The sequence below is a fragment of the Podarcis erhardii genome (assembly GCF_964252035.2).
Source record: "Podarcis erhardii genome assembly, chromosome: 8".
Taxonomy (NCBI): domain Eukaryota; kingdom Metazoa; phylum Chordata; class Lepidosauria; order Squamata; family Lacertidae; genus Podarcis; species Podarcis erhardii.
The window spans coordinates 89671373-89917179 of record NC_138499.1 but is presented as its reverse complement, the minus strand read 5'-3'; the positions used below and the strand labels follow the sequence as shown (position 1 = coordinate 89917179).

Genomic DNA, 245807 nt, shown 5'->3' with positions numbered 1-245807 from the left:
CTCTGGTACTCCTTAGTCTATCTGTTGCCTCAGTCCAGAGTTTTGTGTGATCTTAGGAAAGCACACAGCAGCTGCTGTGTGTATGGGCTGCTCCAACGTCTTTCCCTCTTCAGGCATATTGTGTGAGGCAGCTGGCAGGCAGCATCCACTGGCAGGTGCTTCTGGCTCCTTCTGTTTCTTTCCTGAGAACAGACGGAAGAGACCACAATAGGGAGGTTTATGGTGTGATCCTAACCATGTCAACTCAGAAGTAAGCCCTATTGAATTCAGTAGGCTTACTCCCAAGTAAGTGGGGTTAGGGTTGAGTGCTGTGTTACAGATAAATGTAACAGAACATTTTTATGTTTGGTTTTATGCTGTTTTATTTCCTGTGCTTTACAAATCCAATGAAGGCACTCCATGGGCCATAGGATGCCCGAGATCCTCCTGGTTGGTGGAAAGAGAGAGCTTTGATCCTAAGGGGGATCTGATGTTGGAGTTCTCCTCTGTGCTGTCACGACAACTTCAGTAGCCAAAGGATCCACAGCCTCCCGGCTCCCCTGATGTCCCCAAACCAGGGAGAAAATTATGTCAGCCCATCAGTTCACTCCATTTAATTTCCAATGGGAGGGAAATTGTGTTTAAAAATCAAGGCCAGAGGTGGGGGACGGGACACCCTTACTTTCACCCTCCCTGTTGGCAGGATCCCTCCAGAACATGGAAGAAGGTGGATAAACTGACTTTGTTTTCCCCACCCAAGCCTTGAGATGTGGTATATATTGCATAGTAGAAGCAGGAATTAAAGCAAACTCATACAATCCAGCAGAATGTGTAAAATTGTAATCAAGACCAGCTCACATTATATGCTGAAATGCTCAGATCTTCCTCTGGTGCTAAAATGACATCATAGTTGGAGACGACAATCCACAAATGGGGTGCTATGAATTAAAGTGTCATCCCCCCCCCCCCCGCTGGCCAGCACCTACCTAACTTTAATTGGCCGGGGCTTATGGAGGAGGGCCTCAAGTTGGACAGGCTGGTGTGATGAAAGGCGGCTCTTTTACACAGTTCTGCCCTCCATCTGCATGATTTCCACCAGAGGAAGGTTTAAAATTCCCATGAAAACTCCCAACATGTTCCTCGTGCTCCTGTGTTCCTAATCTAATCATTCACACTGACCACACTGTGAAGCTTTGAGGCACTGTCTTTGTTCAAAATAATTAGAGCCAGATTTGAGTACAGGACCATTTGTTTTGCTACATATATATTGAATCTGCTGCTGGTGTCAATGGGCACCACTGTGCATACAAAGAATTAGAGGGCTTTGTTTCCTGCATATGGGACTGGAAAGGCAATCTACTGTCATAGTCCATTGGTGGCCTACTGACCAGCTGGCTTGGATTGTCTGCCTGTGGAGGGGAAGCAAACAAAATATCCCCAGAAAGCCCATGCTTTGCTTTCATATTGAGGAAGTGATGAGGGCAGCTCTGCCCATGCAAAGGAATTTGTATAAGATCAGCCTCCACTAGTGTCCTGAATGGGGCAGCCCATGGACGGAGTTGAGTAAACCCTGTAGATGCATCACTTGTTTCAAATTGGTCACATAATAAGCTTTTTGTTAATTTCTGAAGCGTGTAGGGAGGATAAAATGCTCCCTGAAGGGGTTAATTGTGGCAAGCACTGCCCAGCTCTCTCATTCCATGTTCTTTTTTCCTTTAGTTCTCTGGCCTGTATGGCGGTTCGGCAGGGCTTTACAGACTGTGGTGTGCAGAAAGGTCATCTATATCCCACAAAATGTCCCGTGCAAGGAAGTGTATACAAAAGTTATTTTATTTAGGCAAATTATTTTAAACTAATTTATTTGTATATTTCATTAAATGTTTAATTTATAGATGTACATATTTATGATATATCCTAGACCTTAGATCAGCACGTTTAATAAGGAAGCAGCTTCTGTTGCTGTCCCTTTTAAACAGATCACAGAGCACAATAACTAGAATAAATTACCAGATATGTGCAATTTTATTTTTCCCTTGTGAAACTTACTTTGAGCAGAGTGTGTATTCTAAATTTCAGTTGCTGCATCTTCGTATCCGCCCCCCTGGTTGGTAAATTTCACTAAACTCAGGCCCAAGACAGATGTGCATAGCTTGAGGAGGGAGCCTGCTCTGCCTCTGCAGCCTTTTAAGGACAGGTACATAAGTGAATGAATGAAATGAAGGAACATCAGGTATACCTCCTGTTCCCAGTGAAAGTAGGCTCAATGGAGTTCTGATTGGCTAACCCTTTTGACAAGCACAAAGTTACCTCCTCATCTGAATTAGCAGAATACTAATTGACTCGTTAGTGTGGCCATCAAAAAGCAGGTATCCCTTTTTTTTTGGTTAAAATAATAATATATATGTATTGGTGCATTTTTAAGAAGGCATAAAAATGCATATCTAAAAATTCTTAAGACGTGCAGAGGACTTTTTAAGAAAACACAAAAGCCTTCCCAAATAGCAGGGTGTGAATGGGAGGACAGGAAGAGATGCATCAAGGAGGAGGCGTCCCTGTCTTGGGCCTGAGAGGGAAATGAGTCCCTGAGGAAAACCTTTCAGCAGAGTGAGGGTTTGTGTGTATTGCCCTTAATGCAGAAGGTGGGGGTTTGTTTGGTATGCTGACTTTGCAAGGAACCATTTTTGTAACTGTATTATTGAACTTCTTCTCCACAAGAGTTAGTACTTTTCAAAAACAAGGCATTGTAAAAGGATTGGGATGCCTCCCCACAGCCCAGTGGGAGTCCTTCTGATGTCCCTGCTGTTATTTGGTTTTTGTCTTGGAAGTGCCAGGTATATACAAATAATGTACAGTATGGATTTATACAGATAAAAAAGCAGAAACAAACCAAAACAGAAAGAACCTCTAAATAGACCATATTAAATGCTGTGAAATATACTCCACCCCTTTCTCAGTGTGTATGTTTGTGTGTGCGCATGCGCAGTATAGTGCTGTGGCAGAGCTCCGAATGGCCAGGAAGGCCTCTGGATGTGCTTCCAGGGGAGCAGTTTCATTGATTTTAGCTTGGGTAGAAGGGTTCCTGGGCAACCTTCTAGATAAACCAGCCACAAGCATTCTGCCATGCTCTGCTGCGACTTAGAAAAACAGAATCCAGGATAAGTCTGCAGAATGGAGAGAGAGATCTGCTCCTCACCTGCTCCCCCCCCCCGTTCCCATCATGCATTTCACACAGGCCTTTAGCAAGGGTTTTACTAATGATCAAGAATTGCTTTAAGAAAGTGGTTTTGTACACTGCATTTCTGTTTGTGAGGACATTTTACTGATCTAGTATTCCAAAATAAAGTATGAATCAGGAACTGTTTTTTTTATTTTTGTTATGGAAGTTGTAATTTATGTCATTGGGTGGGGATGTGGGTCTACTTTTTAAATATCAGGTTATGATTTGGGGAGCAAGACTTTGCAAAAAATAATTTTTTAATGTATTAATAATTCTGTATCAGTCTTCCATTATTACCAAACCTACCAATGGATCTGAGTTGTTTGACTTAAAAGAATACTCTTGTATTAAGAATGTAATTATTTTTATGATTGTATTTTCAAAGACAAAATCGTATTTAAAGTTTTCCATGAAGAAGGAACACTAAAGCAAGGGGATTTTTTGTGAGCTGTTATTATGTTTTCATATCTCCTATGTTTTATTTCATTGTATTTTACATTTCATTTCTCAGTGTTGGTGTGGCTGCTGTTAGTTATCAAATGCTGGGTCGAGAGCAATCACTATCTTCTGAGAAAGACAATAGAAGTTTGTAGAAGCCCAAATTGGAAGGAGAAAAGGGCCACACGAAATGCAGGCCTTACTTGTTTTAGTTTTTTACCTTTCTTTCCCAGAAAATAATATGACAGGCACCTAATTGGTGTAACACATTAATTGACATTATTAATAAAAATACCCTGTGAAAACTCAGCCTTTGTATCTTAACTGTTTGCTTTTCTGATCTGTTGCATGACAGCTTTTGGGTGATGTCTTGAAGGTGCTGGGAAGTTATTTCTGTCTCTGGGTTACACTGCCAACTTTAGATTGGTTTAGAATAGTGGGGGAAACACAATAGCACATTCCTGTGCCTTCCTCTACTACCGGAACATACCTCTAGCATGCAGCTGCCATCCAGATCACACTTTGGTTTGATCTGGGCCACCTCCAAGGCAGGTGCCACTTGGGGAAATGAAAGCAGAAGCAGAAATATGTTTGGAAGCTCACATTTCCCCTACAAGGTTAAGTTGGGTTCCGGTGATAAGAGTGGAAAACCTTCAGTGTCAAGAGTGTGTTTTGCTTTCACCATCTTTGGCATAGAAGTAATTACTTCTGGACACCCCCCCACTCCAGTTTCCATGCCCCACCCTGCTCTATGTTCCTTGTGGCCGCAGAGGGTGAGGAGGCGCAGGATGTGATGGCAGTGCTCCAATGGCAATTCTGCACAGCCTTTTTTCTTGGGATGTTCAGGGGTGTGCAGGACCGGCAGCTGGTGGGATGCTGGAGCCAGTGGGATGGCTGTGTCCTCGTCACGGGACACTAGGCAGGAGCAAAGAATTGTGTGAAATGGGCTAGGCTTCCACAGTGTTTTCCTCCTGCCTGGCGCAGAGGTTCATTACTCCTGGCTCTCCTTTTTCACCAGATAAGTCTATTTCGTTTCTTCTCATTTTCAGTTTAATTTCCTTCCTTGTCATTTTCTCTAGATTCCTGTCTTTAGAAAACAAAACCAAAAAAACCCAACTCTCCCTAAACCCTATTCCTACTTTCTTCCATTTGCTGCATTACTATATTTTACCCTGTTTTTAGGTAATCGTTGCCATTCTGAAAATCCAGAGTACCTGTGAACGTCTTTTTCTTTCTTTTTCTAGCCTCTCTCACCAGCACCTCAGGTGCTACAGCTTTACTGATTGGAAAGATAAGGAACACTCTTTACTGCTGCAGCGCTTTGGTGGCTTTTGCCACCAAACTGTTTTCTTCTCCTTGGTTTCTTCTTGTCCTTTTTTCCTATTTAGTGCTTGGATTTAAGGGGTTTGTTTTCACTTCTGGCAGTTTGTTTCTTTTTGCTTTCTGTGTTGCTTTGGTGCACAATGGCCCTGAAAGCCTGTGCGCCTTTTTTCCTCAGATCACAAAAGCGATAAGGGAGGAGCCCTTTCCCCATGGTTTCCTCCTTCCTTCTGCCATCACAGCCACTAGCCAGCCCTTTCTACATTGATTGGCAACTCTGCCCTCCTGGTCCATGGTATGGCAGATGGAGTGGGGCCTCTACATTTCTAATTTTATCCCCCAGATGGCTGCTTGCGTGTAACTGAGGCAGTTGGTGGACTTTGCCTATTCCTCCTCCTGGTCCACAGTGTAGCAAATGGAGTTGAGAGCTTATAATTTGCAATCAAGGGCTGTGGCTCTCTAGTCTTTCTGTCTGTGTTGTGCTTCTCTGACTATTATGGAGCCCCTAACCCATTCACCTCCATAATTGATGATAAGAATGAGGATTTCCCCTTGCCTTCCTTCCCAACCGTTTTTCAGGAATAGGAGGTGGATGATGATAGGAGGGAAGAATTTATGCAGGATGAACCTTTTTCCATGAGGCTGTTTCAGGAGGCTAGTGCCCTCACCCTGAAACATAAGATAATTAACTGCTCAACCTGACAAATCAGTCACTGAACCAGAGAGTGATGTGTATTTGTTAACTAATAGCCATATCCCATCCAGCTTCATGTTGGTTCCCTCAGTGCTTAAGGCAGTAGTTAAATCTGAGCTTGATGCACTCTAAAAAAAATTCTGCCTTAGCTAGCAAACTGTATGACTTGAATCCTGAATTCATGGCATATAGTCTTCTCCTTCTATAGACAGACCAAAAGATGGACTTCATGCAGTTTGCAGCTAGAGCAATGACATCCAGGTAGCTGTAGATGCACTCTGTGGCTGAAGTCCTGGAATGCTGGTGCTGCCGCTAAACCTTTCCACTGAACCTTTTTCAGGAGGTCAGCTTTTTGGAGAAGCGGCGTTGAAAGATGTCTTTATAGAATCAAAAGATAAGAGAAAAATCTTGCTGACCCAAAGATATGACAAGCACCCAACCAGGCGTTTCTTCCAACTCTTCTTGCTTTCATAGAATCATAGAATCATAGAGTTGGAAGAGACCACAAGGGCCATCGAGTCCAACCCCCTGCCAAGCAGGAAACACCATCAGAGCACTCCTGACATATGGTTGTCAAGAACTTCCTGACAGTAAGAGCTGTTTGACAGTGGAATTTGCTGCCAAGGAGTGTGGTGGAGTCTCCTTCTTTGGAGGTCTTTAAGCAGAGGCTTGACAACCATATGTCAGGAGTGCTCTGATGGTGTTTCCTGCTTGGCAGGGGGTTGGACTCGATGGCCCTTGTGGTCTCTTCCAACTCTAGGATTCTATGATTCTAATAATTTATAATAATTATATAATAATTTATTTAATAATTTATAAATAAATAATAATTTAATAATTTATAAATTTATAATAATTTAATAATTTATAAATAATAAAATATAAATAATAAATTTATAATAATTTATAAATTTATAATAATTTATAATAAATTTATAATAATAATAATAATAATAATAATAATTTATTATTTATACCCTGCCCATCTGGCCTCTGCATGTACTCTGACTCAGAGCCTTAACTTTACCCCCTCAAAAATAAAGACAAAATCAAGGGTGTCAAACAACTTTTAATAAAGGAAATTTTGGGGTACAGTTTCTCTTTTTTTTTTTTTTATTTTTTTTTTATAATAATTTTTATTGATTTTACAGCATAAACAAAAAACAAACAAACATAATGCGACTTCCCCAAACCTCCCCTTCACTGCATCCAAATTTCAAAATTTTTAGCAATTCTTCATCCCATTTTTATATTTAATTCTCTTTAAAAAGAGTTTCTGCTTTATAAATTTCGATTTATAGCTGTAATTCTTTGTGTCCAATCCCCTGACATCTTAACATTCCGAAATTTTACAACAATTTTTAAGATAGATTTTAAATTTTTTCCAGTCCTCCTCCACTGTCTCTTTCCTCTGGTCACGGATTCTGCCGGTCATCTCTGCCAGTCCCATAAATTCAGTCACCTTGGTCTGCCATTCTTCCAAAGTAGGTAATTCTTTAGTCTTCCAATACTTCGCCAAAAGGATTCTTGCTGCTGTTGTTGCGTACATAAAAAAGGTCCTATCTTTCTTTGGTACCAATTGGCCGACCATGCCCAGGAGAAAAGCCTCCGGTTTCTTTACAAATGTCCACTTAAGGATTTTCTTAATTTCATTATAGATCATTTCCCAGTAGGCCTTAATCTTTGGGCAGGTCCACCAAAGGTGATAAAAGGTTCCTTCACATTCATTACACTTCCAGCAATTGTTATTGGGCAAATGATATATCTTTGCAAGCTTGACTGGGGTCATGTACCACCTATAGATCATTTTCATTAAGTTCTCTTTCAGGGCACTACATGCCGTAAATTTAATACCTGTGGTCCATAACTGCTCCCAGTCAGCAAACATAATATCATGGCCGATATCTTGTGCCCACTTAATCATGGCTGATTTAACCGTTTCATCTTGTGTGTTCCATTTTAGCAGCAGATTATACATTCTAGACAAATTCTTAGTATTGGGTTCTAGCAATTCTGTTTCTAACTTTGACCTCTCCTTCTGAAATCCTAGTTTTCTGTCCTGCTTAAAAGTTTCATTAATCTGGTAGTAATGTAACCAATCTCGGACTTTAGGTTTCAATTTCTCAAAACTCTGTAGTTTCAACTTTTCACCATCATATTCTATAATTTCACAATATTTTGGCCACTCTGTATCCATGTTCAGTCTTTTTACCGCCTTGGCTTCCATTGGTGACAACCACCTGGGGGTTTTACTTTCAAGCAAATCTTTATATCGATTCCATACATTATACAATGCTTTCCTAACAATATGGTTTTTAAAATTTCTATGTACCTTTACCTTGTCATACCATAAATATGCATGCCAACCAAAACTATTATCATAACCTTCCAGGTCCAGAATGTCTGTATTCTCAAGAAGTAGCCATGGTTTCAGCCAGCAAAAAGCCGCTGCTTCATAATAAAGTTTTAAGTCCGGCAGGGCAAAGCCCCCTCTATCCTTTGCGTCAGTCAAAATCTTAAATTTAATTCTGGGTTTTTTGCCCTGCCAGACAAATTTAGATATATCTTTCTGCCACTTCTTGAAACAGTCCATCTTATCTAAAATTTGCAATGTCTGGAACAAAAACAACAATCTCGGCAATACATTCATCTTAATTACAGCAATTCGGCCTAACAAGGAAAGTCTCAATCTTGACCATATATCGAAATCTTTCTTCACTTCAGCCCAGCATTTCTCATAGTTATCTTTAAATAGGTTCACATTCTTAGATGTTAAATTCACCCCCAGATATTTTACCTTTTTAGTAATTTCCAAACCAGTTTCTCTTTGAAAACTATCTTTTTCCCCCACCGTAAGATTTTTTTCCAACACCTTTGTCTTGTGTTTATTCAATTTAAAACCTGCTACCTGACCAAATATTTCAATAAGTTCCAGAACTCTTTTTGTGCTAGTTTCTGGCTGTTGTAATGTCAAAACTAAGTCATCTGCAAATGCTCTTAGCTTGTAATGTTTAGTTCCGACCTGTATACCTTTAACCAGCTGGTCTCTTCTAATCATATTAAGGAAAACCTCCAGTACCGATATAAACAATAGAGGGGAAATTGGGCATTGGGGTACAGTTTCTCAGAACAAATGCAAATTTGCTGTGGGATACAGCAATGACCTGCTTACATATTTTGATGTAGATGTGCATAAAGCTGCATTGTGCACCTTATATACTTATTTATCAAATCAGTGGCTGCTCCTCATTCAGAGTCTTCAGCTACTTAGATTGAACTATTGATTGTGCAATTGAACCATAGTTAAGTGTTAACATAAAGTCTCTTCAAATGTTTTAGTTGCTGCTGCTCAAAACCAGAACACATCACTACAAAATTGCCACTACAAATATACAAAAATATACTGGCTCCTCCATCCTACCCACCCTCTAGCCAGTCTGGCAATCAAGACTCCTCTTTCTTCCCACCCCTTATGTCCCAAGAGACCTCGCTAATGTTATCTAAAATAGTAATAGGAAAGTGTGTCTGGTATTATCACATCAAAATTAGGTGAGGCAGAAGTAAAAGTTCGGAAAACTTGTGATGCTTAATAAAAGCATATAAACATATTGAATATATTTCTGAAATCTGAGTACAAATCACTATTTATACATTATTCCTCATGCTCCTGGACGTTTGGAAGGTAACTTACACCTTCATGGCCTGTATAAATAAGCATCACAGTTGACTCAAATCTACATGCAGGAGCTGAAAGCCTTTAGTGTTACTGTATTTCCATATAAAGAGCCACAAGCATTTCTCATGAGCCTAAAGTCTAGTTCACATTAATAAACAAATGTCATGGTTACTATAAGCATAGCGGCTTGCTGTGAGGGTGCTGTGATAAGAGGGCGACTGAAAACTGAATTTGACCAGACTGATGAAATGGTCATGCATGAGCTCTCAACAAATATTTGAGGGGCAGGATGTCATATTCTCATCACTCAGGACTGTAGTCTTAGAAGTGCCCAGACGGTAACAGTGGCCAAGGCCACCTCCCTCCAATGCTATCCAATAAGAGCGGCACTTCTGTTTATCAGGAACCTAGCAAGCGTACATCAATGGACTAAAAGAGACTTACCGGTTTGCCTTCAGGGAAGATTCAGGCATGTCAGCTAGTGCAGAATGCATTGCATCAGTCACCAGAACATTTAGAGTCTTCCACATTGTGTACTCATTACCTTCTGGATCCAAATTCAAGGCTTGTGATCTTTGAGAGAAACACCAGGGTCAAACTGTCTAGAAAAGCATTCTCACTTCTTTTTCTTAGTAGCTGACCCTTCTCCCAGATCCGCAGCTCCTACCTGAAGACTCCCAGAAGTCCAAGCCTGAGCACTTTTTGGATGCATTGCAAGATTGTCTTAATGGAATTGTTCTGCATTCAGAATGAGCTGGGCAATAATTCTAACAGGGCATAAATGCTAAAGCCTAATAATAGATGCAATACTATACGGAAAGTTGCAGCACTTAGATTGAAGATTCCCTTATCTGAGGCATTGTTCATACTGGTGTGAAGAGCAAGTCATGGAAGAAGCTTGTTCCATGGAGTTTTGAAGTTAGATGCTCATACGAAAAACTATTTAGAATATCAGCCAGGGCAGGCAAATTGGCTGGTGCCAAGCCATTCTGACTGCTCATCGTTTTATACATATAATTTTGGAGAAATCAAATTAATTCCTCACTTGTAGTTATAACTAAGACAGTGGGCAGCAAGAATTAACGAAATAAAGCCAACTGCAATGCACACATCTCTCTTGCCAAAGCCCAAAGTGTACACACACAGTGGATGAAATCCAGAGTACACTAGGTGTGCCTCAGTCCCATTGGAACCATCAGAATGAAAACACAAGACAGTTAAATCTCCACTTTAGCCACACCTTACTTTGGCAGGATTGCTTCACGGTTCCAAAAATGTTCTCAGGGCAGATTTCTGACAAGCCTTCAGGGGTTGGGGTAGGAAATTCCATAAACATGAAGCAGCTATTGCCTCTCTTTCTTTCCTTGATGTTTGTAGGTAGTGCACAGATGGAATCTCTTACAGAAATGCCTCTTGAGGAAAGACAATTGCACAGCAAGAAAGAAGAGTGTGATCATTAAAGAGGCCTGTGTAGGCTTTTGGCCAGCGTTAGTATGTGAGGGGAAAGACAAATCTCTCTCCCTCCCTCCCCCGTCTTATCTTGGGTTATTGCAGACTAAAATGGGGAGGCAGGAGTCCTAGGGGAGAAACCCACCCTTTGCTTCCCTGCCAATAATGAACCACAACTGTTTATAGCAGTTCTGGGACCCAGGTTCCACACGCACATCACCAGGACCTCACAAACTACTGAAAATATACACACTAGATTGTTGTAACGCAGGGCTGAAAGAAAACTCACAGGGTGCTAACAGGAGTGACCCCCTTAATCCAGGTTCCTGGTGCCTACAAGCTCAAAAGATTGGAGGTTACTAACTGACAATGATTGAATGAGCCACTTGACACAGCATGTTAAACCATAATGGTTTACAATGAATGGAGAGATCTCTGCTCTTTCACTCACCACCTAGTTTGAGTGGGAGCAATCAAGCACACCTCTCCCTAGTTCAGTGTTAGGTCTGAAATGCAGACTGAGCAAAACGACAATTCGCAAGCCAAGAATGAACCACAACCTATGGTTTGGATGTGATGCTAATCACCTTGTGTTGCAATCATAGGCCGAGAGGGGAGGAGGGATGTCTGAGCCTTCTGCGAGTTAACAGTAAGCCATCAACTACGAGTGAATGTGGAGCCATAACATGCACTGTTGGCCTTCATCCCTCAAAGTACATGCTGCACCTTGCATGTGAACGATGATTGAACGGCTAGATTCAGGTAGGTAGCCGTGTTGTTCTGATGCAGCCAAAATATATAAAAAAATAAAAAAATTGTCCAGTAGCACCTTAGAGACCAACTAAGTTTGTTCTTGGTATAAGCTTTCGTGTGCCTGCACACTTCTTCAGATACACTGAAACAGAAGTCACCAGACCCTTATATATAGTGGGAGGGTGGGGTGGGGTTTTTCTCAGGAGGGTCGTAGGAGATGGGTGATTGACTCAATGGTAAACCTGTTGACAACTGTTAACAACTGCAATTAGTCCTAAAGGAAAAAGCAAGGGATAGTATGCAGATGATTAGCATATATAATGAGACAGGAATCCAATCTCTCTATCAAGACCAGGTCTTGCCATAGTTTTCAGTTTAGTGATAAGTTGTAATTCAGCAACTTCTCTTTCAAGTCTGTTTCTGAAATTCTTTTGTAATAAGAATTGAAACTGGGCTAGAAAAGTAGCAGGAGGCAAATCCTAAGCAGTCTTACTTGCACCTCAGTTCACAAATTAATGGGTTTGGTCATTTAATTTTGATAATTTAATAGCCCCGCTCTTCGGGCCAGGGGCTTCCTGGGTGTCTTCTGTATTTCACAGAATCATAGAGCTGTAGAGTTGAAAGGGACCACGAGAATCATCCAAGGCAGGAATCTTTTGTAAAACATGGAGCTTGAATCCACAACCCTTAGATTAAAAGAGTCTTATGCTCTCCCGACTGAGCTATCCCAGAAGACTTAAAAAATAAATAAATGCATATATCACATATCAAATAGGAGTAGATCATACCCTCCAAGTGTCCCAATTTTCCAGGGACAGTCCTGGCATTCCGAAAGCCATCCCAGGTTCTGATTTGATCCTGGAATGCCCTATCCCCCCCCCCCCCAGCACTGCTGCCACTAAGCTGACGGAGAGGAGGAGCCGGCACTTGTCCTGAGTAGCAGCTGTGGCGGCTGCTGCAAGGGAGCATCCCGCTGCCTCTCCAGGGCCGCTGTTGCCAGTCTCCTCCCTGGGCAGCTTGTAGAGGATGCAGGAAAGTGGGAGAGGAGAGGCGGCTGCCCCTGAGGCCCAGCCTGCCTGGCACATCTGAGGGCAGGGTCGCCCAGGACAGCAGGAAAGGGAGAGGAGCAAAGTGCATGGAGTCTTGATTTATTTTTTATTTTTTAATGCTTTGTGCATCCACATCTAATCTTTCTCAAATGTATTTATTGATGTGCGTTTTTCTTTTTGTAAGCATACCAAAGAATAAAATAAAATAGGGATTAAGAGGGTTTCTCAGAATGGTGGAGGGCTTGTGTGCTGTGTCCCCTTCTGATAGGAAATGCTCTGTGGGTGGGAGCACAAAATGGGGGTCAAGGAGGGTCAGTTGGTTGGGGGGGTGGAGTGAGAAATGTCGCTATCTGGAGCTGAAGAATGTTGGAAGGTACGGTAGATACATCAGTGAAATAGGCAGTGAACACCACACAGGTGATGTTTTGCAGATTTTAGAGATGTTTTGAAGCAGCAACGGCTGTCTTGTTTGTTGGTGCATAGCTTTTTTCAAAAGGATGTTGATGGATAAATACTTAGCTTGGTTCTTGCTCTGAAGTATTTAGAAAGGGCTACGAAACTTGATAGAAACACAGACATCCAAGTCCACCTGTCCATAAAAATCAAAACTATCAGGAAATATATATGTTTTCTAGTGGGGGTGATCTGAAAGCCTGTCTTCTTGTGTATTTTAATGTACAAAATACATGGCACATGGCAACACACATGCCCCCTTTCTCCCTTTCAATAATGTTTTCTCTGTATTGGTAGTGTTCTGGAAAGAATCTCCAGGTGTAGTTCATTCTTGCTGCAATAACCACCCATTTTCTCTTAGTCATCAGAGAAGGTACATTCCAGTCAAAGCATCTCTAACTCCCATTGCTTTCCATAAAGAAGACTGAACTAATATGCTAATATCTCCCACTGAAATCAGTGGAACTTTAAAATAATTAATTTCGACTGAATTTGCACCAATTAGTAATTTGATCAATTATATTAATTTGATTGTACTTAATTGCCTTCCCACAAGCTTTTCAGTCAGTTAATTTAAGATGGATTCATTTCCCCTTTCAAAATGTCAATTTTCATCATAATTATGAACAGAAAGATTATGAACTCTCCCAAGATGTCTGAGTCATCTCTTTAAATCAGAAGAAATTCTTGGAGATATATATATATATATATATATATGCTTTCGTAGATTTTCACGGGTACAGGAATGCAGGTTTTGGTGTCCTCGGGTGTCTTCCCGTGTAAAAGTTGGGGTGTCTAGGCGACGTTTCGACGAAACGTCGAAGATGAAGATGACGAGTGAGACCTCGTCGAAACGTCGCCTAGACACCCCAACTTTTACACGGGAAGACACCCGAGGACACCAAAACCTGCATATATATATATATATATATATATATATATATATATATATATAGGATATATTGTCAAACTCTAAAATGTGTCAGCTCTCCTGAAATTTTTCTTCCACCACAGCATCACCCAGAGATAAAGTGAATGGCTATAGGGATGGCAGTGTTTTTAGATTATTCTGGCAGTGAAGAGAGATGTGGGTGGTGGCAGCCACTTCCTTTGTCTCAATTTAATCCATGGAGCAAATACCATGAGCTGTCACCTACTACCTACAAACAAGATGACAAAAGTTGTAGCAGACGTTGAGGTTGCTGAGTTTTGCATTTGCTGTCACTGGTCTACTGGTGTCTACTGGTCACCTGTCTCTGCTTTATACTGCTCCCATTTTAAGTGGTTCATGAATTCAAATCGGGCATCTCAGAGCTTAACAAGCCTTTTGGCAGCTGCAGACAGTGGGGTGTGTGCATGCACATGCTATGAGAAACAGGATGCAAAATGAAAGACATGAAACTGAAGTACATACCTTAGGAGAGGTGAAAGTTGCAGGTCACCACAAAACCAATGAGACAGTGCTTCTTCTGTTTATTTTTTTTTAAGCCTCCACCTTGCTTTATGAAAAGAGGTGCTCCCTGCTAGGCAGCTTCAAAATTTCCTTATGCCTTCTCTTAAAAGTCTGGACAGTGAGTCCCGATTATCAACTGATGAGTGGAATCATCAACCCTTTCGAAAGGGCTGGGACCTGAGCTGCCCCCTTCTCGTCAGGCCTCCGTGAGTCTTATGCCCAGCTGGCCCAGGACAGGTCAGCACTGCTCAAAGCATCTATGCCTGAGCCATGCTTTCACATTGCTAGTATCCCTACCCTTGCTTCTTCCGGCCACCCTCACTGTGGGGCTTTGCACCAGGCAACAGATCATGTAGCATCTTCTTAGGATTTATATTATGTCATCAGTGTGCATTATGCTTTTGCAGAGTAAAAAACAAACAAACTGCTGCACCAATGAGTTTACAATCTAATATTAGACACGTGTGGGAGACTAGCTGCCAAATCTAACAAATGCCTACTCTTGCCAGTTTGAAGGGGCTAATACCACAGAACTGTATTGTTGAGAGGCAGAAAGTCAGACCTTTGAAAAACATTTCCCTTCTTTTCTTTCTTGCTTTTTTTGACCAGTCTTGCATGCAGACATGTCTCTGTTTGCTCCAGCCTGAAGCTGGCTATACTGTAAATATAAATATTTTGCCTGCAAAGGTTTGACTGTTGAACCAATGCAAGATTATAAGGAAGTAAATTATATATTTAAACTTACTTCCCAAGTTGTTGCCTGATTGTTTGTTAAGGAAGAAAGGGGAAAGCCAGCCTACTTAGTTAGCTATACAGCCTAATTCCTGTGCTTCAATTTTGCTGCTAAGGATGGGACTTTAAAAATCTATTCAACCCATCCCACAACATGGAGGAAGGGGGCAAGGGTAACAGGCATCCTCTTTTTGCAAACACACTCATCTTACACAGAAGTAAATGTGACTTACTTTGGAGGCAGTGGCGTTAGGATTGCAGCCTTACCTGTCAATAAAAGAACTGCTAAAAGATTCCAAACTTTTTATTACACAGGGGAAAAAACCTTGCAATCAGTACTGCTCCACTCCACTCTCATATAGGGAGAAGATACAAAACTTGTTCACATTTTACACTGTACATAGGTACAAGCTGTCTTTACATATGTACAAGCGTTTCTGTGAAAGAGTGTACACATATTGATTGGTACACCTCAGCTATTGTGCCGCAGATTACACACTCCTAGGACGCTACATGTGAGTAGCTGTACAAGTGTACAGCTCAACTATTTGTGTACACAGGTACACAGATTGTACACTCTTTGAATGCAATGTGAAAACCCCTATTGTGTCAAGATTTCCCTGCTGGCATTCAAGCAGAAACTCACCCACAGTTCCCAGCAGTTTATCTGGCAATGGAGAAAACATCTCGCTGTGACTGCTATGCAAATATATATATTAAAAAGCACAGCAAAAGCTATATCAATATTATGTGACTTCAAATTGTCAGAATCTGAACTTTCTTGCAATAAGAGTCCAACCCTTTTAATTTGTCCTCCCGCCTCCCAAAAAATCTCCCTCCATGTTTGGAAGGAGGAGCACTTACAGCAAAGTTAGAAAAATGTTAACTCTGCGTTGCACTTTATCAGCCAAATTCAAGGTTTTTTCACACATGCAAGAAAAGATAGAAGGTGATGGAAATGAAAGCTCAACCACTTCAGTAAAGGGGATTGCATATTTGCACATGTTCTTTCGTATGTGCAAGGCTTCTCTCTTCACTAAAGAATATAAGAAGCAGGAGTTCCTTGTCCGTGCAACAATGCCCATGGAACTATAGGTTGGAATAATGGACTGTAACTCATACCCAGCATGAACAGTACACCTTATAAAAACATTAAGGCAGGCAGAGAAAACAAGTGTGCGTTTACAGTAAATGCATGCTAATGTTAAATAGTGCTCAAGTAACAAATCAAAAGCACAACAACCAAAACATCTCAAAACAAACACACCATTTAGCTTCTTTCTATTCCCTGTTTAGGAAAGTTTTTATTATTTAATGCTGTATTGTTTTTAACACTTGATTGGAAGCCGCCCAGAGTGGCTGGGGAAACTCAGCCAGATGGGCGGGGTATAAATAATAAATTATTATTATTATTATTATTATTATTATTATTATTATTATTATTATTATTGGGGGAGGAGCAGAACTGGAATTTCCTGTGTGGGGATTCAAGGTGGGGATTTTCCATTCCAAGGACAAGAAGCAATATTTTTCATGAGACAATACTAAAAATCTAGAATTAAGAGTTAGCACTGGACATCAACTGACTTATTAGCACTTTAAATACAGTTGTTCTAATAATCCACTTCTCCAGAAAGTGTTCCAAAAAACTATTGAATGCCATAAGATTTAATTTTGCTGGAGTCATAACACAGACCAGTTTCCCCCCATTTTTAGTAATCCGTTATTGATCTGTGGGTATGGGACCTTGTGTTCTTCTAAACAGGGGCTTAATATTGTAAACAGGTTTTTTAAATATATAATTTATTGGATTTTTCCAGAAAGGGTAAATCCTGATTATCCTTGAAATTAAGAGTTGGCATTTGATACCAATCGTCATGGAAATGCTGTGAAAAATTTGCACACATGTGAAGCATAAACACCCATCTGGGTGTACCCCATAGACCTGTGGTGATTTGCCTTCCTCATAGGGTTTCTATGATTTCTGAAAAGTGTTGTCCAGCCTGGTGGACAGGAATTCTATCCTATATCCTACCTGGAGAGGTTTTGCTGTTCACAGTGCCAGCAGTACTATGAACAGTGCAATAAAGTCCTTGGGACTCCTCATGCCCATGTTAAGCACTGTGCAGGCAAAGCGGCAGTCTGCATGGCTCCTTCAGAAGCAAATGTCCGGGGCATTAGTAGGTCTTGCGGCATCAACAAAGACAGACTGAGATCCTGAGCAAGTGGCAAAAAGACACAATTCATTCACAGCAATGTTATCATCCATTTGGATAGTCAGTTCCTGAATGCATTGTGCTTAACAGTTCTGCAGGATTTAGTGGTCACAAGAGGACAAAATAGAACATGACAAAATGGAATGTGCTTTCAGCAAAAATAAACATTGGCACCTTGGAGACATAATAATCTAATACATACAATACTAGTAAGTGTGACATAACTCATTCTTATTTATGCTTGGTTATCCACTGCTATTCAGCAAACCCAAGGTAACTCTGCTAGTTCTTTGTAAAAAGTGAGACAATTAGAAAGATGCTCAGTGCCTAGTTCCAAGCAGTGTTGTGGTTCATTTCCTACACAAGACTCTCAGAGCAAATACAATTAGATGCAGGTTTGGCTGCAGCCTTGCAGTTCCTGCTCCATGAAGCTACTTGGGGTAGAATAAGCAAGCACAGCATTTAACTTGCACACCTTCAAAACAAGAGTAACCATCACAGGAGACCATTGTCCTGCACACAGAAATAAGGTCTAGCTCAACACAGGTCTCAGGAATGAAGCATGACACCTAGGGGTAAGATTGAGAAAGTGCAATCATTTCAATGGAATTAATTCTCAAATTTAATTCACCAGATTGTCAGACACATCCAAGGCAGTGTGTTTTTTTCCAGTTTGTTCCGCCCCACAGTAGAAAAAGGAAAATGACTAAAATAGCAAGTTCCAAGTATGCTGCTTTGACAGTACTATCCTGAGACAGGAATGCTTGTATAGCTATAAAAATAGAAAGTTTAAAAAGATACAAAAAAGGGTTACAGAAATAAAAAAAGTAATTACACTTGCTGTTATGGGGACCAAAAGACAGTAAGGCAGCCCAAGCTGTATACTATATAATTATGTAGGTTGCAAACTACCAGTCAGTCTAGTGGTACCCACTTACGGAAGGGTGGGTGGTGTCTGAAAAGGAGGAAACCTGGTCTGGGAACAAAACAAAGCAGAGAGTTTCTTAGTGGTGATGTACAAGAAGCTGTGAGACTTTCCACTTCAGCATCACCCTATACGATGTTTTCACACAGCTGCTGTAGCCTGAAGGACTTGCACGGGGCCTGAAGAGGGATGCTAGTGAGTCATCAACTTGTCTCTTGACAGTATCTCTCTGAATTCTTCGGTTGTGCCACATCAGACCCAGGAGTCACTTCCTTGTAAAAGGAAACTATTCCCAACATTCCACCAGATTTCTGCTTCAACTAGCCAACAGCTTTTAAAACCAGTCTTCATGGCTCAAGAACTGCAGCCTCCTACTTGATACTGCCACAGTGAGCTAAGTGCTGTATGCATTCAATTAAATGAACATTGAGAACTAGAGACACGGGAGACAGAAAAGGTGGTTGCAAGTGTGCCTAGGGCTACAGATCTGCTATCTTAGTTTGAGGTGTAAAAAAAGTCCACAGCCATGGAAACAAATTATATTATCTTTCTCTCCAAGTATTACACATCTGTGCCTATCTTCAAGACAACTTCTCCATCCCACCAGTAGTTATATCTTCAGAGGGAGAAGGAGGGACCCAACAGAAGAGTCTATGTGTTCATTTGTGAGTATCAGCTAATCAGGTAACTGTGCTTCTCCCTGGAATTAGTGCTCAGAACCATGCCTGAGAGATTGCCTATGGAACAGAAAAACAAAGCACATTGATTAGCAAATTACAGGATTTTGACAGGAACCCCACCCCCATCTATTCCAGGAACAATTCCACCAAATGGGATGGTGGGTTTTATCAAAATCACATCAGGTGAGAGTGGTGCAGCAGTTTTGTGTTGCTAAAAATGTTGGCTTTCGATGAACTATTGGGAATCCCTATAGTGTTGAGCCAAGTGACATCATAAAGTGGTTTTGGGGGAGGAGGCAAGGGAGAAGAATGGAACCATAGGCTTCCTTTTAAGATGACACTGACCTGGGACTGGACACTGACTGCCATCAGCAGTAAGGGAACTCTGTAGCTGTTCAAGTTTCCACCTCTCCCAGAAGGAGTCACTGCAAGGTAATGGTGTGGAGAAGTCCCAAGGTGGGGGTGGCGATAAAGTAGGCAACATAAAATATATAAAAACAAAAGAAGTGGATGGGTGAGTCTAGAAATATGCCACTGTAAAAATTCCAAAATTATGAGAAGAGAGAACAGAAAGCTAGGATTTGTTTAGTCACACTACACTGTAAAACAGAGAAGGGTCTGTTCAAACTGTCTCAAAGATGAGAAGGGAATCCCCATGGCAAATTTAACATTTGTCACATGTATTTCAAATCCTAATTGGAGGAAGCATCCCCTGCAGTTAAGCTAAGAAAATTCTACAACAAAAAGAATGAATGGAATAATTGAGGTTTCCTTACACCATGGCCCTGACCTGACGATTCATTTGCACTAAACCGGGGGGGGGGGGGCATGCAGGCAGCCCCAGTCAATCAACAACAAGAGTACCAATCACCTGGCTGGGAGTGGGAGGTGGGGCAGGGAAGGCTTAATCCAAATCCTGCTTCCCCCTTCAGAATAGTAGTTCTAGTCTATCATCTAAGCAGGGCTGGCCTAAGGCACTTCGGCACCTGAGTCGAACCACAGAATGTCCCTGTACCCAGTCAGGGAAGAAGGGATGAATGAAGATCTACATCAGGAACAAGGGTGGGAGGAGACCAGCAATGCCTCCTATTCGCCAAGATGCTGCGGTAGAGGGAGCATGTAGGGTGGGGGGACGACTGCTGAGAGGCCTCCAAGGCGTGTGCCACAGCTCTTGCTGCTACCATGGCAGCAGGAGGAGGCCAAATCTGCGCCCCCTGTGGATCCTGCCGTTTGAGGCAGCCACCTCCCCTTGCCTCGTGGGAGGGTCGGCCCTGCATCTCAAGATGCCACGAGGGTGCTGGGAACCAAGCCTGGCAGCTGTTCCTCATCCACCTAGGGATGCTGCACTCATGTTTATAGGTCCTTGTGCTGAATCAGAGTACAGTGGTGCCCCGCAAGACGAACGCCTCGCGAGACGGAAAACCCGCTAGACGAAAGGGTTTTCCGTTTTGGAGGCGCTTCGCTAAACGAATTTCTCTTTGGGGTTGCTTCGCAAGACGAAAAAATCTTGCGAGTTCCCGTGGGTTTTTTTCGCTCCCCCCCCCTTTCCTAAGCTGCTAAGCCGCTTATCAGCTGTTCCCCTGATAAGCCGCTTAACAGCTGATCGCTAAAAGCCGCTAGACCGCTAATAGCGCTAATCCGCTAAGCTGTCAATGGGCTTGCTTCGCAAGACGAAAAAACCGCTAGACGAAGAGAATCGCGGAACGGATTCTTTTCGTCTTGCGAGGCACCACTGTATATCACAGGAATCTCTCTCAAAAGAACAGCATGTCACTAGATCTCGAAAAAGGGAATGTGCATCAAACCACTATTGCGGCTAATTAGCAAAATGGAGGCTATAGAAACAAAAATAAAAATTCTGGAATGGACCATTCACCAGAAAAATGCAGTTTCAGATAGGGTAGGGATGATATTACTATGAGGCTAAATGTCCCTGGAGTGGGACAGAAGGAAACAACATTGTTTGTGCTAGGGTTGCCATACATCTGGGGAGAATTTCTGGGATTTCAATGGTGGAAGTGACGTCGGGGGGGAATTTCCAAAAAGCGGCTGTTCGTTCTGGATTATTTACAACATAACCAAAAAATAGTTTTTCTAAAAAGGGGGGGGGGCACAATTTGTGTGTTTTTGGATTTTCACTTCTTGAAATATGGCAGCTCTTGTTTCTGCTGACTTTCCATGGATTTTCCATGGGGGTTGGGTGGAAGGCTGCCCTATGTTTGTTTATAAGTTTTTTTACCTGCACTTCACCATAAGGGCACAGGGCAGGTTACAACAAATCATGAAAGCAGTGATAAAACATGTAAAACTATTCCAGCCTGGCAGAAAGTGATGTGAATGCATCTGAACGTGAGAATTCATTGGGTTCATTTCAGTCTCAGACCAAACTGCAGTAGGTATTGTCAACGCCATCTCATCTGCCTGTTCTGATTTTGGATTCAATCTCAATAAATTAGTTGTACAAGTATACAAGGGTTGCTCAACTATAGGGTTCAAGCACAAATCAGGGCAATATATTAGACCACCATTGTCTACTGCTAATCCCACAGTTGGCACAATTAAAGACATCATAAAAAATTTCCCTAAGAGCATCCAAAGACTAATTCCCAACATACCAACGCTATGTGAAAGCTGGGGGATTCAACAATGAAAGAGTATCTGTGTGTTTGTAGAAAATTACCCCTTATTATCATGCAACTCAAGCAATTAGCAGGACCAGGCAAAACCAAGAGAAGACATATTTTGTTCCAGTTGTGTGCATCATAGACAACAACTTGCATTGTTTGTCTTTGGATTCGCTAATTATCTCACTGATATCCTCTTTCATTGATGAAACTTTCATCCCATTCAAGAACTTTACAAATTTGAAAACTTTGGGGATGAGTCTGTTACTTGGTATGAATTGTTGGCAAAAAGACTCACAACTTGCTCACATTTAACTTGTGTGATCACAGTTTTACCTGCTTTGCAGCTGGCCAGCTGACATTGCACAAATTAAACACAACTTGTTGGTGCCAAGGGTTTTCTGACTAAATGTGATTTCAGTTTTATGCGTACCCCTCCCCCCCCCACACCCTGGGAACATTGCCCTCACACAAGCTGTAAGTCTACCAAAGAAATATAACCATCACTGGGTGATGTTTGTAACATGAGCCTTACTGAACTACTGGACCACAACAAAATGTGCTCTGCTATTAAAATGGTCATTCTCATAGCACTTTCCCTCCTAGTTACAAAATGCACAACTAAACAATCCTTTGGCACATTGTGGAGGGTGAAGGCAGGGCTAAAATCGACAATGAGTCAGGCTTGTGTTTGTTGAGTGTCCATAGAGAAAAATGGAAGAGCTATCCCAAGGATAAATTCATAAAAGAAAAGACCGTTGACGAGACTTCCGGGTTAGCGCGAACGGCTAATGGCGGATTCCCTCCGAGCTCCGGAGGGAATCGGCTCCGCTGAAGACGGGTCTTGCCGTGCCGGCGACACGGGGACCCTCAGAAACCGCAGGCGCGGAAGCCTGCGGACTTGGTGACTCGGTGGGCACCTTAAGCGCCCTCCCCGACCCACGAAGAGCCTTTTTAAAGGCTACGGAGAGGGTACGGAGAGTGGCGTGGTGCTGAGAGTAGACCGCTACTTCAGTGGAGCGAAGCCGCGAGCCATGGCCGGAGAGCGCTAACTTTCTTCCCAAAATTCGGATTGGATAACAAAGGACCCGTGAGTAGTGGAATTTGGACTTTAAAAAATTTTTACCTTTTGAATTCGGCACGATCGGGGGATGTGTTAAAGGGAAGTCCGCACCCCCTCTACTTATAGACGATTTAAAGCAAGGAACGGAGAATTAAGGCGGAATGAATACTGTTTTGATGATTTAAAAGTTTTTCACAAATTTGATAGAAGAAGTTTTCGTGCTGGAGAGAAAGGGAGGAACTTTGGAACTTTGTGTGTAATCCCCCCCAAAACCCGGGAGTGTCCTGTTTGTGTGCCGGAGGAAAAAGTGAAAGGAGTTTGACAGCTGTCAAAGGAGCTGTCAAACGGGCGGACAAAGTAAAGAATTTTGTTATTTAACAACTCTCTGAATTAAAGGTGATACATTTGAGCTGAGGTGATTGGAAACAAAGTAGTGATAATAACAAAGTAACAGATTATTGGAAAAGGACTACTAAATAACTGAAAGCCCCCTAGGGGGAATTAGTGACATTACAATGGCTGCAGAGGGAAAATTACTGGCGGAGATAGAAAAAATGTTCTTTCTCGTGGGAATCCTGCAAGAGCAGAGTATGGCTTTGAGCAAAGTATTTATGACCTTGAATTCTGAAACAAACAACTCTGCTGAATGCACAAAGGAGACGTATGACAAAAACTCTGCAGCTGAGCAGGAAGAGATGTTCTTGGAATTGACAGAGAGGAAAGAAGGAGTGCAGACACTACAAGTGGAAAATATCAATCAGGAATCTACACTGTTAGAGTACGAGCAAGAAGACCTTTGGATTACAAACCTGCGAAAGATGAGAAAGAAGAAGAGGGAAGTCCCTGGAGTACTTGGAATATTAAAACTAAAAAGAATAAAGCAACATGATTGGGACTTTCCTCTTGAGTATGGAAAAGTAGATGATCCTTCGCAGCAACCACTTTTAAACATTCTGGATGAAAGAAAATATGATGTGACTCTGACTGAACTCCTTCGGGGTCTTAGGACCAACAAAGAGGACTACCAATATAGTTGGCAGAGAGGGACTGACAGAGAATCAGACGCCTCGGACGTGAGGAATCCGGGCTAAGAACTATTTTTTGTTTGTTTTTGGGACATTTGTTTGGGAAGGGACAGAAACCGGGGCGGGGGGGGAGAGAGAATAGAACTATAAAATGTTATGATTTGTTTATTTGGTCAATGTGACCTATAATTAATATAATAAAGGGAAAAATTTGTGGAAGGGAAGTTAGATCGACCTTAAAAAAAAAAGAAATTAATGATTATAAGAGAATTGGATAAGTTGAATATAGATAAACAAAAAGAATTAAATTTTTAAAAGCAATATGAATATGTTTAAGAGGTTAGGTAAGAACTTGCTGAATTAATTATTGGAACTGGGATGTAAGAGGAGGGGGTGGGGGGAAGTCAATGAAAGTGGGTAAAGAAAATCAGGGTATGAAATTGTATCTGTGTGTTTTTGTCTTTGTGTGTGTGTCTGTTGTTATAAAATGTAAAAACCCAATAAAAATTATTAAAAAAAAAAAGAAAAGACCGTTGACGACTTCCCTTTTTGTTTACAGAATGATCCACCTAGTACTGTATTTTCTTTAGTGTCAAGGACAGACAACCCTCTTCCCATATCAGCGAACCCTGACCCGGCAACCCTCATCTGAGGCTCACAAGATATCTTGAAGGTAGCAAAACAAGAATGGGCCTTTTCTGTGGTGGCTCCCCATTTGTGCAATGCTCTCCCCAAGGAGGGTCACCTGGCACCATCATTATATATCTTTAGATACCAGGCAAAACCATTCCTTTTATCCCAGGCCACCAGGTAATTAAACAATCTATGGCTTTTTAAACTGGGGGGTGGGACGGTTATTTGTTTGTTTGTTACTATGTTATGTATTTTTGTGTTTTTATATTATAAACTGCCCTGTGATCCTCAGATGAAGGGTGGTAGAGAAATTTAAAGGTAAAGGGACCCCTGACCATAAGGTCCAGTCATGACTGACTCTGGGGTTGCGGCGCTCATCTCGCTTTACTGGCCGAGGGAGCCGGTGTACAGCTTCCAGGTCATGTGGCCAATATGACTAAGCCGCTTCTGGCGAACAAGAGCAGCGCTCGGAAACGACGTTTACCTTCCTGCCGGAGCAGTACCTACCGTATTTTTCGCTCCATAACACGCACCCGACCATAACACGCACATAGTTTTTAGAGGAGGAAAACAAGAAAAAAAATATTCTAAACGAAACAGTGGATGTATGATTTTTGTGGTTCATGCTGTGGCCACAGACATGTGATCTGACGGTGAGTTTGGGGTAGCCCAATGCAAAAATCCCGAGGATCCATGTGGATCCATGCTTTGTAAGACACGTTTTTGCACCACTGCGGCCCCAGGCAACAGTGGGTGCGTGATTTTTTTGGTGCAAGCTGTAGCCATGGACATGCTATGTGATCTGATGGTGAATTTGGGGTGACCCAGTGCAAAAATCCTGAGGATCCATGTGGATCCGTGCTTTGTAACCAGGCTCTCTGTCCCTCTCTTCTCCCCACTCAGTGGCTCTTCTCCCGCTTTGCTGTTTCAAAGCGAGCCACGGAGGAGGGAAGGAAGGGGAACCATGGATCCTCTGCTCACGACTGCAGCAGATCCCCCGGCCATCCATAGGCATTCGCTCCATAACATGCACAGACATTTCTCCTTACTTTCTAGGAGGAAAAAAGTGAGTGTTATGGAGCAAAAAATACGGTATTTATCTACTTGCACTCTGACATGCTTTCGAACTGCTAGGTTGGCAGGAGCTGGGACTGAACGACGGGAGCTCACCCCGTCATGGGGATTCGAACCACCAACCTTCTGATCAGCAAGCCCTAGGCTCTGTGGTTTAGACCACAGCGCCACCTGCGTCCCTTGGTATAGAAATTTAATAATAATTTTAAAAGCATTAACAAAAAAATCTGACTGGTTTCAGACCTTGGGTTTGGCATTCACCACAATGAATAAAACATATGTGTAAAAGTAGGGGAAATTCAGCCTTAGGGGTTTTAATTTGGTTTAGAATTCCAAGTATTGATGTTCAATGGACAAACTCAAGCTGTATGTTTTTCTCTGTTATTGGTAAATGGACAAATAAAGGAATTTGTAAGAAGTTAGTTCTGATATGTATAATCCCATAAAATGCAGTAAATTTCCAACAGGCACAATCCACTATGATTTCTTGTTGCTTCTCTTTAGCACAATGCAATGGTTTGTGGAATTATGTTCTATGAAGACTGCAAATCATCAACAACAACCTATAATTAAAAATCTTTTTACAAATCTACTTTGCCCCTGCCCCTGAAATTATTTCTGCAGACACCCATGTGCTATATCAGCTAAAATATATAACACAGATCAAGAAATGTACCACCACAGCCTCTGTGGTTAAAGCAGAAGGTTTCCTTTTGAAAATGGAAGTTTGGTCCAAATGAAGAGAACAAAAGAGAAAAGAAATGCAAGCAGACAATAGAAGGTGCTTAAAATGAATTTGAGGAGCAAATTGCTAAAAACATAAACAATAACAATGAATTATTTAAATACATCAGAGGCAGGAGGCTAACTAGAGAAGAGGTGGGACCCTAGAATGACAAGGTCAAAAGTGGGCTAAAAGAAGAAAAGGAGACTGTAGAAAAGTTGAATGAATTCTTTGTGTTCGTCTTCACAGTGGAAGAGACAGTGGAGGCAGAACAAAGCCCTTGTGACTAGTAGCCATTGCTAGTCTTTCCTTCCATGAATCTGTATACAGTGGTACCTCTTAAGTACTTAAGTACTTAATTCGTTCCGGAGGTCTGTTCTTAACCTGAAACTGTTCTTAACCTGAAGACCACTTTAGCTCATGGGGCCTCCTGCTGCTGCCGCACGACTTCTGTTCTCATCCTGAAGCAAAATTTTTAATCTGAGGTAATATTTCTGGGTTAGCGGAGTCTGTAACCTGAAGCGTATGAAACCTGAAGCGTCTGTAACCCGAGGTACAACTATACAGTCATTCTCTTTTAAGCCATCCAAGTTGCTGGCAATCCCTGCCTCGTGTAGGAGTGAGTTTTAACTATGCACTGCATGAGGAAGAACTTTCATCTATCTGTCCTGAATTTGTGGAATTCATTGAGTCTCATTGGATGTCGTTGAGTTCTAGTGTTATGAGCAAGGGGGGAAATACCTCTCTGTCCACTTTCTCAATGGCAGGCATCATTTCATCCACTTCTATTATGTTGCCTCTTACTTGCCTACTCTCTGAACTCGAACACCCCAAATGCTGCTACCTTTCCTCATAAGGAGTTCCTCAATCATTCTGGTTGCTCTTTTCCTTTTTCAACTCTGTAATATTCCTTTTGAGACGAGGCAACTAGAACTGTACACAGTATTACAAATGCAGTTGAACCATTGATTTGTGTAATGGCATTATATCAGAAGTTTTATTTTCCTTTCCTAATTATCCCTAGCAGGAAATTTGCCTTTTTCACAGCTCAACATCTTTGTTGACCTATCCACTATGACCCCAAGGTATCATTCCTGGTCAGTCAGAGATGGTTCAGACCTCATTAGGGTATATGTGAAATTGGGTTTTTTTTCTCTTCACATGCACCACTTTACACTTGTTTACATTGAATTCTATTCGCCATTTCACCACTCATCTTTTTTGGAGCTCTTCACTACCTCTTTTTGTTTTAACCACTTTGCATCATTAGCAGTCATGGCCACCCCACTGCTCACCCCTAGCTCCAAATCATTTCAGAATAAGTTAAAAAGTATAGGTCCTAATACTGATCTTTGGGGGACTCCACTTTCTACATCCTTCTGTTGATAGATCTGTCCATCTATTCTTACTTAAACAATACCTGATACAAAAGAGGAGCCTGTCTCTTATTCCATGACTGCTAAGCTTACTCAGGAGTCTTTGGTGAAGTAGTTTCTCAACTGGATCACCACTATCTATATGGTATTGACACTCTAAAAAGGAGTGAGATAGGATGTATCCTTGCAGAAGCCATGCTGATTTTGCTTCAGCGGGGCTTGTTCTATATGCTTGCTTGTTTTATCTTCAACTAGTATTTCTACCAGGACAAACATTAAGCTAATTGGCTCAGAATTTGCAGGCTCTCTTGCCACTCCCTGTAGCCCCAATCCCCTTTTTAAAATTGGTGCCACGGTGCTCACTTTCTAGTCCTTAGGCCTTCAGATTCACCTCTCCCTCAGCAGTGAGTAACTAGAATAGGAAGTAACCCCAGTCAAGCTAACAGATTTAGCTGTAGTCACTTTTTACAAGAACTAATAAATGTCAACATAACTGACATATTTTATAAAGTATTAAATGTTAGATTACTTCAGCATATACTTTTTAAAAGCAATGTTTCCATTAATTAATAAAATATATAGATTGAAGAATCCAGAATGTATGTTTAATGCCACATCCACACCTTGCCTTTAAAGCACATTTACAGTCATACATCATGTTATGGACGCTTCAGGTTACGTGTTTTTGGGTTACGGACTGCAGGAAACCCGGAAGTACTGGAACGGGTTATTTCCAGGTTTCGCCACTCGCACATGCGCATAAGTGCCGAATCGTGCTGGCGCAGATGCGGCACTTCAGGATGCGAACACTGCAGGTTGCGGATGTGCCTCCATCACAGATTACATCCGCAACCTGAGGTTCCACTGTATAGCACTTTAACAGTCATGGCTTTCCCCAAAGAATCCTGGAACTGCAATTTATCCCTCACACAGTTACAATTCCCAGCACCTTTAACAAACTGCAGTCCAGAGGATTCTCTGAAGGAAGTATGGTGTGGATGTGACCTTTGGAAAATCAGAATTCAGATATGAAAAATACAGCTGCTGTGGTCCACAATGACCACAATATAATGAAGAACGCCACTCAGGCTGCTGGTACATTGGAAATGCATTTCCAAACGGTTATGGAACTGACTCAAACAAATGCTTCCATAATCAATGTAATTAAAAAAGAAAAAGTGAGTCGCTGCCATATAGTGCTTGTCAAGCATACAGTTAGTAGTGATTTACCCCCACCACCACTGCCATTATAATTTTCCTTATTTTATTCATTCAGCACTTGGGTCCTAAATAAATATTTGTTCCCATGGACTGACATGTGTACAACATATTTTTTTGGATGCTGCAATAATATAGCAGTTGATATTATCGATTATGAGAACCCTTTTGAGAGCCGAACAGAAATTTGCCAGTAAAGAAAGAGAAGTTGTACTTACCTCTTGCATTTCCTAGTGTTTGACAATCGAGATCATCATCAATAAACTCCTCTCCCTGGATGATATTTTGGGTGTCCTCTCTACGGTTTACAGGGTTGGTCATCTCTTGTTCTTTTTCATTTTGCATCTGTGCATAGACATTTCTGCCTGGTAATTTCCTTAAGAGTACAAGACAGGTTTGTAATGCAATGTGGCTAGAAGCACCTTTTCATGCTGATGGGAATGTACTTGCCAACCTAGAACCACCTATTTTTTGCATGCTACTATAGCCAGACTAGGACTTAAATCAGATGTTGGCAACCTAAGGCCCATGGACTGGTTCTGGCCCATGAGCTTCTTGGAACCAGCCCACGCCCATTCCATGGATCGGCATGCAGATTCCGTGCTTTTGGGGCACCATTTTTTTTCTCGCCACGGGAACTGACTTCCGGGTCAGAAGAGCGCCGGAAATAGCGTGTGTGCATGCGCACAGGAGCTCCTCCATCTCAGAAGAGTGCCGGAAATAGCTTGAGCACACGCATGGGCGCACACACTCCGGCCCATCGAGAGGTCTGCCGGGGAGTGGACCGCCCCAGCTTCAAAAAAGGTTCCCGACCCCTGGCCTAAATCTTTACCTCCAAAAGGAATGTTTAAAAGGTGCATTGAGGCAAATCCCTGGTTACGAACATAAAAAGAGGCCTGCTGGATCAGGGCCACGGTTCAGCATCTTGTTCTCACAGTGGCCAACAAGATGCCTGTGGGAAGTCTGCACATGGGACACACCACTGGCATTCTGTGTCACCTGACACAGTTCTATATGACTTGGTTGTGCACAATCAACATGCAGGTACGACTTGATGTTCTGCTTCTTCCCTGATGCAAGCAGAGATACAAACCAGGAATTGTCAATTAAGCTTGGCTTCCTGTTACATCTGAACCCAGAGTCATGTTTCGTTTTTCCCAGGTTTGTTTCTCTAGTTGCATCAGGGGAGAAGCAAAGCATCAGGCTGCACCTGCCTGTTGACTGTGCACAACCAGAAACAATGGTTGATTGTTATGTGTCAGTATAGCCAAAGAATAGGAAGAGTTCAGCGTCCCAACCCTCAGTTCCACGGAACTCTTGTATCCAACTAGGGCTGGATAGATCAGTCTATTTCCATTCTGTGTCAATTTTTCAGGTCTTCATTGATAGGTCCATTCCATTTCTGCATTTATTTGTGATTGTTCATTATTATCTCAATGTGCACATTTATAAATATATGTTATTTTTAAAAGTTTAACACATTTTTGTGTATTTTACTTGAGTTGAGAACTACTTTTGAAGGATAGTTATGTTCCTCCTTCCATTTGGCAAGTGTAGATCAGGTTGTTTTGCATCAGAAATTGAATTCTTCAAGCATCCCCAGATCTAACCTAGTGTTTGTGACATAAGCTGACTATTAAAATGATTTGTTTAGCCCCGAAGTACTCTTCTCATTTGTATTTCCAGTGTTATGATTGCTCATTGCTCACTTAAAGGAATTGAATTTTGACCTTGGAACAACAGATTGCTCGTTTCTTGCTTACTCATTATTATGAACAACAGATCTTTAGTAACTCAGATTGGTACAGCTTGTGACTATAATTAAAGTGAAATGAATGCTACTGTCCTAACTCTACAATGCTGATCTTAGGAAGCTGAGCACCAGGCAACCCCTGAAAGATGCCTGGAAGCACCAGGTTCTGCTCTGCTGAGTTTTGGCAGAGAGGAATGACACCAACTCACCAGACACTGTTACTTTTCTCATGTTGCAGCAGAGTGAATAACAGTCACATCAACCACTGCAAACCATTTTGAAGTCTAGTCATACAGTGTCATTCAGGACTCGCCCCCCAAATACTTGATTAGGCAAGGGGGTATTTTTTACTTTTTAATTTCTGGACCGAAAGGCTTCCACCTGGGACGTGGGGCAGGAGCCTAGCACAGCCTGGGTGGGTGGGGGCAGGGAACAGAACGCAAAGCCACTGGCACTTTTCCGCCCTGCTGGCACAGGGGTTCTGAAGCTGCTACACATCCTGGAAAAATCATTTTCCCACAGCCTTTACTCACAACGTTTTGTACAGGCAAAGTTACTTTCAGTTTAATTTTTTTAAAAATCTGTCCCTACTGTGAATAATATTTTGTTTCCTAAAAAGGGGAATTATTATTATTATATCTGTTTTATATCTGTTTTGGAAGCTATTAACATACCATGAGAAGTTTATAATAATAGGGTTAGGGAAAAGATGTTGAAAAAAAGGTGAAGATTTTTTTAAAAAAGAAAAGAAAAGCTTTTCCTATGATTTCCAGACAACTTCTGCTTTATAAACCTATTCTGCATATGATGCCAGATATAAAATCACTTGCCTTTTAAACTTGTAGAGGACGATAGCACCTACAGCCACCAGAGAGATGACAAAAAGGGCCATTATCGCCCAGTACCCTCCTCCTCCAATACTCTGAGAATCTGAAACCAAAGGCACACACTGTTAAATTCAGTCCTGAGAACAATCAACCATCCTCTGTATTTAGCATTAGTGCAGATACTTTTTTAAAAAAGTGACCCTAAACTGTATCCACTCATCTTGTCCACAATGCAGTAAAGTCAATGGGACTAAGGTCCTGGGAACGGTATAGCCCTTGACTTAACTGCAATTCCCAGCACCCTTCACAAAGTCCCAGGATTCTTTGGGGAGGCCATATGCTTTATGTATGGTGTGGAAAAGATCTAACTCCCAGGGCCTAACCTCATTTCTGGACGCAGGGAATCTTCACTTCAATAGGATTTTCTTCCATATAACATTTAAGAGCAAGATTTAAATTTTATTCAGAGTGATTGTTTTAATTGTAATGATAGGCTGACTGGTGTGTGTGTGTGTGTGTGTGTGTGTGTGTATGAATTCCAAACCAACATGGAGCTTCAATATTATTTTAACTTAAACATGAGAGGAACATCAACTAACTGTCAAAAAAGGATACAAATTTTACCTGAATCAGAGCTAACTAAGGTCACAAAGACCCAGTGTCCTCCTCTCATGAAGAAACTGATGTTATGGGCATTCAAAGATTGCTTAATAGCAGCTATTCTCTGGAAACATAAGAAAAACTGTATTAGGCAGGTCCTACCTTCCACAACCGCCAAAAGGAAGTCATTGCTTGTGTGGAGTTATTCACTGTTATAGAATCATAGAATCATAGAATCATAGAGTTGGAAGAGACCACAAGGGCCATCGAGTCCAACCCCCTGCCAAGCAGGAAACACCATCAGAGCATTCCTGACAAGTTGTCAAGCCTCTGCTTAAAGACCTCCAAAGAAGGAGACTCCACCACACTCCTTGGCAGCAAATTCCACTGTCAAACAGCTCTTACTGTCAGGAAGTTCTTCCTAATGTTTAGGTGGAATCTTCTTTCTTGTAGTTTGGATCCATTGCTCCGTGTCCGCTTCTCTGGAGCAGCAGAAAACAACCTTTCTCCCTCCTCTATGTGACATCCTTTTATATATTTGAACATGGCTATCATATCACCCCTTAACCTCCTCTTCTCCAGGCTAAACATGCCCAGCTCCCTTAGCCATTCCTCATAAGGCATCGTTTCCAGCCTTTGACCATTTTGGTTGCCCTCCTCTGGACACGTTCCAGTTTGTCAGTGTCCTTCTTGAACTGTGGTGCCCAGAACTGGACACAGTACTCCAGGTGAGGTCTGACCAGAGCAGAATACAGTGGCACTATTACTTCCCTTGATCTAGATGCTATACTCCTATTGATGCAGCCCAGAATTGCATTGGCTTTTTTAGCTGCCGCGTCACACTGTTGGCTCATGTCAAGTTTGTGGTCAACCAAGACTCCTAGATCCTTTTCACATGTACTGCTCTCAAGCCAGGTGTCCCCCATCTTGTATTTGTGCCTCTCATTTTTTTTTGCCCAAGTGCAATACTTTACATTTCTCCCTGTTAAAATTCATCGTTTGTTTTGGCCCAGTTCTCTAATCTGTCAAGGTCATTTTGAAGTGTGATCCTGTCCTCTGGGGTGTTAGCCACCCCTCCCAGTTTGGTGTCATCTGCAAATTTGATCAGGATGCCCTTGAGTCCATCATCCAAGTCGTTGATAAAGATGTTGAATAAGACGGGGCCCAAGACAGAACCCTGTGGCACCCCACTAGTCACTCTTCTCCAGGATGAAGAGGAACCATTGATGAGCACCCAAGAAAACCACTGATGAGCACCCAAGAGAAATAAGAAAATTGGAATGTGAATCTAGGGCCAATTCATACCTTACTATTGCAGCCTAAGTGGATGGTTGCTTCCTATACCAGTGCTGCACATCCCCAGATATTAGGAGTGTGCATACATGACCTGTGTCCTGGGGGCTCCAGTCACATAGAAGAGATGTAGTCATATGGACACATCAGCTGTTAGAGGAAACATGTGACAGTTCCCTCCTAAAATACTTTTAGGCCCTTCAAAGAGTGATTCTCTGCTTTGCTAGACATGTTGCAAAATTACACAGTGCTCTTAGTTTAATAAGGAGTGAGACAGTCAGTCTGTATTGTGCTCTAAATTAATATTCATCTGTCTTCTTACCTTATTGCTAGACATACTTATTTTGCTTTTGCTGTGGTTCATGGATAGAAGCACATGCAAATCTGCAGTTGTGGGCAGTCCAGGTTTTACTACTGTAACAAGACCTTCTTCAGGCACACCTGTTTCCTGAGGGGAGAGAAACCATTCAGAAATGGACTTGGACTGCATGGCTACCTTTGTAATAAACTGCTCTACTATAGCTCCTTTAAAGTGATTTGATTTGATTTGTTTCTTGCCTCACATGAATTAGTCAAGGTTTGGAATAACTACTGGAGAAGAACAAACAAACAAACAAATGGATGTAATAAAGAATAAATAATAATAGGAAGATTTAGGCAATTTGTTTTAAAAAGTGGAAAATACTTATTAAGTTCAAGTGCCTTGTAGTTTCACCAGTGCCTTATTGCTTGCACTAATGACAGATTTAGTGCTGCGTTCTGTATCATCATCATCATCTAATTATTTATACCCCACCTTTCCCCCTGATGGGACTCAAGTTGGCAAAGATTCCCTTTTTTCCTCCCCAATTTTAACAGATGGTTATGCAGTCTGATCCATAGCTGTCAATTTCCCCCTTTTTTAAAGGGAAATTCCCTTATTCTGAATAGGATTCCTCGCAAGAAAAGGGAAAAGTTGACAGCTATGGTCTGATCTTATGCATTTACACTATGTTAAGTCCCATCATATTCAGTGAGTCTCTTTCCTAGCTAAGTATGCAAAAGATTGCAGTTCCATCTTCTAACATGGTAAGCAATATGTGTGTCTGTGTGCACCTTGCAGGGCAAGGTGGGAGATCTATTTATTTAGTTAGTTAGTTAGTCATTTTATCTTGCTCAAGGCAACTTCCAACTGAACAACCAACAAAACCCCATTGCATAGTTACATCAAAACTGGAGGCGGTGGAATATGTATATATTCTTTTTTAAAAAAACATTAAAACATTTATTCAAAAGTTGCAATACAGCTTTGTCCATTGCCATAGTATCATAGAATGATCATTCTAATCCTCAGTCCCACATCACTGTCATGTTGGCTTGAACCCAACCAACAATCTGGCTAGACATTTTTAATCGATATATCCCCTCTATGATGATGATGACATTAAAATATCCTGTTCTTCTTCAATAAAAGAGAAAAAGGGAGACCAGATCGTGTCAAATGTATCACATACCAATCGCTGATGGTATGTGAGGCGTTTTGATAGAGCAATGCTCCAGATGTTATTAACCCAAACCTCTATTGGTTTATTAGAGGTTCCTTCCATCGTTGAACAATAAATAAATAAAAATCTGAATGTGAAACGTTTTCTTGTGAGGTGGTGATATTGAAAATTATAGTGATGTAGGTAATGTGTCTGAAATTGAGCAAAACAATTTAGTGAAATACTGATAGGAGGTGAAACATAACAGATCAAAATCATTTTTGTATCATAAGTATTCCACTATTCTTTTTACGATAGGCAATCCTCTCAAGCCAGTGACAAGTATTTTAAGAAAATTACTCCCGAATAATGAGTTAATCATATTCCTCTCAAGAGAAGTCAATTTGTGCTTGTTATGGATCCTCGCTGATGTACAGTATATCAAAGCGTTGTTTTCACTTCCTTTCTTTGTTGCCTGAGCCCTAAATTATGTGCCATAATTTCAAATCTAATGCGCACCTCAAATTTCAGAACCTTGAAACCAAAAAAAGTATTTGCTGGTGATTGTAAATGTGCCATTGAATCAAATTTTTGTACCGCAATTTGGCCAAAAATGGTGAGCATTAGATTTGAGTAAATACGGTATCTACAAAAGCAATTCAAGAGCATTTATTTACAATCACTCTTAAAACCTTGATAACTTGATAAATAAATAACGTAAAACCACATTCTCCCTGAAAAATGTTTCTACTTCATTTAAAGACAAAAAGGGAACAAGAAGTAAAACCGAAACCCAGTTATGTCATCCTGCTGCACTAACTCTATATACAAGCTTATCCAAAGGCTCCACATTCCCTCTGTTCCATCTCCACTAAACAAATTTGCAAACCATCACAGCACCTTTGCAATCTGTTGTGTTACAACACGGCCAACATCTTCCCGCCAGGCAGGTATGTTTGGGTTGTATAAGTCCAGGTGTTCAGAAAACCTTAGAGGAAGTACTTGAAAATTATCTGGAAACAGGAAGAGAGAACTTAAAAACAAATTTTGTATACATAAAAAAGCAATTCTGGATTTGCACAAAAGTTTCTCTGCACAAAGCTATTATGCAAAAGAAATATTCTATAACCACAGTCTTTATCTGAAAATTTCCACAACAGAAAACAAGCAACTAAGGGCAGAACTACATAGTACATGAACACACATGAGTAACAAAACCATGACAATCACTGGAAGAGTAAAATTAATTCCCCAAAGCTGATTGCGTGCCAGGATTTGTCATGTTCACAGCTGAAGCACCCACAGACTTGTAAATATTCAGAAAAGCCCAAACTTTAACCCAAGCTGTCTCAGCTACAATAGGATGGAGGTGAAAGAATTTGCATAGTTTAAAATATATATTTGAAAGTTAAGCGTCTCACCCAAAACCCGGACAATCTTGGAATCCTGAAGCATGGAGTTCCCACAGGAAGCCTGAACTGTAACTCTGACTTCCCCCACCTCTGCAAAACTGGTTACCAAAAAATTCTCCAGTGACAGAAGTGGCTAAAAAGAAAGAAAGAAAGAGGGAAAGAAAGAGGGAAAAATAAGCAAAGCCCAAATGTTCAACTAAGAGCTTTCATCTTCAAATTGAAGGGGGGAACAAACCTGGGGACAATTTTCAGGGGAAGCAAAATTATTTGAAACATCTGAGGGAACTTCCCATTGGCGGCAGCGATGGTGCTAATCTTTCTCCCCACTTTTAACCCTTTTATAAAAAAGTGTGTCCACGCCACATTTGTCAGCAGAGGAGCTTCCCTTGATCACTACCAGCTGGCAGATGCCATTTTTGTTCCCTGCAATGTCTCGGACGCAGCGTCATTCCAGGACATTATGAAACAAAAACAGAAGCCAACAGGTGGCAGCCGCCAAGAGCAGCTCCAATGCCTATGAGCAAGGGCACCAAAAAAGGTCTTAAAAAACCAAAAAGAAGGCTGCCATTGCTAGCACCAATTCACAAAAACCTGCAAACGGCAGGTGGAATAGGGGCCATTTTCTTTCAGTCCTAGAGCAGAGGGTGAGGAATAAATGAAGGGTGAAGAAAAATGCTGAGAACATTGCAACTGTGGAAGCATAAATATTTCATATGGTAACAAACTGTTTGATTTGGTCTAAGCAGGGCTTTGTTTGTGTGAGGATTCACCAGGGCATTACCCTGGAACTTGTATTTGCTGCCAAGGCTCAACCCTGGAAAGCGCTCCTGGGTATTCTCTGGGTAGCAGCAGGCTGCTCCAAGGCATCAGGGATTAGCAGCAGAAGATCCAAGGTCAGGCAACAATTATTTTCAGAGGCGCATGCATTACATATCCTTGTTTCTTCTTTTTTAGAAATTCATATGGGAAGCTAGATGATGCATGCAAATGTGCATAACAAAACCCCATCAGTTTTTGAAAAAAAGAAGAGCTTCAGGAACTTGCAATTTTGAGTGGAAGGACAGCAGAGGAGGAAAGGCGCTTAATCCTTTCTCAACTGGCTCCATATCCTCCTATGGTGACTTTTCCAGTTCTGAACATGTTTATTCTGCAGACATGCATCTAGAGCACATGGCAGGGGGAAGCAGTTTGGGAGGGGCCGTTCTGAGCAGAAAAAAGTAAATAAAGCAGCTTACCCTCGTCCCCTGCTGCTACTTTCCTCAAAATTGCAGCCTCCGGGTGCTGCTTTTATTTTATTTTATTTTATTTTATTTTATTTTATTTTTACATACATACATACACATCAAAATTATCTATGTATCATCGGGTGCATGTTATCCAGAACAAGCATGAGTAGAAGTATGAAAGATGTGAGACACTAAATTTTAAGGAAAATGCAAAAATATTAACTATATTATGAAGGAAATCAGAATGTATATTTGAACGGAATAAAGAAGGAAGACGAACACTTTAGAGCTGGCAAAAAAAGCATAAAAACTAACAAAATACCAGTTTCCTTAGACAAAAAAGCCTTTCCTCACTGTCTGGCATGATGTTGTATCTGGGCAGGACCCCAAACTCCACTTGGCTTCATGAGTCGTTTTGATTTCAGCCGTTTCCAGTGGGTTTTTTGGGGGGGTGGGGATGACAGTGCACAAAGGGCTGGTTTCCAGAGCTCCCAAGCAAATGTAACACCAGTACAAAGATGCAAGCAAAAGCAGACAGCTGACATCATGGCCAAAACCAATTCCAGTTTTGGATCTGCCAAGAGATTGCTGTTTGAATTACCATATTTACTCAAATCTAATGTGCTCCTTTTTTGGCCAAATCACGTTGCGAAAATTAAGGTGTGCATTAGATTCAATGGCACATTTACATTTACCAGCAAACAATTTTTTTGGTTTCAACGTTCTGAAAATTGAGATGTGCATTAAATTTGGTGGTGCATTAGACTTGAGTAAATACGGTACCTAAATTCTTTCAGTTGTTTCAAAATCTTGCCCAGTTGAATAGAGGGAAAGGACTAAAAAACTAGCCAACTTAAGAAAAGTAGGCAAATAAGCTTTTGAAACCTAGGTCGCATCAACATCATACATTTAAAACATATTTAAAGCACACAGCTTTCTCCAATGAATCCTGATAACCGTGGTTTACCCTCCACAGAGCTACATTTTCCAGCAACCTAAAAAAACTACAGTTCCCAGGATTCTTTGGACAAAGCCAAGAAGATGGTGTGGATGTCACCAGAGCGGGTGCAGCCATGAGGCAGGTGAGGCTGCTGCCCCAAGGTGCTTCAGGGCTGATTTGGGACAATATCACAGTGATTTTGGGTGAGATTTCACCCAAAATTGACGTGCCCAAAATTGGCATTGATGGTGTCAGCCCTTCAAGAGTGGTAGATGGGGCAGGTTGCGTGGCAGCTGCAGGTCAGTGATGGCAGGAGCCATGAAAGCAGAGCAAAGCAGCACTTGCTGTTCATCTTCAGTGGAGAAACGGGACACGCCACTCCTGGAGGTGACCTTAATGTAAATGAAGTCTGTCTGTATGTGCGTAAGTGACAACGATTCTCCCTTCTGTGATTTGTACACGGGAAACTGAACACCCACATCAAACAGGTTGCTTGAGAATGGGCATAGTTTTAAGAAGCTGGACAGGTTAAGTTGGCCAAAGTAAGAAAGGAAGCCAATTTCTATCAGAGCATCTAAGATGACCTCTTACCCTCTCATACACTGAATTCCTAATAAAAATATTATTTACTCTTTATAAAAGGATTATCACTCTTCCGTACTGCTATACTTTGTTTGTTCCTAAATTTATTGTTCTAGCCAAAGGCCATGACAAACTTGTAGCAATAGTATTACTAAAATAATATAGGTCATACATCCATAATATAAGCCAACATCCATGATGTTAAGAGAGAGAAGTTACCAGACACAACAAACTCAAATCCAATTTGATTTGAGATCAAACCTCTGAATTTCCACAACATTTTATAGCAATTTTATCTAACTCCCTTTCCCTGATTTTTTCAGCCCGTGTATAGAGGGCCACTGTCTGTGTTACAAAACTATTATTGTCACTCCAAAGAAACATCACATTTTCTGCTGGGGTGTGCTAGCTTGCTTGTGTGAACAAAGGCTTCAGAAAATGATCTCTTGGGTCTCTACATAAGGGGCAGGCTGGCAGATCACGAGTGATGTCTGTCTGCATATGGGACCTTATTGTAGTGACCATCCAAGACTGCAGGGGATCACTTGGAAATGCAGCTCAATAGAGGCATTTCTTAAGGAAACTGGTGAGAATTTGTTCAGGTAACTAGTTCTAAAATGCTCTGTTCTCAGGAATGGATATCAAGGGGGAAATTGGTGTTTCTAATTAGTTGCAGGTCCCTTCTAGATTCTATCCAGAAGAGCCAATTCCTTAGTTGACACTTATCCAAGGTTAATGCTAACCTTAGTTCTGGAAAATGATAATAGTTTAAAATCCTAAAGACCCAAAAGTTCTTTATAATTGTGATTACTCTTGAAAAAAAAGGAGTTGCAGTGCTCAGGTACTGGAGGTACAAAGGATACTGGAGACAAACTTTTGTGTAACAGAATGGTATCGCATAAGATTGTGATGTTTCTCATATGTGCTACAAGAATAAGAAGCAAAGTTTTAAAACAGGGTGGTAAACCTCTAAAAGTTGCTGGATTACAAGTCCCATTATATCTGCCTATTAGCAGTGATGGCTGGGGCTAATGAGAGTTGGGGTCCAGCAACATCTTGAGAGCCACAGGTTAGGAACTCCTGTTTTAAATATTGGAGAAGTCAGAATTAATTACTAGTCGATACCTGAAGGTTGTTTCCAATCCACCAATAAAACAGTGTAAAGTTAGCGTTTCTGGGAAAGATGATGGCTGTCAGGTTCACCTTCTGATTTTTGCCAGTAACAGGAACTACTTCTAGCTGTAATGCCTGCAGTGGAGCTAAAAAAAGTCCCTATCATTAATTAAGAAACTATTAATTTATCAAGCACTTCAGGTTCTGAAATCTTTAAACAATTCATCAGCAATATCATACTGAAGCGCTGAGAGACATAAGCAATGCATTTCAAGCAAATCCCACATTGCCAACAGGTTGAGGTAAATGGCCAAAGCCAAGTGGTTAATCACTTTCCGGCAGCACTTTCTCTTGCATGCTAGAATATATAAGAAAATGGTCACTGAATTAACTCTCATACAGAATTAAATTTGAGGTGCTCTTGCTTGAAAGTTCAGCATGTCCACTCATAGCGTTAAGGGACCCAAGAAATATTTGTGACACATTGAAATTTTCATCAAGCAAAAGAGAAGTGGATTTTATTATGCTTACAAGCAGGAAGTAGATTTCCAAAGCCCCTCATATCCATGTTTAAGCAGCACTGAACACACCAACTTTGAAAGGCCTTTAAGGCTTCAGAGAATGGAGACTCTATGAAGTAGCTTAGCCTTCTGCTTCGAGAAAAGGAGCTGTGCAACCCCCAAAATTGACAGACCAAGCTATAGTGCAACTCCCTAACCAGACTGAGCCAAAATATTGGCAGAGTCACTTTCAACACCCTGTGGGACCAGAGAGTATACAATGAAATTTTGCTTCAGCTTCAGATTAGTGGGATGGGGAAAGTTTCTCCATCTTTGCCAGACAACCTCAGGAATTGCACATCTGAATTTCTGCCAAGTCTAGGAAGCGTCACAGTTCCCTGGCTGAAAAATCAGCTTTCAGGAGGTTTTTGCAAAGATCCTTCTGTGTCCAAGACTTGGATGAAAAATAGACCAACTTTCAGGGGTGCTTTTATGGTTAATAAAGAGAGCAAAGGGGGGGAAAGTATAAGAATACTGCTTTGGTGCAGCTCTGCTAAGTGGGTGAGGGTGTGATATCTCTCCATCATCTGCCTACCACCAGCTTCCTTATCCACCTCCTCTTTTAAAAGCTTAAGTCATGGTGACTGACCAGACAATCTCTGTTCCCACACTAGTTTGATGCTAGGGCAACAAAACAGAGACTGGTTCGAAGATTCAATAGCAAGAGCATCTGATGGACTTGTGTTACTGAAAGACTTTCCACACTATCTGTTTTGCATATCACCACAAAACAGACTGCACAAGAGGTACTACATTGACAAATAGTAATGTTGTAGCACCTAATGGTATGACCTAATGGTCAGGGGTCCCTTTCCCCTTTACCTAATGTTGTAGCACAGGGATTTGTGCAAAGCAGAGCTCATGCGCCACCTGTGTATGCTTCCATTGATTTCTAGCAGGTGGGCTTGGGTGCTGAACAGCTTTCAGGGATCCAGCGTACTGAATAAATGTGTCAGAGATCGCATACGATGGACTTCTGGCAGTCCCTGACACACCAACACACCTTGGGTTCATAAACAAAAAGAGCACTTAGCTGGTCAAATTTAGCTGAGTCCCTGCTTCTTTCTGAAGTGACAAAAGAATTCATTTCACAGGTTGCCAAGACTGAACTATGGCAATAGTAGTATGGCTATGACTACTTCTACTGCTACTAAGGATGTTGATGACAAAAGACTAGAGAAGAATTAAGAAAAAGAGGTCAAGACTTACACTGAACCTGAATAAACACAACTGCTTCGTCTCGGCCTGCAGCATTCTCAGCTATCACTGAGACTCGGTAAATCCCAGGGTTTGCATAGCGGTGTTGTATGGGTTCACCTGTCAATGTGAGATTCACATAGATGGCCTTAACGCCATCGCCAAGGTTCAGCTGATACTTGGTGTTTAAAATATCTCCCTATGAAAAGCCAAGAACAGCAAAAATAAGAGACAGGTAAAACCAAAACATAGCCACACACACATTTGCATTCAGCTCCATCATAAAAACTGACACTGGGAAACAAACAGAATTAGTCATCAGGAGGATTAATACTGCCAATTCTTTCATAGGGCAAAAGAGGATTGCTTTCATCTCTTTTAATACATAGACATTTGGAAGATTCTTAAATAAATCAGATGAAATGTGTGAGAATATTTCCTGGAATAATGCCTGTTCAGCATTCAGAATGTGGGAGTTCCTATGAATTTATCCATGCTTGGCTTGGATTCAAATGTCAATGAGGACACTCCTCAAAATGGGAATCAAGTCTTCCAACCCTCAAACTTCCTCTCCATGCTCAGATCAAAATGCAAGTGTTTGGGACAGTGTCATGCAGAACAACAGAAGTAAATTAATCATCCAAGGCTCTCCCTCAGATTCAGATTTTTCTGATTGTTGTCCCCAGCTCAGGACACTTTGGAATGTTCCCAAACCAACCTGAGGGTCTAAAAAACTGGACAGTGAAAAGTTTATTCCGAGTTACATGAATTTCAATGGTGAGAATGAATATCTGGCAATATATCCTAGTCTTATTCCAAACTCTACCAACCTGTCATATTTTGAAACACCTACATCTAAGCCAATAAAGCCTCCAAACTACAAAGCCCCCATGGGGGGTGGGGGTGGCTCAGCTGCTCCTGATCTCTCAAAATATTATGCAGCAGCCCAGATAAGGTCTCTGATAAGCTGGGCACAACACTAGAAAGAGATTATCTCAGAAGCAAGAAGGCCCTCTCTCCCATTACACCAGGGGAAACAAGCCCAGTCACTCTCTCAAAACATTGATTTAACCCCTTTTTGATGTACACCATCAATCAATAAATACATAATCCTCCTCTTCCTCTGGAAATTCACCATTCCCACTGTGTGTTGATTCCACTAAAATACTGGATCTTGATGAGGAATGATCCATCAAAGAATACTGCCTGAGGAGGGAATATTTCTTTTCTTTTTGTTCCTTGGAAGAAGCCCCTTCTGTTTCTTTTCAGAGGGTGATTCAGCATTGCTCTAGATCAGGGATGGGAAACCCTGTGGAACTCCAGATGTTGTTGGATCCCACCTCCCATTGGCCCCAACCAACATGGCAATGGGCAGGCATCATGAGGAAGCACAACTGCAGTCCCGCACCCTACACTTGGAACTGGAGTGGTTTTAGCAGCTCTTCCCCTGCATGGGGAACCGGATCAGAACTGGTGAATATGTGGGTTCCCTTTCCCAAGTTTACGCACTCTGTAAAGCTTTGTTACAAGCTCCACAACAAGCTATAGGGGGCTGCTGCTACTCCTCCCTGCCCCCTCACCAACATTCCCCAACCTGAGGCAGCTGCATCATTTTAATTAATGCTAGGGTTGTCTTGCAACCCTTGTCCAGCCTTGATATCAGGAGAGGACAGAGAGTAGGGCTGCCTGTAGCTTGCCACTACTGCTTCATCTCAAGAGAAGTGACTCTGCAGTGTTCATAACAGCATGGCCTTGAGGGGGAAAACATCGTGGGGGAAGAAAAATAAACCGGGAGTACTTTCTGGAAGAAGTGATATTTGGATAATCCAAACAACCTAACAAAGAGCCATTTTCTTCCTAAAACATGTTAAGAAGAAGTTATGTGAAGACAGCAGAGGGGATTAATAGCAAGGAAAAGCTCTGCAGCAAACTTCCTTCCACATTAACTGGCAGGGCTGGATCTGGGAGGACAAGGAGTTTGAAAGGAATCTTTCCCCAGAAAGAATTGGCCAAGGTTCCCACCCCCCACCCAAGTGGAAACTCTATCCTGAAAGACTAAAACACATGTCCTGCTTCCAAATGAAAGTTGATCCCAGCTGCAAGGATCATGGGCAAGTCCGCTTACCCCCTTTTAGGTAGGGGTGCGGTGGCTTTGCAGGACGGCCAGCACCTCCACCACACTGACAATGAAGGGTCTGGTCCCTGCTGAAGCGTGAGCTTCGGTTCGTGCTCCTAGCTTGAAATCCTGCTCTGCGTCAGCCTGCCAAATTGGCCAATGGCAGACTGGCACACAGAGCTGGGCTCTCCAGGAGCGGGCTAGAGAGAACAATCAGGCTTCCCTCAGGTCGGCTCCCAGGGGATTTAAAGCAGCCCACGCCTGCCCCCGACACCCAGCTCTTCTTCGTTGGATCAGCCCACCACCCACTCTAGTAATTTTGCATTTACTCATTGAATTGACCTTCCTATGGCTGCGGTAGCTGTTGTATTTTCATGGCTGGGTAGGAGAACTGGCTATGACTTGGAGGTTTTGCCTACCTCGTAGCAATCATCACAACTTCAGCAGTTTAGGCATTGAGTAACCTTAGTCTTGGTTGGAGGGGGGTTGTACCCCCGCTTTCCCCTTCAGAAACAGGGTATCCCATTAAAGGAATCTGTGATGGAGTTGCTTTTGTTCATTTGCCCAGACAGTGGGCTTGGGTCTCAGTGCTCCTAGAGGCAGGGATCCCTGCAGGGATCCCCCCATTTGATGTAAGTCATAGGAATCCCTGCTGCCGGATTGACCCTGATATCATTTCCCATAGGCAGCTCAGAAATTAAAATGCTTACTCAATGTCTATGCCAAACCACTTCATCTGTAGTCAATAAAGTTGTGGCCTGATTTGATCCCATTCAACTGTGTGGTCTCTTTGATTGGTAGCTCAGTTGAGTGGAGGAGTGGGGAGTGTGTGGCCTGGGGCTGCAATGGGTGCCAGTGAACTGCCCCAGTTAGCAAGTACTACTATGGGGAATGTTTTAGAATGTGTTAAGTGTCCTGGTATTGGAACCGTCAGCACCTGAATAAATATGCCTTTTCTTCTGTGGTTAACAAATATGAGGGCCTCACACCATTTCCCAGCTTCTATCCATTCACTAAGCAGATGGGAGACAAATATCTACAGAGGCAGGAAATTACAGTTACCTGTTCTTGTTTGACAATGAAGGTGACATCTTCTCCGGGCTTAACTGCAAGGCTTTCCCCTTTGATGCTTATCTGCAGTCCTCTGGGAGCAGTCAGAGGGCACAGATGCTGAGATACGTTTTGCTGCAAATCCACACCACCCTCACATATATTAGATATAACTTTGCGATACCTGTAGAAAAAATGGAAATAGAGAGCATATCTAAGTGCACAATGGGACTGTACATCAAACACAGCATGCATCATAACTTGGAGGGATCTGATCTCTCCCCATGGATGAGGCAGGAGGAAAACAGAAAAAGAACCAGACCAAGGTAACCAACAGCACAATTCAGAAACACAGGAAGCTCTGTTATACTGAGCCGGACTGTTGGTCCATCTAGCTCAGTTTTGTTCAGACTAACCAGAAGTGGCTCTCCAGGGTTTCAGACAGGGGGCATTTTGACCCCTCCCTGGAGATTCCAGGGATTGAACCTGGGACGTTTTGCAGGCAAAGCACTGGGCTATAGCTCTATTTGGATGTTAGTCCCACCAAGGTCAATGGGACTGGCTTCCACATAAAGCCACATCCACAACATGCATTCAAAGCAATAAGATACCCCTTCAAACTGTCATGGCTTCACCCAAAGAATCCTGGGAACTGTAGTTTGTTAAGGGTGCTGAGAGTCTTAGGAGACCCCTATTCTCTTTTTTTAAAAAAATAAATTTTTATTAAGATTTTAAAGGTTACAGAAAAAGAAGAATAAAAAGAGAACAATTGAGGGGGGGAAAACGAAAAAACAGTACATATCATCAAAAAACCGAAAAAAAGAGAAATAAAGGAAATAAAGAAATAAAAAACAAGTCAAACCTTTAACTCAGTTACTTACATTCACTTATTTCCTTGACTTCCTCACGCCTCCCATTTTTGTATTCTAATTCAATTATATATTCCAGCAAATCCTTCCAACTTTGTTTTAATCCCAATAATTTATCTTAGCATACTATAATTCCCCTCTTTATATTCTAATTCATATAAATATTTCAGCAAATCCTTCATCTTATTTTTATCCTTATATCTTATCTTATTATACTATAATTTTCCATTCTTTCTTTCACCAAATAACCATCCACTTTTACTTTATCCAATCTTAACTCTCATCAAAACTTATATATCTGCACTTATTCTTAAGACGCTTCCCCTAGGGTCAAATAAGATTCCATTCCACGATTTTCCCATCTCTCATTAAAAAAAACAAGAAACAAATTATATTATATACACTTTAAATTCCCAATTTTCTTCCACCAGATCCCCTCCCCGGTTTCGGCCCTTAGCAAAAGTCCATCAATCTCGGAAAACCATCAACCCGGAGATCTTAAATCTGAGGCTCTTAAGTCTATTTCATGTCCCCTCTGCTGGTCTTTTTGATAGTCTTTGGTGTTGAAAACCAGATCTCGGGGAAGCTCCAACCCAACGGTAATCATATTCCTTCCTACCAAACTTCCATAGTTAAAAATAGGGCCTATAGGATATTCCAAATCTTGTTTCACACTCCTTTCAAATCCAAAGGCCCCCGAAACTCCAGCCTTCACCTGGCTCAGATTTGTAATCCAAAGGTCATTTGATCTCCACACAGGGTGATCTCTCCATCTTTCATTTTCCAGACCAAGCCAGGCTTCCATCTCCAAAAAGTTACTTCTCCTTGTTGCCATCATGTAAGGCCTCAAATTGTAGTCCACCATTTGCCTCTGTAGGGTTGCGGCTCCCCCTTTCATCACTTTAATCACCACATGATTCTCCTTCTCAAATCTTCCCTATTCTCTTCCCAAAGCCACAACTCTCAGAGTTCCCTGAGAAAAAGGTTTGTCTGTTAAACCAAACTGGGAATGGCTAACAGCAACCTTTCAATATCCATTTAGAAAGGCAATGGATTAACTGAAGAAAGGAAGGAAGCTATGGGGCTGCTTTCCACAGCAGAACACACCCCAAGTACTTACCCTGTGCTGCTTCTGTAGGCTTGCCCTAAGACACAGTCTTCAGGAGGAGTTTCAGGGTTGAACCAAAAGTCAGCAAAGCACGTGTTTGGCTCAGATTTTTGCAGTGCTGAACGCTCAAACCCATAATCACTATAGAACAACAAACAAGCATTAATCATGAAGTTGACTTGTCTTTACTATTAATTTGTGAAGTGTTATTTGTAGTGTACATGGCCTGGGGGAGTACAAGTACACAACTGGCATCTTTTGTAGCCATTGGGAGGGCATCTCATGCCAAGAGAAGCGGACACGGAGCAATGGTTCCAAACTACAAGAAAGAAGATTCCACCTGAACATTAGGAAGAACTTCCTGACAGTAAGAGCTGTTTGACAGTGGAATTTGCTGCCAAGGAGTGTGGTGGAGTCTCCTTCTTTGGAGGTCTTTAAGCAGAGGCTTGACAACCATATGTCAGGAGTGCTCTGATGGTGTTTCCTGCTTGGCAGGGGGTTGGACTCGATGGCCCTTGTGGTCTTTTCCAACTCTATGATTCTATGATTCTACCACCACCACATCCTCAAAGGAAAGCTAGAAATAATTTTCTCTTTCTACCCAGTGCATAACTACCACTTCTGTTTAATATTAGGGTTTTCAGTAAGATTAATACAGAATATGTAGTTAAGCCATCACAAAGCCCTATAGAAAAGCTCACCATGAGAAATCAGAAGGGCTGCACTCACAAGCTGTGGAAGTGAGTGCTGATGTGAAGCTTCTTCCTTTAATGCACCACGAGGAACTCTTCCTCTTCCGAAAACTTCTCCGCTGACCCATGATGCAGGGGTCGCCCTGAACATTAGAATGTGAACTCTCATAACTACCAGATAGGATTAAACGTACAAAGGTTGTTTGTTTGTTTGTTATTTACCTACCGCCCTTCATCCAAGGATCACAGAAAGGTTTACAGTATAAAAAACTAAAATACATAGCAGAATAACAAAGAAAACAATGAAAACACCCACACACATTCAGTTTAAAAGGACATAGATTGTTTACTTAACCGAAGGCCTGGTGCCTAAAGAAGGTTCCCTGAGGAGAGCATTCCACAAGCGGGGAGCCACCACCGAAAAGGCCCGCTCTCACGTTACCACCCTCTGGATTTCAGGCTTTATAGGTCAAAACCAGCAATCTGAATTGGCTGGCTACATGGCTTTTAATACTGCAGACTATCTCACCTTTGCTAACAGCTAGCCAATTCTCTTTAGCACTTAAAAAAATAGATTTTTAAATGGTTGACATTAGTAGAGGTAATATTTGATTTATATTAATCAATGTTGGTGACTCCTTAATGGCCAGCTACTAACCTGAATTTCTGTCAGCCTGCTGCCAGTGACCCCTGGCTGGTTGCCCAGGAATGTACAAAGACACGGAAATGTTTCTTACAGTTTGCTTTCAGTATTTACAGAGAGGGGTTATAGAAGCCAGCCTCTTGGATAATAATAATAATAATAATAATAATAATAATAATAATAATAATAATTTATTTATACCCCGCCCTCCTCAGCCAAGGCCGGGCTCAGAGCGGCTTACAAACAATAATAAAAACAAGATGAATGATTACAACTTAAAAACAAAAATAAAATACAACATTAAAATAATGGAACATTAAAATATTAAAATGTAGCCTCATCGCAGGAGGAGAAGGAAAAGAAAAAAAGAGAGAGGGAGGGAATCAAATTGGCTCCAAGCCAAAGGCCAGGTGGAACAACTCCGTCTTACAGGCCCTGCGGAAAGAAATCAGATCCTGCAGGGCCCTGGTCTCATGAGGCAGAGTGTTCCACCAGGCCGGAGCCAGAGTTGAAAAGGCCCTGGCTCTGGTTGAAGCCAATCTAACTTCCTTAGGGCCCGGGACCACTAGGGTGTTGCTATTTATGGACCTTGAGGCTCTTCGTGGGGCATACCAGGAGAGGTGGTCCCATAGGTACGAGGGTCCTAGGCCGTAAAGGGCTTTAAAGGTCAAAAGCAGCACTTTAAATCTGACCCTGTACTCTACCGGGAGCCAGTGCAGTTTGAAAAGCACTGGGTGAATATGCTCCCATGGCAGAGACGCCGTGAGGAGCCTCGCTGCAGCATTCTGCACCCGCTGGAGTTTCTGGGACAGCTTCAAGGGCAGCCCCGCGTAGAGCGAATTACAGTAGTCAAGCCTGGAGATGACCGTCGCATGGATCACTGTGGCCAAGTCAGGGCGGGAAAGGTAAGGGACCAACTGCTTGATGCGGCGAAGGTGGAAAAATGTTGTCTTAGCTGTTGCTGTAACCTGCGCCTCCATGGAAAGAGAGGCATCAAGGATTGCACCCAAACTCTTAACGGAAGGCAATGGCACTAATTGGGCCCCCGCAAGGGAAGGCAGTTGGTCCCTCATCCCCATGCCATCCCGACCTAGCCATAGGACTTCTGTCTTCGAAGGATTTAGTTTCAATCGGCTCCCACGAAACCATCCAGCCACAGCTTCCAAGCATCTGGTCGGTGTGTTCGGGGTCGAGTTGGTGTGGCCATCCATCAGCAGATAGAGCTGAGTGTCATCAGCATATTAGTGACAGCCCAGCCCAAAGCTCTGGATAATCTGGGCAAGGGGGCGCATAAAGATGTTAAAAAGCATCGGGGAGAGAATTGCGCCCTGCGGCACTCCACACACCAAGGAGTGGCGCAACGACATTTCCCTTCCTAGTGCCACCCTCTGTCCCCGACCAGAGATAAAAGAGCACAACCAGTTACGGGCTATGCCCTGTATCCCCACGTCTGCGAGGTGGTGGTCCAGAAGATCATGATCGACCATGTCAAAGGCTGCTGACAAATCTAAAAGGATCAGCAGTCCTGACCCGCCTCGATCCAGTTGTCTACGGAGATCATCTGTTAGGGCAACCAGAGCCGTCTCCGTCCCAAAACCAGGACGGAAACCGGACTGAAATGGATCTAATGCCGATGTTTCCTCCAGAAACCTACCAAGCTGTTCAGCAACCGCTCTCTCAATTACCTTACCCAGGTATGGAAGATTTGAAACTGGACGGTAATTGGATAGGTCTAAGGGATCTAATGAAGTTTTTTTTAAGAGTGGACACACCACTGCTTCCTTCAGTTCCCCTGGGAATGTCCCCGTGTCAAGGGACAAATTGATAATTTCAACCAGGGGGGTCCACGCAACATCTGGACACTCCCTAAGCAGCCAAGACGGGCACGGATCAAGGAGGCAGGTGTCGGGCCTACCAACTTGGAGGAATCTATCCACATCAGTAGGGAGTATCCGATCGAAATGGTCCAACACTGGACCTGAAGTCAGTCGAGGGGCCTCCAGTTCAGTCACTGTATCTAATAATGGCTCTGTCCCAAGTGAATCTCCACCCCGCCTCCCCCACTTTCTCATTCATCATTTGCATCATCTCTCCTACGGGTGCTGACAAGGGCCTTCTGTCTTTGAACTCTTTGCTCTTCTACTTTCAAGTCTTGCCGGATTCTTGGAGATGGAGTGTCTGGAATGCTTTCTAAAGACACTGTGTCCATCAGTTGTCCCCCCCCCCCCCCCGATGCTTCCTCTTCCTCCTCCTCTTCTCCCATTATTTCCCAACTTTCGCCCTCATTGCCTCTAAGCTGTGACCTCCCTTAAACCCTTGTTGTAAATCTAAACTGTCTTTCTCTTCCTCCTCCCTGGAAGGGTCAAGCTGGGGAGGCCGTCTCCACCATTCCTCCTCTGCCCAGTCCCTGACAATTTCTGGGAATAAACAAGACACAGATTTAGAAACCCAAATAACATCCAAGGGTAGGGAAAATTCTGCCCACAGGCTGGGTGTGGCTTATGAGGCTTCCCCATCTGGACTGCAACCCCCCCTCCCCACAGTACAGTAATTAGGCATCAGAAAAAGTATCTTACTGGAACCAACAAGTGGCTTTTAAAGTCTAATTACTCTAGGAGTCTGTCTAATTACTGTGGCAAGCTGGCTTTGTTTGAGGGGGGCACAGATAGGGAGGAAATGGTTAATGTGTGCTGTGACCCCTGTGGAAAATTTCCCCACAACACAATTAGGCATGAAAAAACTTCCTATTGAATCCGAGGCATGTCTGCTCAGAAGTAAAGGCTGAGTTTAATGGTACTTACTCCTTAAACTGCAGGGTAGGACTGCTGCCTTAGTGTTAAATACATAAGCTGCTTTGAGCCTTGGAATCAAATGTTCCCTACTTCCCTTCCTCTACAAGAGGAGGAAATTAAAAAGTTTTCCATTGATATTTATAACAAACTGCAGTTTCTTAGTTTGTCTGAAATTAGAAAACTGTAGTTTTTACAGATCATAGTTAGTTAAGAAACCAAGATATTAAACCAGGATGACACCATGACTTATTAAATAAATATGGTTTGTGCAAACCACCACAGTTTTCTGTAATTATATGAAACAGGCAACTGCAGCTTGTTATATCTATACCATGAATGGAAGCTTTACATATCCACCCTTTAGAAACCAAAGTGGGAGGCAGGAGAGGAGAAGCACAGAAGGGTTCACCCTGGTTTGTACATGTAACACTGAATCAGACCAGTGTCACCAGTTGTGGCAGCGACTATTTTATACCTGTAGATTTGTCAGGTCCCATGATTCATAGTCCTCATCGGTGCATTCTCGAGGAAAAGAAGGGCGGAAATCTACTTTCACTAACTCCCAATCTGAGCGGAAACTAATGTGTCCAAAGATTCTAAGAGAAAGACCAAAAGCTTCAGAATTAGATTTCAGTTAAACAGAGGATAAAATGCAGGAGAGTAACACCAATCAATAAGTTCTATTTTGGCTGTTGGGTGTAAAAATGTACGTTGCATTTTCAGACTCTTTTAGTAGTCACAGTATTTTGTGTACAATCCTACATATTAGTGACAAATTGTGTCCCTATCCCTTCCCTCACAGTGCCTGAGCACAATCAGGGCTCATCCACACTTCCATTTGCCCCACTGATGTCTCCATGGTTTAGCTCTGAATCAGAACAAACAGCAATCAGGGTTTTGGGAAACTGCTCTTACTCATGCATTCTAGGCAGAGAGTGCTTGTCACTAGGAAAGATATACAGGGGCAAGTGGTGGCCAGTGTCTCCTCCTTCCCTGCCTGTATCCTTGTCATCCTCAACAGCCTTCTCTGCCCATCTCTAGGGGTTCTTCAGAATTTTCAGAAGTGAGAATCTGTGTTGCCTGTGGAGGCTGATGTGATTCTTGTAACATGTATGTATACCCAGGTGTGTGCATGTGCACACGCGCGCACACAAACAAGGAATGTCTTCTAAAGGCAACTTCCAACTTTCCCCATGCAGTTTGTGTACTGGTGCAGTAGATTCTACTTACGTCATGACTAAAGTCTCATCTCCAGGCTCACTGAGTAGGCCATCAACAAAAACGGAGATACTGGTGAAGTTATGAGTGCTCCATGTTTGGCCTTCATCGACACTAAACCTGTAAATGAAAAAAATATTGTTTCTTATTTATTGCAGGTGTCATTTATACAGAATGGTTTGAAAATAAGTACTGATCATCACCACCATTAGAAATAATTAATTAAGCCATAGGACTTTAAAAGCCCATAGTAGGTGAGTTGTGAATGTACGCAAGGAGGATGCATGAATGTTATACAACAGTATTTTAATTCTTAGGTGCAGATTTTGCTGAGTGATTTTATTGTACTGAACCTTTTGGAGTTTTGTCTATATGCCAATAAAGGTTTGAGACTGAATGTACTGAATCCATCTGCCATGGAGGAGGAAGACAGCAATGAAGGGAGAAGGTCACAATGTGTGGATGCCTATTTTGGTTGTTATCCCAGTCAACTAAATCTCTCCACCAGTACATTTCCCTCAAACAACCATATCAGTTCTCCAAATCAGAAACTTAAAATCTTCACATTCCATTGTAGAATAGCGTGTCTTGCACACTGCACCAGTAAATCAATGACTGATAAGCACCCCAGAGGAAAGAACACAGAATTTGCCATGCACAGACAAATTATGGTGGTTTAGTATATACAGCAGTTTCTCTCTGAGTCACAACAGCTGAAGGGATTCAGCCTATAAAAAGAGATGAGAATCAGCTACAGGGAATAGTGAGACCTAAGAATATGTGTTCAGTTGTGCTATGGATGTTACTACTTGTTTTAGAATAAAGTGTTTGTGATTTACTTCTGTCTTGATTCTTAGACATACATGTAAATATTTCTTCCAGCATTATAACATCTACTTTGGTGACCTGCTGTGGAAGTTCAGCTTCACATATGATAAAGATGTCCATATTGCTACAAAAGTCAGGTGCCTGCCCCTCTCTCTGTGTTCCTTTGGAAAGTAGAAGACATGGCGGAGTCTGTTGTGCTTTATGAAATATTCCCCCCCCCCCACCTATTTACACCTTCAGTCTGCATGGAGGAAGTCCAGATCTTACAGCATGGCCCACAGCAGTGCAGGCAACCTTTCGTCTCCCTCTCCAAGATGGATTTTCACAATCCTTCCTCCTTCTCTCTCCCAGCAACGCCTTGCTTGAAAACTTCATTTTCCTGTCCCCTCAAACATGCACCCCATCAACATCTCACCCCCGCAGGCTAAAGGATTCCTCTCCTCAATGGCCCATCAACACTTTTTGCCATGTTAGGTTTGTTCTTCACTAAGCCAGCCAGGCTGGTTTGCATAAGCCAACCAAGGAATTCCTTTGCAACTTGTATTCTCCTTTCATATCACAAATAACGCAAACCCTAGCATTTGTTAGTTTACCTTACATCTATGACACCATTCAGGGTGCCAGGCATGGAGGTCAAGAACAAAGATACAGGCTGCTCTAGACAGATGGAAGGATTACACTATAAGCTGCAATTTAAAAGTTGGTGTTAGCCCCTCTCCTCCAGTAAACCAACATGGTGGGTTTTATATTAGTCCAGAGTCTGCAAATTTTCTCATATATGTGCTTATCCACACTTATCTTTTGCTCTGTTCTTTCCAGGCACAGGTCCGCATTTAAAAGCTCCATGTTCACATGTGATTTTTTTCTTGCCTCTAAGCTTTCCCCACAAAAACCCACACTTTAGTGCTTAACCAGAGCAAACATCAATTCGGGTTTTCTGCAGACTGCTGTTTGCTCTGATTGAGCTTTAAAGAGCAGATTTTCACATGGACTGTGCCTGGAGAGAGCAGAGGAAAGGTAAGTGTGGATAAGCTCTATATTTTTCCAAGTCCTATAGTATTCTGGAGAATCCCAGGTTTATGCACTGGCCGAAGCTGCAGGAGGGTGGGGGGAACCCCACCCACAGTTTAAGGGCCTTGCTAGACAGGACACTAAACTAGACGGTATGTTTAAAAAACATCAATTAAGGGCAGGTGTGGGAGCCGTTTTCATTGGGACTGTGGCTTGGGGAGAGGGGCTAACTGAACAGTGTAGACAGAAACTGTACCATCTCACATACCACTCTCCACAACTGCTGATAAGTTCAGAGAGAGAAACTTCTATTAAGGCGAAAGGGAGCTCCATTTTCCTCATGGAGCTAACAACTGCTACAGGGGAGAGAGATTTTCATTGTGATACAGTTCTGATGAAAATCACACTGATGAAAATCACACTGTGCACCTGTTATTGTTTTTTTGAAAGATGCAGCAGCAAGTGATTTAGTGCAATGTCTCTTTTGGCTCCAAGTGTGTACTCAGACCTCGCATTCTCTAGTATCTATCAGTAGCTTCTCTTTCATCTCTTTCATGAAGAATTAGTACATTCTGGAATCCTGCCTAACTCAAAAGCTTGGTGTAGGGCTCTACACTAAATATAGAAGCACAGGGCTGCAAAGGAGCCTCTAGTTCCCATCCAAACCTGCAGCCTATTCCAAGGTCCCCCAAGTGCCAACCCTATGCAGGGTGACCCAGGCAATCCAGTCCAGTTTGAAACAAATTTTCTCACGCCACACCAGACACAAAACATATAACTCAAGGAATAATTAATTTGTAAAAATTTGAATGACTCAAGGAAATATTGCCAGCAACGCAAGAAAACAAAGCAAGCACTGCACAGAAACAAGACTTAGCTGCTTTAACCTGGGGGACAGTCCTTCACAGTCTTAACCCCTACCCACTGTAACACTATTCAGGTGATCCTCATGCCTACAATGAATATTTATAGAAGGGGAGTAGGATGGTAGTGATGTTCCACCCCTCAGCTACTCAACTTCACAATACGGTCTGTGCAGCATGCATGTATGCTTTGTACATGTGCCTGGGTATCCTACAAAAAGTGTGATGATCATCTTAGTGAGTAGAGTTCATATCTTACCTAAAGGAGGTTTCACTGGGATCAAAGCACTGCCCATTTAGCATCCTGTCTCTGTCTGCAACAGACTCTGATAACCCAGAGGAAGCATGCTCAACAAAAAGCCTGCCTCATCTATGAATGATCTTTGTATCATTCAGAGAGGTCCGGTGTTTATTACTGCATCAATATAACCAAACCATCATCTTTGCAGAGCAAATATTAGATTAGTAAATTCCTGGAGGGAAAAACTCATATCAACCAATGGAATAGACTTGTTCCTGAAAATGCGGCAATGGAAGTTTACTGTAGAATTACTTGAGTATTTTCAGTGGAATAGAGGTGTCTTTGATGGCCACAATCACTCCACCATGATCCAGATACAAGATGTGATGCTCCTCTTCAAAGACCTAGAAAGCAGGGGGGAAACCCAATAAATGACCATGCTTTGGGCTGGGGTGGGGAATGTATTACTAAAGTATCCCATGCTATATATTTAATTATTAATGAAATGTGTTGATCAGTCCTTAAAACACTGAAATGGTTACACATTTCCTTGAACTGACTGTATATTGTGCTAGACTTGTTTAAATACATAAGAAATATTTGAATATATGGGGTGGAATTCTGTGTCTATGGTGCTTATTCCATCAGAGCAAGCATTCTATTCGGAACAATCTCCCCTATCCTCCCCCAGCTCGCAGCTCTGTGAGGCTCTCCCAATCTTTCAGAGCAGATTGAGGTAGGGTGAATTGCATGAGGCAAATGTTTGCACTGGTCACTTTATATTCCAACTTTACCAGAAGCAATCCCCCAAGGAAGAGTGGTAGGGATAGCAGTGTTAGTCTGACTAGGGGAGCTCTACAGCAATAATATGAGAAGAGACGCCTGAGCCAGTAAGGAAAGGGAGACAGCAATCTACACACGAACACAACATAACACATTCATTTTCCTTACTTGTCTCCAGGTTTTGCCACAGTCAGATGTTATATACATTTCTTCTTTATATTCAACAAGCTGGGCACCCAGATTGCCTGGGAACAAAGGCAAAACAGGCAAGGGTTACTCATGGTTATTTGTTCCGAAGCACAAGAACCCACCTACCCCACAAGCAAGGGGCTTTCATCTTATGATGAGAATTAGCCTCACAAAAGCTGTGAAAGGCTGCCTATGTCTTCCAGGTTCCCAACAGCAACCCCAACACCCAATAATGAGTCAGGCAGTTCTGAAGAATTACATTTAAAGACTTTACAATTACCAGACCATTTAACTGCATGACTGAAATGGAATGACTAGTGGTCCAAGTTCTGTCTCAAAGCAGAAGATCTTATTTCCTCTGCCAGGGGCTTGCTCAACTTTGGCTGCAGAGAGCTGCCCTTATTCTCTCTCATGTTAAAGTAATCCCTTCTTGGCATAGTCTCAGTGCTAAGTTGCATTAACTATTCCCTCTCCTTGTATGAGAGCCTCTTAAAAATTGGCATATGTCATTTTAATAGCAGTAGCAATAGCAATAATAATATTTATACCCCGCCCATCTGGCTGGGTTTCCCCATACACTGGGCGGCTTCCAACACATAAAAAGTCATTTTAATCATTTATGTTGATTAAGCATGCCTGGTTCCACATATATGCATATTCCTCACTGTTACACCCCATACACTGGCTGATGTAGAGAAGTACTTTATGAGAACATAAGGACATAAAAATAGCCTGCTGGATTAGCCTCTCTCCTCCAGTGGATAGCCATCCTAGCCAGTAGCCATTGATAGCCCCCTCCTCCTTGAATTTGTCTGTCATGGGCCAAGAGTCTGCTTCACCTGCTGAGCAGCAGCCTGAAGGAACGGAAACACAGAGAGGGACTGTGTCTCTACTGGGGAGGCTGGGGACATTCATCGTTCCTGACCAGACCTTGCTGCTTCTTACTTCTCGTGACCTTGGACCCTCGGCTTTCTTGACTCCCAGACCATCTGACTACGTGATACTCCTGACCTTAGGACTGACCTTGTATACAGACTCTGCCTTTGGGCAAGGACCCCACTGAGACTTGGCTGGTGGGCTGGCTTCTCCCCCGACTAAGCTCTGCCGTGGCTGGAAGCACAGGACCACGACAGTCTAATTCTCTTTTAAAGCCATCTAAGTTTGTGGCTGTCACTGCCTCTGGGGGAGCAAGTTCCATAGTATGACTATGCCCTACGCAAGGAAGTACTTTCTCTTACCTGTCCTAAATCTTCCAACATTCAGCTTCACTGGATGTCTGTGAGTTCTAGTGCTAGGCAATGCATAATTTTATAAACTTGTACCATGTCATCTCTTACTTGCCTTTTCTCTAAACTAAAAAGCCCCAAGCCCTGGAACCTTTCTTCATAGGGGAGTTGCTCCACCCCCTTCATCACTTTGTTGTTGTTGTTTTACTGATACTTTTTAAATATTTCTTGTAAATCGTTTAGAGGTTTCACTTCAATCAACATTTTGTTAAATAGAATAACTGTATAATGCAAATAGGGCCACAGTGTTCAGGCTCAGCATGGGAGACGAAGAGCTGCCATAATTAGTTATCAAATATGCTAAGCCCCTCCCAAACACAGCACCCCAATCCTGGAATGCACTCTACAAATTCACCCCAATTTTTTTATGGAACATAGCAGGATGCAATTCTGATTAAACTGAGTAAACATGCCTAGGACTGGGCTGTATGGCAACTTTGTATAAAACCACACTCACCACTATTAATTGCTATATTTAATCTAGTCTAATGAGCTTTTTTGTTATTTCCTCTGGGACCTTTCCAGGAATAGAAATTTCCTTAGTCATCCTTTTTCTATTTGCAACTAATGCAAGTGATGTGCATTTCTTATAGAGGTGCCCTTTTTAGAAAAAAATACTTAACTTTCATTTCATTATTTCCCTTAATTTTAGTTTTCAGATGGCAAGAGAGTTTTACTTTGGTCCTTCTAGAGGTTACCATTCCCCCATCTCCCCCCCCCCCCGAGATGCTGTGTTATTTAAAATAGCAGACATTTTTTCACTGGAATGCCCCAAGACAATGTAAAATTCAGAGCATTTCTTAAGGGTGAGGGAGAATAGCAGCTATGAGGATGGGTCTCTGAGGTTAGCTCATGACCACTATTGCCACTCTTGAAGGTTAGCCCCCAACTCTGAATGGTACCAATTAAGAACAAATAGATACAAATGTGAGAAACAAGAACCATTTTCATTCACATTCTTTTGATACTCTGTGTATTCTGTTTGAACGAATTAAAATTGAACTGAATGAATCCCATTTGATTTAACTGTTAATTCATTCTGAAAAGAATGCCCAGCCTTATTAAGATCAAGGACAAAATTAGTTTTTCTCCAGGCTTCTAGGAGGAAACTGGTTTCCCAGGAGTTCTGCCATGACAGCAAAGAAACTGGGGAAACTCACCTGGCCTGGACACTTACTAGGTCCTGCTCATCTGAATTAATTTGGGATTAGCAATGTATACATGAGCATGCTTTTGGTTGGCCTCATCATTGTTTGGATCAAAGTGGCTAAGTATCATGTCACAACTTTCCTTCTTTGTGAAGTCAGAAGTTGAGCAGTCTCAGTAATTCAGGCTTGCCCCGAGTCGCTTCTTCTGAGCTGAACAATGGTCCCACTGTATCGCGTTGGCTTCCGCCTGTTTCCGACAACCCATCCTCTGCCTTTACTTTCCGATTCTGTTCTGGCAAGCTTGTGCTACATTAGTGTCTACTTCCTTGAAATTTATTCTATAGACAGTAAGTCTATACAAACAAACAGTAAGTTTTCATATAATTATGAAGGTCCCTATGCGGCCAGTTTAGTTTTCTGCCATTCTTTCCCCTCACTAGTGTGTGTCGCTGGTATCACACTTCAAAAATGAAGCACTTCATTCCACAGGGATTTACTTTCTTTCAGTGCTTGTAAAAATCCACTTTCTGAAATACAATTCAATATATTTTTTGCTGTTTCATCTTCTGTCTTGATGCCTATGTTGACTGTCTCCTCCAAAGTGACTTCCTATTGGTCAAACCCAGAACTTTAATTGCACAGCCTCTGGCTGCCTCTTCTGACTACCAGAGAACAGAAGGCTTTTTGCAGTGTATATATAGGCTGCTGCCTCTCTCTCTCGACGCCTTCAAAAGTAACTTTCCAGATATGAGAGACACCCCATTTCACTTCAGTAGTAAGAACCACATTTTAAATTCTAGTTTGCTCCTCGAACTGGTATAAAACAACACATATGACTAACAGGAAGCCACTAGTTGTCTCTTGCTGGGCTGCACAATTTACTACAAGCATCAACACAAAAGTTGGTGTTTTCTGATCAGTTGCTGAGCTTGCATCTTCATCCTACACTTTGACAGTGGTCCTACACTTATTGTGTTCTGGCCTTGATCACGCACATGCCTCTAAGTTTGTAAGACCAGGAACATAAAAAAAACACTGAAAGGCAGTCCAAGAAGCAAAGTAAAGAAATATCCAGGGTACAAATGCATGCAAGATTCTCCAGTTGCAGGACCTCCCTTCTATGTGCCATGAGGTCAGGTGGGGGGGGGGGCTTGAGCCAAAGGTCTGTTCCCAATCTCCCTGCACACAGAAGTGAGGGTGGAAGTAAGGCCTCAACTGGTTCTCAGAATTATTTTGTGCAAAATCTGAGGAAAGAATGAGGTGCTAGAATTCTGTACTATACTGCTCCAGACTACTTTGAATGCTCCAACAGAACAAACTCAGGCATATTAAAGAGAGGGCTATGCCTTCTGATATGCTAGCTTTTGATACACCTACTTAAAAGAAAAGTAATTAATTTGGGTCCAGGAAGCATTCAAAAAGATTATTACTCTCACCTGCTGTATAAAGTGATTATACACATTCTGCACTAAAATGCTATATGTGATGCTCTGTGGAACACCCTCCTATCAGATGTCAAGGAAATAAACAACTGACTTTTAGAAGACATCTGAAGGCAGTGCTCAGAGAGGCTGGGGAACCCAGTCAGATGGGTGGTTATATAAAATATAAAATAAAATTATCATTATCATCATCATCATCATCATCATCATCAGGGAAAGAGCTCATCCACACTTCTGTTTGACCCGTGCCTAGAAAGCAAGGGTCCCAGTGGTTTTCCCCTTGCCCTGCTCCTTTTCAAAGGAATACCTGCTCTTTAGCAAAAGATCTGAACAAATGGCAATCCAGGGGAAACCTGAAGTGCTGTTTGCTCCAACTGAACACTAAAGAGTGGTTTTCCCTAGGGGAAAGCAGCAGGAGAAGAGGAAGTGTAGATAAGTCCAGGGTTCCCTGTGACCTCTAAAGGGCTTTGCCTTTTGTGTCTTGTTTTTAAATTGTAGGCTAACTTGTTTCTTTTTCCCTTTTCCTTTTAATTCATACAGTGCTAGTGCAACCTCAGTCACTTTCAAAGTAATTAATAATGAACAGATTTGCATTCAATATTCATTCATTTAAATTTTTTGACTGAGAAGAAGGGAGGATTGGAAAAATTATGTGAAAAACACTTCATTCGTGGAATATAATTTTTAATCCTGTTTGGCGTTGCTGGTGTTCCCTGTTTTTCTCCAGCTGGTTGCTACAGTCTCTTTCCTGGTTTAGTCACATGTGTGATCCAAGCTAAGCAGGAGCAGGTTGACATCACTACACTACACTACATAGCCAAGAATAGTTGGCAAGGTGCTATCACGGAAGGGAAATGAAGTCAACTGAGAGAGAGGGCAAGAAAAAGGTAGTGCACTGAATAGGCAAATATTTTTTCCCCAGTGGCTCTGATGTTGTATCAATGGCACTTTTGGTTCACCCCATGCAAGCAACACTACAGTGGTAGGGCCTTGGGAAAGTGTCTGCAATCAGTTACTCCAGGTGTGGAGCACTAAGGGAAAGAGCCAGGTTGTTTGTTCAGACGGAGCTGAATCGCCTTACACCAAGCTAGGGCAGCAGAAATGTATCATGGATAAATTTATTATGGCAAAAAGCATTTGCATGAACTTGGTTAATTATGTTCCACAATATCTCAGTCTGTCTTCAAACTTCAGTTAATTCATACGTGAACTACAGTAGTGAAGAGGAGGAACAGACAGATTCAGTCCTTCACCCCCAGCTTCTGCCTCCCACCCCTGCTCCCACCCCACTGTCCCATCTCCCCTTCTGCTCATGGATTGTTTCTCTTGCTCCCACCGGATGTTCTGCACTCAGGGCAAGAGTGCAAGGGCTGTGAGTCTGTGAACTGCACAGCGTCATGTGGCTCCCCCCTGGGCTCTCCCCCCCCCCCCCGGGTGCAGTGCGCTTGGTGCTCAACCTGCCTGGAGAAAGAGGGGAAGACAATACTCCTCACAGCACCCAGTGGCTCCCACCTTCCTCCCACCAAGTGCTTGCTGCTGCCACTGCCTCTTCTTTCCCTTGTCAGGAATAAAAAGAATTAGATACACTGCCTTTTCCTCTCCACCTAGGGTGTGGCATCTGTGGTGATGGCAGCAACAGGTACAGCAAGGTAAAAGCAAGACAGAGGAGAGAGCCCCATCCTTGGTCATTTCTGTGCTGCTTAATCCTTCAAGCACAATGAAAATAATATGCACACATGAAGTAAGTTAACTGCTTTATATGGACAGATAATATGCAATGGAGAATTGGTTAAATGTCATATAATATTATGTAACTTTTTGATCAATGAACACCAAACACAAAGTGCACTCTCTTTTTTTACCTGCCCCCATTATGAGTCCTGGTGCTGTATCCTTGGTATGAACCATTCCTGACACATATGGATTGTCTGGCCAGCGGAGATGGAGGTGAAGGTGGCAATCAGGCTATAAAGATAACAAAGAAAAGTCTTTGTTTTTAGCAGAATGGCAGGAATGCCTCTAATTTTTGAAACAGCCACACACTATGGGTAAATGGTATGTAATGACAGCTCTCTCTAGAGACGAGGGTAATTATTTCATGAAGACACACTATTAGTACAGCTACTATTTCTGCTTTGACTACTGCTCCTGTGCTGATGTAATGTGCATTAATGCCAACAGCACAGTGAAGCAGACCCTGTACTGAGATAGTACCCTATTGTATCTCTAAGAGGATTAGAACTGTTAGATTTTGGTGGTCTTTAAAAAAGTCACCCATCCTTTGCTTAATCAGACTGAAATTGTAGCAAGAAAAAACATCAAGACACAATCAACTAACTAACCAGCAAAAATATGTTGTCACAGGGATGTTTTACATAGTCACCATAGTCACTTTAAGAAATATATTTTAAAGAGAATTCTCCTAGTTCAGGGTAATTCCATTTATACTTCTTTCTGCACTGGGATAAGACATATCTCCCATATATATCTGACAACCCCGTGGTTTTCTACTGTATCTAATTTCTTCCTCCAGGCTTGGAAGTGATTGTGATTATTACAAGTAAATAAAGAAGATTCATTGCAAAATCAAAAGTAATATCCCTGTTACTCACACCCTTCTGCTTCCAAAAAAATAAAAATAAAATGCAAGGGTTAACCAACCACATTTTCCCAAAGATGATAATGTGTGGTCATCAGTTGTAAACTATGCTTATTCTTATTCACAATTTATTTATCATTGATATTTCTATCCTGTTCTTCACCCTAAGGGTGCATCAATAGAAATAAAAAACAATAATAATCAAAATCTGTAATAGAAACATTACATTTCCAAAAGAAAGATCCACAGCTGATGATTAGAGGATCTGACAAAAAAAAAAATACTTTCTGCATTTTTTTCCAACAAAGAATCACCCTCTCGGTCATTCGTTGGAGTCACTTCAAGCTTAGATCTGGGACTTCACAAATGTATTAAGGGAGGGGTCATCTACACTTCTGATTGTCCTGTGTCTAGAAAGTTTGGGTCCCAGCAGCTTTCCCCTTGCCCTGCTCCTTTCCCAAGGGAAACCCCACTCTAAATCAGAGCAAACATCAACCCGGAGAAAACTTGTAGTTTGTTCCAGCTGAGAACTAAAGATTGGTTTTCCCTGGGGGGAAGCAATTGGACAAAAGGAAGTGTGGATGAGCCCAGATATTGTGAGGCTCCCATTAAAATTTATCAGAGAATCTCTCCTAACAGACACATATCTGTATGCAATTTCTCCCAACACAGTGCATACATTATTTTCACTAATATATGCATTTATATGCACACTTTAGCCCCAGTAAATGCATTTTTGTACATACCACTTGGCTGTAGAATGGCATTGCAAAATATCAATTGCAAAAGCGTGAATTTCAAAGGATGACTGCATTTCAATGGATTGTTTCAGAATGTGCTAATTAGGTGGGGGGGTCAGGGGGTTATGGCCCCGCGTGCACAATTTTGAGGGGGTGCAACCCTCAGGCCCAGTTTTAAACTCATTGTGAGTACTCTGGCATGATTCCAAAATACTGGCTCTAAATGCCAGTGACTCTAGAGATGAGTCACAGCACCTTTCATAGAATCATAGAGTTGGAAGAGACCACAAGGGCCATCGAGTCCAACCCCCTGCCAAACAGGAAACACTCCTGACATATGGTTGTCAAGCCTCTGCTTAAAGACTAAGCAACTAATGGAAGTGCCCCAACCAGACCCACCCAAGGCGTCAATAGCGATAGAGCTGGTGCTAGAACTCCCAAATGGGCACCCAGTCAAGGTGAAAGCAATGCTGGATTCAGGCAGCTCCTGTAATTTTTTTAGCAAGGAGTTTGCACTTGAGCACCAACTCCACCTACTGCCACTTGATTTTCCCCTCCAGGTCACCACAATAGATGGCAGGGAGCTGCTGGGAGGGGAGGTAACACATCAAACCCCACCAATGAGAATGAGAGTTTCCAGGCACACAGAAACCATTGCCTTTCATGTGGCTACTCTGGCGGGACCCCCGATAATATTAGGCATGAGCTGGCTAGTGTTACATGATCCAGTGGTGGCTTGGCATCAACGGACAGTCACTTTTGGGTCAGCTCACTGTTTGGAACACTGTCTGGGGGGGGGGGACCCAGGTTGAGGTTGGCCAGAGTGGCAGTAACGACACTGAAGCCGAGAGGAGAGGTGCCGCCACAGTACGCTGACTTACAGGAGGTCTTCAGCGAGAGGGAGGCGGACAGGCTGCCACCACATAGGCCCTTTGACTGCCAAATCAACTTACTCCCAGGGGCTCAGCTGCCGGTGGGCAAGCTGTATGCCGTGTTGGACAGGGAGATGCAGGAGTTGCGGAACTTTATTGACAAGAACCTGAAAAGAGGTTTCATAAGAGAATCTAAGGCAGTGGGGGGCAGTCCGGTGTTCTTTGTGGACAAAAAGAACACGAATGAGCCCAGATTGATCGTAGACTACAGGGTGTTGAACCTTGTATCAGAACCCGTGACCTTCCCAATGCCCCGGATTGATGACATTTTAACACGGGTGAGGAAGGGAAAGATCTTCACCAAGTAGGACCTCCGGGGAGCGTACAATTTGATTAGGATGAGAGACGGGGACGAATGGAAAACCACCATGTTCACCCCCCTAGGGGCCTTTGAGTACTTAGTCATGCCATTTGGATTACAGTCAGGCTCTGCCTGTTTTCAAGCCTTCATGCACCACGTGTTGGGTTCCCTGCTGTACAAGAACTGCGTAGCATTTCTGGACGACGTCCTAATCTATTCGGACAATGAGAAGCAGCATGTCAAGGACGTCAGGGAAGTGCTACAGAGGCTGCAGAAGCACCAGTTGTGGGTCAAGCTGGAGAAGTGCCAATTCCACACCAGGGAAGTGGAATTTCTGGGGTACAGGTTGTCGGACCGGGGCCTAGCTATGGACCCCAGCAAGGTGCAGGCGGTGCTGGACTGGAAGACCCCCAAAACACGAAAGGATGTGCAGAGGTTCCTCGGGTTTAGCAACTTCTACCGGAAGTTCATCAAGAACTTCGCCCACTTGACCGCACCCATCACGGATTGTCTCAGTAGCAAAAAGAAATTCGTCTGGACTGAAAGTGCCCAACGATCTTTCGAAAGGCTAAGGAAGGTGTTCGCATCGGAGGAACAGCTCCTGCACGTGGATCTGCAGAAGCCGATGAGGCTAGAGACAGACGCGTCAGACCGGGTGGTGGGAGCGGTGTTGCTCCAGCCAGGAGGGAGCCAACACGCCTGGAGACCGTGCGCCTTCTTCTCATAGAAGCTGAGAAAGTCAGAACAAAACTACACGGTGTATGACCGCGAACTGCTGGCAATTTACGCAGCCTTTTGGCAGTGGAGACATCTACTGATAGGGGCCCAGCACAAGATTCAGGTGTGCACGGATCACAAGAACTTGGAATATTGGAGAACTGCTCGAGTTCTCAACCAGAGACAGATTCGGTGGGCACAGGAGTTCTCCAAGTTCTTCTTTGAGATCAAGTACGTGCTGGGAGAAGAGAACGTGAGGGCAGACGTGCTGTCCAGGAAGCCGAAGTACACGGAAGGAGAAGGACCGCCGGAAGTGAGACACGTGTTCCCAGAGGAACGATGGGTGTGTGGGGGAGTGTTGGTTGGGAAACGAGAACTAACCGAGCTGATTCGTCAGGACGACTTCGCCCAAACCAGAATCAGGGAACTCAGGGAAGCGAGGGGAGACCAGGGAGGCTTTGAGGAAAGGGAAGGACTGCTGTACTACAAGGGAGCAATGTATGTGCCCGGGGAGGCCTTGCGGGAAAGGGTGCTCAAACAGCTTCACGACAACCCAACAGCGGGGCACTTTGGGCAACACAAAACTATGTTACTGGTTACTAGGCAGTTCTGGTGGCCAAGGGTGAGGGAAGATGTACGAGAGTATGTACGGGGGTGTGACCGCTGCCAACGGGCTAAGGGGGAGAGGGCTGCCCTAGCAGGGTTGCTGGAACCCTTACCCACACCGGGAAGACCCTGGGAGATGGTGTCTATAGATTTTATGACAGATTTGCCCAAGTCCAGAGGGAAAACAGCAGTCATGGTAGTAGTAGATCTGCTAACCAAAATGTGCCATTTTATAGCTTACTCGCATGCAGTAACGGCAGAGGAAACGGCCAGGTTGTTTGTGGATCACATCTTCAGGTTGCATGGGGCTCCTTCGAGGGTTATCTCAGACCGAGGGAAACAGTTTACCTCAAGGTTCTGGAGGAGGCTCATGAACTTATTGCAGGTGAAGGTGGGATTCTCGACGGCGAGACACCCGGAGACCAACGGGCAAGCAGAGAGAGCGAACAGTATTTTACAGCAATATCTACGCTGCTACGTGAATGAGAGACAGAACGATTGGGTAGAGAAGCTAGCACTGGCTGAGTTTGCGTATAACAATGCTGAGCATGTGTCCACGGGGATGAGCCCGTTCATGGCTAATTATGGGTGTCACCCCAGGGCCTTTCCCGGGAGGGGGAAGGAAGGGTGGAGCGTACCCGTGGCAGAACAGTTTGTGGAAGAAATAGAGGCGCTGCACCAGCAGCCTAAAATGAACCTGGAAAGGGCCAAGGAAGTGTACAAGAGGCAAGCAGACAATCGTCGCCGGGAAGGGGAGACTATAAGGGTGGGGGACCGGGTGTGGTTATCCACCCAAGGGTGACCCTTTAAGGGAGGGTGCAAGAAACTGCGGCCGAAATGGCTGGGGCCCTTTGAGGTAACACACCAAGTGAACCCGGTGGCATTCAGGCTCAAGTTGCCAGACAGCATGAAAATCCACCCGGTGTTTCATAGGTCGCTGCTCTCACCGTACAGGGGGGAGCGGAGGTTCTGGGGGGAAGGAGGAGAAGGCCTCACACACCCACAAGTGGAGGAGAGGGAACACCGCAACCAGGTGATGGAGATCCTAGATTCGCGATGGTGGGGGCGGCAGCTGGAGTACCTGGTAGCTTGGGAAGGAGAGCCCGAGTCAGAAAACATGTGGGTTCCCGCGGGAGAGGTAGATGATGGATATCTGGTGGAAGAGTTCCACAGCAGGTATCCGAGGAAACCCAAACCAATAGAGAGATTCTGGGAGGATTTTGTGGGTTTTCCCACTTCCGAAGAGGAAGAAGGAGAAGCGTCAGGGGAGGAGGAATCGGACTGGGAAGCCCGTCCCGCGCAGAGAAACCGGAGCGGGTGGGACGACAGCAGCTCCTTCCGGGGGTTTCCTGCATCGTCGGCTGAAGAGGGAGACAAGGTTGCGTCACCGGATCGGGCCGGGGGTGGAGGGGGTCCTGGGAGGGAGGTGGATGTCAGGGAACTGACATCGGAGAGAGAGGCGGAGGCAAGGCTCCAAAATGATGTGGGAGAGGGGACCAGCAGGGGGGAAGGAATTCAGCATAACACCAGTAGAGAAGAGGAGGAGATGGAGGATTTGGAGACAGGGCTCCAAAGACCCTTCACCAGAGACTAGTGGAGAGAGCGCTGACACGCCTCTGCCTTCCCCTTACTTGCACAGACGAGTTCCGCGCAGGGAAAGTAGGAGGAGACTTGGCGTCAAACAGCTCTTATGCTGGAAGAGGTTCAAGAAACGCCCACTGACGGATTCTGCAAGCGACTGACCGGCCACGGAGTGTGGGCTGTCAGCCAAGGCATGGTGATCCAAGCAATCTGACTGAACTTGGAGGCAACTTACACACAAGTAACCCCTTAACAACCATTACACAGTGCAATTCTCATTGACGTACATGCCCTTAGCACTACACTGTCTTTTTTTTTTTTTAAAGCGTGAGGTTTGAAATAGGCAGTTCAGTTTAGGGCAGGTGAACACATCACAGTTCAGCACACCTTCATTATAATATATGCAGTGACTGGCATTTTATTGTCCCTTTATTTGCCTACCTTAATCAATATTTTAATCAGAGCTAAAATGCTTCTCTAGCTATACTTCTTACTTAAAGTGAAAGAGTGTTATAGCACTATAATCCTATCATTCTAATTGTTTTTAAAAATTATAGTGCTATAACATTAAGTTATAATGATATGGCACTATAGTGTTGCAACATTATAACTCTATCTATATACAGTGGTACCTCAGGTTACGGACAGGATCCGTTCCGGAGGCCTGGCCGTATCCCGAAAAGTCTGTAACCGGAGGCGTGCTTCTGCGCAGGCGCACGTGGCAAAACCTGGAAGTATACACTTCTGGGTTTGCCATGTTTGCACCCCAAAGTTTACATATCCAGAGGGATACATAAGCAGAGGTACGACTGTACTAATAATTCCTGTGCTTATATTTATGTAGCTAAATTGCACCAAGAGTGGCAGATTTAGGATAATCCCAAGGTACACACAAGTACAAAAAATCCGAAAGGAAAAACAGAAGGGGAGACTGCCCTAACAGCCCCATAAGATCAGGCATGATAGCAGCTGCAGTTCAGGTTCTCCAACCCTGCTCTAGGGTCTGTGTGAACCTGTTTTTCAAACAACCCGGTGTTTTGCAACAACTCAGACTGATGGAAACATTCTACAGCTGACTCCATAGATAAAATACTTATGAGTATTCCATGACATCTCTTCAGCACAAAACACACACAATCCCTTAATGCATAACAGTTTAGAAAAACACAGTAATCAATCCTCATATAGGGGGAAATGTGTGGGAAATAAAGCAAAAAAAGTCCTCCTCGTGCATTCTGTGATATAAGCGAGGAGAGGACCTCACTTATTGCAGTGTATTGCAGTGGGGTCGACTAGATCAGTGTTTCCCAACCTTGGGCTTCCAGCTGTTTTTGAACTACAATTCCCATCATCCCTGACCACTGGTCTTGCTAGCTAGGGATGATGGGAGTTGTAGGCTAAAAACATCTGGAGGCCCAAGGTTGGGAAACACTGGACTAGATGACCCTTAGGTTCCTTCCAACTCTGCAGTTCTACGATCCTATGATTCTAAAATCATTACAATACATTTCTTATACAAGAGAGGCTGGTGTTGAAGCCCATGTCACTACAGCCCCCACTTCCTCCTGTTTAGTGATCAAGTTCCGCCTTTTGTCCCAAATACCAAATCATGCCCTTTGGAGTTTTGTTTTGTTTTAAATGAAAATTAGGGAAGTAGAAACAACTCAATCCCATATAGTATAGTAATTAGTCTGGCCTAATGGCAAAAACTAATGGTGAGCTGCCCAGGGTGGCTGGGAAACCCAGCCAGATGGGAGGGGTATAGATAATAAAAAATTATTATTATTATTATTATTATTATTATTATTATTATTATTACTGATGCAGAACACATAAATCTTGATTTCTTTTATTTGAGACTGCTACTTTTCAGAAATCTAAGTTAATATAATATTTTAACACAGCTCTCAATGGACCTGAAAATTTGTATGTGACTGGCCATTTAAACAAAATTAATGGGGTTGTTGAGCTTAAACTTTCGCTGCTTTATGTTATAGCATGGATCCTGTTTTTTATTTTATTTATTTTCATCAATTCTATGAAACAGCAATAGAAGAAGAAAAACTGCATGGTCTCAAGGGACGCTGAGATTATAGAAGAAAGACACATCCAAATTTCATATTCAAATTTCCTGGTCATACTATGCAAGAACAAATACTGTTTTGCTTGAAAGATAGTGAATATTATTTTCTCTCTCATTCTAATCAGATTTGTATATTTGATCAATCAAAACTTGTTCCAAATCCAGGTAAATTCCAGAGCAGGAGACTCAGTCTGAACATCCAGCAGAACCACAACATGCAGCTCCTGCTGTACTGGATCCCTTTCGGACAGCATCCCTGGGGGCTGAGGAATGTAACCGTGCCTAGAAAAGTTGCACGTCCAGGAGAAGAGTTCAAGGCTGGCCTTCTCACTGACTGCTAGCATTTTATGTGCAGGGAATTGTCTCATGGAGGAACATTAAACTGTGAAATTCTTCATCTGGAGCTTGAAAAGGTACTAGGAAAATTGGATTGTTATGCTGAATGTTTAGATTAATTCCTTAAAATCTGAACAAACATTTTAGGGTGGAGAAAAAACACAACACCTGTAATATATTATAACTATTTTTGCCATTACAAATTAGGGGTGGAGATGCTTACCGGTTTGCAGTCAACTGGTTTACCATTCATATCAACAGCTGGAGGTGTCAGATAGTCCCAGTTACGGCCTTTGTTGAATGTTATAAGAGTGGTAACTTTTCCATCTATTTTTTGATTAGCCAAAAACACTCCTTTGACTCCCCTAATCTACATTACAAACACAAAATGTAGAAAGGTTAATAAGCAGTATTCATAGCCTTCTCTAACATATATTTAATGGCAGTTTTTGCTACTGAATAACAAAAAAGTAAGTATGCCAGTTGCTTATCTGCATAACCATTTATTTTTATATCACTGAAAGTTCTTTAGATTAAATAATGTGAAATCCATGGTTATGCCCTCCAATCCAAGGACCAGTCTGGGCATGTGGTAACTGTACCAGATGCAGAATAAGTATTTCACATGCGTAAGACTGAATATTCCGCTAAGCATAGGGACAAAGGATAGGTCTAGAGATCCGTCTTCTGTCTATGGCTAAACAGTGCTCAGGATATATTGGGCACTAAATTTTAGCTGTTTAGATAATGTGCAAATACCTTAAATACTTTGGGAGGCAATTCTTACCTCTTATTCTGAGAGAGTCAAATATGCAGCTCAGAAATATGCAGTTGCGTGGCAAGTCCCCTCCCCCATGTGAAATGAAGACACTGGACACATTATTTAAGGTTAATGGGCATAAAAAGGCCACAACTTTATTGATTACAGAATTGAAAGGTATTGGCCTTAGGCATTGGCTCCTATCGACTACCCGGCATGGAGACCGGGAAGGGTATCCACAAGCCGTGGGAGTCCTGTTGAAGTACGCCAACTAGGATCCCACGGGTGTCACCCCTCGGGGGCGTGCCAGAGGCCCTTACCTTCCTAGGTTTCGGACAAGGCAACGCCACCCGGAGTCCTCTACCGGACTACCCTTTTCATTGGGGGAAGGTGATGGCGCTTCCTTCCCCCCTTCATTTGCATAACAATTAACCCCCTGCCAATGCCTAACCGCCAATACTGCGGAAGTTGTGACGTTTGCTACGAGGTAGGTGAAAAAACCAAAAGGCTAGAAGTGCGCCAAATTGGAAAAATTCCTACCAGGCCCCTTGCGGTGACCAACCGGAGTCCATAGCAAAGTCATAGCTAGCTAAGCCTAAAGGGTGGGTGGGATGGGAAAAACCGCTCAGCTGGAAAGGGGAAAGCGGTCCCCGGGCGTGCCTGCCCTTAAATAGGCTAGGCCCCGCCTCCCCAGCCTGCCGATTGGCGGGCTGGGTCGAAGGCACGCCCGGGGATTCCCTGTTCTCGCGGGGGCAAAAGGCCAGCCCCCGCGTGTGTGGGAGGGGGTAGCCCGCAACACCCTCTCCTCCCAAGCTCAGAAATGGCTTTCTAGTAATCAAGAGCACACTAGTTATATACCAAATTCTGACCTCCTGGAGGCACCTTATCTACTTGGGGGCATTTGTCATGTCCCTTATTTTGAAAGGGGGGGGTAGTACAAATGCCCAATTTTTCTAGTAATTAAGATTCTTTGGGTTACAGACATATAAGATTTCAGATGTCTAGAAAATATCATGCGGAAAGACACTAAGAGGTCTGGCACTCCGTGTGTGAGGCCAATGCAAATAGAGGCTGCACACTGAACAATCTTCCCTCTGCAGGTTGGAGGAGATCCACGAACCCCCAAAGGCTCTCTCTCTCTCTGCCCCTCTCTCCCCCCCCCCCCACACGGCCAGAGACAACAAGTTCAACCAGCACCCTCACAAAAGGGTGTATTTATACTAACATGACTATTCCATTATAGCAAAAAGAGGAACAATCGTTCTGATTCAAAAGTAGTCAAAGGAGAAGGATCAAGGAACAAGAAGAGTCACCAAAACGAGGGCCTAATAAATGAAGAGCCTTTTACCTCCAGAATATCTATTAGCACATTCTCCTCAGGCTGCTTGGTGCTCCTGACATTCTCTAGCACAATGGAATAGGAGACGCCCTGTGGGTCAGACTGGTAAAGGTTGTAAGTATCTGTCTGATACCATTCCTGGATAGCCACAAACACGTGGCTCTCGTCAGTGCTGATAATTTGTAAATCCTGAAGGGGAAAAGATCAATACAAAATAAAATGTATACCAGACAGGACAGCATTTACAACCAACTCACGCTTGCCAGATGCCAGAAAAAACCTATTATAATTCTCACCCCACAGACCAATCTCACATGTATTATTTGGAACAGAAAAACTGAAGGGTAAAGAATATGTAGCTTTATCTGCTAGCACATTATCTGCTATACAAAATAGATAGGACTCTGTTGTTTCCATATGATTACAAGATACAACATCTCTGAGGAAGATACATGGACTGTGGAGAACGGAAATGATAGCCTCTGCAAAGGGGGAGCTGGGATTGCTTGTGTGTTTATACAGCAAGTTACCCATGTTGGATTCTGAATGGGGGTATGACTTGTCAGAAAGATCATATGCATCAATCAGTGATGCAGAAGTGCTTGTGAAGCTGCAGGGAATCAGAAGTAGCTTGGGCCCCTGGCAATCCAAGTTGATGAATGAGAAGTTTGATCTTGTGCCAGTTAACATAGGCAGTGAATACTCTGAAAGGCTGGTTCTCTAAAATGTAGTAACCCCCTCTCATCAGGAAACAAGCACCAAGAAATTATGCTCTGAACAACAACAACTGCCCTCTATCTACTTCTTTTGGGTTGAAGTGGTAGAATAGATGGTTGCCACACACATCAGATGCCCAGTCTGAGGTCTAAACTTGTGTATGGGACTGAGACGGAATTTGTAGCCATGGTTGATGATATCTAATTCTGAGGACTGGGAAAGGCAGACTTAGCTAAGCCCATGGTCACTGTTGATCATGATAGGTTCCTGAGTTCAGTGCATCCTCTCTGGAACCTATCAGGTATCAACATCACTCACTCTCGCTTGACACAACATTGTCTGACACATCCACATACAAATAATAATGGACGCTCAATGCATAGTCAATGTTGTCAAATGTCCCTGCAGGGTGAATGTTTAATAAACAGGCTATCTGGCAGCAACCTGAGGAGGCCCTCTTTGCAGATTATATCCACTTCATCTCAGGAAGTGGGGGCCCATGGAGAAGGGTTTCCAAAGAAGATCCCGAAGCATGGACAACATGTTGATACTGAAGTAGGTGATCCTCCAGATATCTACACCTCAAGCTCTGAGGAGACTATTACACACAGGCAGAATGTGGGGATACACTTCCCACAATTTCATATAAGGGTATTTCAGTGTTGGGCTGTGGGTGAAGTGGAACAACTACCAGTTTGGGACAAGTAAACAACAAGCAACTCCCTGTTTGCGTGGTGGTTGTGTTCTGACACACCGAGTGCTTTGATGGGGTGTGTAAGTAAATAACTTTTGTACTAGCCATTGGCCATGACAAATCTGAATAAAAAATAAATATATGTAATGACATGCTGCACCACAAATAATAGTGCCTATTTAGATCTCTGTGTTTCCCTTACAGTTCAATGCTATTTTGTCCAGGGTTGTCTTTCTGATCTTTTTGGCCACCAGAGCAAAAAGGGCTATTTTGTGAGTCATTGAAATGTTTACATTGCTAAGAAGTCATAGGATCTTCTCTGCTGGGGAGAGACATCCTTCCTGTACGGGTGGTAGGGTGAGAAATTGCCTCCGGGGTCCAGTGTAGAGTGGGCAGTATAGTAAATAGTGTGAGATGTCCTCCACCTGTGGTTGTCCACATATACAGAGTGTCTTCACTCTGTTATATCGTCCTATCCAGGCAGCTCAGTAAAAGAGAATCTTAATGAGGCTGGCCAGAGATTTGACAGGTAACTGGCTGTAAAATGGACATTTTTTAGAAGGGTGTGTGTACAAGCCCGCCCTGCCCCATTCTGCCCCCTTCCAGAGATGAAAACAAAGCACATGTCAATGATCACACATGTGCCGAACGGATGCAACCAGGGAGCTAGCTACTTGTATTTAAACATTTGCACAGAATAATTAGTGGGGAAATCTAGCAAAGCACAGAACAAGTCTACTTTGGGCTAAGAAAAGGGACAGGAATTTTGTGGATAATTACCTTAGGTAATGCATACTTTGGCAATTTCATCTGTACAAATTCATTCCGAAGGTGAGACACATAATAGTTTGTTTGATTTACTGATGATGTCTGTGAAAGAGAAAAGGTTGGTACCGTTTTATAGTGGGTATCATCAGTTTCTAACTATTAAAGAAACAAAGCTCATTACTGATGATTAAAACTAGAAATTTCAATGTCACTATATAGCATCTCAACATAATGCTGGTATAGTGTAGAGGTACAAATCAAGAAGCTCTCAGTTCAAATCCTGATTCCACCATGAATTCACTTGGTGGCCTCAAAAGAGACTCTCACTCTCTGAAGACAAATTCTCCTTTCCATATGAAATTTGACCTGCTGAGTAGAGAGGCAGTGACTTTTCAAAAGTGGGGACTTGAAATGTGAATTGCTCCACTTGAAGGAGGCCTCAAATATCAGGGACTAGCTGCATGAAGAGGCGTGGTGGGAGGCACCATCTGGGGAGTCCACTAAGAAGGCCCACTAGGGCTCTGAGAAGGAAGGCTTAGAGCCCAGAGGGTGGCGGTGAGACACTGAGGACAGGTCAGAGGATGAAGCTGAGCAGAAGGGTTGGAGGCTGCAGAAGCAACAGGCTTGAGTGAGAGCAAAGAAAGCAATGCAGACTCAGGACACGGAGCAGAGGAGGAGGGGCCAGAGGCTGCAGTCACGTCCACAAAGCTTGTCTTTCCTACTGTAGTAAGCTCCCGTCCCCCCCCCCCCATCTCCAAGGTCAAGGAGAGCTTTGCGTTTGCATAACAACGAGCACAGGTGGCCCTTCCCTGACATAGGTTAAGGCTGTTTGGGAGACATGAGCTGGTGGGGAGACTTAGTGAGAAGGAGAAGGCAACAGTCCTGGCAACTGTTTCATGGGGGCCAATCTTGTTTGTGGGCATTGCTGCCTGGTATGCTGTTTTCTTGAATAAAGAGCTAACACTTCTGCTTGTCTCTGCATCTTGAGCGCTGACCTGCATCTGAACCAACCCTGACACCAGGTCAACTTGGTTCAAACCCCATCCCAGCTTGGCCTGACTCAAACTGCTACTCTCGTGTGTGTGCCCCCCCCCCCATGTCTTCCACCCTTTGTTACCTTGTCCCTAACCTGAAAAGGCCTTATTTTGGAGGGTGGCGCAACAGGCAATGCAGGGACCTCTCATCAACTGCAAGTGACCCTTGACTGAAGACCTTATAAAAGGGGCAAAAGAAGCTGCATGTTGATGTATTAGCACTTTTGCCTGTCATAGATCTTCAAAGAAACATAATGGGTTATGTGGCCATTTAAAAGATGTTCCTTGTAATAAATTTCCGTTTTGGTTCTGATGGTCCTTATGTCACGTAGGCTACAAACCGAAACTTTCTGGCCAGTAAGCCCCACGCTATGGGAGCAAATATGCTAAGGGTTGCATTAAAACTTTTGTAACTTACCTTCCATGAGTGGCATTACCTGAAGGAATATGTAGTCATCCTGCACTGTCAATGAGTTTTTGTCAATGCTATCAATGAAGAGGGCTCTCGGTGTTTTATCTGAGCAGTTCTGAATTTGACAAGCCATGTAGCGAAAGCCTAGAGAGGGCAGGAAACATTTAGGTACCATGCAAATAAATAACAGATGCGCTATTTTAAACTACTAACATTCTTTTCCTGAAGCAGTTTAAGTTGACCTATTGTGAAAATGCACATGCCACAAAAGGTTTGCCCAACAAATCTATCACACAGTAGCTAGTGATATATGAATGTGGGTGGGGGGTCCTCCTTCAGAAGTCAGGGGTTCTGGGGGATGGATGGGAGCCCATTAGAACTGCTTTGCTGCCCTGTGCCTGACTTCTTTGACAGCTGCTTTTCTCCTTTTAAAGCAGTTTGCCAGTTGTGAGGCAAGCTACCCATGACACTGAATCACGTAACTTTAAGCTGGGTGGATCTTTTTTACAAATGCAAGTAGAAGCTGTGGTGTGTCCTCAGGACTAAAAGGGTAAGTAGACTTAAACCCTTTCCCTGCTGTGCAGACTAGAAAACCACACACACCCATGGCTGCTATTTGCATAGGGTGGGAATCTCCCACCAATGAAGACTTTCCTCACAATGCAAATAGCAGCCTGGTGGCCAGGGGATTTTGCTGATCACAGCAGCTCCAGAAAGGTTGAAATTACCTCCCCAGTTGTATCATTGAGCCTGGATTAGCATTATGTGTAGTATGGCCTACATCTTCTGGAGGTGGTTGGTACTGAGTAGCAGCAGTGGAAGGCCACTCTTCCTTTCTTGGAGCAATGGGTGAGGGGACAGTCAGCTCCTGAAGCATATTCTGCTTGAACTCGTTGTTCTAAGCACTGGTAGAAGGAAGCAACTCTTTCTCAGGTCTCCAAATAGCCCAAGAAGGACACTATCCACATATTATTTCAGCACATGAACTTGACCTTAGCTCAGCATTCACTCAAAATTAGGATTACATGTTCATTATTAAAAAGCAAGAACAGATCACCATCTTTATAGCCCTTTCAATAAAGCAGAGTATGGTGGCTTGACTTTAACTCAAAAAGAACTTCAAATTCATCCTATAGTTCTACATTACAGTAATGTAGAAACATTCCTAACACAGAGGTCTTACACACCTCTTAGGTATCTGGCAACGTTAGTATACTTAATGGAGCTCAGCTTTGCTGGGCTGGACTGCTTGGTGGAAACCTCCATCAACCTAATTCTTATTTGCATATCCTCACTTGTAATTGTGTACAAAGAAGGCCTGCACTGTGAACTCTGTGCCTCACACTATATATATATTTGCCATGTGAGCTAGTACGTCTGCAGCCAAGGATTTGACTTATCTTATCTGAAAAGCCACAACCATCAACACAAGTTCACAATGACAATGACAGGTCATCCAGCCATTGCAGTAGCAAGGCAACAGAGATAAAATAGTCCTGCTGAATACATATAAGTAAAACAAATTTATGATATATGAAAAGTGTGTTTCTAAATAAAACAAAACAGGAAATGGGGATCACCTCCCCAATGCCTACCTCCTCTGGGATCTTGGACTTCCATGTGAACCAAATTAGGGTCTTCATCAACTCCATCAACTGCCCTGGGAGCATAATGAAACCAAAACTTATCGCAGGACAGCTATAGACCTTGGGTACTTACTTACTTATATTTATGCCCTGCCCTTCCTCCCCAAGGAGCTCAGGGCAGAGGGTAAACAGAAGGATTTATATGCAACTGCTCACAACATGAAGCAAAACACCATTTTTTCTGCCTCCTGATTTTTAAGTATAATACAGTGGTACCTCAGGTTAAGTACTTAATTCGTTCTGGAGGTCCATTCTTAACCTGAAACTGTTCTTAACCTGAAGCACCACTTTAGCTAATGGAGCCTCCCACTGCCACCAGAGCACGATTTCTGTTCTCATCCTGAAGCAAAGTTCTTAACCTGAAGCACTATTTCTGGGTTAGCGGAGTGTGTAACCTGAAGCGTATGTAACCTGAAGCGTATGTAACCCGAGGTACCACTGTATCTCAAAAAATGTAAAAGGTAAAAAACACAAAAATAGGAGTCCAGAGTATCCCTAAAACTCCATTGTAGGTTACATGCAAGCAACACATACATTCCCATAGTGCACACATGCAAAAATATGCATTCCCATATAATACACAGGCAGTTCAGGGCAGTCAAGCCCCATCCCTTCACTATGACATAATTAACTGTTGGTTTCAATCACAGCAGATAGCAAGACAAACAACGTAGGTGGTAGTGGAAGCTGAACCACAGCAGAAAAGAAATAGGCTCTGAAATAAAGCTTGTTGATGCAGCCTCTGTGTGGCCTTCCCTTCATGACACTCATCCTTTCCTTTCTACATAATCCTTCCTTTTCTAAAAAGTAATTGTATTTGTTTTCAAAATAACAAAAGCAGGAAATAAATTTCTAATAGTTATTTCTAATAGTCATGTCTGATTATTTTCAGAAAGTGTAACCATTACAAAATTCAAATCAATGTGCTGAATGCGATGTCTAAAGCGCTTAATGCCCTTGGCTCAGTCCCCCTTATGGAGAATTGTCTGGGAAGCTTCTGCTCTCCTTGTCAGGGTAGATCTGCAGGAAGGAGGTTTCCCTAGAGAAGCCTGCCAGGCAGCAGGTTGCATCCAGTGCTTCGTGAGAAGCATTTCAGTTCTACAACAGGACTTGCCCTTTCTCTCCTCTGCTCCCCCTCCCTCGCAAAACATCTGGAGCAGATTTTGAGGGCGTTATGGGGGAAAGAAGAGTAGGGGGAAGCACTGGTGCATGAGCAGAATGGCAGCATTGGAAACAAACCAATTGTTTCTATTCTACAATTTTTTGAGTTCTTATTTGAACATGGTGAGCCTGCATTTAGTTATGATGCACTGCTTTTGTTATTCCTGTCTGGGTGTGCGTAGGTTGTCTCCTTTCTTATTTCTTTGTATACCTATTTTTTCACTCTTGCATACCATTGTGGGTATTTCTAATGGGAAGTTAACTAATTTTAATAAAGAAAGAAACAAACTCAACAGCATATCAAATTAATAGGTGTACATACAATCCTCCCTAAAGTCTTGAGGAAATTAAGGGTGTTAAATTTGCAACTCTATGATTCAGTACTAATGACACAGAGAATAATGTGTCAAGAAAAATCTGGACTTGACAGGAGTATGTTGTTCTTGTTGTTCTTGTTGACCATTTGTTCCCATTTCATGCAGCAGGCTTTGTTGGATAATTGGGTTGCCTCCAAAACCCACATTTAGCCACCAAGGCTGTATTATAGCCAAAACAACCCTTAAGAGATTCTGGCCAACTTTTTCCTGCCTCCAGTCAACACTTGATTCCTAGCAGTGTGAGCAAATTCAGTTCTTGTGCAGATTTAGTTCTTGTAAACTCTTCTAAACTGCACAAATGAAGCTTTCTAACCAGACAGAATCTGTCATATCTGTGTAATTATTATTTTCTAATTACCCCCCTCCCACGGGGCATTCACTCTTATGTATCTGATCCAAGAGATTTCAGAAATGTCATCCTTTGAATAACAACCTAAAATCCTCACTAACATCACAGATGGCCCTAGAGAATTTTCTTCCATTTGTCCTTCTGCACCAAGCTAACGTTGAGCTTACCCAAACACATAAACCAAGTCAAGATTTATTATTTGCAGTGTTGATTGACAAGTAAACCACCGCTCGATCATCCAGTCAAAACAGCATTATTCATAAGTACAATAAAACAACTAGCTCAATAGATGTTGTTGTTGCTGCTGCTACATACGGCTCTATTGGGGATTATTTTTATATATAAAAAAAGTGTACCGAATAAGCAGTCTGCTCTAATTAGCATGAAAGGCTAATGTCTTCTGGCACTTTGAGTTACTTGAAGAGAAAGAAAATAACTTGATCTTCACAACAGTGTATGTTTAATTTATGGGCTCTGGGTTTTTTTTTACTAAATAGGCTTGCTTATGACATTTCTGTCCTGCATTCCACACTGTGCATTTTCTTTACTTTTATTTTAATTATTTATCTCTATAAAGAACACAGAAGAACAAAGGCAAATGAGGTATAAGCAGAATAGAAAGCTGTACAGATGTACAATGTTTTGAATAATATTAAAGACTGAAAGCTGTACATCAAAGAACATACAAAGTCAATACAAAGGTGGAGTAATTTAAAAGACTACATTTCAAAAAAGTTAATCATTTGAAGACTTCCAGCCTAATTTTCTTTCAGATATATATCATTAATATTTTTATAGAATCATGAAATCAAACTCTATTCCTATAATTCTTTATTGCCACTTAATGCAGGTAGCCACAGGCTTCCAACCAATCAGTGCTTCCTGATACTTCAACATTTTAGTATCACGGTTGGTTTTATCATTTAATTATTACAATGTTACACCTACCCTTCCAGGGCAGCAAACACCAAAGTGGTAAAATAATACAATTTACTACAACAACAAATATTTTAATATATCTAAAAAAAACATGTAGAATTCAATTCCAATCTGTTACCTCCAAGGATGTGGACAGGCTGCTTGGACAAGTGAAACCAACCACCTGTCTCCTTGATCCTTGCCCATCCTGGCTCATAAAAGCGAGCCGGGAAGGGCTGGGCGATGGGCTCTGCGGGGTGGTGAATGTTTCCCTCTGTGAGGGAGCCTTCCCAGACCTGCTGAAAGAGGCGGTTATTAAACCGCTTCTTTAAAAAACATCTTTGGACCCGGCCAATATGGCCAGCTATCGCCCAGTCTCAAATCTTCCATTCTTGGGCAAGGTAATTGAGCAGGTGAACAACTCCAGGCACACCTGGAGGATGCGAACCATTTGGATCCCTTCCAATCAGGATTCAGACCTCATCATGGGACTGAAACTGTCTTGGTCACACTGGTCAATGATCTCTGGTGGGTTAGGGACAGAGGGGGAAGCTAGACTGGTGACTGGGAGTGGCTGCCAAGACCACATAACATTGGTCCTAAAGGATCTTCACTGGTACCAGTACATTTCCGAGCACAATTCGGAGTGTTGGTGCTGACCTTTAAAGCGCTAAATGGCCTCAGCCCAGTATACCTGAGGTCCTCCTTGGTCTTCTGCAGGTTCCCTCACTGTGAGAAGCCAAGTTACAGGGAACCAGGCAGAGGGCCTTCTCCGTAGTGGTGCCCTCCCTGTGGAATGTTCTCCCTTCAGATGTCAAGGAGATAAAAAAACTACACAAACTACACAACTTTTAGAAGACATCTGAAGGCAGCCCTGTATTGGGAGGTTTTCAGTGTTTGATGTTTTATTGTGTTTTTATATATGCTATAAGCCACCCAGAGTGGTGGGTATGATGATGATGATGATGATGATGATGATATATCCTCACAGCTAATAATTTCAAGCTTGCCAATTACTATTTATCACCAAGTTTTCTAATGAGTTCTATTTCAGCAGCGGGTTTTGTTGTTGTTCTCCCACATTTAACATATATTGAACTTTACATAATGAGCTAATTGACATTTGGATTTGCAAGAGTAGTTACGCTACCTCAGTGATCATACGCCGGGGTGTCAGGGACTGGCTGGAGGCACCCGCCCTGTGGATGATCCTGCCTGCCTGACAGCCCTGATAAGGGGTGGGGGACCATTTTCGGGCCCAGGGCCACACTCCCTTCTCAACAACCTTCTGAGACCCATATGGAAGCAAAAATGGGTGGAGCAACAAATGTAGTCAGCTAGGGTTTTTTCTGCAAATTAATTTTTATTCCTATTCAAATTTATAACACATCAAAACCAAATTAAAATAAATTTAATACAGTTTTTTCAAAAGTGGTTTCCCACTCTTTCACATATAGTGTATTCCAATTCATCCCTTTTACATGCTGCTTATTTTACAAATTTATCACCAATTAACATCCATTTTTTAAGCAAATTCCTCATCCCTCAGCTGTACCTTTACCAACTCCTGCATAAAAATAAAACAAAACTATATCAAATAACAACAAGTGAGGTTATAGTAGTTTAAATCTTTCGTGTTTCCAACTTGCATGTAGTTTCATTTTCTTCCAATCTCTGCACAGATCCTTCCAATGGAGACTCATCCTTAAACCAGACTCTTTCCTTTTAATGTTCAGTCTTTGCTCCAACCTTTCAAGGCCATCAGTTACATTCCTTTGGAGATAAAGCTTTTACCACCAACCCTTTGTGTTAGGAAGGAGATGTGCCATATTACCATATTTCCTGGAGAATTCCAACCATAAAAGACTTGGCCACCTTTTTGTCTGAGGGCAAATGTATCTTGCCCCTTACAGTTCCAAATGAACCACTACACCAATATATTCACTTCTTCAGGCCGACTTACTATTTACTTTAATCCCTCATGGCTATTCCTTGAACATAGTGATCAGTTCCAGTCTTTCCAACATAAATTCAAATTTTGTTCTGAGGTCTTTTGTCAAGATGATCCACTGCAAATTCAACAAGTCTCAAAGTCACCAAGCACAACTCAGGCGATCTCTTCTCCTCCATTTCTCTAATGGATAAATTATATGCCATTGTTATTTGCTTTGCTTTCACATTCCAAGCACTTTCCTCACTTTTTAATCCTCATTTTGGGGGGGGGGGCAGTAAAATAAAGCCTTGGCAATTTCCAAGTAAAACATCAAAAAAATCTGCCCCACTGCCTCTAATTCCAGTTAACAGCAGGAGTTGTCCTTTCAAGTCATTGAAATTTCAAATAAATACCTTCATAGTCCCAAACCTCTGAGCCGGCAGCTGATTTGCTTGTGGAATCCCTTCAATATGTTGCCCAAAGAGTGCCTTTTAAACTTCTATTCAAGTTAGCCAAAATTCGAAGAGGAGCTCTACCATGCACTGAGACCGACAATGGAGAAGCTCTCACCCAGCACTTCCCCCTGCCTGCCCCCGCAGGGACAAACCTGGGCACCACAGGCACCTGCAGGTATCTTAGTCTCCCCAATTCCTATTGAGGAGGTTCGGGGGGCTCTATGCCCTCCTTACCCTCCTCCTTTTTATCCAAGCCTCTCTTCAGTCCTGGAGGACAGGAACGATCCATCATCATCAGTTGAGGCAGAAGTGGAAACCAGTTAGTTTCTACACACACTAATACACTGCTTTCCATCCTACATCCTGGCAAGCAAGAAGCATCATCAGAGTTTGTTCCAGCCAGGCAAACTCAGGGTGGAAAGAAGGGCCCATGACGGGGCATGGGGAGAGTTTCAAGGGCCAAACAGAGAAGTCAAGAGGGTTCTTGGGCCTGAGTATCCCCACTTCTGCCATATACCAAAAGCTTTTTGCCTTAGGGCACATGTGATAGAAGTCTCACTTATTTATTTTTTTACAAAGCCAGCAGTGGTCACCTCCAACTTTGCACACAATATTATTTTCCCCAAGTGACCTGTGCCCTGATATATGTTTTTGTGTGTTCTATACTTCTCACATTCATTTTTCATCAATTAATTTTCTATATGAATCCTCACTAAAAGTAGTGATTCAAGGAATTATACTGAAATAACTGGATCAGATTGTGGAATCAAATATATAAAATATAAGTATATTATCTATTATCTAGTGTTTAGTGGAGCTGAGGAAGTTTCTCAGTTACCTTTGACACAGGGCTCAGATCTGCAGGCGCAAAATTTTCTGCTTTGTTGCAATGAATTGAAAAGCCTTTGCAATATTCGAGTTCTTTGTCTAAATCAGAGCTCACATACTGCTACCAAATCAGTGGATGAGGGTGACACCACTGAAGAGTGGGCCATTGAAGAAGCAGGACTAGTTGTATCTATTTGTTCTACCATGTCTACAGAAACCACAGGTCACTCAAGAAGTTGCTGGACTTCCAGTTCCCTGAATCCTTGAACACTGGCCATGCTGGCTGGGGCTAATGGGAGCTGGAGTCCAATAGTATGGAGGGCCAAGGATTCCCCGGCCCTGGAGTAGTGTATTCCTTCATCCAAGTATAATTTTCATCAAACCACACTAACAAACCAACAAAAGATCTGCCTTAACTCTAATTTCTGGAGACCAACATTATGTTTCTTACCAAAATATATGGTCTTTTGACACGTGATCCTGCAGGAGTGTCCATTTTGTCCCCAAGTCAAGAGATGCATAAAGCTTAAAATATAATAAAAGCAGAACATGTTAGTACAGTTTTTATTTAATCCTTCTTACAAAGTACAATAAGCACAGGCAAATGAATTTTCAAGGCTGGAAGTAATATGCGAGCGAGCTGTCCAGGTGATCAAATTACTGGCTGCCATCCCTTAGTTCATTTCAATTTGTTTAAATATCAACAAAACATGACCAAAAAAGAAGCAGCATTTAGATTCATATAAATAATCATAGCATAACACATGTACATTCACACATTTACATTTATCGTCATGACTTTCATATACCTAATATCACTTCCTTACTGGCTGGTGTCATCTCAAACCCAATGCTGTTCAATGGACTCTGCTCAGTTACTCAGCTGTGAAACACTAACTGTTGAAGAATACTATGAGATGGATGTGTGTAGGGTACAGCCTACACTGAATGACCTGAATAATAATTTTCCATTGCTAAATAATGTCAACCTTATCTGAATACTATTCCTCTAAAGTGGTTAGAACTTATTTTGGTATAACATTTCAGAAATGTCAAAATACCCCTTGACCCTTCTTACCTGCCCCTCCTTGGTGTAGGCAAGCACTTTATCCTCCTGCTTTGGATGAAAAATCAGGGTTTCCACAAAGAAATTAATAGGCTGCTTTTGAAAAGTTGCTCCTTCATCTGTGCTAATAAAAAGACTCTGATCCAGGTCATTATGGGAAGAACTTACAAGAATTATCTACAAAAGAAAAGAACAGCAGATTAGGCTACAGGAATCTTTTTCATCTTATTAAAAGGCAAAGAAATGTAGGAGCGGAAAATAGGCACACATGTACTGAGCTGATTCAGCTCAATCTTCCTTCCAACTGGTCCAGAAACCAAAAGAGGAACTATATCAGCCCTTTAATGATAATCCCTTTAGGACAGGTCATATAAGCTACAATTATAACCATTGGTTTTATGCCACTTCAACTCCCATGGCTTTTCCTAAAAGAAAAACAACCTAGGATTTGTAGGATGATCATGTAGGAATTCTGTATTTAGGATCCCCTAAATCTCCATAAAACTACAATTCCCAGGATCCCCTGAAGACGAGAAGGGACTTTTATAGCACAATTGTATAAATGTTAACTCAAAAGAAAGTTCCATTTTGTTCTACGGTGCTTATTCCCTAGTGGGGTTGCAGCCTAGAACCAGAATTACCCTTGTGCTTTATCAGTGATCATATCACAACTGGCACAAGATGTTTGGAAGGAGGCAGCAAAATGCAGTTGGAAGGAGGGGATAATAAAATGTTGGAAACAACTAATCTTCCTAATACTACCATTAATGCTGCAAAGCTGCTTCCTAAGACAGTATTTTCCTTACTGAGCGATACAATACATTTTAAAATGACAATTCTTTGCCCATGTGCTCATAATCTAAAAAATGTCAACATGTACATGGTAAATCTCTAGCGGTGGTGAGAGTCAGCAGTCAATTATTTGTCTAGATCACAATTCGCTGCAAACTGCATAAAGAAACTAACTGAATTCTGCAAGAGGATTTGTCTCATGCAGGCATCCTGTTGGAGGCACACTGTTGGAGAAACCTTTCACGGTTCCCACTGGCAGACCTATTCAGGCATTTATAATTTTCATGTGCTAACAGCCAAGCAGCAATGTCCTGGGAGGCCCTGAAGCAGGGGAGGCCCCCTATGTCTAGCCTTCATCCTCAAACCCATAGAGTGCTGTAAAAGGTGACCTGCCAGCAGGGCTGGGGCTTGGCAGCTCAGCCAGCCTGCTCCCCCTCACCTGCCAGTTTGCACACAACCCAGATGACAATCCACTCCAGATTTTGCTTGGAACTAGACTGTCTCCACTAACTGCAGATCCAGAATTAGCTGTTTTCAACTCAAGAATGAGTAACAGTGTCACTCACTGTCCACAAGTGACATTTCAGAGGAGACTGAAAGGCTGTTGTACCATGGATGATGAAGTAACATGGTGAAACACAGTGAGGTGAACAAATTAGTTACATACATTCTGTGTGTAAGCAAAACCACTGAAGACTTCCCCCTCCTCATAGAGTCAAAGGTCAGATTATCACATTATTGTGCGGTGTGGCTGCTGCTGAAAAATCCCTGCAGGGTTGCGGAGCTGCAGGCAACATACGGAGCAAAATAACCATACTTGTTTGAGGGGAGGGGAGGGAGCCAGGGCTGCAACCCCTATGGCTGAATGCATGAGCTTAGAGACGCCCCAAGTGGTTCTCTGGCATGTGGACTGTGGGTCCAAACAGGTGTGATGTGAGCATGCAGATGCACACAGCAGCTGTTGTTTATTTTAGCAATAGCAAGCTGCAGGGACATTCAGTCAGGATCGGGACTGCAGCACACAGAGAGGGGGGACAGGTTAACCATTTCACGCACGCAACAGTCCCAGCATGCTTGCCTTCTGGAGCTAATACAGGAGTAGGCAACCTAAGGCCCATGGGCCACAAGCAGCCCATGGGGGTCGTTTAACCGGCCCACGAGCTGCCCCCAAACCGAGCCGCCCGCTTGGCGAGTCCCCACGTGCTATACTAAACCTGCGTGGCGTGGGGACTCGCTTCTGCGGCGCTAGAAATTGCATCTGCGCAGACGCAGACACCGGAAATTGCGGGGGTGTGCACACGCAATGCAGCCCACGGAGGGATCTCTGCTGGAGTGAACCGGCCCCGGCGAGGTAAACCTTGCTGACCCCTGAGCTAATAGAAGCTTCTGGAGGAAGGGTTTTTGGCAGGACTGCAGAGGGAGGTAAGAGTTAACTCCATTACCACAAAGCTGAGGTTCCAATCCCTCTTGGGCTGCAGGAAGAGAGAGCTGCTATTGTTGTAAGAAAAAATCAGGCATGTTAAATGCGTTCACACATTCAACATTATGCCTTTTCGGTCAGATGTTATGAATGTTAAGCGCTACATACGGCAAGGGGCCAAGAGCATGGCAAAGAAGCGTTTTGCTGCCGTTCATGCTGCAGCAATAAGAGCAACAACGAAATCAGGCCAGAGTCGGCTAGTGCTACAACTTCAGGGTACCTGCAATGGATACTCTGAAAATACCTAGTGTTCATTATCAGGGCTTACCTTGAGCCTGAACTACAATATTAAGAGGAAAAGACTAAAATTGATTTTGGACTTAAATAGGAGATCAACTTGGGAGGGGGTGGAATCCTAATATGAATTACCATAACTAGCTCACTATCTGGCAATTTGCCATTTCTCAATTTCCTTTCATTATTTGTAAAATTAGAATATTGCATTATCTCTAATGTTGCAGTAATCAGTAAGATTAAGATTGTAAAACACTGTGCAAATTACACATGATCCAACACGATTCATAACAACACAACTGTGGTGTTCTGTTCCAAATTCATGTGCTGCACAGAGGGATCCTCAGTTTGCGTGCTTCCATCAGCCTCTGATAGTGGGAGAAAAGATTTCCAGTAGCAGCAAAGAACAGAGTAAACTGGGCTCACTCTAGAAGACAATTACAGTGGTACCTTGGTTCTCGATCATAATCTGTTCCGGAAGTCCATTTGAATTCCAAAATGTTCAAAAACCAAGGCACGGCTTCCGATTGGCTGCAGGAGTTTCCTGCACTCAAGCATAAGCCGCATCGGACATTCAGCTTCCAAAAAACATTCAAAAACCAGAACTCTTACTTCCGGGTTTTCGCGTTTGGGAGCCAATTTGTTCGTCAACTAGGCCATTCAAGAACCAAGGTTCCACTGTAGTTATTCACTGAGTTCATTTTCTATCCCACCAATTCCCAAGAGTTGCAGCCTAGTAACAACAGTTTAGGAGGGAAATATAATGAAAGCAGAATACTCAATTAACAAGCAAATCATGCAGAAATTAAATTATACCCCATGTCTGCGCAACACAGGCTTAAATAGAAAGACTATAAGCACTGCCTGGTGGTATTCAGACTGCATGCATTCCAGTGCTCTACTCCATGTGGAAGTGGACCGAGCACCGCAAAGAAGAAGCTATGCTACAGGGTGAGTCCTTTAAAAGAGGCTCTGTGGATACAGAGTATACATGTTCCACGGGGCCTCTTTTAAAAGACTCACCCTGTACATTTAGAAGCTATACAAAAGAGGAACTGGCAACCAAGCACAGGAGCCAACTCCTAGGGGCTGAGGAGTCTTTAGCCCACCGCAAAAAAAATTTGAGGGGGCCACCCCCCCAAAAAAAAGTTGATGGGAATTGCCATTCAAATAGTGTGTGTGTGCCACATCATGTGATTGATTATGCAGGGCGGGGCTGACCTGGGCCTATTATTCAAGTTGGCACCCCTGCAACCAAGCAGCTCCTAACTATTCTGACACGTGGGCCACTGCTCCTGGAAAAACCAATCACAGATAAATTTCCAGAGCCTCATTGACAGTCTGTAGCCTGGCGGCAAAGCCAGAGAAGTTCTTTGATGCTTTACATCTCTTTCCAATGAAATGTCCATGTACCACCAAAAGAAATGTGCATGAAATGAAAATGCGGCATATCAAAACATGAAGAAGGAAATCCATAATGTTTAGAGATTCCTGTCCACAACCTTTTGACACACCAAAAACATTCCAACCTTGCTTGCACCTATACAACAAACTGCCAAGGACATTTGTAATACAACAGAAAGAGGAGTAACTTGTCAGATTTGTAATAATATAAAATTCTCCTCCTGCTAACCAGGTTTCTGGGATAAGAAATGTACCAATATACAGTGGCATTCTGCTCTTCATATATTAGTAGCCAGTTTTTTCTTTCAGATTTCTCCATGTGATTGTGTAAGTGGGTAAGAGGTACATATAGAAGGTCTAGGGTGAGTCAGGGCTCATTCACACTTCCGCTTGTCTTGTGCCAAATGATTTTGTCTTTGCCCTATCGCTTTCCCCTGGAAAACCTGCTCTTTAGTGCTAAATCGGAACAAACAGCAATCTGAGACAAACCTGGTTGCCATTGGTTCTGATTCAGCACTAAACCATGGGTTTCCCCAGGGGAAAGCAGCAGGCAATTCAGAGGTGGGATGAGTCTGTACATGAAGCCCTCATCCCTGCCACACTCACCTCAGCCATTGTGATCACAGAAATGGCTGTTGACTTCCTGCATACACATCCAGTGTACACTAGTCTCTCTACATGGCAGTGCACCCGTGTATATAATCGTACGGAGGAGTCTGTTCACTCCATTACTCATTAAAAACATGAATTTAGGTAAATTGATCTCAGTGGACATATGCTATTCTATGTGCTACCTGGAGATGGCAGCATTAAATTTCCCTCTGTATTGTTCTAGCCTCTATCCCATACTATTATGCAATTTCACATTCCAGAAGTACTCTGCTGTGGTTTTTAATTACTACGTGAAAGAAATATCGTGCAACTGCTGTTAATTTGGGAGTGTTACCAAATTATGAGCTTATTTTTGTACACTGTCAGCATATGTTCTATGTAGCAGGTGGTATGTAGAAATGTATTTTAATATAAAAAACCATAAAACATAATGCAACAGAATTTACACCTTCTAGTTTTTGGCTACTGGAAAATTCACACTGCATGCATATTAATTTTGTGTGCCTCCTTGGATAAGATGCTGCAGGTATGATTCCATGTGAACAGTATTCATCTATACCAGGGACATCCAACTCCCAAGAGACTGCGATCTACTCACAGTATGAAAAAACTGGCAGCAATCTACCCAAAGTTGTGGAGCTTTTTTTAGGAAGCCAAAGTTGTGGAGCTTGAGCTTTTTTTAGGAAGCCAAAGTTGGTGGGATTTTTTTTTGCTTTTTTGTAAGGAGATTTTGTAAGGCTGAGGAGCCAGAGGTCAACCAGGATCTACCAGGAACACCACACGATGTACCAGTAGATCTACCTGTTGGACATGCCTGATCTCTACCAAAATGACTAAAAGTTTTGTCTGTTTGCCTCATACCATTGGTGGGTGTGGGAGTAGGAAACCCAGGTGTGAGAAGGAAGGGGGCAGAAGAGAGCAATGCAAAGAGTCGCCAACCCCACCTGCTCCACCAAATGGGACTGGCCTCCGCATCCCCTCACCATGGACATCGCAAATCAAGGGCCCCCTCCCTTGCACAATGCACTATTCAAGGACCAGACATGCCTTATGGGGAGGGGGAGCTGAATGGAACCAGAACAAAGAATCCATTGTGAGGTCTGCATTTTAGAAGAATGCAAGTAACAGGGACAAGGAAATGTTAGGAGGAAGCAATTACTTATTTTATAGTTCCCCAAACAAGTCATGCCAGATGAATCTCATGTCTCTTTTTGATAAGAGTTACAAGCTTGGTAGAACGAGCTGGGGAACGATGTGGATGTAATGTACTTTTGTACATAGAGATGTCAGAAATGAATGAGGCAATGGGTGCTTCCGGAATACACCCAAAATGATTAAAAAAAAAAAAAGTAACAAGGCATTATTGTTGGCTATATCAACTATGTTTTATCTGATCCCCCACTGTTCACACTCCTATACATATGTTTAAAAGCAGCAAAGTACAGCTTCTTTACTGATTAGGAAATTTTAAAAGTTCTAGACAAAAGAGAGAAAAAATCATTTCCCCACATAGTAACATATTTCTGTCTCAAAGAAAGCCACACAGCCAAAGTCTAATGAGCAGTATAAGGTAAAGGTAAAGGGACCCCTGATCATTAGGGTCCAGTCACAGCCGACTCTGGGGTTGCGGCGCTCATCTCACTTTACTGGCCGAGGGAGCCAGCGTACAGCTTCCGGGTCATGTGGCCAGCAAGACTAAGCCGCTTCTGGTGAAACCAGAGCAGCACACGGAAACGCCGTATAGTATATACAGTATAACAGAGTCTAAATATTTGGTTTTCTGCCCAAATACGGGAGATCAAGCGCCCCAGTCACATCTGTCACTTCAGTAGTTTCTCTGTGCTGTCCTGGTCTTTTTATAAAAGTTATTTCCATACAGTCTGGGTAAATCTAACATTTATAGAGTAATTTGCTTGCCTTCATGTAACCTCAGACAGATTCGATTAGACACTTCCGGGTGTTACTTTGTGTGTGAAAACATCACATTCAAACTCATTGATTTAAATGTTGGCACTTAGTTTTGATTTGAAATCAATGGGACTTAAAAGTGCTTAACTTTGGCTGGATTGTGGCCAAAGTAATCACTGTAATTAGCAATGCTTATGGGCAGCCTCTAAGTAATAGCCCCGGGTGCCACTGTGGCATCGAACATCATTTCTGTAAAGAGAAGAAGATGACAACAGGGTAGGAAGGTCACTGATCAAAGTGCCCCAGGCACATCATGTCATGACAACTCACATCAATTGTTCGTTCATTTGTTCATAGAAAGCAGTCAGTGAAAACAGTAATGCAAAAATTCAGAAGGTAAGAAAAAGAATGTAGGTTACATTGTCACATTTGGTAGCTTCCTTTTCATACAAAATACACGGAGATGGATGCTAGAAAAGTATGGAGTTGTACCTCGGGTTACAAACACCTTGTGTTACAGACACTTCAGGTTACAGACTCTGCTAACCCGGAAGTAGTACCTCAGGTTAAGAACTTTACCTCAGGATGAGAACAGAAATTGTGCGGTGGCAGTGGGAGATCCCATTAGCTAAAGTGGTAGCTCAGGTTAAGAACGGTTTCAGGTTAAGAACGGACCTCTGGAACGAATTAAGTTCGTAACCAGAGGTACCACTGTAGTTAATAGAAGAGTAAGAAGCAAGCTTATTTATATCGGGGAAAAGAAGAAGTATCACAAATAAGCTTAATAAAAAAGCATCTTCAAAAATTATGCTGAAACCCTGCTTACAAAATGGGCCCAATGCAAAGTGCTGCTTTCAACCTTTCAACCTACCAGGGGTAGGCAACCTAAGGCCTGGGGACCCGGATGCGGCCCAATCGCCTTCTCAATCCGGCCCACGGATGGTCCGGAATTCAGCATGTTTTTACATGAGTAGATTGTGTGCTTTTATTTAAAATGCATCTCTGGGTTATTTGTGAGGCATAGATCCTCAAGGTTCTAGGGAAGAAAACAAAGTAGATCCTACAAGTCTGACACCTGCCCATCACTGTAGACAAAACTCAGCTGGAATAGTCTGTCTTGGTACAAAGAAGGTTTTTGTGTTTCACTATGCTTGAGAAATACAGTACTGCCACTCTTCCATAAGCCCTGGAAGAATTATGGCTTGTGGAGATACAACAACAAACTACCATTTTATCATAACAGCATATGGGAACATCTTCACGTTGCAACAATAAGGCCATCTGCTGCCATCAATTTAATAACAGGTTCTATTATAAGGGCAAGGATAAATGTGCTTATCTATATTAGGGTGACTTCAAGTGACTGAGTGTTATACACAAAAATAGTGTTTTTTATTTAGGCACGGAAAGGGAAATTAGAGGAAACATTTTATGCAGATTCCCTTCAGAAGCTGTGCTAAAGGGAATGTGTATATTCTCATTCTCTTTTCCGGTTTTTTGTTTTTAACTCTCAGACATATACGCCCAGGGAACTGACTGTAGCAATAACTGAGTATTGCTGAAACTGTGTGATAAATGTGACAGTCTAGTTTTCACCTCTGGAGCATCTTCCAGATAAATAGCCCAACCTGAAGATCAGCCTTTTGCTATTTTAAAAAACAGAAAACAAAAGAAATCAATTTCCCACTTGAAAGGCTGCCAGGTTGACATTTTAGAAGAATAGTTAATGAGGGAGCCCTATTAGAAGTAAATGAAAATTTCCATATTAGGTAGAATGCAATCAACTTTTTGAGTCCTATAATGCAGTAGTACAATAAACATTGTTGGTCCTATTTGCATTTACACAGTGGAAATGAATGAGGGGCATGTTATGAGCTGTACTTTGTGGCAACTGAGAGTAAGGGGAACTGACCTTTCGGTGGCACAGGAGCACTCAAGTGTGCAACAATGCTGTGACAAGATACATTGGCTAAGAAAACTGGCTACTGGAGAATGGGATTTTGAACAGGGAATTGCAGGGAACTGCACTGCTCCTCAGCTCCAAATCCCCCATGCCAGATGTTTCTCCACTTGCAGGGCTCCCTTGCAAACATGCACACTATGTAGGGCTGTCTTTGGGAAATGACCCCATGCTTATTTGGAGGAGCAAAGCTACAGTTCCCTTGAACATCTGTGGCAGCTGTGGCCATTACTGTCATGGAGGGCAGTGACCAGGGTTGGCCCACCCATGAGGCAATGTGAGGCAACTGCCTCAGGCAGCAGGATCACAGGGGCAGCAGATCTGGCCTCCAAGGAATGCATTGCCTGCTGCAGCTGCTGCAGTAGCACTGATGGCTGTGGCGCACTCCTTGGAGGCCAGATCTGCCTCCTCCTCAGCAGCACCCTCCAACGCCACCTGGGTGTTTGTGGGTGTGGCACCACCATTTTGCAGTTCACCTTAGGTGCCAAAATGTCTTGGGCTGACTTGGGCAATGACTATGCCTTGCAGAAAAAGGAAGCAGTGGGTGAGATAAAACTCTATGGAATGTCATAGGAGACAATCCCCTGGTGCCGTGGAAGTATCGTTTGGGGGTGGCCTGGTGCTTCTTTTGGGGTGCAAAGCTACAGTTCTCTAATTCAAAGCAGCAGGCTGAGGTTATCAAGCACTGAAGTGCTCAAGAACAACAATCTTTATCCCAGCAAACAATAATGCCTCTTGAAGGGGAGAAGTGATTGCAAGGTACGATATGGGGTATTATCATTCATATTTTCTGGTGTAGGATCAAATAAACTATTGAGGCTATTAGTTTGGCTCTTTGTCACATAAGGAACTGGGCACCAACTTTAGCATCACTGAAAATATATAAGACAGTGAAAACTGCAAGATTACCACCTATCGTCCAACTACTGAGGTATAAATCTTGCAAAACAAAAAACAAAAAACCACACACATTCAACTTTATCCAGCACCAATTGGTACCAATTCACCATTTTTAGTGGTATGGCTCACATACTGGAAAGGCATAATGCCTGAACAAATCATGTATTGAAGATCCACTCCACACTGGACCTATATTACCCAAAGGTCTGGAATCTTTTGTCCTGATTTTCCAGGGCCAGTCCTGGAATTACGAAAGCCATCCTGGCCTCTGAATTGATCCCAGAATGTCCCTGTTTCCCCTGTTAGTGCTGCTGCTGCTGCTGCTGCCGCCAAGCTCAGGATGAGCCGACGCTTATCATTTGGGTGAGTTGGGCTGAGTGAGAAAAGTCCCTATTTTCAGCTGAGGAATGTTGCAGGGTTCAGTTTCCTAGCACAGGGATTCTGTTCTCGCATGCCTGGGAACACCCACAAGTGCCATTAAAATTATGTATTTTATAAAAGGGATCCTAACAGAATCATAGACTCTTAGAGCTGGAAGGTACCCAAGGGTCATCTAGTCCAACCCCACACAATGCAGGAATCTCAACCAAAGCATCCATGACAAATTTTTTTAAAGATTTTTATTAAAATTTTAAAGGTTACATAAGGAACAACAACAAAAACACCCAATTAAACCAAAATAGAAAGCAATACATAAAAACAAGTCACATCAAAAGAAAAAGATAAAAAATGGAAAACAGACAAAAAACAAGCAAAAAAAAACATAGAATCAAAAGAAAAAGAAAAAAAGAAAAGAAAAGAACAAATCAAACATTTACATAACTTTCCTTCTTTAACTTATTTCCTTGACCTCCTCACACCTCCCCTCTTTGTATTCTGATTCAGTTAGATATTCCAGCAAATCCTTCATCCTTGTCCTTATCCTAATAATTTATCTTAATATACTGTAGTTTAACATTTTCTTCTTTCACCAATTAATCATCCATTTTCACTTTATTTAATCTTATTTCTCATTAAAACTAATATATTGAACTTAATCTCTTAAGACATTTCCCCTAGGGTCATAAAAATTTCATTCCACAATTTTTCCATTTCTCATTAATTTTTTTTTTTAAAAATTCCTTATATACACTTTAAATTCCCAATTTCTTTCCTCCATCTCCCCTCCCCGGTCCATGACAATTGGCCATCCAACCTCTGCTTCAAAACAAACCTCCAAGGAAGGAGAGTCCACAACTCCCTGTCAAGCAGCTCTTACTGTCATAAAGTTTTCCCTAGTATTTAGTTGGAATCTCCTTTCTTGTAACTTGAAGCCATTGGTTTGAGTCCTCCCCTCCAGAGCAGGAGAAAACAAGCTTGTTCCCTCTTCCATGTGATGCCCCTTGAGATATTTCCATATGGCTATTGTATCTCTTTTCAATCTTGTCTTTTCCAGGCGAAACATACCCAGCTTCCAAAATCACTTTGGCAAATGCACATATTCAATGTCTTTGCCCTTTACTCCACTGCAGTTGCACCACCGGTTGTTTAGTTTTACAAGAAACAGATGGTTTCCTTCCATATGAAATGAAGCCCTTGCAACAACTTTACAATATACTTTTGAACAGGAGTGCCACCAGGATTTTGTGTGCCTATGTGAACTGGGATTTCTGCTGCATTCACAAAACACACAAATTTGCATGAAACTTGCATGTATGTTGTTATGTGGATATTTGTGCCATTTTGCGATGGAGGTGAAGGATGCAAAAATAAATCAAAGGCCACACACAAGCAACAAGAGGTCTGACAAACAGAGTATCAACGTGGTGCTTTCCCCACGATAGTATTTCCAGACCAGAAAATGTTTACCCTGTTACAGGTTTTTGTTTTTAATATATTTTAAAACATATCATCAAATTGCCCAAATGTTTTCTTGTTTTTACTCCAACTTGAGTTCTTTACATGATAGAATTGGCACTGGGGGAGAGTGGGGCTCTTGGGCAGACAGAAATTACTTTCCCTCAATGTAAACCATGTAAATAAATTAATCTCTTAAAATAACCAATTTTGTCATCCTTTCTGCTTGAAATCTGGCATCCTCAAACTTACCTCTTCTATACTGCCAAGTTTCAAATTGATCCATTGAACCATTTTGAACCGTATGACCTACTTAACCACCACCACCCACCAATTTCCAGTTCAGCCAACTCATTCTTAAACACAGGCAAGCATTCTGAATAATGGATTCCTCAGCTAGTTTTCTCCCCAGCTAAACCCTTTCCTTGCTGGAGACAACTAGTTCCCCAGCAGCATACGGCATATAGTAAATATTACCAAAGTAATAAATCTTTGGCAGATGATTACTTTGAGAATTTTGGGAGAGAGAGAGAGAGAGAGAGAGAGAGAGACCTTATAGATTCCACACACACCCTCCCAAAATGTGGTTGTTTATACCAACTTTGTGTGTTTATAGTGACAAAACTATGGGAGCTGGAGGACTGCTTTATGTTCATATTAATTTCCTGACTGATGCAAGAGCTGAGGTTTTAAAAGTTACATACCCCTGAGGAGAAATCCAATTTGACTATAAAATCCTTGTCTTCCAGAGGAGTATAATATGGAATTCAGTTAAATGTTCTACTTGCTTTCCATCTACAATTGTATTAAGTCACCCATATCATGTTCCATGATACTATTTTGGAAATGTTAAGGTTTCCTTCCCCTGGATTATAAGCATTTTGAAATCCTAAGTGGCATATCATAGCTCTCAATACTCTTTGTTGTAGGATTGGAACTCCCCCTTTATCCCTCTAAAGTATTGCTTAAGTCAAAATTGCCTTTGGGGATTGATCTGAATTGAATTTGGGAATGTAAATCAGATCATCACCTTTGCTTGGCAGAGTCTTACATCTCTCCAGCTTTTATAGGCTTGACAGGCAGCAGAGTCCAATTTGCTATAATTATTTGCCTTTTGAGAAATCATATTCTTTTCTCCTTCACACAAAAATGAGAATATACTGTGAATTTGGCATGGAAGAAAACGGAGGGCAACACACGAAAAGATGAACAGAGAAGAGGGCACTGTGGTCAAGATGAGAGAGTGCAATGCACAGGATACATTTGGGGGTTTATATTTCTTTTTACAGCAAGAGATGACCTGTTGTATAGCCGACAACTTCTGGCCAGGAAACTTACTAGTCACAGCACTGCAGGTGTGCAGCTTTGAGAAAGACAGTGCATAACAAGCATCAGGATCAGAAACCTTCTCTACAAGACTTTTGTACTAAGTACGGTATATTCACGGCACAAAACCTCTGAAAGTGCTGACGCAGACTCACCAACTGATCTTCTGAACACATTCTGCCAGTAAAGTGTTAAATTTTTCAATACTTTGGGGAAGCAGATCTTTTAGGTGCAGAAAAAAAAGGAACTGTGGGCCTTAGCACATCATGCATTTTTAATAATCAGAAAATGTGCTTGGGGGAGAATGACCACAGCTGACAGGCTGAACCCACAGGAGTAGCACATTTCTCACAAACCCCCTGGAAAAGAACAGTGTCTCACTTCTATTAAAAAATACAATAGATGGACAAACCACTGGTAACAGAAAAGGAGCATGTTTAGCTACCAATTTCAGTGCTGCCTAGTGACCTTTCAACAACACCGACTTTCCAACATTTTAGTTGGAAGCAAGTTCATATCCAATTTTTCACTAGTTTGGAAAATTTGGTAAAATTGAAAACTCTCATGGTGTCACACATGCCTGGCAAGATGTGGCTAAAATCACAGGCACGTCTGACATCACGGCAGTGTTCAATTTTACCAAATTTTAAAATTAATGAAACCTAGGAAATTAGATTTTGAAAGGTGGTTGCATTTCATATTCATATATTGGTTTGAAAAATGAAAATAAGACAGTTTACATTAAAAAGCAAATGGAACCCAATTTCTCCCCCGTTGGTACCAGAGCTACATGGAGAAAGAACTTGAAAGAAAGCTATCACATCTCCAGCAACAATGCACAAAGAGAACTGCAACCTATTTGGTATTCAAATATGTAAGACATGCTTTTTGGTAACTTCTCAGCAATGTTTTCTTACCTTGCTGAGATCAGAAAACGTCTAAGTGCTTATTCAGACATTCAAAATTTGCTCCATGCAACCTGTCCAAAGCTATCTGTGGTCACACATGGAGAATGCAATGTGTGGATCAACCTTTCTCCAAACCTGTGACTTCTAGTCAGCTAGAAATGGATAGCAGTCAGCTAAGTTGTACTCAGAGTAGACCCATTGAAATTGATGGACATAACTTAGTCACGTTCATTCATTTCAGTTGGTCCACTTGAGTAACAGCTAAAACTGCTGGGCTCTCTCCCACCCCCACCCCCCAATCTGTATATATTCACTGCTTGAGCTACAGTCATGGAAGAGCCACGTTGCCCATTATATTGCAAATTCAACTGACATCCCTGGGGACAACTGAGATGCTTCATGTGGAGCCAGGCTGGATCTTATGAACGAGTGAGTCCCTGGCTCTTAGCAATCTACTGTAAACTCAGTCAGAAATAATGATGAAAGTTAGCATTGCCATTGTGAGTGCTATCAATTTGCTTTACGTTGCAACACGAAATTGGGGCTCGCTGTTCTGAGGTTTTTGCTAGAAGCTAGGCTCCCTGGTCAGAGCAGAAGTCTAACAGAAAAGACAACCAGGCAAAAATCCATAAGCAAAGTGGGCTGTTAAGCCTTTGATCGTTTATTAGTCGTGACAAAGATTCAACCTCTCTAAAAGCAAAGAAAGGAGAACTCAAAGGGTGTTCTGCCTTTTGAAGGTTTACATTTCCCACAAAACAATAAGCAAAGCATCTGTGGCACAGAAAACGTCAAAGGTGCATCACAAAATTAGAAGGGGTTACAGCAGGTCAGACAGGTCAATATCACAATGTGTCAAACCAAACATTTTGTGAATTATAAGTCTTATACCTTTCCAGACAGAATTTGCATGAAACATTCGAAACAGTTACATTCAAGTAACAACATGAGCAATCAACAGGATTGGTACATCCTATTCATTGGAAAGTCTGGGCAATCATTGCCATACACCTCCTCAATCATCTCCGTCAGGAACCATTGTGCTGGAGAAACCCTGCCCCGATCCTTCCCCTGACAAGCTGCAGCCTACATGACAACAACAACAACAAACAACAACAACAATTGATACCCCGCCCATCTGACTGGGTTTCCCCAGCCACTCTGGGCAGCTTTCAGTACATATGAAAACATTAAAAAAAGTAAATGTTAAATTTTTTTCTATATAGGGCTGTCTTCAAAGGTCTTCTAAAAGTTGTGTAGCTCTTTATCTCCTTGACATCTGATGGGAGGGTCTTCCACAGGGAGGGTGCCACTGCCAAGAAGGCCCTCTGCCTGGTTCCCTTCTTGCAGTGAGGGAACCACCAGAAAACCCTCAGAGGTGGGACTCAGTGTCTGGGCTGAATGACGGGGGTGGAGATGGTCCTTCAGGTTTACTGGGTCGATGCTGTTTAGGGCTTTAAAGGTCAGCACCAACACTTTGAATTGTGCTTGGAAATGTACTGGGAATCTTACACTTAGGGGATTATGGCAGCAGAGGTTTCCCAGAATACAAGTGTGTGTGGGGGTGTAATTTTGGAGGTTTATGATATAGAATAAATCATTTACAAAACATTCATATATACAAGCTTCCCCTAGCAAAACAAGCTTGATTAATTGCTTCAGTTTAAATAGATAGAGTGGCCCCTATCCCGTGGTGCTGCTTGCTACAATTGCACAGTGGGGTGTTTCATTCATTGAAACCTGTGGCATTGCCTGCTTCTACCACGGAGTGGCCACTAGGGGCGCTGTGGTGCAACAACTTTGACAGCAGAAGTTTTGACCACTTGACACTTAAAATTTTAAAGACCTCACAGGTGTGAGTCTTTATTAAAGAAATCTGCTTAGGTTTTTGGGAATCTGTTTGGGTTTTTGAGGTGTGTATGTGATGTAGTGCATTGAGGAGACATATTGCATTTATGCCTTTGCACTGGCGACTGTGTGAGGGGAGGCAGCAAAAATGATGGCACTCATGTATCACCGGGGGGGGGGGGGGCTTGGTTTCCATCACATGAGTCACAAAAAGCTGTTTACTGCGCAAACACATTAGACATGTGCAACTGCTGTTTACTTCTGCAAATTACTGTCTGTATAATAGCTGGAGAGACGCAAGACCTTTGTGATGTCAGACAATTCTCCCTTGTGGCAACTATTCACCCCTTTTTAGCTGCATAGCTTTATCCAGCTTCACAGCTACCATCCATTTTGGATTCTGATATGTAACGAAAGATAGACATTTACATACTATGGATTGTTTAATCACCACAGAAAGAAAGAGTTAAGTAGCAAGGGAAATGGAAGCTGCTTATTTCACCTCTGCTACTCTTCACTGATCTTCAACTCAGACAACCAGGCCAAGGGAACTGGCAGGGGGACCTGCGGAGTGAGTCAGGTGATGGTTCACTCTGCCTCATCACCTCTTGGAATGTACAGAGGCAAAACTCTTCCCTGCCAGTGCAAGCTGAGGAGCTAGGGTCCTCTCTGCCTATTGGCTGTGTGTTGGTTCCTCCTGCTCTCCTGGCAAAGGCATAGACAATATCTGAGGCTGAAAGAAAACATACCCACTGAGAGCCTAAAGTTAAAACCATAGTTAAAGCTATGGTTTTCCCAGTAGTGATGTATGGAAGTGAGAGCTGGACCATCAAGAAGGCTGATCGCCGAAGAACTGATGCTTTTGAATTATGGTGCTGGAGGAGACTCTTGAGAGTCCCATGGACTGCAAGAAGATCAAACCTCTCCATTCTTAAGGAAATCAGCCCTGAGTGCTCACTGGAAGGACAGATCCTGGAGCTGAGGCTCCAATATTTTGGCCACCTCATGAGAAGAGAAGACTCCCTGGAAAAGACCCTGATGTTGGGAAAGATTGAGGGCACAAGGAGAAGGGGACGACAGAGGACGAGATGGTTGGACAGTGTTCTCGAAGCTACTAATATGAGTTTGACCAAACTGCGGGAAGCAGTGGAAGACAGGAGTGCCTGGCATGCTCTGGTCCATGGGGTCACAAAGAATCGGACATGACTAAATGACTAAACAACAACAATCTTTGCAATCTTTTGGGGTGTCTGGGGTCTTAGAGGAGGGGTAGTACCTCTGGTGGGGGACACACCATGCTCCTTCTGGGGTAGTTTGTCCACCTTTGCTCCCCCACTTCTGCACTCAGCTCTCACCTGTGGCTTCTAGAAGCTGTCAGCATGTGAAAGCAGCCACACGCCGGGAAACAGCCACCAAACTTTTTTACTGAAATGTGGCAGCAGCCAGTGTGGCATGGCTGAGCTGCGGGACCTCCTTCCCAACACTTGATGTTGCTTCAGGTTGGCATCACAGAGTGGTGTTGAGGTCAGGAGCACCAGGCTGGCTCTGCCATGGGAGCTGCAGCGATGCCAGGATCAGGAGGCCAGCTCTGGAGCTGCCCCTCCCCCCCCCCACTGGCCACTACTGGTTAAATGCATAAAAAGACGGCACTGATTTTGCAGCATGCTTAGAATAGGTCCTTCTTGTGGGTCCATTTAAGGAAATGTTTGTCAGTTTCCAAAAAAATGAAAAGTGTGAGGTCTTGTGGATATCTGGATGTTACAATATGACACACAATTTATCTGCACTCTCCAGTCTTGTTTGTGTATATTCAGTGAACTGCTGTTTCTAAGGCTAATTCAAAAGATACATTGGCAGTGTGAGCATGGTTGCTGCACCTTCCAATCTATGCAGCTCCAGCAACATGCTACCATCTTTGTGGGCAGGATGGCGTGGCTACCTTCTACATTAGTACTACTGGCCCTGATAAGCAAGAATGTATAGGAAGTAAGCTCACCATCCACCTGCTCACATGTTCTTACAAGAGCAGCATGGGACCAGACCACGCTGCAGATGCATTTGGCCTTCACCAGCCCTTGAACTAGCTTAGCTTTGTATGCCTCTGAGCATTTGCTTTCACCTTCCAACCTTGCTGCATGCACTGTCCTGATTTTCTCTTCTCTCATTCTTTATCCCTTGGCAGCCACTGTTTCCTTTCTTCATATCTGATCGGTCTTAAACTGACAAGTTCCTATTTCTTTGCTTCTCTTTTTCTGTGGCCTTCTTAATTGCTGCTCAGTGTTTAACAAATTTGTAATTGTCGGCAACTCTTCTTGTTGGAACATCTCCACATATTGGCTCATGGTCAAACTTGGCTCTCCCAAGCTGATTCTGGTGCTCATGTTGCCCGAAACTCTGGCTCTTTGTCATTTTCCCACGCTCCCCACTATGATACTCATGATGGGTACCTTTCAAGCCGGCTACAGTCTTCCTCTTTGCAAATACCTTTTATCTTTATACTTTTCCCCAAGCTCCTGCTTTGCTATATTTTCCATATAAATTATTATTACTTATAGTCTATTCCTACAGTCTCAATCTCCCTCCACTCCCTGTTTCTCTTATTGAATCCCTGCAAAAATTACACAGAGGAAGAGTTGAACACTCCTTTCTCCAGCACTGATGCCCCAAACCCCATGACTTCTTTGTATTGTACCTGGGAGATTCAAGTAGCAATCATATCATGTTTATAAATAAATCCCAATGATTTCAACAGGACTTACTCCCAGGTAAACATACAGAGCATTACAGTCTCAGTGACAGAGCTCCCGCATCATATGTGGCTTGGTCCTTGGTGCTTAGATATCATACTTTTTGTGCACTGTTTCAAGACTCCCCATAAGAATATTCCCCACTTTATCTCCTCAAGGTTCTTTCATTAAGGCATCTTTTGAGTACATTTCTCTCTGTGTGTGATCATATAGCGTCATTTAATCTGGACTGACTCTGCACTGATCAATAGCTCTGTCTTCCTTGTATCTCTGTCTTTCTCTGCCATTTCTTTCTGGATATTCCAGTGCCCCCTTCAAGATCAATAGAATTCATTGGCTGTTTCTCCCAGACTCTCTTACTAGTATTGATTTGGTGGCCCATCCTTCTCCTGCTCAAAGTCATGTCTTATCCCTGCCTTTCTTTTATCTTCAAACCAGCTCAGTCAACAAGACCTGTATCTTTGTAATATGTCAAAGGGCAGCAGTACACAATGGGTGTGCAACTTGTGTAAAACCATGTGTCTTTACACTCTCATGTTCATACATCCAGGAAAGATCAATTGTCCCATTTTTATCAGACATGGTTTTTTTAAAAGAAGATGCATATAAGCACATATTTTGCTTCCACACATGTGACAGAAAACACCCGTGGGACACCATTGGGGCCCACAACAATTGCAGTGATGTCCCTCGAATATGTCAACTGATGACTGGACAAGTCTTTGAATAATCAAATCCTTATCATCTCATGTCTTGGCTATTATGATAATTGCTTTCATTATATTTCTGTAACACAGCATTACAACCAATGAACAAACCACAAAGGCACACACAATTCTTTTGTCCCAAGGCAACCCATAATTAATGACATCTGTCATGTGAACTAAGCAGTATTCATTACATTCCAGACTCCAGCTTTATACATCTTTGGCTCCAGAAAAACAGAGATCAGGCCTTCAAACATCATTTTGAAGCAAGTGATTGACAAATAAGCCAAATTACCAGGCATTATCAATATGCTTCCAGCTCGGGTCACCTCATTTAACAGCAGCCTGTAATTTATCCCAGTCCTTCAAGCATGCCTGATGGCCCCATCCTAACAAGACCAATTCTTGTCTGTCTTGGGCACTAAAACAAGGGTGACACACAGAAAGCCAGGAAGTCCTCCAATCTTACAAATGCCCAACTCCACTCCTAACAAAGCAACCAGTGTGCTAAAAAGAGGAAATGGGAACTAGACTTTTTAAAAAGCTCAGAGCAAGAAGTGAAGATTTCAGAGGTTTTGTCAGCTTCAAAGCTAACTAAACCGAGAGAACTTGGTGTTTTTACAGCTCATTAGTATCAAAAGAATGGAAATACAAAATGTCACAGGCTGGAATAAATCCAGGGGTCTTCCTAGGGGAATTCAATGTGTGAACCAGAAAACTCAGGTCTACTCCATTCCACACGCACTGGAAAATATAGACCACAGATGCCCACCTTGTACACTGTGGATATACCCTGAACATCAACATACACTGGGCATTTACTATATTCCTCCAACCCGATTAGCAGCCAATTCACAACACCATGCAAAAGCAATCAGCAAGCCTCCATAATTGCTTTCTGCCAACCTCAAAATCTATTAAATTTACAGCTGAGTGCTGAAATAAAACCACCAATCAACGATTCTGGGTCACATCATGATAAACTGAGTTGTTGTATCACCTGGACCTCCCATAGGAAAATGGTTACCTTTAAAGCAGGACAACTGATAAAGCCCATTTCATAAAGCAGAACCTGAAAATCTAATGTTAAAATCTAATGTTAGATTTGAAAATCACCTGAAAATCTAATGTTACATACATTACTGAACACAGACACCATGAACACCATATCCAGGACACTGAAAAAACAGCTTTGTATATGATTTAGAGACCATAAATCAGTCATCTTAACCAAAACAATTAAAATACTGTTTCACAACCCTTTAATTCTGATGGCCACAACCTCTCCCACTTGAAGATCTTTCCTACAGAGCATCCATCAAATCCTGGGATATTAGAAGCAACAATTGGAGAACAGCTCTTAGTGTGGATGACAATACAAATTCTATTTGTCTGTTCCTCTTTTTTAAAGCCCCTTCTCTTGTACACGCCACACTCCTTAGAATTATTCCGTTCTGAAGCTGCATTCAGACAGCTGCATTATTTCAATTCCCCAAAATTTCCTTACTTGATCATTTTCACATTTTGTGTGATCTTCCACACAATGTAAAAGCTACTTCTGGAAATAATAGTGGAATCTAGCAGAAGGTTAGCACTCATTTCTGTTGACCTGAAAAACTGTGGGATGAAAAAATTGGGAGCAGAATCCCAGCATCTGGGGTGCCAAATGGAATAAAATATTGGGGGGGGGGGGGAGAGTAAGCCTTGCCCTGCATAAATGATCACAAGACATGGTGCACAGACACCATTGCCCATCAACCTTTGGGGGGCAGGCCTCTCAAATATTTTAGTGGGGGCCTGAAAACCCCTCAGCCCCTAGGAGTTTGCTCCTATGCCCAGCATACAGTTCTTTCCCACTGTTTTCATGGGTGAATCATGGGGGAACAGAAGCACACATTTACATAAAGGGTGGGGAGTGGTGGCAACATGTTTAATGAGGCCTGCTGTTGTGTCGCAACTGACCCACAGGTGTGAATTAAATGTAGCATGAATGTCTCACTCAAAAAGCCACAATTCCATGCATAATGCAACTGGGAATGCAGTGTAAAAGGAACATCAGACACCAGAACAGAAGTGACCAGGAACTCTAATGCCATTATCTCCACGTCTGAATGTACCCTGAGTGCTCTTAAAACTGTTACCTTCTCATAATGTTCATTTGAAGTCACAGCTATGTTATTTGAAACTCACATTTAGCATTGCCTCTTGTTCCAGAGTTCCAAGAGCAAAGATGGGAAGTTTGTGTGTGCATCCACAAAAGGTCACACAACATTTCAGGCAACAAAGATGAGATTTCTTCAATTGTTCCATACAATGTTTTCAGATAAATTATAGCTACTTCCTGCTCATGTCAGCACACATTTCCAGCTTTCCTTATGATCCTGCAGGCAAGGTTATCTATTTTTACCTTTTCATGCATGTTATTGTTCTTTCTTCCCACCCTTTATGTCACTTGCTAGGTACATAAATATCTCAAAGAGTAAGGTTAAATAAACCAAACTATTGTTAATACTAAAACTATTTATTGCTATCATCCTTCAAACATGATATTTATGTGTTGATACAGAGTTCTACAGCATTCCATTAATCCCTATTTTACAGCTGCTCCTTTATGAGCTAAACATGGATGGCATAATCCAGCAGGAGCTAAATTCAGCCAAATAGAAGGTAAAGACAGCCATTTCCTGCGCTGACCTATTGAGTTGTATAGTAAAGAGTACCCCCTTACCTTTTTTTTGTTAGTGGGGCAGATGTAGAAATTTTCAATGACTGTAGCAATTCCAGGCTGTAGATTCAACTTGGTATATAATGTTCCAAAATCTGAGGACCTGGTATGGTGGAAAACAGAACTTTAAATGCATGGTGGTAATTAACCAGTATTTTTACATTTCAAAATAGAGCTGATATACAGCTCACATATTATACATTTGAAAACTGTCATAAACAAAAAAAATTGGTAAAGTAACTGCCCAATTCTGAAGGCCCTGCTCAAATACAACATATTGTTACAGATGGGGGGCTAAACCCTAGAAATTAATAAATGGTAAAGGACCCCTGACAGTTAAGTCCAGTCATGAACGACTCTGGGGTTGCGGAAATGTCCGTAGACAGTTTTTCTGCATCATGTGGCCAGAATGACTAAGCCACTTCTGGTGAAACCAGAGCAGTGCACGGAAATGCTGTTTACCTTCCCGCTAGAGCGGTACCTATTTATCTACCTGCACTCTGACATGCTGTTTATAGAAACGATGGTGGATGTACAAATAATGGTGAGTTCTGCCCTCAATGGGGCCCCTCAAGGGGAAGGACAAGAGAGAACATGATCTACATGATCAAAGAACAAGACACTAGGTGAGGCACACCAAAACATGCACAAACCATGCTAAGTTTCAATGCATTTTAATATCTGAAATAAATCTCCATTCTTACTGACCCTCTTGGGTGCTAAGACTGAGGGGGGTCTCATGCTAGTTCTGCCACCCTCAGTATTGTAAGCTTTCTCTGTGGCAACCCCCCTCCCCACAGTGGTACATTGCGCTTTCACCAAATGTCAAAACATCTCTCTTTACCTTGGTTTCTGTCAGTTAAAATATTTCATTTTGTGGGACATACCTGTTTTGCTGAATTGATACTGTTCTGTTCTGACTATAAAAGTTTTGCTTTTTTATAATTATAGCTGGTTTATCTGGTTTTATGATTGTATATTACATTTATGTAACCCATCCTGGGACCTTACAGTTAAGGGCAAGTAAGAAATCTCATAAATAGGATCACAGGGGAAGACGGCAAAGTCACCATGGAAATAATAATCTTGTAAAAATAATTATGCATTAACGTCAACATCTGAAATATCTATAATATCTATGATTGTGAAGATTTGAAATTCTGCATAATCTGTTCATTTCACAGCCCTTGACATGCAAGAAGAAACTAGATTGTTTTGGTTTTTTTAACCATTCAATTGCTTCTCACTTGGCTCTCCTTAGTGGTTAAAGGGTTTGAAAAATAAATGAATTCAATAACAGAATTTTAAGCAATTTTTCAACAGCACAGAAACTAGAACTTGTGAAGGAAAATTGGACATGACAGCATGCCTAACGTACATTTTACAACAGCTTCTCAAAACACCTTCAGATTCCTTATATATTCCCAAACACTAAGTCAAAATGACATTGATTGCTGTTCTCCTCAGTCACATGTAACCAAAAGAAACCAAGGGGCAACCTAATTGGTATAATTAGTCAGTTCACTTGTCCGCCTGCACACTTATTGGGGTTTTTTTAGGCCTCAGAGCATGGAACAGGAAAAGTATCAGACCGTTAATGGTACAATGCCCATAAAATACTGCTTAGTGGCAGGGGTGCAAACTTGAATAAAATATTGTGGGGGCCCAGGTAAGTGCCACCCTGCATAATCAATTACACGATGCAGTGCACACACACAATTTGAATGGAAATGCCCATCAACTTTGTGAGGTTCCAGCCGCCTAAAATATTTTGTTGTGGGGGCCAAAGCCCCCACAGCCTCTAGCAGGTGGCTCTGTGCTCAGTGGAGAGGCTCAGATCTGCCAGCACAGAGAGAAAGCCAGTCCAGTGCTGATGGGCAATAGGACTGAGCCAAAATGATTCTTGCCGTTTCCATTTCATTTCCTCAGACTATCGAAGCATATCTTCTTGTGGAAATCATTTATTGCAAATCATCTTCAGTTGCTTTTCATTTAGGTTGCACACCAGCATACTATTAGTTTGTGTTGCCTTTTTAATAGAAGTGGATGTTTAAAGCAATCCTAGAAGTTTCCAAGTGCTCATATTCCTACTTTGTTGCAAGGCGGCTTTTGTAGATATTTTTTTGGAATTGATTTGTGTGCGCGCGGCCTCCAGACACTTTAGCACACTGAGGGGCTCTGCTAATTCAAGCACACATGCCACACCATATCATAATGGCAACACAGGTAGCTGAGTAATTGCCTCCGTATTGTCTGTATCAGGATGTGAATGTGTACAGTATTACAATGAAGCTACATCCAGGATGCCTCTGCATCTTGAGATGGTGGCACGTGCTCCTCAACAAACACGTGTCTCATAATCCTTGGAGGCTGCTGTAGAACTCCTACCACCCACCTAGAATCCTGAAACTCCCACTAGAGGGTGTTAGGTTGCCCAGCCCTGGCCTAACAGAAAAGGTAGAAGTTGTGCATAGCTTGTCTACTGATAACAGCGAAAGAAGACTGAAGGAATGGAATGTAAACAGCTACAATATGACGATGGTGTACTAAACGCTAGAAGATCAGTCAAGCATAGAAGTTACACTAAGTCCTAGGTCGAGAAGAGAACAAAAATATTAACATAGGTAACTGAAAGCAGATGCTGGCAGACCACTAATAGAAGACAATGAAAGTAGACCCTGAAAGATGGTTACATGTATCCACACATTATGAGACGGTTAGGGTTGGCTAGTCAGAAGAATCCAAGTATCTCCAAGTGATTTAAGAATGATGACAGTGTGTTGCAATTGTGTAACTGTCATAGGGAAGATTGCTGCAATTGTGGTAACTGTTTGATTGGTTCTTTTGTACTCACGTGAATAGATTAGCAGTGTACTGTACAGTGGTACCTCTGATTACGAACTGAATTCGTTCCGGAGATCCGTTCTTAATCCGAAACCGTTCTTAACCTGAGGCGTGCTTTTGCTAATGGGGCCTCCCGCTGTGCTGCGATTTCTGGGGCAAAGTTCTCAACCCGAGGTACTACTTCCGGGTTAGCGGAGTCTATAACCCGAAGTGTTTGTAACCCAAGGTGTTTGTAACCCAAGGTACCACTGTATAAGAGTTGATATTTGAGAACATCAAAATTGCTCTCTGCCTGATTTTTTAGGAGACTGACCTCTAGATACGTTTGTATCAATAAAAACATAATCTCTCTCCCCCCCCCCCATGAAGGCATTAACATGATTCCTCCTCTGTGTAACCATTACTACTTTAGCCCTTTAACTATGGTTTCTTTTTCCAGGTTTTTTATGACTGGAGAGACACACTGTCAGGGACTGGCTGGATGAGGAAGAGTGGTGGCAGCCAGTGGTTCTGGAGACACCTGAGGGGGAAGGGGACTTTGAACCAGCTTCAGGGTGGTGGGACAGGGAGGAATCATCATCAGAGAGTGAGGGGGAAGGGGAGAGGCTTGAGGTGGCCACAGATGCTGAGAGAGATGGAGAAGGACCTGGGTCTCCTGCTTCGCAATACAGTCCTGATTCAGCTTCTTCTCCTCCCTCTTTCAGCACAGGAATGAAGTGTCGTGAAAAGGCTAGAACAATTAAGAAAAGCTGAGTCACAGCAAAAAAATGCAAGGAGGGAGGTATAAATAAGGGGGAGAGAGGACAGAACTTTAGCTTCTGCAACTGACCTGCTTATCTGATGGATGTGATGGATGCTGACTCCCTGGTTGCTGAGCAATAAAATTAATTACTGACAAGTAAGTTTGCCTGCTTCTGATTACAGTGTTGGATAAGAGACAGCAGTCTTTTCCAGCAGCCTGAGAGATACTAGCAAGTGTCATAAAACCACATAAGGAGGGTTCTAGTGAACCAAAGAAATTAGTCATACCCATTGGCACCCTGAGCCTAATAGAGGATACAGGACGCACAGTTACAACTCGGAGTCCAGTGGAGGTACAAGTCCCTGTTCCAACAGAAAAATTTGCTCCCATCTGAGTCCTTTAATAAGCTGCACAGACATACATTTAAAGCACATGCATTTGCATGTGAACTTTTTCCCCTCCTGGTTTCTCCTGGTTCCTTATTTCTTCATAAAAGCATTTATAAACCACTTAATATTAAAAAAAAATGTCAAAGCTGTAAGAAAAATCTAAGTGGCCAAGCACCACCACCAATCCAGATGGGTCACTTTCAGAGACTAATGGAATCCAATGGATTCCTGAATGCTCTTGGGGGCTTTCCAGCACATAGGGCAGAGGACCCTGTTGAATCATAGAATCATAGAATCAGAGAGTTGGAAGAGACCACAAGGGCCATCGAGTCCAACCCCCTGCCAAGCAGGAAACACCATCAGAGCACTCCTGACATATGATTGTCAAGCCTCTGCTTAAAGACCTCCAAAGAAGGAGACTCCACCACACTCCTTGGCAGCAAATTCCACTGTCAAACAGCTCTTACTGTCAGGAAGTTCTTCCTAATGTTTAGGTGGAATCTTTTTTCTTGTAGTTTGGAACCATTGCTCCGTGTCCGCTTCTCTGGAGCAGCAGAAAACAACCTTTCTCCCTCCTCTATGTGGCATCCTTTTATATATTTGAACATGGCTATCATATCACCCCTTAACCTCCTCTTCTCCAGGCTAAACATGCCCAGCTCCCTTAGCCGTTCTTCATAAGGCATCGTTTCCAGGCCTTTGACCATTTTGGTTGCCCTCCTCTGGACACGTTCCAGTTTGTCAGTGTCCTTCTTGAACTGTGGTGCCCAGAACTGGACACAGTACTCTAGGTGAGGTCTGACCAGAGCAGAATACAGTGGCACTATTACTTCCCTTGATCTAGATGCAATACTCCTATTGATGCAGCCCAGAATTGCATTGGCTTTTTTAGCTGCCGCGTCACACTGTTGGCTCATGTCAAGTTTGTGGTCAACCAAGACTCCTAGATCCTTTTCACATGTACTGCTCTCAAGCCAGGTGTCACCCATCTTGTATTTGTGCCTCTCATTTTTTTTGCCCAAGTGCAATACTTTACATTTCTCCCTATTAAAATTCATCTTGTTTGTTTTGGCCCAGTTCTCTAATCTGTCAAGGTCGTTTTGAAGTGTGATCCTGTCCTCTGGGGTGTTAGCCACCCCTCCCAGTTTGGTGTCATCTGCAAATTTGATCAGGATGCCCTTGAGTCCATCATCCAAGTCGTTGATAAAGATGTTGAATAAGACCGGGCCCAAGACAGAACCCTGTGGCACCCCACTAGTCACTCTTCTCCAGGATGAAGAGGAACCATTGATGAGCACCCTTTGGGTTCGGTCAGTCAGCCAGTTACAAATCCACTGAGTGGTAGCATAGTCAAGACCGCATTTTACCAGCTTCTTTACAAGAATATCATGGGGCACCTTGTCAAATGCCTTGCTGAAATCAAGGTAGGCTACATCCACTGCGTTCCCTTCATCTACCAGGCTTGTAATTCTGTCAAAAAACGAAATCAGGTTAGTCTGACATGACTTATTTTTCAGAAATCCATGCTGACTATTGGTGATCACAGCATTCCTTTCTAGGTGCTCACAGACTGTTTGCTTAATGATCTGCTCCAGAATCTTCCCTGGTATTGATCTCAGACTGACTGGGCGGTAATTATTTGGGTCCTCTCTTTTCCCCTTTTTGAAAATAGGGACAACATTTGCCCTCCTCCAGTCTGCCGGGACTTCGCCTGTTCTCCAGGAATTCTCGAAGATGACTGCCAGTGGTTGAAGCCCTTTCCATTATGTAACAGTGGGGATCATTGGGTTTTTGACACAGTCACCCCAAGCACCCTCTCCAGCATTGCAGAGTGAGAGTAGAAGAGTGTCATCTGTCATCAAAGCAGTCTTGCTGACTGCTCTAAACTTGGAGACTTTGGATTCTAGATTAAGGGATCTAATTATGTCTTGCTACCCTAATTCAGTCGGAAATGGCAATAGCTTCATTTTCTATTTTTGTTTATTTACAAACAGCAATAATGACAATGTATTATATAATTAGACAGCATGTAGAGCAGTAGGGAAGGAGGTATAATTCACAATCACATTGCTTAGTTGCGACATTTCATACTCCTTCAGCTACATGGGAATGACTGTCAGTCTATGTGACACTAAAGACAGGTTCCATCTGTTGTTCTATTTTTCCTCTCAACCTATCTTCCAGTTCATTTATCAGTTTCCTAGCAACCCATCTCAATTTTCTGTTCTTACATGTAATCCCTCTTTCAGTTCCTACTGAGAGGCATCCATCTTTCAAAGCAGTTGAGCTTTAATTTCTTCCCGCACAGTTTGAATCACATCAAGTCTTCCTCCTTTGCCCTTCCTGTTGTGCAACCTTGAGCTTTATTCTTGGATACTGAAAACAGTGAAGGCATTTGAAAAGCCTGCCTGCAAAACAACAGGCCACTTTTTGGGGTGGGGGCAGGGGGGGACGGACAAGCAACTAATGAATAGCTGAATGATTTGAAAGCAAAATTGTGGTGCACCTGAAGCTACAGGCATAGAAAAAGTAAAATCTGGAACATTTCTGAATTTATTTTTGTATTTATTTGAATACTTTTATCTCACTTAGTAACTAGAAATGCTCAAGGTGGTCTTAAAATAATTTTAAAAGGAACACTGAAATAAAAACAAAACTCGGAGCCAGCTAAAATTCTTAGAAATCAAAGTCAACATCTAGAAGCATATACAGATGCAAATGTCTACCTAGGCAACCACATATTGAGAGCAGCTCTTTAAGGCATGAATTCAACAATAAGGGAGCAAGCACCAAGAGGCGGGTTCTCAGCTCACTTTCAGAAGACAGCAGGAAGACTGCCTCCTGCACATGGGACCATCGTAATACACATGGCAGTATATCCAAGAGCAGATCTGTAAGGCGCCCTGATCCAAGTCACTGTGGATATTCAAACTCAAAAACTTTGAACTTGGCCCAGAAAACTAACAGTCAGCGGTCTTTGAAAACAGGCATTATGTGTCTTCAAAGGTCAGTTCCAGTTAACAATTGTTATATTCTGAATCCAGTGCTGTTTCTGAACAATCTTCAAAAGACATCCCTACTGACTGAAAAACTGTTGAGTGTTCCCTGGGAGCAACATTGTTCAACATTCACCTGCCCTTTAATAAAAAAATGATCCGATGGGCAAGGCATCAGAGGCTTAGTGGGGGGGGGGCACATGGGGGCCATGTCCCAGGGCGCAATTTTGGGAGGGGGCACAAACAGGCAGCTCCACAGCAGGCACCTTCATTGGAGCCTGGCTCCACACAAGGAGCAGCTGTGCTTTGGCTGTGGTGCTTGCGCCTGGCTGCAGCAGCAGCTCTGCCCTCGGGTCAGGAGAATGGGTGGCAATGCTGCCATGCACCCTCCTCAGCCACGGTGCGCCTTGTGCCTGGCTGCAACAACTCCACCACCAGGCCAGGCCTAGAGGGGCGGGGCGGGAAACAGCATGGTTAACTCTCAGTTCCTCAGCTTCAACATAAATTTTTCCCAGACAAATTAAGCACAATACCACAGCTGTCTTGTGTCTGAAGATCTACATCCTCTATTAGGTAATAAAATAAATGCAAGAATGCTGCCCTCAGCTTTCCACAGCTAGAGAGAGTGGGAGGGGGGATAAGACAATGTCGTCTTTTGACAGCCCCAAAATAGTGATAATCTATGGGCTGCTTCTCTTATTAAATTGCAGAGCTACTGGATGACTCCCACAGGTTATTCCTGCGTCTGAAAAGATGTAGCAGTGCCTTGGATTGATATTAATAATCCAAGTAACTGCAGGCTGTTCCTAGCCCTGCTTTACTCAATTCAGATTCGCATATATATGTTCAAATGTACCGTATTTTTTGCTCTATAAGACGCACCAGACCACAAGACGCACCTAGTTTTTGGAGGAGGAAAACAAGAAAAAAAATATTCTGAATCTCAGAAGCCAGAACAGCAAGAGGAATTGCTGCGCAGTGAAAGCAGCAATCCCTCTTGCTGTTCTGGCTTCTGGGATAGCTGCATAGCCTGCATTCGCTCCATAAGACGCACACACATTTCCCCTTACTTTTTAGGAGGGAAAAAGTGAGTCTTATAGAGCAAAAAATACGGTATATAACTGAATGCCATGGATGGTGTTTGGTTCTGTATACATGGTGCTACCAATACAGTCATACCTTGGGCTGAATGTGCTTCAGGTTGAGAGCTTTCGGGTTGCGCTCTGCGGCAACCCGGAAGTAATAGAGCACCTTACTTCCGGGTTTCGCCACTTGCACATGCACAGACGCTCAAAATGACATCACGTGCATGCGCGGAAGTGGCGAAATGTGACCCGCAAACATGCAAACGCGCCGTCGCATCTTACGTTCCATTCAGGATGCGAACGGGGCTCCGGAACAGATCCCGCTGGCATCCCGAGGTACCACTGTATATCAGGCAGATAGGTGGGGTATAAACAATAAATAATACATTAGCAGTAGTAGTAGTAAAAAGGGTGATCAGGAGGGAGAGTTAACGGAGCAACTTTGCTCCTCTCCCAACCCAGATTGGAACACTAGTGAGGAATCAAATTGTTCTTAACAACACAGTCTCAATTACAGTGGTGCCTCGCAAGACGAAATTAATCCGTTCCGCGAGTCTCTTCGTCTTGCGGTTTTTTCGTCTTGCGAAGCACGGCTATTAGCGGCTTAGCGCTATTAGCAGTTTAGAGGCTTAGCGGCTATTAATGGCTTAGCGGCTATTAGCGGCTTAGAAAAAGGGGGGGGAGGGAAAAAACTCTCAAGAACTCGCAATACGTTTCGTCTTGTGAAGCAAGCCCATAGGGAAATTCGTCTTGCGAAGCACCTCAAAAGACGGAAAACTCTTTCGTGTAGCGAGTTTTTCGTCTTGCGAGGCATTCGTCTTGCGGGGCACCACTGTATATTCTAGAAATGTAAGAGAGGGACATCACTATTTTCTAGCAAAATTTAGGTGGGTAGGTGGCTGGAATTAGAAGAGTATTTTTCGCCCCATAGGATGCACCGGCCAATAAGGCGCACCTAGTTTTGGGGGGGGGGGAATAAAGGGAAAAAAATTATTTTCCCCTGGCGCGGGGCAGGGGCGGGGGAAGCCTGAGCTTCCCCTGACCCCAGCCCCCAGAACAGGCAGCTCTCCGCAAGCCGTGGGAGCCCAGCGCTGGGCTCCCACGGCTTGCGGAGAGCTGCATGAAGTTTGAAGCCTGGGCACGCTGAGCTTAGCGCGCTCAGGCTTCGGCATGCAGGCAACTCTCCTCAAGCCATGGGAGCCCAGTGCCGGGCTCCCACGGCTTGCGGAGAGCTGCATGAAGTTTGAAGCCTGGGCACGCTGAGCTTAGCGCGCTCAGGCTTCGGCATGCAGGCAACTCTCCTCAAGCCGTGGAAGCCCAGCGCCGGGCTCCCACGGCTTGCGGAGAGCTGCGCGAAGCCTGGAGAGCAAGAGGGGTCGGTGCGCACCGACCCCTCTCACTCTCCAGGCTTCAGCGAAAGCCTGCATTCACCCCATAGGACGCACACACATTTCCCCTTCATTTTTGGAGGGGGGAAAGTGCGTCCTATAGGGCGAAAAATACGGTATTTGATTTCAACAGGACCAATGTTGAGAAGCTAAAACAATTATAGAGGTAGGTGATACTATATACAGAAAAACATGTGGAACTTCTTTCAATCAACAGTTCAATAATTATAAGCAATTTGCATAGGAAGCACAGGTCCCATACCAAATTGGATAAGTAATAATCTTTAAGTGTATTTATCCACGGGGTTTCTCTTTGCTGCTTAATATCAAAGAAAAATCAGGAGAGAAATATTTGTGATACAAAATTACTATTCTGGCCAATGTAGTTGTTGCATTAGCATAACACCCTGACTGAGTAAAGCCACTTAAGGGTCATGTAGCAGAAACAGAAAGAAAGAGATCAAACGGGGTGAATGCATTCAAAAGGCCAGGTGAAGATGAAAGAACCTGTGGATGTACTTTAAATGCTCAACAGCTTTAATCATTTTAGTACATAAGGTATATGCATATGCACTATGCCAACCCATGTTAGATTTGACTGAGAAGGGAGATAGGCCAAAAACAAAGTATTTCCTCATCCCATAAAGTTTGCTGGTGGTGCATAGTGAAAGTCAGATCCAGGAGATTGTGTGGAAGATGCCCAACTCCCCTGCTGCCACTCAGACAAAGGAAGACATCCCCTCCATCCATCAATGCAGGAATGACTGGAACCACCTGCAGACACTGGAGAAATCGTGAGTCTGGTTGCATTTCTCCACCCTTTCATGCACCCCCAAAATCTGATCCATAGGATCCCCATCCAGATGGGGGGGCACATGGGATTTGCTGTGGGGGGGAGAGGAATGAGAAGTCCTGCTGCAGGAGTGGATCCCTGCTTACAGTACATCAGATCCTACCTTCTTATGTTGCTGAGGCTGGATTTCATTCTTTTACTTGTTAGCAATTCTGAATTAGGGCCAGAGAAAGCGAAGGAAAACAGCTGCAAGGCATTATAGGGGCTAATAAAGCTAATCTGATATCCTTTTTTTAGAAGGTAGATGGTTTTCCAGATAAAATTAAATTCAGCAGATTGAATCAGTTTAAAATTTCACAGAACATTTGGTTACATATGATGTAAGAAGCTATTATTTCTGCTTTAAAAGAGGCATGTCTAATGTGTATTAAAGGGACTAGTTAGGGTTTTGCTTAAAAGCAAACAGTACAGTTGAAGAAAAGAAAGCAGTGGATGTAATCAGTGATGGGGCCCACTTTATTAAATATTTGCATATTTTACAGAAGCCTGGGGGTGAGGAGAAATGTTTTGGTTAGAATCTAACCGTTAGATGACAGCAAGCCCAAATCATTGTTAATACAGATTATTAGGAAATTGCACAGGATGAATTGGTTGATCTCAGATTTGTGGAATAATACTAAATAATTCAGTAATATAAGATGTACACAAAGAAAATAGCACATTTTTTGTTGCTGGCTAGGGGTTCAACAGAGAAAAAAATTCTAGGCATATTGGCTGATCACTTAACTCTGGCTCAGCAATGCCATACAGCAACAAGCAGAGCAAATGTAACCTCTGGATGTGTTCACACCTTTAGATCCTGTAAGAAATAGCAAGCATGCAGGTGAAGTTACACAGCTGGAAAGAGGGAGAAAGTTATGAGGCAGGGCTTAAGAGCTATGTATTAAGTGTATGTCCAATGTTGAAAGCTGTAAGCTTTGTTGAGATCACTAACAGAGAACATGTAGAGAATGGTCCTGTATAATTTCTCTTGGAGAAGCTACTCAAAGATGCCACAAAAGGAGGTGTTACAACTTTGTTCTATTAGCCACCCTGAAAGTCCAAAGTTGCCAAGAAATGAAACTGGGTTTTATATTTATGATAAGCCAGAAATGAGTGGAAAGTTATTGCTAACTGAGGTCTTAATTCTTCATCTATGATGCCTTAACTGCCTCCTTTCTTCACTCAGATACATATTTTATCTTCACAATTATTTATGGACAGAGCAATCCTACAGCAGTGGTGGTGGTGCTGGAATTATGTGGAAGATAAACTGCCACTCCCTAGGCCCTGCCCACTCACACCAGCTAGGAAGGGAGGGGCAGGGGTGAATTTTCCAGGTGTCCCCCTCCACCAGTTAGCCCTCTAAGAAAATTCTCCCATTATAGACTCTAATGGGAAAGAAAACAACTGCACCAGCTCCAAGGCAAGCATACATTTTTCAGCCCAAAAGTGTCAGGGGAAGAGGGGGCTCCAGTTCTGGTGGGTCCAAAGTGCTCCCCCAATGTGCCCCTGGAATGCCCCACATGGTGATGGCCTCTGAGCACAAACCTCCCTTCTGGGAGTTCACATTTGCTTCCTTGTTTGTTTAAGAGCATTTCTATGCCATGGTACAAAATTGCTTTACAGTGTAATCTACAGTAGGACAATAATAAAATACAGTAAATTATTTAGAGGCAATAAACAAACAACAGAATTAGCATGATATACATTTAAAATATCTATTAAAAAACGCAAACAATTTGTGTTTTAAAATATAGCAACTTCCCAATACTATCCAACATCAAACCAATTAAAATGCCTAAGAGAATGAGATGTCTTCTTCATTTGACACCTAAAAGACAATAAAACAAAGGCCTCCTTGGGTGGGAGTTCCACAGCAGGGGTGCCACAAATGAGCAAGCTACCCACTTGGCTATTAAACAAGAACCCTATTTCAAATGTCTAATACTGAGGAGACAGTGCTTGCTTTATGGCACTTGCTTTGTAAAAAAATATAATAAAAAGGTGAATAGAAAATGAAAATCTGTGAGCACTTCTGACATCAAGCATACTATACTGTGGCAAATCGTTGCTGTAGACATTGAATGAAGCAGAATAATTATGACTGAATTCTTACAAAGTTCATAGGACGGTCAGGCCACATATGTCAGCATCCAACAAGAGAAATGTTTGATGAGAAACTGGCAACCAGGAAGCTGTTCCACAAGTATGAAAATTGATTTGTAAAAGCTTCAAGTTACCAGCTTGAAGCAGAGAAATAGGAAAGGCAAACAACCAGCCAGCATGTATCGTATTTCCTCTGGAACTTCCAATATACTAAAATCATTATGGAAAATAATCCCATCAAACGTATCACAATCCTTTTCCACACAATTAATACCACTTTATTCTCTGTGTTTACCTGTCTATTCCAAAAACAGGAAACGTGGTATTTCTATGGCCATGAGGCAAGAGAGAAAGGGGTACACATTCCATACATACCATTTGGACATGCGGGGGGGGGGCATTTACTGTAAATGGGGCCTTGCAGAACATGAGCACAGGAACTCTGGACCCCAGCCCTTATCTCATGTATACAGCTGTTAAAGGATGTATACTGCACATCTTAAATAAAGTTTCCTTCCATCGTACACCCTTTTTTGTATATCATAATGCATTTAAAATAAACAAACAAACAAAAACAAACCACATTTGTGTCAAAGAAATGTGCATGAAAGCCTTGCTCTAATGTACTCACAGATATTCTCATATATAGATGGCTGGAAAAATGCACCAACAGCTCCACACCACAATGCTGATGCACAGAGCTGTGGCGGGAAATGTTAGTAATTCTGTCCCAATTGGTACTGCAGCTGATAGTGGTCTTCCCCAGCACTTATGCCCCCCACTCCCTCGAACTCACACTTTACAGTTCCTTGCAGGAAATCGAAACCTGTGGGGTGATGGTGTCAATGCTATTTATTATTTATCAGGTGTTTTGAAAACTGCCTTTCAGTATTATCACTCCCAAGACAACTAATGAATCAGATAAAACTGATAAAAACAATAAAAACAAATACGAACAATAAAAACAGCAGACTAGAAAAAGCAAAAATAAAATTGTAGCGGAAGAATAAAACCAGTTCACTTGGGCTTTTAAGAGCTCTTGTTGCATGGTGCTAAAAAGACGTAATGACAGATGCCAAGTGAGACTCCCTGGGTAAGCTGAGAAATTGCTGATCTTGTAAGCTGTCCCTAAATTGTCCATATCAGACGATTGCAAAGTAGTGCATATACCACCAATTTTAAAAGAAAGATCTAGGACCATAAGCATAACTTCTGATCCTTGTAAATTGGAGGAAAGCATGGTTAAATATAAAGTTAGCAATCATACAGAACAGCCTTCTCCAGCCTTTCTAGATGTTTGGACTACAACTCCTATCAGCCCTACTTCAGCCCACATGGCCAATGGTGTTGGATAACCAGTCTCTTAAAACCTACACGAAAAGGTAAGGGTAAAGGACCCCTGACAGTTAAGTCCAGTCGTGAACGACTCTGGGGTTGCGGCGCTCATCTCGCTTTACTGGCTGAAGGAGCCGACATTTGTCCGCAGACAATTTTTCTGGGTCATGTGGCCAGCATGACTAAGCCACTTCTGGTGAAACCAGAGCAGAGCACGGAAATGCCGTTTACCTTCCTGCCGGAGTGGTACCTATTTATCTACTTGCACTTTTGACGTGCTTTTGAACTGCTAGGTTGGCAGAAGCTGGGACCGAGCAACAGGAGCTCACCCCATCGTGGGGATTCGAACCGCCAACCTTCTGATCGGCAAGCCCTAGGCTCAGTGGTTTAGACTACAGCGCCACCTGCATCCCAACATGCTTAACATGCATGATGTGGTTAATACCGTACAGCTGGGATGTCCAACAGGTTGATCACGAGGGATCACTGGTAGACCTAGTGAGGTTTTGGTAGATCACGGTCGATCGCTGGGTCCCTTGCCTTAGCATTGGTAAAACAGAACCCGCCCCTGCCCCCTCCTTCCGCCCTCCATTGTTGCATGCAGGATCTGCAGAACGGAAGATGGAGTTTACTCAGTGAGGCTGTTTGTTCCCCAGAGCTGTTGATGAGTGGCTGTTCCCCTTTCTCCCTTGATCTTTTTTTTTTATATATAATATTTATTAAGGGTTTTTTGATTACAATATAAAAAGGCAAGCAAAAATATTACATATCATAACATATTTTCTTATCTCCTTTGGACTTCCTCACATCTCCCGCTCCTGCGTTCCAAATTATAAAAATTAAACCAGCAATTTATCACCTTATCTCCATCCTTACTATCTAATTTTCCAATGTTATATCTCGAATTTTAGATACGTTTATTTCACTCCTTAAAAAATTAAACTTAGCCTAATAATTATCTAAAAATTTGTTTTTTCTTGAATTTGACTTATCTTCATAGTTCACTTCATCTGTTTCAATGGTGCCAAGTTGTTTATAATCAAGCATCCTGCTTAACATTCATACATTTTACCATATTTTTGCAAGTAAATCTTAAATTTTTTCCAGTCTTCCTCCACCGTCTCCTCTCCCAGGTCTCGGATTCTGCCAGTCATCTCGGCCAGTTCCATGTAGTCTATCAGTTGCATCTGCCATTCTTCCAGTGTGGGTAGATCTTGGGTTTTCCAATGCTTAGCGACAAGTATCCTTGCTGCTGTTGTTGCATACATAAAAAATGTTCGGTCCTTCTTTAGCACCCCTTGGCCGACAATACCCAAAAGGAAGGCCTCTGGTTTCTTAGGGAAGGTATACTTAAATACCTTTTTCAGCTCATTATATATCATTTCCCAGAAAGCCTTCACTCTAGGGCAAGTCCACCAAAGGTGAAAGAACGTTCCTTCATTTTCCTTACATTTCCAACATTTGTTATCAGACAAGTGGTATATTTTTGCAAGTTTGACTGGGGTCATGTACCATCTATATATCATTTTCATTACATTTTCTTTCAAAGCATTACATGCAGTGAAATTCAGCCCAGTAGTCCACAACCATTCCCAGTCCTCAAACATAATATTATACCCAATGTCCTGTGCCCACTTTATCATAGCCGATTTAACCGTTTCATCTTGTGTGTTCCATTTTAACAGCAAGTTATACATTCTTGAAAGTACCTTAGTCTTAGGCTCTAACAATTCCGTTTCTAACTTCGATTTTTCCACCTGGAATCCTAACTTTTTATCAAGTTTGAAGACTTCTTTAATCTGAGCGTAATGTAACCAGTCTCGGACTTTGTCTTTCATTTTCTCCTGGCTCTGCAATTTCCAATTGTCCCCATCTTTTTCTAATATTTCCCAATACTTTGGCCATTTGGCCTCCATATTGAGCCTTTTCCGGGCCTTAGCTTCCAATGGTGAAAGCCACCTTGGAGTTTTATTTTCCAATAAGTCTTTATATTTTGTCCAGACATTAAACACTGCTTTTCTGACAATATGATTCTTGAAAGCCTTATGAATCTTAACCTTGTCATACCATAAATATGCATGCCAACCAAACGCGTTGTCAAAACCTTCCAAATCTAATACGTCAGTGTCCTCAATAAGCAGTCAGTCTTTTAACCAGCAGAAAGCTGCTGATTCATAATACAGCCTTAAGTCTGGCAGGGCAAAGCCCCCTCTTTCTTTCGCATCAGTTAGTATCTTAAACTTAATTCTGGGCTTTTTGCCCTGCCAGACAAATTTGGAAATGTCTCTCTGCCACTTCCGGAAGCACTCTGTTTTGTCCACAATCTGTAATGTTTGAAACAAAAACAGCATTTTTGGCAATACATTCATCTTTACAGCAGCAATTCGGCCTAACAAGGAAAGTTTCAGTCTTGTCCAACTTTCTAAGTCTCTCTTAATTTCTGACCAGCATTTCTCATAATTATCCTTAAATAGACTCAGATTTTTTGCTGTTATGTTTACCCCTAGGTATTTTACTTTTTTAACCACATTTAACTCTGTCTCTTTCTGAAACCGTTCTGACTCTGTAACTGTCAATTTTTTTCCCAGTACCTTAGTTTTCTGCTTGTTTAATTTAAATCCTGCCACCCGACCAAACTCTTGAATCAGTTGTAATACTTTTTTCGTACTAGATTCTGGCTCCTGTAGAGTCAAAACTAGGTCATCTGCAAACGCTTTAAGTTTATATTGTTTCGCTCCGACCTGAATTCCTTCAACCAACCGGTCCCCTCTAATCATGTTCAAGAGCACCTCCAGGACCGAAATAAATAGCAATGGGGAAATAGGACAGCCTTGTCGTGTTCCTTTTTCAATTTTGAACTCTTCTGTAATCACATTGTTAACTATCAATTTAGCCTTTTGTTCTGAGTAAATTGCGTCTATCCCATTTTCGAAACCCCATCCCACTCCCATCCCTTCCAAATTTTTCTTCATAAATTTCCAAGAAATATTATCAAAGGCCTTCTCTGCATCTATGAAAATTAACACTGCTTTTGTATTGATATTTGTTTGCAAGAGTTCCAAAATATCAATAATGTTCCTTGTATTAGCTATGTCTACCTGGGAGAAAGCCTGCCTGGTCCGTATGAATTACTTCATTTAAAACTTTTTTAAATCTACTTGCTAAAATATCTGCAAATATTTTATAATCCACATTTAGAAGAGAGATGGGGCGATAGTTCTTGAGTTGTGTCTTTTCAGTTTCCAATTTTGGTATCAATGTGATAAACGCTTCTTTCCACGATTCCGGCGCCTTCTTCCCCTCCAAAATTTCATTGCTAACCTCCATCAGTGGTTGTATCAGATAGTCTTTCAATGTCTTATAATACTTGGAGGTAAGCCCATCTGGCCCTGGAGATTTGCCCAATTGCATGTTCTGAATGGCTTGTTCAATCTCTTGTCGTGTTATTTTACAGTTCCTTTCTCCCTTGATCTTAGGCTCGAATTCTCAAAAATTGGGGGCTTTTCACCTACCTAAAAAAGCTCAACAACTTTGAGCTGAATCTGTGTATAGAATGCAGTCTCTTGCAAGTTGGCCACCCCTGCCATAGAGTAAGCTACCTTGCCAGGCTTAATCTAGGTCACTTTCCCTCACCTTGGGAGGAAATAGGTAATCAAGTCTGAGAAAACTCTGACTCGTTGAGAAACTCAACGTTTGAAGATGTTAGAGATGGTTGTTCCAGCTCAGCTATATGGCTCTCACCAGCCATTCTTGAGTTCCTATATCAATAATTTAGGAACTTCTACAACTTTGTAACTAAGTGAAGTTTGACTGCCTGTGCAACCTTTTCTGAAGCACATGAATCTGACCGTTGGAAAGTTTGTAAGTAAAATATTTTTAAAATTACCAAATGTCTTTTCCTATGCTGGGGGAAGAGGGAGACTTGGGGGGGGACCTTTTTAAGGGGACATTTTGGAACTCACTTTAAAGGGCACATATTTTAAAGGTTTAAACGCCTATGTTTCTATGCTTTACTATGCTGCATATTTTGTGATTTTAAATCTCTGCTAGGGTTCTCTTACCAAAGGGCACTTGCCCCAAACTTGGATATTGGCTTTTAGGTATTCTCCTTTCTATATATTGTTCTCCTGAACCAACTAATGGTCAGTGTAGTGGTAGTCTAGAAATATCTGGAGGGTCCCAGCTTGGAGAATGGCAGATATAAAAGAACAAACCTTGCTAAAGGAGACTCAGTGTGGCTTCTGACTAACCTTTCAGAGTTCTTTGAAAATATCAAACAGAATGTGGAGAGGGGTGATTCAGCAGGCAGAGTACTTGGACCTTTAAAAAGCTTTTGATAAAATCCTCATTGAAGGCTCCTAAACTGCACTTTATCATACGATAAAAGGGAAGGTCCACTTATGGATTAGTAGCTGCTTTAATTAGAACTGGATGCAAAGAGTAGAAATATATGGATGGTTCTCACAATGGAATAAAGAAGTAGAATCTCCCCAGGGTTCTACAGGTGCCTTTAAAGTGGTTCATAAGTGAACTGGCTTTTAGGGTGAAAAGTGAGGTGGCCCCAATTTTCTAAGGCAGTGAAAAACAAAGAGTTCCAAAAACTAGGTGAAGAGGCAAGCAGGAGCCACGAGGGCACGCAGAGGCACTGTCAGGAGGACCGAGTCTGAACCCAGGACCTCATCAGTGGGGGGTGAGGGGTGGGCAGGGCCAGGGAAGAGGCTGCATGGTGGTGGCAGAGAGGTGGGCGCACAGTGGTAGCGCCTCTCCCTCTCAGAGAATGAAAGGCGAGGAGTGCCCCTCCTCCCAACTTTGCACATGTGCCCCTGTGCCCCAATCCACACCTGGCACCAGATGGCACCGGTGGGAAGCATTTCGTCAGGTGTGGTGGCACTTCCTTGGTCATGCAGCTCAGAGGTTTTTGTGAGCAAACGTCAGGTGTAATCTTTGTCAGCTTTAGCCTTGGGTTGGGCTCAGCAGTCCTCCCATTTCTGTATTTGGATTTGAGGGTGACAAGTGATGAAAATCCTATCTCGTACAGGGATGTGAAAAATAAAACACTTTCCCCATCATCATCCAATGCATTATGAGAATCATGAGGCCTGGTCTAGGGCCTTGCTAACCTTTTAATAATTCTGTCCTCCATCATCATATCAAGGAAAGTAAGTGCAGAGCTGAGTACAGATAAATTTCACTCTGCTGCAGCCTTTCCACCGGCCTCCCAAATGGAACTCACAGGCCATAGTTTAAAAACTTCTGCCTTAGCCCATAGTTAATACCATTTCGATCAATCAATCTTAATCAATCTCAAACCTTTTTTGGCATATGGACAAGATTCTGAAAGGTTCGGTACAATAAAACCAATTAGCAGAATCTGCATCTAACAATTAAAATACTGTTGTGTTTTGCAGCAACCTGGCTACTATCTCCATCTTATCTCCATCCCGAGTAAACATTAGGAAGGTCACCTTGCATACATCTGACTGCCATTCCCTGCTAACAACCAAATGATTAATGAACTAGACTGAATCGTCTGATACAAGCGGCAGTGCAAAAGAACATGCACAACTGGTTCTATATGAATCTTCAAATGTCTCAAGGGCTGTCACATGGAAGAGGGAACAAGCTTGTTTTCTCCTGCTCCTGGGACTTGAACAAATGGCTTCAAGTTACAAGACAGGAGATTCCAACTAAACATCAGAAAAAAACTTTCTGACAGTACAGTAAGAGCTGCTTGACTGTGGAATGGTCTCCTTCAGGAGGTGGTGGACTCTCCATTGGAGGTTTTTAAGCAAATTTTGGGTGGCCATCGGTCAGGGATGCTTTAGCTGAGATTCCTGCATTGCAGAGGGTTGGACTAGATGACTTGGGGTCCCTTCGGACTTTACAATTCTATGATTCTATGACTCTGTCCACAGCAGCATAGTCTCTCTGTGAATCGTAATACCATTTCCATTTCTACTGTGTGTGTTTCTCATTCTTGCATACCGGGACAAGTGAATTGTTGTAAGTGTAAGCTGCAGTCAAGCAATGTAGTTGAGATCATAGAATGATAGAATTGTAGTGCTGGGTGGTACCAAGGGTCATCCAGTCCAACCCCCTGACAACAGACATTCCTTTGAGGCTACCGTAACCTAGGTTTAAGGTGCTCTTTGGCGACTAGCATTGGCGGTTCTTAATCTGAAGATACCCAAGTGTGGATCACTGTGGCTGAGCTACCTCCGCTTAGGAGGAGGAGGAGCTGGCACTTCAGCCTCCGTTGGTGGAAGGCACATTGTGTCACAACTGTCTCTGGGCCTTCAGTGACATTTATCTGGCTCCCCAGACAGCAAACATGATCCTTTAGGTCAGAGGAGTAGAACCTTGTCCCTTCCAATAAGCAAGGCCAAGGCCAAGGCAGGAGGCGATTAAAACAACAGGGAATGGTCACTGAGGTGACCACTCATTTACCTATTCAGCTATAATTTATCATTGTGGCTATATTTTGATGCACATTGGTGGGCACCTTACTAGGAAAACATCATTTTAGGTTATTGTTGCTTTCAAAAACCACATACACATGAATGGAGTGAGCACCATCCTTAGCAATTTAACCAGGCCTTGGTCCTTACATAGACAATGCTTTGTTTTTAATCTGTGGCGTTCTTAATTTGTTTGCCACCACAGCACTTAGTTGCAGCTGGCTAAATCTGCAGAAGCTTAACAGAACACTGGCATTTTGTTTCCTCTCAGCTTCCAACACCAGTTTATCACCATGGCACCTCCCTGAATAGGCCTGATATCAATTCTGCCATCTACTGAGAGCCTGAGAACACTTTCTTTTTAAATCTGTTGGCACTTTAGAAACTACCATGGAAATTCTTGTATGAACCAAGAACCCTTGAATTTTGGAGGATGCAATGAAACCCAAACCTTTAAAGTCCTCCCTACTTTTCTAAAATAAAAAGCAATAATTATTGCAGGGCCAGGAGAGTCTTCCAACCACCAAATATATTAAAAAGAAAACTTTGTGTGTTAAAAGTTTTCTTGTTTAATTTTTTCTAGTTAGGGTAAATAAGCTTTATTGCACTAGCCAAAGGTCACGACAAAACCATACAAACACTTTCAGGAAAAGAAATATCTATATAACTGTATATAAAAAGCAGACCCACTGCCTGAATAATCAAAATCATAAAATGAAGATTCACACATAGAATGGGGACTCCACACAGCATACAGTATTTTCCTATTTTGAGTTCTGAATCTCCCTTACAGTTTACTGCAATTTTGTCCAGGTCTTCTTCCTGATCTTACTTGCCGCCAGTGCAAAGAGGGCCACATTATAAGTTACTGGAGCATCAGCATCACTGAGCAGCCAGAGAACCCTCTCCACCAGGGAGAGACAGCTTTCCTGGACAAACAAGGAATTTGAAAAGTGCCTCCTAGGTTCTGTGTATAGTGGGCAATGTAATAAATAATGTTGGACACTCTCCACCTGTGGTTGCCCACAAATACAAAGTCTATCTGCTTACGGGACCCTGTTATATGCTGTTACAGGTCAGCAGAAGGCATTATGTGTTAAAAGTTGCTTCTTTTTTTTCTTCCTTAGGCAAATCAACCCCTGAGAGCAGAACAATGCAAGGGAGGGAGCAGAACAAAATAAAAAAATTCCTTCCAGTAGCACCTTAAAGACCAACTGAGTTAGTTCTAGGTATGAGCTTTCGTGTGCATGCACACTTCTTCAGATACACACTTTCAGTGTGCATGCACACGAAAGCTCATACCTAGAACTAACTCAGTTGGTCTTTAAGGTGCTACTGGAAGGAATTTTTTTATTTTGTTTTGACCATGGCAGACCAACACGGCTACCTATCTGTAACAGGGAGGGAGCAGGTTTTCCAGATGCGCTGCTGCTTTCTCAAAGCTGCCCACAACCAGCCTCCCTCCACAATACGGAGTGAGGGCAGCCCAGTCGGAGGGCTGTTGCCATGGCTGAGGTGAGGAAGCAGGAAGAGACTCTCCCTGGTGAGTCCAAGTCTTCTTGCCTGGCCTCTCTCTCCAGCAGCGGCAGCAGCATCCACTGCCTGAGAATTGCTCTTGTGGATGAGGTGTGGAAAGGAGCAAGGAAGGCAGAGATATCCCCCCCCCCCACACACACACACACTCACAGGAGAGCTAGAGGGCAAGGCTGCTGCCTCATGCAGCCTGCAACTTCCTGCCATAGAGAGAAAGTAAAACCACAGGAGTGCCACGAGGGTGGGAGCAGAACCTGCCCACTGCCCCTGAAGCTGCCACCTTCATGGTCAGTTTTAATATACACAGAGCCTGAATCTACACATAAATAAAAAAGCTGTGAAAATGCTTTTTTAAAAAAACATTTTAAAATATATATGGAATTCCCCATAAGCTCACCTGCACCACCTAGTGTCACATTTGTATAATGCACTTAAAGTGCACTTAAAATGTTATCTTTCAGCTGTATAGCTAAGTCCCCAAAAGATATGTTTGGCAGTGACCAGTGCTTTTTTTCTGGGAGGACGCAGGGGTACGCATACCCCTAAACATTTTGTGTTGCCCCAACCGACCGACCAACGGACGGATTGACATGCCAGCTGTCTCCACAGTAGCAGCGCAGACTGGAGCTCCATCATTCTCCCCGCCTGTGCCCAAAGAGGGGAGTCTGGGGCAGCCGCGGTGAAGACAATGGCGCCACCACTGCTCCTCCTCCTCCTCCTCTTCCCGGGCTAGAGTAAGCCAGCATGCACTGGCCCCTCCTCGCTCAAGCCACCGCCACCAGGGGCCTTCCCGTCCTCTCAGCACCACCGCCACCTCGAGTCCCTCGTCCAGGGGTTGGGGGGAGGGAGGGGGAGGGGGAGCAGCCAAAATGAGAGTACCCCTAAACATTATTTTAGAAAAAAAAGCACTGGCAGTGGCCATTCATTCCCCCGCCCTCCAATAAGGTGAATGGCATCCATTCACTTAAGATGGTGGGGAGAATGAGAGCCCTGATCTCAGGGACACCGCAGCCAGCTCCAGTCACATATCACTGCCTGCTCCATCCCAGCAACAAGGAACACAGGGTGAAAGTTGTATTTAAGCCAGCACCCTTGCTGGCAAACAAAATGAGCTTCTCCCATGGCGGCTGCACAGCACTGCAATTATGAAGCGGCAAGGAGCAGCTGATGGCAGCTGGGAGGACGACTCATCAAAGACGGAGAGCCAGTCTGCAGCTTCAAGAACAAAACCCTCTTGCAGGCAGGATGGGGGGGGGGGAGCAGAGGGGAGCAGCTGGAAGGAGGAAAAATAAGGAAGGGAAAGAGGCAGGAGGCACCACTAGAGAAGCCAGGCCTGCCAGCCCTCAACAGCCATGGTGGAAGTAACTAGGGCAGCTCTTTACCTTACCTTCCAGCAGACTTTCCTTGGGGCTGGAGCGGCAAAACCACATCCTCCCCTGTAATATTTTTCCTGTCCCAGCCCCCGCCCCCCATCTTTTTCTTTTGTAAGCCCCTGCCAGGGCACAACTCTGGAGTGCCACAAAAAAGGTCATTGCCACCTACACAAAGACAAAAGGATTCAGTTGTCTTATGCCTGTACAACTCTGTACAACAGGGTAATGTGACCCCTGGGGCCCTAATAACAGACACCCTGAAGCAATAGCAAATCAGCCTCCCTTTTCCGACATTAAGGTCTGGATTCAACTACCTTGTACCTTTAGTGAAAGCCAGCACAAGGACTCCCATAATGGGGCTTTTCTCTGTCCTTGCCTCGTGCCACCCCAGGCCTCCCCAAATCTGCTCTGGAAGGTCATGAGTGTTAGAAAAACACTGGGGCCTAATTCGAATAGTAGAATGTCTGGCATCTGGTGGGTGTGGCTTTGGTGTTCTGCTCCAGAATTGGCCCCTCCCTTTGTGTGCTCAGTTAAGTTCAGTTAAAGAGAGACAAACTGTCATTCTTCATTCTTGTCTCATTCCTGCCTTATGATGCTGTTTTAGTTTCCCTCAGATAGTATGTTATTGTGTTACAATTTTCTTTATTATTAAAGCTTTGCTTGACATAAACGTGAGCCGCTTACTTTGCTGAAAGAAAGAAACTCTGCTGAAGAATGGTGGAATATTAAACTGGGTGTGAGGGGATATTTTAATCATCCCACCTTCCACAGCAATGAGAACCCCCAGAACAGCACACGTGGGGAAGGGGAGATCATCCCATTAGAAGAAATTACAGAATTAGCTCCTTAGCATGAGGCTAAATTCCAGCCAAATTCACTGGGTCCCAGGGACTCCACTCCAACTGTGTCCTAAGTGCATTATTTTCTTAATATGTTTATGGTTCCCACTGAATTCTAAGGGCAAGTAGACTAGCTGTTAGAAGAAGCACAGTTCAGTGATTAAGTCCCCCCACCAACAATTCCTTTACTTTCTACCATGTAGGTGGATGGCGTTCATTTACTTGTATGTCCCAAAAAAAGTGTGTGGCACATGTTTCCTGCTTGGCAGGGGGTTGGATTTGATGGCCCTTGTGGTCTCTTCCAACTCTATGATTCTATGATTCTATGTGTCAGTGCTTATACAAAATACCCTTGACACTGGACATGGCCTCTGTGGAGAAGGATCCTGCAGTGGTAGAACTGGGCCTCTGTCCACAGCACACAGAAAGACTCTTTGCACCCCTTCATGGGCTCCCACCACACACTCCACCAACCTCTCATCATGCCTGGCATTTTGATAATACCTATAAAATTTAATCACAGGGGTTTTAAAAACAAGCAACCATAATCTCAGTGTTTCCATGTTGATAAAATTACAGAATTAAGAGAGATGCTGCAAATGCCTTCAGAAGCATAGGTTGTATTTTGCCACAAATCTTGTTACTTCTGCGTTGCTCATGCATGATAATCAGTAATCCATAATAGACTGGATGGGAGCCAACCAACTGATGCTCAGCCCAGGTAAGACAGAGGCAGTCTTGGTAAGAGGCTCATCTGCACTAGGAGGTTTGATTTAACCTGTTCTGGGTTAAGCCTAAAGCAGAGACAGTGAGCATTTAGCATAAGCATTTAGCACATGTTCCAAAAGAAGTACAGTATGTTTTTATTTTCTCCAGTGTTTCTGGACTAAGCCCATTATTTGATCTACTTCATGAATCTTGCCGTTTAGGAAAACTTTCTTACAATAAAATCAGCTTACAAATCATATTCTAAATTACACAGCAACATATACACAAAACAAATGTGCAGCTACATAGAAACATTATAATTATAACCAATAACACATGGTCACAAAACAATTAAACTGCAGCAGCCAGACAGGATATTAAAACATTAAGATTATTGTTATTATTTATTAGTTGCTTATTGCACAAATGTCTCTGACTGGCTTACAGCATATTTTAAAACCTAAGCCCAAGAAAAAAATGAATTGTAATACTACACAAAAACACATACATTATTTTTTTAAAATACACTGAGACATATACACAAACATAGGACCCAACTCCTAGGGACCATGGGGGCTTTGGCCACCACAATAAAATATTTGAGGGGACCGGGTCCCCACAAAGTTGATGGGCATTCTCAATCAAATGGTTTGTGTGCACTGTGTTATGTGATTGATTATGCAGGGCAGCATTTATCTGGGCCCCCACAATATTTCATTCAAGTTGGCACTCTTGTACACAAAACAACACTCCCCAATAACAGTAGCAGAATGCTCTGATAGCATGCTAACAGCACGCACAAAAACATGAGATCACAAAATAAATTTGCAGCACAGTAACAGCAATCCCATCAAAATCCTTAAGGGTGTACACCTATGGCCTTGGAAGAGAGCCACAGGAGTTTGCTGCTGTCCCTCTCACAGGTGAGGGAAGGAGAGGAAAGGGAAATCTGCAGGCAGATCAGAGAACTGTTGCCACTGTGGAAGCCACCAGAGCCCAGCGGAGCCATAAGTACTCCAACTGGGATAGGAGGGGACAAAGGGCATACAGAGCCATGTTTTTGGGGTGGGGGTTAGATGTGCCCACATGACACATCTAAGCCCCTCTTTTTTCCTCCAGCCTTTCAGCCTGGGTAGGGCGAGCATAGCAAGGGTTGGGATCAGGCAGTTCTACGTCTACACCCCCCCCCCACTTCATCAGACTAGTGTGTAAAATTACAAAAAGGCAGTAGTAAACTAATAAATGTAAATGGCCACTTAAATGTGGTAGACTTGTAAAAATAGTTAAAGCCTATTGGGAAATTATATAGAATTAGATTAAAAAGATGTTCAAGTTGATGATTCCCAAGAAACCCAAAGCTTTTCTTATAGGAATTATAGATAATGATGTACCAAAAGAGTTGATTAACTTATTTATGTATATCACAGCGGCAGCACAAATACTGTATGCCCAAGGATGGAAAGAAGAAGTTCCAACGAAGGAAGAATATGTGGAACAGGCAAGATTAACAGCAAAGATTAGAGATCAAAATGACGAAAAACTCCTTGAGGTCTAGAAACCTTTTATTGAGTATTTAAAGAACTACTATAGCAAGATGAAAATGCATGCAGGACTTGAAATATGAGCAAGCAACAGCATTAATTACTAAGATAAATAGTTCCAGTTACAGATAGGTAGCCGTGTTGGTCTGCCATAGTCAAAACAAAACAAATTCCTTCCAGTAGCACCTTAAAGACCAACTAAGTCAGTTCTTGGTATGAGCTTTCGTGTGCATGCACACTTCTTCAGATACACTGAAACAGAAGTTTCCAGACCCTTCTATATAGTGAGAAGGTGGGGAGGGGTATTACTCAGAAGGGTGGTGGGAATAGGTGATTGGCAGATAGCTGTGATGAGCCTGTTGACGACTCTTAACGACTGCAATAGGTCTTACAGGAAAAAGCAAGGGGTGAAAAGGTGAAAAATGGCTTTGTCATGTATAATGAGATAAGAATCCAAGGTCTTTGTTCAGACCAGGTTTCTCCATGGTTTTAAGTTTGGTGATAAGTTGTAATTCAGCAGCTTCTCTTTCCAGTCTATTTCTGAAATTCCTTTGTAGTAAAACAGCTACTTTGAGATCTTGTATAGAATGTCCTGGGAGATTGAAGTGTTCTCCTACTGGTTTCTCTGTCTTGTGATTCCTGATGTCCGATTTATGTCTGTTTATTCTTTGGCGTAAGGTCTGGCCTGTTTGTCCAATATAGAGAGCTGAAGGACACTGTTGGCATTTTATGGCATACACAATGTTAGACGATGAGCAATTAAATAGTCCCGAGATGGAAGACCTTTCATTGCCTACAGACAGCCACCCAGTCTTAAACAACTCCTAACCCACAACAATACTACAACCAGACCTAACACGGACACTGGCACCAGAGCCTGCAATAAACCCAGATGCCAACTTTGCTGCCACATACACCCGGACAACACCATTACTGGCCCCAACAACATCACACATACCATCTCGGGACTATTTAATTGCTCATCGTCTAACATTGTGTATGCCATAAAATGCCAACAGTGTCCTTCAGCTCTCTATATTGGACAAACAGGCCAGACCTTACGCCAAAGAATAAACGGACATAAATCGGACATCAGGAATCACAAGACAGAGAAACCAGTAGGAGAACACTTCAATCTCCCAGGACATTCTATACAAGATCTCAAAGTAGCTGTTTTACTACAAAGGAATTTCAGAAATAGACTGGAAAGAGAAGCTGCTGAATTACAACTTATCACCAAACTTAAAACCATGGAGAAACCTGGTCTGAACAAAGACTTTGGATTCTTATCTCATTATACATGACAAAGCCATTTTTCACCTTTTCACCCCTTGCTTTTTCCTGTAAGACCTATTGCAGTCGTTAAGAGTCGTCAACAGGCTCATCACAGCTATCTGCCAATCACCCATTCCCACCACCCTTCTGAGTAATACCCCTCCCCACCTTCTCACTATATAGAAGGGTCTGGAAACTTCTGTTTCAGTGTATCTGAAGAAGTGTGCATGCACACGAAAGCTCATACCAAGAACTGACTTAGTTGGTCTTTAAGGTGCTACTGGAAGGAATTTGTTTTGTTAAGATAAATAGGTTAAAGTTGATGTATTGAATAGTATATGCGAAATATGCAGCATTCAAGAGTAAATATGGAAACCATGGAAGGGGAGAATGGGAAGTCAAAGGATAAAGTAATTTACAGTACATCTTAAAATTTGTAAAGTTTTTTCTTTCTGTGTGAAAAACCAATAAATAAGAGTTAGAAAAAACAAAATAAAATAAATGGGCCCTGAAATGGTGTACTTCCCACAGCGCACAAACAAATGCACCCCCCTCCGGGCGCCATGAAGGCATGCTCTGCCGCTCAGTATGAATCACACTGAAGTAAATGGAATCTTAAGTAACTTGCAGTCATCTCTTGCAGCTTTCCCCCCATTAAAATCAGTGGATGATTTAAATATAGACTAAAAAAAGTGCATGAATATATAGTAAGAAATTCATCACATCCATTAAGAACAGCTAGAAGCATTAGGTGGGGTGTGCTAGTGCATATATGTATTTGATCAAGGTTTTAAAGGTTAATCATCATTAATGTTGCAGTGTTTAACACTGTTAAAAAGTATTGAGTTCTGTATGGTTTACTTTTGAGTAAACATGTGCATAACTGCACATGTAAAAATGTTTATAAAGCAAACTAGCGCACCCAACATTGAACATACCACATCCTGAGCTAATTTACTTGCCCATTTATTTACACAACTAAAATTAATAAGATAAAATAAGGCTAGAAGAGATCTGAACAAAATTAAGGCTCTGGAAGTTTACAAATAGGTTCCACTCTTGAAAAAGAAATACTCTCCTGTAATCTCTAGTTATTATTAAAATTGTAACATCAGAGGAGTATCTATTGCACCAAACCTTCAAATGTCTTTCCAAGTTTTTCAAGCTGCTCTTTGAAGAGAACAAAAGAAATAAACAGCAAGATGTGACTCTATCTGACCACATACTGAGTGCATGAGACAATAACATACCTCCACAAAGAGCTCTCCAATACTTTGCCCATATCACTGTGGTAATACTTGGTGAGGATCAGAATCACCTAAAGGAAAACAAATGAAGAAGAGAACTAAGGTATTTATGTCAGACAACAAAAATAATAAACAGCAGCATGCAATTAAATAAATAAATGTCAAGACTTTGAGTTCTTAAGAGTTATTTTATGTTTACTGTTGTGACGTGGGGTTTGTGATTTCAGCTCTCTTGACATAATATGCTGGAGACAGTTCTCTAGTAACACTTCTTTATTAAAGCAACAAGACTGAGACCTGAGGAGGGGAGAGCTACATTTATAGGGACAGGGAACTAGCTAGAAAGGATACATTTTGGAGGGAACAATATCAGGCAATCACAGTCCTGCCTTTTGGAGGAAACCAATAAGACAGAGGATCCAAATACAGCAGCTTAAATGAACCAATAGTAGCTGTACCCTCTGGAACCAAAAGGCAGTTACTTTACCCTAATGCAAATACAGACAATAATAATACAGATATAAAATCCTTTGGCACGACCTTCTGATCGGCAAGCCCTAGGCTCTGTGGTTTAACCCACAGCACCACCCGCGTCCCCTTATATTTACATATATATTTACATATATATTTACATATATAATAATTAATGGAAGGTACTCCCATGTCAGTATATATATGTGTGTGTGTGTGTGTGTGTGTGTCAGATTTCAGCCTAAAAGCAACACACTACTCCACAATTTTTGTTTTGAATATGATAAATTATTTCTCTGCTAAATTGAACTTCTGTGAGAGTCTGCAATAAATAAATAAATTATATTATTGAAATAAGGTCAGAAATGCATAATGCTCAAAAAAAGAAAAGATTAATTTATTGGTTACTTCATACTATTCAATAATATTACAAAACTATAATTTTAGAACTTTACAATCCATTTTGGCAAGTGGGCTGTCACTATCACCATCAAATGTGGGCCATATATTCAGTGGTGAAGCTGCATGCTTTGCTACTAGGGGCGGAGAGAAGGCAGGGTGTGGCTGGTGCCCCCGGGGGGCGGGGTGTGCATCCCAGGGGCGTGGCACGCCTTCTGGGAGCGTGATGCGCTGCCTGTGGGGGCAAGGCGCCCGGCGCGCAGGAGGGTGGCAACGTGTGTCTGGGGTGGCACCCTACTGGATGGCACCCTACCGGAATAGTGGTGCCGGTGGCGGTCCGCTCCCTCCACCCTCCTGTTCCTCCGCCAGTGCATATACTAGGTACTAACATCCACAGGATAATCAGTATTATGGGGAAAAAAACCATTGTTTTTAAAGAAGAAGAAGAGTTTGGATTTGATATCCCGCCTTTCACTCCCTTTAAGGGGTCTCAAAGCGGCTCACATTCTCCTTTCCCTTCTTCCCCCACAACAAACACTCTGTGAGGTGAGTGGGGCTGAGAGACTTCAGAGAAGTGTGACTGGCCCAAGGTCACCCAGCAGCTGCATGTGGAGGAGCAGAGACGCGAACCCGGTTCCCCAGATTACGAGACTACCGCTCTTAACCACTACACCACACTGCTGTATTATTTACTGACAATGAAAGCTTTTGAGTGGAAGATTTTTCATTTAAGCTGTTATGGAGCAATTAAAGCCACATCTGCACCAAGCATTACTATATCACTTTAACAGTGGCTTCCCCCAAAGAATCCTGGGAACTGTAGTTTGTTAAGGGTGCCAAGAGCTATTGAGAGCCCCATATTCCCCTCACAGAGCTACACTTCCCCAGTTTCCTGTGAAGAGGGATTAGTTGTAGCTCTGAATAGGAGTTTCTTAACAATTCTCAGTGCCCTTAACAAACTATAGTTCCCAGAATTCTTAGGAGGAAACCGTGACTATTAAAAGTGACGCAATAGCACTGCAAATGTATGGTGTGAGAACCTCAGAGCGGCTTATAAAAGAGTCCCAGAAAATATTCCAGCCAGGCACTAGTCAACACAAGAGACTATTAATTGTTATTAGCAATACAGTGGTACCTCGGTTTAAGAACTTAATTCGTTCCAGAGGTCCGTTCTTAACCTGAAACTGTTCTTAACCTGAAGCACCACTTTAGATAATGGGGCCTCCCACTGCCGCCGCGCTGCCACAGCACGATTTCTGTTCTCATCCTGAAGCAAAGTTCTTAACCCAAGGTACTATTTCTGGGTTAGCAGAGTCTGTAACCTGAAGCATATGTAACCCGAGGTACCACTGTATCTGGAAAACTCAAGAATCACTTAATAAAGAGTTACAGTTTGAAGCTTTGAATTAGATACCAGTGGCAACTATGGAAAATATGCCTAATCTGTTTGGCTAAATGGATTCTTTAACTGCCCTTATGCCTGGAAGCCGAAGCCAGAAACCTCCACCCTAAAACCTCACCAGAACAATGAACCGAGTAGAGGAGTTGTGTAGGACTAGAACAACATGCACATATTCAAATGCCCTATCTAGATAAATCATTTTCTGATTTAATACAATGATTAACAAATTAAGCAAAAGTGACTCTTGCTTGACACAGAGAATAACAGGCTTGAGCAGTTTAAAAACACAGTTGACAAACACAGGTTTTCAGCAGCAAATATAGTTAGATTGGGGTTTAATGCTGCAGTCTAGTGGATATCTAGGTTAAAGAAAGTAAAGGGAACTGTGTAACGCAATGTTTTCCATGAGCTTAGGGCTGACTGGCCCTAGGTAACTCAGTGAGCTAATGGCTGACTGAAGATTTGAACTCAGGTCTCTCCAGTCCACTTTCATCGCACTACACCACAGAAGCTCTCCATTAGAGCAGGCACCACCATCTGCCTATTTTAGTTAGTTGTTTCTCTTCACCTTTCAATCCAGAAGGACCTTCAAGGCAGGACAGGGTGAGACAACCATCTCAGGTGACAGGATTGGCGGGGGCAGCAGATTCAGCCCCCACCAAATGCATCACCTGCTGCTGTCACTGTGGCAGCAACAGTTGCCACACAATCCTTGGAGGCCAGATCTGCTGCCTCCTGGCGGTCTCCACAATGCCACCTCTGCAGCAGCCTCATGGTGAATAGAAGGTGCTTCTGGTCTCCTCCCACCCTTGTTTCTGATGTACATCTTCCCTCATCCCTTCTCCCCTGGCAGTGTGTATGTGCGCATCTTGTGGATAGCCTCAGGTGCCAAAATGTCTTGGGCTGGCTCTGCTTCAAGGTAACTTACACAGAATAATAAAATCCAACTGGAGCTGCTTCCATCTCCTCTGACACGTAGCACAGCTCTGGGTGTCATACTCATGCCTCAACACTCGCTGCCGCCACCAATCCTCATTAGGCCGCTGCAGCTGTGCCGCGTCCGCTTTCATCCTACCTTATTCCTCAGACTGCTGGCAACTGGGTGATCAGTTGTCTGGCTACACACATTCCACTGGGAATGCAAGCTGCTTTTAAATAATTCTTGTTAAGACGGCCATCAGCTTCAAAGAGTCAAAATAAAAGAAATCACCATTCAATCCAGGGACCCACAAACACACTGCCTCCTGTGGATCTATCTGTGTTCCCCCCAAAAGTAATCACCAGGAGGGACAACAGGGTTATCTGGATTTCCTTCCCCTCCAGAATTTAGAGGAAGGTACAACAGAGTCCATATGTGACAGGTCCTGGACAAGACCAGTAGCTGGTGTCAGGAGATTTCCCTCTAATGTAAGAGCTTCTTTAGCTTCTGGAAGGAGTGATCTGTGAACAGAGAGCCCCTCACTAGACCTGAGAATGGTCAGATCTCACGTGAGAGACAGAAACAGGAGAAATTACAGTGGTACCTCAGATTAAGTACTCAATTCGTTCCGGAGGTCCGTACTTAACCTGAAACTGTTCTTAACCTGAAGCACCACTTTAGCTAATGGGGTCTCCTGCTGCTGCTGCGCCGCTGGAGCACGATTTCTGTTCTCGTCCTAAAGCAAAGTTCGTAACCTGAAGCACTATTTCTGGGTTAGCGGAGTCTGTAACCTGAAGCGTATGTAACCTGAAGCGTATTTAACCCGAGGTACCTCTGTAGTTTTAACACATGTGCTCTGAAACCCAACCTAGGCTGCATTCACACTGCAGTTTATTCAATTACCCTGAGGATTCCTTAATTGCTGCATCATATTATAGCTTTCATATGACGTAAAACCCACTTCTGTAAAACTAATGGGATATAGTGCATGTCTAGCACTCATTTCTGTGTTATTTGATCCCCTTAACCCAAAAAAATAAAGGGGGGCAAAATTTTGGGCAGTATGTCAGCGTAGTGTTCTTTCCTGCTGTTTTCAGGGGGGGAGGGGGACATGGGGGCAACAGAAGCAGGCGTGTGAAGAAGGTTGGGGGAATAGAAAACTGTCCAAGGTTGTTCATTGTTGCGTCACACCATGGCCATGGGTGTGAATGAAATTCAACATGTCAGGCCGGTATATTGGTTAAAAAGCCACAAATTCATAATACAACAGGTACTGCAGGGTGAAAGAATCATTAGAAAACAGGACAGAAGTGCTAGCATTATAATCAAGAAAACTAATGCAATCTTCTCCACCTCTGAATACCCCCTGTGCTCTTGCCCTCTGTCCCAATACCTCCCACCAGAATTTTTAAAAATATCTGTCATATGCCATGTTTGGCAAATTATTATGAAAGTAAATGCTAATGGTAACAAAATGCTCCAAAATTAAGTTCACAATGCTTCTATCATATTAGTGCTCAAAGGAATGACTCCATTGACATGAAGGTAGAAATCCTGCGACCAAGAAGAGTGGTAAAACCTGAAAAACTGCCGATACAGAGTTCACTGATATACAGTCCTTTGTAAACCTCAGGTATCTATGTAGCAGACCACCTGTGTTCATGGCTGTGTTTTTGCAAGGGGCATTGAAAAGCCACAGGCTACCAGCTTATCAATTTATAAGCATAAAATACAATAGATACAGTTTCCTTCTGCAACCATACCAGTAATCAATTTAAATTTTCCTTGACACTTGGCATGGAGCTCAGTTTAAAGAGGGAACATACAATTTATTTGTTTCAGTTTCCTAAATCTTCCCTATATCAAACATCCTAAATACTGATAATGTACATTTTTGGTATTCACTGTCACCAATAACCTTTAGTCTAAGTTCTTTCTCTGTAGCAGTGGTTATTCAATGAGCTGCGTTAATATTTAGTATTTTATACTATTTTTATCACACATTTTTTCTTTATGTGCTGAAATACTACATTAGAGCTTCCTAAACTGAACTATGGACTGGCTGCCAATTACATAATTTTTGGGCCCAATTCAAATGCTGGTTTTGATCTATAAAGCCTTCAATGGCTCAGAACCAAAATACATCAAGGACCATCTTTCCCCATATGAACCCGCGTCCTGTGATCATCTTCTGAGCTCCTTCTTCATGTGCCCCCTCCATGAGAGTTTCGGAGGTTGACAACACGAGAACAGGCCTTTTCTGGGGCGGATCCTTGCCTGTAGGATGCTCTCCCTAGGGAGGCTCGCCTGGCACCTTCGTTACAAAAACTTTCCCCTATAATCAGGCATTTGGCCTTTAACTATATGCGACCTTTTAGAAGAGGGTGGGGTGTTTCTAATGTATTTCTCTGCCCTCTTAGTTTAATGTATTTATGTGGGATTTATTGTTGGTTCCGTTGGTTGGTTGGTTGGTTGGTTGGTTGTAAGTTGCTTTGGGTTGCCCTGGGCAGGATAAAGTGACTAGCAAATTTAATAAATATATAGAAACAAAAATAACAACAATTGCCCAGCATCAAAATAAGCTTCCCTTTGTCCTTTCCTGTGTAGAATTCAAACTGTGAATATCCAGCTGAGAACATAAGAAGCCTCACCACATCAAGTCAGACCTTTGGTCCATCTAGACCAGAGCTTTCCAAACTTTTCATGTTGTTGACAAACTTTTTAGACATGCATCATTTCGTGACACAGTAATTCAGTTTTACTAGCAAACCAGAGGTAAACGTACCCCTTTCAGCCCTGGGAGGAGAGCGGGGAGCATTCGTGTGACACGCCAACACACTAATGTGTCACACAGTTTGGAAAGCTCTGGTGTAAAGAATCAGTCTCCCCTTCACTGCCAGCAGTCTCTGTTTTTCCTAATTAACTTTTGACACACTATCCCATTTCCTTTTCCCTCATGTGTTGAGTTTTCTCAGTTGTAAGCCTGCAGGCAGGGCCAAGTCTATTAATTTTTCATTTGGAATCTGGTACAGTGATAGACATAGTATAATCCACAGGGGATGATGTTGAATCTTTTTAAAAGACACCTAATCTAGGTTGGTTTTTCAATGGGCCCATGGGCAAGAGACAATAATTGCTTTCTCCCCAACCCTACACTCGCCCCAAAGGAAGAGCACCAAAACCCCTCCTTCGCGCTGCACTATAACAAAGCTACCACTTTAGAATTTTAACTCTGAAACCTTTCTCTCAATGCCTCCGTCATCCCTTGGCAGAAATGAAAAGTGGGACAACCGTCTTCAGAAACGGTTGTACTCAGAATTTGCTTCTGTAGAAATGAAAACAATGTCCAAAATACTCACAACTGATAATTATTGTGAAGACAGATGGAAGAAGGGACTGGTTTTTAAAAGTGGAGCTCACTCTGTATCAAACCTTCATAAAGTAGAGCACTAGGTAATCCCAGTGTTTATTAGCAACGACAATATGGAATATGTTTATTACATGTTTATTATAGAAAGAGAAATTCAAATAAGCATCAAATCAAACATAAACTATGAAGCTGTAACATGGAACTATTTTTATTTTTATTAAAATATTAAAGATTCAAGGCACAATCTAGATCTCCTCCCAGTGTCAACACAGGTAAAGAATGGGGACCTGGGAGCAAAAAGGTTAATGGTGGTGAAGAGAGGTTGGAAGGAAAAGGATTTCCAAGGACTTCCGGGTTAGCGCCTCCGGCAATGGCGGAGCTCCTCCGATCGGGGGGAACTTGCTCCGTGGAAAGCAGGGTCTGAACCGCCACGGCGAAGGCAGAGACCCTTGGAAATCACAGGCGGAAGAGCCTGTGAACTGGGGATTCAGCTGGCACGTTTTGCGCCCCCCCTACTCGCGGGGAGACCCAGTATCGGGAATTCGGAGCGATGTGGGGTGAGCAGCGCGGTGCTTTGAATCGACCGCTTCTTTCACGGAGTGAAGCCGCATTGCTGCTGCCAGAGAGCACTGACTTTTTCCTGTGGACAATTGGATTTTAAACAACAACCCGTGAGTAGAACGGAAAATTGGATTTCTAAATACTTTAATTTGGCATCGAACGGGGAAGGCTCAAAACAGGAAGTCCGCCTCCCCTTTTTGTAAATAGACTGAAGCAAAGTATTCGTAAGCTAAGGTTTTGGAAAGCTTCATGTAAAGGATCAAACTTCCATTGATTGAAACTATAAAACTCCCCTTGGAAGCAGGGGAAGAGGGGGGAAATTTTGACCAAGCGTGCCTGCAGGAGAGAGTGGAAAATTAAACTACCACGTCTCTGAACCTGGGAACGGGCCGCAAAAAGAAAAAAAAGGAAAAAGTCCATTGACAGTGAACAGGACATATTTGACAGCTAGCTACAAGAGAAAGATACTGCTTCCATTGTCCGCTTCTGCGTTTTAAAAGAAGAAAAAGTAACTGAAAATTGATACTATTTTTCACCTTTGGAACTGTGTTGGAAAGGACTGAGTTTTTGAAACTGTTACAAGAGTGGAGTGGAGTCATCCAGTTGTAAGATAAGGACTGTGAGAAACCAGAATTTGACCTTGAACATCCCAAGAATGTCGGTTAGGGAAGATTTAGTGTCTGTACTCTATAAGACAAATTATTTGCTGGAAAAGCTTCATAAACAGATAGATGCTATGGCCACTAATGTTGTCATCTTGGGATCAAAAGTGGGTATCAACACAGAAGTTGCACAGGAATTTATCATGACTGAACAAATCGTTGAGAAGGAGAAGGAGAAAGTTGCTGTGGTCGAGCCTAGAGTAATACAGGGGGGAGCTTGACCTTGCAGATGCAAACTGAGGATTACAAATTGAGGCCCTTTATGACTGAAACTAGAAAAAGCCAGATTTTGAAGATTGGAGCCTGGCCTGGTCTGGAAAAGGAAAGTTGGAGAGATTCCCTAATGCAGGGATCAATTGACTTTTGGGATATGGAGCTGGGTCAGGAGGAGATTGGAGCTTTTGGGACATTTGGATTTGGATGATTTTTGAAACAAGATTTGGAACGCTTTATGGATCCTAGCTTTAACTATGGAAATCTGGCTGCCCTGTTAAGAAGGAATAAAGGCATTGTTGGGATAGAGCTCCCCCGAGATCTGCTTTTTAGCACTAAAGATTATGAAGAAGACCGTCAGAAGGGACGTGAAGGAGAGTTAAGAGCCTCGGATATAAGATCTCCAGGTTGATGGACTTTTTGGAGTTGACAGAAGGGACGGCAGAGGCTGAGACCAGGGAGAGGAGACGGTGGAAGAAGATTGGGAATTTAAAGTTTATATTTGGAAATTTTGTAAAATTTAATGAGGGAGAGAAAAATTGTGGATTGAAATTCTTATGACCCTAGTGGAAATGTTTTAAGAGTTTAAGCTCAAATAGATATATTAATTTTAAGGAGAAAAAGAGGGAAAGGATTTGCTGGAATATTTAATTGAATTAGAATACAAAAAAGGGAGGTGGGAGGAGGTCAAGGAAACAAGCAAATGAAAGATATACTATGTGAAGGTTTGATGTGTTTTTTGCTTTTGTTTTTCTTTTTTCTTTGACCTTTTTTTGTTTCTCTTTTTTTCTTATTTGTATGGTATTTTTTTTTAATGTGATACATTGTTTTGTTTTTTGTTTAATTTGGTGTTTTTCTGTTTTATTTGTAACCTTCAAAACCTTAATAAATATTATTTAAAAAAAAGAAAAGAAAAGGATTTCCAGCACAGGAAAATCCTTTCTCTTCCTTGGCCACAGATGTAAGATTTTCAGAAATGCTGAAGGCACAAAAAATGGAAATGTTGGAAGAGACTGAAACATAAGAAACAAATACAGTGGTACCTCGGGTTAAGTACTTAATTTGTTCCAGAGGTCCGTTCTTAACCTGAAACTGTTCTTAACCTGAAGCACCACTTTAGCTAATGGGGCCTCCCGCTGCCGCCGCGCCACCGAAGCACGATTTCTGTTCTCATCCTGAAGCAAAGTTCTTAACCTGAAGCACTATTTCTGGGTTAGCAGAGTCTGTAACCTGAAGCGTCTGTAACCTGAAGCGTATTTAACCTGAGGTACCACTGTAACTGCATATGAGATGCAAACTTACTTTACGGCATTAAGAACATAAACAACATTGTGTATAACTTTGCACATAAAAGCATACTATATGATAGACTAAAGGAGTAAAATGGTCTTCATTTTATTGAAACGATAACAGCACCTACTAGGCAGAGCTGCTACATCCAACGGCTCCTATCTTAGTTTTTACCAGTTGTGAAAATGGGATGAGGGGGGGGGTACAGAATAAAAGTTGAAAACAGAAACTATCAGCAATGTAATAAACAAAAGGAAATGTCTATTATGTGGATTTAAAAATGGTCTCCTCTCTTTACCATCGGCATTTTCTGGAAAAAGAAGAAAACGTTCAGAAACCTTAACACCTCTTTTTAGTCTAACAACGGGATTGTTAAACAACAATCCCTGTTGCAAACTGCTTCCTGATCTTTGAAACGAAGGGGGGCACACCCAGTATCAGCCTCTAGTTTAACAGATCACAGAATTAAAGAATACATGTGTCACCTGCAACAAAACGTTGCAGTGTGAAGTGCTTCTGTTCAGGGTTCCAGGCACTTCATTCTATTTCCTCTTCCATTTCCCCTTCCTAAGCAGTCAGTCCTCGTTCCATGGCAACAAAGCATGCTCACTAGACTGGGCATTTGGGGGGGGTATCCCCCTAAGAATTACTTAACATATATATTGTTATGAGTTTGTGGAGGGGGCCTCATTCCCCTAAATTCCTATGTGCCAACTCCTCCCCACAGCTCCTGGATTTAGTAAAAGTTAGAATTAATCAAGGTTTGATTAAACTTTGCCAGACAGGGAAACCCTCTGGATTTAGTTATGCCAGGGGTCAGCAAGGTTTACCTGCCATGGGCCGGATCACTCCCACGGAGATTGCCCGTGGCCAAGACTGGTGCAGCGTGATGCTGGAAATCGCGTCTGCACATGTCTGTGGCGCCGGAAATCGCTTCTGCACATACCCAGACACCAAAAATCATGCCTGCACAGAAGCAATTTTCAGTGTCTGGACATGCGCAGATGCGATTTCCGGTATCTGCGCAGGCGGCTCATGGGCCGGTAAAACAGTCTTTGTGGGCTGCACCTGGCCCATGGGCCACACGTTGCCGACCGCTGAGTTATGCTAAAGAGTCACGGTGCTCAGGTAGAGCTGGCTGGCTAGGCCATTAGCAGGGGACAAAAGCCAGGGGTGGCCGTCCAGGAAACCACGGGAGAGCATAGGGGAGTGGCTGGGTGCTGGTGGAAAGAGGAAAATGCAAGGTTTAGGGCTTCAGCTTTGAATGCCGTAGGCTTGGGGAGGTCCTTGGAGTTGGTTGGCAGAGAAAATGAGAAGATGGGACAGAAGTCCAAGTGAGCTGGGCAGGACTAGCTGGAACAAAGAGACACAGAGGATGGCTTTTTGCTGTCCTTTGAATGCAATGCTACCCTGAAGGGGGAAGCCAGACCCCCATAGGATGTGAATAATCTGCAATCCCTCCATCTAGGTTCATGTTGTATAGATGTGTAAATAAACCAAGTATCATTTAAAAAACCACCATAGTCTCTACTGTGCCTCATTTTGGAACCCCCTCCCTGCAGAAGCCAGACTGGCTCCTTCCTTGTCTGGCAGGTGAAGATTCCCACAAGAGGAGGTGGACTCTCCTTCCTTGGAGGTTTGTTTTGAAGCAGAGGTTGGATGGCTGTCTGTCGTGGAAGCTTTAGCCTAGATGCTTGCATTGTGGGGGATTGGACGAGATGACACTTGGACACCTTCCAGCTCTAAGATTCTATGGTTCTATTCATTTTTTGATCTTAGGGTTTTTTTTGGGGGGGGGGGACAAGATCATGGCCACTGGGCCCATCACCTCCTGGCAAATAGAAGGGCAAGAAATGGAGGCAGTGAGAGATTTTACTTTCTTGGGCTCCATGGTCACTGCAGATGGTGACAGCAGTCACAAAATTAAAATATGCCTGCTTCTTGGGAGAAAAGCAATGACAAACCTAGACAGCATCTTAAAAAGCAGAGACATCCCCTTGCCAACAAAGGTCCGTATAGTTAAAGCTATAGTTTTCCCAGTAGTGATGTATGGAAGTGAGAGCTGGACCATAAAGAAGGCTGATCGCCTTAGAATTGATGCTTTTGAATTATGGTGCTGGAGGAGACTGCTGAGAGTCCCATGGACTGCAACAAGATCAAACCTCTCCATTCTTAAGGAAATCAGCCCTGAGTGCTCACTGGAAGGACAGATCCTGAAGCTGAGGCTCCAATACTTTGGCCACCTCATGAGAAGAGAAGACTCCCTGGACAAGACCCTGATGTTGGGAAAGATGGAGGGCAGAAGGAGAAGGGGACGACAGAGGACGAGATGGTTGGACAGTGATCTCGAAGCTACCAGCATGAGTTTGACTAAACTGTGGGAGGCAGTGGAAGACAGGAGTGCCTGGCGTGCTCTGGTCCATGGGGTCACAAAGAATTGGACACAACTAAACGACTAAACAACAACAACATTTCATTTTAGATTTCTATTTTGTATTTTAAACTATATGATTCTGTCATTCTAAGCAGCACCTGGAGTTCATGCTTGGCAATGTCCCAGTCTGCCATCGGTGCTGCCTTTGGTGTGATCTTGCCTAAAATCGGTGCTGGTGGTTCTGCCACTTCTCTGCCATCAGCAAATTCTGCGGTTTCACAGCATATTGCCAGCAAGCACTAACAGGAGTGGAAAGGTTAATGCATGTGTGCCTATGTGTCAGATAAATATTTTATTGCACCACCACTTCTATCCCTTTGAATCTTCCATCACACAAAGACGAAGCAGAAACTGAAGGTAATGAACAAGCTGCTGGCACAGATGTATAACATCATTTCAGCTCCTTAAATTGCTTGTAAGACTGGATACCACCAAAGGATATTCCCAGAGCATTTTTGTAAGCTGGCTACATTGGGGTGGGGGTGGCTCACAACAAAATGTCTGAATTTTGAAAATAAAAGAAAAAACACAACCTGGGATTTTAGGAAAAGGAGGCAAGGATAATCCTTGAGGATGCATCTGTTGTTTTCCCAAGGAATGCCCTAGGACAGTGCCCAATTTACGTATAAGTTAAACGTATATAGCTTAGGGCCCCACTCTCTTGGGGGTCCAAAAAAAATTTAAAGGGAAAAACATAAAAAACATAAAAATAAATAAAACCTACATACAGCAACAGGCTTTAGATACCTATTAGGTCGATAAATTACCATATAGCATATATTCAACACAAAAAACAGCGACAATTTGTTGTTGACAAAGGACGGCTGGACATATAAAGGGCCCCATCACCTTCAGGAGCTTAGGGCCTCATCAAACCCAAATCCGGCCCTGCACAAGGATATATGAGAAACACCTGGTATAATCCTGCTTAGGGTCCAACTACTTGTGACAGTAAATGTTGAATTTCCCCAATCACAAATAAAGCAGGAAGAGGGGGTGTAATTTGAAGTACAACAGGGGCATGTGTGGTAGGCATGGTGATTCTTCATCTTCACCTACACAGCCCTAGCCCTGTGATTGGGTTAAGTCTGCATTTAAAGACACTAGCTTGTCCTTAGTGTTCTTCCATATGTTCAGATAATGCCAAAGAAAAATCCAGCAATTCCATGATTTGTCCTTATTGTCTGTAAGCAGACATCATTCTGTGAGAGGGCAAATGGCTTGTTGGCTGCATGACCTAGGTAGTACAAAGACTTTATTTATTTGTTCACAACAACTATGCTTTAACTGATGTGTGATTATCAGTGTGCAGATCTGCGAAGGAAATACATGGTTTACAAAACGGGAAAATTAATTTAGTTAAAAACCATCATTTCCTTGGTGATTTAAAAATCAGTATCTCCTGAACAGTATGGAAAGGAAGAGGCACAAACAAAAGGCAAGCATGAGGCAATGGTTCAAACATATTCTTAGTCTCCAAGAACCACCAATCCCCCATGTGGGCATACGAGGATTCTTCAAGTAAGTCCTTGCTCATAAATACAAGGAAGACAAAGGAGCTTGTGGTGGACTTCAGGAGACAGAAGAGCAATGTCCAGCCACTTTTGATTGATGGGGTCTGTGTGGAGAGGGTAACAACGTTCAGATTTTTGGGTATTGAATTACAAGAGAATCTGTCCTGGAGTGCCAACACAAGGGGGCTTGTGAAGAAGGCGCAGCAGAGACTGTACTTTTTGAGAATCCTAAGGAAAAACCGTCTTCCGCAGAAACTGCTGCTTGCCTTCTATCACTGTGCCATTGAGAGCGTGCTCACTTATAGCTTATGTGTGTGGTACGGAAGCTGTACTACCCAGGACAGGATGGGGTTGTGCAGAATTGTGAAGGCAGCAGAGAGCATTGTTGGCTGCCCACTCTCCACCTTAGAGCAGATTTATGCCACAAGGTGCCATAGGAAGGCAATGGACATAGTAAAAGATCCATCACATCCTGGTCACTGTCTCTTCGAGCTCCTGCCGTCGGAGATACAGGACGATGAAGACAAGAACGAGCCGTCTCAAGAACAGCTTCTTCTCCAGAGCGATCTCGGCCCTGAATGGGAAACCTGGACTTTGAAAGTCATCTAATCTTCCTTGCTGTATTATACTGTATTGTTTTAATTAGTGCTTTTATAGTTGTTCTGATTTTGAGTGGAGTGCCCTACCTGGGTGGATGGAGCAGCCAAGTAATTTCGTTGTCCCCGAGAGGGGGCAATGACAATAAAGTTGTTGTTGTTGTTATTATTATTATTATTAAGAATCCCTCATTGAGAGCGCAGTCCCCAAATGCAATGCTAGTGCTGTTCAGAAAAGAGCATCGTGTGTGTATGACCTCCCTTTCACTGCTTTCTGTCCACACCAGCAGAAAACTGGTTAAGGAGATCTGATGCTCCAATCACTTCTGAATTTATATCTTCTATGGTGGAAGATTATGAAAAGGGGTGGCACCAAACAGTCAAGTAGAATAGGGCTGGGCGATATATCGATACATCACGATGTCTGAAATAAGGATAGAACCATGTAGAGATGAATGAATACACTTAATAGATCCAAATGGACAATGTTGGCCTTGGTTTCAAGATCTACAAATGTTCTTCTTTCCAATAGTTATAGAATTGCAATTGACCTACCTCAAAGCACTTGGGATTGCTATGTTTCCTTGAGCCCCACCACTAGACCATCCCTTTAGAAATACGTTGCCACTCAGTTGGACATAGAAAGGGAGAGGAAATACAGTTTTAAGGAGTATCTTAAGTGAGTTTTCTACCATCATCAAATCCTCAACCTCCACAGAAATGAGTTGTCCTCCAGAATTGCCAGAGAGGCTGTGGGTTAGCTAATAATACTATCATATAATCACTGGGAAACTCAATGCGTTCTCCCACCACCAAGAACATGTGGAAACCTTGAAACTTGCAAGCGCTCTGCTCCACCATTCTCCTTCCGTATGCACTGAGATGTGTTGACCACAGTCCTCCAATCAACTATCAGAAACATCCAGAACCCTTTGAGAAGTCACAGGACTCAGTGGGAACCACAGGAGGTGGTGAGGGGGCCACAGCATTTGCATACATAAACTATTTATTAGATTTGTAGTACATTAAGTATTCTTGCTACCTCAGAGTGTAAGAAACGGTTTTCAAAAAGGCAATGGATGCTGTATTTCTAAGGATGCATGTAAGTGCACATGTGTGTCAGAGCTAGCCATAGCATTAGGTAGAGAGGTGCATCCACCTTGGGCAGGTGGCTTTGGCTGTCACAAAAAGACAGCAAACTATTGTCATTTTTACAGCCAGGGAAGAAAAAAACAGGGGTTTTCATGGGATGGGATTTCCTACTCAGGTACAAAAATAACTTTGTGACTAAGCACCTTTTCTTGGCTGGAAGCAGAGCTTCACTTTTGCGAATACAGAACAAAAAATGATACCCCTTTGCCCCACCCCCAACAAACCAAGTCAAGGTAACCCAAATTATTTTGGCACATGAGGCAGAAAATCATACAAGTGCTTCTCCCTGGGAACAAAAATGCAATAAGGAATTAAACAACTGGCAATTTGCAGCCTTTTCATGAAACCCCAAATCAGCTGGTCTCGGTTGGGAGAAGGAGCCATTTGCCGCTATGCCAAAGGAAGCAAATTGTCTGGGGTGTGTTTTAATTTAAATATCCACCATCCAGCTTACACGGGGATTACAAGCCCAAGTAATTCAGATGTGATCCAGCAATGTGTTCTCCAGACCATTCACTGGGCCCAAGAGGGGCCCCCGCACATCTACCACTCAAGCATCTTGCAGCTGCACTGGTGCTCACAACGTCAACTTCACTCGCTCCCAATAACCACAGAGAAACACTAGCTTCCCTCAGAGACCCAGTGGCCTCCCTGCCCAGGGCAACTTTGTGTGCGACCAGCAAGACACTTTTCCCATGTGTGTGACAACGTGGTCCTATGCCTCTGAAACAACTCCCAAGGCACCGGGGAAAGGAAATGGCATTCTTAAGAAGATGTAGAGGACAGGTGTTGTGGCAAGCATTAAGCTCTTTGGCGGATCATGCATCATTTTTCTATGACCATGTGGAAGGCTCACCAGTAATCTAATCACCAGTAATCTAATTTCTATACTGCCTTATATTGTTAAGGAAAAAACCTCAATGTAGCTTACAGCCTACATTAAAACACCAATTAAAACAATCCAAAATAAAGCAATACCAAAGAAAGTCAGATATAAAGTATACATAAAAATTAACAGGAAACTAAAATATTATACATTTCAAAATAAGACATTGCAAAGGAGGTCTGCCACAGAATGTGCATTGAATGCAGCAAAGTTAACAAAAAAAAATCTGAAAAACGGTAAAACACGATTAAATTAATTGCCAGGGGCATTCAGACAGACAATACATTTCCATGAGAGGCGAGTTTGACAGCACCAAAATACTGAGTGGGAGAAGAGAGCGGGGGCGTCTCCCATTGTTTCGCCGCAACCTATTCTGGGTCTCCCGGTGTTTCCAGCCGGCGCCGCGCAGGATCCCCAGGAATCCCCGTCCAATCCCGAAGCCAAGGCGCGCGCGCCTCGCGAACCAGGCGTGGGAAGGCGAGAGGCGGCGCGGAGCCGCGGAGGTGAAGCCCTTTCCGCCCCGCCAGAGGGATGAAGGGGGCTCCTGCTCCTCGCTCGCTCAGCTGGCGGCGGCGGCGGCGGCGGCGGGGGGGGAGTCTCGGAAGAAGTCTGAGTCGGCAACCCGTCGCCCTCGGGCTAACTCTTCCGCTCCCAGAGCCGGGCACCGAGACATGCCCGGGAGGTGCGTGCCCCGGGGTCGGGTTCCCCTGCCGCCTCCCCAGTCTGACCCGTGACTACACCCCCCCCCCCATTCTTTTCTTTTGCAGGGCGAGGGAGCCGCCCGCCCGCCCGGCCGGGGGAGCCGCACTTACGCTGCTGTTCTCGCCCGTCCAGTGCACCATCGCCTGGTTGTGCGCCGCGTCGCCTCTCAGCACGAAGGAGGTGGTGAGCAGCGAGGCCGCCTCCGGAGCTCCCCGCAGGCCGCCCGCCTCGTCCCGCGGGCTGCCGCGTCTCTGGCGCCCCCCGCTCCGCTCCGGCGGGCGCGCCGCCCAGGAGGCGCCCAGCGCGAGCAGCAGCAGCAGCAGGCGGAGCGGGGCTGCCCGGCCGGACGCTCCTCCGCGCGCCGCCGCCGCTGCTGGCGCCATGCTCGGCCTCCGCTGCGCCGCCGCCGCCGCCGGGCAGGGATGCGAGTCTGGCAGGCGAGGCGAGGCGGGCGCGGAGGCGGAGGACGGCAGGGAGCGAGGCGAGATGGAGGCGGGAGCGCGGCGCGGACGCGCGGCGTGGGAAACAACGTGCCAGCAGGGCTTCCACGCCCAGGCCAGGCGCAGCGCCGCCCTCTGCCGGCCGGCCCGCCCGCCCGCCCCCCGCCGAGACCCGGAGCCCAGCCGCCCGCCTTCCCCGACGGCTGCTGCCAAGTGGACGGGAGCCCCGCGACCGGCGCCTCCTCAGCCTCTGCTTGCCGCCTCAGGCAGCGGGATCCACAGGGGCAGCTCGGCCCGTCGGGGAAATTCGCTCCCTCCACCAGCGCCAAGTCTGGGGCCGTGCGGGCGCCTCACCCGCCCCGAGCCAAGGGAGCACAAAATGATGATAACGATGCCTACTTATTCTATTTTGTCCTCACTCAGGGTGGGGGCCATATTACCCAAGTCCGTCCCTGCCCCCACCTCAATGGGATTTGAAATCCAATAAATTCCTAGGAGTGCCCCTGTCCGTACTGAGTAAGCCCCTCAACCCCTAAAAGCAGACGTCCCATAGCGCTGGGTGATACCAACTTTTCAACATTGTGATAGTGATGTTGTGATACGGTAGTGATGTACTGAAAAGCAGAGGGAGGAACGAGCAGCATTGGCCCCCGTCAGAAACTGGGGTGCAACCAGCACATCTCCCCCCCCCCCCCGCCAGCGCCTGGCCCTGGGAGGAGGCAGCAGCAGGCGGAGAAGGAAGAGAAGGCGCAGGCAAGCCCAGGTGCCACCGCACTCTGGCCCTCAGACTGGAGCTGCAGAGTGTTATGATACATCACCACAGAGGCAGACTTTAGTAATCTTTCATAACAGGGGGGTCAGCCTGAATAAAATACTGAGTGGAGGCAGGTAGGCCCCACCTCACATCATCATCATCATCATCATAATTTATTGCTGTCAAAGACCAGCTTGAACCTCACATAATTTGTCACATGCCACACACACCCCATTTAAATGTCAAAGCCCATCAACTTCGGGGGGCTCAGCCTGCTCAAATATTTTAGGGGGAGCAAAGGGACCTCGGCCCCTAGGAGTTATCTCCTATGTGTCATAATATGGCACTCTGTGTGAGGCCAAAATTTGGTTTCTTCAAATGAATATTCTCAATTATGGATTTTCTTAATTTTGTGACCCCTTGGCTTGGCACCCTGTGCCAAGGAGGCACCTAAGGTAAAGGTAAAGGGACCCCTGACCATTAGGTCCAGTCGTGGTCGACTCGGGTTGCAGCGCTCATCTCTCTTTACTGGCCAAGGGAGCCAGCGTACAGCTTCTGGGTCATGTGGCCAGCATGACTAAGCCGCTTCTGGCAAACCAGAGCAGCGCGCGGAAACGCCATTTGCCTTCCCGCCGGAGCGTTACCTATTTATCTACTTGCACTTTGACGTGCTTTTGAACTGCTAGGTTGGCAGGAGCAGGGACCGAGCAACGGGAGCTCACCCCGTCACGGGGATTTGAACAGCCGACCTTCTGATCAGCAAGCCCTAGGCTCTGTGGTTTAACCCACAGCGCCACCCGCGTCCCCAAAAGGAACCACCTGCACCCCACTAAATCCAGCGCTGGTCCCCATTGAAGTGGCTGTCAGCAGACGGACTGATTCTAAAACTAGTTACCGCCTGCTCGGTTCAGAATGCAGCTAGTTCTTCTAATCCACTGAAAACTTTCCATAGGCATCTGGTTTGTATGCGGTGCTGTACTAGTTGGGACTTCCGCCGATCTGGCAGCCAGGCACTTCTTATTCTGTCATTGAGAGACAGTACAAGAGTGTTGCTAGATCTTTAAAAGATTCAGGGCCTGAAGACATCTCATTTGTTGTCCACCCTTCCATCATGGAGCTCAAAGCGGCATACGTGTCCCACCTGTTTTTAACCATAACAGCCCTCCCAGGTAGGTTATACCAAAAGCAGCAAGGGTTGGCATGTGTGATGCCCACAACAATGTCAGATCTATGATCAAACAAACCCAACACAAACAGGACTCTAATACATATTCTGTGGTGCTGTACTCTCAAACATGATAAGCATATACGGTACAGTTGTTACAGTAAGATAGACTAATGTCATATAAAATATACAACTCACTTAATAGATATTGCAAAGAAGTGTGAAATAGTCCTGAACAACAGAGTTCCAGTTCAGTACAATATATTTTCCAAGTCCACAAGTTGCATTTAACTAATGTAATTCCTCCTGCTACAACTTCCATCTCCAAAAAATAATTCGTATAATGCATTATTTCCATTTAATATCAAGCTACAACATAACTATAATCCATTAGCACTTACCATCTGAGTGCTAAACAGATTTCAGCAATGACCAACCCAACTCAATCTTTTTCCTTTATATCACCTGCTTTTCACAATATTAACTGGAGGAAAGAATGATTGCAACTTCAAACTAAATTAATTTATGCCAGCCTTAACAGCTGCTCTGTGAATAAGACAATCAATAAAGCATTTTAAAGAACCAGCCACTTTTCTACATGTGTTTGTAATTAAGTATGTGAAAGTAGATGTTACATCAAATAAACCTCATTACAAATAGGCAAATAAATCACATTTTCCATTCATCCCATTAGGGATAACTGTCTACAAAGTTTAAAAAATCCAAAATGCTTCTCTTTGGGAAAATGGAGCCTAGATACTTTTTCCTTTATGAATAGATGCATGAACTTGTTCAGTTGCTTTGAATCTTATATCTTCAGGTGTGCGGTTACATTAAAGAAAATTGTTTTAATAGAGCCTCAAGCCCCCATTTGTAGCATAGTGATGATAATGTAAAATTCAGTTAAAGTACCGTACTAGAAAATGTTTGTGAAGAAATAGTGAAATAAATAGCTCCACTTGATCAAGGTGTCTCATTTTTCAGTTATGCTGCTCTCATCCAGAAGCAGCCCCTCATTGTCATCATCTAGCAGAATAATGTCCATATGCTTATTGGTAACTCCTTTGCCCCCAAACTGAAGGTACTTTAGCTGTAGACCGTGGGTGACGTGCTCACCAGTAGGACATGTTGAAAAGGCCAGGCACATGAATCTTTATTAATTTATATACCCCTTATATGCCAAAATGGAGAGATCATTGGTGTAATTCAGGTGTGGGAAACATTTGGCACTCTCTCTCTCTCTCTCTCTCTCTCTCTCTCTCTCGATGTTGCTGAACTACAACTCCCATAATCCCTGGCCATGCTTACTGGGGTTGATGGGAGTTATTTTACTATAATTATTATATTTGTATACCACCCTATAACCGCAGGTCTCGGGGCGGTTCACAGAGTTGTAGATCGACATCTGCAGAGCCCAGGGTTTTTCATACCTTGTATGAGAGATTGGCAGACAGATTATTTCATTGCACAGTACAAAGTCCCCTGGAGAAAGTTGTAAAAGGAGGGATAGCTGTCTCTTGTATTTTTATTTTTAAATACTACCAGACTGCTATACAGTGGTACCTCGGGTTACATGTGCTTCAGGTTACATACACTTCAGGTTACAGACTCCGCTAACCCAGAAATAGTACCTCGGGTTAAGAACTTTGCTTCAGGATGAGAACAGAAATTGTGCCCTGGCAGCGCAGCGGCAGCGGGAGGCCCCATTAGCTAAAGTGGTGCTTCAGGTTAAGACAAGTTTCAGGTTAAGAACGGACCTCCGGAACGAATTAAGTACTTAACCTGAGGTACCACTGTACTAACAAACTTGAAAAATAGGTTTCAGCCTAGTGCATCTTGCATTTCAGAATAAAATAATGTCCACACACTGCATCTTTAAAATTTATTTTGAGCATTTATACCCTAATCTTCTTCCAAAAAGACTTCCAGAGTCTCTGCCCACAAGCTTACCATCTTACAAAAACAACACGCAAGGGGAAAGGGGAAAGGAGGGCAAAGGAAATCGCAAACACAGGCACCAGTTCTTAGATAGTGGTTCTGATAATGAGCACCTGGACTATAACCAGCTCAGGGGCAGAAGATGCCTGATGCAGGTGGCCTTTCAGCAGAGCTGGTGGAAGGAGCCCTGCTTCCCATCTCTCCCACTGAGGGAGCCTGGTGGAATGGTTGGTGGCAGGTGAAAAGGGCCCTTCCAGACAAACGCAAGCGTGAGTTGATCTGGCATGCTGAGAAGGCCTTTGTATATCAGCTAGTTGTGGGTGGTCATGAGATGATCCTTTGTGGTTGGAGCCTGGTCAAGGAGCACAGAAGAAAGTGGTATGTGAATGCAACTAACAATGCACTTGGCTTCCACACTGGAAGTTGCCAGACGTGGTATCTCCCGTACAAGTCCTCTTCTTCAGGGGATTTTAGTCCGGGTGCATTTTTTGAATTTGCCAAAATGCCCGAGTTTTTGGAAACGGAGCCAGAAAGTGTGCATGAGAGTATCACTCTGTCCTTTTTCCTTTCTCTATGGATATGCCCAGCTCTCTGTACAAAGACTTGATTTGCAAGCTGAGCCAGGATATATGCATGCAAGGATCACTCTCAAACTTTTCCTAATTCTGTGGTGCACCTGCAAGGTGAATATTGGTATTGGGCTCATCCGCCGGCAAATCCAAGGCTGCTACTTAGAGGAAAGACTCCGTGAGGGGGTCTCTCTCTCTCTGCCTCCCCGTCTCCTCCTCCCCCCGCTTTCCGGGTTTCTCGTATACTCTGCGTGGCTCAATGCCAGGATCCCCAGCCCACCCTCGTGCAGCCCGGAAAAGACCCAATATGGAGGCCAAATGGCCGAAGTATTGGGAAATCTTAGAAAAAGATGGAGATAACTGGAAATTGCAGAGTCAGGAGAAAATGAGGGACAAAGTGCGGGATTGGTTACACTATGCTCAGATTAAAGAAGTTTTTAAACTTGATAGAAAGTTAGGATTCCAGGTGGAAAAATCGAAGCTAGAAACCAAACTGTTAGAGCCTAAGACTAAGGTACTTTCAAGAATGTATAACCTGCTGTTAAAATGGAACACACAAGATGAAATGGTTAAATCGGCTATGATAAAGTGGGCACAGGACATTGGGTATAATATCATGTTTGAGGACTGGGAAAGGTTGTGGACTACTGGGCTGAATTTCACTGCATGCAATGCTCTGAAAGAAAATGTAATGAAAATGATATATAGATGGTACATGACCCCAGTCAAACTTGCAAAAATATACCACTTGTCTGATAATAAGTGTTGGAAGTGTAAGGAAAATGAAGGAACGTTCTTTCACCTTTGGTGGACTTGCCCCAAGGTGAAGGCTTTCTGGGAAATGATATATAATGAACTGAAAAAGGTATTTAAGTATACCTTCCTTAAGAAACCAGAGGCCTTCCTTTTGGGTATTGTTGGCCAAGGGGTGTTAAAGAAGGATCGAACATTTTTTATGTATGCAACAACAGCAGCAAGGATACTCGTTGCCAAGCAATGGAAAACCCAAGATCTACCCACCCTGGAAGAATGGCAGATGCAACTGATAGACTATATGGAACTGGCCGAGATGACTGGCAGAATCCGAGACCTGGGAGAGGAGATGGTGGAAGAAGACTGGAAGAAATTTAAGGACTATTTGCAAAAATATTGTAAACTGTATGAATGTTAAGGAGGATGCTTGATCATAAACAATTTGGCACCATCGAATTAGATGAAGTGAATTATGAAGATAAGTTAAATTCATGGAAAAATCAATTTTTTAGATAATGATTAGGCTAAGCTAAATGTTTTAAAGAGTGAAATGAATATATCTAAAATTTAAGATATAACATTGGAAAACTAGATTCTAAGGTGGGGACAAGGTGATAAATTGCTGGACTAATTTTTTCTATAATTTTGGAACGTAGGAGCGGGAGATGTGAGGAAGTCCAAAGAGGATAAGAAAATATGTTATAAAATGTGATATTTCTGTACGCTTTGTTTTTTGTGTTGTAATTAAAAAACCCTTAATAAATATTATTAAAAAAAAGGATACAACTTTTAGAAGACATCTGAAGGCAGCCCTATATAGGGAAGTTTTGAAATGTTTAATGTTTTATTATGTTTTTATTTATGTTGGAAGCCACCCAGAATGGCTGGGGCAACCCAGTCACATGGGTGGGGTATAAATACTACTATTAATTATTGAATAGGATGTCCATTTTCATCAGAGAAATGTTGGAGCATATGGTGTATGCAGCCACAGTGTTTGTGTGCTATGGAAAGTGAGGGGGCTCCACCATCAGAAAGTGAGGCTGGGAGCTTGTCCATTCAAGCATGGGCTTCAAGGAGACTCCAGACAGAACCTTAGAGAAGATCTTTGCAGCAATTGTGCCCTGTGAAACAGTTTGTTATGCACAGTGGGACATAACTTTACAGTTGTGATAGGTCTGTGGGTGTGGATGCTGAAGCAAGTGGCCTGAACCATTCTCCACCCTTTCCCCCCTCTCTCCCCAAGGCCAGAACTCTCAGCTCCTGAGGAGGATGTGTGCAGTAGCCAAAACAGAGCCAGGGACCTACCTGTGGCTGAGGTAGCAGAGGTTTGCACAGAGAATGGAGGTGATGGTTCTGTGCCACTGGAGCATCTGTGGAAGCTGCTTGACCAGCTTGAGGGGATCACTTGCTCACCTTGTGTCTTGGAGGCAGCTGTGTCTGCTGCTTGTGACTGTGGTGGCCCCAACTAGCACACTTGGGGCTCCCTGAAGGGGATTAGGACTGCCCCCCCGCTGTGGTTGTGTGAGCAACCATGGTGCTTATTATAATTCCCCCCTCTTTTGCACACAAGGATGCCAAGAAGCATTCTATCAGCTGCCTTGCTGGATGCTGTGGCAGATATTTGGCAGGGCCCCCTTCTTCAGGATGCCAGGATGACAGCAGAACCCACAGAAGACCCACACAACCAATGCCTTTGCCACCAGTCAAATAATTGCTTTACAAACTTAATCCGTTCCGGAAGTCCATTCTTAAACCAAAGCGTTCTTAAACCAAGGCGTGCTTTCCCAAAGCAGCAGGGGACTCAATTTACAAATGGAACACACTCAATAGGAAGCAGAACATGTTCTGCTTCCAAGGCAAAGTTCACAAACCAAAACACCTACTTCCGCGTTTGCAGCGTTCTTAATCCAAGTTGTTCATAAACTAAGCTGTTCTTAAAGCAAGGTACCACTGTACATGCCTGTACATGTTCACCCCTTGGATGTATGGAGAGCCCCTCTGTTGACGTAGTCCCCATGTTGTATAGGCTAATGTTTAAAATGCCCCAGGGTGGTTAGCTTTTTTCATCTCTCCCTTAAGTCCATGGGAATATGAGGGTGAGAACCTATTTTGCTCACATACCCATGACATACCCTTCCACCTCACAACAATGTACTGCTGCTCTGTCTTAATAAAGATCATAGAATCATAGAGTTGGAAGAGACCACAAGGGCCATCGAGTCCAACCCCCTGCCAAGCAGGAAACACCATCAGAGCACTCCTGACATATGGTTGTCAAGCCTCTGCTTAAAGACCTCCAAAGAAGGAGACTCCACCACACTCCTTGGCAGCAAATTCCACTGTCGAACAGCTCTTACTGTCAGGAAGTTCTTCCTAATGTTTAGGTGGAATCTTCTTTCTTGTAGTTTGGAACCATTGCTCTGTGTCCACTTCTCTGGAGCAGCAGAAAACAACCTTTCTCCCTCCTCTATATATATTTTTATATATTTTATATATTTGAACATGGCTATCATATCACCTCTTAACCTCCTCTTCTCCAGGCTAAACATGCCCAGCTCCCTTAGCCGTTCTTCATAAGGCATCGTTTCCAGGCTTTTGACCATTTTGGTTGCCCTCCTCTGGACACGTTCCAGTTTGTCAGTGTCCTTATTGAACTGTGGTGCCGTGTCACACTGTTGGCTCATGTCAAGTTTGTGGTCAACCAAGACTCCTAGATCCTTTTCACATGTACTGCTCTCAAGCCAGGTGTCACCCATCTTGTATTTGTGCCTCTCATTTTTTTTGCCCAAGTGCAATACTTTACATTTCTCCCTGTTAAAATTCATCTTGTTTGTTTTGGCCCAGTTCTCTAATCTGTCAAGGTCGTTTTGAAGTGTGATCCTGTCCTCTGGGGTGTTAGCCACCCCTCCCAGTTTGGTGTCATCTGCAAATTTGAGGATCTTATCCCTGCTTACAAGTAAGACCATCTGCTGTTGTGTTTTGGGACGGGAGCCAGGACACCCTTTTGGCTTCATAAGCAAGGGCCTCTAGGCTGATCAGAAGCAAACACAAGGTGATAATGATGCCCACAGGGCTCATGAGTGAAGTTCCCGTGGGGTTGCAGGCTGTCAAAAGAGTCAGAGAGGAGAATGATGGGTTCTGAGAAGAAAATCAATGGCAGGCGCTGAGTAAAATGCCATGTGAGAGAAATCAATGAGAAGGCTTATGTGAAAAATTATCCTTATTGACAATGAATTCTGGAAGAACTGCCACAAATAAGCTCCAAGGTACCGTACACTATGTTCTTTTCAGGGGTAACTTTATGTCTATTGAGGCCTAGTGTGTATGTTTGTTTTTAAATTAGTAGGGTTTCAGTATCTTTCAGTTGATTCCTCTGGTCATCTAGATGGATCTTACTTTTTACATGGGAAGAAAGGAAGGAAGGAAGGAAGGAAGGAAGGAAGGAAGGAAGGAAGGGATGGAGGGAGGGAGGAGGATGCCACACAATAGACTATTTCCACATGTCTGCTGTGTGCATTATCCACCCCAACCCCCATATTTGTTGGCACATATTATATTTGATCCTCTTAGGGCCATTTCTCACAACAATGTCTGTGTGTGGTGGCCATGAGAAAACAGCAGCTCAAGCTGATTTCCATCCATTTCTACCAATCACTTGTTGAACACACTGCTGAATCCTGCTGCCACATGCCAGATTGGGTTTTTGCACATCACTGCCACTAATCCTCATTTAGAGTGGGTTCAGTGTTAGATACAGTAGTGCCCCGCAAGACGAATGCCTCGCAAGACAAAAAACTCGCTAGACGAAAGGTTTTTTCGTACGCGATTTGCCTCGCAAGACGAATTCCCCTATGGGCTTGCTTCGCAAAACGAAAACGTCTCGCGACTTTGTTTCCTTTGTGTAAAAACCGTTAAAACCAAGGGTGCTTAGCTTGAGCAGCTGCAGTTGCGACTTGACTTCGAGGAGCAACTGTTAGCGCGTGGTTTGGTAGCCTTTTCTCAGACTTTGCTCACTTTTGAAGATTTTCCAAAACTTTTCCAGAACTTTTCCAGAACTTCTCTTTCATCCATTTGGTAAGTTAAACTTTTAAAACTTTTTTGGGGGGTTTTGGATTTTGGGTTGGGGTGTTTGGGATTCAAGGACTTGGTGTTGGGAAGGGGTTTGCGATAATCTGGGGGCTTGTGGGCCTTTTTTGGGAATTTTTATGATTTTCTGTGACCACTGGGCCAGGTTGGGTTTTTTTTGAAAATTTTTCTGAGTTTGAATTTCTGAGTGCTGGCTGGCTAGGGGAACAGTTGGGGAGGTTTCTGCAGAAATCTGGGACCATGTGGGGTTTTTGGGGGAATTTTTATGATTTTCTGTGACCACTAGGCATGGTTGTTTATTTTCAATTTTTTTTTTCTGAGTTTGAATTTCTGAGTGCTGGCTGGCTAGGGGAACAGTTGAGGAGGTTTCTGCAGAAATCTGGGACCATGTGGGGGTTTTGGGGGAATTTTTATGATTTTCTGTGACCACTGGGCCAGGTTGGGTTTTTTTGAAAAATTTTCTGAGTTTGAATTTCTGAGTGCTGGCCATGTTGTTATTTTTTGAAATTTTTTTTTGTCTGGGTGGGGAAGCAGTTGGGGAGGGGTTTGCAGCAGTTGGGGAGGGGCTGGGGGAGCAGTTGGGGAGGGGTTTGCAATTTCTGTGTTGTGGGTGGGTTGGTGCGTGTCTGTGGGAGCAGTTGAGGTTTTTGAAGACATTGGTGATTTTTGAAGCTTTTCCTAAACTTATTTTGCAGCCATTTGAGGTTTCTGAGGACTTCGGTGGTTGATTGTTGAAGCTTTTCCAGAACTTCTCTTTCATCCATTTGGTAAGCTAAACTTTTAAAACTTTTTTGGGGGTTTTTGGATTTTGGATTTGGGGTTGGGGTGCTTGGGATTCAAGGCCTTGGTTCTGGGTTTTAATTTCTGTGTGGTGGGTGGCTGGCTGCTTTTGTATTTTTTGGGTTTGAAGCACATCACTGATTTTTTTTTCTGTTTCTGAGTTTACGAAGGTAGGAGCTGTGCTGCCATGGGACCCAAGAAGACTGCTGCTGCGGTGGCCGGCGAGAGGAAGAAGGAGAAGGTGACGCTGGAAATGAAGAAGGAGATCATCTGGAAGCACGACGGCGGAATGCGTGTGACGGACATTGCCAGGGAGTACGGCAGGAACCCATCGACCATCGGGACCATCCTGAAGATGAGGGAGAAGATCCTGGCGACTGATGCAGCCAAGGGAGTCACCAGGATCGTGAAGAACCGCCCAGCTGTCCTGGAGGAGGTCGAGAAGTTGCTGCTCATCTGGATAGAAGAGAAGCAGCGTGCAGGGGACACAGTGTCTGAGGCCGTCATTTGTGAGAAGGCCAAGGCCTTGCACGCTGACCTCATCCGGGAACAGCCAGGAACCTCAGCCGAGCCAGAAGTCTTCAAGGCTAGCAGAGGTTGGTTTGACCGGTTCAAGACAAGATCTGGCATCCACAGCGTGGTCAGGCATGGAGAGGCTGCCAGTTCTGATGTTCCTGCGGCTGAAGACTTTGCAGCGGAGTTCCTGGAGGAGGAAGCAACTGAGGAACGGCTGTCCTCCGAAAGACTGAGGGACATTTGCCAGAAGTGGAAGGAGGTGCAGACTTTTGCAGATCTACACCACCATGAGAAGCACGTGGCACATGACGCTGGGAACTTTTTTGATACGAGGGTCATGTTGTCTTTCAGGGAGCTGCTGAAAAGGCGGATAAAGCAGCAGACTATGGACAGGTTCTTGACCAAGAAGCAAAGAGTGGAAGAGGAGCCTTCTTCGAGTGGTCCCCCAGAGTCTTAGAAAATGTACTGTACACTTTGTTGATTTTTAAATGTTTTTCTGTCATGTTTATAAAGTTAATTTATTTTCCCTTCAATTTTTGAACTGCTCTTTACAGTATGTGTGACTTTAAAGAGCAGTTAATAAACTGTTGTTGTACCAAATTTGGCTTTGTTTGGACTTTTTTTGACCATAGGAACGCATTAATTGATTTTCAATGCATTCCTATGGGATTTCGTGCTTCGCAAGACGAAAAATTCGCTAGACGACAAAAATTGCGGAACGAATTAATTTCATCTTGCGGGGCACCACTGTACTAAGATATGAAAGCTAGGAGCTAAATGGCACCTTAAACCTATGTAGGTTATGGGCACCACAACAGAATGTCTAGGTGCACTTTTTTATAAGAATAATACAAAGCTGAAAATGAATGAACTGCAGCTAAAATCTTATGTTCATTTTTCACATGGTCTAGCCTTCATCTGAAGACTGCAGAAAACGAAGCCATGCTTCCCCTGCCCGCCCCCCTAATATTCTTATGAGGGTCCCTCCAAACACTGCCTTTCTGTAAGGCCAGCTGAGAGGTAGAACCTGTCAGCTTGCCAGACGCTGCAGCAATCTCTTGGAAGTCCTCAGTGCCAGCAGTGGCAGTTTTAATCTGAAATCTTAGGCGCAGTCCTGCGCCCAGAGCTCAGAAATGCTTGTGCTAATGAAATTCCCAGTTGTAAAATGCGCCTAGAACAATGGGAGTTTCGAATGCTGAGCAGGTTGCACTAACATACCAGAAGCTGAATGTAGTCTGTAGAAGAATGAGGGTCAGCAAACTGAGCTTCCATTCTAGAAAGACAACGGCCTTTTCCGGGAAATAGGTCAGTTGCCTGTTCTGACCTCAAGGAGAAAGTCTGCAACTTGGGGAAACTCCTTGATCCATCTTTGTCACTACAGTCCCAGTTGACCTCTGGGACAAGGAGCGCCTTCTATCAACTTGGGCTGGTACACCAGCTGCAACCATTACTGACCACAGTGGCCCATGCATTGGTAACTCCCTCTAACATTTCTCTGATGAAAATAGGGACATCCTATTCCGTAATAATAACTTTATTCTTTATACCCCACCCATATGACTGGGTTGGCAGCTTACCACATATATAAAAACATAATAAAACATTAAACATTTAAAAACCTTCCCTATACAGGGCTGCCTTTAGATGTCTTCTAAAGGTTGTATACTTACTTATCTCCTTGTCTCGGCGATTGCATAACTCCATACCCTCCAACTTTTCTCTGAAGAAAATTGGGATGTCCTAAGGAAAAGTGGGACATTCCAGGATCAAATCAGAAACTGGGATGGCCTCTGTAGTGGGGTGTGGGAGCTTTTTAAAAAATCACATCTGGCAACAAATGTTCCCCTTTGGTTTCAGATGGGTAAAGGTAAAGGGACCCCTGTCCTTTAGGTCCAGTCGCTGACGACTCTGGGGTTGCAGCACTCATCTCGCTTTACTGGCTGAGGGAGCCGGCGTACAGCTTCTGGGTCATGTGGCCAGCATGACCAAGCCACTTCTGGCGAACCAGAGCAGTGCATGGAAACGCCATTTACCTTCCTGCCAGAGCAGTACCTACAGTATTTATCTACTTGCACTTTTTTGCGTGCTTTTGAACTGCTAGGTGGGCAGGAGCAGGGACCGAGCAACGGGAGCTCACCCCATTGCGGGGTTTCAAACCACTGACCTTCTGATTGGCAGGCCCTAGGCTCTGTGGTTTAGACCACAGTGCCACCTGCGTCTAAAAAGTCTTAAAAGCCCCGGACACAACTTTTCACAGCCCTCTAGTGGCTATGGTGGCTCATTTACCAGAAGTACAGTAATGTATTTAGCACTAACTCTGGAAGTGTATGCTCGATTTTGACCAAACTAAGACTCCTAAAGCAAAATATACATCAAGATTCCCGCCCCGCATCATAAAACCATAGAATCATATGATTTACAGACTTGGAAGGGATCCCCAAAGGTCATCCAGTCCACCCCATCACAAATATTTAATCTAACAGCATCAAACATGAAAGAAAAGAAAATGCTCAGAGTGTACTTCATGTTTCAGAAAAAGAACCTCCCCCCACTGTATATAGGTCACATGATTCACACTGTCACAAAAGAAATATATATATATACCGGTAGATAAATTATCTCATCTAGGCCTGAGTGTTACATATAATTGAGTCAAGAAGTATCAGCCGCAGTAATAAATGTACTGTGTAAACAATACATGAAAATGGTGTGCCCCCGCCCAAACGGTGTCAATATTATTGTTGTTATTTATTTTATTTATACCCCCGCCCATCTGACTGGGTTGCCCCAGCCACCCTGGGCGACTTCCAACACATACAGTATAAAAGCATAATCAAATGTTGAACATTAAAAACTTCCTGATACAGGGCTCTTTTCAGATGTCTTCTAAAACTTGTAGAGTTCTTTATCTCCTTAACATCCAATGGGAGGGTGTTCCACAGGGAGGAATAAAAATACTTCACTAACTGACCAATTGTGTTGCAGATATCTCTGTTTTGCCCCCCCCCCCCAAGCCTGACTACACCCGTGTTTCTGAGCTATGCTTTCTGAAGCCTATGGCGTGCATAGTGTGTCTCTTTGTGCAGAGAAAACTCAGCTTTCAAGCCATGATGGCACATGGTGCTTCTAGGCAGTAGTTTCTTCTGGACTTGCTGTTCATACATACAAGCCTTATGAGGAATGGTTGAGGGAGTTGGGTGTGTTTTGCCTGGTAAAGAGGAGACTGAGAGGAGATACTGAAGATGGAGCAAGCTTGTTTTCTCCTGGGTAGGACCCAAACCAATGGATTCCAACTAAACATCTGTAAGAACTTTCTGTCAGTAAGACCTGCTGGAGTCCCTTGAAAGGTGGTGGACTCTCCTTCCTTCGGGGTTTTTAAGCAGAGGTTGGGTGGCCATCTGGCAGGCATGATTTGGTTGTGATTCCTGCATTGCATCAGGTGGGACCAGAGGACCCTTAGGACCCCTTGCAACTTTACCATTCTAAATTTTGTTCAGTGCCCACATATGACATTGTCTTAATCAGAATGCCATCACATATTATTTACAATTTAATCTGGATTTACCACAGAAAATCCAGTAACACACACACACACACACACACACACACACACACACACACAGCTTGCTGAAAACGGTAAATCCGTTTTAAAAGCAGGTGGTGGGATGAGATGGTGTTATGATGTGACCGTGGTCATTCTGTGAACGCTGCAAAAACAGTTGCGTGTGTCAGCCACATGGCGTTCACAGGTGCAGCAATAAAACTGCTAGCAGATTTGCAAACCTAGTATGGTTTCCAGTATGGTTTCCAATTGGAAGGGGGACGGCATGTTGAGATTCCTGCATTGCAGGGGGTTAGACTAGACTAGACGACCCTCGGGAATCCTTTACGATTCGATGATTCTAGGAAACTGCCGCATGGAAGCACCCCCGTCTAGTTTTCGGTTTAATTTGACTTCTCCATTTAACATTGTGAGAGCGACAATGCCCCACCCACATCTGGGGATAATGGACTGCACTGGCACTATTTAAAAATGCTGGAAAAAATTAAAACCCGAATAAGACCTGAGTGGGAAAGAACAGAAACTCTTTCTAGGACTTCACTTTATTTTGGAATGCAGGCATCTGGAGGCGTCTAAGCGCCAGTGCGCTAAAAAAAAATTAACAATAAATTCGTAGATTTCTCAATTGTTGCCTAACGCTTCTGCGCTGGGCGAGCAAGCACGGGTCTGACTGAACCCAGAAGTTAAATGCCAGCGTGAGTCTAATTATTAGATCTAGAGCTGCCCTTTGCTCGGCTTAGTCTGACTCGCAATTAGCTCGCTTTCAAAAGGCGAACTGCAGGCCCCGGATGTCGACATACCTTTTTATTCCCTCCCTCTCACGCACGTGGTTCCGAGGGCGTGGCTGATTGGCTGCATGGTCAGGGAAGAGGAGCACTCCGGTCGACCTGCCTGATGATTGGGCAGAGGCTGTTGCTGAGGTCATCGCTGATTGGTTACATGGCCCAGTCGGCCCGCTCGACCTGCCTGCTGATTGGGCGGCGGCGGTTTCCGTTGGTGCGTTTGGGGTGGGGGAGGGGAGGAGTCCCAGCGGCAACATGGCGGCGGCGGCGGCGGCGGCGAGAGCCGTGCGGTCCGTGTGGCGGCTGGCGGGGCTGCCGGGCCGAGGCGCCTTTCTCGTTCCACAGCGCCCGCAGCGGTAAGGCGGCGGGACTTCGGCCCCCCCTCCGCCCTGGGGGAAAGGCCGGGAGGGTTCCGCGTGCCTGAGGCGAAGAGGCAGCAGCGGGAGGCGGGAAGCCGCCCCCCCCGTATCCCCCCCCCCCGTCCCGGAATCTGTTTCTATTTATTTTACATATTTTCCCTTCGTCGCATTTAATCCCTCGTTTCCCTCCAAGGGGCTTAAGGTAGTTCTCCCCGCCCCCCCCCCCCGTGAGGCCGGCTGGGCAGAGGGAGGCAGCTCCCGGCCCCAGGGTCACCCCCAGGGAGCTTCACCAGCCCAGTGGCGGAATTTGAACCGCGGCCTCGCTCAGATCCTAGTCCATTACGTCACGCAGCCCGGTATCTCCCCCGGTTTAGTTTCTCTGCGTGGACGGGGTTTCTCTGCTATTTCCCGCCCCCGCCCCCCTTTTCTCTCTTTCTCTTTAGGCAGTTGAATCCTTTCAGATTCTCCTTTGGCCAGTGCTTGGGGCAGTATTAAAAAGCTTTTCAATACCCGATCCACCTTAATAGCAAATGACTTGATTCCTTTTGAGCAGGGATTGTCTGCCTTGCACGTGCCAACGGGACGTTTTTGAAACCAACGTGGGCAATAGAAGGTACTGGTTCACTTAAATATGCTGATACTTTAGAGCAGAGCTCACCAACCCCAGGTGAAACATAAAGGAGGGACAGTATAAGTCTCTCATCCTGTATTTTATCTTCTATTTTTATCTTGTGAACCGCCCTGAGATCTTTGGATGAAGGGTGGTATATAAATATAATAAATTTTCAGAGAAGATTTGGGGATAAGAGGTGGCAATGTGCTGGTGGCCTCTTGTACTCAGCCTTAAAAAGTTGCTTTGAGTTTTACTGAACCTGATATTGTTTCAGGACTTCTCAGCTGCTTTGCATAGTGACACAGGAGAAAGGCACTGGACCAAACTTGGAAGAAGAGCCAAACCAGACTCAACATGAACAAAAATCTGTTACTGGCTCTGCTGAAAAGATGTTAATAGAGGAAAAGGCCAAACTAGAAGAACAATTAAAAGAAATCACTGTAAGACTCCTTTTGGTTTATATATTTGTATAGCCCTCAAACAGCAGATAGATAGGATATGCATATTACTTTTCAGTAGTTTCCTTTAGCAATTGGGTCTTGAAAGTGCTAGCATCAGAAAAGTGAGAATGTATATATAACTGAAATGTCTTGAGACTACCTGAGCTCTGTACATGTCATTAATTTCCCCCCACTGGTGAACTAAAGTTGGATTTCATCTTTGTCTAAAAAGGGAATGGTTAGGTTTTTACCATATATCTAGTTAATAAAAAAGAGGAATAGGACTTTTATCTTGTTTACTTAAATGGGCCCTGGTGCCACAAAAATAGGAGTGTCTCATGGTTTGCTGATGTTGCTCTTAATATTGCCAGATAATTGTAGGATTTAACAGCATAGTAAATGGCTGAAGTAATATCTCTCCCTTTATATTTCTGTCTTGCTTTTAACCATTATCCCCTCACTTGTGGGTCACAACATTTATAAAGTTCTATTAAAAACCTGACACATCACAAATTCAATGTATCATTTGGAGGAAAAGACAGCTCTTTTAATCCAGGAGCACAGTTAGGATGGTGTGTTTGGTGGACTCATTCATTCTGTGTCTCCATTTCCTGGGAGTTTTTTACATAGGCAGTTGGTTTTACATTTCCACTGTTTACTTTCCCCCTTGTCCAGGACAAGTATAAACGTGCCCTGGCAGATGCAGAAAATCTACGACAAAGAACTCAGAAATTGGTAGAAGAAGCAAAGTTATATGGTAGGTATAGGCTGTATTTGTTGTTACTAGCGCTAGAACACCACATTAAACATAAATAAAAACTTAAGCTTGGAAATTCCAAAATGGTACTTCCACTCAGCTCATATGCTGTGCTGCTTCAAGAGATCTAGATACATACTTTTTTCAGCTGGTACTTTGAATCAGTGAACATGATTCTTGTTTGGTTAGTAAGCATGAGAGAAAATATACAAGTGAGAGCAAAAACCTGTGTGGGCTGTTTTTGTGATCAATGTGACATCATCATGACGCCAGGTAAAGCATTTCCCTTTGCACATGTGGTCTGAAGTCAAAAACTGTGCAGGCAAAGGCTTGGGTTTGCAGGTGCTGATGATCAGTTGATTGGTGGCACCTGGAAACCCTGCTTCCATTGCCCGGGTGATTTGAAGTCATACTTCACAGCACACAGGTAAACTGCAGTTTCACTTCTCCCACACTACTCCAAAGTCATATATGTCAGGTGTGTGTGACTTGGGGAAGCTGGCCTCAGATGCAAAATTAGGACCTCCGCTGAGCCATAATAGGGATGCCAGGCTGGAAATTCACCACTGATCTTAACTATAGAAAAAAGAATTCCACAAGGTGGAGATTTTTGCAGCTTGAATTGCTTACTGCTTTGCCAAATATCCCTTTCAGTTAAATTTTCAAGAGATGACATTGGGTCATTGTACAGAGCAGAAAAAATGCACATGTTTATCATATACACTGGTACCTTATTAAAACTTAGGCTTGAGGGTGGTTGTGAAGAGAGTTAAGTTACTTATAATTTTCTAGCTATAAGTTTTATGCCCCCAATTCTACAAATGTATCCAAATATATTTTCATTAACATAAGGGTAAATCTGAATTTAATGGAGATTCAGTCGCATGTCATTTTTGGTATTGGTAATACTTGATAATGTATCTTTAACCATATACATGCCTAAGCTTTGAATCCTGGAAGAAAATATAAAATTAATGGTTCCTTTCATTGTCTGATGAAATGTTGATGCATCTTTAAGGATTATCTGAAATTTTATTTGCTTTTCCTGTTTTAGGAATTCAGAGTTTCTGCAAAGATTTGCTGGAAGTTGCTGATGTTCTGGAAAAAGCAACTGAGAGTGTTCCCAGAGAAGAACTCAAGGATGAAAATCCACATCTCAAAAACCTTTACGAAGGTCTTGTCATGACTGAGGTTCAAATACAGAAAGTGTTCACCAAACATGGCTTGATGAAACTGAATCCTCTTGGAGCCAAGTTTGATCCCTATGTGCACGAAGCATTATTCCACGTTCCCATGGAAGGGAAAGAACCTGGCACTGTGGCTTTAGTCTCCAAGGTGGGCTATAAGTTGCATGGCCGTACTTTGAGGCCTGCTTTAGTAGGTGTTGTAAAGGAACCTTAGCAGTCTAATCTTAGAGTGCCACAGAACCAATAGATGCCCCAGTAAAGACTCACTAAAGAGTGTGGGAGGCTAAGCTAAATGGTGGAAGAAGCTTTAATACCAATGAAGCAATGTTGAAATGTGTTTTTAAAATGAATACCAATAATGTGGGGAATGCAAAGTGAGTGGTATGAATTGCAAGCATGAGTCATCTGTGTCCCGTGAATAATATTATGGTGATTAATGAAAGGTATTCTGCATTGTAATTAGGCATTTTAGTAACAATAATGCAATGTAGATTGTTCAGAATGAAAATCTGATCTTTCAGTGTCGTGTTCTGTGTACAAATTAGCATTTTTGCTTATTCTTTTATGAATACAGAGTTGGACACTAGTTTAGTACTAACTTAAATAGCTTCTGTTCCCATGGAAAGCATCAAATTGTATCTCACATAACACAAGTATTTGGTACAAGTGCTGTTAGTCTTTTCTATATTTAGTTTAGTATTGAATCACATTGCACGACCTTGAAATGACAATTGATCTAGAGATGTATTGAGACCATTACAAAGAAAAGAATAGGAAGCTCATTTAGTAACTGCTTGCAGACACACAACCAAATTAAGTGTTTTAAGAGTTCACAGACATCAGCCTAGTTTTCATTGAAACCAGGATTTTTTAATACCTGCCATTCCCTGCCTGGTTCATCGAAGTCCTCTGGCACATAGAAGAGTGCATGGGAGGTCTGAGGCAGTTGACCAACATAAAATATGAGCACTTCATTTTCTGAATTCTCTATGATACATTGGGAACAGCTTGTTAGGGATTTTGTTTTTTGAATCCTGCCAGTTAACTTTAAGAATGCCAAATGATCCCTACTGGATCAAACCCAAGGCCTATGTAGTTGAGCATCCTGTTTCCCAAAGTTGCATACCAGATGCTTATAGGAAGTGGGATGTGAGGACAGTCTCCTACTCCAGTTGTTCCCCAATGGCTGGTATTTGGAGACCTGGTGCTTCTGAGCCTTGAAGTAGCATATACCCAGAGGTGGAGAACTGGATCCAGCTGGTGGACCGAGTTTGACAGGTGGGGCTGCCCACTTGTCAGTTACCTGACATCAAATGTCCGGTTTCTGCCCACATGATTTTAAATGATACTGCAGACAAAACAGTCTGCAAATTGCTTCTGACCAGCTGATCATCAGCACTTGTTCTGTACCTGACATCAGGCATGTCTGGTGTAGAGCAGGTGGGCATATTGTGGCCAAAGTGACCTCACTGGCAAAATGAGGAAAACTGGTGGCCTTAATTAGGCCTGTGGTCTGTGGCTTCCCTACCCCTGCATACAGCTATTGTGACTGGTACTTAATTGTGCATGAATTGGTCTAACCATCCTTTTAAATCCATCAAAGTTGGTGCCAGTGTTACAGATACTGCAAATGATACAATGATCACATTTCCACTTTCTTCATGCTTAATTTCTTACAATGTTTTCTTTTCTGTGTTTGCATTGATTTCCACCAGATGCAAAGTCATCAGTTTTGCAATATTTGATCCCAATATTGGGATGATGATTGATCCCAACAAGGATTAATGTACAAATATTTTTACATTGATCAACAGATAATTAGGAAGGTGCAAGCTTTGTTGCTTTGCAAACAAAATGGCAAACTTATTTTTTAAAATGTTTAAATAATCTGACATAGGCAGGTTACATCCAGGCTTACTTGTCTTTGGGCCTGAGCCTTGTAGCACCACCTGCTCCTAGACTAGGCATAGGGAACATTTTGCCCCAACAGGCTGTCTCTCCCCATCCCTGCAGGCCATGTTCAACAAGCAGATGAAAAGAAGCTTCCTAAAAGTTTTACTCCTGCATTTTTGGGGTCTTGCCTATAAACAAACCGTCCAGAACAACCATTGCTTTTTTTCTGGCGGTACTCAAGGGTACGCAGCACTGGCACCTCTCCCCCTTAAAAAAAAGCACTGAGAACAACACGCTCAACTTTTTATTCCTGTTTTGGTTTTACTTTTTTAAGCTGCAGATTTGGTAAATGGGTAAGACCCATTATCTATTTTTAGTGACAAAACCTTTTTATTAACTTAGGTTGATGACTTGTACCAGTCTCCTGAACTATACATCATAAAGTTAAAGTTTTGGGGGGAGGGGAGTAGTTTTCCAGTTAATGAGTTTGATTTGGATAGTGGATAAACTTGCAAAGGAAAAATGTCACTAGTAAGAACTGGGTGGTGATTTACGGTGACAGGCCTTTTTAATTGTTCACTTCTTGAGCAAGCAAGCCGAAGTGCTGAAGTATCACACCAAGGAAACAAGTGAGTTAAGCAATGAAGCAACTAGAGGGTAAGTACCACCACATACTTGTTTAATTCAAGTATCTTAAACTAATTCAAGTATCTTAAACTAATAGGAGCTAAATCCTAGGGATGGAAAGTCTGTAGATAATCTAGTTTCATCTCTTCCTGTTAGCTGGAATTGATTAAGCCCACGAGTTGAGCTACATTTCTTTCTGTATTGTGCTTTTTTTTCAAATAAGGTCTACTTTACCTAATTGGCTGCATCAACAGCTGGGGAAGCTTAGCCAGGGCAATAAATTTGGAACAATCTAATGAGGGAGTGTGCTCCAAAAGTGAGAGGGAGCTCTAGTGATGAAACATCAAGTTATACAGTGGTACCTCAGGTTACATACGCTTCAGATTACATACGCTTCAGGTTACAGACTCCGCTAACCCAGAAATATTGCTTCAGGTTAAGAACTTTGCTTGAGGATGAAAACAGAAATTGTGCTCTGGCGGCATGGCAGCAGCAGGAGGCCCCATTAGCTAAAGTGGTGCTTCAGGTTAAGAACAGTTTCAGGTTAAGTATGGACCTCCGGAACGAATTAAGTACTTAACCTGAAGTACCACTGTAGTAACAAAGCAGGTTAAGCAGTAGTGTGAGGTTGACACAATGAAGAGGTCATGACAGATTGCTCTGTCACTCTCCTTAGTGACCTAACAAAACCCAAGCTCCCAAGTAAACTACCTCAGTAAACAACAGCAACGGATATTCAAGTGGAGAGCCAGCAGGGTTGTGGGGGGATATCCAGTGTGTCACAAGTGTGACAATGCATACTGCTTATCAGGAAAGGTGCCATCCGGGCTAAGAGAAATGTAGTATAATTAATGAGCGATGTCGAGGAAACTGTTAGAAGCAAGGCGGCTTCCTTCAGAAAGTGGACGTCTAGTCCAAAAAGGAACAAGAGGGAACACAAACTTTGGCCAAAAAAATGCACGCAGATAAGGGATGCAAAAAAGAATTCAACCCGAGGCACCACTGTATTGAATTCTTTTTTGCATCCCTTATCTGCGTGCATTTTTTTGTACTTAATTTGTTCCGGAGGTCCGTTCTTAACCTGAAACTGTTCTTAACCTGAAGCACCACTAATGGGGCCTCCCGCTACTGCTGCACCTCCGGAGCACGATTTCTGCTCTCATCCTGAAGCAAAGTTCTTAACCCGAAGTACTATTTCTGGCTTAGCAGAGACTGTAACCTGAAGCATATGTAACCCAAGGTACCACTGTAATCATATTGCTAAAAACTTGCAAAACTAACCACAGCTTTTAAAAAAATGCATCAGAAGCATGAAACCAGCTAGGGAGGTGTTTAGACCTTTGGATAACAAGAGAGTAAAAAGTGTGCTGAAGGAGAAAAAAGAGACTACAGAGAAGCTGAATGAAATATTTGCATCGGTTTTCAGAGAGATGTAGGGCAGACAAACCGAGGAAAACAATGATTACAAGATCCTTACGTTTTAAGCCTTATTAACAAATGAAAAATAAAAACAAATCACCAGGTGATCTAGTTCACATTGTGTACTTCGGACTTTTAAAAGCTTTTGCCAGAGTTCCCCACCAAGGATTCCTGAATAAGTTTAGCAGTCATGGAATAGGAAAGGTTATCTTATGGTTCAGTAACTAGTTAAGAAACAGGAAGCATGCTAGGAATCAATGGGTAGTTCTTCCAGTGGAGGAATGTAGAAAGTGGAATCTCCCCGCCCCCAAAGATCAGTGTTGAGACATTTGCTTTTTAACTTGTTCATATGTGATCTGGAGGTTGGGATGAGCAGTGCGGAAGCCAAATTTACTAATGATACTGAATTGTTCAAGAGATTGTGAGGAGCTCTGAAACCAGGTGAAAGACAGTTATGGTATATGGCAAATCCAGTTAAATGTAAGCAAGTTTAAAGTGATGCACAATGGGGCAAAAATAAAATCCTAATTTTGCATATATGAGGTTGAGGTCTGAACTGGCAGTGACTAACTAGGAAAGAGATCTAGGGGTTGCAATAGATAGCTCATTGAACTCAATTCGTGGCAGCTGTGAATTGAATTCAGTCTTGGGCAACTTTAGGAAAGGGAGTGCCAATATAATAATTTATGAGGTGACCACATTTAGAGTACTGTGTGGAATTCTTACTGCCTCACCTAAAAAAGGACAGTGCAGAGCTAGAAAAGGGCAACCAAAATGATCAACTGCCCATCCTTTGAGGAAATGTTATGACATCTGAGGCTGTTTAGTAAGAAAAGGCAAGTAAGGGTGAGGGCATGACAGAGGTGTGTGAGATTGTGCATCACCCAGAGAAAGTGGATCAGGAGAGGATTTTCTTCCTTTTTCTAGATCCAAGGTCATATAATGAAGCTGAAGCAGTTAGCCAAAACTAAAAGCCAAGTCAAGCTTACCTGACATACACACCAGAGATTCAGGGCAGACAAAAGTACTTCTTCACAACAGCTTAGTTATTTGCAGTTTGCTGCCACAAGATACAGTGATGGTCACCAACTTGAATGGCTTTAAAACAGGACTAGACAAATCCATGGAGGATGGAGCTATCAATTGCTACTAGCCTTGAGGGCTGTGTATGATCATCGTTGGGTACGGTATGCTTCTATACTGGTATGCTGGGAACCACAAAGTCGGGAAAGTGTGTGACCTGCTTGGTCACTCTGAAAACAGCATGCTGAATTAGATGGGCCTTTGGTCCGACTCAGCAGGGCTCTTGTCTTAATTAGCTGTTGTTGTGTTGTTGTTGTTTTTTAAAAAAACAGAACTCAGATTTGTGCATTGACAGGCCTTTTAAATGTCAGATTAGATATTGCCATGCTTTTAATTTGTCCTTTAGTTGACACTCGTGTCATACTCTACTCCCAGATGCACCTGCAAAAATTCCTCCTCACAGCCAACTGTGGTCTCCAAAGTTCTGCTGAACTCCAGACATACAAATCCATGCTTGAAACTGTTGTGAAACCCTCTTGAAGCTGCTCACTATTGTTATATGCTACTTGTTCTTTATGATAACTTTTGCACATTTATGATGATCACAAAGACTGAACTTGTTCTTTATGATAACTTTTGCACATTATGATGATCACAAAGACTGAATGTGTCTTTGTATATGAATGGGAATGCCCATCTAGGGCTAGCTGTAATATGTGATAGATCACCCGCAACTATAATGGAGCATAGCCTCTACTTTTAAACATGAAAACATACAGCCCCAAATGATGACACAGGAAGGGAGATGTGTATGGACTTCTAGCTTTTCCAGCTGCTTGGAGTTCCTAGCAAGTGCAAAAACAAGTAGACATACCTCCCTCCTTCCCACAAGTCACAACTGCACAGCCAGAATATAGGCTTCTTCTCAACTATATGGAGCATGAAGATTACAATTTCTCCTGCATTGGTCAGAAGCCTGGGAATTGTGCTCTCTAGAAACTGGCTCAGCAGTTCCCATGGTGAATGAAATTATGGAGTCCTGCCAACATCATGTATGGAAAAGGAAATATATAGTATAGAGTAATAGCACCTGTGTAGTAGTATATATTGCTTAAAAATGATTTGCCTCTCATGTGCACGGATACTTTATGCTACATCCGATTAGAAAAGAGAGCGGCAAGAAATGAATTGACAATTTTAACATCCTTTCCCTTCAAATTGTGAACTGGCCTAAGAGTGTTAACTTGACACATGCCTGTGAAAAGTATGTCTGTTGTCTTTCCTGAACTATTTCTGTCAGAGCACTTTTTCCATGGGTTCCATTCCCTTGTGGGTGATATTCAGGGATGCACATGCTAATAGTAGTTACATCCAGAGCCAAAATGTAGGTATAGTCCGAGGTAGAAATGATTAGAACAGCCTTTGTATTATAGGCTGCATTCTAAGCCATGAAAAGGTCAGGGATTTTATCCTGCAAAGTTGTACCATTAGTTAAAGGCTTGTGTCTGCACAATAGGACTCCTTCCTCTCCTCAGCAGATTCGGGGGCCCATGGGGAAAGGAAATCTCATTGGATAGGTGGAAGTCCTTGTGCTAATGGGATAACTTTGCTGGATATAGCATCCACCTCTTCTGGCTTGCAAGAGGCATCCTCCAAGTTCAAAAACACATTCCACCTAGAAAAAAACACAAGGGTGTGTAGTATAATTTTGGTGAGGTGTAGCCTGGGCAGTCTTGAGACCTGAATGTGAAGGCCTGGAGTTGCATTTGGCCCCTGCAGCTGAGGTTTCCACCCACAATAAGCATTAAAATCTCAATGTTTCTTTTAACTGTTAAAAGCTAATAAATAATTATGTGTTCCTTAAAGGTACCCCTGACTCTGGGGTTGCACGCTCATCTTGTTCTATAGGCCGAGGGAGCCGGCGTTTGTTCGCAGACATGTGGCCAGCATGACTAAGCCGCTTCTGGCATACCAGAGCAGCGCACCGAAACACTGTTTACCTTCCTGCCAGAGTGGAACCTATTTATCTACTTGCACTTTGACGTGCTTTCAAACTGCTAGGTGGGCAGGAGCTGGGACCGAACAACGGGAGCTCACTCTGTCGCGGGGATTCGAACCACCAACCTTCTGATCAGCAAGCCCTAGGTTCTGTGGTTTAGACCACAGCGCCACTGTGGTTCCTTACATGCCCATATTTCTCTATTAGATTTCAGTCACCCTTAAATAATTTTAATGAAACATTAGTTATATTAAAGTATTTATTCACTATAGTTTTGCTAAGAGGCTTTGCATGAATGTGAAAATGCCACACTGTAAAGACCTTTGCAGAAGTGTAATAAATATTAACACATTTAAAAATTGTTCAGATTATCAAATAAGTTATATTTAGCACCAGTTGCTCCTCTTAAGCAACATTAAAAGGGCTGCCAATGAAATATAAGGCTTACATCAACCTTGTCTAGCAGATGTATTGATTAACATTCAGGAAACTACAGTTATGGCACTAGAGCTAAATAAATACATTTAGATAGTGGCACTCATGTTAACAAAGTTTACCAGTTTTTTGAAGGGCAGGAATAACAAAACATGTCTGTCATTACTTAGGGTTAGTTGTGCTTCAGTCCTATTGGACTGACCTCTGGATGGAACAGTGCATTGACCATAAAACACTGCATAGTTTCTGACCAGAGTAGACTTATTGTCAAAAACAAAGTATCATAATTAAAGTCACATATAAAATGAGAGAAAACCTTTGCTTTGCCAATCAGAAGAGAACACAAACTGAAAAAGAACACTATTCTTTCCTCAGGGACCTTTGTGCTATTTCTAGTCCATAGTCCATTAGTGGCCGGAAAGTGGAATGTGCAAGAGCTGCTGAGATACCCATGTATACAGCTGAAAGAGTAGGGGTTAAACACCAGCACATGCAACAGCAGATAAATGGATCTATAGGTGCAGTAGAATGAGATGGCAAATGCCATGTCCTTTCTGAACACTGGATGTGTAAGGAGCCACATATCAGTGACAGGTTTGTGCTATGCCTCCCTCTGATGTGTTATTCATTGCACTAGGGGGAGGTGACACATTTAAAATTGAATCCACCAGCTGGTGTAGTTTATAAAGTGGGAGAATTCAGAATTTTGTGTAAGGTGTATATCAACTCTGAATTCACAGGAGTTTGAGGAATAATCTGTAATCCTGAATAGTTAAGATTCTATAACTGTGTTAGTAAACCCCAGTCATCAAGGAAGCTGGTGGTGAAACCTACTTATGGTAGAGCTGCACATGAAGATCAGTGTTTTCAAGGCCCAGAGACGGTTTAGCAGGCCAGATGCATCCCTTTAGCCCTAGGCATTATCGCCACAAGCCAATGAAGCCTTTGATGTGGACAGGAGAGCTTGCAGAAGTGCTTTAAAAAAAACTTTTTCCATCTACACCATACAGGAAGCTGTTCTTTAGCCACAGCCCCACTTCATAAGTTTGTATAAAGGACAAGGCCCCTGGGCACACAGTCAACTGCCCTAGAATTGGAGAACTGAAAGAGACCATGAAGGTCCATCTAGTTCAACCCCCTGCAGTGCAGGAATCTTTTGCCCAACATGAGGCAAATGAAGAGTTTCATGCTCTCCAGACTGAGCTATCCCAGACTGGATTGTGGTAACAGCAAAGTTATACTTTGTCCCGACAGCTGATAAATGAGCATTTGCATTTGACACGACCCTTTTCAAGCTTACTCTTTTGATAACTATGCTACCTGCTGCATTAAGAGGCAATTTGGCCTAAATCAGGCCTGCCTGCATAATTTGTAATCCAGCCAGCAGCTTAGAAAGCCTCAATATTTTTGCTTCTTGCCCAAGACTGAAAAACCAAGGAACCTGTTAAGATCCCACCCACCTGTCATAGTTTCAAGTGGTGCAAACTTCCCATAAGCACATATTGTGACAGTGGATTCTACTGAGCCAGGTAGTGCCTACCGCCATGTAACAGATGTGTGTGTATGAGATTTCTACATGAATCCAGAGAAAACCTTTGTGCATGCAAAGATTCTTCACTCTGTGTCTTTAGTCACAGAAATAGTGTCATGTAGAGCTGCTGGCTAACCACTACATTCAGAATCACAATGCCAGTTACTTGCCAAAGACAAGTCCTGGGTTTATATTCAGCTAGCTGGTGGAGCCAGCCTACTCTTAAAATTGCCATGTGTACACTCAAGCAAGTGAGCAGATACCCTTTAATGCCCTCTTGAATTGCGTTCATTATGCTCTTCTACTGTTGCAGCAAAATATATTGTTTTGGCAATGAATCATAGCTTATAGCTAAGGATCTTTACTAAAAAATCTTAATTTCTCTGTGCTTTTGAAGTTTAGCACCCAGGATTTAGTAAAAGACACATGCACCCCAATCCTATTCAAGTTTACTCAACAGCAAGTTCCTCTGAATTCAGTCAGATTTACTCCCCAAGTAAGTGTACAGAGGACTGCAGCTTCACTCTGCACTATGTCCGTAAGAAGCTGAAGGTCTCCCCCTCTCCACACAAATAGCTTCTACAGCAGAGGTGGATCTCAGTAACTACTGCCACATTTGCTATACTAGTCAAAGATAAGTGAGTCACGTATCCCACAATTATTTTAAAAGCAATTTCCTCCTCTCAAGGAAGCTGTCTGGGTCGCAAAGTACGATCTAGCATTTGCATGATTCAGTACAGAAGAATCCAGTTCAGTTTAAGATTTTAAGCTTTTACAAGAGAATCCTAGGTTTTAAGAAAAGGATAAGCAAGTGAAGTGACTATTAGTTCATACTATTTCAAGGGAGAAAGAACAAGATTCAAGAGGCATCCCTGGATATCCAACCACTTTCAGTTAAGAAGTTCAAAATCCTTTTCTTTAGTACCTTATCCAGGTAACTAGGAAGGCGACTTTTTGATGGAATGCCCTGCCTTTTTTGGAGATGATCCTTAATGATAATAGTTTTAACAGTCACGTAACGTGCTGGACTCAGATTAATAGAGCTACAAAGCACTTTCTCTCGGTCAGATAACAGTTCAAAGCCAGGTAAGTTTTCAATTGCTGCAAATTCCCCATCTTTACCATCTTCTTTCCCCCTCTTTGAAGTACCAATATTCTTATTTTCCTTCCTTTTCTCTCGTTTGTGTCTAGCTGCTTCATATTCTGCAGATTCTTCCATTTTTGTTATACCATTCCGCCGATATCGTTGTAGTTCCCTAATCTTGGTTCGAAGTACTTTCTCTTTGTGCAAGTTTTCAAAGAAATCATCAAACTCCTTGCAAGACATAAACTGATAGAGAGACCTTAATTTTAACCGCAGCTCTTTTTCTTCTTTTGTGATTTTGCGTTTTGAAGGTTTTTCTTTATCTCTTCTGTCTTTGCCTAAAAAAGCAGGGACCAAGTTGTAGTCACGGGCAATGTTCTTTCGTCTCTGTCTCTCCTTTAGTTTTCTTACATACATGTCCACATGAGCTCTTTTTAATTCTATTTCGACATCATCATCATCATAGTTTACTGAAAGGCCACTGATTAGAGTCTCTGCATCTTGGTCATATTCAATCTCATAATCATCTCGAAGTGGCATATATCCCAGCTGCTGTTGTTCAGCCACTGATATATCTAGAGGTGGCAGAGGCATGGTCAGGCTAGGTGAAAGTGGGCCTCCAGTTGGGCAGGTGTGATCAGTCACTCTGTTGGGAATAACATCAGGGATGCAGGCCTTCCCAAGGTTACCATGTATATACATGCTTACATAGTGTTCCATCACTTCCTGAGGCGTTCGTGATGCTCCAACATGAGCAGCCATATCTTCCTAGAATAAAATTAAAATTAAATATATGAAGACCTTTAAAATTATAAGATTATCCCATATACAGTATGTAAGGTAAAGGTAAAGGGACCCCTGACCATTAGGTCCAGTGGTGACCAACTCTGGGGTTGCAGCGCTCATCTCGCTTTATTGGCCGAGGGAGCCGGCGTACAGCTTCCAGGTCATGTGGCCAGCATGACTAAGCCGCTTCTGGCGAACCAGAGCAGTGCACAGAAACGCGGTTTACCTTCCCGCTGGAGTGGTACCTATTCATCTACTTGCACTTTGATGTGTTTTTGAACTGCTAGGTTGGCAGGAGCAGGGACCAAGCAACGGGAGCTCACCCCATCGTGGGGATTCGATCCACCGACCTTCTGATTGGCAAGTGCTAGGCTCTGTGGCTTAACCCACAGCGCCACCCACATCCCCATACAGTATGTAATAAAACTTCTAGATAAGAGCAGTGGCATTCCTTCATAAAACTAGAGAGTAATATTTCACATTATAATACTTATAAATAGTGTTAATGAATGCTAGGGCTTGTTCATACCAAGGATTTACCCCAAACAGCAATGATAGTTTATTAAATGCACACACAAAGATCAAGTAGTCCCTAACTGGAGCTGTTATATCCATTCCTTTCCCCACAAATTCACATCTTGATACATGCACATTAAACTGAAGCTCTCTAAAAAGAACAGCATTAAATGTATCCAATGGTGCCTTTTTTCTTGGGTTCTCAAACTGCCGCCAGGACCCTCTTGAGATGGCTGAAAATTACTCAGCCCACCAGTCATAACATAGTGACAGATGAAGTCAGCTGACAAGTAATGGCATTTTCTAATGATATTTAACCCATCTTTGGAAATTTTTAAATTCTTGGCCACAGTTCATCCAGAAAGCATCGCAAAGGGGTAAATGGCCCGGGACGCGAATGAGGCCGGGGGGGGGGGCGCCCAGGGAACGCGAGAAGAGCCCCTCCCGCGCCGCGTGGGGAGGGCCGGAGCCCCGAAGCCCCGAGGGGGAGCCCCCTCTCCCTCCTCACCCAGTTGCCGAAGCCGAACTGCTCGATGGCGTCCAGCAGGAGCTGCTCTTCGCGGCTGCTCCAGCCGCCCTCGGCCTCGGCGCCCCAGAGCGTGAAGCGCCCGCCGTCCACCAGCTGGTAGCCGTGCCAGCGCCGGTGAGGCCCGATCTCCGCGCCCGCCGAGAAGCACTCCGGGCACAGCTCGATGTCGGCGCACTCGGTGCAGCGGAAGCGCAGGGAGCTCACTTCGGCCAGGCAATACACGCAGTACTTCTTGCCCAGCTCCGCCATCTTGGTTCCCCCCGCCCTCAGGAAAATAAAGAGGGGGGAGGGAGACCGGCGCACAGCTGACGTAAGAGCGACTGCGCCGGGGAAGAGGCTCGGCGGGCCCCGCCCCCGCCTGGCCACCTCCGCCTATCGGCGCCCAAGGCCGGCGCGGCCAATCGAGCTTCGAGGCTCGGCGTCGCGCTTCGCCTCGCCCCGCCGGTTGAGCGGCTCTCCCCTTCGCCTATCAGCAGCTCCGAGAGGCCCGTGGGCGTGGCCCAGGCGAGAGCGGCGAATCGAGTTTCGCAGCTCCGGTCCGCGTTTCCCCTGGCAACCGCCGCGCCCGCCCACAGAGCGGTTACTGTGGAGACGCGGAGACGCCGGGGAAGCCATGGAGGAGACGGAGACCATGGAGGCGGCGGCGAGCGGGGACGCGGCTGCCGAAGCCCCGCTTCCCCCGCCGGAGGCGCCCCCTGAACCCGCGGAGGCGCCCCCGGGGGAGGCCGAGGGCCCGGAGGAAGCGCCCGCCTCCGGGGGCCCCGAGGAGCCTGCGCCGGCGGACAGGGCCGAGGCCGAGCCGGGGGCGGAGGGGCCGGGCGCGGAGGAGGCGGGGGCGGGGGCGGCGGGCGAGGGAGAGCCGCAGGAGCCGGGCTCCGAAGAGGCGCCGGGCCCGGAGGAAGCGAGCGAGGCCGCGGGCTCCGTGGAAGCGGGGCTGGAGAAGGAGGCGGAGGGCGGCGGCGGCGGCGGCGGCGGCGAGGGGGAGGCGGCGGAGGAGGAGGCGGAGGAGGCGGAGGAGGAGGAGGAGGAGGAAGGGCCCCCCCCGCCTGACGGCGCCCCCGCCCCGGAGATCGAGGAGGCCGTGGAGCCGCGCGAGGCGCCCTCCGTGTCGGTGGCGCTGCCCAGCGAGGCCACCTTCGCGGCGGGAGAGCTGCTGGAGCCGCCTCCGCTGCAGACGGGCGTGGATCTGGGGCGCCGCATCAGCCTGAGCCTGCGGGACCTGGAGCTGCGGCGCCCCAGCGGGCTGTCGCTGGAGGTGGGCAGCAGCGCCGGGAGCTCGGAGGCCGAGGAGGCGGCGGCGGGGGCGGGGGCGGCGGAGACGGAGGAGCAGCGCGAGCAGCGCCAGGCCGAGGAGCAGCTGCGGCGGCAGGAGCTGGCCGAGCAGTACCGGCAGCTGCAGGTGGAGCGGGCGCGCCTGCAGCACTACAACGCCAAGCTGCAGAGCAAGCTGAGCGAGCTGCTGAACAAGGCCAAGAGCAAGGAGCGCGTCCGGCAGGAGCTGGAGCAGCACATCTCGGACAAGGAGCAGCGCTACAGCCGCTACCTGGCCATGCTGGAGGAGCTGCGCGCCCAGCAGGCCGACGAGGCCGCCTGGTTCCAGAAGCAGATCGACGACGCCCGCCTCGCCTGCAGCCAGAAGCTGGCCAAGGTCGAGAGCGCCTGGAAGGCCCACCAGGCGCTCAAGATGGAGGTGGCCGTGTACACGGTGGGGCGCCGGCTGGGGAGCAAGCAAGCCGCTATCGACAGAGTGGGCCAGATCCAGGCCAGGGAGCAGAGCAAGGAAAGGGAGATGACGGAGGTGAGACCTGACCGGAGAAGTCTGCCCGGACAGTCCAGCCATGGATTAGACCTGCTTCTCCCCCTCACCCAAACAAACTTATCGGCCCCCTCCAGCCACCTCACTGGCAGGAGACTGTGGTGCAGCTAGTTAATTCTCCCCTGGAAGTTACGGTCTTATCAGCTTAGGCAGTTTATTATTTCAGGTGTGATGCACAGTTAATATTTGCCCTCCCATTCCCTGCTTTACGACTGCTTCTGCATTCCTGTTCCAGTGGAGGAGGGATAAGGCAATATGGTGTCTTCTGAGCAGCCTCAGACAGCATAACCAACGGTTTGGGCTGATGGGACTCATAGTCCATCAACATGTGGACGGCACAACATTGGCTACCCATGTTAGAGCAACGATACCAAAACCAAGTTGTAAACCCTGATAGTAACAGTACAGTGGTACCTCGGTTTATGAACAGCCCTTTAATGAACTATTTGGTTTACAAACTCCGCAAAACCAGAAGTAGTGTTCCGGTTTGCAAACTTTACCTCGGTCTACAAACAGAAGCCGAACGGTAGCAGGGCACTGGCGGCAGGAGGCCTCATTAGGGAAAGCGCACCTCGGTTTAAGAATGGATTTGGTTTAAGAATGGACTTCATGAAGAGATTAAGTTCATAAACCGAGGTACCATTGTAGTCAATAATAGGGCCACGGGTAAACAAGGAAAGCCTATGTAGTTATTTCATCACATGTGCTTAGGCTTATTATAGATAGAAACTTATGGTGATAAAAAAGTAAGAGGCAACTTCCTGAGCATCTTGTAGTCTGAACTATTTTAAAAGTCAATTTTATTGAGGTTTATTCATAGGTGTTACGGCTGGTAAAGACTGATCTAGAGTTCACATAAGCTCCCGACAGTTCCTATTCCAACCCCAATCACCTCCCATAATAGTTTCTCACCTGGAAGAGTTTCATCCCAAGTCAACTGTTCCACATACAGTCAATAGGGGAGTTGTGGCTGCTTCTATTCCATTCCTTGAGTTCTTCAAATCTGCTTTGAGTTAAATCCTTTGGGTTGTATTCTAAGTAGCACCAAGTCTATGGTTCCATCCCAGCAAGGGTTTTCTCTCTTTTTGTAGGAAATGTATATTTGTGCATGTTGTAATTTCCATTTTTAACATTTTAACTTTCCACCATGCCTCTCCTACCTGCTCTGGGGTTTCCTTAAATTCCCTGGAACAGATTTGGGGGAAATGAGAGCTGTATGTGGAGGAGACAGGGGTGGGGGAAGTTGTGTGGTAGAGGTGATCCTTGCATTTGCACAACTGTTTAGTTGAATACCACCCTTGGGTAGGATATCTGTAGACTCACTTCAGTTTTTATCATGCTAGGTTCGACTGGAAAATATAAAGCTGAAACACAGGATCCAAAAGCTTGATGCAAGTTTAAAAGCCATGGAAGAGTTAGCAGAAGGTCTGCACTTAATAGATTTTGAGCAACTGAAAATAGAGAACCAAACCTACAATGAAAAGATTGAAGAGCGCAATGAGGAGCTTATGAAGCTCCGGAAAAAGATAACCAACACAGTGCAAATTCTTACTCAAGTGAAGGAAAAACTGCAGTTTGTGGAAGCAGAGAATCATGGCCAAAGGTCTCAACTAATGGCAGTTGAGGCTTTAGTGGCCCAAAGGAGAGAGATTCTAACAAAGACTAAACAGGCTAGGGACAAATTGCGAATGGACAATCAGAGGCTTTACCAGAAGTGTGGCTTACTTGGGAATACACTGCTGTTAAGGGACTTTGAAGATAAGGTAACTGCTGCTGAAATGCTGAATGAAAGGCTGGAGGTACTGAAACGCCATCATGCTGCGATCTCCCTTACTTGCAAAGGGGTAAAGAAGAAAATCAGAGGGGTGACATCTTTTCTACCGCTCTAAACTTTATTTTAAATGTCAAAAAGAGCAAAGTAGAGTGTGCACTATAAAATATTACATTAAATAGCAATTAGTTGTTTGTCCTTAGAATCTTTGTTCCAGATATCGTTCCTATTTCCAGAAGATAACAGTGCTTTAAAACCAAATCAATTTGTCCAACTGGCTTCCAACTGTCAGTTAAAAGTTTTCACCAACTGATAGTTGTGCTTAGTTTAATTACTTTCAAAAAGTAACAACTTGAAACTATCAGTGCCTTGATGTGAACATATTTTCAATCAACTCTTTAGATTCTCCACATCCTCTTTCTGGGCCAACTGCTGCCTTCTGCACATATACACCAAGCACCGTGGTGGGTAACAAACCTTTGCAGTGGGTACAGGACCAAAGGGGGAAAAGGCCCACTGGTGGGATTTTGCAAGCGTTCCTTATCTTTGGACACATGGGTGGGCTTGGGATTTTGATGACATGTTGGTGTGCCACCACAAAAAGGCTGTCCTTCAGCAGCAATCCTACACAAATTTACATAGCAATAAATTCTTTTGTGTAACATGGATTAAGAGGTGAATATTTATCTGTAAGTTGCTGTAGGAGTCTGTCTTGGCTAAAGAATAGGATAAAAACATTGATAATGCCAATAGCAGCAAGTCATCGAGTGCCTGCCATGGTACACAACAGTTCAAGTGCATGGAAGGGAGAGCCAGATGCTTGGTTAAAAAAACTTTAGAAAAATCTCTCTTGTGTGGGTGGAGAGCTTCATGGATGCTAGGCCTACTGCTCAGGTGTGTAAGGTTTCTGAGGGCTGTGTCTGTTGTGCCTGGAAGATGTTGATCGATTACACCCAGAATGCAGAAGGTTCTTAGTGACCAAGTAAATCAGTGTTTCCCAATCGGGGGCCACATGGTCCCATGGTGCCCCCCAGGATATTCCAACGGGCCCCAGGTGAAAAACCACATAAATGGGGGGGCACAGAATAAGGCTAGGGGGCTACAGAGAAAAGTGAGAAGTGAAGGGGGAATCATGTTTCTTTATGTAATTAAATTTTTATTGGTTTTTCCACAATTAATTTCCACAATTTACAAAAAACAACCCCCATCTCCATTCACAAAAACATTTCAAAACCTTATCTTTGAGGTTCTTTAGACTTCATGACTTCCCTCCATTCCCTCTTCTGGTTCCTCCTTCTGCATTTCCATACACATACTTCATCAATTCTTCTTCTACTGTTATCCAACTTTTTGCTGATTGCAAGTGTGCTGTATAAGCCTGCCAATGTATCAATTTATTTACATTATTTTACACATATACAATAAGTGTTTCCCATTCTTTTCCTTAACTTTGGCATATTTAAATTTCACTAGGAGGCTATCAGTTAAATCAGATTTAAAATCCTGCTCACCTTCCTCAGTCTCCTTTTAAGTCTCAAGAGGCTGTAATTTCTGCCTCATTTCAGCCACCAAGGCATTCCCAAATATTTCCTGCCTACCACCCATGCCCCATGGCAGCCATTTTGTGAGTGGTGCCCAGAGCGCTCTCAAAATTTAACATGTGTCCACTGGTCTAAAATGTTTGGTGACCTCTGGGTCCACAGTGCGGCAATCATTCTTCCTCCTGATCTCCGTCTTTGTTGTTCAACTTACAACTTTCAGGTAGCTCCTTTAAATTTGATGCAGTGTGCCACTTTTTTGGATCATCAATTTAAAGGGGTGTAAATGATTTATTTTTCCGCCAGTTTGATGGCCACTAGTTTCAGTTCTTGATGATGCTTCAGGGTTTCAGGTGACAGGTTTTGCAAAACAAGCACTGGTTGACCATTGACAGTTCATGTATGCTTCACAGGTGCCACATTATATCCCCTTTCTACACGCAACATGCAAAATTGATCACTACGTCTTGAGCAAGTGTTTTATCTTGTGACTCGGGAACAACCCTGTGCACATGCTATGTCAAAAATTCCCACTACCATTTCAAGGCTTTAATCTAATACTGTCCCAGCCTGTAGCATAAATAGCAATTGTAGCAATATATTTTCTATTTTAGTGTTTCAAGTAACTATTTGCTACTTAAAAGGAGTTTGGAGAGTTTGGATCACTACCCGAAGGAGTCTCAAAGCAGCTAACATTCTCCTTTCCTTTCCTCCCCCACAACAAATACTCTGTGAGGTGAGTGGGGCTAAGAGACTTCAGAGAAGTGTGAACAGCCCAATGTCACCCAGCAGCTGCATGTGGAGGAGCAGGGATGCGAATCCGGTTCCCCAGATTACGAATCTACCGCTCTTAACCACTATACCACACTGGCCCTTAAAAGTAGGGATAGGCAATATATGATCCAAAACTGGTTTGAAGTCCATATTGTGATATCCTTTTCATAATTTCTGACCTGGCAATATATTGTGAATCATGGTATGTGGGTGGATGCACACGCATGCAAATCACCATGTGGCAAAAACCGTAAAACTAGCCAATGCCTCTACATAGCTCCATCCTTATTTCAGATATTGTGATATACTTGTGATATAGCTTAGTGATATACTGTAATGTTGAAAACCAGATAGAGGCCACCCCTACTCAAAAGGTTTCAGAATTTTTTGTCCCATTTGGCTGTTGACTTCTTGGTAAGCTGTTAGAATTCCTTAGTAAATTCTTGTACAGTGGTACCTCGGGTTACAGACGCTTCAGGTTACAGATGCCGCTAACCCAGAAATATTGCTTCAGGTTAAGAACTTTGCTTCAGGATGAGAACAGAAATTGTGCTCTGGTGGCGCAGCAGCAGCGGGAGGCCCCATTAGCTAAAGTGGTGCTTCAGGTTAAGAACAGTTTCAGGTTAAGAACAGACCTCCGGAACGAATTAAGTTCTTAACCTGAGGTACCACTGTATACTTAAAGGTCTTGTTCCTCTGTTGGCCTGGGCATTTTGGGAAGAGAAGCAGGCACCATTTTTGAGTGCTGTATTCAGCTCTGTGTCTAGGTTATCCTAAGACAGGGGCCAGTGACCTTTTTCAGCCGTGAGCCAGTCCACTGTGCCTCAGACCTTGCGGGGGGCCGGACAATATTTTTTGGGGGGGAAATGAACCAATTCCTATGCCCCACAAATAACGCGGAGATGCATTTTAAATAAAAACACACATTCTACTCACGCTGATTCCTGGACCGTCCGTGGGCCAGATTTAGAAGGCAATTGGGCCGCATCCAGCCCCTGGGCCTTAGGTTGTCTTCCCTGTCCAAAGACTTTGTTTCAACATAGGCTGTTAAGAGTTCTCTCTTTGGGTGGGAAGGTCATGCCTGCATCCTTTGTCTCACCTTCAAGAAAATTGCTGCAGTCTGACCTTTTAATCCAACACAGGGATATGTCCCACCACAGACAAGCCCAGAAGCTCTCAACCTATGTAACCTTGCTTCTCATAGCGAGTGGGAATTTTGTACATTGATTATAACAACAGGCAAACCAACAAAGCTGTCCTTTTATCTTTTTATTTGGTGTTAAGTAACTCCACAAAAAACAAATTCAGTTACTCTGGTGTATGTGAAATCAGAACAATACAACCACTTGAAGCAAAAAAGTAGAAACAAATTCAGCCCAGGAATGAAAAAACTGATCCTTCAGTGCTATGGATATGCAATGCGCCTCAGACCACAGTGCATCTCAGCATCTCCACTTTTAAATTATCCTTGCAAAAAAACAAAACACAAACTCACACGTCAACCTCCTCCCTGGAAAGCTTCAGAATTTTCTCCATTCAATTATGGAACAAATAAATATTATTTGTTATTGCCCACACATGAAACATGTACATTTTCAAAGGTGTTAAAATATTAAATCATAATGTAACCAACAACCCTTTCACTGAGATCTACCTAAATAAGCTGAGTTTTAAAAAGTGTGGGTTCTTCTCGCCCACTGCAATATTTCCATTTGGTCATTTCTTATTGTAATAATGACTTACTAGTTTAGTTAATCATTATGATTTATCAGTCTCGCTCTTTTTGCTTTCATGTTGACAGACAATATTCTCAGTGCATGTGCTATACAACTTTTTTTAAGGAAGCTCCAGAAGAAAGTAAATATATAAAAACTTATCCCGAATCTCAAATAAGAAAAAAACCCAAACACTCTAAAGATTTGTTGTATGAATGCTAAAATAATGTAGCTTAAAAGCAGTTATTAATAACATTTCCCTGGAAAGTACAAACCAAGCCAATGGAGTAAGTTTCAACAGAAAGGATACATGCAATCTTACAAGGTGTTGATACCCTAGATCTTAAGTCATGTACTATCAATTAAGAAAAGGCAACAAAACTCAAATTTAGTTCAGCTCACTAGCACAGAATAAAAATTTCAAAGCCAGTTCAGCTTAATATTTGAAACAACTATAATTATTAGGAGTTTCTTGCCTATCAAAATTAATGGCTTAGCATTTTCAAGTCAATAGTAAACTTTCTGCACTTTCTGATGTCTTAAACATGCTGCTATTGTATAGATCTTTTTTTAAAAACTATGAAATGGTACAAACCAATATTGCTCCTCCTGGCTCTTATGATTTGCATAATACGTTAGTAGCACAAGGAGTTGATAGTCTTGCACAGTTACAACTTGACAGATGCATTGACTATGTTAAAATAAACTTTAAGAGCAGGTCACATAAAGCAACAATCACTACTGCAATCACACATGTAAGTCGTCATCACGTTCCCCACTCCCACCCACAGCACACAACTTACTCCTAACATTCTCTCAGGACACAAAGATCGCTACAAGATTTACTAAATTAGAACCACAATAGTAGCCAACTGCAGGAGCCACAGGATTTGTTTTGAGTGACACACTAATCCTTCGCCTATAAATTACCAAACACTGAATTCCAAGATTATTTTAGTTATTCAAGCAAAATCTTTGCAGCTTGTGAAAAAGCTCATCATCCATTAAATTTATCCATTGGGTTTAACAGTGCAACCCAAACTACACTTACACCTAAGTACCATTGAAGTAAGTGTGCTTGGGAATCAGGACATAGTGTCATTTTGTTTTTAATCATCTACTTTACAGTACTGAGCCCTGAAAGAGATGAACAGAGAAGGAATGAGGGGGAAGGAAGAAGAGGAAAAAAAATAATGTTTCTTTCCCAGGCCTGAAAAAATCCTTGGCTTCTTCAGTTAGCAAGAACAAACAATAGTTTCAACTGTGTTAGTTTATATGTGAGTTAAGAGGAGAGATCCTAGAATAGAAAACACAGTTTCTGAAAGTCTCTAAAGCACAGCCCTAGTTTTCCTACTCCAAAGTTAGAAGATCTTAAAGACTGGACAAGCCACACATGTTGTCCTCTCACATTCAGAAAGGCACTGATAGATTACAGTGGTAAGTATTTATCTCCCAAATCTTAAAAGCCAAAAGATAAAATATCTGAATAGCTGTGGACACTGCAATGCTAGTTAGATAGTAATACTGATAAGGCTACAGTTAAAAATAAAAATAACTGCAGCTAAGATGCAAAAGAGCAGTGATACTACCATGACAAATCACATGCACATCCATTCTTGATTTGACAACACAATCTAATCTAGGTCCAAATGGCTAAGGAACTAACAGTTTGGAGGGAGAGAAAAAAAAGCCTTCAATGGGACAATGTTCCCAACTATTGAAAATAAAATATCAAGAAGAGAAAGATAAATACACTTCTGAATCCATTAACCCAAGGGGAAAATCAATTCATTGCTGAGTCACAGACCTTCAGGAAGAGTTTTCCATCTCATGCTATTCTTAAACCATACTTTTTTTACTCTGCAGTTTTTATAGCTGAGTTCGAGAGAAAAGCTCTTCACAAGGATCTGCCCATCCATTTCCACCTTCTGATGCTGTGCCTTCAGAGCTGGGGCTGTCACTGGAGTATAGCTTTTTCCTAATGCCATTTGATTTTGTTTCAGAACTTCTGGGATCTGTACACCTTGCTTCATGTACGGAAGAAACCTATAGATTTAAGAAATTAAAATGTAGAATACAGCTTTGCAAAAGAGAATATAAAATTTCCCTTAGTAAATAAACATTCAAACATTGTAGAGTGGAACCTTGGTTCTAGAATGCCTTGGTACTCAAACATTTCGGCTCCTGAAAGCCAAAAACCCAGAAGTGTGTGTTCCACTTTTCAAACCCTTTTGGAAGCCAAACATCTGATGCGGTTGTCAGCTATTGTTTCTGGAGTGCTTGCGCCAATCAGAAGCTGCGCCTTGGTTTTCGAATGTTTCGGAAGTCAAACGGACTTCTGGAATGGATTACGTTTGAGAACCAAGGTACCACTGTATGGTAATCCTATATACAGAAAAGCTAAATTTCAGTGTTACTGCACTATGATTACACATTTTGACTGAGATCCAAAGAGAGTTACATGCACACAACAGGGACTTTCCTTCTCCCCACTTCTCACTGCACCCTCTGGGGCCCATCACATCTCTAAGAGGATTCAACATGATGTGAAAAGCTGTCTGAAAAGGAAAGTCAGCAACTGCTCCTCTGCAACCTCCAGTGCCTGCCCTCCTTCAGGCACTCTACTCATATGAACACTTCTGCAAGCCTTATTTCTCCCTGCCCCTCTCCACAAACTGAGAGGCAAACCTCTGAAATGCGGAATCTCCTCTACTCACTGGGGTTCCACATGTGACTTAGAACTGATTTCCAGTTGCGCTGGCTATTGCGAAATATTTGCTAAGCTTACCATATTAAAATCTAGAAGATGTTCTTCACACTGCGATATTTCTTCCACATCTGCAAATTCTCCAATACTGTTCTCTCTCTTGACATTTGTACAGCATTCTTCCAAAGTTGTATTTCAGATAAGGGGGAGAGAGAAAAACAGAATTCCATTACAGAAGGTTTTTTGTTTTTGTTAAAGTTACCTTTCAGTGGCATAGTGTCTTTATTATGTTTTAAACAAAAATATCCAGTTTGGTCAATTAAGATGTCAAAAGACAAGCAGAACTGCAACAGAGGCTAGTGAAGGAAACAGAGGGATCTCTCATCAGTTCAATTGGTCAAGTGACTAAACAGAATCATGGTTTTAAAATGTTTTATTTCTTACATCTTATTTTAATACAGTGGACCCTATAGTTACATACCACTCTGGATACATAACTTTTGGGTTACAAACGTGGTGAACCCGGAAGTGTATACTTCCAGGTTTCGCCATGTGCAGAAGTGCTCTGCACGCTTGACATGTGCACAGAAGCGCTCAATTGCACTACGTGCATGCGCAGAAGCAGCACCTCTGCCTACAGACATTTCAGGTTGCGGATGGACCCCCAGAACTAATTTAATTCGTATCCAGAGGGTCCACTGTATCTTACAGTGTAGTATCAGTTCTTCTGGCTTCTTGTGCAGGCCAGTTTTATGATCCTGCTATGCCAGTGCTCATGATGTCCACCAATTAATGACACACAGAAGGCACAAACATAGGCAAGATACAGACATTCAACCCAGGTGGGCTGTTGTGGATAATCCCTTCCACTGTATGTCCTCCAAAGACATCGGAGGTGACCAATAAGGGGCAAGGCTTCCCTAACTGCTTAGCCACCATAAGAAAAGCAATTCAGTCGCAGATTTTGTTGAACAATATCAGTTGTGGAGTGAGGCCTGACAGTACCACAGAGCGGGGGTTGCCATATTTTTGTTTCCACAGGAGTCCTCTGCCTTCGAAAACATTGTTAACAGCCAGAGGGGTTCACTGGTGCAGACTTCCCTGAGTGCAGCTGCACCTGTTTGCCACACTGCCTGTCATTCAGCTTTCAAAGGCACAAAAACCTGTAGGAACAAAATGGTAGCAACTCTAGAGAAAAAAGCTGCTTTCTCACTGGCGGTTGCTGAAGCCGTAGACATCCCTTGTGGTCTGCATGTCATGATCTGCGAAGAGCATTCTTGCTTCTGTGTATGCAGGATGGTTGCTGGATTGCCTGAGGAGACAAGAGAAACATAGGCAAGGTGTTACAAGATGTTAGCTGTGACCCAGGGTAATGAGTAAATGAAAAACGGTGCCAACACTTAATAGTCTTTTTATTCTAGATGCCACTGCCTATGTCCTTTTTCTTCAAACAAGAATGCTCTCACCTCTTAACTCTGCTGGAGTCAGTATTTGGAAAGACCCATTGGATATAACATTGTTCTGGGCAAAGTACTTACTCATCAAATGTAGAGTGTCTCTCTCCTGCGACTGTTCTGCTTCAATGTAACCTGGTTCTGATCCTGCAAGGGAGAACACATTACAAGTTTTGCTAGCATTAAGAAAAGGTGGAGGGGATTGCTTGGCTTTTATTGAAGTTGGTTGCACTTCCCTTTGTGGGGCAGGTGGGTGTGGACCAGGTGTGCAGCCTGGGAGTCATTCTGGACTCACAGCTGTCCATGGAAGAACAGGTTAATTCTGTGTCCAGTGCAGCTGTCTACCACCTCCATCCGACATGCCAGCTGAGACACTACTCACCTGCGGACTGTCTCGCCAGAGTGATGCATTCTCTGGTTATCTCTCGCTTGGACTACTGCAATGAGTTCAATGTGGGGCTATCTTTGAAGGTGACTCAGAAACTACAACTAATCCAGAATGTGGCAGCTAGACTGGTGATTGAGAGTAGCCACTGGGACCATATAACACCAGTCCTAAAGGTCCTACACTGGCTTCTAGTACGTTTCCAAGCACTATTCATAGTGTTGTTGCTGACCTTTAAAGCCCTAAATGGCCTCGGCCCAGTATACCTGGAGGAGCATCTCTGCCCCCATCATTCAGCCAGGGCACTGAGGTCTTCCTCCGAGGGTCTTCTGCCGATTCCTTCACTGCAAGAAGAGAAGTTACAGGGAACCAGGCAGAGGGCCTTCTCAGCAGTGGCACCCTCCCTGTGGAACGCCCTCCCATCAGTTGTCAAGGAGATAAAGAAGTACACAACTTTTAGAAGATACCCGAAGGCAGCCCTGTATCGGGAAGTTTTAAATGTTTGACATTTTATTATGTTTCTATATGTGCTGGAAGCCACCCAGAGTGGCTGGGGAAACCCAGCCAGATGGGTGGAGTATAAATAATAATTATAACGATTTGCTTTTTCCAGCGCATGATGAGAGCTCACTGGGATTTGGACAGTCTTATAACCTATTAGGTAAGGGAAGATTCTCCAGTCAGTTTAGACTCTTCCTATATTCTAGGGCAGTGGTTTCCTTTTTAATATTTTATTGAGGGGAAAAATATATATGAACAAAGACGTACAGATACCACAAATACACATAGAAACACATATGCTACCTATACAAACTAAAACAAGACACCTTACCCATCCCCGTGACCTCCCTCCACCACGGATCGACTTCCTTCTAAAAATCTTCATCTTTATCTCTTACAACCCTTTCTGATTTTATTTTCACCTTTACTTTATATACTTACATACTTAATCTATACTTGCTAACCATATATTTATATTCACACATCCACTTTACACATTTAATCTATGTATATTAACATATTCTTTCCAGAGCAGCATTTTTCCATGTATTCTTCAAAGCATTTCCATTCTGATTTTAAATTTTGATTTGTTTGAGATCTTATAATTGCTGTAAATTTTGCCAACTCTATGTATTCACTTAGTTTATAAATCCATTCTTCTTTAGAGGATACTGTCTTGTCTTTCCATTTGCTGGCTAGAACTATTCTGGCGGCTACTGTGGCATATAAAAAAATTATTTTCTTATTCTGTGGGATATCACTCCCTATTATGCCCAATAGATATGCCTCGGGGGTTTTTTCTATGGAGATCCTGAGCATTTTTTTTAAACTCATCATGTATTATGCCCCAGAAGGTTTTTATCTTTTCACATCTCCACCAGACTTTCCACATTTCCAACATAAAATTGATTTTAATTTGTAAATTTTTGCAAGCTTGGCTGGTGTCCTGTACCATTTAAAGAACATTTTTTATAAAGTTTTCTTTGATACAGTAGCAGGCTGTGAAATTAATATCCACTTGCCATAGCCTCTCCCACTGTTCTAAATATAGTCCTGCCGATGTCTTGGGCACATTTTATCTGAGCCTCCTTTACTTGTTCATCCTTCATGTCTCACTCCAATAGGAAATCATACATTTTGGATAAAAGTTTTGTTTTTTTTTTTAATACTATCATGGGAATTTTGAATCTTCTTTGCCAAAATCTCTTTTAATATCTGATTGGAAAACACTATTCAGCTGATGGCATTGGAGCCAGTCAGATAAATCTCTCGGTATGGTTTTAAGTTTAATTGGCCTTGGTCTTCTGTTATTAACTGCCTATATGAGGCCCAATGTCTCTGCATGTTCAATTTTTTAACAGCATGTGCTTCCAACGGGGATATCCACCATGGAGTTTGTGGCTCCAATAAGAGGTAGATATCTGGTCCAGACTTTAAATAAGAGCATTTCTGAGAATGTGACTAGTAAATCCGCTATGCACTTTAGCTTGATTATAACTGAGAAAGGCATGCCATCCAAATCTGTTACAATGGCTCTCAAGGTCTAAAATGTCTGTCCTTTCCAGTGTTATCCAATCTTTTATCCAGATTAGACATTCTGTTTAGGGCAGTGGTTTTCAACCACTGTGCTATAGCACCCTGGGGTACCTTGAATGATGGTCAGGGGTGCCATGGGCAACACTGGCCTCTGCCCCTCCCTCCTCTGGTGTCCTCTCATATCTCTGCCTCCCAAAGGCTTCTACAGCTGTTTGTTGCAGCAGCTCTGCCTACAAAATCCCCAGGTGAATGGTGCCTCTGGGGCTGGCCAGGGGGTGCTTCCCAGGCCCCTGTGGGACAGTGTGAGGAGGCTCCTCTCCTTCGGGCAGAGGGGTCAACTGCGGTTGCCCAGAGGACTCCCAAGGAGACGGGAGAAGAGGAGACTGAGGGAACACTCCGCAAGGGAGGGTGTTCGAAAACGGGTGAGGGGCTGCCAGCTCTGCAGGCAAGGGGTGACGTAACTGGGCTTCTGAGTCTCACAGGGGTGCCACAGAAAGAATGTAGTTGGTCACGGGAGCCGTGGACCTAAAAAGGTTTGAAAAACTCTGTTCTAGGGTAGGAGAGGAAAACCTTCTGGCCATGGGTGCACGTACTCTGCACATTTTGGGATGCTTATAAGGAACAGATGGAGGATGCTCAGGAGTCTTAGTTTAAGGAATGGACCACCACATCCCTGGTTACCCACCACCCACCCAGATTACCTATGTAGGGTGGCTTCTCCTTCAGCTTCCAGTTGCTGCAGTGGATTTGGGATTCCTGGTGCATGTGTGTGTCTGGAGTTCGGAAGCAGAGTACCTGTAAAGGGTCTGAGAGCACAAGAGTTATCCATCTACCCTTCCTATCTTCCTTGGTGGTTTGTTGTTTGCACAAAGCACCTTTTTATCAAGTCCATACTTGTATAGTCATGTGTTTCTGGACAGAGAGAGTCCTAGCATGATGTATGAGTGATGTTCCCTTGCCAAAGCTTATATACTCGTGGTGATGTGTTGCAATTGGCTGCCAAACTGGAATCTTATTCTGAGATTTGGGAGAGACAGAGGCGGCAGCCATCTGAAGTGCTCCACTAAGAAAGTGTTTGAATTCTTGTTAACACCTTTTTCATAGGTGTAACACCAGGGGCAAGATCAAGTCCTATGTCAGCAAAGGATTCCAACTCTGCTCCATTTCTCTTCAGTCATTCCCCCCATCCCTCGGCCTGCTTGTTCGACAGATGTCTTAACAATGGTTTTATGGTCCCCAGTTGTAACCCCTCTGCACCCCAATTAGGGTGAAAACTTTGCTTCAAGAGAAGGTTTTCCCCCAAGCCTAATTGGTGTGTGCGCACGGGGCAGATCTTCCTCAAGATTGCAGCTGGGGAGGGAAAATTAATCACTCTTCAGGAGGATCACTCCTACCTCCCAAATCAGGTTTGGAAAGAGCTAAAATGCTTTTCCTAATCTTAATTGTGAGGGCACTTGTGTGGTTGTGATGTGTGAGTGGTTGTGGTGTACACTAGGCCTGGGCGTTGTATCAAAACATGGGCTAGGACCGGTATGAGGGCCAGAGAGCAATGGCTGCTTCACCTGCAATAAACACTGGGTAAAACCACCATTGAGCTCTGGCCCTCATATCCCAGAGGGACTGCATAGGAAGGAGGCTTCTTCATATTGCTCTGCTGAAGGGTGTGCGGCTGCCACGCCTCAGTGGAGCAGTTTAATGAAGCCCCCGCTGAGGGATACTCAAGCTGGAGGCAGGGGGCTTGATCAGCTGAGAAGCGGGCTTTCTTGCGTGAGCCAGAGTGGGAGCTTCTTTAAACTGCTCCACTGATGGGCATAATTTTCTCTTTTGGCCTGTAAAACTTACAATGGCACAGAAAGAACAAAAAAGACCCAAGTGAGGAAATGAATCAAACAGAGGCTAGATATTTCTATCATTTTCTTGGATTAGCAGGAAGCTAGTTTAAATGGTAACATTCCTTTGTAAGATTGTTCATTTTTAATTAAAAGCTAAAAGTTGCATTTCAGCTGACTGAAGCACAATTGTTAGTTAAAGCTCAGTATGTCTTGCATGTAGAACCTATGTAGAAGGAAGTAAAGCACGATTACATTCCATAGCACTTACTCCCAGGTAGGTATGCTGCATAAAATGGTAGTCATGACACAAAATAATTTGGTCTCTAAGGTGCCATACAACTCCGTGAAATACTGGGGCATTTGTACATATTAAATATTAAAAAGCCAAAAGCCAAAATTCCCCATATTTTGATGCTTATACTACAAATAACATTCACTTTACTATTTTTTAAACATTCGAATATACGGTCTTTGATGTATGAAGGAGAACAAACTGTAAAAAGCAGTGCAGCTATTCAGAAGTCAAGAGGTTTTTTTAAAGCATGTGTTCATCAACCTACAAAAAACCTTAGCTATACAACTTCAGTTTTTAATCAGACAATACAGTGCTAATAAAAAACAGTGTTGATAAAATGTTTATAATACTGTTGTGTTCTCCTGGGGGGACTGGACTTCACAGCCAGCCATAATTTGCAGACCCTGTCTGAAACATCCCAGAGTTTCCCCTTAGCATGCAGACATCCCTCATGTTTTTCATTAGTCTCATTGTAGCTTCATTTCTGTCGGCACTTGCCACTTCGGTTGTGAGATAGTAGCTAAGATTAAATATAGATGACCATTCTTAATATGCCAGAAACTACTTTGTAAGCTCACAACACTATTGCAGTGATAAGAATGCATGGGAAGTAGGTGAGTGGCAATTCCCCTCCAAAAGTATGTTTGGCATACAGAACTTAATGGTTACAAATTGGTACATGCTCAACTGCATTCACCTTCTATTTCTGCTCAGATATAAAGTGTTCAATTCATTTTAAGTAAGTTAAAAGATGCTGCTACCTTCAAACTGTGATGCAGGAAAGAGTGGTGTATAAAGAGCTTTCTCCCACCAGCACTGCTTCGCTTGATTGTAGCTTATTTTCTGAAGATCATTATTCAATACAGGAAACTGTTTTGAGAATAACTGTATTTTAGTTTAAGAGATAAAACACTGCACTAAACTGCACTTCTGCTTACTGATTAATCTGTAGCCAAAATACGTTTAAATGTTGTTTAAAAGTTACAGTTGCAAAGTTTGTGTTTTTTGATAGAGTGACTATATAGCACCAGTTACACTCATGCAGCATTGACTGAGAGGTCAGCCCCACTGAAGCTTATTCCCAGATTCAAAGCCGTCTGTTTCCCAAAAAACAGAAGAGAATAGCAGAAGGTATTTGTGCTCAGCCTTGAGATCAACACCTATGTTTGAATTGGATACCAGTTCACATTTAATCCCTGTTTGGGGATGACAGGTCATGACAGTCATGTGTGCTGCATTCATTCCGCTGCTCTGTAGTTCTCTGGCTTGGGGCCCTCAAAAATCCTCATACTGATAAGAGCAGCCATTTTAAAAAACCTCAAACAGCTAATAATTCATGCTTTAAATTTTAATTTTAAAATATACCATACTGCATATACTCGAGGACAAGCCGACCCGAATATACCGTAAGCCGAGGCACCTAATTTTACCACAAAAAACTGGGCAAACTTATTGACTTGAGTATAAGCAGGTTCACCACACCACAAACCTCCTGGTGGGCCAGAGTGCATGCGCGCATGTGCACATGCGCACACGGCAGAGGGGGCTTCTCTCTCCCCCCAGCCCCTCCCGTCCCCCTGCCTACCTAGGGTGCTGAGAGGCAGAGGCTGGTGGCAGCAGCGGTGGAGGAAGAACAAGCAGCCCCAAAGGGCTCCTTTTTGCTTCTCGTTCCTCCGCCGCCACTAGAGTATAAGCCGAGGGGGGCTTTTTCAGCATAAAAAATGTGCTGAAAATCAGCTTATACTCGAGTATATACGGTACTTTAAAGTCACAAATTCAAGCCAGCCTTTCAGTTGCTAGATTATATAGCATGACTGGAGGATAAATTCTGAAATCCTCTATCTTTTACCCTTCATAAAAAAATTAATCATAACAGTTGCATCAGGACCATACATTTTAGGCAGGTTGTCAAATTCTTCCAACAAGCAGCATAATACAAAAATAGAACAATCATTTTAGAACACCTTGGAATATTTACACAGGTTCTTAATATAGTGCAACAGCTATATATAGTGCAACAGGGTTAGACAGCAGGTTGCAAGAAAATGGTATTGTATTTGCTCACTGAGAGAGGTTTGTTCTCTTAGCAGTCTGGATGCCAACCCTGTCTCTCTCATGTTCCTCGACTGCTTTCTTGAGTATCTTTGAGTTTACATGTGTGAACAATGTTGATCACAACCTATTTAACACATTAATGTAATTCATAGCCAACATGCCTTTTGTGATGGCATTAAGGTTCCATTTTTCTGAAATATGTTAGATCTTTGAATTATACAAAAAAATGTACAGAATACATCTCTCAAGAACATACCTCTTTCAGCTGTGCTGAAGTAACAAGATTATCTTCATATGAATTATCTCCACAACTGCAAGACTTGTCTTCCTCTTCTTGTGGTTCTACAACATTGCAACTAGTGTTAGGGTTTTCCACAGCCATCACGTCTTGCAGGTCTTTTATACCACATTCTAAGCAAGAACTCTCGTTTTCCAACAGCAATATTCCAGATGATTCTTCCTGGGAATCCAGAGATGTCTGTGCACTCTTTTCCATTCCACACTTCTTTAATCTAGGAAGGAACTTTCCAGACTCAAGTTCCAATTTGCCATAATAATGCCCTTCTTTTTCTGCATCTTCTTCCAGTGGTTTAAGATCTGCTTGTGGATCATCAAACACTTCAGTCTGTGAAGGGGCAGGGATAATCCCCTCGTCTTTCTCTGATTCAAAGTCAGATTCACTTCCACCACATGGAGAAAGTTCAGATGCAGAAATGGGGCGAAAGTGAGTTCTAGGAGAAATTCGTATAGCTCTGTATTGTGTTCTCCCAGCACCACATATTCTAGGATGAAAAACCTCCCTATCAGAATCAGAGCAAAGAATAGATTTGGGTTTAAAGCAAGGGCTGAAGGATGCAATTCCTTCTGGTTCAAATGTACATTCTACATGAAGAACTTGTGAAAATGGATTATTCAAATCAAAGGAAGAGAATGAATATTCAAGACCAGAATCTTCACCTTGAAAATTACCACAAGCTTCTAACAAGTCTTCATGGAAGATAAATGAAAAACCCCTATTTAATCCACGATCACCACACTTCAACTGCTCACTCTGTTCAAATGATACTAAAGGTCGCCATAACTGTCTGTGACCAGGGGCAAAGCTGTTTCCTGGTGTCATGAAAACATCTGTGCCAGCTATTGTAACTACATCAGAAGTTGCACACTGTAGTAAGTTTCCTTTTGGATGGTTAGGCGGCACCACTGCCCACTCTCCATCACTGTTAAAGGTTTTGAGCTCCCCATACACACCACCAAGAATAAATGAACTTTCTTTATCTTGGTTAATATCCCATGGTTTGGAGGGTGTAGTATAATCCCCACAATCCACTTCTGATAAATTGTTTGAAGCAAAAGCTCTTTTCTCCAAATTCTCTTTCTGTCCTTCCCACAGATGATATTCTGATCTTTGCACTGCTTTGTTAGGGTCCTGAAGAATTTCTACCTTTGTGTCATTTAAGCAACAGCAATAATGATTTACATCAGTTGAAAACAGCTCCTCTTCTACACCATCTATTTCTATAATTGCTGCAGAATTTCTGTCTGTCATATTTGTCCAGATGTCTTTAATAACCCCTGAGCCATAGTCATCTTCATGTGGACTGCTGTCACTACACACTTGTGTAGATTCATATTCTTTATCTTCGGCTTTTTGTTCTAATTGTATACCACATATAGATTCTAGTTTTGATTTTTTTGTAAAAACTAAGGTAGGCATTTCTCCTAAAGGTCTAGTCTGTTCCGGGCAGGTTTCCTCCTGCAAAAAATCTACAATTTCTTCATCTATGTAACTTGAAGATACTCTGGGAACTACATAATTTATCTCATCTGAGTTAAATTGAGGGGATTCTTCAAATGGAATATTTAAAGTCTCATTGTCTGACCGTGTTTCTTCAGAGTATGACCATGGACTACAAGTTCTTGTTGATAAATTAGAACAGTGTTCGTTTTCATCAAAGGCACTATTTTTGGTCCATATTAACAATCTAGACTGTGTTTTCCCAAACATACCAACATTGCTACTAGAATCTGTATTTTCATTTCCCAAACTGAATTTTTCTAAAGGAAATGGTAAGACAGAATTACTGCATTGCACTTCAAACACTGAAAAAGAATTTAAACCAGACCCTTCATTAGTATCTGAAAGCAGCTCTTGATTGCCTGCAAGCATGTGAGAATTAAGCATTGTGCTGTCTAAAGTAGGAGAAAGTCTAATAGGAGAATCTCCTCCAAAGCTTTCTCCATCTGCATCACCAGAGCTAGAGGACGAACAGCACTCCCAAAATTGAGCTAAATTACTAAGATCTTGTAAGAACCACCCTTCAGCACCAGAGGTGGCTGAATCTGCCCATATTGCACTTTCCCCTTGCAACTCCATTCCATCAAACACTATGCAACATTCTGCCTCAAAATTAGTCCCCTCTTTACTTTTCTGCCGAATCATATTCAAAATCCGACTCTCTCCTTCCATCTTGCCTGAGGCACCAGAATCCAACATGGATTGGTCAATATCCACTTCATAGAAGTGCGTTAGTTCTGACAGATGAACGCCATCTGAGTGTGTATCGTCCTCTGGTTGAGAACACTTTGAGGTCCTAGTGAGGCCAATGTCCTCATTTAGAACTGCAGGCATTTCCACAAAATGGCCATCAATGAAAGTACCTGCTGCGAGGTATGTTTTATTAATATTATTGTTGCTAATGCAGAGACCTTGCACCGATTCAGCTAATTCTTCTACAGCCTCCGAAGTTGCATCACATGCATCTTGCCTATTGCGGTACGTCGTCTCCAGCTTGCTTTTTCTACTCAGGGGAACAAAGTATTCAGTAATTGGCTCAGTATACCATAAGGGCTCTTCCTTATATTCCTTCTCATTTCTGCTATCAAAATATAGCTCTTTTCTCTCGTAGTTCCCAGTTTCTTTCCTTCTAATTTCTTTTAATGGCCGTTTACCTCTTTTACAGAGTTGTTTGATAGATCCATTACTGCTGCTGCTGCCACCATGAATTTTTCTTTCAGACTTCTCACCAAATTTTGCCAAATGCCTGCTTTGTCCATTGCGACCTTTTTTACTCCGAACCTCCCTTGTTTTATGCCTGACTTTAACACATTTTGTGGTTGCCTTTAGTTCACCTTGATTACCACTAGAATTTGAACCTTCTTCACTGGAGCCAGAAGACCAGGATCGCGGGCGTATCTTTCCCTCAGATTTATGTCGGACTTGCTTTTTATATAAAACAGATTTATCTTCAACACTGCTACTTCCAAACTTATTCTCTTTTTCATCTTTATCCTTCTTCTGTGTGGTTCTCTCATGGACAGTGGCATGTACTTTGTTACCATTTCTCTCTTTGGAAATTTCACTTTCACTAATACAATCCTTTGGAGATGATGTATCTGTGCTAGTTGCTGGGGCAGTAGAAGAAGATGAGGAGCTGGAGTAAGAACAAATTTTGGATTTATTCCACACTGTCATAATTTCTTGCAGGCAAACAGGTTTCTTGGAAAGAGGTGGGAATGCTTCATAATACCTGAATGGAGAAACAAAAAAATAAATAAATCAGGAAGAAGTTTTATATGCAGGACTTACTGTAGATATGGATTTGACACTCAATCCTTCTCTCATAGCTTGCTAGATGAAAGGGGGATGACGACAGACAAGGGTTCCATTTATATGAAGGGGCAATTGGAATGTCTCAGACACTCCCGTACCTGTATTGCTTGGGGTGTGTGGGCATCATGGGAATGATTACTCATTATGCCCAGACATCCTGGCTCACTGTACATGCACATGAGTGTCCAAAGTCTCTCTGCAGAAATAGGTGGGTCCTTTCTGCCACCTCTGAAAAGCAGTGCAAAGTGGGAGGCAGAAGGAAAGGTTGCATCCAGTGCTTTTGTCTGGGGGGATGCAGGGGTACGCATACCACTAAACATTTTGTGAATCTTAAGCTTGGCCTCATTGAGGGGCAGTATTTCAATATGAGTAGGAAAATGAGAGGACCCCTAAACACTTTTTTTGGGCCGGGGGGCGGGAGCACTGGTTCCATCCGTGTCAGGAGGGGCTCAGAAACACAGATCTCTAGAGTCCCTGGTGCCCAATGTTGTCATCAAGCACGAAGGGGCAAAGAAGCCAGATGTCCAGGAGACCATCTTGTAAATTCATGTTATTTTCCTCAACAGGTTGTTCACTATACCGCTTATCATGAAAAATAAAAAAGTGTCACGGAAGACAACATTTCTGACACAACAAAACTAACTTCTCCAGCAAGGTGAAAGGTAAAGGACCCCAGCATGGTTAAGTCCAGTCAAATTTGACTATGGGGTGTGGCACTCATCTCCGCTTTCAGGCCAAGGGAGCCAGCGTTTGTCCAGACAGCTTTTCCGGGTCACGTGGCCAGCATGACTAAACTGTTCCTGGCGCATGGAATACTGTGACAAGTGCCAGAGTGCACAGAAATGCAGTTTACCTTCCCGTTGTAACAGTGCCTATTTATCTACTTGCGCTGAACTGCTAGGTTGCCAGGAGCTGGGACAAAGCAACAGGAGCTCATCCCATCATGTGGATTCAAACTGCTGACCTTATGATTGGCAACCCCATGAAGCTCGGTGGTTTAGACCACAGCCACCTGTGATTCATCAAATCAATAGCTTTTCCCTGCCTATTTTTCTCATCCTTAGCACCTTGTTTGGTAGGACTGATAAACTGGGGAAGCCTTGGTGAGGATGAAAACCAGTATTATCCTTTGTCAAAGGAAAATATAACTTTCTCATGGATATATTTTTAAAAAATCTTATTTTATGATTACAATGCAGAAGTAAACATTTTAATAGAAAACAAAAGACTGAAACCCTTATATAAAGACCTGTATATGTTTAACTGTCTATTTAAAATAGCATTTGGCTTTTACATCAACATACACAGGAAAACACAATACTTCATTTTAAAAGAGGGATACCTACATTTCCACCTGATCCTTTGCTGCAGGAGAGAAATCAACTTCAGGAGGCAAAGAGCCCTCAAGTTTTTTGTGAATCTTCTCCTCTGCTAAAAAATAAAATTAAAACAGTCTTCTGAAAATGTGATATCATACTTTCCCTACCATGCTACATCATATAATGAGAAACATGCACCATATTAAGTAATTGTATTTACAGTAGTATTATTGCATAGTTTAATGGTTTAAGCACTTTATTTTAAACCTTTCATCAAGTGAATTTTGTCCTCTAAAAATGATCAAATATTATTTGAACACAATCATATATACATTTGGGATTTAACTAATTTTAATAATTTTCTAAAACACACTTATAAGTTATTGAAGTCATTAAAATATATAGAATTTGTCAATACAGCCTTTATATCATGCAGGGGTGTAATTCAAATCATTTGCTCAAATAACCCACATTTCAAAAAAACAACAACAAAAAACCCACATTTCTTTTACAATATAGTATTCTGTTTGGAGACAAGCGGGGAGCAGTTATGAAAGTAATGGATTAATTAATTTGAAGGAGGCCTGGAAATTCATTTACCTAAGCTTTCCAAAAACCCCAGCTACTAGATACAGATAAAAATGTGTTGATGTTCAGCTGTTTGGTAGCTGAGAGTAAAACGTTTGGGGTTTGAGACCGGAACTAAGATGAGAACTCAGTGAGTTAAGAGTATGAGATCACCCAGATATTTCTGGTAAACGACATTAATGAGACACAATGTGTTATTTTTTGAAGCCAAGGGATGGATCCAAGTGGGGTGATGGCTTGCTTTTGTCTGCTCCCTCGTATCAATCCCACAATTGTAAATTTGTATGTATTACTGCAGGTAAAAGTCTAGCTTAAAATGCAATCTAAAACAAGGTCAAGTGTAGGCTTTAACCTCTGAATCATCACTCAAGTGACTTAACAGATCCTTTGCTATGAAAAGAGAGAATGATGATGACCACCAACTTAAATCTCATTGATTTCAAAGGGACTAAAGTGACAATTTATTCTGGCTTGCCTTCCCAGGCTAAATACTTAAAAGTGTGTTACAGTTATAAGTATTGCATTTTCTTAGCTTCAATATAAACTTTTTCAAGACCTTTTCAGACTTTTATCAACCCATTAACAACTCTAGAAAGCTGGTCATTGATTGGGGTAGCCAAGATAGACAGGGATGTTCCAAATTGTAATCCAGCAACACCAAGCTGGTCTCCCATGGATTGCATTCTCTTGTTATGGCTTCACAATGTTCCTTATATATAGTGGGACGGATCTCAATTTACTAAGAAATGTCGCACATCATGACCCAATATTACATCTACAGTCCTTGAAGAACTTGGGTGCAATCGTCATAAAGAGCCAATAAAGTGGATTGTACTATTTCAGGCTGCATTGGAGGCTCACGTGACTGAATGCTCCATCACAATAAAAGTATTCCTGTGCTCAGCAAACCAGATAAAAGGCTTGACTTCAATGTCTAAGACTGGGGTAAAGGGTGAAGCACTCTAAACATGCGAGTTCTCACTAGCAGCCTGAAATGGCAGACACCTTACGATTTGAGAGACCTGAGTTTTGTTCTAGCCTAACTGAAACCATGGAACTGTGTAAGGTATTGACCTAATGCATCTAAGAATGGTCTAGCCCCACTGCCTTGTGATATTTTATATGAAAGTGTGGTTTATAAATACTTAAATAAATAAATAAAAATAACTCTGAAGACATGTAGTCCAAATGTTTTTCTCACCTTGTTCACTCTGGAGATCTTTCAACCTGCAGCAGAGCTCCTCCACTAAAGTCTCAATCCCAGAGCTCTGTGTAATAATAAAAAAGCTTACAATGACCACTTGGCATTTACTTAATACATTTCAAGTACTGAAAGTGCTTCATATATATTGTCTCCCTAAGAGTCTCAGCATGTATCCCCCACTCCAAGGTAATGCTGGCAAAGAGAATAGTGGCTTGTATCTAAGCCAACTAGTTAATTTTTGGTTGCAGTGTGAGCAAGTAAACAATTTCCCCATCTTTGCTCAAATTTGGAGCCACTGGAGCTGCTTTTAAGGAACTAATTGGAATGTTCAGCCAGTGAAATGTGTAGTTTGGCCTAGGTGTCAAACTAAAATGAAATGGAGCGGAGGGCCATGTTACCTATCCAAAAGTTCCCCAAAGAACTCTAATTTTAAAACCAAAAAACATCAGTTCAATAGCTACACCAGATCTTATCCCAAGTATTATTATTAGTAGTAGTAGTAGTAGTAGTAGTAGTACCCCGCCCATCTGGCTGGGTTTCCCCAGCCACTCTGGGCAGCTTCCAACAAAGATTAAAAATGCATTAAACTGTCACACATTAAAAACTTCCCAGAACAGGGCTGCCTTCAGGTGTCTTCTAAATGTCAGGTAGTTGTTTATCTCTTTGACATCTACTGGAAGGGCATTCCACAGGGCGGGCGCCACTACCTAGAAGGCCCTCTGCCTGGTTCCCTGTAGCTTTGCTTCTCACAGGGAGGGAACCGCCAGAAGGCCCTTGGCGCTGGACCTCAGTGTCTGGGCAGAATGATGGTGGTGGAGACGCTCCTTCAGGTATGCTGGGCGGAGGCCGTTTAGGGCTTTAAAGGTCAGCACCAACACTTTGAATTGTGCTCGGAAACGTACTGGGAGCCAATGTCAAAAGGCAATCCCAACAAATCTCTAATTTTTGAAATATTAGTGTTATTTAGAAGTATAGATACGGAAGTACAGTGAGGGATAGTGGCCAACCAGCTGCATTTCACTTGATCCTTACACCTTGTCACTTGTTGCTTATTTTCATTAATTGTTAGTCTATCAGCTGAAATGTATTTTCAATCATTTATTCAACCCAATGTTCCAGCACATGTCTAGCCTTTGGCACAACACTCTATGTCCCATGCTCTACTACTATGGTGAGAAACCACTGGCCCATGCGCCTAAATAGGCACACATATCCCAGATGCAGATAGGTAGCCGTGTTGGTCTGCCATAGTCAAAACAAAACAAATTCCTTCCAGTAGCACCTTAAAGACCAACTAAGTCAGTTCTTGGTATGAGCTTTCGTGTGTATCTGAAGAAGTGTGCATGCACACGAAAGCTCATACCAAGAACTGACTTAGTTGGTCTTTAAGGTGCTACTGGAAGGAATATCCCAGATGGTCTGCAAGACGGCCACTTTGGCCAAACAACATCCAGCTGTCACTCACCTGACATGAGGTGAAGGACAAGAAAAGCCACAGCTGCATAAGAACAATAGGAGCCTTAGAGAATGCTCCTGATGGTTCCTTTGCATCATGACTTAAAATGATTAAATTTGGCTCTGAATGTAAACTGCACAACTTTTGAGCAAATCATGGAGCTACCAAGAGCTCTGATCATCACCTCTGTCTTACTGAAACTCAGATTGTAACTATGCCCATCATATACAACCTATTTAGCCTCCCCTCCCCTTGGCCTGCTGCAGTCAAATGGCAGCTTGATTTCAAGTTTCCAGCACCCTGGGGAATGAATTTGCTTTGAATGTCTGCAAAATCACTCTTCTTCACCTTTCTCAGCACACCTCCTGAAAGGTAATGCTGCAGGGGTTGCATGGCCTGAAAGGTAAGTTAGCAAGGCTTGTCTGGTAGGAAGCTGTAGCTCCTGATTACTCAGAGCAATCAGAAGAAGCTTGTGAGGAAAAAATGGCTCCAGGGCCTAAAAGCAAAAGGCAGGAAACCTTGTAGCAGCTTAGATAATAAAAAAGAGGGAGGGGAGTGTATTCATAAAATAAGAAAGACTTTAGCAACAGACTGAGCAGCTGCTTTGCAGTCACTTGAAAGCAAGATTGATACCATATTTTTTGCCCTATAGGACGCACTTTTCCCCCTCCAAAAATGAAGGGGAAAAGTGTATGCGTCCTATGGGGCGAATGCAGGCTTTCGCTGAAGCCTGGAGAGCGAGAGGGGTCGGTGCGCACCGACCCCTCTCGCTCTGCAGGCTTTGCAGACCTCTCCGCAAGCAGCGGGAGCGCTCCCGCTGCTTGCGCAGAGTTGCCTGCATGCAGAAGCCTGCGCGCGCTGAGCTCAGCGCGTCCAGGCTTCGCGGACCTCTCCGCAAGTGGGGGGAGCACTCCTGCTGCTTGTGGAGAGTTGCCTGCATGCAGATGCCTGTGCGTGCTGAGCTCAGCGCGTCCAGGCTTCGCGGACCTCTCCGCAAGCAGCGGGAGCCAGCACTGGGCTCCCACGGCTTGCAGAGAGCTGCCTGTTTGGGGGCTGGGGCGGGGGAAGCTCGGGCCTCCCCCGCCCCAGCCCCGCACCTGGGGGGGGAAAATAATTTTTCCTCCTTTATTTCCCCCCCCAAAAACTAGCTGTGCCTTATGGGACGGTGCGTCCTATAGGGCGAAAAATACGGTATGTTATCTAATCAAATAGCTGATGTAGCACAAACAGCAAACGAGACCCTCAATACCAGCTTAAGTACCCAAACATAGCTGCAAGCACTTAAGGTAAAATGGCAAATGAATATTTAGATTTAAAATTTGCTTCTCAACTGGATAGAGAAAAAATTGAAAAAAAAATTAAACTACATGGGATTCTGGAAAAAGAGGAGGGGGAGAGATGACTGATTGGATTTTAAGTTGGTTAGACAGTTTGAATATATACCCCCCCCCAATCACTCTCCATGACACTGAAAGGGGACACAGAGTGGGTGCACCAAGAGCAAGTAACTCAGAGGCACCAAGAAATATTGTTGTCTGCTTTGAACTCTACCAAACTAAAACTCTGATTTTAAATGCCCTATGCAACTATCCAGAACTTAAATACAACTCATTCAGTGTAGAGGCATTTCCAGATTTATGCCAGGAAACTGGCTCAACAGAGATAATTCAGATGTCACACCACTGCGCTGAAGGCTGCAGGGATTTCCTACTGATGGGGGTTCCCATTTAAGTTGTTGGTGCAAGCAAACACATTGCTGCCTCTGATAAACTGCCTCTGAAAATACTACCCATGAACGTAAAATTGCAATCCCCAAAGTAGCTGCAAGGAGTGGAACTAACCTCCCCTCCTCTTCCACAGAGAAAAAGAAAATGCAAAGCTCTGCAGCAGACTCTCTTCGTTCACACCATGGCTCTTAGGCTTTTGTAAAGCACAAACGATTAAACCAAGCACTTAGCCATCAGGCTTATTATGACTAACTCCCAGAGGAGGAGAGGGTGTGGAGCAAAAGATCTTTCTCTGCCTCAGCCCCCCTTCTGTTCCTTGGTGTGCTAGCATAATGCTCTCCACAGCTTTCCACAGATAGCTGGATGCACCTTGAACAGTTTGCTATGTTAAAAGTTGAAGTTCTCTGTTCTTACTGTTCTCTCCTGTTGAGAGTTTATTGTACAGTGCAATCAACCCTCAAGCATGCTGCTGTGTTCTTACTTCTTCCTTTGACATACTGGATAAGCACCATTTGTTCTCAGCTATGGTTATAGTGCCACCCACTGTAAAGGTTATTTCATTAAATGCTAAAGGTTTAGGCTCTGCCTTGAGGCGCTCCAGAGTAGAAACGCTCCTGAAAAAGGAACATCCAGATATAATTTTGATACAAGAGACACACCAAAAGAAAAACAGCAAAACAACTACATTGATACAACTACACTGCTATTAAAGGGCAAATGGTTAGGTGACCAAACCTGTGCCCTCAGCAAGGGGTGTGGCTATAATGATTGCAAAAATAAATAAATGCCCATTCACTATTCAGGACTCCATAGCAGACCCAAAAGACAGATACCTCACTAGGGTCTGAGAAAGTTTAGCTTCCTAAAGCCTGGTGAAGCCTTCACTAAACTTTTGCATGCCAATAATTTATGCAACCTCTGGCAGATCTGCCACCCCACTGACAGGGAATTTACATTTCACTCGTACATGTATGGCCCATTTGGACTATATCTTCATATCCAAAGATCTCTGGTATAATGTGACAAAAACAGATATAGGAATCATCCCAGTCTCAGATGATGCCCCAAATTCTATCTCTTTAGCAGTGGACTCTCTAAGCCCAAGTTCATTTCGCTGACTTTTGATTCTCTCCTACTAACCAACAAATTGGCTAAAGAAAGTCTTCATCAAGCGCTGAAGTTTTATTTCCTATAAAATGCCATCCTGGACACTAAAATCTCGAGCCTATGGGATGCCATGAAACCCGTCATCAGAGGGCAAGGCCAAAGCCAATCTAGCAGAAAAATAAATAAGGAAATACGGGACTTGGAAGTCTTGGAGGAAGGAGTAGCAGAGTTGTCAGACTTTATCATCCCAGGACCCAAGGAGGTCTCGGGGCCCCATGTCTTAGGCTATGCTATGAGGCTTTTCAATTAAAGCAAATTAAAGCAAATGGTCACATTATTAATGGTTCATTCTCAGGGGCTACAATTAGTATGGGAGAGTGATCTGGGTCTCTGGATAGAGCAACAAGTATGGGAAACGATGTAGTCTAAACCCCCACTTAAAAGTGATAAATATATATGGCATTGCACTCTCAGTTGTTTCCCAGTTTTCCCCTCACCTCTATATTTTCATTTCATTTTTCTATTTGTATTTTTACATTCATTATTCTTATTGCGTTTTGTATATGCTTATGTCAATAACCATTCTGTATGAAAATGGCAATAATAATAATGAAGTTTCTTATTTTTTAAAAAAGATTAAACTTAAGATTTCATATTCAACTGGGATATTTTGAAGGGAAGCTTTCTATAACTGAAATTTACCAACATACAAAACTAAAATTTATCCACCCCAATACCACATTAAGAATGAGAAGTTACATAGAATTAAACAAGGGTGCTAATTCTTACTTCATCAGAAGCAGAGCGAAGACACTGAACAGCAGCCTGTTTTTTCATTTCTTCTAGTGTTAGATCAGAGCATTTTTTCTTACTCTTTCCCCATTTCTTGTAAGCTCCTTTTTCCCAACCCAGGAAGATGTCATTCTCCTAAAAATAAATTAAAGCGAAGAATAAAAGTTAACAGCAGTATCTGGCTCCATGTTGTTTGCAAGATGCTGAAGACCTTTGTACAAGGATGGCACAAATACCGTGGTGAGGAGCAGAAGCACAATAACTATGTACACGAGCTCCATGAGCCCATTACTTGCCCTCCTGACTCTTAGCTTTAATTACAGTAGATCCAACCAACTAAATTTTCCAAATACTGCTTTACAATAAAGATTTTAAAACACAAGAGAATATAATGTATGCATCAAATAACATCAGCAACACTTACAACAGCACATGATAAAGCAGCACAAAAACTTAGGCAACACTTATTCTGCTAAATTGCCTCGGAGTGTAAGCACCTAGGTATCCTAAAAGCAGGCACAACGAAAGCCTCACTGAGGAGAGTATTCCAGAACTGGATTGCCACCACAGAGAAATCCATTGCCTGGTCACTACTTGACATAGTTGTGAAAACAGAGGTACCCAAGAGAAGGTTCCCTAAAGATGAACTACACAGGTTGACTCAAAAGGAGACAGGTGGTCTATCAGATACCCTGGCTGTAAGCTGTGAAGGGCATTAAAAAGAAACAGATTAGGAGCTAGTCCAGAGATCAGTATCATCAGTGCCCCCAATGCCTGGTCCCAGTTGGCACACTCAGTTGGATTTTGCACTAAATGTAATTTTTCAATTGCCTTCAAAAGGCAACCGAACATATACAGTGGTACCTCGGGTTAAGTACTTAATTCGTTCCGGAGGTCCGTACTTAACCTGAAACTGTTCTTAACCTGAAGCACCACTTTAGCTAATGGGGCCTCCCGCTGCTGCCGCGCCGCCAGAGCACGATTTCTGTTATCATCCTGAAGCGAAGTACTTAACCTGAAGCACTATTTACCTGGGTTAGCAGAGTTTGTAACCTGAAGCGTATGTAACCTGAAGCGTATGTAACCCGAGGTACCACTGTAATGCATTAAGGTAAAGGTAAAGGGACCCCTGACAATTAAGTCCAGTCGCGAACAACTCTGGGGTTGCAGCGCTCATCTCGCTTTAAAGGCCAAGGGAGCCGGCATTTGTCCGCTTAAGCAGACAGTTGTTCCAGGTCATGTGGCCAGCATGACTAAGCCACTTCTGGTGAAACCAGAGCAGCGCATGGAAACACCGTTTACCTTCCCACTGGAGCAGTACCTATTTATCTACTTGCACTGTGTGCTTTCAAACTGCTAGGTTGTCAGGAGCTGGGACCAAGCTCAACCCGTCACGGGGATTCAAACTGCCGACCTTTCAATCAACAAGCCCAAGCGGCACAGTGGTTTAACCCACAGAGCCACCCGCGTCCCCATATAATGCATTACAGTAGTCTAATCTCTAGGCCAGCACAGCAGAGATAACTAAAAGTAGGCTCTGTCCCAGCAGCTGGCACAACAGTCAACCTGATAAATGGCACCTCATGCCACAGAGGCTACTTGTGCTTCCAGCAACAAAGCTAGATCTAGAGCACCAACTGATAAACCTGCTTCTTTATGGGAAGGAAGTACAACTCAAAGTGTTGCCTACCAGTACTGACAAGTCACCCACCAACAGCTCTTGTCTTATCTGAATCAAATTTCAGTATATTGACCGTCATCCTGTCCGTTACTGGGCCTAGTTACTGATTCAACATTTCTACCACCTTATATGAATCTAATGTAAATAGATTCACTCTCAAGGGTCCTCTCTAGTACTGGACATCACATGAATGGATACTTAACTGCTAGTGGTTGAAATCTTGCTCCAAAGTTGACTGAACACCTGTAGTCGTGTTTACCACATGGCAGTGAAGGCAGCAAAGTCATGATTCACCATGTCCATCACACCCTTGATAAGTGAGCTGGCAAAGTTGTTCCGTGTAGTCCAGAGACTAGTTAGCCCAAATTCAAGGGGCGGACTCCTAGAACACATGGTAACTAGCAGCTACTAGCAAGGCACTTTATCTCTGATATATGTAGCTCAGTCAATAGAGGATGAGACTCTTAATCTCAGGGTCATGGGTCTGTGCCCCACATTGACCAAAAGATTCCTGCAATGCAGGGGGTTTGACTAAATGACCCTTCTGGTCCCTTCCAACTGTACAATTCTGTGATTCTATACTTCAAGGACAAAATCTCTAAACTTCATAGTGACATGGATGTTATTATTATAGCAAATCCAATCAGAGTTCCAAGGCAGTGTCTGGCCCATTGTTATGGGACCATTTCCAGTTGATGTGGCCTGAAGATGTGGACAGATACTTGAAGAAATAGAGCCAAGCATATGCCCTCTGGACATATGCCCTTTCTGGCTGGCTACAGCTAACCACAGTGGGGTGGCTGGGTGGGTCTAGGGTGTTGTGAACACATCACTGCATGAGGGGGAGGTCCCAGCCGCCCTTAAATAGGCAGCTACTCCTTTAAAAGCCCACAGTGGACACAATACACTTATTTTTGAGAAATGTGGTGAAGATGGTGGTTATGGAGCAATTCTAGCATTCCTAGATGACAATGATTATCTGGATCCACCTCAAACTGGATACAGGCCAGGTTTCAAGAGTATATTAGCCTTGTTATTAATAGAGGGCCAGGGGAGTGTGGTCCTGTTACTCTTATGAACTTTGATACCAATGACAACAGTAACCTCCTAGATTCATTGTGTGGGACTGGAACTGGTGGCACTGTATTACAGTTTTTCCATTCCTATTTGTGCAGTCAAATCCAGAAATAAACACGGAAGGAATGCTCTTTGACCCCCTGGCACCAGCGTTAGAAACTGGTATAGAAAAGCTAGGAGTCAAATGGCTTTTGGGAGCTGGGCTGTGGGCACCAAAACAGAATGTCTAGTCATCAGTGGGGTGTGTATGTTGACAACCATTTTTTGTTATTATTTTGTTAAGTATGAATTAATACGCAATTCACATAAGTGACACATTGTCAATATCTCATTTTTAGCAGAAATTGTTAATACATTTTAATTTGGCGTTGACAATAAAAATATTGGTACCATACTTCAGTTTTCAAACATTCTACTCTTTATTGTTAAACGCCTTAACGTATTGTCTATCCTTAACATATACTTTGAGCACATACATTTCAGTAGTCCTTGAGTGTCAGCAGACACAAAAATGGCACCCAGACTTTCTGAGCTCGCAAATGGAGAATTTAGGCACAAAATGCACCTGGCGCCCTGCTAATTTTGAACCCTGCCTGCAACTTGTGCTGTGGGGTTTTACATGGCACAATTTTGTCCCCAATGTTATTTAACCTCAGGACTAGATTGGATTGCTGCAATGTGCTCTATGTTCTTGGGCCTGGTCTAAAAATTCCAGCTATTGCAGAACGCTGATGGGGGAAGGCAGTCAGCATTTGCACTGCTGCCCAAATGCTACTGGGCCAGATTCATAGAATCATAGAGTTGGAAGAGACCACAAGGGCCATCGAGTCCAACCCCCTGCCAAGCAGGAAACACCATCAGAGCACTCCTGACATATGGTTGTCAAGCCTCTGCTTAAAGACCTCCAAAGAAGGAGACTCCACCACACTCCTTGGCAGCAAATTCCACTGTCAAACAGCTCTTACTGTCAGGAAGTTCTTCCTAATGTTTAGGTGGAATCTTCTTTCTTGTAGTTTGGAACCATTGCTCCGTGTCTGCTTCTCTGGAGCAGCAGAAAACAACCTTTCTCCCTCCTCTATGGGACATCCTTTTATATATTTGAACATGGCTATCATATCCCCCCTTAACCTCCTCTTCTCCAGGCTAAACATGCCCAGCTCCCTTACCCGTTCCTCATAAGGCATCGTTTCCAGGCCTTTGACCATTTTGGTTGCCCTCCTCTGGACACGTTCCAGTTTGTCAGTGTCCTTCTTGAACTGTGGTGCCCAGAACTGGACACAGTACTCCAGGTGAGGTCTGACCAGAGCAGAATACAGTGGCACTATTACTTCCCTTGATCTAGATGCTATACTCCTATTGATGCAGCCCAGAATTGCATTGGCTTTTTTAGCTGCCGCGTCACACTGTTGGCTCATGTCAAGTTTGTGGTCAACCAAGACTCCAAGATCCTTTTCACATGTACTGCTCTCAAGCCAGGTGTCACCCACCTTGTATTTGTGCCTCTCATTTTTTTTGCCCAAGTGCAATACTTTACATTTCTCCCTGTTAAAATTCATCTTGTTTGTTTTGGCCCAGTTCTCTAATCTGTCAAGGTCAAGGCACTTGGTGTTGATATACAAAGCCCTGAACAACTTGGGTTCACAGCACCATAAGCAGCTGAGTGTTTATACCCCATCTGGATCACTGAGATCATCTATAGATGCACTGCTAGTCGTTCTCATGTTACCGAGGTCTGACTGTCCTCAGCTAGAATGGGGGCATTTAGTGTTGCCAGTCACATACTGCAGAACACTCTTCCACCCTTGAAGACTTTTTATGCCAACAGAACTATGCAGCTGTTTAAAACACTATAATGATTATTGTGTACTCTTTTTAATGGAGTGTTGCTTTTTCTCATTATACACTGCCCTGCTGTTCTATGATGTATGTATATGTGTGTGTGTATGCGTGTGCGTGCTAACCCAGGCTTCCTCAAACTTGGCCCTCCAGATGTTTTTGGCCTATAACTCCCATGATCCCTAGCTAGCAGGACCAGTGGTCAGGGATGATTTGAGAAAAGGTTCTTAAGTCCATGTCAAAGAAATGATCAACATCTTAACTGAACAAGGAAATCCATTTGAAGAAACTGATTTGATGTCAATTGGGGGCTCAAAAGTAATTCTAAGTGTCGAAGCTGTCAAGTGTGTTACAGAGGCATTTACAATAGGACTGAAAAAGTGTGAAGAATATGTCATGCCTCGTCTTGATCAAGTTCAAAATACAATTCATGAAGTTATTCCAAGGAGCAACCTTCACATTTTTAATAGAACAAAAAGCACCAGTAAAACAGAGTCCAAGATTACTAACTTGCTAAAAGACTCCAACTGGTTCTGCAAAGCATATGCCACATCTGAAGTACGGGATGGTGACATTGACGCTTTCTTTTCCTATGAAAAGCAATTGTACCCACTCTCCATTTCAGATGATGGAAAACTCCAAAAACCAACCAACAAGTCTGAAATTATAGACTGTATTCAATCAAAATGTGATGACAACTTTAATCACAGCAAACCAAATCTAACAGTTAAAATATTTGATGGAGCAGCTGTAATCCACAAACATAATCTGGGCAATGTCAAAACATTTTCAGAATACTATGAAAGTGTTTTTAAATCATATTTCAATAATCCACTGAAGGATATTTCACGACTAGATATGGTGTTTGATACTCTAGTAACAGTGTGAAGGCAGATACTTGAGAATCAAGAGGAAGTGACTTCAGTATTCAAGTCAAAAACACTACAATTCCAATGCAATTTAAGCAATTCATACGTGTTAATGAAAACAAGCAACAGTTGTTCCAGTTGCTAGCCAAGAGAATGGTGTAAAATGAGCGTCCAGGAAAACTTACTGAGCTTTTTGTTCATCTTTGATGCTGTTAAACTGAGTAAGAGGGTGATGAAGATTTTATAGTCATACAGTGGTACCTCGGGTTACATACACTTCAGGTTACAGACTCTGCTAACCCAGAAATAGTGCTTCAGGTTAAGAACTTTGCTTCAGGATGAGAACAGAAATTGGGCTCTGGTGGCGTGGCGGCAGCGGGAGGCCCCATTAGCTAAAGTGGTGCTTCAGGTTAAGAACAGTTTCAGGTTAAGAACGGACCTCCGGAACGAATTAAGTACTTAGCCCGAGGTACCACTGTATTTGCAGGACATGGGCTTGATGATCCTTGAGGTCCCTTCCAACTCTACAATTCTACGATTGGGGGGGGGGGTAATCCTGATGTCTATTTTGCTTTAGGAGGCTTAGTTTGGTCAAAATTGAATATAAGTTTTGAGAGCTAATGCAAAATTCATTACTTCTGGCAAATGAGCCACCTTACCTGCTAGAGGGTCGTGAACATTTGTGTCCCGGGCTTCTTAGACTCGTCTACCCATGTACTTACTATCTGAAACCAAAGCAGCACATTGGTTGCCAGATGTAATTTGTTTTTCAGCTTTCCCACCCCAGTAGGGAGAACCCAGCGGAGCTCCACAGCATAGAAGCCATGGAGGTTAACAGTACTTCCCTAGCACCACTGCTTAGAATTGACCACCCAGGGAAGAATGGAACAACCATAATACATTGCCCCCAATTCCCAGCACAAACAGGCTTTCAGAAGGATACTATGTTTAACTGTACAGTTGTACCTTGGTTGTCAAACATAATCCGTTCCGGGAGTCCGTTTGACTCCTGAAATGGTTTGAAAGCCAAGGCGCGGCTTCCGATTGGCTGCAGAAACTTCCTGCACTCAATTGGAAGCCATGGAAGCAACGTTGGACATTTGGCTGCCAAAAAATATTCGCAAACTGGAACATTAACTTCTGGGTTTGCGGCGTCCAGGAGCCAAAACATCTGAGTACGAAGGCGTTTGATAACCAAGGTACTGTACCGAAAGTGGCTCAGAGGTACAGGAGAATAAGCATGGTCACACACTCTCCTTGTTTGTTTCTCAGCATTAGTCAACCATCAAGACAAAGCAAGTGGTGTTTGTGCCAAAACTATCTGAATTCATTTCAATCAGATTTCAGGTCACCAGTCTCATCCAAGAGTATCTGGAACTCCATAACAACCTTGCTCAGGAAAGGAATACAGTGGTACCTCAGGTTAAGTACTTAATTCGTTCTGGAGGTCTGTTCTTAACCTGAAACTGTTCTTAACCTGAGGTACCACTTTAGCTAATGGGGCCTCCTGCTGCCGCCGCCGCACGATTTCTGTTCTCATCATGAAGCAAAGTTCTTAACCCGAGGTACTATTTCTGGGTTAGTGGAGTCTGTAACCTGAAGCGTCTGTAACCCAAGGTACCACTGTACTAGAAATTGGCTGGTGGTTGTTAACTTCTTGATCCACAAAAGCTTCTTTAGGTGCAGCTTTATAGTTACTTCCTTCAAAGACTGAAGCACTCCTCCACAAAGTGAGGCATTCGTCTCGTCTTTGACCTAGCTGGCCAATCCCTCCCTTCTTGATATAAAACAAGGGGGAAAGATCAAGCATACAATAAACTGGTCGAAGAATCTTGTCTACACCCCAACAGCTGAAACTCATCTGAAAGTACTTTGATTCAAATATGTGCTGGATACATCTATAATCTGTACTCATCAACAGCAGCATCAAAGTCATGGAAGATATGAAAAATTTCTGCCTCAATGCACTTAGTATGCACATCACAGCATACCAAAGGTTGTCATCCCCTCTGACATTATCTTCCACACCAACATTTCAGTCTATTTAAGTTCCTCCCTCACCACATTCATACACACCACTAGCTGCCATACCCTCTTCTGACTCATTCTGCTCCTCTACCTACTGTCTAATTTCCCTCCTTCCCTCTGAACAGTTATCTCAACTTCTGGTTGCTCTCCACTGATATGGTACACTGTATGTATGCTCCTCAACTTCTCTGCTGTCTTCTACACCATCAACCACTTTCTCCACTGCAACTTCCTTCATTCCTTTTTTTTTAACGTATTGTTCTCAGCTGGCTCTCCTCAAGGCAGTGCTTGATCGAAGTCTTCCCTGTGGGAGGAAGTTTCTCTTGGCACAGTCTATGAATACCTTCAAATTTTATGGTTTTTCAGGGACTCTTAATCTCAGGGTCATGGGTTCGATTCCCATGTTGGGTAAAAGATTCCTGCATTGCAAGGGTTTGAACTAGATGGCTCTTGTGGTCCCTTCCAACTCAATTCTATGAGGTTATCTATATGATGATGGCACACAGCTCTTCTTTTCTACCTATGATCCTTCTTCCATCCCATTCCACATATGGCTGCCCATCTGGTTTTTTTACTAACTGCCATCTTTTTACTTACTTACATCTAACTGCCACCTCAAACTTTGTATACAAGAACACGATCGTCTTACATCCCAAATTGCTGTCTGTATCCACTGGCATCAACATTCACCCAGTTAAACAGGCATAAGCCTCATCTTTGATCACTAAACATGATGAACAAAAAGCAGAAGATTCTATTTGTGTTAAAGTGCTTCTATCTACATAATGCAAAGCAAGAATTCATCCTATCCTCTTCACTCTAGTCCAAATAGTTGTAGGCTTCTCTCTGAACCTTCTTGTCACATATTAGCCCTCTATCAAAAACTTCAAAGTGAAAGAGATTTGCCCCTCTTATTGCTCAAAATACATGATACCCCTTCTCCGTTTACTACACTGCAATCCCATCCCCTTTCACAACATTCACACACGTATCTACCACATCTTTAGTTTTACAAACTTCCCTGAGTCTTCCATTCTATCCCTGTTCCCACTTACATCCCTACTGGGACCTCTACACTCCAACTCTGCCACCAGGGACTCCATTGGTGGCTGCCGCATTTTCTTCCCAGATATCCCCATGGAATGATGCTAGATTAGAATACCTAATTATATTCTGGGATGAAAAAACTGTGGCTATCTGCCACTAAAAGGAGCTGTGCCATGGACAAAAAGTAGAGGAGTGGCATACTCCATAACACAAAAATGTTTCTAGAGGAATGGGGAGAAGGGCAATCCCAGTGTTATCAGGGCGGCATTTAGACTGTTGTTTGAGGAATAGGCCAAGGGAGCCGGCACTGGTCCGCAGGCAGCTTCCGGGTCATGTGGCCAGCATGACCAAGCCACTTCTGGCGAACGAGAGCAGTGCACGGAAATGCCATTTGCCTTCCCGCCAGAGCAGTACCTATTTATCTACTTGCACTTTGATGTGCTTTCGAACTGTTAGGTTGGCAGGAGCTGGGACCAAGCAACGGGAGCTCACCCTGTCGCGGGGATTCGAACTGCCAACCTTCTGATCAGCAAGCCCTAGGCTCTGTGGTTTAACCCACAGCGCCACCCGTGTCCCCATATTATATTATAGCCATCTTCAAATATATATAGGGCTATCACACAGAGAATGAAGCAAGCTTGTTTTCTCCAATGGATTCAAGTTACAAGAAAGGAGATTCTGACTAAAACAGGAAAAGCTTTCTGGCTGTAAGAGCTGTTTGACAGTGGAACAGACTCCTATGAGAGGTGGTGGACTCTCTTTCCTCGGAGGTTTTTAAGCAGAGGTTGTATGGCCATCTGAAATGCGTGATCTAGTTGAGATGCCTGCACTGCAGGGGGCTGGACTAGATGACCCTTGGGGTTCCTTCCAACACTACAATTCTATGATTCTACAAGGATTACACGTGGGGTGAATTTAAATAAACAGAAATATATTTGATCAATGGAGAAATTTAATTTGTTTTAAATAAGGAACTTAGAATGGCTTTCCAGTATATTATTGTTTTTCTCGCTGTCTTTTGCAAATTGTGGTAAAAAAAACTATAATTAAAAAGAACTGGCCAACAGTCAGGCAAAATGCAAGTTTTAGTCCCGCAACATCTTTCCCACTCTGGAAACCTGTTACTTTTGGTTTTGAAATATACTACAAAAACAGTATAGCATAAACATATTAAAATAGATTTTTTTGACAAACAAAAAATCAGTAAAATAGCAACAGATGATAAAAACAATTTAATAGTTTTGAGAAAGTTTTAACCAGGTGAAAGAAAGTGGATACCTTAACAAACCATAGGTCTTAAGAGGTTTGCACGCAAGAGTGAGACTGGATGGGGTCTAGTTGTTAGTGTTCAGTCTCTCTCAACTCTACAGGAGTGTTTATGCTATCCAGGTGCAATACAGGGGACCCAGAGGCATGGAGACGAGGTTGGAAAAAGTGTTCCTCAAGCACCTTAGTCTGTCAACTTTGCCATGTTGGTCCTGAGCAAAGCAACACAAGTCCTAGCTCAGAGGTCACGGCAATGGCCTTAACTTTTGTTTTCCTTTAATGTTATTAAGCTCCACTGTAGGAGACCTATATAACTTTTGAGCACCAGGCTCTGCAAATACAAGCTTGCAGAGTTGAGAGACTAGGTGCCAGCTCCTAGACCAATAGTGGAACCTTGTGGTTCATACTCCTGTGTGCAAACCTCTTAAGATTTATGCTTTGTTCAGGTAGAAAACGGACAACCAGACACATTCTCATCATCTAACTGGAGACCATTTATAAATCACATTTTCAAAATGCATTATAATTCACACACACACACACACACACACACACACAATAACTACTAACATAGGCGACTATTACTCCCATACTGAATATGCCACACTTGCCTACGTTCTGGCTCTGGCCTGTCAAGTGTCCATTTGCTGCCACTGCTGGTATCTCCCACACCACAGATGAAGGAAGAAATTGTGATCTATTTGGTAAAACAGTGCCAACATTTTACTTGAGGCTAGCAACATACAGCACCAGTCTTAAGGAACAAATAAAAGGCATGAGGAAAGAACGGCATACGGATTGTGCCAAAACAACTGCCAGCCAAGCTGTTATCCAGGGCCTCTTTTCTGGTAAATAGACTGGCACAATCCTGGCCAAACAGGTAAAAGTTCTATTTCGGAACAGTATGGCCTGCACCAACTGACTGCCATGTTAGTAATGTCTGCCTGCTATTCCTGCTGCATTTGCTGGTGCCATTGCAGGAGCATTTAAATCCTGCTGCCCAGGATGTCCCCTCTTCCTTTCCATCATCACCATTGCTCATGTAATGCCCTTGTAAGTTCTCCTTTTTCAAGTTGCAGAACAAGTTTAAGTTTGTACATGCAATTGGGTTATGTAGAAGAATATCTCCTATATTCTTCCACTGACTGCCAAGTAATGGGTTCAAGGAATATACAAGTCAATTTTCAAAAAGCGGCAAATTAAAGCTGCAAGTAACAATGAGCCTTCTCTGGACAGCTCTAACCCCACAAATTCAATGAACACCGCATGCCAAACAGCAACTAAGAAAGTTTAAACATGGCTTAATGTCTAAATTTGAAAATAATAAATATGAAAAGAAAAAAGGGGAAGCGAATTGGGACACAAAAGGAAATTAAGGAAGGGACTAGGCAACAAGGATTTGAGTAAAAAACAAACAAGCTCCAGCCTTTGTAGACAGCACCTAAAGGCTGATGCCCAAAGCTTCATCTATCAATTAGGACTTAAGCAGATGATCCAACCTTTGCAGATTTTTTTTTTAGGGGGTGCATTTGTAATGTGCCTATGCAGTCAAGGTGGGGAGAGCTTGAGAAGCACCTCTGCTACTACAGAGACAGGGATATGTGGTTCCAGATCAGGGACAGCCTTGGTTAAAAAAAAAGGTTGTTCAGAATTGTTAAAATCTGCCCTTTCTTATCCCTCCTCCATCTGTAAGATTTGGGTTGTCAGTCAATCAACCGTCAAGTCTAGTGTAACCACTCTGTACCCAATATTTGCCATTCAAATGGGAATCCGAAATCAGTTAACACATTTAGAATTTCAAACACGTGTCACACAATGAAAACATGCATTCGTTTTTCACTCAAACAATATCCAAAATATGCAAATACCTGTTCCTGCAGGTCGTAGTCATAACTATCATGCAGTAGAAGACTGAGGACATAGCGAGTATAAATCATGGCATCAATGCCACATTTTTCTAGCTCTTGTCCCAGCCAGGTCTGCACGGGGCCCAAAGCATGAAGCAGAGACATTTCAGAAACAGGTACAGAGCCCAGACAGGAGCTTGAGGAGCTTTCAGATGGCAAACCATCCACAACAACTGTATAGATTGGGTGCATGAATCTAGGTGACTGTCATCCTTAGGACGTGATGCATTTTCTGTAGATGATATTCCGTAGGAACCTGGAGATGGTTATTTTTTTCACTCCAGCAAGGAGGAGAGAAGCTTGACTTCTAGGATAATCATTTATATTTCCTGGCAGTTATCAGTCTAAAGACAAGACCCACTCTTCAGGCATAACCACTGAGTACACTAAATCTTAACAGGAAACACATGTTTATGTGCATTTTTCTACCTTAATTTCACATTGACGCCAGATGTAAATCCCCAGCAGGACCTATAAATAAGAGGAAAAAAGAGGCTGTGATGCATATGAAGAAAAAAAATCACAATTTAAGCAAAATACATGAATGTATAAAGGGAACAGAAATGTACACTTATGAAAAAAACAAAGGTTTGTTATAAAAAGGAACTGAACTGAAGTGAACATTATAGGCTTGAAAACTAAAAAGAGAAAGTTTTGGGGAGCACTTTCAGCTGAGAAAGGGGAACCTTGTCTCCCTTTCCCTTGCTCTAGGCAAATCTTCCTTTGAGCTTGATAAAAGCAATTCTTTGCTCAGGGGCAATTAAATATTTTGACATGTGATCCACCTGTAAAATTTACTCAACCTCTGAGCACTACTTTCCTGCTCTAAAAAAGGAGTGGTAAACTTTGAGTCTTTGAGTGGTAAACTTTGAGCCTGGTGTGCTCTGGTCCATGGGGTCACGAAGAGTTGGACACGACTAAACGACTAAACAACAACAACAAACTTTGAGTGATTTTGTAATTCATTTTTAACCTTCCCTTTTACTGGATTCCAATCCCACAAGAGCCAAGCTTGCCATACATTATTAAATTAGCATATCTGTTTTGGTAATTATGGTTTTTCCTGCTATTCAGTTTTGTTAAAATTTTTATTATTAACTTGCTTCTGGAAATACTTGGGCAGTCATAAGTGGGCAATAATAAAATATTTACATGGAGAATTCTGCAGTACATTGAATTCAAAGGACTGGTTTGTTCCTTGCAACACCTGTAGTACTTAAGGCAACAGACTACAATATTAAAATAAGAAATATATCACACATTTTGATGGCTCACTTGGTGCTGATCATACCAAGGTCGCAGGTTCTATCCCCATACAGGACAGCTGCCTATTCCTGCACTGCAGGGGGCTGAATAGATACCGTAATCTGCAGGGTCCCTTCCAACTCTACAATTCTTTTTATATATAATTTTATTTTTTATTTTGACAAGGTAATAATAATAATAATAATAATTAATTAATTAATTAATAACAATAAAAATGTGCACCCCACCCCCGAGACCATCCATTGTAAGTACCCAACCTCCCAAAATTTCAACACCTCTTGCAATGGTTTGACCCCATTGCATTTTAACAGTACAAATTCTACAAATACCTTCCATAGCTCCTCAAAATCATTTCTCCTGCATATTCCCCATCTTACCTTAATAGTGCATGTTAATTTATCATTAATACCTATATCCCACACCTCTTTATACTATTCTTCCATTTTATCATCACCTTCCCCTTCCACGTCCTAGCAATAATAACTTGTGCAGCTGTCAATAAATTTGTATCTTCCACCCCATCGTAAACTGATAATAATGCTACCTTGGGACTTTCGGTCAGCTTTAACCCAGTGATTTCTGTTATGTCCTTACACACCTTTTGCCAAAAAATTGTACATATTTGCACCCCCACCACATGTGAACATAAGTCCTGGCATCCCCTCTAACATAACACTGAATATTCCTTGTTTATTTGATTTAATCTGACTGGTGTTAAATAACATCTCCAAATTAATTTATAATAATTTTCTTTTATCCTTATAGACAACATTTTCAAAGTGTGTTTCTCCTCAGCTTTGACTGTTTATCTGCCCTGCTGTCTCCTTATCCCCATTACAAAATTAATTAATCATACTTTGCCAACACTTTGTCTCTGTCTCTGATATCTTAACTGGCAACATTCCAAATAATTAAAAGGAAAATTTTGTCTACATTTTTTTTATCACTATGCTTCCAAACCATGAAAGCTTAATTTTCTTATATTCCTCAAGCTTTTCTTTAATTTCCCTATTTAATTTGTTAAAATTCTCTTGTTCTAAATTTCTTGTTATATTTATTCCTAGGTACTTTATTACATTTCTTAATTTTATATCTATTTTTATTTCCTTCAAAAATTTTCATTTTTCATCATCACAGATGAAGGCTTCTCCTCAGATCGTACAAATCTTTCACCTTTTACAACTCTACAATTGTATGATTCTGTGATTCTATGATCAGCTCTTGCTCCATTATACAGTAAGATGAGAGTAATAGAACAAGTTGATACGATATGGATATAAAAACAGTCACTTCTAGGAGACACAAATACAGTAGATAGATTGTGTTGTTTTTTCAAATTAATATCATTTCAGGAGCACAATATGAGAAACCTTTAAATCTGCTTCAGGCTTTAGAAGCCAGAAAACAAAAAAAATGAGAGGCAACATTATATAAAAAATGAAAAAGGAATTTGTTAAGGAGAAAGAACGGAAGGCATTAAAAATACTCTAAGAGCAATTAAAGGTTCTTGAGATTGGTGAAGAAGTCTCACCATTGGCTTTCTTGAGACAAAGGGTTTTTTTTGGCTTTGGACAACAAAACAGGAATTTGTCGGCTCATGTAGATAATTAAACAAATGTGTTAATACTAGCAATAAAAGCTTTAGCTGGAATGATGTATACTTTTGTATACATCAAGTAATCCAGTCAGACAAACATTGAAACAGTTAAGTCTAATATTATATAGAAAATTGTCTAATTCAAAATCTTTTAGAAAAGTCACACCATTGCTTAAAAATAAACTATATTTAATTATTTCAATTTTCCCACTCACCCACAGAATAGACTAAAAGTTTATTTGAGGTTCTATGGCACATATTTGCCCCCAGATGCCACATGAATCCACAAACTTTCCTGCAGTGGGAAAGAAAAATCCCTGAGCCCCAACTCTAGAATGCAGACGTCTTCTTAAAAGGGCTCCAGTGTGCAGAGTACACACAGGAACTCTCTCCTTCTTTCTTCTACCCTTTAAACTACTGTTCTCTGAAAAGAACATATAGTCTTGTGTACAGCTCCCCAACCACAATTTCTTCCTCTGATCCTCTAGAAAAAGAACAGAAAGGGAGAATACAGATGCTAGCAACAGCTTGGGATGCCCTGCTGTGCCTACAAGCTAAGGGTCATGGCAGGATGCTTGGATAGCCGACCACTGTCCCTGGCCCCCCTGGCCAAGTGATTCTAGCCTACAGAGAGAGACGAAGCCTAGTAGTTGCTCAAGTGCCGTGCTACACTAGCAGTTTTCCCTATCATCTCTCAACAGGAGTGTGGGGAAAGGACAGCTGCAAAGTACATGGTCTGGTACTAAGGCACCTGCTAGTCAATTGGTCCATTTAGGTTAAGGCTAAAAGGCATGATCTCCATGTCCTTCAGAGGCCAACAGCTGCCTATGTGCTCAGCCATGTGCTCTACAGCTGTCCTTTCCCCGTTTCCATCTCTCAACAGCAAAGGAAAAAGGACAGCTGCAGGGCGCATGGTGACTGCTAGCTTGAGGGCACTGGGGCTGAATTGTGCAGCGTTTCACAGAGGAATCCACTTTTCTTGTGATCCACACAGATTTGCCTTTGACTCCATCTCCTACAAGCCTGTGAAAGTTATATGGCAGTAGATCTAATGGAGGAAGAGAATAAGTAATGCCATCTTACTTACATGGCTTCACAAGAGTAAGAAAATAACTTTTCCTTTTTGTCCACAAAATCTGTATAAATTTTGTGGCAAATATATATATATATATATTCTTTTAGTAAAGGGTTTCCTTATAGAAAGAAGACATAAGCAGAGAAAGTCAGGGCTAGTGGTAAACTGTATAAAGCAGCTTTTAGTATTTTATTTTACATCTATCTGGCACAAGGGTGGGGAATTAGACTTGGTGAGTCGGCCAGATCATTATCTCCCACACAATGATCTCCTGATGTCACAATAACAGAAAGTGATCCATGTTTGCCCAGGCAGAGGATTGCTGGAGTTTGAATAGCTCTCTGTGATGCATAGCTCCCTGCGATGAAGTGAACAGGTTCATTTATTTATAAAAATAGTTGCATGCCTCTATATCATAAAAAATATATCAAAGCAATAAAAACATCTCACATGCAATCTGGACACCCCCTTGTTGTTCTTTTTATGTTGAGACCTGGATGTGCTCCAGACCCAAGAGTTAACACATAAATAACATGGAAGTCATTTTAATCCATCAAAAAGGGAATTAACATGTTGTCTCTAAGGGAAATTAGCATATTTACTAAATATATTGAACAAAATCAATGGGCAGCACACTAACAAAGGGCTTAGTTTAGAAGTCTTGTTCCTAAAGCATGTCTGAATATACAAAGGGTACACTACAAAAGAGGGGAAATTGGCTGAGGGAATGAAGCTGGTACCAGGAGAGTTTAGCAGTAGGGAGAGAAGAAGCGGCTGCTGGAGGAATAAGGAAGGTTTAGGCAGTGGAGCTTTGGAAAAGTTTTTAGGCCAAAAATGGGAAAAAGCAGGTGACAGACTTTGGGTTAATGGCTGAAAGTCAAAGATTCATTTCTGCAGTAGTTTGCTAGAGAAAGGAGACATAATACCTGTCCAGGTTCAGTGTGTTGAAGTTGAATGTCCCTTTTCTGGCAGGAAAAGGGAGAAGGAAAAGCAGGGGAAGAAGTCTGCAGGAAAGTTCCTGAGCACAGATGTGGGGTGCTGAAGTAAAAAGCATAGCCTCTTATGTTCAAGCCGGGCTTGAAAACTAGCATAAAGAACACATTTCCTATCTTCCTGGTAATTAATGGGTGTTAAAATATTTTGAGGCGGTGCCAGCCTAGAAGATCTTGGTCTAAAATGTTTGATAAATGGCTTCTAAAGATTTCTTCAGGTGAGTAGGGGGCAAGAAATAAACATATATTTTGGGCTCTACTAGAAGAAGCCTCAGGTCATTTAAAGTCAGGTCATCTGTGACATCAGGTGTAGGCCAGGTGGACACGGCATGGTCAAAACAGCCTCCTGAACGAAATGGGAGGACCTAATTAGGCCCACGGTCCAGAGGCTCCTCACCGCTGATCTTGAGAATACCAAAACCTAGTTAGTAGCATCTGTACCAACATTTGTTCTCTAACAAATATACTGTTTGCTTACTTACATTGGTGATATAACTAATATTTCCCAATTATTTCTACCCTATCTCAAGGACTCATAATGGACTACAGTAAATACACATGGGTGCCATCTTGCCCTCAGGGTTGTGGGTTCCCACCACCACAACATGGACATGTGATGTCACATGCACACACCTGCACATAGTGCATGATATCAAATGTACTATGTGCAGGCGTGTGCATATGTCATGGCACATCTGCACTGTGGCAGCCGGCAGTGATGTCTCTTCCTCCTCCTCCTATCTGCAGCTAGCAAGTCATCCTTTTACATGGGGAGGGGCTTGTACACAGAGGCAGAGAAACACTGCACCTGAGCCTCACCCCTGCAGAAAGGGGGTGCCTCACTCTCTGGCTGTGGAGGGAGGAGCTGAACTGCTGCCTGCTGGCTCTTTCCACTGACACTGTGGGTGCCCAAGCACCCACGGTCCCCTGGAACTGGCTCCTATGTAAATGCACATTTACAACAATCTTGCCAAGTAGGTTTCAGCCCAGTGCAAAGCGTATTTACTTAAAACATTCTAAAATAAATTTAATAATAATTGCTTCTAAGTTACATTCTCATAAACTAAGCCAGTAATGCAAATAACAATTATTTGTACAAGTAGGATTAAAGTTCTACAGCCCAAACCACATATTTATGAACAAATAAATTCCACTCCAGCAAAAACAGGGCTAACTTACCTAGACTGAACTCTTAGAATGAGAAAAGGAGTAATTTAATCTAATTTTATCCATGCTCCATATCACAGGGTACTCAATAGCCTAACCTAATGTATTGATACACTTTTTTTTACACAATATTGGAAAAATAAGCTCTTGCGCTAGGCAACATTGCAATTCTAGCTAAATGTGGTCCTGAAAACCATGCACTCAAAGCTGGCAGCTTTGTCCATAAGTAGAAAGGCATTGTATCAGAGTTTCCTGTTCAATAACTGGTTGCAGGCAGCTATGCACGGGTCCCAACTATCCACTCACTTCTTATGTGAAAAATCATTTACCAAAACATAAAGAATTATGCCCAAAGCTCACTATACACACCACAGATTCAGATATACAAACAATTAAGAGTTTGCCCACTTCCTTCCTTCTTTGTGTTTGTCTTCCAGATACCAGGAACCAAAAAGTCCAACTGTCTGGCAGAAAAATGGCAACTAGGCATTCTGTTCTGGCAAGTGTAACCCTGGTTTAAGGAGCCATTTGGTGCACCTCCAGATCTGTGTTAGAAACTCAAATATATAAGCTAAGTGCCAAATGGCTCCTTAAACCAGGGTTACAGTTGCCAAAATGAAATGTCTAGTTGCCATTTTGGGACAAGATGGCTCTAAGGTCTTATTTTTCAAACGATTGACTGCCTGTGATTATCAGTTAAGCATCTGGCTAGTTCAGATGACAACCTTGAGCTAGGTTAAGAGCTTTGAGAACTTAAAGAAGAAATCACAGTTAGTCCATCATTTGAAAAGTAAGATTTTAAGGCCATCTTGGCCAAAAATGACAACCAGATATTCCGTCTTGGTGACTGCAGCCTTGGATTAAGGACCCATTTGGCATCCAGCTTATATATCTGAGTTTCTAACACTGCTTCAGGTGCCATCTTCACTTGATCACAAGTGGCTGATAGCCAGGTGCAAAATGTGCCTGGTGAATTTTGAACGCTGGTCAGAGGCAGCCATTTTCAGGCAGGAACCATGCAAGGAGGGAGTAAGGAAGATAAGACCAGACAAATCAGAGAGCAAGAGAGATCGGACAAATCAGTTCTGCTGGTTTGCTACAGCCATTTCAGGAAGAAACCATGGAAGAGGGGGAAGATTGGAGAAATAATGGATCAGAAATGTCCCCATAGCAATCAATGGAAATTGTAGAATCACTTTGCAAACGCTCACCTAACAAATGATTTCCAGGGAACGCACTGCGTTTGATAAGCGGGACCTGTGTGTATAAAGTTCTATAAAGGTTCCAGACACAAAATGATTATGCTCCACATAGCTCTTAAAGATTTTTCAGAGTGTGTGAATGAGAACTACAATCAGCATTTTCACAGGAGAAAGAAGCTTCCACCTTAGTTTAGTAGTTGTTAGTAGTGGTTTCAATGCAAACTGTGCCTGCTCTCTTGGTTAACACCCAAAAGGAACATCCCGATTTTTTTCCACTACCAAGCATTGAACAGAAACTTGAAGGAGAGAGCAATTTCAGATCCTTCTCTAAGTGACATTTTGATTTCCCCATATTTATTTATTTATTTACCTACTTAATTTATAGGGCTGCCCCACAACAGAAGTACTCTAGGAAGCATTTGGGATGTAGTGGTTAGATTGTTGAACTAGGACCTGGGAAATCAGGGTTCAAATCTCCACTCAGTTATGAAGCTCACTGGGTGACCCTGGGCCAGTCACAGTCTCTTAACCTACCTCACAGGGTCGTTGTAGGTATTAACTGATGAGGGGGGTGAACCATGTATTCCTTGAAGAAAATATGGGACATACATGCAATAAATAAGCTCTCCTACTTAAGAAAGCTGGACAGGCCAGCCAGATGGAGATGTCAGTCGCCAACGAGGGATCCAGAGATCTCCATAGGGTGACAATTGGACATGCGTCAGTCACAAAATGCCGTTGTCGACTGGAGGGATTTCTAACACTGCTTGCCAGTACAGAAATCAACCTTCTCTGGTTTTCAGTGAGGAAGCGTTCTAGATTTGGTGCAAACCCATTTTAGAGATCTCACACAAGGCCATATTCTCAAGTTATATTCATTGTGCTAATTGCTGAGTGTCAGAGAGATCAATATAAAAGTTAAATCACATCACTAACCAATTACTATTTTCTGTGGTGGAATTAGCTGCTCAGATGAGCCACAAGCGCACACACGAGAAAAAAAGCAAACTGAGAAACATGCTGTCATTGAGCAACCAGCTGAGTAGGAGCTACCTGTGACTAATGCACAGAGGGCTGCTTGAATTAGGAATACAAGGAAAAGACATTGTGTGCAGCCTCCAAGGGACATAGTTAAGGCCAAACGCATATTGGAAGGAGGATGGCAGAACACAAATATGAGCTAGATAAAATAGGGAATCAGAGTGGCAACATTAGGGCCTTCAGGTTGCTATGTAGTCAAGTTGCTTCTACTTCTAGAATTGGGGCGCATTGCAAGTTCATGACTGAAGCCACATCAGCTATGAAAGAATCTAATGTTGCCTTTAAGAGGCCAATGTCACTGCAGTTTCTGGAGAAAACAGGTGAAGCAATGCATGTCAAGCCAGTTGCACAACCACAAATGTAGCAGCATATGCATTACCTGGGACACCAGAACTTACAAGACAACTATCAGGTCCTTCATCCACCCCTGCTTCCACTACAGCCTATTTAGTAAGTGTATTTAGTAAGATCCTCAAGATCTAATCTCCCTGGTAAACTTGCAGAGGAGTAAATGGGGTGGAGGAGGAAAGACAACCCAAAGGATTGGAGGAAAGCCACTTTTCAAAAGGTTTGGGTTTTTTCATTGCAACTATGTATAAGTTAAAGAAAGAAAGATACTAGTGAAAACTATGGTTGAAAAGTTACCTAAAACTGGAATGTAAAAAAGCTAAAATCGTTAAAATAACTGTTACCCAGTCAAACACTTGAATTTTTACACTTAATATTAAGATATTTACTGTTAATACCAGGGGAGACCGTTAAAATACTTATGCTATGGAGAAAATTGCATCTCTAACAAGAGTCAGAGAACTATCATTAATCAGTAGGAAGAGGAAAAAGTTCCCTTATTTAGGTCATTTTCATTAAATCTTTCGGAAGCACATGGACCAGATTACTACAATTACATTTTCTATAGCATGGCTCTGCACGCAGTGGTGGACACAAAAGGAAAGTTGTTTGTTTGTTTATAGGAGACAAAGTCTTTGCTCGCCTGCCCTCCCTCCCTTTAATAAAAAAGGAGAGATTGGTGGGATGGAGTTTTTTGGGGGGAGGGGGCTTCTGTGTTGGGGGAAATGGAGGGGAGAAGATTTAACTAGTTGCCTTCTGCTGAAATGAGAAGTTGGGTACTGTGTGAGAATGGTATGGAGGGTGTTTTCTGGTAAGCAGTGCAAGCAAATGCATGTCTACTCACAAGCAAGCTCTACTGGATTCAATGAGGCTTACTACCAGGAAAGTAGAAGTTTAGATGAACTCAGTGGGGCTTATGCATGCATAGATTCCGCTTAGACCTCAGAGTGGGGAAGTAGATGCAACTTGCCTTGTAAATCAGTTGAACTATTCTTAAATTGGCTGAAAAAATATTTAAAATATTATATGGAAGTTTATTAATATTTTTATGAAATCTCACACCTCCTTACACTGTAAAGCCCTCAGCTGCCATGGGGAGGTGCAGCAAAGCTGTGCTGGTCCCAGGGGGGATGAGGTACTATTACCGTAGGCCAAGATCAACAGGGAGCCGGGCGGGGTAGCAGGAACGATGGTAGGGTAGAAGCAGGAGTCCAGGCGGGGAACAGTAACACTGGTAAGGCAGAAGCAGGAGTCCAGGCAGGGAACAGGAACACTGGTAAGGCAGAAGCAGGAGTCCAGGCGGGGAACAGGAACACTGGTAAGGCAGAAGCAGGAAGCCGGGCGAGGAACAGGCACACTGGGAGTGCCGAACAAGGACTGGGTAAAGCAGATACTTCACAACGACGTTGCTCCCGCAACCTGGGACCGGGCTGCCTGACCTTTATCTTCTTCTAAGGCCGGGGGCGGTCCCGGCCCCCAGAAGCCCCGCCTCTCTTGGCCTTAAGGCGAGCACTCCTCCTGGGAGACACCAGTTCCCTTCGCCTCTCTGCCCTAAGCCTCTGCAGATCAGGAGAGGCCGAAGGGTTACTGGGCCCCGGGGGAGGCTCACCTGTAGCCACTGAGTCTTCCAGCACCTCTGGGGCCTGAATGATTTCACCTGGTGCCTGCTCTTGAGTTTCCTCAGCAACTAGGCCTTGCCCCAGTTCAGCCGGCCCTGGAGGCGGGGACTCCTGCGCCGGCTGGGATTCCTCCGGATCACTCTCAGACTCGGAATCCCAGGCCATCACACCATCCCCCCTCCCAGGCCCCCCCCTCACTTGAGGGCCCGGACCCGGCTTGCTGGGGTACGCTGCATGAAACTCCCGGATGCAGGCAGGTGCATGGACGTTGACCGCTGGTTCCCAGGAACGGTCCTCTGGCCCATACCCCTTCCAGTCAATGAGATACTGCAGCCTTCCCCTGCGGTATCGGGAGTCCAGAATGCGTTCCACCTCGTACTCAGGCTCTCCCCGCACCAAGACTGGCTGCGGTCGGGGACGGTCCGGGTGGAACTCGTCGGGTGGGGCCACCGGACTCAGAAGGGACCTGTGGAATACCGGGTGAACCTTCAGGTTTGCTGGCAACCGGAGACGGAATGCCACAGGCGAGACCTGGTCCACGATAGGGAACGGGCCGGTGAACCGGGCGTCCAGCTTCCGCGAAGGTCGAGAAGGGTGGAGGTGGCGAGTGGAAAGCCATACCAAGTCACCGACATGAAGTTCCGGCCCCACCTGGCGGTGGCGGTCGGCCTGGACCTTGTACGCCTCCTTGGCCTGGTGCAGCTGCTCCATCAACAGCTGTTGCTGGGACTGGAGCTCCTGAAGCCACTCTGTCACCGCAGGGACCGTAGATGCCGGCAGCACATCCGGAAACAACCGTGGATGAAGGCCATAACTGGCTTGGAACGGGGTCTGCTGGGTGGACGCATTCACCGCGTTGTTATAAGCGAACTCCGCCAATGCTAGGTGGTCGACCCAGTCGTCCTGCTGGTAGCTGCAGTAACACCGGAGGTACTGTTCCAGTACCGCGTTCGCCCGTTCCGTCTGGCCATCAGTCTGTGGGTGGTAAGCAGATGAGAGACAGACCTCTGTTCCGAGGGCCTGGTGCAAAGCACGCCAAAACCGGGACGTGAACTGAACGCCGCGGTCGGATACTACACGCTCAGGTAGGCCATGCAGGCGGAAGACATGCTGAAGGTACAGCTGCGCGGTTTCCTTAGCTGAGGGTATGGATGGGCAGGGGGCACAGTGCACCATCTTCGTGAAGTGGTCGGAGAAAACTAGAAGGCAGGTGCAGCCACGAGACGGGGGTAACTCCACTACAAAGTCTAGAGAAACTGTGTGCCAAGGACGTGGTGGAACCGGCAACGGCTGAAGGAGGCCGGGGGGTCGCCCGGTAGGCCCCTTGGCCCGCCTGCAGACGTCACAACCAGCGACGTAGCGAGCCACGTCAGCCTTCAAACGGGGCCACCAAAACTCACGGCTTACCAGATGGGTGGTCCGATACCGCCCAAAGTGCCCCGCCGCTGGAGCGTCATGGGTCATCCGGAGAACCTCAGCCCGCAGCGGCCCTGGTGGGATGTACAGGCGCCCGTAGTGCAGCAGAAGACCCTGATGCGAGACCAGCCCTGGATACTGAGGGCATGATCCTTCGGCCAGTTCCCGGAGTCGTTCCTGGGCCCAAGCGTCGACCCGCTGCTGTTCCCGCACCCGAGCCTGCAGTGGCTCGACCTCCTGGGTGGCCAGGAACGCAGCTGGTGGTAGGATCGTGGTGGGTGCTGCTTGCTGAACCGTGTCTGCGTTGTCTTCAGGTTTCCGGGACAGGGCATCCGCCTTCTGGTTTTGGGAGCTAGGGATGTAGCGGATCCGGAACTGGAACCGGGAAAAGAACAACGCCCACCGGATCTGCCTTTGGTTCAGCTTGCGGGTGGTCTGGAGGTATTCCAGGTTCCGGTGGTCGGTTCTCACCTCCACCGGGTGTCTTGCTCCTTCCAGATGGTGGCGCCAAACCTCAAAGGCCACCTTGATGGCCAGCAGTTCCCGCTCCCACACGGTATAGTTACGCTCCGCTGGAAGGAGCTGGCGGGAATAGAAGGCGCAGGGTAAGAGTGGCGCTTCCGGTCCGTGCTGCTGAGACAAGACGGCACCAAGAGCCGTACTGGAGGCGTCAGTCTCTACCACAAAGGGTCGAGAAGGATCCGGATGTTGCAAGATTGGCGCTCTCTGGAAACAGGCCTTCAACCCTTGAAATGCCTCCTCCGCCTCCTTGTCCCAGGAAAACGGCGTCTTGGGGCGCAGAAGCCGGGTCAACGGGGTGGTGCGGTGAGCATAATCCGCAATGAAGGTCCGGTAATAGTTGGCGAACCCCAGGAAACGCTGTAGGTCCTTGCGGTTCCGAGGTGCCGCCCATTCTCGAACCGCTGCCACCTTCCCAGGATCCATTTGCACCCCACCTGGTGAGAGTCGATGACCCAGGAAGTCCACTGACTGCTGATGGAACTCGCACTTGCTGAGCTTTGCATACAGACGATGCTCGCGCAAGCGCTGCAGCACGGTCCGGACATGGCCCTCGTGGCACGCCGGGTCACGGGAGTAAACCAGAATGTCATCCAAGTACACCACCACGTACTTGTCTAGCAAGTCCTGGAACACGTGGTTGATGTACCGTTGGAACACAGCAGGCGCGTTGCACAAACCAAAGGGCATAACCAGGTATTCAAACTGTCCGTACCGGGTCCCGAATGCTGTCTTCCACTCATCCCCGGCGCGGATCCGAATCAAATTGTAGGCTCCCCGGAGGTCTAGCTTGGTGAACACCTGCGCCCCTTGCACCCGCTCCAGTAACTCCGAAATAAGGGGCAAGGGGTACCGGTCCGGGATGGTAATTTTGTTCAGGGCCCGGTAATCATGGCAAAGGCGGAGCTCCCCACATTTCTTTTTAACAAAGAGCACTGGTGCAGCAGTGGGCGAGGTAGAGGGTCTAATGAACCCACGCTCCAAGTTCTTGCGCAAGAAGTCCTGCAAAGCCTCGCGCTCTGGCTCTGTTAACGAGTATAAGCGACTCACCGGTAGAGGCGCTCCGGGCTGGAGGTCTATGCCGCAGTCAAAGGACCGATGCGGCGGCAGCTGGTCTGCCCCCCGTTCCTCGAACACGTCGTGATAGTCCCGGTACTCAGCGGGGAGCGTCGCAGCCGCCTCCTCAGTGGGCGCAGCTGCTAGCATCTCAGTCTCAGCAGGAGAATTGGGGTCTGGGAAGTGTACAGTCCGTTTGACCCAGTCAATCTGCACATTGTGAGCCTCTAGCCAGTCCATCCCAAGCACCAGGGGGAACCGGGGCATGGAAGCAATATCCAGAGTTCGCATCTCACGGTGCTGCTGGAGGCACAGGACCAGGGGCTGGGTCTCTTGAGTGACGGCGCCCGAACGCAGTGGCCGTCCGTCGATTGCCTCCACCTGTACCGGTTCTGGCTTGTTCCGAAGTGGCACCCGATGCTGGGCAGCAAAAGCAGCGTCCATATAAGAGCGGGTTGCCCCTGAATCCACCAGAGCATGGGTAAGAATCCATGGCCCTCCTGGAGGGTATAGATGTACCGGAACCATAAGGTGTTGTAATTCAATTGGTGCGGCCCCATTCTGTGCTGTTTGGGACCCCCGGTAGCTAGGGCCATCAGCTACCGGGGTTGGCGGTCTCCCCTGCGGCTGGCGTTTCTCTGGACAAGACCGAGCGAAGTGTCCACTTCCGCCACAGTAAAGACAGAGATTTCCCTCCCGACGCCGCGCCTTCTCTGCAGGGGAAAGGCGTGGCCGCACTGCCCCGAGCTGCATAGGCTCCTCCGTTAAATCAGTTGTGACCGTGGGGCTGCTGGAAAAAGCTGGTGCCGTGAACTGGAAGTGTCGGCGACCCCGGGCCTGACGACGATCCTCCAACCGATCGTCTATTTGTAGACACCGTTGAATGAGAGTGTCTAGCGTGGTGGGGCGTTCCATTGTGGCCAACTGGTCCAGTACCTCGTCTGAAAGCCCCTCGAGATACTGGTCCCGCAGTGCCGAGTCATTCCAGGTCAAGTCCTGTGCCAGCAGCCGAAACTCCGTGGTATATGCGGCCACCGTGGACTTGCCCTGTTTCAAACGCCGAATCGCCCGGTTGGCTTGACTCCCTTTCTGGGGATTGCCGAACGCGGCCTCCAAATGATTGCAAAACCCCGTATAGTCTGCCAGCAAGGGGGAGTCTTGCCTGAGTAGCGGCAACGCCCACTTGGCCGCCTGGTCCTTTAACAAACTAATCAAAAAGTGCACCTTGGTGCGGTCGTCAGGAAAGTTCCGGGCTCGCCCCTGAATATACAGCTTGGCCTGGGCCAGGAACATGGGAAAGCTGGCCGGGGCTCCATCAAATTTCTCAGGCAAAGCCACTGGGTACTTGCCAGGAGCCGGGGCGTCGGCCCCAGGAGCCGGTAGGGCTTCCAAGCGTTGCTGAAGTGCCACAACCGCGTCACTGAGCTGCTGCACGGTGTGAGTCAAGGTCTGGTTCCTCTGGGCCAAATCCACCAGTGCAGCCGCCTGGTCAGCCATGGCCTCTGGCTCTTCCCGAACGCACCCCTACGAAGGGGGAGTGCGGGTATGGCGGGAGCAAACTGTGCTGGTCCCAGGGGGGATGAGGTACTATTACCGTAGGCCAAGATCAACAGGGAGCCGGGCGGGGTAGCAGGAACGATGGTAGGGTAGAAGCAGGAGTCCAGGCGGGGAACAGTAACACTGGTAAGGCAGAAGCAGGAGTCCAGGCAGGGAACAGGAACACTGGTAAGGCAGAAGCAGGAGTCCAGGCGGGGAACAGGAACACTGGTAAGGCAGAAGCAGGAAGCCGGGCGAGGAACAGGCACACTGGGAGTGCCGAACAAGGACTGGGTAAAGCAGATACTTCACAACGACGTTGCTCCCGCAACCTGGGACCGGGCTGCCTGACCTTTATCTTCTTCTAAGGCCGGGGGCGGTCCCGGCCCCCAGAAGCCCCGCCTCTCTTGGCCTTAAGGCGAGCACTCCTCCTGGGAGACACCAGTTCCCTTCGCCTCTCTGCCCTAAGCCTCTGCAGATCAGGAGAGGCCGAAGGGTTACTGGGCCCCGGGGGAGGCTCACCTGTAGCCACTGAGTCTTCCAGCACCTCTGGGGCCTGAATGATTTCACCTGGTGCCTGCTCTTGAGTTTCCTCAGCAACTAGGCCTTGCCCCAGTTCAGCCGGCCCTGGAGGCGGGGACTCCTGCGCCGGCTGGGATTCCTCCGGATCACTCTCAGACTCGGAATCCCAGGCCATCACAAAAGCTTTCCGCCACCCCAGGGAAGCGTAGTGCACCCTCTGCCATCTCAGAAAGGCGCAATGGTGGCCCTCAACTACTGTGGGGATGCCCAGTGAGGCCCTCCTCCACCACAGGGATGCCTGCAAAGTCCTCCACTTCCACAGGGAGGTGTGGTGAGGCCCTCCACCGCCATGAATAGGCATGGTGAGGCCCTCCTCCGCCCGGCAAGGCCCTCCACTGCCGCAGATATATATCATGATATATTGAGATATTGTGATGTTTAGTTGGCGATATATCGTGATACTGAAAACCAGATACCGCACAGCCCTAATGGCATGTAATGCACATCTCTGCTTTCAGGCCGAGGGAGCTAGGGTTTGTACACAGACAGCTTTTCTGGGTTATGTGGCCAGCATGACTAAACGTCTTCTAAACTTCTGGCACACAGAACACCATGACAAGTGCTTACATACAAAGACTTTGCTTGAATGATTTTTACAAAATGTAGTTGGCTATTGATATTTACCTATCAAATTTTTAAAAAGAATGTAGGAGTATTTTTCATATATATTCATATATTGGGTTTTTTTCTTTACACATTTTTGTCCCTTTTTTCTTTTCATCCCTTTTTCTTTGTACACTTTATTTCTTTATAACTGAAAACTTTTCAATAAAATATTAATACTAAAAAGCCCTTCATCTTCTGAGTAAGGCTGGCAGTCATAGTTCATAATCAGTAAGAAGCAAATGAACTTTAAAAACTATGTGCTAGCTATTTCATCATAGGAGGTGGGTGGAATTAGAAGTCTGCTTATGCCAAGTATTCCTGAGCAAAACTTCCGCCTGGGTATCAGATATATGCAGGCATATGACTTTGTGGAACATTCTATCTGCTCAGAGATCTTCTTTTTAAAAAATTACAGGTTTATTATTTTTTGAAACAGGCTCTGGATCAAAGTCTGATTAAGGGGAAAATCACATTCATATTTTTAAGAACTTAATACCACTTTACTTAATACCCATTACCACTCTTCACTTTTCCAGCTTTGAAATATTCTATCACAATGCCCCTTCCAGCTAGCACAAGAGAAAACACTTCTACACTATGTGTGGTATTTGACTAATTTAGGACTATTTATTTCAGTGGGTGTACTCTGAATATGACTTAAGTTGGATACTACAGTAATCTATTCTGGATACTGGACCACAATCCACTGCAACGAGAGTTGAATGCAATTCCATCACAACATGATTGGTGCTGGATTCACTGTAAGCCTAGAAGTTTGAAGGACTCTTCTTCATTGCTTGCTTATCTGCTCCATTACCTTTTCTTCCTTCATCTCTGATGTTCAGTGACACTGACATAGCTGAGGGCTTGGGAATGATGTGTTTTATTTCAGTTGTGGCATTCTCTTTCTTCCCTCCTTCAAAAGGGTGTTTCATATATGTAAGCAACAGCTCATATACATGGGCTTTCTGAAGGAAACATACTATAAAGTTCTGTGAAATTGACACAGCTACCCACCTAACTTGCCAGTTCCATCAGAGTGAAGAGACAAAGCAGCAACCAATCACATGGCAGTTGACCACAATCATAAGGAAGCAGCAGGAAGCGGGTAAGGGAGCAACATCAATCCTGTCAATATTGATCAAATATTAACTTCCCTACATGAAGTAGACATTTAAAATATGAGAAGCACTATTTTCAAACATGGATATAAAGAAAGTGGGAGACAGAGGATTAAAAATGCATCTATTTACATTCACTAAGTTTTACAGTGTAACACAGTAAGGCTGAAATACAATCCTAAATCCTTCTTACTATATGGACAACAATCATTTAGAAAACGTTATATAACTTCATGTTAAGTCCCATTTCTGTCTTTCACAAATGCATACAAGTAGCGCAAGAAAAAAAATCAAATGTGCTTTTTTAAATGGGCTCATTTAAACCCCAGTGGCAGTAGTAGAAATTATCAGCATTCAGCTTGCAAATACAGGCATACTTCATTTTACTGAGCTCCTTAGGAGGACGTGGGTGCAGCTGCAGGCAGCCTGTCTGCTTCCAGGGAAGGAAGTCCTCTCTCTGCTGCCACCACCCCTCTTGTGGCCACAGGAGTGGCACTGGCTACGGCTGGAGCAGAAAAGGAAAAATGCACTTTATTGTGATATGTATTTGCTTTATTGTGGTGGTCTGCAACTGAACCCACAATATCTCCAAGGTGTGCCTGCACTGCTGTACTGTTCTGCACTGAGTTAGGAACCTCTCTAGGGAAAGGGAAATTTTCTAATTCTTGGAATTTAGTGAAATATAAAAATATAAATTTATAACCTTTTGTTAAGTTTTTTTTCACTTGTTTCTAATGGAAGTATCAAATAGTAAGATACAGAACAAAATATGTATTACTTCCTGTTCAGAGATTTATTACTCTGATGTGGTAGGATATTCTGCATATGCTCAGGAAAAAAGTGCTTTATTCCCAAAAGAGAGACAAACATCAGTGCTCCAGAGTGCCTGAAACCTATGCCATCCATCCAGAAATGCTGCTCCTCAACTTAATTTGGTATATTGGGACATAATGCAGTTGACTATTTGGCCTCTTAAGGCTAAGTCCCTTGTGCATACTCATCATAGATCTATTAATCACCTTCTAATCAATCATTTCCATGTGATTTATGGGGGGGACCCAACAAAAATGTGCTTATGGGGGGGACCCAACAAAAAACAGAGACTAAAACTATGCTGCTTCAGTATCAGAGCTTGAATCCTGGAATATATGGAAACAGATTCCAAGACTGAATCCTAGAACAAGTTAATCTATCAGAGGTAAGCCTATTATTTTACACTAGCATTTAGGGCTAAGCAAGTTCTGGTTCAGTTTGGGATAGGGATGGTCACCTTCAGCTACTACAAGACCCTAATCCAGAGGTTTTCAACCTTTTTGAGTCCATAGCTCCCTTGACACACTTTCTGTGGCTTCCCTGTGGGGAAATGCACTTTAAGCCTCAGAAATCCAGTTATGTCAACCCTTGCTTGCAGAGCTGGAAACCCTTCGCCCCTTTTTGAAGACCCTCCCTTGAGGAGTGTTCCCTCAGCTTCCTCTCCTCTCCCCTCTCCTTCAGAGTTCTCTGGGCAGTTGCTGATGCTGCCACCCCCTACCCCAAAGAGAGATGCCTCCTGGGAGGAAGATGCCTCTAGCCTTAGCGGCCAGATGCAGACCGGCTGAAGGTGAACATGAGGCCACCATCTTACTCACGTTGGGAGGCAGCAGTGGGCACCGCTGGGCCTGCATGGTGAAAATGCTCCCCTTCAGTGCTGGGCACTCAGCTCCCAGGCAGGCAGTGCACACAGCAAGCACAAGAAAGGCCAGCACAGCACCTGCCTGCCTGCCTGGCCTCCCACTTGCTCATCCATTCCTAGCAGCAAGGACTGGCGGGCTGGGTCCCCTCACCTGCTTATTCCAAGGCCGCCCCAGCAACCAGCACCCCCTCCCTTCAGGGATACCAAGAAAAACTCCTCCTTTGAAATCTCAGAGCAGAAATGAAATACCAAGTATTTTTGACTTTTCTTTTCAATCCCATATAGTCTCAGAATCAATTACGTTCTCCTTTAAATTATAAGATTAAAGAGTTATTTCAAAAATATTCCCATAAGCCTCTTCACCCTCTTCTGCAGAGCAGCCACTGCTGCCCTCTCAACTTCCTCATGTGAATGCTGAAGTAGCTCTACCACAAAAAGCAGCAGCACTTTTTACAGCATACATTTTCATCAACTCAAGTCATATGCTGCTCATTTCACCCAAGAATGTGGGTGTATGACCTGCAATTTAGCATTTGCATCTTTAACTTTTTCAAGCCACTGACGATGCATGTTCACTCAGAACTGAGCCTTGCTCATAGTTACTCCCCAGTAACTATGCCTAGGGTGGCAGCCTGCAGATAGGTTTGCAAGGGCAGGTGAACTACTAATACGTAATAAGTTGTGGATTTGTTGAAAAGGCCAGACTAAACACGCGCTTGATTGAAACTATCGGTAAAAAACGCTATCGGCTCAAATCTCGTTTTGAAAACCAATATACCGGTAACCCAAGCCATAGATTAACTAGAGTTTGAAACCAAAATGGCTCTGGCGGCCTTTCAGTAAAGAAACTCAGTAAGGGAAAGGTGGGAAAGTTGGCAAGAACATTAAGCTTCATAAAAAGCTTTGGAACGTTTACATTCAAGCCCGTGAGGACCTTGTTTGTGGCCCGAAGCGGGAGCCTAGTTAGAAGAAGGTAAACTCCAAGAGGGCAAGTCCGTCGGGCGAGACCCCCCCGCCCCGGGGTAAGGCTCCCCGGCTGCCCTCTTTACATGCCGGTCCTCCTCCCAGTTCACTTGGCACGAGAGCACAATAAGACAAGCGCAGCAAACGTAGCGGCAGGGACATCAGAGCAGCGACCAAGGAACTTGAAAGTACTTTTTCCAGCAACGCCGAGCGAGGTCTGCAAGGTCAGCCCAAGCGGGCGGGCGGGGGGGCGGGCAGCAGTCAAAATGGGCCTCGGGAGCCTCCGCCCCCGTCGCCCAGTTCGACACCGCAGGGCTAAACCGGGAGGGGGGGGAGGCGGAGGGGGAGCGCCTGAAGAAACGCCCCAGGGGCGTCGGGGGAAGCGCGCAGGAACCCCTCCGCTCCGGCGGAGCGGCCGACCAACATGGAAGAGTCGCCGCCCAGCGCTCCCCCCCCCCCCCGCCCGCAGCCCACTCCGGCCTCTCAGCCCGGGAGCCCGGGCCCAGCTGCCCGGCCGTCCACCCTCCCGACGCCGCTCGCCCGGCGGCCCGGCCCGGCCCTCCCGCCTGCCCAGCAGAGGCCTCCGGATCAAGTCGAGAGGCCCGCCGGCCAGGCCGGTGTCCCGTCCCCCCCCCCCCCGTGCCGCGCCGCGCCGCAGGCCTCGGCCCGGGCCCCGGGGAGCGCGCGCGGGGAGCGGGGATCGGCGGGGATCGGCGGCGCCCCCCCCCCCCGCCCCTCGCCCAAGGTCGCGCTTACCTGCCAGGGCCTCTGGCGCCCCGTGCCGAGTCAGGCGGCGGGACCGAGCCGGAATTTGCCCGGAGAGGCGTTACGTAAACCGGCGCCGGCCCCGCCGAGGGGAGGGACAGGGAGGGCTGGGGCGGAGCGCCCTCTCCTCCCACTGCGCAAGCGCGAGGCGGGCCGCTGACGCGACGGCAGGATCCTTCCGCCGGCGCATTTCGGGGCTCAGGCCAGGCTGGCTCAGCCCGGCTGCCAGGGAGGAGATGAGCCTTCCTCTTCTACCAGAGAATAACATTCCCAGGGTGGGGGGGGGGGTCACAGAGACACGCTGTTATAAAATATTTGGCTTTCAGAGTTAAAACATTCGCCATGAAGCCTGCGTCTGTGTCACATAAGAAACAAATACATGTTATAGTCCTGCACTGTATATTATACTCTCCTAGATTGCCTCCTTGCACTCCCGCTTTCCTTTATTATTTCAGCCCCAATCCTCTTCCTTGGCAGGTTGGATTATTGATCGAATAATTATTTAAAATGGTTTATGAACTACTTAATAGTTTAAAAAATATATTCATGTGATGAACAATATTTAAAAAACCAGTACCAGTGAAACAAAAATACCACCTAAAGCCACTAAAACAGCAGTATAGAAGCAAATTAAACAAAATTTTGAGAGATTCAAGTGCATAAAGCAGAATCCAATCACACGAGTTAGGAAGAGCTTGGGAAAAAATATAGGTATTTAGAAGAAATGTGAAGCAACTGATAGTTCCTGCTATATTTTAGGGAAGAGGGAGGCATTCCATAGAGTAGGGGCAACAGCAGAAAATGCCTATTTTGGAGTCACCATCCTATGTTATTCTGTAGGGTATGCTGCCACAAGTGGAATTTATCCTGATTAGCTAAGTGATCTTCCAAGTTTATATAGGGGCAGGTGATATTTCAGGAAAACTGGTTCTGAGTTGTTCAGGGCTATATACGGTATATGTTAAGATCTTGAGCATGGCCTGGCAGCTTACTGGTAGCCAGCACAGTTCCCTCAGCACAGGTGTAATCTATGTGCAACGCAACAACCTGTCCACAGCATTCTACAACTTTGTCACAGTTAACTTGGTTCTGCTCCCCATCCAACATAAAACCTGCCCACCCTAAAATAAATCATGGCCATCTGGGCATAGCCAGAATTTATGGGGGGGCAGGCTTTATGTTGGGGGGAGCAGAACAAATTTATCTATGATGCTATTGGTCAGTTAATTAAGTATTTTTATTTACTTGATTTGTAAGCCCATGCTATCTGCCTTCAAATCATGTGTGGATGGACTTCCGGGTTGGCGCCTCCGGTAATAGCGGAAGTCCTCTGGTCGGGAGGAATTTGCCTCATGGAAATCTGGGTCTGGCCGCCACGGCGAAGGCAGAGACCCACTAAAAATCACAGGCGGGTGAAGCTTGTGAACGTGGGATTTGGCTGGCACCTTTTGCGCCTCCCCCACTCGCGGGGAAACCCGGTTTCGGGGATCCGGAGTGACGTGGGGTGAGTGGCGCGGTGCTTCGAATTGACTGCTTCTTCCACGGAGCGAAGCCGCATAGCTGTTGCCGGAGAGCGCTGACTTTTTCCTGTGGACAATTTGATTTTAAAGCAACTACCTGTGAGTAGAGCGGAGAATTGGATTTTTAAACGTCTTAATTTGGCACCGAAACGGGGAGGTTCAAAACAGGAAGTCCGCCTTTCCCTTTTGTAAATAGACTGAAGCAAAGAGACTGTAAGCTAAAGTCTTGAAAAGCCTACTGTAAAGGACTAAATTTCCATCAGTAGAAAACATCAAACCCCCCTT

The 245807-nt window shown here is 43.5% G+C and overlaps 5 protein-coding genes and 1 long non-coding RNA gene across 12 annotated transcripts; 3 read left to right on the top strand and 3 right to left on the bottom strand.

Annotated features, from left to right (window-relative positions):
• Positions 1–15501: 15501 nt before the first annotated feature.
• On the bottom strand, positions 15502–151241 carry SORCS2 (sortilin related VPS10 domain containing receptor 2). Of its 2 annotated transcripts, XM_081872638.1 has the most exons (28): positions 151128–151241; positions 134450–134517; positions 105756–105855; positions 84381–84545; positions 83754–83827; positions 77231–77295; positions 75661–75779; positions 74202–74291; positions 72020–72199; positions 70135–70281; positions 61879–61981; positions 56120–56196; positions 55481–55572; positions 52238–52345; positions 51483–51603; positions 47582–47715; positions 46893–47021; positions 44916–45087; positions 41750–41936; positions 39993–40126; positions 36129–36252; positions 35608–35720; positions 33567–33692; positions 31976–32075; positions 31355–31454; positions 28990–29147; positions 19380–19459; positions 15502–19091 (listed from the first exon to the last, which is right to left on the bottom strand). In XM_081872638.1, exons 1-28 carry the CDS (start codon positions 151155–151157, stop codon positions 19068–19070), a joined length of 3120 nt encoding a protein of 1039 aa, XP_081728764.1. In that variant the 5' UTR covers positions 151158–151241; the 3' UTR covers positions 15502–19067. The 2 variants fall into 2 exon arrangements, with proteins under 2 accessions (XP_081728764.1, XP_081728763.1); XM_081872637.1 differs by lacking the exons at positions 105756–105855; positions 134450–134517; positions 151128–151241 and adding an exon at positions 105218–105241.
• LOC309347998 lies at positions 91344–174992 on the top strand. The gene is made up of 2 exons (XR_014159120.1): positions 91344–91503; positions 173238–174992. It is a non-coding gene; the product is annotated as an uncharacterized lncRNA (long non-coding RNA).
• GRPEL1 (GrpE like 1, mitochondrial) lies at positions 166580–170305 on the top strand. Its single transcript, XM_081872910.1, has 4 exons — positions 166580–166721; positions 167612–167777; positions 168453–168534; positions 169589–170305. Exons 1-4 carry the CDS (start codon positions 166621–166623, stop codon positions 169933–169935), a joined length of 696 nt encoding a protein of 231 aa, XP_081729036.1. The 5' UTR covers positions 166580–166620; the 3' UTR covers positions 169936–170305.
• A 2008-nt stretch (positions 174993–177000) lies between the features above and the next one.
• Positions 177001–181857, bottom strand: TADA2B (transcriptional adaptor 2B). The gene is made up of 2 exons (XM_081872808.1): positions 181543–181857; positions 177001–180500 (listed from the first exon to the last, which is right to left on the bottom strand). Exons 1-2 carry the CDS (start codon positions 181810–181812, stop codon positions 179508–179510), a joined length of 1263 nt encoding a protein of 420 aa, XP_081728934.1. The 5' UTR covers positions 181813–181857; the 3' UTR covers positions 177001–179507.
• Positions 181858–182194: 337 nt separating this feature from the next.
• On the top strand, positions 182195–185335 carry CFAP184 (cilia and flagella associated protein 184; the record flags this gene model as incomplete). The annotated part of the gene is made up of 3 exons (XM_081874981.1): positions 182195–182485; positions 182567–183361; positions 184723–185335. 3 exons carry the CDS (start codon positions 182195–182197, stop codon positions 185266–185268), a joined length of 1632 nt encoding a protein of 543 aa, XP_081731107.1. The 3' UTR covers positions 185269–185335.
• A 3383-nt stretch (positions 185336–188718) lies between these two features.
• KIAA0232 lies at positions 188719–244145 on the bottom strand. Of its 6 annotated transcripts, none has more exons than XM_081872591.1 (13): positions 243994–244145; positions 240499–240609; positions 223421–223930; positions 211746–211883; positions 206664–206730; positions 204902–204986; positions 200199–203472; positions 198649–198757; positions 196462–196566; positions 193423–193485; positions 193098–193196; positions 191966–192063; positions 188719–191223 (listed from the first exon to the last, which is right to left on the bottom strand). In XM_081872591.1, exons 3-13 carry the CDS (start codon positions 223649–223651, stop codon positions 191047–191049), a joined length of 4446 nt encoding a protein of 1481 aa, XP_081728717.1. In that variant the 5' UTR covers positions 223652–223930; positions 240499–240609; positions 243994–244145; the 3' UTR covers positions 188719–191046. The 6 variants fall into 6 exon arrangements, with proteins under 6 accessions (XP_081728717.1, XP_081728720.1, XP_081728718.1 ...); XM_081872594.1 differs by having other exon boundaries at positions 223889–223930; XM_081872592.1 differs by lacking the exon at positions 243994–244145 and adding an exon at positions 240980–241107.
• Positions 244146–245807: the final 1662 nt, after the last annotated feature.

Bases quoted from the DNA above. Each gene is read 5' to 3' on its own strand.
- SORCS2 (XM_081872638.1), bottom strand. From the start codon at position 151,157: ATGGTGCACTGGACGGGCGAGAACAGCAGC. The intron at 70,282-72,019 runs GTAAAAGGCTCT...TTTGTAATGTAG, and splicing joins TGCTAATAGATATTCTGGAG to ATTAGGGGAGTCAAAGGAGT. The intron at 47,022-47,581 runs GTGAGCTTTTCT...GTTGTTCTATAG, and splicing joins AGCCCTTCTGATTTCTCATG to TGATTATGGGTTTGAGCGTT.
- GRPEL1 (XM_081872910.1), top strand. From the start codon at position 166,621: ATGGCGGCGGCGGCGGCGGCGGCGAGAGCCGTGCGGTCCGTGTGGCGG. The intron at 166,722-167,611 runs GTAAGGCGGCGG...ATATTGTTTCAG, and splicing joins GTTCCACAGCGCCCGCAGCG to GACTTCTCAGCTGCTTTGCA. The intron at 168,535-169,588 runs GTAGGTATAGGC...TTCCTGTTTTAG, and splicing joins AGAAGAAGCAAAGTTATATG to GAATTCAGAGTTTCTGCAAA.
- TADA2B (XM_081872808.1), bottom strand. From the start codon at position 181,812: ATGGCGGAGCTGGGCAAGAAGTACTGCGTGTATTGCCTGGCCGAAGTG. The intron at 180,501-181,542 runs GTGAGGAGGGAG...ATTTTATTCTAG, and splicing joins AGTTCGGCTTCGGCAACTGG to GAAGATATGGCTGCTCATGT.
- KIAA0232 (XM_081872591.1), bottom strand. From the start codon at position 223,651: ATGCACCCAATCTATACAGTTGTTGTGGATGGTTTGCCATCTGAAAGC. The intron at 196,567-198,648 runs GTAGCAGCATCT...TTGTGCTCTCAG, and splicing joins TCCTGCATCACAGTTTGAAG to ACCCTTTACAGGTACTCTGC. The intron at 193,197-193,422 runs GTAAGTACTTTG...TTGTCTCCTCAG, and splicing joins AGACACTCTACATTTGATGA to GCAATCCAGCAACCATCCTG.